General features: G+C 44.3%; 1 protein-coding gene, 2 long non-coding RNA genes and 2 pseudogenes across 7 annotated transcripts; 3 read left to right on the top strand and 2 right to left on the bottom strand.

Annotated features, from left to right (window-relative positions):
* Positions 1–120,634: 120,634 nt before the first annotated feature.
* On the top strand, positions 120,635–240,787 carry LOC126946626 (uncharacterized). 5 transcript variants are annotated; one of them, XM_050777186.1, is made up of 2 exons: positions 120,635–120,841; positions 240,603–240,787. In XM_050777186.1, exons 1-2 carry the CDS (start codon positions 120,695–120,697, stop codon positions 240,735–240,737), a joined length of 282 nt encoding a protein of 93 aa, XP_050633143.1. In that variant the 5' UTR covers positions 120,635–120,694; the 3' UTR covers positions 240,738–240,787. The 5 variants fall into 5 exon arrangements, with proteins under 5 accessions (XP_050633143.1, XP_050633145.1, XP_050633146.1 ...); XM_050777188.1 differs by lacking the exon at positions 240,603–240,787 and adding an exon at positions 225,960–226,238 and having other exon boundaries at positions 120,638–120,841; XM_050777189.1 differs by lacking the exon at positions 240,603–240,787 and adding an exon at positions 199,645–199,922 and having other exon boundaries at positions 120,639–120,841.
* On the bottom strand, positions 193,705–218,168 carry LOC126946633 (uncharacterized). The gene is made up of 3 exons (XR_007722726.1): positions 217,729–218,168; positions 196,629–197,273; positions 193,705–193,728 (listed from the first exon to the last, which is right to left on the bottom strand). It is a non-coding gene; the product is annotated as an uncharacterized LOC126946633 (long non-coding RNA).
* An 8,284-nt stretch (positions 240,788–249,071) lies between the features above and the next one.
* Positions 249,072–258,907, top strand: LOC126946632 (uncharacterized). The gene is made up of 4 exons (XR_007722724.1): positions 249,072–249,258; positions 252,693–252,741; positions 255,443–255,547; positions 258,631–258,907. It is a non-coding gene; the product is annotated as an uncharacterized LOC126946632 (long non-coding RNA).
* A 6,712-nt stretch (positions 258,908–265,619) lies between these two features.
* LOC126946996 (uncharacterized) lies at positions 265,620–265,711 on the top strand (annotated as a pseudogene).
* A 4,394-nt stretch (positions 265,712–270,105) lies between these two features.
* Positions 270,106–271,405, bottom strand: LOC126946621 (elongation factor 1-gamma-like; annotated as a pseudogene).
* Positions 271,406–288,358: the final 16,953 nt, after the last annotated feature.

Here is a 288,358-nt window from a genome sequence, read left to right as displayed (position 1 = left end):
ACCACATCATTCTGACCCTGGCCCCTCTCAAATCTCAAATCCTCACATTTCAAAACCAATCATGCCTTCCCAACAATCTCCCAAAGTCTTAACTCATTTCAGCATCACCTCAAAAGTCCACAGTCCATTGTTTCATCTGAGACAAGAAAAGTCCCTTCCGTATATGAGCCTATAAAATAAAATGCAAGTTAGTTACTTCCTAGATACTATGAGGGTACAGGCATTGGGTAAACACAGACATTCCAAATGGGAGAAATTTGCCAAAACAAAGGGGCCACAGGCCCCGTGCAAGTCTGAAATCCAGTGGAGCAATTAAATTGTAAAGTTCCAAGATGATCTCTTTTGACTCCATGTCTAACATACAGGTCACACTGATGCAAGAGGTGGGTTCCCATGGTTTTGGGCAGTTCAATCCCTGTGGCATTGCAGGGCACAGCCTCCCTCCCAGCTGCTTTCACAGGCTGGTGTTGAGTGCCTGTGGCTTTTCCAGGTGCATGGCACAAGCTGCCAGTGAATCTACCACTGTGGGGTCTGGAGGACAGTGTCTGTCTTCTCACAGCTCCGCTAGGCAGTGCCCCAGTAGGGACTCTGTGTCGGGGCTCTGACCCCATATTTTCCTTCCACACTGTCCTAACAGAGGTTCTCCAGGAGGGGCCTGCCCCTCCAGCAAACTTTTGCCTGGGCATCCAGTCATTTCCATATATCTTCTGAAATCTAGGTGGAAGTTCCCAAAGCTCAGTTCCTGACTTCTGTGCACCTGCAGGCTCAACACCACATGGAAGCTGCCAAGATTTAGGGCTTCCACCTTCTGAAGCAACAGTTTGACCTGTACCTTGGCCCTCTGGAGTGGCTGGACACAGGGCACCAAGTCTCTAGACTACACAGCATGGGGTCCCTGGGCTCAGCCCATGAAACTACTTTTTCCTCCTTGGCCTCTGGGCCTGTGACTGGGGTGTGCTGCCGTGTAGGTCTCTGACATGGCCTGGAGGCATTTTCCCCATGGTCTTGGGGATTAAAATTAGACTCCTTGCTACTTATGCAAATTTCTGCAGCCAGCTTGAATTTCTCCCCAGAAAATGGGTTTTTCTTTTCCATTGCATAGACAGGCTGCACATTTTCCAAATTTTTATGCTTTGCTTCCCTTATAAAACTAAATGCTTTTAACAGCACTCAAGTCATGTCTTGAATGTTTTGTTGTTTAGAAATTTATTCTGCCAGCTGGGCATGGTGGCTCATGCCTGTAATCCCAGCACTTTGAGAGGCCGAGGTGAGCAGATCATCTGAGGTCAGGAGTTTGAGACGAGCCTGGTCAACATGGCAAAAACCTTATCTCTACTAAAAATACAAAAAGTTAGCAGAGTGTGGAGGTGGGTGCCTGTAATCCCAGCTACTCAGAAGGCTAAGGCAGGAAGAATTGCTAGAGCCTGGGAGGCGGAGGTTGCAGTGAGCCAGGATCTCACCACAGCACTCCAGCCTGGGCAACAGAGTGAGACTCCATCTCAAAGGAAAAAAAAAGAATAAAGAAAAATTTCTTCCACCAGATAACCTAAATTATCTCACTTAAGTTCAAAGTTCCACAAATCTCTAGGACAGCGGCAAAATGCCGCAAGTTGCTTTGCTAAAACATAACAAGAGTCACCTTTACTCCCATTCCCAACAAATTCCTCATTTTCATCTGGGATCACCTCAACCTGGAGTTTATTGTCCATATCACTATCAACATTTTGGACAAAGCTATTCAACAAGTCTCTAGGAAGTTCCAAACTTTCCCACATTTTCCTCTCTTCTTCTGAGCCCTCCAAACTGTTCCAGCCTCTGCCTGTTACCCAGTTCCAAAGTCGCTTCCACATTTTTGGGTATCTTTTCAGCAACGCGCCACTCTACTGGTACCAATTTACTGTATTAGTTCGTTTTCACACTGCTGACAAAGACATACCTGAGACTGGGAAGAAAAGGAGATTTAATGTGACTTTCAATTCCATGTGGCTGGGGAGGTCTCACAATCATGGCAGAGGGTGAAAAGCACTTCTTACACGGCAGTGGCAAGAGACAATGAGGAAGAAACAAAAGTAGAAACCCCTGATAAACTCATTGGATCTAATGAGACTTATTCACTATCCCAAGAATAGCACAGAAAAGACCAGCCTCAATGATTCAATTATGTCCCACCGGGTCCCTCCCACAACCCTTGGGAATTCTGGGAGATACAATCCAAGTAGAGATTTGGGTGGGGACAGTCACTGGGTTTCCATTTCCTCAACTGTAACATGAAATAATTTCACTTGGCAACCTCTTAGATCTGTCAAGTTTGAAGATTCCTAAAAAATAAGAATCATTTTAATATAAATAGCTTTACATGAAGAATAGGAGCAGTATTCAACCCCCATTAAAAATTAATATGTCTTAAGGATAGGTTGCAAGACTTAAACTGGATCATCTTTCATCTTTTGAAGTCTCTTTTAGGTTCAAGATTCTATTAGTACTCTGGACATTAGTTTTCTAAACTAATATGTCTGCATTTTTTTAGAACACCTGAAAAGAAACAACTCATTGAAGTTAAACACTTCAGCCTTTGCAATATTCAACAAAACATGAATGGAAATCTAAGATTTTTATATTAATGGTGGTAAACATTGAAACTGTCTACTGACAGGAATGTACCTGTACATTCCTAATAAAACACACTGAGCTTTACCATGAGGTAATCCCAAAATGTCTATCCCTGCTTCATCTGGGTTAGGATTTTCCTGGAGACCATTGGCCTCTTTCATAGTCAATCAACACCAGCTTACCTAGGACCACTTATACGCAGAAAGTAATATAAAGTAGGACAGAGAACAAATAGTTTGATGGGATCAAAATTTACAAATCCTGATTATTATTGGCAGGGGGGAGGGGTGCAATTAATGGCTTTAAGGAAAGAAAGATGAAGTTAAGATTTCAGATCTACCACTCATTAGCTGTATCATCCTGGATAAGGTATCTAAGCCTATATATTTCAATTTCCTCAATTCAGTGAGGATAATGATACCGAATTCTTAAGGCTAATATTCCTGCAATACTGAAGGTATTCAAGAAGTAGCTATTAAAATTAGCATGTCCTCCTGGACAATATATATTCTGTCCTACCATAGCTAGTCTTCTGTTTCCACTCAGTCTCACTCCCCCCACCTTCGTTTCTTCCCCCATCTCTTTCTCTGTATCTGAGCTTTTGCAGTCTACCCAGCTAGGGAATATTTCGGATATCTCTTCTGCTTAGCTAAGTCTAGTCCCTTCTGGCTAGTTCATGGTCCAGACTCACTAATAAAGAAGTACAAAATGTCCGTTGGTCCATTGAACCACTTCTTCTATCTGAGATGAGTGTATGCTATTTTATTTGCAGTCAGTATTATGGTTCTTGGTCCTTAAGCAATGTAAAAAATCACCAGTCAGAATACAAACATTTATGGAAGAAACCTAAGAATCGACAGGGCGTTTATCCTGATGACTCAGGCTATCAAGAAAGTCAATACAAACCAGACATGATGCCTAGAACAAAGATTATAACTTACAAACTGTGTGTTAGAGAACATCTGCCTTCCCTCCAGCATCAGCTTCTCTTGTGGCAAAAGAGGTATTTATAGACCTAGATTTTATAGTTTTATTTGGAATTGTAGACTTTGGTCTTGGAAAGTAGGAAAAATGTGAATTTGTGTAAGCTTTGAAAGTGCAACCTTTGTCCAGAGGAGAAAATAATCCTCTTGTAAAAGATTGCCTATTTCAAAGAATCCCTGGACAAGTTCTAAAAGTCAAGTTAATACAGCAAACTCTTACTTTTAGAAATAAACATGAAAATGATGACAGGAATTTAAACTGGGTGTGATGCAGAAACTATCTGACAACTCCAATTCTCTCTCTCCATGACTCTGTCATAACTTTACAAGGAGAATACTGAGGGTTGGTTGGGGCCTCTACTCTAGTTGACAGGGTAATGGTTAATATCAGCCATAACTACAACTCCATGTAAGCTGTATAATCTATAATGAGAAATTTTTAAATCACGGGACCCTGAGTAATCATCCTCCATTACAGACTACAACTGAAGAATTATTGTTATATGAGACTACAGAAGTTTAATAATTTTACAAAATGTTTTTATACATTGTACAAACATTGAGAGAGCTACTTTGAAGTAGAAAGTATTGAAAATAAGATAGCTTTTACCTTCAAAATAAAACTTCTGTCTTAAAAGTTTCAAAAATAAAAACAAGCAACTGATTGGTAAACCTAAAGATTCTTCTCTAGCCACAGAGCAGTTACTTCTCTAGTGTTCTCTGAACGACCCCTTGAAATTTTGGATATTCAATACCACTCTATTATTATAGTATCTCTCTGTCTTGTGTTGTTTCTTTTTTTTCTTCTAAGTATGCTTTTCTTTTCTAACCTTCTAAGAATAAGAAATTCCTAAGACGTAATTCTTGACTATTTTTTTCATTACACCTTCCACGGCACAGATTCTATCTTTTTCTTTCACTGATGCCCCCAACTCTTAGAAGTCATTTATTTAAAAAACAGTTATTATGCACTTGTTTTAGCTCTAACCTTTTTTAAAAACTTCCAAAATCATATGTAACTTTGCATCACTTAACATGTAGCTCATTAATAAAAATATATGAGACGCATAAAGAAAATAATCTGACCATTTCCTGTATTACAAAGGTGACTTGTCTAACACATATGAACTTCATATTTTTTCTTTTTTTACCTACTTTTTGAGATATAGGTTACATAAAATAAACTGTGTCCTTCTTAAGTGTATACTGTGATTATTTCTGACAAATATATGTACCCTACACTCACTACCTTTATCAAGATACAGAACATTTCTATCACCCAAGTTTCCTCCTGCCACTTTGCAATCAATTCGCTACTCACCACTGTTAATTCCAGGCAACCATTATGTCTTTCTGGCACTATAGACAAGGTTTGATTAATTTAGAATTTTAGATAAGTGGAATCACACAGATTTACTTGCTTTGTCACTGTAATCTTAACTAACCATAATATTTTTCAGAATTATTCATGTTGTTCCATCAGTCAGTACTTAAATTCTTTTTTCTTTCTGAGCAACATTCCATTATACAGATGTACCACTATTTGTTTATTCACTCATTGGTTGAAAAACAATTGTATTGTTTCTAGTTGTTGACTATCAAAAACACTCACGTCCAAACTTTTTTCTGGAAACGTCTTTTCATTTCTACTGGGTAAATAATTAGAAGTCAAATTATTGGGCCCTAGAAGAAGTACATGATTAAATTTATTTTTTAAAAAAACTAACAAATTGAAGGAAGGGCAGAGGAACATGGCCAATAGAAGCCTTAAGTAATCTTCCCCACTTCAGAAATGCTAATTTAACAACTATCTACACACAAAAATCTACCTTTCTAAGAGGCAAAAATCAGGTGAGCAATCACAGTACCTGGTTTTAAATTCATATCACTGAAAGAGGTACTGAAGAGAGTAGAAAAGACAGTATTGAACTGCTGACACCACTTTTTCCCCATACCTCTGGCAATGGCCACATGGTATAGAAAATCTGTGTGCTTGAGAGTGGGAGAATGTATTTCTAGGACTCTTCATCAAACTCAGTGTTTCCAGTCACAGCAAAAAAAAACCTAGATCTGGAGTAAACTCAGCCAATACCTACCTACAAAGACAGCATTTAGATCAGCCCTAGTCAAAGGGAACTAACCCAGCTCAATGGTTGAAAGTTGAGTTTCAGCAAGCTGTGCCACTATGGGCTAAAATGCTCTGGGTTGCTAAATAAGCTTAAAAGGCATTCTAGGCAACAAGGACTGCAAATCCTAGGCAAGTCATAGTCCTTTGTTGAGATTAGAGGTAGTGAACGTAGGGCACCAGGACACCAGCCAGGGAGACAACGGAAGTGTTTACGTTACCCTTCACCCAACTCCAGGCAAAGCAGTTCTGGGGCACAGCACCAAAAGTGACACCTTCCTTCTGCTGAAAGAGAAGACAGTGAAGAGTACAGAGGACTTTGTCTTGCATCGTGGATACCAGCTCAGCCACAGTAGGATAAGCCACTGGGCAGACTCATGAGGCCCCTTTCCAGGCCCTACCTCACAGATGATATATCTAGATACAACCTGGGCCAGAAGGGGAGTTGCTGCCTTAAAGAAAAAGACCCAGTCCTGTCAGGATCCATTACTTTTTGGCTGAAGAGCTACTTGACCCTAAAAAACAAGCATCAACAACCAGGTAGTAAGTCATAGAACTTGGGTGAAATTCTGAGACCTGCTGGTTTCACTAACCAGCTGGGGAACAGTAGAGAAAAGCACCAAGTGGGCTCTTGGTATCCTCAATTCCAGGCCTTGGCTCTTGGACAGCATTTAAGTACCAACCCTGGGCCAGAGGGGAGCCCACTGCTCTTAACATTCCCAGGCCTGGCAGCATTCACCACAAGCTGACTGAAAAGCTCTTGGCTTTAAATGAACATTGACAGTAGTCTGAAAGTACCCTCCATGGTTCTATGGTGGTGGTGCCAATGGGGAGAGGCTTCCTTGCTTATAAAAGGGGAGAGAAGAATGGCAAAAACTTTGTCTCCTGGTTTGAGCATAGGATTAGCCACAATAGAATGGAGCACCAGGTAGATTTCTAAGGTATTTGATTCCAGTTCCTTCCTTCTGGATAGCATCTCTGGAATTGCACAGGGCCTGGAGGACCTTGCCACCTTGATGGGAAGGACACAAGCCTGGCTGGCTTTTCTACCTACTGAGTGCAGAGCCCTGGGGTCTTGAGCAAACATTGGTGGCAACCAGGTAGTGGTTACACTAGGCCTTGAGAAATACCCAGTGCTGTGCTCATTTCAGGTCTGATCCAGCACAGCGCCAGTGGTGATGCCCATAGGGTTGCTTATGTCCTATCACCCACAGCTCTGGAGAGCTCAGCAAAGATAGTGAGACTGCTTGTTTGGGAGAAAGTAAGGGAAAGTAACAAGAGCCTCTGACTGGTAATCAAAATAACTCTTTTGCCTCTTATTCAAGACCAAAATGGCAGTATCTCTATGAGTCTACAAAAACCACAGCCTTACTAGGCTTTAGGTGTCCCCGAATGCAGATATGGCTTAGACAACAACACCCAAGTCATTTTGAATACATGGAAAGCCTTCCTGAGAAGGACAGGTACAAAAAAAAAAAAAAAAAGACTGTGAAGACCACAATAAAAAACTAACTCTTCAATGCCCAGACACTAATGAATATTCACAAGCATAAAGACTATCCAGGAAAACATGACCTAACCAAACAAACTAAATGAAACAACAGAGACTAATAATGGAGAAACATGGAGAAACAGAGATATGAGAATTTTCAAACAAGGAATTCAAAATAGCTGTTTTGAGAAAACTTTTAAAAATTAAGATAGCATAAGAAATAGAAATGTATTAGATAAATTTAACAAAGATAATAAAATTTTTAAAAAATAAAGCAGATATTCTGGAATAGAAAAATGAAATTAACATATGAATAATGTTTCTGAGTTTTCCAATAGCTGAATTTATCAAGAAGGCAGAATTTGTGAGCTTGAAGACAGGTTATTTGAAAATACACAGTCAGAGGAAACAAAAGAAAAAAAAGAATAAAAAACAAAGAAGCATGTCTATGAAACAGCCTCAAAAAGGTAAATCCAAGAGTTATTGGAATTAAATGGCAGGTGGAGAAAGACATCAAGGTAGAAATGTTGTTCAAAGAGATAATATCAGAGAATTTCCCAAATCTAGGGAAAATATCAATATTCAACTTCAAGAAGATTATACAACACCAAATAGATTTACCTCAAATATTACTACTTCAGTTGATTTCTTGAAAAGTTAAACAAGGCCGGGCACGGTGGCTCAAGCCTGTAATCCCAGCACTTTGGGAGGCTGAGATGGGTGGATCACGAGGTCAGGAGATCGAGACCTTCCTGGCTAACACAGTGAAACCCCGTCTCTACTAAAAAGAATACAAAAAAACTAGCCGGGCGAGGTGACAGGCGCCTGTAGTCCCAGCTACTCGGGAGGCTGAGGCAGGAGAATGGTGTGAACCCGGGAGGTGGAGCTTGCAGTGAGCCCAGATGGCGCCACTGCACTCCAGCCTGGGCGACTGAGCGAAACTCCGTCTCAAAAAAAAGAAAAAAAAAAAAAAAAGAAAAGAAAAGTTAAACAAAATCGGAAATCCTTTAGCCAGAATATCTAAGATAAAAAGAAAGTAGATCCAAATAAATAAGAGATTAAAAATAAGACATTACAAATGATTCCACACAAATTCAAAGGGCCATGAGTGGCCACTATGGGCAACTATATACCAATAAGTTAAAAAATCTGGAAGAAATGGATAAATTCCTAGACACATACAACTTACAAATATTAAATCATGAAGAAATCCAAGACAGGAACAGACCAATAACAAGTAATGAGATAGAAACCATAATAAAATGTCTCCCAGTAAAGAAAAGCCTGAGAGCAGATGGCTTCACTGCTGAATTCTACTAAACACATAAAAAAGAATTAATATGATCCTACTCAAAGTATTCTGAAAAATAAAGAAGGAAAGACTTCCAGAAGTATGAAGCCAGTATGACCTTAATATCAAAGCCAGACACAGACATATCAAAAAGTGAAAACTACGGGTCAATATTCCTGATGAATTTTGACACAAAAATTCTCAATTAAATACTAGCAAACAAAATTCAACAATAAGGTCATTTATCATGATCAAGTGAGATTCATCCCAAGGATGCAAGGAATGTTTGACATATGTAAATCAATCAAGGTGATACATCATATAAACATAATAGAGGACAGAATCCATATGATCATCTCAAGCAATGCTGGAAAAGCATTTGATAACATTAAGCATTGCTTCATGATAAAAACCCTTAAAAAACTGAGTATAGAAAAAACATTCCTCAACATAATAAAAGGCATGTGTAGCAGACCAACAACTAGTATCACATTGAATGGGGAAAAACTAACAAACCTTCTTCTAAGATCTGGAATGCCGCAAGGCTGCCTACTGTCACCACTGTTATTTAACATAGTACTGGAAGTCCTAGCTAGAGCAATTAGAAAAGAGAAAGAAATAAAGACATCCAAATTGGAAAGGAAGAAGTCAAATTATCCCTGTTTGTTGATAACATGATCTTATATTTGGAAATTCTAAGGACTCCACAAAAAACTACTAGAACTAATAAACACATTCAGTAAAGTTGCTGAATACAATACTATTTTACAAAATTTAGTACCATTTGTATATGCCAACAGTGAACAATCTTAAAAACAAACAAGATAGTAATTCTATTTACAATAGCCACACATAAATACCTCAAAATTAACTTAAGAAAGTAAAAGAAAATCTACAATTAAAACAAGAAAACTTTGATGCAGAACATTGAAAAGGATACCAAAAAAATGAAAATATATTCCATGTTTATGGATTGGAAGAATTAATGTTGTTAAAACGTTCATAATACCCAAAACAATCTACTGATTTAATGCAATCCTTATTGAAATACCAATGGAATTCTTCAAAAAAAAATAACAAAAACAATCCTAAACTTTATATGGAACCACAAAAGACCCATAATAGCCAAAACTATCCTGAGTAAAAAGAATAAAACTAGAAGAATCAAATTACCTGACTTCAAATTACACTGCAGGGCTATAGTAACCAAACCACAACAATACTAGCATAAAAACAGAGACATAGATCAATGGAATAGAATAGGCAACCCAGAAACAAATGGATACATGTGCAGTGAACTCATCTTCTACAAAGTTGCCAAGAACATACATTGGAAATATAGTCTTTTCAATAAATGGTGTTGGGATAACTAGATATCCATATACAGAAGAATAAAACTAGAACAGTACCTCTAGCCATATACAAAAATAAAATCAAAATGGATTAAATACTTAAAATTGAAGGCCTCAAACTATAAAATAACAATAAGGAAATATTGGGGAAACTCTCCAGGACATTGGTCTGGGCAAAATTTCTTGAGTAATATCCCACAAACCCGGGTAACCAAAGCAAAATTGAACAAATGGGACCAACTCACATTAAAAAAACTTCTGTATAGCAAAGGAAATGATCAACAGAATGAAGGTACAACACATAGAATGACAAAAAAAATTGCAAACTACCCATCCTACCCATCTGAAAAGATATTGATAAACAGATTATATGAGAAGTTCAAACTACTCTCTAGAAAAAAAAAATCTAACAATTTGAATCAAAAATTGGCAAAAGATCTGAATAGACATTTCTCAAAAGAAGACATACAAATGGCAAATAGGCAAATGAAAAGGTGCTTGACATCATTGATCATCAGAGAAATGCAAATCAAAACTACAATGAGATATCATCTCACCTCAGTTAACATGGGTTTAACCAAAAGGCAATAACAAATGCTGATGGCAATGGGGAGAAAAGCGAGCCTTCATACACTATTGGTGGGATTGTAAATTAGTACAACCACTATGAAAAACAGTTTGGAGACTCCTCAAAGAACTAAAAATAGAGCTACCCTAAGATCTATCCATCCTACTGATGGGTTTATATTCAAGAGAAAATAAATCAGTATATGGAAGAGATATCTGCACTCCCATGTTCATTGCAGCACTGTTCACAATAGCCAACATTTGGAAGCAACCTAAGTGTACATCGACAGATGAATGGATTTTAAAAATGTGGTACAGATACACAATGGAGGACTATTTACCCATAGAAAAATAAGATTCTGTCATTTACAATAACATAGATAGAACTGGAGGTCATTATGCTAGTTGAAATAAGCCAGATACAGAAAGACAAACATTGCATGTTCTCACTTATTTGTGAGATATAAAATTCATAACAATTAAACTCACAGAGATAGCAAAAGGATGGTTACCAGAAGCTGGGAAAGGTATTGGGAAAGTGGAAGTGACCTGGGGTTGGTTAATAGTTACAAAAAAAAATAGAAAGATTAAATAAGACCTAATATGTGATAGCACAACAGGGTGGCTATAGTAAATAGTAATTAATTGTACATGTTAAAATAATTAAAAGAGTATAATTGGATTGTTTGTAACACAAATGATAAATATACGTTGGGATGGATCCCCCATTTTACATTATGTAACTATTACACATTTTCTGCCTGTATCAAAACATTTCATGTACCCCATAAATATATACACCTACTATGTACTCACAAAAATTAAACATTTTTCTAATAATTAAATTGTTTAATAGGCTAAATACATCAATCTGAGATTTCAAACTATAAAACTACTAAAAGAAACCATTCATAAAATAGTCCAGGACATTGAACTGAGCAAACATTTCTTGATTAATATCTTACAAGCACAGGCAGCCAAAGCAAAAATGGACAACCGGTTCACTTAAAAGTTAGAAAAACTTCTGCACAGCAAATAAAACAAGCAACAAAATGAAGAGACAACCCACAAAATGGGAGAAAATATTTTCAAACTAACCATCTGACAGGGGATTAATATCCAGAATATATAAGAACCTCAAACAACTTTATAAGAAAAAATATAATAATCTGATCAAAAATTGGACAAAAGATCAGAATAGACATTTCTCAAAAAAAAAAGACAAAGAAATTTAAAACAGGCGAATGAAAAGGTTCTCAACATAATTGATCATTAGAGAAGTGAAAATCAAAACTACAATGAAATTTCCTCTTACCTCAGTTAAAATGGCTTTTATCCAAAAGATAGGCAATAACAAATGTTGGCAAGGATGTGAAGGAAAGGGAATTCTCCTACACTCTTTGTGGAAATGTAAATTAGTACAACGACCATGGAGAGCAGTTTGGAGGTCACTCAAAAAAAACCTAAAAAATAGAGTTACCATACAATCCATCAATCTTACTGCTTGGGTATATATCCAAAGAAAGGAAATCAGTATATTGAAGAGATATCTGCACTCCCATGTTTGTTGCAGCACTGTTCAAAACAGCCAAGGTTTGGAAGCCACCTAAGTGTCCATCAACAGATGAATGGATAAAGAAAATGTGACACTTGCACACAATGAAGAGGAAGGACTATTTAGCCCTAGAAAAAGAATGAGATCCTGTCATTTGCAACAACAGGGATGAAACTGGAGATCGTTATATTCAGTGAGATAAGCCAGGAAGAGAAAGACAGGCTTCCATGTACTCAGTTATTTGTAAGAGCTAAAATTTAAAATAAGTGAACTCATGGAGATGGAGAACAGAAGAATGGTTTCCAGAGGTTGGAAAGAGGGTAGTGGGGGATAAGAGAGATGTAAGGTTGTTTACTGGGTACAAAAAAATAGAAAGTATACTTCCATGAACGCTGATGTGATTATTACGTATCACATGCCTGTATCAATATATCTCACTTGACCCCTAAATACATATCTACTATATACCACAAAAATTAAAAGCAAAAAAATTTAGATAAAATTGTTAGAAAACTAACAAATGTTTTTGATTGTATAGTTTTACACTCACGTATCAATATTAAGAGTGACAGTTTTTCCACTTTCTTATCAACACTTGGTACTTTCAGTATTTTTAATTTTAGCCATTCCCATAGATACAAGTAGTATCATATTGTGCTTTCAGTTTCCATTTCTTTAATATCTAATTATGTGAAGAATCTTTTTGTATCTTCATTTGCTATTTTTTTTTATATATATACTTTAAGTTCTAGGGTACATGTGCACAACGTGCAGGTTTGTTACATATGTATACATGTGCCACTATTCCCATTAGACATTTATCTCCTGAAGTGTTTGGTCAATTTTTTTTTACTCATTTTTCAGTGTTTTATTTTTTTTGCCTGCTTATAAATGCATGGCAAATGAAAGAGTTTTTAAAATATTTTTGTAGATTTGCTTTTAAACAGATTTATTGAGATATAATTCACATACCATGTAATTTACCCATTTAAAGTCAATTTCAGGAGAGTTGACATCTTAACAACATGAACTCTTAATAAATAGCTTCTATTCTTTGGGGTTTAAAAAATAATTTTTCTCAACAATGTTTTGTTGTTTTAGTGTACAGGGCTGGAACATTTTAAAAATTTATCTTAAGTATATCATAGTTTTTTATGCCATTGTAAATGGCTATTCAAAATTTCATTTTTCGGTTGTTTCTTTGTATTATAGAAAAACAACTGATTTTTGTGCACTGAGCTTATATTCTACTTCTTTGCTAAATTTACTTTTGATTTCCGGTAAGTTTTTAGAAAAACATATTCTATGATTCTATGGTAGTCTCTACATATATGTCTTGTTTTCTGTGAATAATAATTGTATACTTTCTAAAAGTTTGTGTTTTGTATTTGATTTTCTCACCTTATCATACTGGCTAGGACAAAAAAGTACAAAATTGAATAGGAGTGGTAAGAACACATATGTTTGCCTTGTTTCCAATTTTAAGCAGAAAACATTTAGTGTTTCAAGATTAGGCATAATGTTATTTATAAGTTTCTGGTTTTTCTTGTTTTTCTGTACATGCCTTTTACCATGTTAAGGAAGATCCCTTCTTGTCCTAGATAAATTAGAGTATTTTTCATGAAAGTTCACTGTATATTTAAAATGCCTTTTTTTACACCCCTTTGAATATAAATTTTTACTTTTTTGTTATTTTTATATGGTGGACTAAGTTGATTGATTTTTAATTGTGGTAAAATACATGTAACATACAATTTTTTATTCAAAAAATTTTAAGGATACAATTTGGTGGTATTAAGTACGTTCACATATTATTGTGCAACCATCACCAACAACCAGCTCTAGAATTCTTTTTATCTTTCCAAACTGAAATCTTCTACACAATAAACAGTAACTCTCCACCTTCCTTTTCCCCAGCTCTAGAATTCTTTTCATCTTTCCAAACTGAAATCCTCTACACAATAAACAGTAACACTCCACTTTCCCTTTCCCCAGCTCCTTGCAACCACCATTCTACTCTGTGTATCTATGAATTGCGCTATTCTAGGTAACTCATGTAAGTGAGATTACACCTTTCTCCTTTTGTGTCTTGTTCATTTCTCATAGCATAATATCTTCTTGGTTCATCCATGCTGTAGCATTTGTACAACTTTTTCTTTCTTTTCAAGGCTGTATAATATTCCATTGTATAAACATACAACAATTTGTTCATCCATCCTTCTATTAATGGACATTTACATTGTTTCCATTTTCTGCTATTGTGAATGACGTTACCATGAATATTGGTGTACAAATATCTGTTCAAGTAACTGCTTTTAATTATTTGTGGTATATTCACAGAAGTGAAATCATCGGATCACATGGCAATTTAATTTTTAATTGTTTTACCACATTCTTACCAACACTTGCTATTTTCTAGATTTGTCATTTTGTTTGTTTTTTTTAATAGCTGTCCTAATGGGTGGGAATTAAATACATATTTTGGCTTTTATTTTTATTTTCCTAATGATTAGTTGTGTTTGTCATCTTTTTATAGGCTCATTGGCATAAATATATATTTCTTTTTCAGCTAAATTTATGTACAAGTACTTCATCCATTTTAACATTGGATTGTTTGATTTTTTGTTGTTGAGTTGTAAGATTTTTAAATATATTATTGATATTAACTGCATATCACATATATGATTTGCAAATACTTTCTCCCACTCCATGGGTTGTCTTTTCACTGCTGACACTGTACTTTGATACACAAAAGTCTTTAATTTTGACAAAGTCTAATTTATTAACTTTTTTTCTCTTACCTGTGCTTTGAAGGTCATATCTAAAACAACTTTTACCAAATCCAATGTCATAAAGATATCCCTATGTTTATGTTTTTGTCTAAGAATTTTATAGTTTTAGCTCTTATGTTCAGATTTTTGCTCCATTTTCAATTAATTTTTGTATGTAATGTAAGGTAAGGGTCCAATTTCCTTCTATTGCTTGGCATATACGGTTTCTCACCACCGTTTGTTGAAAAGATTATGTTTTTTATTGAATGGTCTTGGCAAACATCAAAAATCATTTGATCACACATGTTAGGATTTATTTCTGTGTTCTGTATTCTATTCCATTGATCTATGTTTATGTCTTTGTGCCATTACCACAATATTTTGTTTAGTCTAGCATAATAGACAGTTTTGAATTCAAGAAGTGTAAGAATTTCGATTTTATTTACAGAGTGTTTGGCTATTCAAAGACTTTTGAGATTTCATATACATTTTAAAATTGATTTTTTTCTTTTAATGCAAAAAAATTATTATAATATTGATACAGATTTCCTTGTGTGTGGAGGACTTTAGGTAGAGTAGACATCTTAACACATTATCTTGCAATATATGAATACATAATGTCTTTCCATTTATTTGTGTCTTCTCTAATTGCTTTTGGCAACATTTTGTAGTTTTCATGTACAAGTCTTTTGCATGTTTATAAGTTTATTCCTATTTGGTATTTTCATGCTACTGTAAATGGAATTCTTTTCTAAATTTCCTTTTTGAATTACTGATTATTAGTGTATAGAAATGCAACTGAATTGTGTGGGTTGATTTTTTATCCTGTAATCCTGCTAAAATTGATTATTAGTTCTAACAGGGGTGTGTGTGTGTGTGTGTGTGTAATACTTAAGGTGTTCTACACATAGGATTATGTCATTTGTAAACAGAGCTAATTCTACTTCTCCCTTTTTTTAATTATACTTTAAGTTCTGGGGTCCATGTCCACAACGTGCAGGTTTGCTGCATATGTACACATGTGCCATGTTGGTATGCTGTACCCATTAACTCGTCATTTACATTAGGTATATCTCCTAATGCTATTCCTCCCCCTCCCCCCTCCCCACAACAGGACACAGTGTGTGATGATACACTTCCTTCATCCAAGTGATCTCATTGTTCAATTCCCACCTATGAGTGAGAACATGCAGTATTTGGTTTCCTGTTCTTGCGGTAGTTTGCTGAGAATGATGGTTTCCAGCTGCATCCATGTCCCTACAAAGGACACGAACTCATCCTTTTTTATGGCTGCATAGTATTCCATGGTGTATATGTGCCACATTTTCTTAATCCAGTCTGTCACTGATGGACATTTGGGTTGATTCCAAGTCCTTGCTATTGTGAATAGTGCCACAATAAACATACGTGTGCATGTGTCTTTATAGCAGCATGACTTATAATCCTTTGGGTATATCCCTAGTAATGGGATGGCTGAGTCAAATGGTATTCCAAGTTCTAGATACTTAAGGAATCGCCACACTGTTTTCCACAATGGTTGAACTAGTTTACAGTCCCACCAACAGTGTAAAAGCCTGATACCTTTTTCTCCACATCCCCTACAGCACCTGCTGTTTCCTGACTTTTTAATGATTGCCATTCTAACTGGTGTGAGATGGTATCTCATTGTGGTTTTGATTTGAATTTATCTGATGGCCAGTGATGATGAGCATTTTTTCATGTGTCTGTTGGCTGTATGAATGTCTTTTGAGAAGTATCTCTTCGTATCCTTTGCCCACTTTTGATGGGGTTGTTTGTTTTTTTCTTGTAAATTTCATTGAGATCTTTATAGGGTCTGGAAATTAGCGCTTTGTCAGATGAGTAGAATGCAAAAATGTTCTCCCATTCTGTAGGTTGCCTGTTCACTCTGATGGCAGTTTCTTTGCTGTGCAGAAGCTCTTTAGTCTACTTAGATCCCATTTGTCAATTTTGGCTTTTTTGCCGTTGCTTTTGGTGTTTTAGACATGAAGTCTAACATTTAAGTCTCTAATCCATCTTCAATTAATTTTTGTATAAGGCATAAGGATCCAGTTTCAGCTTTCTACTTATGGCTAGCCAATTTTCCCAGTACTATTTATGAAATAGGGAATCCTTTCCCCATTTCTTGTTTTTGTCAGGTTTGTCAAAGATTAGATGGCTGTAGATGTGTGGTATTATTTCTGAGGACTCTGTTCTGTTCCATTGGTCTATATCTCTGTTTTGGTACCAGTACCATGCATTTTGGTTACTGTAGCCTTGCAGTATAGTTTGAAGTCAGGTATGCCTCTAGTTTTGTTGTTTTGGCCTTGGATTGTCTTGGCAATGAGGGGTCTTTTTTGGTTCCCTATGAACTTTAAAGCAGTTTTTTCCAATTCTATGAAGAAAGTCATTGGTAGCTTAATGAGGATGGCATTGAATCTATAAATTACCTAGGGCAGTATGGCCATTTTCACAATATTGATTCTTCCTATCCATGAGCATGCTATGTTCTTCTATTTTTTTGTGTCCTCTTTTATTTCACTGAGCAGTGGTTTATAGTTCTCCTTGAAGAGGTCCCTTACATCTCTTGTAAGTTGGATTCCTAGATATTTAATTCTCTTTGAAGCTATTGTGAATGGGAGTTCATTCATGATTTAACTCTCTATTTGTCTGTTACTGGCGTATAAGAATGCTTGTGATTTTTGCACATTTATTTTGTATCCTGAGACTTTGCTGAAGTTGCTTATCAGCTTAAGGAGATTTTGGGCTGAGACAATGGGGTTTTCTAAATATACAATCATGTCATCTGCGAACAGGGACAATTTGACTTCATCTTTTCCTAACTGAATACCGTTGATTTCTTTCTCTTGCCTGATTGCCCTAGTCAGAATTTCCAACACTATGTTGAATAGGAGTGGTGAGAGAGGGCATCCCTGTCTTGTGCCAGACTTCAAAGGGAATGCTTCCAGTTTTTGCCCATTCAGTATGATATTGGCTGTGGGTTTGTCATAAAAAGCCCTTATTATTTTCTGATGCATTCCATCAATACCGAACTTATTGAATGAGTTTTTTGCATGAAGGGCTATCGAATTTTGTTGAGGCCTTTTCTGCATCTATTGAGATAATCATGTGAGTTTTGTCTTTGGTTCTGTTTATATGCTGGATTACGTTTATTGATTTGCATATGTTGAACCAGCCTTGCATCCCAGGAATGAAGCCCACTTGATCATGGTGGATAAGCTTTTTCATGTGCTGCTGGATTTGGTTTGCCAGTATCTTTTGAGATTTTTACATCAATGTTCATCAGGGATATTGGTCTAAAATTCTCTTTTTTTGTTGTATCTCTGTCAGGCTTTGGTATCAGGATGATGTTGGCCTCATAAAATGAGTTGGGAGAATTCCTTCTTTTTCTATTGATTGGAATAATTTCAGAAGGAATGGTACCAACTCCTCCTTGTACCTCTGGTAGAATTCAGCTGTGAATCCATCTGGTCCTGGACTTGTTTTGGTTGGTAGGCTATTAATTATTGCCTCAATTTCAGAGCCTGCTATTGGTCTATTCTGAGATTCAACTTCTTCCTGGTTTAGTCTTGGGAGGGTGTAAGTGCCCAGGAAATTATCCATTTCTTCTAGGTTTTCTAGTTTATTTGCATAGAGGTGTTCTTAGTATTCTCTGATGGTAGTTTGTATTTCACGTTGGTGGTAATATCCCCTATATCATTTCTTATTGAGTCTATTTGATTCTTCTCTCTTTTCTTCTTTATTAGTCTTGCTAGTGGTCTATCAATTTTGTTGATTTTTCAAAAAACCCGTTCCTGGATTCATTGATTTTTGGAGGGTGTTTTGTGTCTCTATCTCCTTCAGTTCTGCTCTGATCTTAGTTATTTCTTGCCTTCTGCTAGCTTTTGAATGTGTTTGCTCTTGCTTCTCTAGTTCTTTTAATTGTGATGTTAGGGTGTAAATTTTAGATCTTTCCTGCTTTCTCTTGAGGGCATTTAGTGCTATAAATTTCCCTCTACACGCTGCTTTAAATGTGTCCCAGAGATTCTGGAATGTGGTGTCTTTGTTCTCATTAGTTTCAAAGAACATCTTTATTTCTGCCTTCATTTTGCTATGTACTCAGTAGTCATTCCGGAGCAGGTTGTTCAATTTCCATGTAGTTGAGTAGTTTTGATTGAGTTTCTTAGTCCTGAGTTCTAGTTTGATTGCACTGTGGTCTGAAAGACAGTTTGTTATAATTTCTATTCTCTTACATTTGCTGAGGAGTGCTTTACTTCCAACTATGTGGTCAATTTTGGAATAAGTGTGATGTGGTGCTGAGAAGAATGTATATTCTGTTGATTTGCGGTGGAGAGTTCTGTAGATGTCTATTAGGTCCTCTTGCTGCAGAGTTGAGTTCAATTCCTGGATATCCTTGTTAACTTTCTGTCTCGTTGATCTGTCTAATGTTGACAGTGGGGTGTTAAAGTCTCCCATTATTATTGTATGAGAGTCTAAGTCTCTTTGTAAGTCTCTAAGGACTTGCTTTATGAATCTGGGTGCTCCTGTATTGGGTGCATGTATATTTAGGATAGTTAGCTCTTCCTGATGAATTGATCCCTTTACCATTATGTAGTGGCCTTCTTTGTCTCTTTAAACTTTGAGGGTTTAAAGTCTGTTTTGTCAGAGACTAGGATTGCAACCCCTGCTTTTTTTTTCTTGTTTTCCATTTGCTTGGTAGATCTTCCTCCATCCCTTTATTTTGAGCCTACGTGTGTCTGTGCATGTGAGATGGGTCTTCTGAATACAGCAAACTGATGGGTCTTGACTCTTTATCCAATTTGCCAGTCTGTGTCTTTTAATTGGATCATTTAGTCCATTTACATTTAAGGTTAATATTGTTATGTGTGAACTTGATCCTGTCATTATGATATTAGCTGGTTATTGTGTTCGCTAGTTGATACAGTTTCTTCTAGCATCGATGGACTTTACATTTTGACATGTTTTTGCAATGGCTTGTACCTGTTGTTCCTTTCCATGTTTAGTGCTTCCTTCAGGATCTCTTGTAGGACAGGCCTAGTGGTGACAAAATCTCTAAGCATTTGCTCATCTGGAAAGGATTTTATTTCTCCACTTATGAAACTTAGTTTAGCTGGATATGAAATTCTGGGTTTAAAATTCTTTTCTTTAAGAATGTTGAATATTGGCCCCTACTCTCTTCTGGTTTGGAGAGTTTCTGCCGAGAGATCTGCTGTTAGTCTAATGGGCTTCCCTTTGTGTGTAACCCGACATTTCTCTTTGGCTGCCGTTAACATTTTTTCCTTCATTTCAACTTTGGTGAATCTGAAAATTATGTGTCTTGGAGTTGCTCTTCTCGAGGAGTACCTTTGTGGCGTTCTCTGTATTTCCTGAATTTGAATGTTGGCCTGCCTTACTAGGTTGGGGAAGTTCTCCTGGATGATATTCTGTAGAGTGTTTTCCAACTTGGTTCCATTTTCCCCGTCACTTTCAGGCACACCAATCAGATGTAGATTTAGTCTTTTCACATAATCCCATACTTCTTGAAGGCTTTGGTCATTTCTTTTTACTCTTTTTTCTCCACACTTCTCTTTTCGCTTCATTTCATTCATTTGATCTTCAGTCGCTATACTCTTTCTTCCAGTTGATTGAGTCAGTTACTGAAGCTTGTGCATTTGTCACGTAGTTCTCATGTTATGGTTTTCATCTCTATCAGTTCCTTTAAGGTCTTCTCTGCATTGATTATTCTAGTTATCCATTCATCCATTCTTTTTTCAAGGTTTTTAGTTTCTTTGCACTGGTTACATGGTTCCTCCTTTAGCTCTGAGATGTTTGATCGACTGAAGCCTTCTTCTCTCAACTCGTCAAAGTCATTCTCCATCCAGTTTTGTTCCATTGCAGGCGATGAGCTGCATTCCTTTGGAGGGGGAGATGTGCTCTGATTTTTTGAATCTCCAGCTTTTCTGCACTGCTTTTTCCCCATCTTTGTGGTTTTAGCTGCCTTTGGTCTTTGATCATGGTGACATACTGATGTGGTTTTGGTTTGGGTGTCCTTTCTGTTTGTTAGTTTTTCTTCTAACAGTCAGGACCCTCAGCTGTAGGTCTGTTGGAGTTGGCTTGAGGTCCACTCCAGACCCTGTTTGCCTGGGTATCAGCAGCGGAGGCTGCAGAAGAGAGAATATTGCTAAGCAGTGAGTGTTGCTGTCTGATTTTTGCTCTGGAAAATTCGTCTCAGGGGTGTACCCCACCATTCGAGGTGTGAGGTGTCAGTCTGCACCTAGTGGGGTTGTCTCCCAGTTAGGCTACTCAGGGGTCAGGGACCCACTTGAGCAGGCAGTCTGCCAGTTCTCAGATCTCAACCTCCGTGCTGGGAGATCCACTGTCCTCTTCAAATCTGTCTGAAGGGGCATTTACCTCTGCAGAGGTTTCTGCTGCTTTACTTTAACTATGCCCTGTCCCCAGAGGAGGAGTCTACAGAGGCAGGCGGGACTCCTTGAGCTGCATTGGGCCCCACCCCAATTTGAGCTTCCCTATGGCTTCGTTTACCCACTTAAGCCTCAGCAATGGTGGGCACCCCTCCCCCAGCCTCGCTGCCACTTTGCCGGTAGATCACAGACTGCTGTGCTAGCAATGAGGGAGGCTCCGTGAGCCTGGGACCCTCCCGGCCAGGTGTGGGATATAATCTCCTGGTGTGCCCTTTGCTAAGACCCTTGGTAAAGTGCAGTACTAGGGTGGGAGTTACCCGATTTTCCAGGTGTTGTGTGTCTCAGTTTCCCTTGGCTAGGAAAAAGGATTCCCTTCCCCCTTGTGCTTCCCAGGTGAGGCAAAGCCTCACCCTGCTTCAGCTTTCGCTGGTCGGGTTGCACCAGCTGACCAGCACCCATTGTCCGGCACTCCCGAGTGAGATGAACCCGGTACCTCACTTCAAAATGCAGAAATCACCTGTCTTCTGTGTCACTCACGCTTGGACCTGGAGGCTGGAACTGTTCCTATTCTGCCATCTTGGGTGCAGCCCCCCATGCTTGTGATTTTTGCACATTGATTTTGTGTCTTGAGACTTTGCTGAAGTTGCTTATCAGCTTAAGGAGATTTTGGGCTGAGACAATGGGGTTTTCTAAATATACAATCACGTCATCTGCAAACAGGGACAATTTGACTTCTTCTTTTCCTAACCAAATACCTTTATTTCTTTCTCTTGCCTGATTGCCCTAGCCAGAACTTCCAACACTATATCAAATAGGAGTGGTGAGAGAGGGCATCCCTGTCTTGTGCCAGTTTTCAAAGGGAATGCTCCCAGTTTTTGCCCATTCCATATGATATTGACTGTGGGTTTGTCATAAATAGCCCTTATTATTTTGAGATACGTTCCATCAATACCAAACTTATTGAATGAGTTTTTAGCATGAAGGGCTGTTGAATTTTGTCGAGGCCTTTTCTGCATCTATTGAGATAATCATGTGGGTTTTGTCTTTGGTTCTGTTTATATGCTGGATTACGATTATTGATTTGCATATGTTGAACCAGCCTTGCATCCCAGGAATGAAGCCCACTTGATCATGGTGGATAAGCTTTTTCATGTGCTGCTGGATTTGGTTTGCCAGTATCTTATTGAGGATTTTTGCATCAATGTTCATCAGGGATATTGGTCTAAAATTCTCTTTTTTTGTTGTATCTCTGTCAGGCTTTGGTATCAGGATGATGTTGGCTTCGTAAAATGAGTTAGGGAGGATTTCCTCTTTTTGTATTGATTGGAACAGTTTCAGAAGGAATGGTACCAACTCCTCCTTGTACCTCTGGTGGAATTCGGCTGTGAATCCGTCTGGTCCTTGACTTTTTTTCATTGGTAGGCTATTAACTATTGCCTCAATTTCAGAGCCTGCTATTGGTCTATTCAGGGATTCAACTTCTTCCTGGTTTAGTCTTGGGATAGTGTAAGTGTCCAGGAAATTATCCATTTCTTCTAGGTTTTCTAGTTTATTTGCATAGAGGTGTTTATAGTATTCTCTGATGGTAGTTTGTATTTCTGTGGGATCGGTGATGATATCCCCTTTATCATTTTTTATTGCGTCGATTTGATTCTTCTCTCTTTTCTTCTTTATGAGTCTTCCTAATGGTCTATCAATTTTGTCGATCTTTTCAAAAAAACAGTTCCTGGATTCATTGATTTTTGGAGGGTTTTTTGTGTCTCTATCTCCTTCAGTTCTGCTCTGATCTTAGTAATTTCTTGCCTTCTCTAGCTTTTGAATGTGTTTGCTCTTGCTTCTCTAGTTCTTTTAATTGTGATGTTAGGGTGTCAATTTTTTATCTTTCTTACTTTCTCTTGAGGGCATTTAGTGCTATAAATTTCCCTCTACACACTGCTTTAAATGTGTCCCAGAGATTCTGGTATGTTGCATCTTTGTTGTCATTGGTTTCAAAGAACATCTTTATTTCTGCCTTCATTTCATTATGTACCCAGTAGTCATTCAGGAGCAGGTTGTTCAGCTTCCATGTAATTTAGCGGTTTTGATTGAATTTCTTCGTCCTGAGTTCTAGTTTGATTGCACTGTGGTCTGAAAGACAGTTTGTTATAATTTCTATTCTCTTACATTTGCTGAGGAGTGCTTTACTTCCAACTATGTGGTCAATTTTGGAATAAGTGACAAGTGGTACTGAGAAGAATGTATATTCTGTTGATTTGGGGTGGAGAGTTCTGTAGATGTCTGTTAGGTCCACTTGCTGCAGAGATGAGTTCAATTCCTGGATATCCTTGTTAACTTTCTGTCTCGTTCATCTGTCTAATGTTGACAGTGGGGTGTTAAAGGCTCCCATTGTTATTATATGAGAGTCTAAGTCTCTTTGTAAGTCTCTAAGGACTTGCTTTATGAATCTGGGTGCTCCTGTATTGGGTGCATATATATTTAGGATAGTTAGCTCTTCCTGATGAATTGATCCCTTTACCATTATGTAATGGCCTTCTTTGTCTCTTTTGATCTTTGATGGTTTAAAGTCTGTTTTATCAGACTAGGATTGCAACCCCTGCTTTTTTTGTTTCCATTTGCTTGGTAGATCTTCCTCCATCCCTTTATTTTGAGCCTATGTGTGTCTGTGCATGTGAGATGGGTCTTCTGAATACAGCAAACTGATGGGTCTTGACTCTTTATCCAATTTGCCAGTCTGTGTCTTTTAATTGGAGCATTTAGTCCATTTACATTTAAGGTTAATATTGTTATGTGTGAACTTATCCTGTTATTGTGATATTAGCTGGTTATTTTGTTCGCTAGTTGCAGTTTCTTCATGGCATCAATAGACTTTACATTTTGACATGTTTTTGCAATGGCTGGTACCTGTTGTTCCTTTCCATGTTTAGTGCATCCTTCAGGATCTCTTGTAGGGCAGGCCTGGTGGTGACAAAATCTCTAAGCATTTGCTTGTCTGTAAAGGATTTTATTTCTCCTTCACTTATGAAACTTAGTTTAGCTGGATATGAAATTCTGGGTTGAAAATTCTTTTCTTTAAGAATGTTGAATATTGGCCCCTACTCTCCTCTGGCTTGGAGAGTTTCTGCCGAGAGATCTGTGACACTACTCACAATAGCGAAGACTTGGAATCCGCCCAAATGTCCATCAGTGACAGACTGGATTAAGATAATGTGGCACATATACATCATGGAATACTATGCAGCCATAAAAAAGTATGAGTTCATGTCCTTTGTAGAGACATGGATGAAGTTGGAAACCATCTTTCTGAGCAAACCATCGCAAGGACAGAAAACCAAACACCACATGTTCTAACTCATAGGTGGGAATTGAACAATGAGGACACTTTGACACAGGGTGTGGAACGTCACACACCGGGGCCTGTCATGGAGTGAGGGAAAGGAGGAGGGGTAGCATTAGGAGATATACCTAATGTAAATGATGAGTTAACAGGTGCAGAACACCAATATGGCACATGTATATATATGTAACAAACCTGCATGTTGTATACATGTACCCTAGAACTTAAAGTATAATTTTTAAAATAATAAATAAATAAATAAATAAATAAATTTTCTTATCCCAATATCACAGAGGAAGAAACTCTAGTAAGAGACAAGATCATAATTTGAACTGAGATGTGCTTGACCCCAAAGCACTTGTTCCTAAATACTATGCCTTTGTCTTTAGAAAGATGTCCATGTCTGTTAGAAAGGGGAGTAGAAAGGGAGGTGATGAAATCACATGGTGATTACCTGTCTTTGGAAGGATTGGTATAAAAAAGAGAAAGAACATCACATAGCCAAGGACAAAAACAAAAGAATGGCATAAACATGCACAACGATTATCAACAAACCTAAATTTCTGTGAGTCGCGGCTCTGAAATATGTTAAAGACCAAGTAATTCTTTAATTTTTGAGCTACATTTGGGACAAAAAGAACAAAATTTGGCAGAATGCTTGCCTGGGTCAAATGGAGTAATAAGACCATATGACAAAAAGCAAGTAAAATTACTCAATTCCAATTTTTTCTTCCTTTTCTATCAAAGGGAGTGGCCTTCAACTTCCAAAAGTAAGAGAAATGCGGATTAAAAGGCCATCTAAAATAGTTGAATAGTAAGAGAGTTCTGTGCCACTTTAAATTAAATAAAACATATAGGCTCAAATGAACTCAGCCTCAGTATAACAAAAAAATCTTATGGATGTAAACGTAAGACTATTCTGGAAATCTCTCATGTCAACTAAACAAACATATATGTACCAAGCATGGTAACGGAATCTCTTTGGCCATGGGTAAAGATTAATGAGTCCCTACCTTCTAGGGCCCATAGCTTGGATGAAATATTTTCAAAGCTAAGTTAGAAAGCAATTTATGATTTAAAAAAAAATTGCTAGTTGGGCGTATGAGATCTCAAGAGAACTTACAGTGAATTAACTCTGTAAGTTCGCCTTTGAAAATGTATGAGACTTCAACTGGTAGAAATTTGGTGGAAAAATGCCCTAAGTCAATGAGAATTCCCCAGTCATGTCATTAGAATATTATAGTGGAAAAGTGCAGAGTTTACTTGGAGAAGTGTAAATGGTTTAGTTTTGGGAAAAATCAAGAACATTGAAAAAGTATACAGGTCACTAGACAGTAGGATAAGATTGTCTCATTATTTATCACTGTATACCCAGTATATTCCTTGCAAATATTAGTATCCAATGAAAACAATATTGAACAGGAAATATGAATTTAAATATAGGTATAGGCAAATGCTGCCTCAATTTCCAAAACTGGAAAAAGCTATATCTCAGAACATTTACAACGGATTGACTTTCAGAGATGTCTAAAGAAAAGTAGGGTTCATGAGCAAGTGGCAGAGTTATCAGTAGCTAAGCTTACTAGATTTTCTTTTTCCCCACATTTTTATTGTGAAAATTATAAAGTTATAGAAATGTTGAAAGAATAATTCAATGAACATGCATTTATACTTCCCCTAGATTCGCCAAATGTTAACATTTTGCTCCATTTACTCGACCTCTGTGTGTGTGTGTGTCTGTCTGTGTGTGTGTGTGTCTTTTTTCTGAATCATTTGAAAGTAAGTTTCAGATATCATTACTTCCTTTTTAAACAAGGTTATTAAACTTATATCAACAAGTATAATGTATCTAGGCTTTCTCAAAGTATACGGCAAATTTTTTTCTTGATATTGTACTAACAAAATGGACAAAGTGTAAGTTAAATAATATGACTAGGTGAGTTCATGCTTAGTTAAATTAACATACTGAAGAGTGTTGATTAATGGAGCAATTGCACCCTGGAGGGAGGTCACTGGTACTCCACCACACAACTCTGCACTTATTTTAGTTGGCATAAATGTTTTATCTTCTGCTGAGAGTTTATCCCTGAATAATGTCTAATTTCACACTTTCCAGCTGTAGTTTACAGAAAGTCACCTTTAGGGTTTTAAAAAATATATTCTTAGCCACTCTGAGCGATTCTGACTCAGTAGGCCTCGGAAAGGGCCCTTGGCATTTGTGGCAATTATCTATGACTGAGAATCACTGATTTAGGATAACTTTTTATTTAGTTGAATCTCTTGTCGAACCTACCCCATTGCAAATAATGTAGTCTTAAAAACCTTCATACTCTTATACCACAAAGAATTGAGTTACTGAGTACTTCTACCTGAAAGAAATTATTTGCCAATTTTAGGTCATCTCATTCAACCAGCAGCTACAGTTTCAGTTAAGCTTTATAAAACTCATAGTTGTAACTTCTAAACGTGGTAGAAAATTTCTTGTATGTTCTAAATGCTAACATTTTGCCTGTGGAATGTGGCTAAATTGAGCCTTAAAACATAAAAATTCTAACATGCAAGCTCTGAATTTTAGTATCAGATGTTTGGAATAAACCTATGTTTTATGAAGTAAAGCTTTATAATTTCAAAGTTTTTAGGCTTCATACTTTCTACACATAAGATGAAAATTTGTTAGTAGAGGGTCAGACACTCAGTTCAGTCAACTACAGGAGGAACATTATGAACTCATAGCAAGAACTTCTTCCTTCTGTGTCATGATTTATCTCCTTAATAATTTACAGTTTTATCTTCTCCTAAGGACCATGCTGTTTTGAAAAATATGACTACAATTTGAAAATCCTTTATTCTCTATGAACTCATTGTACATAATAAGATAATCATCAAATGACTTCAATGTTGTGGTAGATGAGAGGTTATTAAGACCTTCAACATGGGCTCTCTATGGACTAGAAGGTTGATTCCCCTATAAATCAGTCATCTAGGGCTAGCAGGATAAATCAGAATGGGACAAGAAAAAAAAAACCTTCTGAATTTAGTACTTTTAAAAGATAGATGCCTTATGAAATAAATCTGGAACACGTTGCACACTTGTCTGCATTCATCAGGTCAATGTTATTGTATTACAACTTGCCTCTCCCTGCCAGAGGAAAAAAGAAAGTGGTCTACAGTGGAAATAAGTTGTATAAATGAAACAAAACAATCTTAAGTTGATTATATCATTGAGAATAGGAAATTATGTTACCAAGAATATGTGAAAAGCAATAGCTATTCACTCATGGCTTTCCAATATTATGTTTTTTGAATTAAGAAACCTATCATCTTAATATCGCAACCTTAAAATAATGAAACCTACCAAGTGCTTAATATTTCCCAGGTGCTCTTATAATTACTTTAAATCACAGGATTTTAACTTTGGATGCAAATTAGAATCATCTGGGGAACTATAAATTCTAGATGACCTGGCCTCACTGGAAACCAATTAAATCAGAATATCTATGCGTGGCATCAGTCCAAGCATTGGTATTATTTAAACTCACCAGGTGATTGCAATGTGCAGCTGAGGTTAAGAATTGTTTTTTGGATGCAATAATTTCTTTAATCTTCACAACAGCCTTTTGATAAAGGATACTTTTTGTCATCACCATCATCATCTTTAATTCACAAGTGACAAAACCATGACAGAGAGATGTGAAGTCCATTTACCAGGGCCACCAGCTCACAAGTGACAACTGGGATTTGAATCCTGGGAGTTTAGCTCTAATGCTATTATTATGTCACTGCCAACTATATTAAAAATCAAAGATTAACAAAATTCTTGTCAGCCTTGAATTACCCATCATAAATGTTGCCCTAGTAGCCCTTAAATAATTTTAATTTGTTTGCTTCAAAGATGAAGAAAAAATAACACCTGCTGAGAAAAATTAATTTCCCTTTGTTAATATTATAACGTAAGTAATCTGGTTTCTACAGTGTATCTACTGCCATCAAGCAATGTAAAATACTACCACTTCCAGCCAAAATTTTTTTTTAGTTTATATCTTTTTTATTGTTTTTTTTTTTTTTTCTCCATAGGTTTTTGAGAAACAGGTGGTGTTTGGTAACATAAGTAAGTTCTTCAGTGGTGATTTGTGAGATTTTGGTGCACCCATCACCCAAGCAGTATGCACTGTACCCAATTTGTGGTCTTTTATCCTTCACCCTCCTCCTACCCTTTCCCCCAAGTTCAAAAATTTGAAGCCTGACAATGTGATAGAAAAGGAAAACACATTTTCTGAGGATAAATTCCAACTGGCTATAGAAATTTGCATAAGTAGGGGGCGGAGCAAGATGGCTGAATAGGAACAGCTCCAGTCTCCAACTCCCAGTGCGAGCGACACAGAAGACCAGTTATTTCTGCATTTTCAACTGAGGTACTGGGTTCATCTCACTGGGGAGTGCCGGACGATCGGTGCTGGTCAGCTGCTGCAGTCCTACCAGGGAGAGCTGAAGCAGGGCGAGGCATTGCCTCACCTGGGAAGCGCAAGGGGGAAGGGAATCCCTTTTCCTAGCCAGGGGAAGTGAGACACACAACACCTGGAAAATCGGGTAACCCCCACCCCAATACTGCGCTTTAAGCAAACAGGCACACCAGGAGATCATATCCCACACCTGGCCGGGAGGGTCCCACACCCACGGAGCCTCCCTCATTGCTAGCACAGCAGTCTGTGATCTACCGGCAAGGCAGCAGCGAGGCTGGGGGAGGGGCGCCCGCCATTGCTGAGGCTTAAGTAGGTAAACAAAGCTGCTGGGAAGCTCGAACTGGGTGGAGCTCACAGCAGCTCAAGGAAACCTGCCTGTCTTTGTAGACTCCACCTCTGGGGACAGGGCAATAACAAACGCAGCTGAAACCTCTGCAGATGCAAACGACTCTGTCTGACAGCTTTGAAGAGAGCAGTGGATCTCCCAACACGGAGGTTGAGATCTGAGAAGGGACAGACTCCCTGCTCAAGTGGGTCCCTGACCCCTGAGTAGCCCAACTGGGAGACATCCCCCACTAGGGGCAGTCTGACACCCCACACCTCACAGGGAGGAGTACACCCCTGAGAGGAAGCTTCCAAAGCAAGAATCAGACAGGTACACTGGCTGTTCAGAAATATTTTATCTTCTGCAGCCTCTGCTGCTGATACCCAGGCAAACAGGGTCTGGAGTGGACCTCAAGCAATCTCCAACAGACCTACAGCTGAGGGTCCTGACTGGTAGAAGGAAAACTATCAAACAGGAAGGACACCTACACCAAAACCCCATCAGTACATCACCATCATCAAAGACCAGAGGCAGATAAAACCACAAAGATGGGGAAAAAGCAGGGCAGAAAAGCTGGAAATTCAAAAAATAAGAGCGCATCTCCCCCGGCAAAGGAGCACAGCTCATCGCCAGCAACGGATCAAAGCTGGACGGAGAATGACTTTGACGAGATGAGAGCAGAAGGCTTCAGTCCATCAAATTTCTCAGAGCTAAAGGAGGAATTACGTACCCAGCGCAAAGAAACTAAAAATCTTAAAAAAAAGTGGAAGAATTGATGGCTAGAGTAATTAATGCAGAGAAGGTCATAAACGAAATGAAAGAGATGAAAACCATGACAAGAGAAATACGTGACAAATGCACAAGCTTCAGTAACCGACTCGATCAACTGGAAGAAAGAGTATCTGCGATTGAGGATCAAAATGAATGAAATGAAGCGAGAAGAGAAACCAAAAGAAAAAAGAAGAAAAAGAAATGAACAAAGCCTGCAAGAAGTATGGGATTATGTAAAAAGACCAAATCTACGTCTGATTGGGGTGCCTGAAAGTGAGGGGGAAAATGGAAACAAGTTGGAAAACACTCTTCAGGATATCATCCAGGAGAACTTCCCCAACCTAGTAGGGCAGGCCAACATTCAAATCCAGGAAATACAGAGAACGCCACAAAGATACTCCTCGAGAAGAGCAACTCCAAGACACATAATTGCCAGATTCACCAAAGTTGAAATGAAGGAAAAAATCTTAAGGGCAGCCAGAGAGAAAGGTCGGGTTACCCACAAAGGGAAGCCCATCAGACTAACAGCAGATCTCTCGGCAGAAACTCTACAAGCCAGAAGAGAGTAAGGGCCAATATTCAACATTGTTAAAGAATAGAATTTTCAACCCAGAATTTCATATCCAGCCAAACTGAGTTTCATAAGTGAAGGAGAAATAAAATCCTTTATAGATAAGCAAATGCTTAGAGATTTTGTCACCACCAGGCCTGCCTTACAAGAGACCATGAAGGAAGCACTCAACATGGAAAAGAACAACCGGGACCAGTCATTGCAAAAACATGCCAAAATGTAAAGGCCATCGAGGCTAGGAAGAAACTGCATCAACTAACGAGCAAAATAACCAGTTAATATCATAATGGCAGGATCAAGTTCACACATAACAATCTTAACCTTAAATGTAAATGGACTAAATGCTCCAATTAAAAGACACAGACTGGCAAACTGGATAAAGAGTCCAGACCCATCAGTTTGCTGTATTCAGGAGACACATCTCACATGCAGAGACATACATAGGCTCAAAATAAAGGGATGGAGGAAGATTTACCAAGCAAATGGAGAACAAAAAAAAGCGGGGGTTGCAATACTAGTCTCTGATAAAACAGACTTTAAACCATCAAAGATCAAAAGAGACAAAGAAGGCCATTACATAATGGTAAAGGGATCAATTCAACAGGAAGAGCTAACTATCCTAAATATATATGCACCCAATACAGGAGCACCCAGATTCATAAAGCAAGTGCTTAAAGACTTACAAAGAGACTTAGACTCCCATACAATAATGATGGGAGACTTCAACACTCCACTGTCAACATTAGACAGATGAACGAGACAAAAAGTTAACAAGGATATCCAGGAATTGAACTCATCTCTGCAGCAAGCAGACCTAATAGACATCTACAGAACTCTCCACCCCAAATCAACAGAATATACATTCTATTCAGCACCACATCACACTTATTCCAAAATTGACCACATAATTGGAAGTAAAGCACTCCTCAGGAAATGTACAAGAACAGAAATTATAACAAACTGTCTCTCAGACCGCAGTGCAATCAAACTAGAACTCAGAACTAAGAAACTCAATCAAAACCACTCAACTACATGGAAACTGAATAACCTGCTCCTGAATGACTACTGGGTACATAACGAAATGAAGGCAGAAATAAAGATGTTCTTTGAAACCAATGAGAACAAAGATACAACATACCAGAATCTCTGGGACACATTTAAAGCAGTGTGTAGAGGGAAATTTATAGCACTAAATGCCCACAAGAGAAAGCTGGAAAGATCTAAAATTGACACTCTAACATCACAATTAAAAGAACTAGAGAAGCAGGAGCAAACACATTCAAAAGCTAGCAGAAGGCAAGAAATAACTAAGATCAGAGCAGAACTGAAGGAGATAGAGACACAAAAAAACCCTCCAAAAAATCAATGAATCCAGGAGTTGGTTTTTTGAAAAGATCAACAAAATTGATAGACCGCTAGCAAGACTAATAAAGAAGAAAAGAGAGAAGAATCAAATCGACGCAATTAAAAATGATAAAGGGGATATCACCACCGACCCCACAGAAATACAAACTACCATCAGAGAATACTATAAACACCTCTACGCAAATAAACTGGAAAATCTAGAAGAAATGGATAATTTCCTGGACACTTACACTCTTCCAAGACTAAACCAGGAAGAAGTTGAATCCCTGAATAGACCAATAGCAGGCTCTGAAATTGAGGCAATAATTAATAGCTTACCAACCAAAAAGAGTCCAGGACCAGATGGATTCACAGCTGAATTCTACCAGAGGTACAAGGAGGAGCTGGTACCATTCCTTCTGAAACTATTCCAATCAATAGAAAAAGAGGGAATCCTCCCTAACTCATTTTATGAGGCCAACATCATCCTGATACCAAAGCCTGGCAGAGACATGACCAAAAAAAGAGAATTTTAGACCAATATCCCTGATGAACATCGATGCAAAAATCCTCAATAAAATACTGGCAAACCGGATTCAGCAACACATCAAAAAGCTTATCCACCATGATCAAGTGGGCTTCATCCCTGGGATGCAAGGCTGGTTCAACATTCGCAAATCAATAAACATAATCCAGCATATAAACAGAACCAAAGACAAGAACCACATGATTATCTCAATAGATGCAGAAAAGGCTTTTGACAAAATTCAACAGTCCTTCATGCTAAAAACGCTCAATAAATTCGGTATTGATGGAACGTACCTCAAAATAATAAGAGCTATTTATGACAAACCCACAGCCAATATCATACTGAATGGGCAAAAACTGGAGAAATTCCCTTGGAAAACTGGCACAAGACAGGGATGCCCTCTCTCACCACTCCTATTCAACATAGTGTTGGAAGTTCTGGCTAGGGCAATCAGGCAAGAGAAAGAAATCAAGGGTATTCAGTTAGGAAAAGAAGAAGGCAAATTGTCCCTCTTTGCAGATGACATGATTGTATATTTAGAAAACCCCATTGTCTCAGCCCAAAATCTCCTTAAGCTGATAAGCAACTTCAGCAAAGTCTCAGGATACAAAATTAATGTGCCAAAATCACAAGCATTCTTATACACCAGTAACAGACAAACAGAGAGCCAAATCAGGAATGAACTTCCATTCACAATTGCTTCAAAGAGAATAAAATACCTAGGAATCCAACTTACAAGGCATGTAAAGGACCTCTTCAAGGAGAACTACAAACCACTGCTCAGTGAAATAAAAGAGGACACAAACAAATGGAAGAACATACCATGCTCACGGATAGGAAGAATCAATATCGTGAAAATGGCCATACTGCCCAAGGTTATTTATAGATTCAATGCCATCCCCATCAAGCTACCAATGAGTTTCTTCACAGAATTGGAAAAAACTGCTTTAAAGTTCATATGGAACCAAAAAAGAGCCCGCATCTCCAAGACAATCCTAAGTCAAAAGGACAAAGCTGGAGGCATCACGCTACCTGACTTCAAACTATACTACAAGGCTACAGTAACCAAAACAGCATGGTACTGGTACCAAAACAGAGATATAGACCAATGGAACAGAACAGAGTCCTCAGAAATAATACCACACATCTACAGCCATCTGATCTTTGACAAACCTGAGAGAAACAAGAAATGGGGAAAGGATTCCCTATTTAATAAATGGTGCTGGGAAAATTGGCTAGCCATAAGTAGAAAGCTGAAACTGGATCCTTTCCTTACTCCTTATACGAAAATTAATTCAAGATGGATTAGAGACTTAAATGTTAGACCTAATACCATAAAAATCCTAGAGGAAAACCTAGGTAGTACCATTCAGGACATAGGCATGGGCAAAGACTTCATGTCTAAAACACCAAAAGCAACGGCAGCAAAAGCCAAAATTGACAAATGGGATCTCATTAAACTAAAGAGCTTCTGCACAGCAAAAGAAACTGCCATCAGAGTGAACAGGCAACCTACAGAATGGGAGAAAATTTTTGCAATCTACTCATGTGACAAAGGGCTAATATCCAGAACCTACAAAGAACTCAAATTTACAAGAAAAAAACAAACAACCCCATCAAAAAGTGGGCAAAGGATATGAACAGACATTTCTCAAAAGAAGACATTCATACAGCCAACAGACACATGAAAAAATGCTCATCATCACTGGCCATCAGAGAAATGCAAATCAAAACCACAATGAGATACCATCTCACACCAGTGAGAATGGCAATCATTAAAAAGTCAGGAAACAACAGGTGCTGGAGAGGATGTGGAGAAATAGGAACACTTTTACACTGTTGGTGGGATTGTAAACTAGTTCAACCATTATGGAAAACAGTATGGCGATTCCTCAAGGATCTAGAACTAGATGTACCATATGACCCAGCCATCCCATTACTGGGTATATACCCAAAGGATTATAAATTATGCTGCTATAAAGACACATGCACACTTATGTTTATTGCAGCACTATTCACAATAGCAAAGACTTGGAATCAACCCAAATGTCCATCAGTGACAGATTGGATTAAGAAAATGTGGCACATATACACCATGGAATACTATGCAGCCATCAAAAAGGATGAGTTTGTGTCCTTTGTAGGGACATGGATGCAGCTGGAAACCATCATTCTTAGCAAACTATCACAAGAACAGAAAACCAAACACCGCATGTTCTCACTCATAGGTGGGAACTGAACAATGAGAACACTTGGACTCAGGAAAGGGAACATCACACACAGGGGCCTATCATGGGGAGGGGGGTGGGGGGAGGGATTGCATTGGGAGTTATACCTGATGTAAATGACGAGTTGATGGGTGCAGCACACCAACATGGCACAAGTATACATATGTAACAAACCTGCACGTTATGCACATGTACCCTACAACTTAAAGTATAATAATAATAAATTAATTAAAAAAAAATAAAAAAAAAAAGCTTGCTGTTTGTGTGCCTTCGTGAGAGGGACAATAATTTTTCCAAGATCATATCCATGTAATTTAACAATCCAAGTTCTCTCACTTCCTATCATACTAGCCAGTTGATCCAAATAAGAAGTTAGAGTCCATGAATTAGTATGTGGAAGAAAAAGCCATTCTACTAAGTCCTGCTCTTGGACAATAACATCAGTAGGTGAAGGCCAAATTGGAAAAATTAGCAAAACTAGAGTCTTCTCTGGATATATTCTATTTATTTGAGCTTTATGGACTTCCTTTTCAATCAGCTGTAACTCTGCCTCAGCATCCGTTGTTAAATGCAGAGGCTTGTGAGACTAGGATCTCCTCTAAGGATAGAAAATAGATTACTCATGGCATAGGTAGGAATGCCTAGAGCAGATTGTTTCCAATTAATGGCCCCTATTAATTTTTGAAAGTCATTTAATGTTTTCAATTGATTCCTATGTACAGTTACCTTCTTGGCACTATTGTAGTGTCATTTACTAAGGTCCCCAAGTAAGAGGAAGAAGTAATAGTCTGAATTTTGTCAGGAGCTATAATTAAACCAGCATGAGAAATCGAGTTTTGGAAGTGATCATAACATTAGAGTAATATTACTCAGGAGGGGGCAGAACAAAGTATATCATCCATATAATGAATAATGTAACACTGTGAAAATTTTTTACGAGTAGGTTCAATTGCTTGCCCTACATACACCTGGCAAATTGTCGGACAGTTTAATATGCTTTATGGCAACTCTTTCCAATGAAAATGCTTAGCAGGATGCAGGTTGTTTACTTCAGGAATTATAAATGCAAACCGTTGACAGTCTTGCTCAGCTAAGGGGATAGTAAAGAAAGAGTCTTTTAAATCTATGACTATTAAAGGCAACTTTTTGGAACCTGAGCAGGAGGAGTCAATCCTGTCTGTAATGTACACATGGGTTGTATAACTGAATTAATGACTCTAAGGTCTGTCAACATTCTCCATTTACCTGATATTTTCTTAATTACAAAAACTGGAGAATTCCAGGGGAAAAATGTTGGAGCAATGTGTCCTTTTCCTAATTGTTCAGTAACGAAGTCCTCTAAAGGCTCCAGTTTCTCTTTACTTAGTGGTCGTTGTTCTACCCAAATTAGCTTATCTGTTAACCATTTTATTTTATTTTATTTTATTTTATTTTATTATTATACTTTAAGTTCTAGGGTACATATGCACAACATGCAGATTTGTTACATATGTGCAATGTGCCATGTTGGTGTGCTGCACCCATTAACTCGTCATTTACATTAGGTATATCTCCTAATGCTATCCCTTCCACCAACCCCCTTGCCACAATAGGCCCCGGTGTGTAATGTTCCCCTTCCTGTGTCCAAGTGATCACATTGTTCAATTCCCACCTATGAGTAAGAGCAGGTGGTGTTAGGTATTCTGTTCCTGCGATAGTTTGCTGAGAAGGATGGTTTCCAGCTGCATCCATGTCCCTACAAAGGACACGAACGCATCCTTTTTTATGGTTGCATAGTATTCCATGGTGTATATGTGACACATTTTCTTTTTTTTTTTTTTTTTATTATACTTTAAGTTCTAGGGTACATGTGCATAATGTGCAGGTTTGTTACATATGTATACTTGTGCCATGTTGCTGTGCTGCACCCATCAACTCGTCAGCACCCATCAACTCGTCATTTACATCAGGTATAACACCCAATGCAATCCCTCCCCCCTCCCCCCTCCCCCTCCCCATGATAGGCCCTGGTGTGTGATGTTCCCATTCCTGAGTCCAAGTGATCTCATTGTCAGTTCCCACCTATGAGTGAGAACATGCGGTGTTTGGTTTTGTGTTCTTGTGATAGTTTGCTAAGAATGATGGTTTCCAGCTGCATCCATGTCCCTACAAAGGACACAAACTCATCCTTTTTTATGGCTGCATATTATTCCATGGTGTATATGTGCCACATTTTCTTAATCCAGTCTGTCACTGATGGACATTTGGGTTGATTCCAAGTCTTTGCTATAGTGAATAGTGCCGCAATAAACATACGTGTGCATGTGTCTTTTTAGCAGCATGATTTATAATCCTTTGGGTATATATCCAGTAATGGGATGGCTGGGTCATATGGTACATCTAGTTCTAGATCCTTGAGGAATCACCATACTGTTTTCCATAATGGTTGAACTAGTTTACAATCCCACCAACAGTGTAAAAGCGTTCCTATTTCTCCACATCCTCTCCAGCACCTGTTGGTTCCTGACTTTTTAATGATTGCCATTCTCACTGGTGTGAGATGGTATCTCATTGTGGTTTTGATTTGCATTTCTCTGATGGCCAGTGATGATGAGCATTTTTTCATGTGTCTGTTGGCTGTATGAATGTCTTCTTTTGAGAAATGTCTGTTCATATCCTTTGCCCACTTTTTGATGGGGTTGTTTGTTTTTTTCTTGTAAATTTGTTTGAGTTCTTTGTAGGTTCTGGATATTAGCCCTTTGTCAGATGAGTAGACTGCAAAAATTTTCTCCCATTCTGTAGGTTGCCTGTTCACTCTGATGGTAGTTTCTTTTGCTGTGCAGAAGCTCTTTAATTTAATGAGATCCCATTTGTCAATTTTGGCTTTTGCTGCCGTTGCTTTTGGTGTTTTAGACATGAAGTCTTCGCCCATGCCTATGTCCTGAATGGTGCTACCTAGGTTTTCCTCTAGGGTTTTTATGGTATTAGGTCTAACATTTAAGTCTCTAATCCATCTTGAATTAATTTTCATATAAGGAGTATGGAAAGGATCCAGTTTCAGCTTTCTACTTATGGCTAGCCAATTTTCCCAGCACCATTTATTAAATAGGGAATCCTTTCCCCATTTCTTGGTTTTCTCAGGTTTGTCAAAGATCAGATGGCTGTAGATGTGTGGTTTATTTCTGAGGACTCTGTTCTGTTCCATTGGTCTATATCTCTGTTTTGGTACCAGTACCATGCTGTTTTGGTTACTGTAGCCTTGTAGTATAGTTTGAAGTCAGGTAGCGTGATGCCTCCAGCTTTGTTCTTTTGACTTAGGATTGTCTTGGAGATGAGGGCTCCTTTTTGGTTCCATATGAACTTTAAAGCAGTTTTTTCCAATTCTATGAAGAAACTCATTGGTAGCTTGATGGGATGGCATTGAATCTATAAATAACCTTGGGCAGTATGGCCATTTTCACGATATTGATTCTTCCTATCCATGAGCATGGTATGTTCTTCCATTTGTTTGTGTCCTCTTTTATTTCACTGAGCAGTGGTTTGTAGTTCTCCTTGAAGAGGTCCTTTACATGCCTTGTAAGTTGGATTCCTAGGTATTTTATTCTCTTTGAAGCAATTGTGAATGGAAGTTCATTCCTGATTTGGCTCTCTGTTTGTCTGTTACTGGTGTATAAGAATGCTTGTGATTTTGGCACATTAATTTTGTATCCTGAGACTTTGCTGAAGTTGCTTATCAGCTTAAGGAGATTTTGGGCTGAGACAATGGGGTTTTCTAAATATACAATCATGTCATCTGCAAAGAGGGACAATTTGCCTTCTTCTTTTCCTAACTGAATACCCTTGATTTCTTTCTCTTGCCTGATTGCCCTAGCCAGAACTTCCAACACTATGTTGAATAGGAGTGGTGAGAGAGGGCATCCCTGTCTTGTGCCAGTTTTCCAAGGGAATTTCTCCAGTTTTTGCCCATTCAGTATGATATTGGCTGTGGGTTTGTCATAAATAGCTCTTATTATTTTGAGGTACGTTCCATCAATACCGAATTTATTGAGCGTTTTTAGCATGAAGGGCTGTTGAATTTTGTCAAAGGCCTTTTCTGCATCTATTGAGATAATCATGTGGTTCTTGTCTTTGGTTCTGTTTATATGCTGGGTTATGTTTATTGATTTGCGAATGTTGAACCAGCCTTGCATCCCAGGGATGAAGCCCACTTGATCATGGTGGATAAGCTTTTTGATGTGATGCTGGATCCGGTTTGCCAGTATTTTATTGAGGATTTTTGCATCGATGTTCATCAGGGATATTGGTCTAAAATTCTCTTTTTTTGTTGTGTCTCTGCCAGGCTTTGGTATCAGGATGATGCTGACCTCATAAAATGAGTTAGGCAGGATTCCCTCTTTTTCTATTGATTGGAATAGTTTCAGAAGGAATGGTACCAGCTCCTCCTTGTACCTCTGGTAGAATTCAGCTGTGAATCCATCTGGTCCTGGACTCTTTTTGGTTGGTAAGCTATTAATTATTGCCTCAATTTCAGAGCCTGCTATTGGTCTATTCAGGGATTCAACTTCTTCCTGGTTTAGTCTTGGAAGAGTGTAAGTGTCCAGGAAATTATCCATTTCTTCTAGATTTTCCAGTTTATTTGTGTAGAGGTGTTTATAGTATTCTCTGATGGTAGTTTGTATTTCGGTGGTGTCGGTAGTGATATCCCCTTTATTATTTTTTATTGCATCGATTTGATTCTTCTCTCTTTTCTTCTTTATTAGTCTTGCTAGTGGTCTGTCAATTTTGTTGATCTTTTCAAAAAACGAACTCCTGGATTCATTGATTTTTTGGAGGGTTTTTTGTGTCTCTATCTCCTTCAGTTCTGCTCTGATCTTAGTTATTTCTTGCCTTCTGCTAGCTTTTGAATGCCTTTGCTCTTGCTTCTCTAGTTCTTTTAATTGTGATGTTAGAGGTCACACATTTTCTTAATCCAGTCTGTCACTGATGGACATTTGGGTTGATTCCAAGTCTTTGCTATTGTGAACAGTACTGCAATAAACAAACATGTCCAAGTGTCTTTATAACAGCATGATTTATAATCCTTTGGGTATATACCCAGTAATGGGATGGCTGGGTCAAATGGTATTTCTAGTTCTAGATCCTTGAGAAATTGCCACACTATCTTCCACAATGGTTGAACTAATTTACAATCCCACCAACAGTGTAAAAGTGTTCCTATTTCTCCACATCCTCTCCAGCACCTGTTGTTTCCTGACTTTTTAATGATTGCCATTCTAACTGGTGTGAGATGGTATCTCATTGCGGTTTTGATTTGCATTTCTCTGATGGCCAGTGATGATGAGCATTTTTTCATGTGTCTGTTGGCTGTATGAATGTCTTATTTTGAGAAGTGTCTGTTCATATCTGTTGCCCACATTTTGATGGGGTTGTTGGCTTTTTTTCTTGTGAATTTGTTTGAGTTCTTTGTAGGTTCTGGATATTAGTCCTTTGTCAGATGAATAGAGTGCATAAATTTTCTCCCATTCTGTAGGTTGCCTGTTCACTCTGATGGTAGTTTGTTTTGCTGTGCAGAAGCTCTTTAGTTTAATTAGATGCCATTTGTCAATTTTGACTTTCGTTACCATTGCATTTGGTGTTTTATACATGAAGTCCTTGCCCATGCCTATGTCCTGAATGGTATTACTTAGATTTTCTTCTAGGATTTTTACGGTTTTAAGTCTAACATTTAAGTCTCTAATCCATCGTGAATTAATTTTCATATAAGGAGTAAGGAAAGGATCCAGTTTCAGCTTTCTACTTATGGCTAGCCAATTTTCCCAGCACCATTTATTAAATAGGGAATCCTTTCCCCATTTCTTGTTTTTGTCAGGTTTTTCAAAGATCAGATGGCTGTAGAAGTGTGGTATTATTTCTGAGGACTCTGTTCTGTTCCATTGGTCTATATCTCTGTTTTAGTAGCAGTACCATGCTGTTTTGGTTACTGTAGCCTTGTAGTATAGTTTGAAATCAGGTAGTGTGATGTCTCCAGCTTTGTTCTTTTGGCTTAGGATTTTCTTGGCAATGCAGGGTCTTTTTTGGTTCCATAGAACTTTAAAGCAGTTTTCCCCGATTTTGTGAAGAAAGTCACTGGTAGCTTAATGGGGATGGCATTGAATCTATAAATTACCTTGGGCAGAATGGCCATTTTCACAATATTGATTCTTAATATCCATGAGCATGGTATGTTCTTGTATTTGCTTGGATCCTCTATATTTCACTGAGCAGTAGTTTGTAGTTCTCCTTGAAGATGTCCTTTACATCGCTTGTAAGTTGGATTCCTAGGTATTTTATTCTCTTTAAAGCTATTGTGAATGGAAGTTCATTCATGATTTTGCTCTCTGTTTGTTTGTTACTGGTGTAGAAGAATGTTTGTGATTTTTGCACATTTATTTTGTATCCTGAGACTTTGCTGAAGTTGCTAATTAGCTTAAGGAGATTTGGGGCTGAGACCATGGGGTTATCTAAATATACAATCATGTCATCTGCAAACTGGGACAATTTGACTTCTTCTTTTCCTACCCGAATACACTGTCTTTCTCTCTCTTGCCTGATTGCCCTAGCCAGAACTTCCAACACTATGTTGAATAGAAGTGGTGAGAGAGGGCATCCCTGTCTTGTGCCAGTTTTCAAAGGGAATGCTCCCATTTTTGCCCACTCATATGATATTGACTGTGGGTTTGTCATAACTAGCTCTTCTTATTTGGAGATACAATCCATTAATACCGAATTTACTGAGAGCTTGCAGCATGAAGGGCTGTTGAATTTTCACAAAGGCCTTTTTGGCATCTATTGAGATAATCATGTGGTTTTTGTCTTTAGTTCTGTTTATATGCTGGATTACATTTATGGATTTGCATATGTTGAACCAGACTTGCATCCCAGGGATGAAGCCCACTTGATCGTGGTGGATAAGCTTTTTGATGTGCTGCTGGATTCAGCTTGCCAGTATTTTATTGAGGATTTTTGCATCGATGTTCATCAGGGATATTGGTCTAAAATTCGCTTTTTTTGTTGTATCTTGCCAGGCTTTGGTATCAGGATGATGTTGGTCTCATAAAATGAGTTAGGGAGGATTCCCTCTTTTTCTATTGATTGGAATAGTTTCAGAAGGAATGGTACCAGCTCCTCCTTGTACCTCTGGTAGAATTCGGCTGTGAATCCATCTGGCCCTGGACTTTTTTTGGTTGGTAGGCCATTAATTATTGCCTCAATTTCAGAGCCCATTGCTGGTCTATTCAGGGATTCAATTTCTTCCTGGTTTAATCTTGGGAGATGGTAAGGGTCCAGGAAATTATCCATTTCTCCTAGGTTATCCAGTTTATTTGCATAGAGGAGTTTATAGTATTCTCTGATGGTAGTTTGTATTTCTGTGGGGTCAGTGGTGATATCTTCTTTATCATTTTTTATTGCATCTGTTTGATTCTTCTCTCTTTTCTTCTTTATTAGTCTTGCTAGCGGTCTATCAATTTTGTTGATCTTTTCAAAAAACCAGCTCCTGGATTCACGGATTTTTTGGAGGGTTTTTTGTGTCTCTATCACCTTCAGTTCTGCTCTAATCTTAATTATTTCTTGTCTTCTGCTAGCTTTTGAATGTGTTTGCTCTTGCTTCTCTAGTTCTTTTAATTGTGATCTTAGGGTGTCAATTTTTTATCTTTCCTGCTTTCTCTTGTGGGCATTTAGTGCTATAAATTTCCCTCTACACACTGCTTTAAATGTGTCCCAGAGATTCTGGTATGTTGTATCTTTGTTCTCATTGGTTTCAAAGAACGTCTTTATTTCTACCTTCATTTTGTTATGTACCTAGTAGTCATTCAGGAGCAGGTTGTTCAGTTTCCATGTACTTTAGCAGTTTTGATTGAGTTTCATAGTCCTGAGTTCTAGTTTGATTGCACTGTAGTCTGAAAGACAGTTTGATATAATTTCTGTTCTTTTACATTTGCTGAGGACTGCTTTACTTCCAACTATGTGGTCAATTTTGGAATAAGTGTGATGTGGCACTGAGAAGAATGTATATTCTGTTGATTTGGGGTGGAGAGTTCTGTAGATGTCTACTAGGTTGGCTTGGTGCAGAGTTGAGTTCAATTCCTGGATATCCTTGTTAACTTTATGTCTCCTTGATCTGTCTAATGCTGACAATGTGGTGTTAAAATCTCCCATTATTATTGTATTGGAGTCTAAGTCTCTTTGTAAGTCTCTAAGGACTTGCTCTATGAATCTGGGTGCTCCTGTATTGGGTCCATATATATTTAGGATAGTTATCTCTTCCTGATGTATTGATCCCTTTACCATTATCTAATGGCTTTCTTTGTCTTCTTTGGTCTTTGATGGTTTAAACTGTTTTACCATAGACTAGCATTGCAACCCCTGCTTTTTTTTGGTTTTCCATTTTCTTGATAGATCTTCCTCCATCCCTTTATTTTCAGTCTATGTGTGTCTGTGCATGTGAGATGGGTCTCCTGAATACAGCAGACTGATGGGTCTTGACTGTTTATCCAATTTGGCAGTCTCTGTCTTTTAATTGGACAATTTATTCCATTTATATCTAAGGCTAATATTGTTATGTGTGAAAATGATCCTGTCATTATTATATTAGCTGGTTATTTTGCTCATTAGTTGATGCAGTTTCTTCCTAGCATCGATGGTCTTTACATTTTGGCATGGTTTTGCCGTGGCTGGTACCGTTTGTTCCTTTCCGTGTTTAGTGCTTCCTTCAAGATCTCTTGTAGGGGAGGCCTGGTGATGACAAAATCTCTAAGGATTTACTTCTTTGTAAAGGATTTTATTTCTCCTTCACTTATGAAACTTAGTTTGGCTAGATATGAAATTCTGGGTTTAAAATTCTTTTCTTTAAGAATGTTGAATATTGGCCCCCACTCTCTTCTGGCTTGCAGAGTTTCTGCTGAGAGATCTGCCGTTAGTCTGATGGGCTTCCCTTTGTGGGTAACCCGACCTTTCTCTCTGGCTGCCCTTAACATTTTTTCCTTCATTTCAACTTTGGTGAATCTGAAAATTATGTGTCTTGGAGTTGCTCTTCTTGAGGAGTATCTTTGTGGCATTCTCTGTATATCCTCAATTTGAATGTTGGCCTGCCTTACTAGGTTGGGGAAGTTCTCCTGGATGATATCCTGCAGAGTGTTTTCTAACTTGGTTCCTTTTTCCCCGTCACTTTCAGGCACACCAATCAGATGCAGATTTGCTCTTTTCACATAATCCCATATTTCTTGTAGGCTTTGTTCATTTCTTATTACTCTTTTTTTCTCTACACTTCTCTTCTCACTTCATTTCATTCATTTGATCTTCATTCACTGATGCTCTTTCTTCTAATTGATCAAGTCGGTTACTGAAGCTTGTGCATCTGTCACGTAGTTCTCGTGTCATTGTTTTCATCTCTATCAGTTCTTTTAAAGTCTTCTCTGTATTGATTATTCTAGTTATCCATCCATCCATTCTTTCTTCATGGTTTTTAGTTTCTTTGCGCTGGTTACGTAATTCCTCCTTTAGCTCTGAGAAGTTAGATCGACTGAAGCCTTCTTCTCTCAACTCGTTAAAGTCATTCTCCATCCAGATTTGTTACGTTGCTGGCAATGAGCTGCATTCCTTTGGAGGGGGAGATGTGCTCTGATTTTTTGAATTTCCAGCTTTTCAGCACTGCTTTTTCCCCATCTTTGTGGTTTTATCTTCCTTTGGTCTTTGATGATGGTGACATACTGATGGGGTTTTGGTGTGGGGTTTTGGTCCTTTCTGTTTGTTAGTTTTCCTTCTAACAGTCAGGACCCTCAGCTGCAGGTCTGTTGGAGTTTGCTTGAGGTCTTCTCCAGACCCTGTTTGCCTGGGTATCAACAGTGGAGGCTGCAGAAGATAGAATATTGCTGAACAGTGAGTCTTGCTGTCTGATTCTTGCTCTGGAAGCTTCACCTCAGTGGTATACCTAGCCATGTGAGGTGTGAGGTGTCGGTCTGTACCTAGTGAGGGATGTCTGCCAGTTAGGCTACTCAGGGGTCATAGACCCACTTGAGTAGGCAATCTGTCTGTTCTCAGATCTCAACCTCCGTGCTTGGAGAACCACTGCTCTCTTCAAAGCTGTCAGACAGAGACTTTTACATCTGCAGAGGTTTCTGCTGCTTTTTGTTTAGCTATGTCCTGTCCTCAGAGGTGGAGTCTACAGAGGCAGGCAGGCCTCCTTGAGCTGTGTTGGGCTCCACCCAATTCGAGCTTCCTGTTGGCTTTGTTTACCTACTTAAGCCTCAGCAATGGTGGGCGCCCCTCCCCCAGCCTCACTGCTGCCTTGCAGTTAGATCTCAGACTGCTGTGCTAGCAATGAGGGAGGCTCCGTGGGCATGGGACCCTCCCAGCCAGGTGTGGGATATAATCTCCTGGTGTGCCATTTGCTAAGACCCTTGGTAAAGCACAGTATTAGGGTGACAGTTGCCGGATTTTCCAGGTGTTGTGTGTCTCAATTTCCCTTGACTAGGGAAAGGAATTCCCTTCCCCCTTGCCCTTCCCAGGTGAGGTGATGCCTCGCCCTGCTTCAGCTCTTGCTGGTCGGGCTGCACCTGCAGACCAACATCGACTGTCCAACATGCTCCAGTGAGATGAACTTGGTACATCAGTTGAAAATGCAGAAATCACCCATCTTCTTTGTCACTCATGCTGGGAGCTGAAGGCTGGAGCTCTTCCTTTTCAGCCATCTTGGGTGCCCCCCCAACCATTTTAAATGTATAGGTTCTGGAGGCTTAACAATGGCCGCCATTGGGAGTGGATCCAAGATGGCCGAATAGGAGCAATTTCAGTCTACAGCTCCCAGGATGAGTGATGCAGAAGGTGGATGATTTCTGCATTTCCAAATGAGGTGCTGGGTTCATCTCACTGGGGTGTTTCGCACAGTGGGTGCAGAACAGTAGGTGTAGCCCAACGAGCATGAGCCAAAGCAAGGCGAGGCATGACCTCACCTGGGAAGTGCAAGGGGTCAGGGAATTCCCTTTCCTAGCCAAGGAAAGCTGTGACAGATGGCATCTGGAAAATCAGGGCACTCCCACCCTAATACTGCACTTTTCCAATGGCCTTAGCAAACTGCACACCAGGAGATTATACCCTGCTCATGGCTCGGAGGGTCCCATGCCCACAGAGTCTCACTCATTGCTAGCACAGCAGTCTGAGATCAAACTGCAAGGCGGCAGTGAGGCTGGGGGAGGGGCGCCCACTGTTGCTGAGGCTTAAGTAGGTAAACAAATCAGCCAGGAAGCTCAAACTGGGTGGAGCCCAACACAGCTCAAGGAGGCCTGCCTGCCTCTGTAGACTCCACCTCTGGGGTCAGGGAAGAGCCAAAAAAAAAGCAGCAGAAATCTCTGCAGACTTAAATGTCTCTGTCTGACAGCTTTGAAGAGAGTAGTGGTTCTCACAGCACGTAGTTTGAGATCTGAGATCAGAGAGGCTGCCGCCTCAAGTGGGTCCCTGACCCCCACATAGCCTAACTGGGAGGCACCCCAAGGAGGGGCAGACTGACACCTCACACAGCCAGGTACCCCTCTGAGATGAAGCTTCCAGAGAAACAATCAGACAGCAACACTCGCTGTTCAGCAATATTCTATCTTCTGCAGCCTCCGCTGCTGATACCCAGGCAAACAGGGTCTGAAGTGGACCTCCAGCAAACTCCAACAGACCTGCAGCTGAGGGTCCTGGCTGTTAGAAGGAAAACTAACAAACAGAAAGGACATCCACACCAAAACCCCATCTGTATGTCACCATCATCAAAGACCAAAGAAGGGGAACCACAAAGAAGGGGAAAAAACAGAGCAGAAAAGCTGAAATTCAAAAAAATCAGAGCACCCCTCCCCCTCCAAAGGAATGCGGATCCTTGCCAGCAATGGAATAAAACTAGATGGAGAATGACTTTGATGAGTTGAGAGAAGAAGACTTCAGTCGATCAAACTTCTCAGAGCTAAAGGAGGAAGTTCGAACCCATTGGAAAGAAGCTAAAAACCTAGAAAAGAGATTAGAAGAATGGCTGACTAGAATAACCAGTGTAGAGAAGTCCTTAAATGACCTGAAGGAGCTGAAACCATGGCACGAGAACTACATGACGAATGCACAAGATTTAGTAGCTGATTTGATCAAGTGAAAGAAAGGACATCAGTGATTGAAGATCAAATGAATGAAATGAAGCAAGAAAAGTAGTTTAGAAAAAAAAGAGTTAAGAGAAACTAACAAAGCTTCCAAGAAATGTGGGACTATGTGAAAAGACCAAATCTATATCTGTTTGGTGTACCTGAAAGTGACAGGGAGAAAAGAACAAAGTTGGAAAACGCTCTTCAGGATATGATCCAGGAGAGCTTCCCCAACCTAGGGAGGCAGGCCAACATTCAAAATCAGGAAATACAGAGAACGCCAGAGATACTCCTCGAGAAGAGCAACTCCAAGACATATAATTGTCAGATTCACCAAAGCTGAAATGAAGGAAAAAATGTTAACGGCAGCCAGAGAGAAAGGTCGGGTTACCAACAAAGAGAAGCCCATTAGACTAACAGCAGATCTCTCAGCAGCATCTCTGCAAGCCAGAAGAGAGTAGGGGCCAATATTTAACATTCTTAAAGAAAAGAATTTTAAACCCAGAATTTCATATCCAATCAAACTAAGATTCATAAGTGAAGGAGAAATAAAATCCTTTACAGACAAGCAAATGCTTAGAGATTTTATCAACACCAGGCCTGCCCTACGAGAGATCCTGGTGGAGGACTAAACATGGAAAGGAACAACCGGTACCAGCCACTACAAAAGTATGCCAAATTGTAAAGACCATTGATGCTAGAAAGAAGCTGCATCAACTAATGAGCAAAATAACCAACTAACATCATGACAGCATCAAATTCACACATAAAAATATTAACCTTAAATGTAAATGGATTAAATTCTCCAATTAAAAGACACAGACTGGCAAATTGAATAGAGTCAAGACCCACAAGTGTGCTGTATTCAGGAGACACATCTCACATGCAGAGACACACATAGACTCAAAATAAAGGGATGGAGGAAGATCTACCAAGAAAATGGAGAACAAAAAAAGCAGGGAGTGCAATCCTAGTCTCTGATAAAACAGACTTTAAACTATCAAAGATCAAAAGAGACAAAGAAGGCCATTACATAATGGTAAAGGGATCAATTCATCAGGAAGAGCTAACTATCCTAAATATATATGGACCCAATACAGGAGCACCCAGATTCATAAAGCAAGTCCTTAGAGACCTACAAAGAGACTTAGACTCCCACACAATAATAATGGGAGACTTTAACACCACATTGTCAGTATTAGACAGATCAAGGAGACAGAAGTTTAACAAGGATATCCAGGAATTGAACTCAGCTCTGCACCAAGCAGACATAATAGACATCTACAGAACTCTCCACCCCAAATCAACAGAATATACATTCTTCTCAGCACCACATCGCACTTATTCCAAAATTGACCACATAGTTGGAAGTAAAGCACTCCTCAGCAAATATGAAAGAACAGAAATTATAACAAACTGTCTCTCAGACCACAATGCAATCAAACTAGAACTCAGGATCAAAAAACTCAGTCAAAACCACTCAACTATATGGAAACTGAACAACCTACTCCTGAATGACTACTGGGTACATAACGAAATGAAGGTAGGAATAAAGATGTTCTTTGAAACCAATGAGAACAAAGACACAACATACCAGAATCTCTGGGACACATTTAAAGCAATGTGTAGGGGGAAATTTATAGCACTAAATGCCCACAAGAGAAGGCAGGAAAGATCTAAAATTGACACCCTAACATCACAATTAAAGGAACTAGAGAAGCAAGAGCAAACACATTCAAAAGCTAGCAGAAGACAAGAAATAATTAAGATCAGAGCAGAACTGAAGGTGATAGAGACACAAAAAAAACCTTCAAAAAATCAATGAATCCAGGAGCTGGTTTTTTGAAAAGATCAACAAAATTGATAGACCGCTAGCAAGACTAATAAAGAAGAAAAGAGAGAAGAATAAAATAGATGCAATAAAAAATGATAAAGGGGTTGTCACCACTGATACTACAGAAATACAAACTACCATTAGAGAATACTATAAACATCCCTATGCAAGTAAACCAGAAAATCTAGAAAAAAATGAATACATTCCTAGACACATACACCCTCCCAAGACTAAACCAGGAAGAAGTTGAATCCCTGAATAGACCAGTAACAGGCTCTGAAATTGAGGCAATAATTAATGGCCTACCAACCAAAAAAAGTCCAGGACCAGACGGATTCACAGCCGAATTCTACCAGAGGTGCAAGGAGGAGCTGGTACCATTCCTTCTGAAACTATTCCAATCAATAGAAAAAGAGGGAATCCTCCCTAACTCATTTTATGAGACCAACATCATCCTGATACCAAAGCCTGGCAGAGACACACACACAAAAAAGCGAATTTTAGACCAATATCCCTGATTAACATCGACGCAAAAATCCTCAATAAAATACTGGCAAACTGAATCCAGCAGCGCATCAAAAAGCTTATCCGCCATGATCAAGTGGACTTCATCCCTGGGATGCAAGACTGGTTCAACATATGCAAATCCATAAATGTAATCCAGCATATAAACAGAACTAAAGACAAAAACCACATGATTATCTCAATAGATGCAGAAAAGGCCTTCGACAAAATTCAACAGCCCTTCATGCCAAAAACTCTCAATAAATTAGATATTGATGAGATGTATCTCAAAATAATAAGAGCTATTTATGACAAACCCACAGCCAATATCATACTGAATGGGCAAAAACTGGAAGCATTCCCTTTGAAAACCGGCACAAGACAGGGATGCCATTTATTCAGTTAGGAAAAGAGGAAGTCAAATTGTCCCTGTTTGCAGATGACATGATTGTACATTTAAAAAACCCGATCATCTCAGCCCAAAATCTCCTTAAGCTCATAAGCTGTTTCAGCAATGTCTCAGGATACAAAATCAATGTGCAAAAATCACAAGCATTCTTGTACACCAATAACAGACAAAAAGAGAGCCAAATCATGAGTGAACTCCCATTCACAGTTGCTTTAAAGAGGATAAAATACCTAGAAATCCAACTTACAAGCTATGTGAAGGACCTCTTCAAGGAGAACTACAAAGCACTGCTCAATGAAATAAAAGAGGACACAAGCAAATGGAGAACATTCCATGCTTATGGATAGAAAGAATCAATATCATGAAAATGGCCATATTGCCCAAGGTAATTTATAGATTCAATGCCATCCCCATCAAGCTACCAATGAATTTCTTCACAGAATTGGAAAAAACTGCTTTAAAGTTCATATGGAATCAAAAAAAGACCCCAAATTGCCAATACAATCCTAAGCCAAAAGAACAAAGCTGGAGGCATCATGCTACCTGACTTCAAACTATACTACAAGACTACAGTAATCAAAATAGCATGGTACTGGTACCAAAACAGAGATGTAGGCCAATGGAAGAGAACAGAGTCTTCAGAAATAATGGCACACATCTACAGCCATCTGATCTTTGACAAACCTGACAAAAACAAGAAATGGGGAAAGGATTCCCTATTTAATAAATGGTGCTGGGAAAACTGTCTAGCCATATGTAGAAAGGTGAAACTGGATCCCTTCCTTACACCTTATACAAAAATTAATTCAAGATGGATTAAAGACTTAAATGTGAGACCTAAAACCATAGAAGACCTAGTAGAAAACCTAGCCAATACCATTCAAGACATAGGCATGGGCAAGGACTTCATGTCCAAAACACCAAAAGCAATGGTAACAAAGCTAAAATTGACAAATGGGATCTAATTAAACTAAAGAGCTTCTGCACTGCAAAAGAAACTACCATCAGAGTAAACAGGCAACCTACAGAATGGGAGAAAATGTTTGCAATATGCTCATCTGACAAAGGGCTAATATCCGAAATCTACAAAGAACTCAAACAAATTTACAAGAAAAAAACAAACAACCCCATCAAAAAGTGGGCAAAGGATATGAAGAGACACTTCTCAAAAGAAGACATTTATGTGGCCAACAGACACATGAAAAAATGCTCATCATCACTGGCCATCAGAGAAATGCAAATCAAAACCACAATGAGATACCATCTCACACCAGTTTGAAGGGTAATCATTAAAAAATCAGGAAACAACAGGTGCTGGAGAGGATGTGGAGAAATAGGAACACTTTTACACTGTTGGTGGGACTGTAAACTAGTTCAACCATTGTGGAAGACAGTGTGGCGATTCCTCAAGGATCTAGAACTAGAAATACCATTTGATCCATCTATCCCATTACTGGGCATATACCCAAAGGATTATAAATCATGCTGCTATAAAGACACATGCACACCTATGTTTATTGTGGCACTGTTCACAATAGCAAAGACTTAGATCCAACCCAAATGTCCATCAATGTTAGACTGGATTAAGAAAATGTGGCACATGTGCACCAAGGAATACTATGCAGCCATAAAAAAGGATGTGTTCATGTCCTTTGTAGGGACATGAATGAAGCTGGAAAGCATCATTCTCAGCAAACTATCTCAAGGACAAAATACAAACACTGCATGTTCTCACTCATAGGTGGAAATTGAACAATGAGAACACTGGACACAGGAAGGGAAACATCACACACCGGGGCCTGTCATGTGGTTGGGGCAGGGGAGGGATAGCATTAGATGTACCTAATGTAAATGTCAAGTTAATGGGTGCAGCACACCAACATGGCACATATATACATATGTAAAAAACCTGCATGTTGTGTACATGTATCCTAGAACTTAAAGTATGATAAAAATATATATACACAATTAAAAAAAAAAAAATGGCCAACATCAAAAATGATATCCTAAACCTTGGTAGGAACTTTGTCGTTCCACTTCAAGTGATTCCTTCAAACCTTGCAAATTTTTTCCTAGTCCCATACCAGGGATATACCCCATTTCATGCATCATATATTGACTTTGAGGGCTTATATAATTGCTCAGGAATTAGAACTTGCACTCCCCTTTGTTGTAATAAATCTCCCCTCCCATAAATTTATAGGTACAGAAGTTATAATTGGTTTAATAGTCCTAGGTTGTCCATCGGGCCCTTCACAATGCAAAATATAACTATTTTGATATACTTCAGGGGCTTTACCAACTCCAACCATGTTAAATTGAGCTGGTTGAATTTGCCATCCAGACGGCCAGGGCTGTAGAGAAAAGATTGAAATGTTTGCTCCTGTGTCTACCAAACCTTTTAATTTCTTTTCCTGAAAAGTTATTTCACAGGCAGGACATTTATCAGTAATTTGATTCACCCAATAAGCTGCTTTGTCTTGTTTATTTGTGCTTCTAAATCCTCCTGTTTGTTTAGTTTCACTTTTCCCCATTTTCACATATGGCACAATAAGGATTTGTGCTATATTCTCTCCTGGCTTTGCTTTCCAGGGAACATAAGTAGATATAACAATTTGAATTTCCCCATTGTAATCTGAATCAATGACTCCTGTATGTACTTCCACTCCTTTAAAATTAAATTAGATCTACTTAGAAGTAACCCTACCATCACCACTGGCGTCATCTGACTGGAAACAGCAACATTCTTTAACAGTCCCATTACAAAAGGAGAACCTGGTCTATATTGATTAATAGCTTGCTTAAATTCTTTGAGTAATTTCAAAGGAAAGGCTCAAATGTAGCTATAATATTTCCCTGTTGATCTGGGGGGTGTATCCTAACAAGAAACTGCCAAGCCTTTTTATTACCCTCTCGCCTAGCTTGCTGGATTCCTGCCTGAATAGAACTGAGAGTGGTCACTTGAGGTGCTGCCCGAACAGTCACTAACACAACTACTTTTTGCCCAGTGTCTTCTGGAAAAGAAAGATCTGGAGTGTGAGGCAACTCTTTTTCTTCAAAATAATGAGGGGGTGTAGAAGGGTGGGGATGAACCTCTCCCTCCTTTGCCACTTTAACTTTCCCTGGCAAAGAAACCTCCTCTGTCACCTCTTCTGTTACTTCGTTATACTCTCCTTCCTCCTAATCATCAATGTGAAAAGGTTCCAAGGTGGAACAAACCAGAGCCCACACTTGTCCCATTGTTACCCTGATGCTTCCAAGCTCCCCTTCTTACTCACTATGGGGATTGCCTCAGAGTACTCGGGTGTCCTGCAGCTTAGTTCCATGTTTTCCAACCATCACTTCAATGTCCCTTCAACCCGGGTTCGACCCCCCCATGTATGGGCACCACCTGCTGAGACCAGCTTGGTCGTGAAGACTCTAACCCAGTGGTGCTAGGAGAATTAAAGACACACACACAGAGAAATATAGAGTGTGGAGTGGGAAATCAGGGGGCTGACAGCCTTCAGAGCTGAGAGCCACGAACAGAGTTTTACCCACATATTTATTTACAGTAAGCCAGTGATAAGCATTGTTTCTATAGACTATAGATTAACTAAAATGGGAAACAAAGGGATGGGCTTAAAGAGAGGGATGGGCTGTAGCTAGTTATCTGCAACAAGAACATGTTCCTAAGGCATAGATCACTCATGCTATTGTTTGTGGCTTAGGAATGCCTTAAGCAGTTTGCCACCCTGGGTGGGCCAGGTTTTCCTTGCCCTCATTCTGGTAAACCCACAACCTTCAGCGTGGGTGTCATGGCCATCACGAACATGTCACAGTGCTGCAGAGATTTTGTTTATGGCCAGTTTTGGGGCCTGCTCCCAACACTTCCCACCCTTTCCCCCTGAGTCCCAAAACTCCATTGTGTCATTCCTATGCCTTTGCATCCTCATTCTTTAGCTCCAACACATGAGTGAGAACATACAAAGTGTGATTTTCCATTCTTGAGTTACTTCACTTAGAATAATGGTCTTCAATCTCATCCAGGTTGCTGCTAATGTCATTAATTCATTTCTTTTTGTGGCTGAGTAATATTCCATTGTGTATATATACCACAGTCTCTTTATACCTTGGTTGATGGGCATTTGGAATAGTTCCACATGTCTGCAACTGCAAATTGTGCTGTTATAAATATGCGGGTTCAAGTATGTTTTTCATGTGACTTCTTTTCCTCTGGGTAGATACCCAGTAGTGGTATTGCTGGATCAAATGGTAGTTCTACTTTTAGTTATTTAAGGAATCTTCACACTGCTTTCCATAATGGTTTTACTAGTTTACATTTCCACCAGCAGTGTAAAAGTGTTCCCTCTTCACCACATCCACATCAAGATCTTTTTTTTTTTTTAATTTAGTTTTTCACTGTGGCCATTCTTGCAGGAGTGAGGTAGTATTGCATTGTGATTTGGATTTGCATTGCTCTGATTATTAGTGATGTTGGGCACTTTTTCATATGTTTTTTGGGCATTTGTACATCTTTTTTTGAGAATTTTCTATTCATGTCCTTATCCCACTTTTTGATGGGATTGTTTGTTTCTTTCTTACTAATTTATTTGAGTTAATTGTAGATTCTGGATATTAGTCCTTTGTTAGATGTATAGATTATGAAGATTTTTATCCTACTCTGTGGGTTTTCTTTTTACTCTGCTGACTGTTCCTTGGGACATGCAAAAGCTCTTTAATTAAGTTTCAGCTATTTATCTTTGTTGTTATTGCATTTGCTTTTTGGGTTTTTGGTCATGAAATCCTTGCCTAAGCTGATGTCTAGAAAACATTTTTCCAATGTTATCTTCTAGAATTTTTATAGTTTCAGGTCTTGGATAAAAGTCCTTGATACATCTTGAGTTGATTTTTTTATAAGGTGAGGGAAGAGGATCCAGTTTCATCCTCCTACATGTGGCTTGCTAATTATCCCAGCAACATTTGTTGAATAGGGTGTCATTTCCCCACTTTATGTTTTGGTTTGCTTTGTCGAAGATCAGTTGGCTGTAAATATTTGGGTTTATTTCTGAGTTCTCTATTCTGATCCCTTAGTCTATGTGCCTATTTTTATACCAGTAGCATGCTGTTTTGGTGACTATAGCCTTATAGTATAGTTTGAAATCAGGTAATGTGATGTCTCCAGATTTGTTCTTTTTGCTTCTTCTTGCTTTAGCTATGCAGGCTCTTTTTTGGTTCTACGTGAATTTTATAATTGTTTTTCTAACTCTGTGAAGAATTAGAAAAGGTGGTATTTTAATGGGGATTGCATTGAATTTGTAGATTCATTTTGGCAGTATGGTGATTTTTTACAATATTGATTCTACCCATCCATGAGCATGGGATGTGTTTCCATTTGTTCGTGTCATCTATGATTTCTTTCAGCAGTGTTTTGCAGTATTCCTTGTAGAGATTTTTCACCTCCTTTTTTAGGTATATTCCTAAGGGTTTTTTTTTTTTTTTTTTCTTGCAGCTATTGTAAAACAAATTGAGTTCTTGATTTGATTCTCTGCTTGGTCATTTTTGGTGTATAGGAGAGCTACTGATTTGTGTACATTAACTTTCTTTTTTATTACACTTTAAGTTCTAGGGTACAGGTGCACAATGTGCAGGTTTGTTACCTATGTATACATGTGCCATGTAGGTGTGTTGCACCCATTAACTCATCATTTACACTACATATATCTCTTAATGCTATCCCTTCCCCCTCCCCCCACCCCACGACAGGCCCTGGTGTGTGACGTTCCCCACCCTGTGTCCAAGTGCTCTCATTGTTCGATTCCCACCTATGAGTGAGAACATGTGGTGTTTGGTTTTCTGTCCTTGTGATAGTTTGCTCAGAATGATGGTTTTCAGCTTCATCCATGTCCCTACAAAGGACATGAACTCATCCTTTTTTATGGCTGCATAGTATTCCATGGTGTATATGAGCCACATTTTCTTAATCCAGCCTATCATTGATGGACATTTGGGTTGGTTCCAAGTCTTTGTTATTGGGAATAGTGCCACAATAACACTTCTCAAAAGAAGAGATTTATGCAGCCAACAGACACATGAAAAAATGCTCATTATCACTGGCCATCAGAGAAATGCAAATCAAAACCACAATGAGATACCATCTCACACCAGTTAGAAGGGCAGTCATTAAAAAGTCAGGAAACAACAGGTGCTGGAGAGGATGTGGAGAAATAGGAACACTTTTACACTGTTGGTGGGAGTGTAAACTAGTTCAGCCATTGTGGAAGACAGTATGGTGATTTCTCAAGGATCTAGAACTAGAAATACCACTTGACCCAGCCATCCCATTACCATGTATATACCAAAGGATTATGAATCATGCTGCTTTAAAGACACATGCACACGTATGTTTATTGTGGCACTATTCACAATAGCAAAGACTTGGAACCAACCCAAATGTCCATCAATGATAGGCTGGATTAAGAAAATGTGGCACATATACACCATGGAATACTATGCAGCCATAAAAAAGGATGAGTTCGTGTCCTTTGTAGGGACATGGATGCAGCTGGAAACCATCATTCTGAGCAAACTATCACAAGGACAGAAAACCAAACACCGCATATTCTCACTCATAGGTGGAAAGTGAACAATGAGAACACTTGGACACAGGGTGGGGAACATCACACACCGGGGCCTGTCCAGGGGTAGAGGTGGTAGAATTAGGAGATATACCTAATGTAAATGATGAGTTAATGGGTGCAGCACACCAACATGGCACATGTATACATATATAACAAACCCGCACATTGTGTACATGTACCCTATAACTTAAAGTATAATTTTAAAAATAAATAAAAGTTGTTGTAGTTATTATTTACAATTCCTCTATCATGTATCCTTTCTACTTAAAAAAATGAGTAGTTTACACACCACAGTTACAGTGCTATTATATTCTATGTTTTTCTTTTTACTTACTATTATCAGTGAGTTTCGTACCTTGAGATGATTTCTTACTGCTCATTAACGTCCTTTTCTTTCTTATTGAAGTACTCCTTTTAGCATTTCTTGTAGAATAGATCTCCTGTTGATGAAATCCCTCAGCATCTGTTTGTCTGGGAAAGCCTTTATTTCTCCTTTATGTGTGAAAGATATTTTCGTTGGATATATTATTCTAGGGTAAAAGTTTCTTTCCTTCCGTACTTTAAATATGACATGCCACTCTCTCCTGGCCTGTAAAGTTTCCACTGAAAAGTCTACTGCCATATGAACTGGAGCTCCATTGTATGTTATTTGTTTCTTTTCTCTTGCTGCTTTTTGGATCCTTTCTTTATCTTTGACCTTTGGAAGTTTGATGACTAAGTGCCTTGAGATAGTCTTCTTTGGGTTAAATCTGCTTGATGTTCTATACTTCTTGTACTTGGATATTGACAAATTTCTCTAGGTTCAGGAACTTCTCTGTTATTATCCTTTGAATAAACTTTCTACCCCTATCTCTTTCTCTACTTCCTCTTTATGGCTAATAACTGATTTAACATTTTAATGCTATTTTCTAGATCCTTTAGGCATGCTTTCTGGTTTTTCACTCTTTTTATTTGTACCCACTGACTGTGGATTTTCAAATAGCCTTTCTTAAAGCTCACTAAATCTTTCTTCTGCTTAATAAAATCTGCTATTAACTCTAATTCAGTTATGAATTAAACTATATGATTCTTCAGTATGTCAATTGTATCTTTCACCTGCAGAATTTTTGTTTGATTATTTTTAATTGTTTCAGTATCTGTTAAATTTATCTGATAGAATTCTGAATTCTTCCTCTGTGTTTTCTTGAATTCATTTCAGTTTCCTCAAAATAGCTATTTGAGGAATATCCTTCTGAACTTTCACATATGTCTGTTTCTCCAAAATTGCTCCCTGGTGCCTTATTCAGTCCATTTTGTAAGTTCATGTTTTTCTGCGTGGTGCTGATGCTAGCAGATGTTCTTTGGTGTCTGCGAATTGAAGCATTAGGTATTGATTTTAGTGTTAACTATCTGAGCTTATTTGTAGCAGTCTTTCTTAGGAAATCTTTCCAGATACTTGAAAGAACATGAGTGTTGTGATCTAAGCTCTATCTGCTTTAAGGAGCACCCCAAGCCCAATAATGCTGTGGTTCTTACAGACTCATAGAGGCACTGCCTTGATGGTCTTGGGCAAGATCTGAGAGAAATCTTTGGATTACCAGGCAAAGACTCTTGTTCTCTCTCCTTACTTTCTTCCAAACATACAGAGCCTCTCTATCTATTCTGAGCCACCTAAATCTGGGGATGCAGTTACACAAGCACCCCTGTGGCCACCACCACTATGACTTTGCTGGCTTAGGCCTGAACCCAGCACAGCACTGGGTCCTACCCAAGGACTGCTGTAACTACTCCCTGGCTACTGCCTATGTTTTCTCAAGTGCCTAGGGGCTCTACAATCAGCAAGTATAAAAGCTAACCAGAACTGTGTCCTTCTCTTCAGGTCAATTAGATCCCAAGGCTCCCTGTGGGTCCAGGGGTGTCATCTGGGAGTCAGCAACGAGAGTCAAAAACCTTAGAATTCTACCTGGTATTCTGTTAGACTGCAGCTGAGCTGGCATTCAAACCACAAGATGCCATCCTTTCCGTTCTTTCCTCCCCTTTCTAAGGGCAGAGGAGCCTCACCCCATACTTACCACCACTCCAGGCCGTGAGTACTTCCAGACTACTGGTGATGTTTCCTTAAGGCTCAAGGGCTCTTCAGTCAGTTTGTGGTAAATGCTGCCTGGCCTGGAACTCCCCCTTCATGGAAGTGGGGTTCCCTTTGGCCAAGACCAAGTTAAAGAAATGCCATCCAAAAATCAAGTCCTGGAATATCAGGCACCACCAAGAGCTCAGTTGGTTCTCTACCCACCTGTGGCTGTGCTGGTACCTAAGGTGTAAGACATAGTTCCTTTTACTTTTTTTCTGCTTTTCTTAAGCAGAAGTTTTGCCCCATAGTCACCACAGTTGGTAATGTGCTGAGTCTCATCTGAAGTCGGCAAGTCACAGATTCTCTGCCAAAGCCTTCAATGTAGTACCTGGGTATCACTGATGGTCATTCCGGTCCCAGGAGCTCTTGAGTTAGCATGTGACAAATGTTGCCAAAACTGGATCCTTTTCTTCAAGGCCCAGGGTATGTCTAGAAATGTAATCTGGTAGCTAGGGCCTGGAAAGAAGACCTCGTAACTCTAACTGGTTGTGGCTGAATTGGTATCCATAATGCAAGACAACATCCTCCCCACTCTTCCCTCTTCTCTCCCCAAGTGGAAGGAAGGGTTTTCTTTTGGAGCTGTGAGCTGTGCAGCCTGGGATTAGATGATAGAGTGATGCCAGCAGTCTTTTTGCTGCCCCTGCTGGTGTCCCATTATGTCACATTCCTCTCCAGTCACTGTCTTTGGGCCTAATTCCGCACTAGGTTGTGCCTAACAGTTGCAGTTCTCATGGCCTAGACTGCCTTTCAAGTTTACTTGGAGACAGAGAGCACCATAATCCTTGATGGTGAGGTTTGCAGAAACTCTAGTTCAGACTGCTGAGATCTATGGTTCCCCTCTGGCTAGGGCTAGTTTAAATGCTCCCTATATGGGTAAGCATTATCTGAGTTTGGTCTGGTTTTCCTTTCTGTTCTCACAGGACAATACTGAGTTAAATGCCTTACAATTGTGTTCTCCCTCCCCCAGTGCCCAGAGGTGTTCTCTGCAGCACACTGCTGCTGCCAGGGGAGTTGGGGGGGGGGGGGGATGTGGTTCTTATTAATTCACAACTATGTTTTCTGTCTCTTCAGTGCATCCTTCAGTGATATAAAGTTAAAACCAAGTACTATGCATGCTCACCTGATTTTCAGTTTTTAGATTGATCAATAGAAATTATCCAGCCTGAACAGTAGAGGAGGACAAAAGCAAGAGGCCTAACATTTGTGTCTCTTAAGTTAAAGAAGAAGATAAAGGATGTAGTGCTAGTAAAATAGGTGAAGGAATAATGACTGAAAATTTCCTGAAGTTGACCAAATAAATTGAATTTATTATTAAACATCTTCTGAAATAAAAAAAAAAAAAAGTTTTGTTTTTGTTTTTGTTTTTTCTGTATTGATAGTTTTTAACATGGTGTCATTGTGGGTGGTCAATCAGTAGAGCATTCTACTCCAACATCTTGCTCTGCCTCCAAAGCACAAAATTGTATGTTAATTTTATTTTATTCTCTTGTTCTGTTTTTTTCCAAATTTTCTACAGTGAATATGTATTAACTTTCCAAAGAGAAACTAACATGTTAGTTCTAAAAAATCAATTTCACCTAGAAGAAGGAGAACAGGGAAAACAAAAAAGGCTTGAAAATATTCATATTATTTTACCCAATAGTTCATGTAAGAATGTGGCCCAATCAGAATTTCCATTCTGTTTATCTAATCAGAGATAACCACAATGAGTTATGTACAAGGTTAATTGTTATAGCATAGTGTATTACAGGAAAATTTATAACTTAAGGTCTAAAAGTACAGTAGTAAATAAATTAATTATCGTTTATTTCTTGATACTTACCAAGGAATTTTTATTTTTTTTGAGACAGAGTCTCACTCTGTCACCTTGACTGGAGTGCAGTGTGTGTTCTTAGCTCACTGTAAACTTCATCTCCTATGTGGAAGTGATTCTCCTGCCTCAACCTCTTGAGTAGCCCCTTGGTGTAGAAAACATTTAATGTTATTAAAAAATATTCACCTCATATTATTAAGTGAAAAACTAGGTTTTAAACAACACGTAGAGAACAAAACTATCCTTGTTTTTAAAAAAGTTTATATTCAATAAAGTTAGATGGCTAAGTACATATAATTGTGGAATGTCTTCAATGTAAAACCACATTGGGTTGCAAAAAAAGGAAAAAGTCCATTTTACTTGCAGACATGTCTGGCACACAATAAGCAGTGCATAACATTTGATGTTTTTGTCCATTTGTGCTGCTATAACAAAATAACTAAGACTGGGTTCTTTGTTATCAAAAAAAAAGAGAGAAATTTATTTCCCACAGTTCTGATGGCTAGAAAGTTCAAAATCAAGGTGCTGACAGGTGTAGTGTCTGGTAAGGGCCTGGTCTCTGCTTCCAAGATGGCACTTTGTTGTTGCATGTTGCATCCTCTGGAGAAGATAAATGCTGTGTCTTCACATGTGGAAAGTATGGAAAGGAGCAAACCCACGCTCTCAAATTATTTTATGAATACCCAAATCCTATCCATAATGGCTTCAGTCTTGATTTAATCACCTCCTTAAGTCCTACTTAATATTATCACATTGGTGATTAAATATCAACATATTAAGTTTGAAAGACAATTTAGACCATAGCTTTTTAAAATTAGATTTTCTTTCATTTTTCTCTTTTATCCTCATATGCTATTCCTTAGCAACAACTATTGTTTAAAGTTTCTTGTCTATTTCTTCAGTAGATTTACGGCCAAGAGTTAGGAGCATTACTGCTTGAAAAGGATTAACATGGAAAAAATTCATTCATCAGGGGATAAGAATTTCAGAGAGCCAGTTTTAAAAAGATTGTAGTGAGGTCAGCAATGAAAAGTAGAATGCAGGGATAAAAAGGCAGCATAATGAGAAGAGAGCTTGAAATTTATTTGCATTTGGAATAATGGTGAATAATGACAAGGATGAAACTCAAGGCCGGGCGGATCCATCTAAGGTGTAAGTCTCACCAGGATGAGGGCTATAAGAGACCTGATGAGGTTGATATATTGTCATCTTTGAACACCTTTTAAATAAAATGTTGCAAACATTCTGGGTTTTTCTCATGGTTAGGTGGCAGGAAGGATCAGCTAATTCCATGAGATGATAAATTTAATGGCAACTTTAGTATATAGGAAGCCACATTTATGACCTAGTGGAACTGTAGATTCTTAGAACACTTGAAAAAGAGACTGAAGGTGAGATAAAGAAACATGAGAAGATAAATAAAAGAAGATAGTTTCACAAAGAACAAGGAAGAAGAATTTTAGAAAGAGTGGTCAGTTTTGGCAAAAACTACAGTACTTAAATTTAGTCTTAAAATAGGCCAGTGAAATAAAGACAACAAACTACGTAGGTATATCAAACAAAAATTTACATCTCTCTTTAAAAACCCATTGCATTCATAAATCTGCTAAAATGGTACAACAAATGAAGTTAGAAAGCTGTGTTGTGTGTTGTTTTATGATTATCCTATCTTACTGAACTAAAATCCTATCCAAAAAGAAAAAATACTATTGTCAACCATTTTTAGAATTTTGAAATCATTTGTATTTTTAAGTATCTTTTTTTCACTGAAGGTCAAACAAATAAAAATCAGGCACTGACAAGGTTGAATTGTCCCATCTTGTAAGCAAATCTTTTACTGGAATTTTGCTTTGGCAGGCCAGGTCTTTTATTTTTCAGTACTTAGTGCTCTTTCTGAAGAAGAGAGGGTCATCCTGAGCATGTTCCTCCCACGGTCATTTATTTTCTCTCAAGCCAACTGGATGCTTCTCTGTGAGAAGGCTTCATATTTCTATCCAAAGAAATTATAAACACATTTTAGGGGTAACACAGATGTTTCTTTGCATAAATGCAGATGTTACATAAATCAATGTGCTTGTAATAATTACTTTAATCTTAATTCTTAAATTCTGCATTACAATTATTGAGTTTCATCAGATATTAATTTTTTATCATCCCCTATCTTTTACTATTAATTTGAATATACCTTATCAAATACTAAAATTTGAACTAATAGAGTTTTTAAAGGAAAAAAGTATAACTCTTTAATCTTTGGCTAACAAAGTTTAGTGTTAAGTGCACAAGGATATTAAGGGTATAAATTAAACCTCAGTCCTCACACTTCTTATATTATTTCCAAAGAGATCAATTTTTGATTCTTCAACAACTCCAATAATTTTTGCATGACATAAAATGTCTATCTTGATATAGCCATTTAGTCTTTATCTTACTCTACAGTCTCATCCTGGCCTCTACTGCTCTAGCATCATTGTCCCTATCAAATCAAGCTACTTAAAGCTATCTAAATCTCCTTAAATGTGATATTTCTCTCATGCCTCCAACTTTCAATAAACTATTTTCCCTACCACGATGCCCTTTCCTTAGATCCTCAACTGACTAAACTGACTAATCCCTAATGTTTTATTAAATGTTAGTCAAGAAATCATTTTCCAAAAAATTTCTCTATCTCTCTCTCATCTCTTTCTCCCTAAGATTGAGTTATGTGTCTCTAACTTGTGTCCTCGTGTCTCCATGTGCTCCTATTGCAAGTATCATCTTAAATTAGAATTTTTTAACTAACCTTATTGAGATACACTTTACAGAAAATAAAATACACACTTTAAATATACAGATTGGTGTGTTTTGGCAAGTGTATATATTTGTGTAATAACCACCCCACTTAAGATGTAAAGTATTTCTATCACCAACATGAAAAAAAAAATCTTCCATACACATGCTCCTTGGAGTCAGTCACACCCACATAGGGAGACACTAATCTTATTTCTACAAATATAAATTAGTTTTTCTTATTCTAAAACTTCATTTAAATAAATCACACAACATGTGCTTTTTTGAGGTCAGCTTCTTTTGCTTAACACAACGCTTTTCACACATCTGTGTTATTGCATGTATCTACAGTTTACTCCTTATTACTGAGGGGTATTCCATTGTATGGATATACCACATTTTGTTTAACCACATACCTGTTGAAGGAAATTTGAGTGGTTTCCAGTTTGTCACTATTATGGAAAAAATGCTATTGACATTTGTATGCATATCTTTGTGTGGACATATGTTTTTATTTCTCTGAGTGATATGGTTTGGTTGTGTTCCCACCCAAATCTCATTTTGAATTGTAGCTTCCATAATTCCCAAGTGTTGCGGGAGGGACCCAGTCAGAGATACATGGCACGTGGTGGCAGTTTCCCCCATACTGTTTTCATGGTAGTGAATATGTCTCACAAGACCTGATGGTTTTATAAGGGGTTTCCCCTTTTGCTTGGCTCTCATCCTCTCTTGTCTGCCACCTGTAAGACATTCCTTTCACATTCCACCATGAATGTGAGGCATCCACAGCCACGTGTAACTGTGAGTCCATTAAATCTCTTTTTCTTTATAAATTACCCAGTCTCAGGTATGTCTTTATCAGCAGTGTAAAAATGAACTAATACATGTAAATGAAATCACACAGCACGTGCTTTTTTGAGGTTAGCTTCTTTTGCTTAACACAATGCTTTTCATGTATCTGTGTTGTTGCTTGTATCTACATTTCACTCCTTCTTATTGCTGAGGGGTATTCCATTGTATGGATATGCCACATTTTGTTTAACCACATACCTGTTGAAAAAAATGTGAGTGGTTTCCAGTTTGGCACTATTGTGGAAAAAAATGCTATCAACATTTGTATGTACATCTTTGTGTGGACATGTGTTTTATTTATCCTGGGTAAATAACTCAGAGTAGAATTCCTAGGTTATATGGTAAGTGTATTTTTAATTTTGTAAGAAATTACCAAACTGTTTTTACAAAATGGTTGTGACATTGTACACATTTACCAGTAGTATATGAGTGCTCCAATTGCTCCAAAACTCCAAAGATACTTGGTATGGTCAGGTTTTTAATTTTTGCCATTCTAATGAGTCTGAAGTATTATGTCTTAGTCCATTTTGTGCTTCTAAAACACAATACTTGAGACAGTGTCTAAAGAAAATAAATGTGTTTCTTACAGTTCTAGAAGCTGAGGAGTCCAATGTCAAAGCATAGTCAGGTTTGGTGTTTAAATAAGAGCCTGGTATCCACTTCTAAAATGGTGCCTTGAGCATTGCATCCTCCAGTAGGGAGGAACACTGTTTCTCACATGGAAGTAGAAGAACTAAGACAGGGTGAGAGAGGGCAAGACTCACTCTTTTATACCATCACCAATTGTACTCATGAGGATGGAGCCCTCATGACTTAATCACCTCTTAAAGGTCCAACCTCTTAATACTGTTAAAATAGCCATTAAATTTCAACATGAGTTTTGGAGGGGACAAACATTCAAACCATAGCAAGTTATCTCATTGTGATTTTTATTTTCATTTATTTGATGACTAAAGTGTTCAGTATATTTTCACCTGCATTGGAATTTATTTATTTACATGTTTTTTGAGTCATCACATCATTTCTAAAATAATCTGATTTTGAAGTAAAAATCCATGTTTGAATCCCATATCTGCCATTTGCAGCTGATTGATCTAGAGCCACTATTCAGCCAGTCTGAGCCATAGTTAATTTATCTGTAAAATTGAAATAATACATTTTCACAGGTAGATCTCACAGATAGATCATGTATGTGAGATACCTAGCAAAATGCCTCCTACATATAGATCTTAATAAATGGTAACTATGATTATTACTGTTGAAACTCATTTGTAATCCTTGCCAGTTTTCCTTCCAAGGACATAGTCAAAGAAGCATGACCTATAAGCCTTATCTGTAATCATAGCGCTGTTAACTCAAGTATTTGCTTTACACTTTCTCACCTACTGCTTTCCTCTATGCTTTTCAAGCTTCAAATGTTTAATGATTTTCCCAGTTTCTGTCTCAATCTCTCACAAAAGTGTAAGTACATGAAGTAAACAACTATATCTGTATTATATATCTCTGTATCCTCTGCAACTAGACAAGTGTGATAAATATTTACCGAGTAAAAGAAGAAATACTTGTATCCTCTCTCTATCTCATTCTATGCATTGATGCACACACTGGTTGGCCTACCTGTTTTTCAGTTTTAATTTCTCCAGGAGATATAATGTGCTTTCTTTTGTAATTGTCCATGGATAAATCCTGCCTCACCCCCACTCGACCTAGACACTCAAAACACTACCGTAGACTCATTCACCCTTCTAGGATTATGTTTGTCTAGAAAGAGGCAAGATTTGGAGCCACAATTTTTAAATCAAACAATTCACAGTGACTTTTGATCATTCTTATCACTAGGATCCTGACCTAGAGAATTCCATACACAAGCTGTTGTAAACTCATAAGTGTAATTGACTCTGGTGCAATGTAGCATTCTTAAATATTCTCAGAATAAGCAGATGTTATTGTTGTTTTGCCCTGCAGAAAGTCAACAAGCAAAATGCCTTAAGCATCCCAAAAAAACTGTTTTCATAATCTTTGCTCTTGACCGATCCACTTTTGCTTTGAATGAATCCCTTCCACCTTTTGGTAGCTATCACTTTGATTGTGTTTTGTCTTCAGGATTATACTGGCAAAAGCCATGCTTTATCTCCTGTTATAATTCTTTGAATTCTGCTTCAGGATATTGACCCCACTTTAAAATTTTCACTAAAAGCTTTGCTCTTATGTGAAGCTGATCTAGTCACAATGGTTTTGACATCCATCAAGTAGAAAGATTACTCAATTTTAATCTTTCTGTCAGAATTGTGTGAGCTGAATCAATTGTGATGCTTATGGTATTGGCCATTTTTTCTGCTGTTAATTGTCAGTTCTTCAACAAGGGCAGGAATAAAATGAATTTTTTCTTCACAAATTGAAGTGGATGGTCTATGTGGTGGACTTCATTTTCAACGTTGTCTTGTCCCTTTTTAAAACAAGTTATCTCCTTGAGACATTGTCTCCATAAACTTTTTGTGAAGCATCAATGACTTCACCATTTATTCATCAAGATTCACTATAAATTTGATGTTTGTTCTTGCTTTAATTTTCACAGAATTCGTGGTGCTCTGATAAGAGCTGTTTTCAAACTGATGTCTTAGGCTTCTTAGTGCCTCAAACTAAATCTTGTTCAGACATGATGCAATAAGATAGTATGAGTTTATGTTGGTGCAAAAAAAATTGAAATCAATGTGTAGTTTTTTCCTAATATGCATTTTCCATGAAAGTTTTGAAGACCCCTCATATACCACCTACTGTGTGCTAAATGTTGAGTATAAGAAGTGAACAAAACAGATATAATTCCTCTCTCCATGGCACTTTCAGTTTAGTTAGTTGTCCTATCTGATGAAGAAAAACATTGAACAACCAAATACATAATTATCAAATTGTATCAATTATGCCATCTATTTAGAAATTAACTTTTAATTTTTCTAGAATCAGCTCAAGCATTACTTCACCCGATAAACCATTTCTAACCTCCAGGGTAGAAGGGACCACTCTTGACCTTGATACCCTACCCTATACAGTCTTCTCTCATAGCTTCAACATTTTACTTATTTATGTACTTGTCAATTTCCCATTAGTACATAAAAGCATTTTCTCAATCAGTAATCAAACAATATCAATTGAAGTCCTTCTATATAGTAGGGACTGTGTAAGACATTGGACATACACTGATTAGTAAAACATTGATGAACAAAATCTACTGTTTTATAAATTAAAATCTAATAGATGAGTCACATAATTAAAGGAACAAATATATTACTACAAAATTCAATGCATTCTATAAAGAAAAGGAACAGGATTATAAAAACAATAATGAGAGACATAAGTTTGACTGAGGAATCAGGAAGGATTTCTCTGAAAAATAAATGCTTGAGCCAAGATTTGAAAGATCACGGCTGAGTGCGGTCACTCATGCCTGTAATCCTAGCACTTTGGAAGGCCAAAGCGGCTGGATCACTTGGGCTCAGGAGTTTAAGACCAGCCTGGGAAACATGCTGAAACTCTGTTTCTACAAAAAAATACAAAAATTAGCCAGGCATGGTGGTGCATACCTGTAGTCCCAGCTACTTGGGAGGCTGTGGTAGGAAATCACCTAAGCCTAGGGTGTTCAACGCTGCAGTGGGCCATGACAGTGCCACTCCAGCCTGGATGACCAAACAAGACCCTGTCTCAAAAAAGGAAGGCAGGAAGGCAGGAAGGCAGGAAGGCAGGAAGGCAGGAAGGCAGGAAGGCAGGAAGGCAGGAAGGCAGGAAGGAAGGAAGGAAGGAAGGAAGGAAGGAAGGAAGGAAGGAAGGAAGGATCAGTAGGAGTTGGCCAAAAAAATGAGTGAGGAAGAGAACGACCGGCAGAGGTTGCAGTGTGTGCAACAGTGAATTTGGGCTTGCTCCTAACCAACATCACCTTCCACTAGTGCAAAGTAATTTTTGACAGTAGGTGATCATATTATATGTCTGCTATACAATGAATGTTTGTGCCCTTCTCCAAGTTTTTATGTTGAAATCTTAACCCCCAGTGTGATGGTATTAAGAGGTGGGGCTTTTGGGAAGTGGCTGATAGGACTAGTACACATATAAAAGAGATGACAAAGAGGTCTTTTGCCCCTCTGCTATTTGAGGATGCAGGTAGAAGCTTCCATCTATGAACCAGGAAGTGGGCCATCACCAAACACCAAATCTCTAATGCCTTGATCTTGAACTTCTCAGTCTCCAGAACTGTGAGAGATAAATTTCTGTTGTTTATAAGCCGTTTTGTCTATGACATTCTGTTACAGTATCCCAGACAGACTCATATAATACCCTAGTAGAATTTCTTCAAATTGAAATAATAATAGTCATAGAGGTATCTGGCAACTTTGTGTAATAAGCCCTAATACAGCACACCTGAACCCATCCAACTGTGAGTGTTAGACACTGACAGCAATGTCAGTGAAAACCAGTCTCATGAGAACACCACAAGAGAGCCCTCCTTGGTAGTACTTTAAAGAAGCTAAAGCTATTTGTTGCAAATTGCTTTTATTTCCTCTTCAGTCTTAGCATCACTTGGCCAGAGGCTCACAATTTTATTCTAAAAAACCCACACTCTCTGCTTTACATCAGAAATCTGCTACTAGCACAAATAATATCTCCCAGTAGACCCCAACATTTTGCCACCTCTGGGCCAGGGTTCCTGGGATCTTGGTAATATATTATTACATGTAAATGCAGAAGAGTTTATCTAAATCCATGTATGACCACAACATTAGTCTGATGACAGAGCCCACATGTTTGAAAAGTAGGCCTACTTCAGAGGGCTAATTCCATGGTCAGGGCCCCTCACTCGTATATACACACCAACAATTCATAAGAACATTTACCATCCCATTAGAAGGTCATCTTCTTCCAATATTATCCAGATCATAATGAAGCTACAATTTAAGAATGATAGCACTTGAATTGACTGTTTACCTCTTGCATAGCATTTTTAGTGTTATTCATAAAATTAGACCTTTGAAGTGTCTACAACTTTGCCAGTATCTAGAAAGGTGGCAAGTGAAAAATTGTCTTCTACGTATACCTTTGTAATTTGAATGTCCTATGTTGCTGTTTGACCTGTGCAATGTCCTAATCTTCCAGAAATTAATCAAAATCTTTCTTGTTCAAAATCTTGCTCTAAGCAAGAATTCCACTAAACGAAGGGGACTCTAGAAGTTTTTACAGAATTTAACACCATAGATGGGAAATACTTGCTGAGTGCTCAACATGGGTTTGCAAAATGAATTAGTGAACACATGAATGAATGAATACAAATATATAGATAGATAGATAGATAAATGAATGGAAACAAAGGAAAAATAATCAGGCTATAACATAGAACTTTTAAGGTATCTATAAATTATATGTTAAGCTATTTTTCAGCACATGGTATATGAAGGCACTATTGCAAGTAATTTATATGTGTTATCTCACTTAATCCTCACAAACTCCAAATGAACTAAATTCTAGCACTAGTTATGTAATTAAGAAAACTGAAGTTCAGAGAGTGATGTAGTTTGGATGCGTGTCCCCTCCAAACTTCACGTTGAAATGTGATCCCCAATGTTGCAGGTGGGACCTAGTAGGAGGTGTTTGGATCATGTGGCAGATCCCTCATGAATGGCTTGCTACCCTCCCCACGATTATGAGTTCATGTGTAATCTGACTGTTTAAAAGTGTTTGGGACCCCCCTCCTCACTCTGTCATTCCCTCTCTTGCCATGTGACATGCCTGCTTCCACTTTACCTTTCACCATGATTGTAAGCTTCCTGAGGCTTCACCAGAAGCAGATACTGGCACCATGCTACTTGTACAGCCTGCAGAATCATTAGCCAAATAAACCTATTTTCTTTATATATTACCCAGTCTCTGCTATTCCTTTATAGGAATCCAAAATTAACTAATACAGAGAGAAAAAGTAATTTTTGAAAGTCACAGAAAATAAGTGGCAGAATTAAAATATGATCCCAGGCATTTTGGTTCAATATGTTACTATTTAAACCTCTAGTGCAACCTCCTCTAATAAATAATACATTTGCATGAATGTATTATTTTAGTAAGAAGAGATAGTATATCTAAATATGACTACATGACATTGTAAACGAGGTATTTAAATTTGAAAGGAAGTGTAGAAGAAAAGAACAGATTTTAAACATAAATTATTGCTATGAGAAATGGTGCTCATTGATGCTCAGAGGCTCAGACTTTGGGATGCCTACAAACCTGGGCTCAAATTTCAGCTATGGTATTAATTTAGCTTTGTGGCCTTGAACACATTACCAAATTTCTGTGCATTTTAGTTTTCCCCGCTGTAAAATGTGGGTAACATTAGAACCCATTAAATGGCGGTTGATGGAATTAGATAGTACAAATAAAGCCCTTAGTGCAATGTCCAGCACATAGCAAAAGCTCAATCATATTGACAACTATTATTATATTATTATTACTATACTAATTTCCCAGATGTATAATAAAAATTTAAATGGTAGATTATTTTCACATTTCAAGATATATATAATACTTGGCATAGTGAGAACATATTCTAAAGATCAGATCAAATGAGAATGAATTCAACTTCAAGGAAGACAAAAAGCAAATTAATCAAAATGATCTAATGAGAGTGGTAATATTTTAATTCTTAGACTAATAGAAAATAACATGTGTCACTTCGGGAAACAAAAATATGACAGATTAAAATTAAGAAGCATGTTTATTCAATTTGTTAAGTAGTCATTATTCCTTAAAAATTTTTTTTCCAGATGGAGTCTCCCTCTGTCACCCAGCCTGGATGGCAATGGTGCAATCTCGGCTCACTGCAACCTCCGCCTCCCAGGTTCAAGCGATTCTCCCACCTCAGGCTCCCAAGTAGCTGGGATTACAGATGTGAGCCACCATGCCCTGCTAATTTTTGTATTTTTAGTAGAAACTGGGTTTTACCATGTTGACCAGGCTGGTCTCAAACTCCTGACCTCAGGTGATCTGCCTGCCTCAGACTCCCAAAGTGCTGGGATTACAAGTGTGAGCCACCGTGCCCAGCCTAAAGATCAATTTTTTCATCATAAAATCCCAATTCAGAAGGCTAGAATGCAAGATATTATCTATGGCAACACACATACATACATACCTACATACATACATACTACTTCCAACCTAGTAAATGGCTTCTCATGTGGAAATCATCATAAACAAGATTGGCCACTATGTCTAGGCAAGTGTTACTGTATTGTAACTTTTACTGATCTTAACCCTGACTCTGACATTTAGCTAAAGTACCGGTTGCTCAATGCTATGTACCCAGCAACCTGTGTCAAGTGCGTCCATGTGAAGAGACCAACAAACAGGCTTTGTGTGAGCAATAAAGCTATTTATTCACTTGGGTGCAAGTGGGCTGAGTCCTAAAAGAGAGTCAGCGAAGGGAGATGGGGAAGGCATTGCTTTATAGGAGTTGGGTAGGTAATGGAAAATTACAGTAAAAGGTGATTACCTATTGTTAGCAGAGGAGGGGGTCACAAGCTACATGGTGGGGAGATCATAAGATTCATTGTCTAGAAGACGAATGTCACAAAGTTGATTGATCAGCTAAGGTAGGGCAGGCCCAAGTCACAATAGTAAAATGCTGTAATTTTGGTTAATCAGTTAAGGCAGGAACTGGCTCTTCTACTTCTTTGTGGTTTTTTGGCTGCTCCAGACTTCTTGGCTCCTGCAGGCCACCTGGATGTGTATGTGCAGGTCACAGAAGTTATAATGGCTGAGTTTCGGCTCAGAGTCCTGACATTCCTGTCTTTTTATTTATAAAATATAAAGTTATAAGAAAATTTAAAGAAAATGTAACTTTTTACTGAGGGTTATTGGGGTAGGGTCAGTGTTTCTCAGGACTGCTTCAAGTGTGACCAGGAACTGTGTGGACACCTTAAAGAAAATTCAAGGGTAGAGGGCAGCATAAGAATGGGAATGAGGTTAAAAGTAAGTAAAAATGTAAAGAATAGGACTTCATCAAGGTGAAAGTATTGGAGTGTGCCCTGCCAGCAAAGATCATCTATCCACTCCAAGAGGGAGTCAAGAGTGGTGGTTTGGGGATATCTCACTCCAGGAGATATCAGTTGTGATGGTTTGGAGAAAAAATGTAAACCAGCAATGTAAACAAGAGTGGGGCATTTATGAGTAGATGAGAAAGGTGAATAGGAAAATAGCAGGAATGAAAAAGTTTGTGAGGTGCAGTGCAAAAAGGAGGGGGTGACTGCATAAGGCCCTGTTGTAAAAAGTAGAGTAAGGAAGAAGAGACTTAATAAAAATGCACAACAGGATGGATGGGAAGGACAATCTGATTTATGAGGTGAAGGTCTTGAATTAGCCTGTAGGACTTGTCTCGTTTCTGGAAGGGTAGGATAGGGGAGTCGTAAGGAGAATTTGTAGGCTTTTAAAGGCCATGTTGTACCAGGCAAGTGATAACAGGCGTCAGTTCTTTTAAAGCCTGCTGTGAGATGGGATATTGGCATTGAGTGGGGTAAGCATGATTAGGTTATAATGGGATAGTAATGGGCATGTGATCAGTTGCCAGGGAGGGAGTAGAAGTGTCCCATACCTGGGGGTTAAGGTGGGGGATACAAAAGGAAGACACAAAGGAGGCTTTGGGTTAGGAATAAGGGCGGCAATGAGATGTAGCTGTAGTCCATGAATAGTCAGGGAAGCAGATAATTTGGTTAAAATGTCTCAACCTAATATGAGAACTGGGCATGTGGGGATAACTAAAAAGGAATGCATAAAAGAATGTTGTCCAAGTTGGCACCAAAGCTGGGGAGTTTTAAGAGGTTTAGAGGCCTAGCCATCAATACCCACAACAGTTATGGGGGCAAGGGAAACAGGCCCTTGAAAAGAAGGTAATGTGGAGTCGGTAGCCCTCATATCTATTAAAAAGGGGACTTACCCTCCAACGTGAGAGTTACCTGAAGCTCGGCGTCTATGATAGTCCAGGGGGCTTCCGAGGCAATTGGGCAGTGTCAGTCTTCAGCCGCTAAGCCAAGCTGATCTGGAAAGGAGTCAGTCAGAGAGCCTTGGGCCAGAGATTTAGGGTCTCTGGGAGTAGTTGCCCAGTGAGCTTGGCAGTCTGATTTCCAGTGGGTCCCTGCACAGATGGGACACAGCTTGGGAGGAATCCCGGGCTTCGAGCATTCCTTGGCCCAGTGGCCAGATTTCTGGCACTTGAAGCAAGATCCTGAGGGAGGAGGTCCTGTAGGAATGCCTGACCGCTGCGGCTTAGGCGTTTTGAAGTTCTTGTGTGCTGGAGATGTGGCTGGGTTTTGTCTCACAGCAGAGGCAAGTAATTGTAACTCAGAAATGCGTTGTCACTTGGCTGCTTCGTCTCTATTATTGTACTACTTGAAGGAAGGTTGATTAATTCCTGTTGTGGGGTTTGAGTGCTGGATTCCAATTTTTGAAGCTTTTTTCTAATGTCAGGAGTTGACTGGGTGATAAAATCCATATTGAGAATAAGACAGCCTTCAGGCCCTTCAGCGTCTAAGGCTGTAAAGTGTCTCAGGGTTGCTGCCAAAGGAGCCATGAACTGGGCTGGATTTTCATCTTTACCTTGGATAGTTTCTTTAATTTTGTCATAATTAACAGCTTTGTATGCTGCCTTTTTAAGCCCTTCAACTAGGCAGGAAATCATGTAATCTCATCTAGCTATATCTGGGGAACCTTCCTGATATTCCATCGGGGATCCTCTCGGGGAACTGCTGTGATACCTTCTTGAAGGACCTTTGTGAAGGTCCGGCTCATGACTCCGGCAGGTGGGCTAGAGAAAAAACTCTTTCTCATTCATCTGGGGAGAGGGTAGAAGTTAGGATGACATTTAAGTCCCTCCAGGTTAAATTGTAGGACTGAGTTAAATATTGGAATTCCTGTATATATTTGGTGGGGTCTGATGAGAAGGAGTCTAAGCATTGATTAATTTGAGAAAGGTCTGATAGAGAAAATGGTACATGCACTCTGACAATGCCTTCAGCCCCAGCCACCTCTTGAAGAGGAAATTTTGGGGCAGGTTGGGGAGTATTTGCCACAGAATGAAATTGTAAACCAGACCGGGTATGGGGAGGGGAGGTGACAGAAGGGTTATAAGGTGGAGGAGCAGAGGCTGAGGAAGAATTGGGACTTGATTCAGCCTATTGAGGAGTGGCCTGGGGAAGGGGAGAGAGGTCAGAGGGGTCTGCAAAAAAGGAGGATTCAGAAGACTCAGTGCACTTGGGATTGGGACTGAAGGGACAGGCAGGAGGGAAAGAAGAAAGATTTGGGATGAGTTGCATTGAGAACAGAGATTAGGGAAGGAAAAAAGTGTAAAACATGCCTGGACATAAGGCACCTCAGACCATTTGCCCATTTTATGACAAAAATTATCTAGATATTGTAGGATGAAGAAATCAAAACTGCTTTTTTCTGGCCATTTAGAGCCACTATCAAGTTTGTATTGGGGCCAAGTGGTGTTGCAGAAGAAAATAAGATGCTAGGTTTTAGGTCAGGTGAGAGTTGAAGAGGTTTTAAGTTTTTAAGAATACAGGCTAATGGGGAAGAAGGAGGAATGGAGGGCAGAAGGTTGCCCATAGTAAAAAGGTAAATTTAGAGAAAATAGGGGTAGAGACATGGAGAAAAAAGAGGGGGTAGCACTTGCCACTGAGGTGGAGGATCAAGGCAGGCATCTCTGCAGCGATCAAACACCTCTGGAATGCGGGTGAATAATCAGGCAGGCATCTCCACAGTGATTAGACACCAAAGGAAAACTGTCTTCCTGAGTCCGTGACCAGCACCAGAGTTTTGGATCCATGGAAAAAACGCATTTCCACTGTCTCTACCACAAAGGAAAAGGAAATGAAAGGAAGGGAGGGATTGAAGGGGGTGCCAAAATTGAAAGAAGAAAGAGGTTGAGAGATAGTGAGAGAGATTGGAGAAGAGAATAAAAAGAGGCTGCTTACCCGATTTAAAATTGGTGAGGTGTTTCTTGGGCTGGTGTGAGAACCCAAACTCATAGGTGGATTTTATCACAGCAAAGAGCAGGAGGACAGGGGATTAATCTCCCCAGTGCAAGTCATGGCACCAAATGTCAAGCACGTCCATGTGAAGAGACCAACAAACAGGCTTTGTGTGAGCAATAAAGCTATTTATTCACTTGGGTGCAAGTGGGCTGAGTCCTAAAAGAGAGTCAGAGAAGGGAGATGGGGAAGGCATTGCTTTATAGGAGTTGGGTAGGTAATGGAAAATTACAGTAAAAGGTGATTACCTATTGTTAGCAGAGAAGGGGGTCACAAGACACATGATAGGGAGATCATAAGACTCATTGTCCAGAAGACGAATGTCACAAAGTTGATTGATCAGCTAAGGTAGGGCAGGGACAAGTCACAATGGTAAAATGTTATAATTTTGGTTAATCACTTAAGGCAGGAACTGGCCGTTTTACTTCTTTGTGGTGTTTTGGCTGCTCCAGACTTCTTGGCTCCTGGAGGCCACCTGGATGTGTATGTGCAGGTCACAGAAGTTATAATGATTGAGCTTCAGCTCAGAGGTCTGACACCTGTACTTAAAGAGTTTAGTTTCAGATTTTTGATCATGTAATGTCTAATAAGGAAACTGGGAAGAAGCACAGTTAAACAGAAGTCATGGATTTTTCAGCTTCTATTGTTTCAGGTGCCACAGCAAATCAGCAGATCCATGACACACCACAGGCAGCAAGGCAGTTTGTGTTAGGCAGGTAACTAGAGACAGACAACAGGACCCAGAGCCAGAGACAGGAATAGGTAGAGAGCAAGCAGCTCACGAGAAGAGCCAGAGGCATTTTAGAAGCAAGTGTGAGCATGATGGGGAGAAACAGTACATCACGACAAAATAGGCAAATTGGAAGCCCTGCAGGGTCAACCAAATAGTCTATTTTTCAGAAACCTAAAAGGTGAAAGGGTGGGTAGAGGCTGGAGAGTGAGGGGATAGTGGCAGGGACTGAAAACCAAAAGCAGAACAGGAACAAATTAAAAACGGAGAATGCAGTTGCATTGCGTCAGAATCAAGTGGACTTTGGCAGCTAAGGCAGCTCGCTGCTCCAGCTTCAGCTGTTCTTCTTCCCCTCCTGCCACGTGAATCGGCCCGGGGGCTTACAGTATTGGCCATGGAAACAGCTGGCTAAGTGCAGAGTTTTGAGAGGTTGGGGCGGGGCTGAAAACAGTTCCTGCAAAGAGAGTATGTTTTGCTTTTAAAGGAAATGAGAAATGTGTTAAATGAGGTATTTGAATATGAATGAGTTATTTGAGTATTTAAATACCGAAAAGAAAAATCACTCAATAGCAAACATGCCTAAGCATAAAAAGATTTAATAGAAATCAAGCACACACTTCAGCAAATGAGTTAATAAACCATATAGCTAAACATGCATGATATTTTCAATTTATGCCTCAGTCTAGAAGCCTCCCAATCATCTCCCACTCTTTTTAAAAGGCAGAGAGCTGTTTAACAACCCTTCAGTGTTCCAGGCGGCAAACAGGCTCTCAACTATTAATGGCAAAGCTGCCAGAAGCCAGACATACCTGGGAACAGATGAAAGGTTTTGTTTGTTCACCTTGAACGTTACACTAGTTCCCACTCAGGACCTCTGAGCACATTACTGGAAATTTTTAAGACACAGTTACTGGTGTGAAGAGGTTTCTGAAAACATACAAAGCACACATTCAACAAGAAAGCCCACCTGAAAATCCTGCGAGGGCAAAACTGAATTGAAACATTACAGCATGCCTGTTCTTTTTCAAAGACCAACGAAAGTTCAAAGATTCAGAAACTTTCTTGAAAATTATAGAAACATTATGACAAATAAGGTTTCACCTTGTGTGCCAAATACAACTGATTCGTACTTGCCTCCTGAAGCTCTGCATACCTGATCAAATTAGTGATGTCTGCCATAGCCTAGAGAAGAAAGAGTGAAGATACTACTGTTTAAGTCTTTCCTGCTTTGTGTCTCAGGCCATTTGGGCATACTACTTTTTATCCTAGAGGTTGCCAACTGGCACCTCATGAGCTTCATTCACACTTAAGAGATGCCTTATTTGGTCCTCACAGTATTTTTAAAAATCAATTACCAATATTTCAAAATGAAAAAATTCACATATTTAAAAGGCATTTGCCATTTATCTTAAAAGTGTAAATTTCTAGCAATTTTAGACTCATCTTTCCAAATAGTAATTGTCATTTGAAGCTGAGTGGTGGTTGCCTCCATTAGGTGGGGTATCTTCTCTTAAATTTGACTTCTTTCCCTCACCTGTAGGTTTCTGTAGGATTTGCATTTGTGAACCCCTGCTCTATTCCTCCTTGTTACTGTTACCCAAACAGTAACAGTACCTTGTTACTGTTACTTCCCGCTCCTCTACATTAATAAGGACATTGAGGTTCACTGTTTTTCAATATCAATTCTGTCATTAACCAGAATGACTTTGACTCCTTGGCCTTACAGTTGCTGGATATGCTCCACTTCAATAATGTCTCACCTCCACTTTGGCAACCCACTCTTCAGCAACAAAAATGTTCTACCTTCAAAATTGTAAATTCCACTATCCTAGTTTTATGTTTTTGTTTTGTTTCGTCATATTAATACAGCTGTCTCTACCTTTATTGGCAATAAATCTACTATTACTTCTCAACAAAGTGTTTAGTCTCTTTTCCTTTTCCATACTTTCTGAATTTATCAGCCCCTTTCGGGGTCTACTTTGTTCTTATGGCTCATTATGCGCTTCCTCCCTTGAAATGATTTTTATTTATTTTGTTCCTTTGTCCTTCCTTCACACCTGCTCACCAAACCTCATTCCTGGATCAATCCAATCATTCAGCTTCTCCAGGGTGATGGACACTGCTGGTTAAGATTATGCTACAAATTCATCAACTCTAGTTTCTCTGAGCCTGACATCCCTAAATATCACCCTCTCCTATTCCTCCAGTGGTTACTTCAAAGAATTATCACTTTCTTCAAACAATACAATGTACCTTTTCTTGCCTTACTTTCAGGGGCAATGTTCCTTTCTAATCTATGAAAAACATCAAGGCCATGAGATGAGAGAAGTTCCTCAGCCTGCTCCTACACCACTAACAAACTTACTTAAATTTCCATGCATTCTTGCTTAATCTTTTGGTGGGACAAATGTCCCTTCTCCAGCCAAGACTAAGTCTTCCCACCTAAGCACACTTGATATTGCCCAGCCCATCCTCCTATCCCTGAGCCTTGAATTTGTTTCATCACCCATATCCCATCTCTCATATCTCCAATATTTTTCTGTGCTTACTTGCTTTTTCCTCTCAAAATATGAACATGCTCAAGTCTCTTCCATAGAAAATCAATCTTCCCTCAACCTCAAGTACTGGCTACAATCTTATTTACTGCCACTCTCACTGATAAATTGCTTGAAGAGCAGTCTACACTCCCCCTGTCCACTTCCCTGCATTCCAGTGACTCCTCTGTCTACTGATTTGTAACGTATATCATTACCTCTTTATTGAAACTTTTTGTAAAGTTATGACCCCCACATTTCTAAATTCAGCAAGCATTGTTTACCCTTATCTTGCTTGATGGCTGTAACATTTGCCCAATGTTAAAAGTTTCCTATGACTCCAAACTCTCTTCCCTAGCCACCCTGATTTATATCCTATCCTTATGGCTGTCTTTTTCTGACACAAGTGTCTCAGCATGTTGCTCAGGCTGGTCTTGAATGCCTGGACTCAAGCAATCCTCCCACCTCAACCTCCTATGCAGCTAGGATTACAAGCATGTGCCACAGCACCTGGCTATGGCTGTGTCTTTAGCCACTTTTCAAAACATTGCTTTTAAGCCACTTTTCAAAACATTGATTTTGCCTATCAACTAAATGTTATTATTACCCAAGACTCCAAACTCAGCTCTATGCTCTTCTCATATTATACATTCTCCCTTGTAATCCCATGCACTTACATAAAACTTCAACTACAGACAGTCCTTGACTTACAATGGTTCAACATTACAATGGTGCCAAAATGATACGCATTCAGTAGAAACCATACTTTGAGTACCCATACAACCATTCTGTTTTTCACTTCCAGAACAATATTCAATACATTACATGAGATACTCAACACTTCATTAGAAAATAGGCTTTATGTTAGATGATTTTGCCCAACTGTAGGCTAATCTAAGTGTTCTGAGCACATTTCAGGTAGGCTAAGCTAAGCTATGATATTTGGTAGATTAGAAGTATTAAATGTATTTTTGACTTATGATATTTTCAACTTACGATGCATTGACTTAGACATAACCCCATCATAAGTCAGGGAGCATCTGCATTACCCCCAGGCCTCTCTCTCAAGCTTAAAACCCTCATATCCAAGTGTGTACAGGATGTGCCTATTTGGATAATCTAAAGACAATGTGAATTCCGCACATCTCAGACTGAATTCACCCTCCCAATTCTATGATTTCCCACTTCATTAATAACATTAACATCTACCCTGACTCTCAAGCCAGAGATTTATGAGATATTCTGAGGTCCATCTCCCTCTTCCTCAGCCAAGTCCTATAATTCCAGATCTTAAATGTAAGAAGTACAAAAAAGAAAAGATTGAAGACATTACCTTTTCAATAAAATAAACAAGATCACTTCACCAGATCATGTCACAGTTTGGCCCTGGGCAATCCATTCTCCCACAGAGATCCCACTTAAAATTTCTGAAGTGCAAATCTGACCATATCACTTCTCTTCAATGACTATCTATTGATTTCACAATAAAAGTAAAAGATAAATTTAGCATACAGGTCCTTAACAACATTGCCAGGCTCATTTCCTGCTTCTCCGCTATTTGCCTTCTATATGCCCTACAAAATGAACTGCTTGCATTTTCCTGAATGTGTCACACCATTTCATTCTGTACTTTTATTCATGCTGCTTCTTCTACCTGGAATTATTCCACATTTTTAATCTTTTTTCATTTCCTTAACTGCTTAGCTCTTAACCTTTAAGACTTAACTTAAACATGAACTCTTCCAGGAAGCTTTCCCTGACTCTCCTTTTTCTGTACCCCCAGTAATCTACATATATCTTTATCATAATGCTAATCACACTAACTTATGAATATTAACATATTTGTATGACTCTTCTATCAGGGCGAAGTTCCAAAGGCCAAACTTGATTGATTGATATTTCTTTCTGTATTCCTAATGCCTAATACATTTTTAGTACATGGCAGATGCTTAATTAATATTTGATAAATCAAATAATGAAAAAACAAATTAATGAAAAGTGAATTAGGGAATAAGAAAGACAAAAATTCAAGTTACTGTCATTTCTTTTTCATGCTAACCTAACTCATGTTTTAGAGGCTTTATTTCATGTATGTGCCTAGGAGAGGTAATTGAGGATTTATAAGAATTCATACCACTAGTCACCTTTGTGCTATTTTATCATGAATAAGTTAGACTATAATTTGCATAATTGAAGTGCTACCTTAATAGATGCTGGTGAGTCCTTGTAGGACAACTAGACTCCATTGTGTCACCAAGGGTTTCTCTTTCATTTGTCACATCTCAACCATCTTAAAAAGTATGTCTATACAAGCTGCCCCAGCCACGATGTCTCTGGGACTCTGTCTACTACCACAGCTCTGCCTGCCTTGCCTCATCTTGCCCATACATGCTGCTCTTTATAACTGCTACTTTAGTAAAATCAGCCAACCGGGCTCCTTTAGCAAGGCAAGAAAAGTTTCCCAGAAGAGCAAAATAATTGTTAAATCACAAGCTTTGCACATTAAAACTGCTTCTAACCTCACTCAAAGCTTCCTTTTGTGCCTGAAACAAATTTTAATAGTTGTGATTCTGCTCCTTTTGCTACACACTCCCACCATACCCCACCTCCAAAATCAACACCTTCTTGCCAATGAATAGCCTGATTCAGACTTCTCCTTTCCTTTTCAATGGATGGGTCTGGAAGTACACTCCGCTGCCTTCCTGCCTATTCCAAGGCTGACATGCCCTGCCCAATTATGCTATATCTCTTACCACCTTCCCCATATGAGAATGTGGTGTGTGTTTAGGGAGGGAAACTTGCCAGTATTATCCAGCCAGTAATGCTTGTATAAAAGGGGCCCTAGACCATCCATCTAAGCTATTCCTTGCAGCACAAGTGAGCCTCACAGGCCCACAGCAGGCACAAGCTATATGTTGCACACTGACAAAAATGTAGTCTAAAGGAAGGGGTGGAGGACAGGGTAACTAGAGGGTGGTTAACAGATACAAAAGTACAGCTAGATAGGACAAATACATTCTAGTGCTCTATAGCACTATAGGGTGACTATAATAAACAACAATGTATTGTAGACTTTCAAATAACTAGAAAAGTGGATTTCTAATACGCTCAACACAAAGAAATGCCCTTCAGATGTTCTAGCTTATCATTTCTGCATTGTCTTGGATACGGCCGGTCTCCTTCCTTTACTTATTTATGTGTTCCTAAATGTAACACAAGTGATGTTCAGAAGGTGTTGCTCTCTGTTTAAAAAAAAAGTTGGCATCCTGATGCCAAAATAGTAATATCTACTATTTCCATACCTCACATGAACACTTTTGCCAGTATGTTTTAACACTAGTATGTTCCACCTGACTTCCCTTCACAATCTTTGGTTAGACCACATTGTGTTGATGTACTTTTACTCTGGATTATTTAATGCCTCAAGATTTCAAGAGTTGTATCTTAGCAAAAATTTCCTCTTAACATATCATTATTAATATAAATATACTTTGGTCTTTTTTTATATATAACAGGGTATCACTCTATTGCCCTGGCTAGTCTTAAACTCCTGGTCTTAAGCACTCCTCTTATCTTGACCTCCCAAAGTGCTAGGATTACAGGCATATGCCACCACACCTGGCCTATTTTCATCTTTTTAAACACATCAAATTAATTACTCTAGTGATCATGAAATTTTTCTTTTTTGCATTTTCATATCTCTTTTCTTCCAAAAAATTTTTTTAATTATTTTTTATTATTATTATACTTTAAGTTCTAGGGTACATGTGCGTAACGTGCAGGTTTGTTACATATGTATACTTGTGCCATGTTGCTGTGCTGCACCCATTAACTCGTCAGCACCCATCAACTCGTCATTTACATCAGGTATAACTCCCAATGCAATCCCTCCCCCTCCCCCCTCCCCCCCCCCCCCCATGATAGGCCCCGGTGTGTGATATTCCCCTTCCCGAGTCCAAGTGATCTCATTGTTCAGTTCCCACCTATGAGTGAGAACATGTGGTGTTTGGTTTTCTGTTCTTGTGATAGTTTGCTAAGAATGATGGTTTCCAGCTGCATCCATGTCCCTACAAAGGACACAAACTCATCCTTTTTTAATCTCTTCTCAGATATTATATATCCCCATGAGTCTTCAGAATTCTCAAATATCACCAGTTTCTTCACAAAGCCAATCAATTACACTGATGTTATAGGGGAAAATAAGTATTTGTAAATATTTTCTCAAATGTTCCTAAAAATCTTTAGATCTAGGTAACTCCATGTAACCTATGAAAGCCTAATGTTTTCCATGTTAAATTTAGGCTAGGCTACAACCAAATCACCAAGCTTGCTAATGAAATTTTCTGTGACTGGATCAAGCAAGAGAGTTTAAATCTTAATATGAAGGAAATTATCAGAATTAGTTCCTTTTTTAACAATTTGATGTGATAAGTTTAAATCTAAACAGAAAAAAAATAAAATGAGTTCTGAAACTCTCCCATTTTCTGTTTCTTCATCTAATAAAAATCACATCTCCTCTTCAGGCATAAATAACTGACATAGCTTCCTAAGTCATCTGGCCCCCAGGTCTACCTAAGCAGAGGTATGTGCTTTTCACAGTTCCAGTTCCTGGAACTGTGTCTGTGCATTGGCTGAACTGTGTCAACAGAGGAAAGGTATAGGATAGGGATACTCTTAAGCTGTTCTACATCAACCAACACCACTGGATGTTGCTCAGGACTTCATCAGTACCTTGTTGCCTTTCTGAGTGGCAAATTAAAATGAATAGAAGGACATCCCCACAGCCATGGTCTCCATTGTATCTGCTGCTGCTGAGAGATGATTATTGCCTTTATCTGGCATGTTTGGCATGAGGACTGAGGTTCGACAAGCTATTTCCTGAGTGCTGATGACCAACTTCAGTTGAGTGTGTCAAATATTTTATGAGTTATCTGTTGTCTATTTATTTCAAGAATCACTAAGAAAATAAAATACTCTCCCTCTCATTTCTTTTATGATAATAAGATGCTTGACTGGGTGAGCAAATTTAAATTATTTAAAAACAATGAAAGAGTAATTTAGCCACTCTTAATAAATGTTGGCTTCCAAGACTCAGTCACATCATACAGAATCAATCTGGAGCAGGATACATTTGAATGGATCCAAAGAAAATGGTGTATAATTTAACCCTGAGTTCATTTCTGTGGTGCTAAAAACCAAGAATTGCATAAAGCATTAATCAAGAGAGATATTTCTCTCTAGACAATTATTAATACAAGCACTTCTAGAGAAGCACTAAGAACACGTGCCACTCCAGATGCAGGTCCAAAGGCCATGTTTTAAGTAGCATTACCCCAGAGTATAATAAAACCATCATAATAATAGAACCCAAGCGCTGGAAGGCCCCAAGAAACTAAGTCACTTCCAGCAGCCAAAGCCATACAAAAAATGATAAGGGCCACTGTGAGGAAGTAGTGAACTACTTACTTATCACTGAAGGTAGGTCAGCAAAAACTCAGTAACTACTTATCAGGAATATTATAGCAGAATTCCATATAGCACATAGAGAGATTAAACTAGGTGATCTTTAAGAAAATTTCAAGTCTAAGATTATATTATCTCTGTATCTGGAAATGAACAGAAACCTCATTTGTGACAAATGTTTTATCTTGAAGGAATTTTTCATAACTGTTCATCTTTACAGAAAGATAATCCCAATATCAAGAATATTTATCCCTGTTTATTATATCAAAGCTATCCTAGAATATTTAGTCTTACTAAGAGAACCAGAAATTAAAATAATATGGTTCTCTCTCTTCAAAAGTCACATTTGAATACTGATCTCTTTAGGTATGGTGCTTTAATTGTTGAAAACAATTAAAATAGCTGTAGTTGCTTGTCTCTATGTATAATCCAGTATCATTATAAAATTTAAATGGAAATAAGAATATAAAAAAAGAAAATCACCAGAAGTTTTACATGAAATACCAGTGTTATTATTATACTAATGATTTAAATAAATTTTAGATATATGTATATATACAATTTTATGCAAATCAAACTATGTTATACATCGCATCTTTGCTTGGGACAACTTCCCTTTTTTTATGTTTTTAGAGGTGGATTGGTGAAAATATACCCTGTTTTCTCCATTCCTAACCACTACCACCAAAACAAGGAAAAATAATTAGTGAACTACTGGTCATTCTTTCATAAATTTCTCCTGGTTCACGTTATCATAGGCAAATGAACATACACACATATATATTTGTGTTTACAAAATGTTCTATAAATATGTTATCATTTTATAATCTATTCTCTATTTTTAAAACTCTCATGACTTCCTCTTGGAAATATGTCTAAGTAAACTGCTATAAATTTAGATTGCTGTTTTTATAACAGCTTTATATCTCATATGTATGAATGTGCCATACTTTTTTCAATAATTCTCCTGTTAAAGAGATTTAAGGATGTTTCCAATATTTTGTCATTACAAACTATAAAATAATTCACATACTTTTCAATCTACTATTTGTTACTCAAATTTTTTCTATTTGATGCATTTCCAGAAGTATGTTTAACAAGTTAAATTACATTATTTTAACAGAATTGTTATACTAGAGAGTTTAGAAAATAGTATTTCCACCAGCAATGTATAAATCCACGTCTATCTCTGACAGCAGTAAAAGTTAACTTAATTTTATTATTTTCTAAAGTGTAAGATTAGAAGTATTATTTTACTTCATTTTGCATTTCCTGGACAACTAAAGTAGCTTAGCATCTTTGCATTGATTTGTTGACCATTTTGATTTCCTATTTCATTATTTGCTTATTCATATCCTTTTTTCTTTTATTTATTGTACTTTCTTGTTATCATTTTAAAAATGTATAGCAAATTAGAGCTATTAATAATTTTTTCATAAACATTGCAACATTTTCCTATTTAATATAAGCCCTCTAATTTTGATCTAACTTTAGATTAATTTTAATCTAACTTTAGGTTTAGATTACTTCCCGGTTTTAACTTTTTTTAAAAGTTCTCTATGTAACACACAGAAAGAGGTGATGAAATATTACACAGGCAACTTCAATTACTTAAATAACTTTGTTTCCCCTGAATTGTTCAGCACTCTTAGTTACTGAACCTTGAGCACCACATGAAGCCAATAGCCTCATAGTCAACAAAAAATATTTTCCACCATGAACATATTTTCCCTTGTTCCTTTCCACTGTGGCTGTATATTACATCTATCTTTTTTTTACATGCCCTCATGCAAACACACACTCTCTCATTCTAAAGATCACAATTTGTTTCCAGCCTTCAACTCCCCAAAACAAGAAACAACCCAAACGCCACTCAACAATACAATGGATAAATTAGTCGTAATACATTTAAACAACGGAATGCTATATATGAGTAAAAATGAGCAAACTGTAGCTACACATAAAAACATGGATGAAACTGATAACCCAATAATGACTGAGAGAATCCAGACACAAAAGATGTATAGAATGTAAGATTCAACTCATTGAACATTAAAATCTGAGCAAAATAAAGTAAAAAGGAAGAAAAGGAGAAAGAAAAAAATCTCATTCCCAGAAGTAGAAATATAATATTAAGATATGTTCCAACTTATCAGATCATGGATGTGATGTTAAAAAGGAAAAAACATGATTTAATGTGAACTAAAGTAATACCAAATGTTCTGAGAAACAAAATCACGTGCTGAGAGTCTGGAGAGAGGCCAGAGGGAAGAAATTACTATGTGACTCAGTGTAAGGCAAAGGAAGCTGTAAGAAGTTAGAGAAAATGAAGAGAGTCAAAGATATGCTTCTATAAGCACCAGCTAATATAACTAGAGAGAGCAAGAGAAGAAAAGCTACTATGGAATACTTATGACCTACATGTGACAGTTTTTAAGTTCTTGATACCTGTCCTCCCCAGCATTTATCATGAAAAGGAAGTTAGAAAACAGGATGGCAACGATATACAGAACGAATAGAGATGGAAGGAGGTGGGAATAACACTGGCCCACAGTGGGAATCACTAATGAAGATAATCCATATACAATATTTGTTAGGAGACAGACTTCAGCACAACACTCAAATTTAACCATTCAGTAAATTATGTATGCATAAAAATAGATGTAACTTAGCATAAGATTCCTGGGTGCCATGACTGTTGCCACAGTGGTTAATTTCTACCTATTGCCTACAGTGGTGGAATAAAGGAAAGTGGTTGAAAACTAGCATTTACAGAACACTACCTGTATTCTGGGGCTTCTACTTTGATAGGCAATTTAATCCACCCAACAGCCCAATGAAATAAAGTAGTATCCTTATCACATTTTTATCTATGAGAAAACTGTCTCAGAGACACAAAATTAGTAAGTAGCAGAGACATAATCTGAACCCACAATGCTTATTCTAAAACCAATGTTCCTTCCACCATATTATGTGGTGTCTCTCACATTTAATGTGCACATTAATATCATTTGAGTTTTTGAAAAATTATCATTACCCAAGCCCCACTCCCAGAGATTCTGATTCAACTATCTAGTTTCAGGGGGATGGAAAAAATGAGATAGACATAAATATATGTTTAATAATATACAGTGAAAAATTTACAAAACAATTACATAGTTGTACGAATCTGTGGTCTACTTCTTTTTCTTGCTGCATAGTATTTTAATTGTGTAAATAGACCCCAATATATTTAAACATTCACCAGTTGTTGCAGAGTTGGGTGGTTTTCACTCAGAAACAAATATGAATATAACTCCCAATAAAATTCATATACATAGTCTTTTGATGGACAGAGGCTTTCATTTCTCAGCTTTAAATAATGCATTATCAAGGAGGGCAATAAAGCCCTCAGGGGTATAAAAATTGGTACTTGAGAAATAAAAAAAAAACTTAGATGTCACAATGATTCGTGTTCCTCCAAAAGGCTACAGTACATAAACAGCATAAAGAGGTATATAGTACAGTATAATTGAAGTATTTAAATTTCATGAGGGGCAGACATAATAAGGAAAACATGTATAGAAAGGATCTGGATGCTGGGGTTGGGGAGTAGGGTGATACTAAAAAAGAAACAATGCTGAAAAATACTGTTTTATAACTAGGAGTAAAATTGCAGTTTTTATATATGTTCATCTTTAATATGTACTGCAAAAAAATCTTCCAGAATGCTTATGTTTTAAATGAACCAGAGGTGATTCTAATGTATATCAAGAATGAGGACTACAGCACTCTACCATGCTGTTCACAATAAGCAGAACAAGTAGCATCACTAGTTTGTGGGTTGACAAGGTCCTGTCTTCCTGCCTCCCATATTTCTTGCTCAGCACCACAACCTCTAACCAGCAGTCTCTTCTCCAGGCTTTGGAATTAATTCTGCCAATAGAATATAAAGAGCTCTAGGTGATTTCATCAAGAAATCAATATCAGGTCATCCTAAACACAAATTTTAACTCTGACTCTGTGCCCCAGTTTTTAACAGCAGCTCCAAGTTTTTCTATAGTTTTTCTCTATTCATCTTTGGTACACATATTGCTGAATCCAAGTTTTTCATGTCAACAACCTGCCTTTACTATACTTTGTTTTCTATCACTGCCTGTAATGAATACCACACTCATAGAAGCTTAGCTAAGGAAAGAACAAAATAAAAACATCCTCCAAAAATGTGCATATCTTTAAGGATAAACATAACAAGTAATAATATTTTTTCTTTTTTTATATTTTTAATTTTTGTGTATACATAGTAGTTGTATATATTTATGGGATAATGCATGAGATTTTTGATACAGGCATGCAAAGTGAAATAAGCACATCATGAAAAATGTGGTATTCATCCCCTCAAACTTTTATCTTTTGAGTTACAAACAATTTAATTACACTGAAGTTCTTTTTAAATGTACAATTAAATTATTATTGACAACAGTCACCCTGTTGCACATAAACTAGAAAATCTAGAAGAAATGGATACATTCCTGCACACATACAACCTCCCAAGACTGAACCAGGAAAAAATTGAATGCCTGAACAGAACAATAACAAGTTATAAAATTGAGGCAGTAATAAATAGCCTACAAACCAATCAAAAACATAAAAGCCAAGGACCAAACAGATTCACAGCTGAATTATACCATATGTACAAGGAAGATCTTGTACCTTTCCTACTGAAACTATTCCAAAGAAATGAGGAGGAGGGACTCCTCCCAAACTCATTCTGTGAGGCCAGCATTGTCCGGATACCAAAACCTGGAAGAGAGAAAACAATTAAAGAAAACTTCAGGCCAATATCCTTGATGAACATCAATGGAAAAATTCTCAACAAAATACTGGCAAACTGAATCCGACAACACATCCAAAAGCTTATCCACCAAGATAAAGTAGGCTTCATCCCCAGGATGCAAGTTTGGTCCAACATACACAAATTAATAAATGTGATTCATCACAAACAAAACTAAATACAAAAACCACATGATTATCTCAATAGATGCAGAAAAGGCTTCAATAAAATTCAACATCCCTTCATGTTAAAAACTCTCAATAAACTAGGTGTTGAAGGAATATACCTCAAAATAACAAAAGCCATCTGTGTCAAACCCACAGCCAACATCATAATGAATGGGCAAAAGCTGGAAGAATTCTCCTTGAAAACTTGCACAATATAAGGATGCCTTCTCTCACCACTCCTATTCAACATAGTATTGGAAGTCCTGGCCAGGGTAATCAGGCAAGAGAGAGAAAGAAAGGCACTCAAATAGACATTCAAATAGGAAGACAGGATGTCAAACTATTCCTGTTGGCAAATGACATGATCCTATATCTAGAAAGCCCCATCATCTCAGCCCAAAAGCTTCTTAAGCTGATAAGCAACTTCAGCAATGTCTCAGGATACAAAATCAATATATAAAACTCACTAGCATTCCTATACACCAACAACAGTCAAGGCAAGGCCAAATCACAAAACAACACCCATTCACAATTGCCACAAAAAGAATAAAATACCTAGGAATACAGCTAAATAGCAAGGTGAGAGATCTTTACAAAGAGAACTACAAATCACTACTCAAAGAAATCAGAGATGACACAAACAAATGGAAAAACATTCCATGCTCATGGATAGGAAGAATCAATATTGTGAAAGTGTCCATAGTGTCCAGAGTAATTTACAGATTCAGTGCTATTCCCATCGTACAATTGCTGACATTCTTCACAGAACTAGAAAAAAAAAACTATTTTAAAATTCATGTGGAACCCAAAAAGAGTTATTTTAAAATCATATGGAACCAAAAAACAGCGTGAATAGCCAAGACAATCCTAAGCAAAAAGAACAAAGTTCTACCCGACTTCAAACTATTCTACAAAAAATAACAAATGCTGAAGAGGTTGTAAAGAAAAAGGAATGCTAATACACTGTTGGTGGGAGAGTAAATTAGTTCAACTATTGTGGAAGACAGTGTTGCAATTCATCAAAGACCTAAAGTCAGAAATACTATTCAACCCAGCAATCTCACTACTGGGTATATAGCCAAAAGAATTTAAATCATTCTGCTATAAAGATACATGCATGTGTATTCACAATAGCAAAGACACAGAGTAAACCTAATTGCCCATCAATAATAGGCCAGATAAAGAAAATGTGATAGATATACACCATGGAATACTATGCAGCCATAAAATATGAGATTATATCCTTTGCAGGGACATGGATGGAGCTGGAGGCTATTATCATTAGCAAACTAACACAGAAACAGAAAACCAAATACCGCATGTTCTCACTTATAAGTGGGAACCAAATGATGAGAACATATGAACACATAAAGGTGAACAGCACGCACACTGGGGCCTATGAGAGGGTGGAGAATGAGAATGGGGAGAAGATCAGGAAAAATAACTAATGGGTAATAGGCTTAATACCTGGGTGATGAAATAATCTGCACAACAAAACCCCATGACTCACATTTACCTATGTAACAAACTTGTACGTGTATGCCTGAACTTAAAATAAAAGTTAAAAAAAATAATAATAATGTTGAATGTTGACCCCAATGTCTTCTGGCTTGAAGGGTTTCCACTGAGAGGTCTGCTGTTAGTCTGATAGCCGTCCCTCTGTAGGTGACCTGGCCGTTTTGTCTAGCTGCATTTAATATTTTATCTTTCATTTTGACCTTGGAGAATCTCATGATTATGTGTTTTGGGGATAATCTTTCTGTGAAGTATTTTGTGTGGGTTCTCTGCATTTCCTGAATGTGAATGTTGGCCTCTCTAGCTAGGTTGGGGAAGTTCTCATGGATGATATCCTGAAACATTTTTTCCAAGTTGCTTACACTCTCCCCATCTCTTTCAGAGACACCAAGGAGTTGTAGATTTGATCTCTTTACACAATCACATATTTCTCTGAGGTTTTGTTTATTTCTTTTTGTTCTTTTTTCTCTACTCTTGTCTGACCATCTTATTTCAGAAAGCCAGTCTTCAAGGTCTGAGATTCTTCTGCTTGGTCTATTCAGCTATTCATACTTGTGATTGCATTATAAAATTCTTCTAGTGTGTTTTTCAGCTCTATCAGGTTGGTTACATTCATTTCTATAATGGCTATTTTGTCTGTCAGCTCCTGCATCATTTATTGTGATTCTTAACTTCCTTGGGTTGAGTTTCAACATACTTCTGCATCTCAATGATCTTTATTCCTTTCCATATTCTGAATTCTATTTCTGTCATTTTAGTCACCTCAGCCAGGTTTAGAACCCTTGCTAGAGAGGTGGTGTAGTCATTTGGAGGAAAGAAGGCACTCTGGCTTTTTGAGTCATCAGGTTTCTGGCACTAGTTTTTGTCATCTTTGTGGATGTATGCTACTTCAATCTTTGAAGTTGCTTACCTTTGGGCATTTTTTTTTTCTTTTATACTATTTGATGACTTTGAGGGTTTGGTTGTGGTATAAAGTGGATTCAGTCAACTGGCTTCGTTTCTTAGGGGGGTCAATGCTCAGCTCTCAATTTCTGGACTGACTGCTGTAACTCTGAGGGGCTTGTATTGGGCTCTGGCTTCATTCTCTGTCTCCTCAAGGTTAAGAATCCACTCCATTTGGAGGACCAAGGTGCTCTCGAACCACTACACTTCAGTGAGTAGTGTCAGGAAAAACATTTTGTAGTGAGATGACAACAGTAACTGTCTTCGTTCACTCATGCCAGCAATAGCAACAACACAGCAGGTTCCACGTTCCTCAGTTGCCACAGGGTGCTATCAGGTGCCTGCCTGCCTGCCTCCATGCAGGCATTCACCACAGTGGTAGAGGTAAGCCAGTTCAAGGGGGCAGGGATAAGGGGCCTGCTGGAGACTGTGCTTGTGGTCACACTGGAGGTTGTGCTGACAAAGGGGGCAGGGAACTGGTGGGTGCAGGTCTTTGTGCGTTCTCTGTGTGCTGCAGGCAGGGGTAGTCGCTCAGGGTGGGTAAGGGTCCGCTGTTTTCTGTTCCTAGTTTCACTCCTGCAGCAGTGTTTGTGCAGGAGTGGGGTGCTGTGAGATGTGGGGCTGGTTGGCTCTGTTCTCACCAAACTCTGACTGCAATGGTAGTTAGCAGGGGGAGGCAGAATAAACAGCACACCTGACACAGCAGTGGCAAAGTAATATGGGGGGTTGCCATGGGCCTGGGGGAAGCTCCAGTGTGGGAAGGGAAGGAGTGGGCTGGCATGTGGCTCTGAGGGCCACCCTACTGGAGCTCTCCACCAGCCAAACATGGTTCACCAGTCCAGAAGCCATGATGCGGGCTCCCAGGGCACTTGAGTCTGCCCTGCAAGCAGGTGCTGCCAGGCTTGGGCCCTGGGAGAGGCCAGTAGACCAAGGTTTGCTCATGTAAAATCAGCCCCTTCTGATGAGCAAGACAACCCTGCAGAGTTCAGGCCCTAAAGGTTCCCTAGGGCTAAATCTCCTATGGCAGCAAGTCAAGTCTAAGAGAATGGCCATCCCTGGCAATGCTCCACTACAGATACTCCTGCACCAAACCATTTAGGTTCCACATCAGCTGGCTTTCTACTCCTACCACTTCCCTAAGCAATTCTCCTTGCAAACTCAAGTGTCCATGGTGGTAAAGGGGTTTCCCTCAGCAGGGATTCCAGAGGCCAGTGGCGAGAGCAAGTTGTCCCTTGCCAGTTCAACTCACCCATTCCCCCATAGTCATTGAGGGCCAGGAATGAGTCCTGGTGTGCAGTAGCCCTGTGCAGGGTTCCCAGATTTCTCCCTCTTCAGCCCACCTTCCACATCTTCCCTTTGTCCACTCTAGGCACTTTCCTTCTAAAGATATGTTAGAAATGCACCAGTCTTCTCTATCCCTCATAGCAACTGTTCCACCTGGTTGTGTCTAGTTGGCCATCTTGCTCGATCCTCTTTAACCTTTTGAATAAACTTTCTACCCCTAGCTTTTTCTCTACCTCCTCTTTAAAACCAATAACTTTTAGACTTGACCTTTTGAGGCTGTTTTCTACATTCTGTAGGTGTGCTTTATTGCTTTTCATTCCCTTTTCTCTTGTTTCCTCTGACCGTGTATTTCCAAATAGCATGTCTTCAAGCTCACTAATTCTTTCTTCTGCTTGATTAATTCTGCAATTAAAGGGCTCATGCATGGGGCGCAGTGGTGCATGCCTGTAGTCTCAGCTACTTGGGAGGCTGAGGCAGAAGGATTGCTTGAGACCAAGAGTTCTAGGCTATAGTGTACTATGCTGATCAGGTGTATGTGCTAAGCTTGGCATCAGTATGGTGACCTCCCAGGAGTGGGGGGCCACCAGCTTGCCTAATGATGGGTGAACTGGTCCAGGTCAGAAATGGAACAAGTCAAAACTACCATGCTGATCAGCAGTGGAATCATGCCTGTAAATAGCCACTGCACTCCCGCCTGGGCAAATGTAGTGAGACCCCACCTCTAAAAAATAAAGGACTCTGATGCATTCTTCAGTATGCCAATTACATTTTTCACCTCCAGAACTTTCACTTGATTCTAACTTTTTCAATCTCTTTGTTAAATTATTCTGATAGAATTCTGAATTCTGTTATCTTGAATTTCTCTGAGTTTGTTGAACACAGTTATTTGGAGTTCTCTGTCTGAACATTCCCATATCTCTGTTTCTCCAGGATTGGTCCCTGGTGTATTATTTAGTTCATCTGATGACGTCATGTTTTCCTGGATGGTATTGATGCTAGTTGATATTCTTTGGTGTCTGAGTATGAGAGAATTATTTATTTATTTCAGTATTCACTGTCTGGGCTTATTTGTACCTGTCCTTCTTAGCAAGACTTTCCAGATATTTGAAAGGACCTGAGTGTTGTGATCTAAGCTCTACCTTCTTTAGGGAGTACCCCAAGCTCAGTAACACTGTGGTTCTTGCAGATTTGTGGAGGTACCGCCTTGATGGTCATGGACCAAATCAAGGAGAATTATGTGGATTACCAGGCAGCGACTCTTGTTTTCTCTCTTTCCTTTCTCCCAAACAAACAGAATTTCTCTCTCTGTTCTGAGCCACCTAAAGCTGGAGGCAGTGTTATACAAGCACCTCTATAGCCACCACCACTATGACTATGCTGGGTCAGACCTGAAGTCAGCACAGCGCTAGGTCTTGCCCAAGGCCTGCTGTAACCACTCCCTGGCTACTGCCTATATTTTCTCAAGGCCCTGGGGCCCCACAATCAACAGGTGGTAAAGCCAGTCAGGCCTGTGTCCTTCCCTTTGGGGAAGAGAGATCCACCAGACCCTAGGTGGGTCCAGAGGTGCTGTTCATGAGTCAGAAACTAGAGTCAAAACCTTAAAAGTCTAATTGGTGTTCTATTAAATTGTATTATATTGCAGCTGAGCTGACACTTAAACCACAAGATGCAGCCTTTTCCTCTCTTCCCTTCCCTTTGCAGTGACAGACGATCCTTAACCATAGCCATCACCAGCCCAGGTCACATGGAGTACTGCCAGACAACCAGCCAATGTTCCCTTAAGACCCAAGGGCTTTTAAGTCAGCGTGTGGTGACTGCTGCCTGTCCTGGGACTCAGCTTTCAGGTCAATAGGCTCCCTTCTGGTCCAGATCATGTCCAGAAATGCCATTGAAGAATCATGTCCTGGAATCAGGGACCCCCAAGAACTAACTTCGTACTCTGCCCACCTTTGGCCATGCTAGTACCTAAGCTGCAAGACAAGGTCCCCTTTACTTTTCCCTCTGCTTTTCTCAAGAAAAATGAGTTTTGCTCCATAGCCACCTCAGCTGGTAATGTGTTGAGTCTTACCTCAAGCCAGTAAGTCTCAGAGGGTCACCAGGGCCCACAATGGAGTACCCGAATATAGTTGCTGGTTTTTCAGGGTCCAGGGACTCCTTAGTTAGCAGGTGATGAATGCTGCCAGGACTGGGTCCTTTTCTTTAAGGCAGTAGGCACCCTTCTGGTTCAGATGTGCCCAGAAATGTCATCTGGAAGCTGTGGCCTAGAGTGGGAGCCTCGTAACTTTGTCCAGTGCCCTATTCTACCGTGGCTAAGCTGGTATCCAAGATGCAAGACAGAGTCTTCCCCCACTCTTCCCTCTCTTTTAATCATGTGGAAGAAAGAGGTCTGTTTTGGAGCTATGAAGCTGTGTGGCCTGAAGTTAGAGGAGGTGTGATGGCCAGCACTTCCTTGGCTGCCCCAGCTGGTGCCTCAGTGTGTCAAATGCCCTATCGAGTTCGCTGTCTCTGAGTCCAATTTAGCACTAGGTCTCACCTAAGAGTTGCAGTTTTTATAGCCTAGACTGCCTTTCAAATCTACTTGAGGACACAGAGCACTGTAGCCCTCTATGGTTAGGTTTGCAGGCACTCAAGTTCAGACCACCGGGATCTGTGATTCCCCTCTGGCTATGACTGGTTTAAATACTCCCTCCATTAACAGATTTCGGCTGAGTTTGGTTTGGTTTTCCTTTCTGCTCTAACAGGACAGCACCAAATTCAATGCCACACAATTGCTGTGTTTTCTCTCCCCCAGAACTCAGAGATGCTTTATATACCACGCCGCTGCTGCTGGGGGTGGCGGGTGGGGAAGGGTAGCCTCAGAGATTGAGGACTGTTTTTTCCATCTCTTCAGTGCATGTTTTAGTGATATAAAATTAAAACCAGGTACTATGAGTGCTCACCTGATATTTGGGTTTTATGCAGGTGTTTTTTCTGTGTAGATGGTTGTTAATTTGATGTCGTCGCTGGTGGTGGAGTAATATAATTGGCAGAGCCTTCTATTCTACCATCTTGCTCCACCTCCTGAGAACTCAAATATATTTTTAAGATGATATGTTGACATAATTATTTTGGCTGAGACACAGAGAAGCTAGTCAACGTAGTCAAAGAGTTTTGTCTTATTTTTTAACCTGCTTACCTCCCTACGAGCCAATACCATGCCCACTCATATACCAGTCCACCCTTTTGTACCCTCACTCTGTACTTTCTGCCTTCCGAGCTGGGCTTATTTTTATCACTGGAAGCTGAGTCTCTCCTCTAGTATGGCCCCATTACAGATATCTCACCTAACTGCAGTTAAACTTTTATGGGCCCCAAGGTGACTTATCAGTAAAAGGAGCAAAGGCTCCTTGTACCTTCCTGAGAGCAGTTTTATTGTATGAAGTGATATACGCAAACTGAATTATAATTTATATTTTTAATTTGAAAGTTATGAATGTTTCTTTTTGGCTTTCTGATGTTCTTTATTTTCTACACATGGCTACATTTAGATGATCAAATTATACACTCAATTAGGGATAAAATCATTTTACAATTATAAAATCCTTATTTAAATAAAAAGAATTATTCATTGCTTTTCTGGGTTTTTTTGAATATTGTTAAAATCAGACAGGTGTTGGTGAAACAGCATATTTTGGGCAGTAACTGGGAAAACCAAATCTTCATTTACTACTTGGCTGTCTCACTAAATCCAGGCTCAACAACCAACAGCAATAATTTTGTACGTTTGTGTTTGTGTGTGTGTATGTGTGTCTGCATTTATGTGTGTCTCTGTGTGTGTAAATCTGTATTTATACATGTGTGTGCCTGTCTGGGTGTATGCGGGTACTGAGTAGGTGGTCTGTGTAGCTCAAGTAGTCAGATAGCACTTCCATTGCTATAAGTTTAGCAGGACTATAGCTAGAGTATAGTAATTTAGCATCTCTGGTGCCTAATCAACATATGAAAAAATGTTAACTTTGTTAGCTTCTATTATATCCTCAGACACAGATTAATCCTCTCAACCATACCTAGACTTTCAGAGCCTCTGAACTAAGTAAAAGGACAGCAATTCCTTTGAAAGAAAATATTGGTTCAGAGTTTGAAGAACGGAAAATAAGTGTACTATTTTTTTTAAATTGCACTAATTTTCAGTTGAGTAAAAGTGAATCGTGGTCTCCCTCTGGTGTCCAAAACGGGGGTAGCTGAAAGATTATCTTAAGGCTTTTTTTTCTTTCTTTTCAGCAAGCTGACTTTAAGTATTAAAATTCTATTCATCTTTGTTAAGTCCACAAACAAACACACAAAACATGGCATATGTATATATCTCTTTGTGTATATATGACCAGACCATAACACACTGCTTGGAGCAGGATCAAAATACAGACAAATTATGGGTGCTATAATTTGGATACCAGCTGATTATACACTAAAATTGTTTTATTGCAGAGCACAAAGGGTTCAATAAAATATTAAGCTCTTGGTATTGAACAATTCTGCGTATGGTAAACTAGTGTCTGAAAGAAGAGGTAATTTAATTTTTTTGGAGTTGGACAAAATCTAATAAATTTACACTGATGGATGAGCATCTGCGAAATGTCTAAAATCAGATTATACTATAGATTTTCTTTGATTTTTACTGTCTCCATTAGGTGCTTTCCATTGGACAGTGTTTTCCTCTCTATATTGTTTTAAAAGTTATAATTCTTTTAATGTTCTATAGTTTTTTTACCTTAATAATTATTCTCATGTTTATTTGCTCTTTTTTGGATCTTAAAGATATTCATATTTATAATTTCTCCAGAATAAAAGAAGCTCAGCATGCTCTATAGTTAATTTAGTCTCCTCTCATCTCCATTATGTTAATGCAGGCTATAAGCTTAGTTATGGGTTATGATGAATATAATTTAACTTTTTATTTCCTTTATTCCTAAAATTATATTTAATTTTACTGTGAAGACATCAATACATTTAGGAAAGAAACTTGATCATTTGAGCTTGCTATATTCTTAGCATCCTTGTTTGGATTTGCTTCTCTTCTAATTTGAGTACTCCTTGTTGAGTTTTCAATGTAGATTCTTATGTAGCAAACCCCCTAAGGCCTAATATTTGGGAAAATATTTTTATCATTCCCTCATATTTGAATAAAAAGTTGGCTAAAAATTTCTAGGTTCAAAGTTCTTTTTAGTATTATTATTATATATTAAGCTCTGGGATACATGTACAGAATGTGCAGGTTTGTTACAAAGGTATACAGGTGCCATGATGGTTTGCTGCACCGATCAACCCATCATCTACATTAGGTATTTCTCTTAATGCTATCCCTCCCCCAGCCCCTCACCCCCTAACAGGCCCTAGTCAGTTCTGCTCTGATCTTAGTTATTTCTTGTCTCCTGCTAGATTTTCAATTTAATTGCTCTTACTTCCCTAGTTCTTTCAACCGTGATGTTAGGGTATTGATTTTAGATCTTTCCCACTTTCTCCTGTGGGCATTTAGTGCTATAAATTTCCCTCTAAACACTGCTTTAGCTGTGTCTCAGAGATTCTGGTACGTTGTGTCTTTGTTCTCGTTGGTTTCTAAGAACTTATTTATTTCTGCCTTAATTCATTATGTACCAGTAGTCATTCAGGAGCAGGTTGTTCAGTTTCCATGTAGTTGTGTGGTTTTGAGTGAGTTCCTTAATCCTGAGTTTCAATTTGATTTTACTGTAGTCTGAGAGACCGTTTGTTATGATTTCTGTTCCTTTGCATTCACTGAGGAGTGTTTTACTTCCAATTATGTGGTGTTAAGAAGAATGTATATTCTGTTGATTTGGGGTGGAGAGTTCTGTAAATGTCTATTAGGTCCACTTGGCGCAGAGCTGAGTTCAAGTCCTGAATATTCTTGTTAATTTTCTGTCTCATTGATCTAATGTTGACAGTGGGGTGTTAAAGTCTCCCACTATTATTGTGTGGGAGTCTACGTCTCATTGTAGGTCTCTAAGAACTTGCTTTATGAATCTGGGTGCTCCTGTACTGGATGCATATACTTTTGGGATAATTAGCTCTTCTTGTTGCATTGATCCCTTCACCATTATGTAATGCCCTTGTCTTTTTTGATCTTTGTTGGTTTGAAGTCTGTTTTATCAGAGACTAGGATTGCAACCTGTACTTTTTTTTGTTTTGTTTTCCATTTCCTTGGTGTATATTCCTCCATCCTCTTATTTTGAGCCTATGTGTGTCTTTACACATAAGATGGGTCTCCTGAATACAGCACACCAATGGGTCTTGACTCTTTATCTAATTTGCCAGTCTGTGTCTTTTAATTGGGGCATTTAGCCCATTGACATTTAAGGTTAATATTGTTATGAGTGAATTTGATCCTGTCATTATGATGCTAGCTGGTTATTTTGACCTATTAGTTGATGCAGTTTCTTCACAGTGTCGATGGTCTCTACAATTTGATATGTTTTTGCAGTGACTGCTGCTGGTTTTTCCTTTCCATGTTTAGTGTTTCCTTCAGGAGCTCTTATAAAACAGGCCTGGTGGTAACAAAAATTCTCAGCATTTGCTTCTCTGTAAAAGATATTATTTTTCCTTCACTTATGAAGCTTAGTTTGGCTGAATATGAAATTCTTGGTTGAAAATTATTTTAAGAATGCTGAATATTGGCCCACCCTCTCTTCTGGCTCGTAGGGTTTCTGCAGAGAGATCTGCTGTTAGTCTGATGGGATTCCCTTTGTGGGTAACCTGACCTTTCTCTCTGGCTGCCCTTAACATTTTTTCCTTCATTTCAACCTTGGCGAATCTGAAGACTATGTGTCTTGGGGTTGCTCTTCTCGAGGAGTATCTTTGTGGTGTTCTCTGTACTTCCTGAATTTGAATGTTGGCCTGTCTTGCTAAGTTGGGGAAGTTCTCCTGGATAATATCCTGAAGAGTGTTTTCCAACTTGATTCCATTCTCCCCATCACTTTCAGGTACACCTATCAAATGTAGGTTTGGTCTTTTCACATAGTCCCATATTTCTTGGAGGCTTTGTTCATTTCTTTTCATTCTTTTTTCTCTAATCTTGTTTTCTCACTTTATTTCATTAATTTGATCTTCTATCTCTGATATCCTTCTTTCTGCTTGATTGATTCGGCTATTGATGCTTGTGTATGCTTCAGAAAGTTTTCATGCTGTGTTTTTCAGCTCCATCAGGTCATTTATGTTCTTCTCTAAATTGGTTATTCTAGTTAGCAGTTCCTGAAACCTGTTTTCAAGGATCCTAGCTTCCTTGCATTGGGTTAGGACATGCTCCTTTAGCTTGAAGGAGTTTGTTATTACCCACCTTCTGAAGCCTACTTCTGTCAATTCATAAAACTCTTTCTCCATCCAGTTTTGTTCTCTTGCTGGAGAGGAGTTGTGATCCTTTGATGAGAAGAGGCATTCTGGTTTTTGAAATTTTAAGCCTTTTTGCACTGGTTTTTCCTCGTCTTCATGGATTTATCTATCTTTGATCTTTGATATTGGTGACCTTCAGACAGGTTTTCTGTGTGTATGTCCTTTTAGTTGATGTTGATGTTATTGTCTTCTGTTTGTTAGTTTTCCTTCTAACAGTCAGGCCCCTCTGCGGTAAGTCTACTGGAGTTTGCTGGAGGTCCACTCCACACCCTGTTTGCCTGGGTATCACCAGTGGAAGCTGCAGAACAGCAAAGATTGCTGCCTGTTGCTTCCTCTGGAAGCTTTGTCCCAGAGGGGCACCTGTCAGATGCCAGCCAGAGCTCTCCTGTATGGGATGTCTGTCAACCCCTGCTGGGAGGTGTCTCCCAATCAGGAGGCATGGGGGTCAGGGACCCACTTGAGGAGGTAGTCTGTCCCTTATCAGAGCTCAAGCACTGTGCTGGGAGATCTGTTGCTCTCTTCAGAGCCAGCAGGCAGGGAATTAAAAGTCTGCTGAAGCTGAGCCCTCAGCTGCCCCTTCCCCCAGGTGCTTTGTAGCAGGGACATGGGAGTTTTATCTATAAGCCCCTGAGTGGGGCTGCTGCCTTTCTTTCAGAGATACCCTGCCCAGAGAGGAGGAATCTAGAGAGGCAGTCTGGCTAAAGTGGATTGCCAAGCTGCTGTGGGCTCCACCCAGTTCAAACTTTCTGGTGGCTTTGTTTACACAGTGAGGGGAAAACCCCCTACTCGAGCCTCAGTAATGGTGGATGCCCCTCTCCCCACCAAGCTCAAGCATCTTAGGTCAACTTCAGACTGCTGTGCTGGCAGCGAGAATTTCAAGCCAGTACATCTTAGCTTGCTGGGCTCTGTGGGGGGTGGGATCTACTGAGCTAGACCACTTGACTCCCTGGCTTCGGCCCCCTTTTCAGAGGAGTGAACAGTTCTGTCTCGCTGGTGTTCCAGGCACCACTGGGGTAAAAAATGAAAAAATGAAAAAACTCCTGCAGCTAGCTTGGTGTTTGCCCAAACAGCCACCCAGTTTTGTGCTTGAAATCCAGGGCCCTGGTGGTTAGGCACCCAAGGGAATCTTATGGTTTGCGGGTTGCAAAGACCATGGGAAAATTGTAGTATCTGGGTTGGAGTTCACTGTTCTACACGGCAAAGTCCCTCAAGGCTTCCTTTGGCTAGGGGAGGGAGTTCCCCAACCCCTTGAGCTTCCTTGGTGAGGCAATACCCCACCCTTCTTTGACTTGCTCTCCATGGGCTGCACCCACTGTCTAACCAGTCCCAATGAGATGAACCATGTATGTTAGTTGGAAATGCAGAAATCACAAACCTTCTGTGTTGATCTTGCTGGGAGCTGCAGATCAGAGCTGTTCCTATTTGGTCATCTTTCCAGCCACACCTACTTGTTCTCTTTGTTTATACATGAGTCCCTAGAAAATGTGTCACTATGGCTGATATAAGTATTTTCTACTCTCTGTAAATTTCAAACCTACCCCAGAACCTTTACAGTCAGTCAATAACCTTGTTTCCCAGTTCACTGAGAAGATGAAAGTCCTCCAATGTGAGCTTGACTTCACTAATATCCATGTTAAGATTTCTCTGAATCCACACACCCAGTGCCCCTCCCAAAGTTAGTTTCTTATGTACTTTTAGAGTTTGGCGCCTACACTAGAACACTGTCCACAATCTCCTTCCATAAATGGTTCCTTTGTACATCTACAAATAGACATGCAATCCTTTTGCTTGTATTTTAAAATTAGCTAAACAATCTGTAACCACACATAGAATCAGAATTACATGTCTGAAGTATATGAACTGGAAAAGGCCTTCTTAGAAGTCCTGCACTCTTATCTCCCCTTATAATGATGAATAATCTATGATATGCAAGGGGTTGTAAGTGACTGACTTAAGGCCACAGTTAACTAGCAGCAAGGCTGAGATCAGATCTCATAATGAGTGTCTATCATTCTATGACCTGTTTTTACTACTTTGTATGCCTCTTTAAATGACCAGGAAAAGAGAAGACATGCTTTCATTCTAAGTGTTGGTGATGAGAAAAAGCATTAAATACTGAAATCTGTCTATTACTTTTAGGGCTACTTTTCCCAAAATACATGCTTGCAGAAATCTTTGGCAGATAAATAATTACAATTTTCTCCACTTTGCCAGCCCCAAATTAAGTGGATTCTAATATCCTGAAATAAAGTTTTGGATATGCTACTTAAGAACATTAAATACATAAAGGACTATTAAAAAGACACTTTTCCCACCAATAAAACTGACAGTAAATTTACACATTTTTTGTTCAAGCTCTTATAATCTATTCTAGAAGCAGAAAGACCTAAGACATTTCTTCAGAAGTCCTCAAGTAACTTATGTGATATTATAAAACTTCTGGAAAGTAATCTGATCTCCAATAAAGGTCAATATTAATGAGACAGCAACATATAAGCACTTTAGTTTCCTGTCAGAGTTTTTGCCTTGTTCTTCAATTCTTCTTGCTTCCACCAGTAGGAGAGAAATACTATCCTAAGGTTTCATACAGCCTGGAAGAAAAATAAAGAAAACTTTGGATAGAGCCTAATATAATTGCAGATATGCTTTCATAAAATAAGACAGTGTATATACATATAACATTAAAATATTCATAAAGCTGTCATTAGCTCAAAGTCATTTATGTAAATTATTAACACGAAAAAGGCAACCTCAAATTTCACCAAACCTCTATGCAGTAGTAGTATCATTTTAAAATTATAAAGTAGAAAATTCCAAGAAGTTAATGGGCTCACTCTAAGCAAAGAAGGTGGGGATTACTGTTTGTTATTTGTTGCTATCAACAAGACTGACCTTAAAGACTATAGCTGATAGAACTAGATAACTATTCCCTCGGTTCTACAAAGGAACTATCTATAATAAAGAAGTGAAAGCTGAAGGAATGCAATGGAGATTTATTTACGTTGATTGTTTCTAAAGATAACTTTCAGCAACCTAATATTATTTCATATCATTTCCCACTTTAATATAATAAGACAAGTGTTTTTCTTTCATATCTATTAAAGGTGATCCAAAAAGAAATATTAGATTACCATATGCTGACCTTATCAGGACAAGCAAATCAATATGTGGTGATTATGTTTTAGATCTAGAAATATAAAGTACTCTATGTTAAAACAGTATCTACAAGGTCTTGCAAAAGAGAAGGGAAAGGATGTGTGACACAATTAAATAAATAAAACAACTATATCAAATACTCAATAATCTTACATTTTTGGAATTTTCTACTGCTTTTTTTTTTAACTTTTTCAACTTTTGCCTAGTCCCCAAAAAATCTATTAAGATTGAACAAAAGCAATAATTAGAAATTATCAGATCCCTCAGGCATAAGGTGGCTTCCAGCCTCTAATTCTATGCAGATTATTACTTTCATTGGGCTGGGCATGGTGACTCATGCCTGTAATCATAGCACTTTGGGAGGCTGAGGCAGGTAGATCATCAGCTCAGGAGCTCGAGGCCAGCCTGGCCAATATGGTGAAATCCCGTCTCTACTAAAACTATAAAAATTAGCTGGGCGTGGTGGCACACACCTGTAATCTCAGCTACTCGGGAGGCTGAGGCAGGAGAATCGCTGGAACCGAGTTTGCAGTGAGCTGAGTTTTCACCACTGCACTCCAGCCTGGGCTACAGACCGAGACTCTGTCAAAAAAATACTTTAAAAATACAGAGCATGGGGCGGAGCAAGATGGCCGAATAGGAACAGTTCCAGTCTCCAACTCCCAGCGTGAGCAACACAGACGACAGGTGATTTCTGCATTTTCAACTGAGGTACTGGGTTCATCTCACTAGGGAGAGTGGGATAATCGGTGCTGGTCAGCTGCTGCAGCCCGTCCAGTGAGAGCTGAAGCAGGGCAAGGCATCGCCTCACCTGGGAAGCACAAGGGAGAAGGGAATCCCTTTTCCTAGCCAGGGAACTGAGACACACAACACCTGGAAAATCGGGTAACTCCCACCCCAATACTGTGCTTTACCAAGGATCTTAGCAAACGGGCACACCAGGAGATTATATCCCACACCTGGCCTGGAGGGTCCCACTCCCACAGAGCCTCCCTCATTGCTAGCACAGCAGTCTGCAATCTACCGGCAAGGCAGCAGTGAGGGTGGGGGAGGGGCACCCGCCATTGCTGAGGCTTAAGTAGGCAAACAAAGTGGCTGGGAAGCTCGAACTGGGTGGAGTTCACAGCAGCTCACACAGCAGCTCAAGGAGGCCTGCCTGTCTCTCTAGACTCCACCTCTGGGGACAGGGCACAGCTAAACAACAACAACAACAAAAAAGCAGCTGAAACCTCTGCAGATGCAAACGACTCTGTCTGACAGCTTTGAAGAGAGCAGTGGATCTCCCAACATGGAGGTTGAGATCTGAGAATGGACAGACTGCCTGCTCAAGTGGGTCCCTGACCCCTGAGTAGCCTAACTGGGAGACATCCCCCACTAGGGGCAGACCAACACCCCACACCTCACACGGTGGAGTACACCCCTGAGAGGAAGCCTCCAAAGCAAGAATCAGACAGGTACACTCGCCGTTCAGCAATATTCTATCTTCTGCAGCCTCCGCTGCTAATACCCAGGCAAACAGGGTCTGGAGTGGACCTCAAGCAATCTCCAACAGACCTACAGCTGAGGGTCCTGACTGGTAGAAGGAAAACTATCAAACAGGAAGGACACCCACACCAAAACCCCATCAGTACGTCACCATCATCAAAGACCAGAGGCAGATAAAACCACAAAGATGGGGAAAAAGCAGGGCAGAAAAGCTGGAAATTCAAAAAATAAGAGCGCATCTCCCTCTGCAAAGGAACGCAGCAAATCGCCAGCAACGGATCAAAGCTGGACAGAGAATGAAATTGACGAGATGAGAGAAGAAGCCTCCAGTCCATCAAATTTCTCAGAACTAAAGGAGGAATTACGTACCCAGCGCAAAGAAACTAAAAATCTTGAAAAAAGAGTGGAAGAATTGATAACTAGAATAATTAATGCAGAGAAGGCCATAAATGAACGGACAGAGATGAAAACCATGACACGAGAAATACGTGACAAATGCACAAGCTTCAGTAACCAACTCAATCAACTGGAAGAAAGAGTATCAGCCATTGAGGATCAAATGAATGAAATGAAGCGAGAAGAGAAATCTAAAGAAAAAAGAAGAAAAAGAAATGAACAAAGCCTGCAAGAAGTATGGGATTATGTAAAAAGACCAAATTACATCTGATTGGGGTACCTGAAAGTGAGAGGGAAAATGGAACCAAGTTGGAAAACATTCTTCAGGATATCATCCAGGAGAACTTCCCCAACCTAGTAGGGCAGGCCATCATTCAAATTCAGGAAATACAGAGAATGCCACAAAGATACTCCTCGAGAAGAGCAACTCCAAGACACATAATTGCCAGATTCACCAAAGTTGAAATGAAGGAAAAAATCTTAAGGGCAGCCAGAGAGAAAGGTCGGGTTACCCACAAAGGGAAGCCCATCAGACTAACAGCAGATCTCTCAGCAGAAACTCTACAAACCAGAGAGAGTGGGGGCCAATATTCAACGTTCTTAAAGAAAAGAATTTTAAACCCAGAATTTCATATCCAGCCAAACTGAGTTTCATAAGTGAAGGAGAAATAAAATCCTTTACAGATAAGCAAATGCTTAGAGATTTTCTCACCACCAGGCCTGCCTTACAAGAGATCCTGAAGGAAGCACTAAACATGGAAAGGAACAACCGGTACCAGCCATTGCAAAAACATGCCAAAATGTAAAGACCATCGAGGCTAGGAAGAAACTGCATCAACTAACGAGCAAAATAACCCAGTTAATATCATAATGGCAGGATCAAGTTCACACATAACAATATTAACCTTAAATGTAAATGGACTAAATGCTCCAATTAAAAGACACAGACTGGAAAACTGGATAAAGAGTCAAGACCCATCAGTTTGCTGTATTCAGAAGACCCATCTCACATGCAGAGACATACATAGGCTCCAAATAAAGGGATGGAGGAAGATCTACCAAGCAAATGGAGAACAAAAAAAAGCAGGAGTTGCAATACTAGTCTCTGATAAAACAGACTTTAAACCATCAAAGATCAAAAGAGACAAAGAAGGCCATTACATAATGGTAAAGGGATCAATTCAACAGGAAGAGCTAACTATCCTAAATATATATGCACCCAATAGAGGAGTACCCAGATTCATAAAGCAAGTCCTTAGAGACTTACAAAGAGACTTAGACTCCAATACAATAATAATGAGAGACTTCAACATCCCACTGTCAACATTAGACAGATCAACGAGACAAAAAGTTAACAAGGATATCCAGGAATTGAACTCATCTCTGCAGCAAGCAGACCTAATAGACATCTACAGAACTCTCCACCCCAAATCAACAGAATATACATTCTTCTTAGCACCACATCACACTTATTCCAAAATTGACCACATAATTGGAAGTAAAGCACTCCTCAGGAAATGTACAAGAACAGAAATTATAACAAACTGTCTCTCAGACCACAGTGCAATCAAACTAGAATTCAGGACTAAGAAACTCAATCAAAACCACTCAACTACATGGAAACTGAATAACCTGCTCCTGAATGACTACTGGGTACATAACGAAATGAAGGCAGAAATAAAGATGTTCTTTGAAACCAATGAGAACAAAGATACAACATACCAGAATCTCTGGGACACATTTAAAGCAGTGTGTAGACGGAAATTTATAGCACTAAATGCCCACAAGAGAAAGCTGGAAAGATCTAAAATTGACACTCTAACATCACAATTAAAAGAACTAGAGAAGCAAGAGCAAACACATTCAAAAGCTAGCAGAAGGCAAGAAATAACTAAGATCAGAGCAGAACTGAAGGAGATAGAGACAAAAAACACCCTCCAAAAAAATCAATGAATCCAAGAGTTGGTTTTTTGAAAAGATCAACAAAATTGATAGACCACTAGCAAGACTAATAAAGAAGAAAAGAGAGAAGAATCAAATACATGCAATAAAAAATGATAAAGGGGATATCACCACTGACCCCACAGAAATACAAGCTACCATCAGAGAATACTATAAACACCTCTACGCAAATAAACTAGAAAATCTAGAAGAAATGGATAATTTCCTGGACCCTTACCCTCTCCCAAGACTAAACCAGGAAGAAGCTGAATTCCTGAATAGACCAATAGCAGGCTCTGAAATTGAGGCAATAATTAATAGCCTACCAACTAAAAAAAGTCCAGGACCAGATGGATTCACAGCTGAATTCTACCAGAGGTAAAAGGAGGATCTGGTACCATTCCTTCTGAAACTATTCCAATCAATAGAAAAAGAAGGAATCCTTCCCTAACTCATTTTATGAGGCCAACATCATCCTGATACCAAAGTCTGGCAGAGACACAACAAAAAAAGAGAATTTTAGACCAATATTCTTGATGAACATTGTTGCAAAAATTCTCAATAAAATACTGGCAAACCGGATCCAGCAGCACATCAAAAAGCTTATCCACCATGATCAAGTGGGCCTCATCCCTGGGATGCAAGGCTGGTTCAACATACGCAAATCAATAAATGTAATCCAGCATATCAATAGAACCAAAGACAAAAACCACATGATTATCTCAATAGATGCAGAAAAGGCCTTTGACAAAATTCAACAGCCCTTCATGCTAAAAACGCTCAATAAATTTGGTATTGATGGAATGTATCTCAAAATAATAAGAGCTATTTATGACAAACCCACAGCCAATATCATACTGAATGGGCAAAAACTGGAAGCATTCCCTTTGAAAACCGGCACAAGACAGGGATGCCCTCTCTCACCACTCTTATTTAACATAGTGTTGGAAGTTCTGGCTAGGGCAATCAGGCAAGAGAAAGAAATAAAGGGTATTCAGTTAGGAAAAGAAGAAGTCAAATTGTCCCTGTTTGCAGATGACATGATTGTATATTTAGAAAACCCCATTGTCTCAGCCCAAAATCTCCTTAAGCTGATAAGAAACTTCAGCAAAGTCTCAGAATACAAAATAAATGTGCAAAAATCACAAGCATTCTTATACACCAGTAACAGACAAACAGAGAGCCAAATCAGGAATGAACTTCCATTCACAATAGCTTCAAAGAGAATAAAATACCTAGGAATCCAACTTACAAGGGATGTAAAGGACCTCTTCAAGGAGAACTACAAACCACTGCTCAGTGAAATAAAAGAGGACACAAACCAATGGAAGAACATACCATGCTCATGGATAGGAAGAATCAATATCGTGAAAATGGCCATATTGCCCAAGGTAATTTATAGATTCAATGCCATCCCCATCAAGCTACCAATGAATTTCTTCACAGAATTGGAAAAAACTGCTTTAAAGTTCATATGGAACATAAAAAGAGCCCGCATTGCCAAGACAATCCTAAGTCAAAAGAACAAAGCTGGAGGCATCACAATACCTGACTTCAAACTATATTACAAGGCTACAGTAACCAAAACAGCATGGTACTGGTACCAAAACAGAGATATAGACCAATGGAACAGAACAGAGTCCTCAGAAATAATACCACACATCTACAGCCATCTGATCTTTGACAAACCTGACAAAAACAAGAAATGGGGAAAGGATTCCCTATTTAATAAATGGTGCTGGGAAAATTGGCTAGCCATAAGTAGAAAGCTGAAACTGGATCCTTTCCTTACTCCTTATACAAAAATTAATTCAAGATGGATTAGAGACTTAAGTGCTATACCTAATACCATAAAAACCTTAGAAGAAAACCTAGGTAATACCATTCAGGACATAGGCATGGGCAAGGACTTAATGTCTAAAACACCAAAAGCAATGGCAACAAAAGCCAAAATTGACAAATGGGATCTAATTAAACTAAAGAGCTTCTGCACAGCAAGGAAACTACCATCAGAGTGAACAGACAACCTACAGAATGGGAGAAAATTTTTGCAATCTACTCATCTGACAAAGTGCTAATATCCAGAACCTACAAAGAATTCAAACAAATTTACAAGAAAAAAACAAACAACCCCATCAAAAAGTGGGCAAAGCATATGAACAGACATTTCTCAAAAGAAGACATTCATACAGCCAACAGACACATGAAAAAATGCTCATCATCACTGGCCATCAGAGAAATGCAAATCAAAACCACAATGAGATACCATCTCACACCAGTTAGACTGGTGATCATTAAAAAGTCAGGAAACAACAGGTGCTGGAGAGGATGGGGAGAAATAGGAACACTTTTACACTGTTGGTGGGATTGTAAACTAGTTCAACCATTATGGAAAACAGTATGGCGATTCCTCAAGGATCTAGAACTAGAAGTACCATATGACCCAGCCATCCCATTACTGGGGATATACCCAAAGGATTATAAATCATGCTGCTATAAGGACACATGCACATGTATGTTTATTGCGGCACTATTCACAATAGCACAGACTTGGAATCAACCCAAATGTCCATCAGTGACAGACTGGATTAAGAAAATGTGGCACATATACACCATGGAATACTATGCAGCCATAAAAAAGAATGAGTTTATGTCCTTTGTAGGGACATGGATGCAGCTGGAAACCATCATTCTCAGCAAACTATCACAAAAACAGAAAACCAAACACTGCATGTTCTCACTCATAGGCGGGAACTGAACAATGAGATCACTTGGACTCGGGAATGGGAACATCACGCACCAGGGCCTATCATGGGGACGGCAGAGTGGGGAGGGATTGCATTGGGAGTTATGCCTGATGTAAATGACGAGTTGATGGGTGCTGACAAGTTGATGGGTGCAGCACACCAACATGGCACAAGTATACATATGTAACAAACCTGCACGTTATGCACATGTACCCTAGAACTTAAAGTATAATAATAATAAAAAAATACAGAGCATGTAATTTACCATTTTTCATGTTAAAAACTTTTATCAATTGCATTAAGAGCAACTGACTTACTCCATACATAAATCATTATCTACCAGATGTTCTTTCCTTAGCTAACTTACCGTTTTCAATGCTGGCCTTATCAGGGCCCATAACCAAGTACACATTAATATATTTGACCACATTCCCATGATTTTTAAAAGGATTTGAAATATTTTCAACTTTTATGGTTATATAATTTTTAAATTTTCTTTCATGACTTATTATGCGTAGAGGTGTGCCAAAGACCCCATTTTAAAAACAATTGCAACTCAAAATTACTCTAAAACCAAAAGCTGCAAGAAAATAATACGTAATAAGACTCTTTAATTCTGGATTTCTAGTAAAATATTTTATTTAAGTAACATTGGATTTGGAGTGGGAAGTACAAATACATAGTAAAGGAAATTCTCAGGAACATTCAAATACTCCAAGTGCATGCTTTTAAAACACATATGTAATTGTCTGAATACTAAATTACTCCTAGTTAAGCACAACATAAATAACTAAAAAATTATCTTCGGAGCAACAACGTAGGTCTCATTATTGTTCATACAAAGGGATTTGTAACTTTAGATTGTGATGAATATGTCTGCTCTCTTCATTGTGCTGATACTTTCACAACTGTCACATATGGCAATATTTATCAAATCATACACTTTAAGGGCAGACTATCATCTGTGAATTATACCTGTACTACCACAGCTTAAAAAAAGGAAAACTTGTGTGACTAGGACAAAGCAACTAAGGAGAAAAATAGTAAGTGATGAGGGCAGAGTAGCAAGATCTTGTTGACTGCTGACTATGACTGGTCATTGTTTTAGTTCAAATTTAAAGGAAAAACATTGGAGATTAATTTGGCAGATCTGATATAATTTGAATGATGAAAGACACAGGAATCAAAAATGTGTGAAACTGGAAGAGACACTGAGCTCTTCAAGTCTGAGTGCTCTCTAGAGAGAGTGCCATAGGTTTCCTTGACGTTTCTGAATTTTTTTTTGTATGTGCATGTATTTTTAAAAATAAAATGTCCAGGCTGGGAGTGGTGGCTCACGCCTGCAATCCCAGTGCTTTGGGAGGCCGAGGTGGGTGGATCACCTGAGGTCAGGAGTTTGAGAAGAGACTGGTCAACATGGTGAAAACCCGTCTCTGCTAAAAATACAAAAATTAGCCAGGCACGGTGGTTTGTGCCTGTAATCCCAGCTACTTGGGAGGCTGAGGCAGGAGAATCACTTGAAACCAGGAGGTAGAGGTTGCAGTGAGCTGAGATCATGCCATTGCACTCCAGCCAGGTGACAGAGCAAGACTTTGTCTCAAAAAAAAATAATAATAATAAATAAAATAAAATTTCCACACCATTCACCAGCTTCCCAAAAAGGTCCTTAATCATAATATTTTAAGAACCATTTATTTATTTGACCCTTATTTTAGTTGAGGAAATTCAAATCTGGAGCAGTAAAATGATCTGGTCAAAATCAGAGATGACAAGTTAATGAGTCATAATGAGTTTGTGATGCTGACTATCCTCTTTTACCTAGTCCCATTATCTTTCTCTGCCCCAATACTTTTGGTTAACAGAACATAATCACAAGGACACAGCACAGGAAGCTGTCTGTTGAACCCTGAACTAGCCAGTTCAGGTCACTGGGAGACTGTGTGTGCTATGTGATCCATAAGAGATTAGAAGCCAATAGAAAGACTGGGAAGTAGTCCCTTATGACTCCCTGATCAAATTTTTTATAACATTTTAAATCAACTACGGTGTGTATTACTAAAATCACAAAAGAACAATACATCATAAATAATATTCACCTATGAATGTCACTGTGAGCCTGCCCTATGTTATGGAGGAAAGAATGTTATGCAGCTGGTATTTGATAGTGGTAGTTTTCTTCCTTAAAAGGCACCACAAATTAGTCCATGCCAAATCCTTTCCAACAGCGGTTTCAGTAAAGTCAACTGCTTAACTACAAGGCCACATAGCAGAGTACACTTCACATGGGAAGGTTCACAGCGCCTTCAGAGATTCCATTGTAAGATGCTAGAGGGTCCTTTTCTCAGTAATCCAAGGAGACAAACAGGGTCACCTCAAATTCTTTCCCAGCTCTAAGGTTTATAGAAATATCAGGCTATTCTGATAGCCTTGCAAGGTGCCAGGTTACTGAAATAACCCTGCCTATCTTTGCTCAATGTTGAACACTGAGAATGTAGCTATGATGCAGGTCAAAGCCTAACGAACACAGTTTCTACCAAATCTCCATACCAGTAAAAACTAGGTGAAAACATTATGGAAAGTCATGCTTCTAAATACCAAGGCGTTCTGTTCTAGTTAAATAGTGACCTTTTCTGGGGCTTTGAGTCTAAACTGAGTTCAGCAATATTGGAATTTACCAAATAGGTTATTTTCAATCACACAAGGGAAATGCTCATGATCATCATAATTAACTCTAGCCATGGGCTATACATGGACACAGTGCCTAACCAGATATTAAGAGAGGAAGTTCAGTGAGATACTTACATTTAAAAATAAGCCTATTGTACAGAATGGGGTAAAACACAATCAAAGTACAATTGATAATTGAGTCACATACCTATCTGATGTGGTAAATCAGTGTATGATCTTAATCTGTGCTTGAAGTCTGGGTCCACACCCACAGGGCCACACCAACTGTAAATCACACTCTTCTATTTTCTTACAATACTGTAACCTGAGAAGAAAAGAAAGTGTTGTTGAATTCCTTAGCCATAGATACAACCCAATTTTCCTAAGAATTCAGCTTAAAAAAAGAAAACCCAGTCTGTTTAACTGTTTAAAAATACAGCAAGAACAACAATTTTAAAAACCCTTCAAGCCATTATACACTCTTAGGAGAAATAAGCCTAAGCCTGAAGATGGTCTGAACTTTATAGGGAAAAACAAATTGTGATGTAATCAACTATGGCCAATTAGTGACTTCACACAGTAATGTGCTGGAATTCAGGCTTGTGGTCAAAAATACTGACCCACATTTTCTGCTTACTTAAGCTATTGTCTCTGAATTTAATGAAATATTAATAAATAGCTTGTTAGCTTTACATCTTGGGATACAGAAATGTTCTCCCACTTGTAGCTTTTTGATTCCAGTGATGGTTGAGTATCCTGACATTGGGTGTGAAGTAACAGTTTGAAATTCATACAGCACTGCTACTCAAGTAGCTACAAATGCCTTGCAAAACTGGCCTGAACCACTTGAGAGGTTATTGCAAGGACCTGTTTATACATATTACCAAAAGATCTATTTTATAGAAGCATACACAGTTACTATGCATAGCTACACCCTGAATTTGTTCTAAGCATCAAAAGTCTGAAACCATGTACTAATTGTGTGAACCTTGAAGGTAACTGTGGCCTTAATGCTGACCAAGTCACACTACCAAACAACAATGCAGCAATGCAGCACCCCTTGCATCAAAATTGGGGAAACATTACTGTTTGTCGGTGATGAGTACATTGACAGGGGAAAATCCATGGGAAGCTCAGGATACTCTCTCTCATTGCAACCCCCGTCCCCAGATATCCACTGAGCGCTCTCATCTCCTCCCTCAGATCTTTTCTCCCATGTCTCCTTCTTAGCGAGACCTTAGCTACACAATCTACCCAGAGGTGAAAATCCCACACCCACCCCACAGTGTTCCCCTTCCCTGCTCAGTTTGCTGTGCAGTACATATGACTATTATGATACATACATATCTTATTGATCCTGTTTTATCAGTCTCCTCTACTAGAATGTGAACTCTATGTGAATAGGAACTTTTTTGTGTTTATTTCATGGCTGTACTTGTAGCATTAAGAACATGATCAGTATATACTAGGTGTTCAACAAATGTTTGCTGAAGGAATTAACAAAAGTCACCTTTGTTCAACAATTCTAATCTTTGTGTCATTTCCAGAGGTGACCTTGTCATCAATAGAGGGAACTTCTTTCAGAATTTCCTTCCTCATGTTACATTCTGATATAAAGGTCCATTAAAAATTGATATTTTGTACCTCCATTAAACTGTTGAATATTTTGACAATACTTAAAACAAAAATTATGTTTTTCCAATTCTACCTTGAAATTCAAGCAATTATAGTTCTGTAAACGTGACCATAACCAACTCTTATTTTTGATATTTTTACTCATATTTCTTAATACACTCAAATGCTGATTTGGTTGCTCTTGTTTACTCTTTATCATGATCATTTTCAAACAAACGTGATAGAACAATGCATAAAAAATTCCATGTACTCAGCAACCAGTTTAACAATAATCAACATTTACAAATTATGTTTTATTTGCACTTTTACTGAAATATCTCAAAGTATATTTCAACTATTGTATGACTTAATATATGAATCCTAACAAGCTATTCAATCCATGCAGTTTACAATAATATGCACTCTAACCAATAAGGATTTTAGGAAAAAATAACCAAAATGTCATCCTTGCCTCTAAGAAAAATTAGAATTATTCTCTAATGGCACACAAAATATCCATGTTCAATTTCCCTGATTGACCTAAATATGGCTCTTAACTTGTACTTGTTCTACTTAGGATCAAAAGAAGTATTACACGTGACTTTTTAAAAATATTTTAACATTCCTTTATTGATGGAAATGCAGGTCATTCCATTTTGTTATTTGTGTTCTGGTTGTTTTGAGATCTTCTTTATTTCCTTTCTGTCTTCCTTTAGTGAAGGTGATTTTCTCTGGTGATATGGTTTAGTTTCTTGCTTTTTATTTTTGGGTATCCATTATATGTTTTTTGATTTGAGGTTACTATGAGGTTTGCAAATACTATCTTATAACCCATTTTAAGCTTATAACAACTTAACACTGTTTGCATAAAGAAACAAACAAAAATAAAACTAATAGAAACTCTACACCTTATCTCCATCCCCTTGCTTTTTCACTTTTTTGTTGTTTCTATTTTATTGTACTGATTATGTCTTAGACATATTGGACCTCCATTATATGTTGTTTGTTTCTTTTCTCTTGCTGTTTTAGGATCCTTTCTTTATCCTTGAATTTCAGGAGCCAGACTATTAAATGCTTTGAGGTGACCTTTGAATTAAATCTGGTTGGTGTTCTATAACCTTCTTGTACTTGAATGTTGATATCTTTCTATAGGCTTGGGAAGTTCTCTGTTATTATCCCTTTATAAGAACTTTCTACCCCTATTAATTTCTACCTCCTCTTTAAAGCCAATAACTCTTAGATTTGCATTTTTGAGGCTATTTTCTAGGTCCCGTGGGCATGCTTTATTTTGTTTAATTTTTTCTTTTGTCTCCTCTATTTTTAAGTAGCCTATCTTCAAGCTCACTAATACTTTCTTCTGTTTGATCAATTCTGCTGTAAAAAAAACTCTGATGCATTCTTTAGTGTGTCAATTGCATTTTTCAGCTCCAGAATTTCTGCTTTATTCTTTATAATTGTTTTAATCTCTTTGTTAAATGTATCTGATAGAACTTTAAATTTCTTCTCTGTTATCTTGAATCTTTTTTGAGTTTCCTCAACACAGCTCTTTTTAATTCTCTGTCTGAAAGGCCATATATCTCTGTTTTTCCAGGATTGGTCCCTGGTGTCCGGTTTAGTTCATTGGATGAGGTTAGGTTTTCCGAGATTGTCTTGATACTCGTAGATATCTGTCTGTGTCTGGGCATAGAAGGGTTAGGTATTTATTGTCTTTACAGTCTGGTCTTGTTTGTACCTGTCCTTCTTGAGAAGGCTTTCCAGATATTCAAAAGGACTTGGGTGTTGTGATCTAAGCTGTGTCTGCTTTACAGGGCATCCCAAGCCCAGTAACGTTGTGGGTCTGATAGACTCATACAGGTACCACCTTGATGGTTCTGGAGAAGTTCTAACAGAATTCTCTGGATTACCAGGCAGAGACTCTTGTTCTTTTCCCTTACTTTCTCACAAACAAACAAAGTGTCTTTCTGCTCTGAGCCACCTGAAGCTGAGGGTGGAGTGACACAAGCACCCCTGCAGCCAACACCACTATGACTGTGCTGGATCAACCCTGAAGCCAGCACAATGCTGGGTTTTGCCCAAGGCCTACTGTAACCACTACCTGGCAACTGCCTATGTTCACACAAGGCCCTGGGGCTTTATAGTCAGTAGGTGGTGAGGCCAGCCAGGCCTATGTCTTTTCCTTCAGGGTGGTGAGTTACCCATGTCCCCATGAGGGTCCAGAGTGCTATCAGGGAGCCAGGGACTAGAGTCAAAAACCTTAAAAGTCTACCTGGTTTTCTGTTGTGCTGCTGCAGCACTGGAACTCAAACTGCAAGTTGTGTTCCTTCCCACTCTTTCCACCCCTTTCCAAAAGCAGAGGAGCCTTACTCCATGGCCACTGCCACCACAGGTTTACATGAAGTACTGTGAGACTACCACCAATGTCCCCTTAAGGACCAAGTGATCTTGAGTCAGCTTGTAGTGAATGTTGCCTGGCCTGGGAGTCACCCTTCAGGGCAGTGGGTTCCCCTCTGATGCAGGGCAGATCCAAAAATGCCATCCAAAAGCCAAGTTCTGGAATCAGGGACTCCAAGAGTCCACTTGGTGCTCTACGCTTCAGTGGCAAAGCTGGTACCTGTAGCTAGCAAGTCTCAGAGCCTCACTCAAGGCCCTCAACATAGTACCTAGGTATCTCTGCTGGTTGTTCAGGGCCCAATGGCTCTTCAGTTAGCAGATGATGAATGCTACCAGGACTGGGTTCTTACCTTCAAAGCAGCAGGTTCCCTTCTGGCCCAGAGGATGTCTGGAAATGTCATCCTGGAACTAGGGCCTGGAAAGTGGGAGTCATTACTCTTACTGCTGCCCTATCCTGCTGTTGCTGAGCTGTTATCCAAGCTGCAAGACAGTGTCCTCCCTACTCTTCCATCTCCTCAAGTGGAAGGAAAGGGTCTCTGTTGGAGCCATGAGCTGTGCAGCCTGGGGTTAGTAGAGGGATGATGCCAGCACTCACTTAGCTGCCCAGGCTGCTGTGTCAGTAGGTCACGTGTCCCCCTAGACTACTGTCTCTGCTCCCAGTTCAGCACTAGGACTAATAAAAGTTGCAATAATTTTGGTCTAAACTGCCTTTCAAGGGCCCCAAGGCATTTTAGCCTGCATTGGAGATTCCCCTCTGGTGAAGGCTAATTTAAATACTCCCTGTGTTAGGGTGGCAGGGAGCATCAGCTGCGTTTGGTCTGGTTTTCCTTTCTGACAGGACAGCACTGAGTTCAATGACTCACAATTGCTGCACTCTCCTTCTGCCAGCACACAGAAACACTCACTGCCAGGGGTTGGGGAAGGGGTGACGTGACAATTCAAAACTGTTTTTTTCTGCCTCTTCAGGGCCTCTTTCAGTGATATAAAGTTAAAACCAGGTCCTGTGAGTACTCACCTAATTTTTGGTTCTTATCACAGTGTTTTCCTTGTATAGATAGTTGTTAAATTGGTCTCCTTGCAAGGGGTGGGGACAATAGGTAGAACCTTCTATTCTGTTATCTTGTTCTGCCTCCTTCTACATAACACTGATTCAAATATTTCTTCCTTTCCTTTCCTCTCTCTTTCTTTCTTTCTTTCCTTTTACCTGTTTTTTGTTTTTGTTTTTGTTTTTGTTTTTTGAGACAGAGTTTTTCTCTTGTTGCCCACGCTGGAGTGCAATGGCATAATCTCAGCATCTCGGCTCACTGCAACCTCCACCTCCTGGGTTCAAGTGATTCTCCTGCCTCAGCCTCCTGAGTAGCTGGGATTACAGACACTCACTACCACGTCTGGCTAATTTTTGGTATTTTTAGTAGAGATGGGGATTTGCCATGTTGGCCAAGCTGATCTCGAATGCCTGACCTCAGGTGCTCTGCGCACCTTGGCCTCCCAAACTGCTGGGATTACAGGCGTGAGCCACCATGCCCAGCCTCCTATTTCTTCTTTAATCTATAACACCACCCTCCCTCTTTCCTTTGCTATTCCTTTGGTGAGAGACTGGTTTATAATTTGTCCTGTAGAATTATTCATTTTTTACATTTTACTGTATCCATCCCAATGCAAAGCCTATTCCTTTATAAGCAAAATATCTTGTAGTTAGATCTATGGATGTGGTTAGATTCAGGTACAATTTTTTTTGGCAGGAACATTCATAGTTGATGCTTTGTACTCTGATTGCATGATATCAGCATTCACATAATATGTTTCTCATACGTTTGATGTAAAAGATCATATCAGTGAGTTGTAGCATTCTCACCTTGATTTACCCATGATATAAAATTTCCCACAAATCCTGTACCTAAATTTTATTAAATCTATGTGTTGGTTTACTTTTTATTATTGACATATTCACATACCATGTAACTCACCATTTAAAAGTATACAAGTCATTGCTTTTTAGTATATTCACAAAATTATGTATACATTACTACAACAAATTTTCGAGAATTTTTCTAAACTGAAAGCTCCATTTCTATTAGCAGTCATTTCTTATTCCGCCTTCCCCAGCCCCTGGCAACTACTAATCCACTTTGTCTCTGTATAGATTTGCCTGTTCTGGCCATTTCATATAAATGGAATCATGCAATATGCATTCTTGTCTGGTTTCTTTCATGTATTATAATATTTTCAAAGTTAAATCCATGTAGTATCATGTATCTGTGCTTCATTCCCTGTTATGGCTAAATAATAATCCATGGTATGGATATAGCACATTTGTTTAAACATTCACTGGTTCATAGGCATTTGAGTTGTTTCTCCTTTTGGGTTTTATGAATTATGCTGCCACAAATATTCATGCATAACTTTTGTTTAAATACCTATTTTCAGTTATCTTGGGTATATACTTAAGAGTGGAATTCCTGGATCACGTGGTAATTACATGTTTAACTTTTTGTGGAAGTGCCAAACTCCTTTCCATAATGTCTACATCATTTTACTTTCCCACCAGCAATGTATGACAGTTTCAATTTCTCTACATCTTCATAACACTTATTTTCAATTTTGTTTTTATTCCAGCCATTCTAGTAAGTGTGAAGTGTATCTATCTCCTCGTGATTTTGCTTTGTATTTGCCTAAATGAATGATATTGAGCATCCTTTATGGAGCTGCTTGCCCATTTGCATGAAGAGAGCAAAGGATTTGCAGCCTAGCATGTTTAGATTCATCCTGTGACACGCCGGTTCACCTTGGCAAAGCTTTAGCCTCTGTGGACCTTGGTTTCCTGGCACAATGAATGCTTACTGAATCTGTGTCGGTTCAGATAATGTAGGCAGAAAAAAGGCTATGACTTGATTCTGTGTCCGGCAATGGCCATTCCTACATTAAATAAAGGAGGAGAAAAACAGGGAGGCATCCAGAGAGGTACAGCTGAGATTCATAGCCCAGTTGTTTTTCAGCTAATTCCACCTGGGAAAGAGAGGGAAGCTCTTTTCACTTTCCATTTTCTACAACGTGGAATTGTGACAGAGTCTTAACCCCTCCCTCAACTGTCTCCTAAACAGGTGAAGGCACTGTCTGACCAGAACAAAGTATCACCTGTGCCCATTTATTCTCCTCCCCCTACCTTCTGGTAATTCCCACCCACATCTGCCCAAACAGCAGGGGAATGAGTAAGAGAAAAGGTTTGGGAGTATCTGGCCAGCAGGTGGTCTTGGGGTGGGGTGGGGTGGGGATGGGGGACTGAGAGAGTGAAGGTCAGTTGGTGAGGAACGAAATGGAGGCAGAAAATTCTGAGGAGTTGGAGGCGGTAAAAGTCCAGTTGCACTCTCCTCAGGTTGGTGCAGAGGCCTTGGATTTCTTTTTAAAGTGTTTCTTTTAAGGTGGGTATAGTGGTGAGTGGACCTGGGCAGCGGTGACTTCAGTTCTCACTTGAAACACTTGTTTATTTGCAGGGAAAATAATTCCTTAAGAGTTTTCTTCAGAAATTTTTTTTTTTTTTTGAAGTCCATCAGGTCCTAAACCATTGAGTTTGTGAAACAAAAAAAAAAAAAAAAAAGTAAAAATCCATCAAAGACTATATTATGAATAGAAATTAAATGGGTCCACAAAAATATCTTCACAATCAATAGGTTGGCAACTGAATAGCCTGCATGCTTGCTTCCCATGGGTCTTGGGAGCTCACCAGACTATTATTTTAAAAGGATCTTTATTTGCATCCCTCCCTCCCACTTAAGAAATCAGGTGCTAGAAGGATGTACGCCCCACAAACAGTCCTCTTCTCTGAGTGGTGTCATCACGGGTTATCCTCGTTTTTCTTTATACACTACAGGTGTCTTCATTCTGCGACTATTATTTTGCAAGAGAAAAGTGTTCCTTTTTATTCAAAAGGAGGAAGGTATCAGGGCACTGGTCAGACACGGGAAAGCTTCGAGTCGCTGTCACTCTTTCAGAGGTAGCATTTCATCACCCACCTAGGCAGTGTGTGTGCCAACCAGCAGCATCCCCTGGAAGGCCGCAGAAGCAGCACTGGGCCCCTAACAGTTCCAGACAAAAATCAGGGGGTGATAGGGCACCGGCAGTGTCTGGTCTTGGGAACCAGACATTTCACTCCCCACCAGCTGACCCTCATACTCTCAGCCCCACGCCCCCACCCCAAGACCACCTGCTGTCCAGATACTCCCAGACCTTTTCTCTTACTCATTCCCTCTCACCTGGGGAGGGAGCAATTGAGGCTTTTAATAACCTCAGGCAAAATAATGATACAAACTGACCGTTTGAAAATATACATATTTAAATTTCTTTTACATCTAAATGTTTTGCGAATATTGAACTAGAGATATTCCATTTTATTGTTCTGTCTCAAACATCGTTTGCCCTCTAGCAACAAGGACCTTACTCTAAGGGAAAGAAATAGATTCTACCGAGCAATTGGCCAAGATGAAAGATTTCCCATCTGACTTTCCCAAGCCCACCTCTCCCGACCTATCAAGTACCTGGTACTGGCGTAAGACGTCCCACTCCTCCCCTGGGCGGAGCCGACACCACACAACCCGGATTCCCAACACCTCCTCTTCCTCTGACCTTCAGCTCCCACCCGCTCCGAGGAAGAGGAGACACACAAGATGGAGGGAGGAATGGCATCCTACCCTGTTGCAACGCCGAAGTCGCGCTGCCGCAGGGGGCGCATTGGGGTCCAGCCGTCCCCACCGTCCCCACAGCGCAGATCACAGGTAGTCGGACCTTTCCCGCTGGCGCGCGGCCTCAGCCAGGTAGGTCTCCTTCCTTCGTCTTTCCTTTCTTTGCCTTTCCTTTCCCTGACGCTGGGGGAAGTAGGGCCGGGGTCTGTGCCGCAGGCGACCTTTCTGGTGCAGAGGACCTTCCCCACCCTCCATCGTGTGAGCAGCCAGAGCCGGGCGCTCGACCTTGAGCAATGGTGGCTGCCTCACCACGGGCTCGGGCGTTCGGCTGATATCTGGGAGTTCCAGAGGGCCGAGTCGGGGGCCGCGTGGGCGGGTCGGGGTCTTGCGTTTTGGAGCACTGGGTTTTTACCTCTGCGTGAGTTTTTAGTTCTAGCAAGTGTAGGAAGAGCCTCCTAGCAGAGTCCCTCTAGCCTTCCTCGTAGGTTAGCCTGGAAGCTTTTCTGTGGGGCCAAAGGCCGGGGCGAACAGGAGGAGAAGGGTGCTCCCACGGATTCCTTCGCCCCACTAAGGTGCTCCCCACCTACGAGGCTGGAGGAGGGTACTCGTGCTGTGTCGGTTTGGACTGAGTGATGGTTAAACTGCGTGGCCGCCGTGCGTGCTGACAAGTGCTGGGCTTCCCTGAATGTACCCCTAAAGAGGGGACATTTCCTCTGATGAAATTTTGATCTAAAAGCAATACAGCTCCGTTTTCACCTACGCATTTAAAGACATGGAAAGACAACCCCCAGATTTTCAGGGACTCCCTCACATTTTCATATTTTTTCAGTTCTGTGAAATGGGAGGATCTGAAACGGCCATGATTATTAAGAAAAAGAAAGAATGAAGCTTCTTAAAGTATCAAAAATTACAAAAAATAGTGGTAATAATGCAAAATATAATCTCAACAAATTATATGTAGACAAAAAAAGTTCAAAAGGAAAGAAGACACAGTTGTGACAGTTATACTGGTTATTTTTAGGTGAAGATGTTAAGAGTGTTTGTGTGTTCGCTCTTGTGCTTTGTGTTTCTTGTTACTGATACTAAGGCAAAAGTTTGGCCTTATTTCCAAGATTAGAAAAACTGAACAAAGGTCTATGGAGATTTGATTGCATAAGAGGCCGTTTCACATAAGGGACTGCACTGTGTTTTAAGTGGGATTATAACCATTTTAACAGTAAAGAAAACAAAGCAATTGCCACCAGAACATGTGGTTTTTACATTCCTTGTGAGATGGCATTTGGCTATCTGCATGTGTAGGACAAATTCTAGCAAGAAAATAGTGTGATGACTTGAGAACACTTGATAGAAGCCAGAACCAAGATGGGTCAGGAAATGGTAGGTAATACGGGTTCCTCAGAGGGGGACAGGTCATGGTTGGATATTGATAATATGTGAAAAAATATACAACAGTGTAGTTTTTGTTTTTATTTCCTTTATGAGTCGCTAAAATATATTTTTGTATACTTTAAGATCCTTATTTTTTTTTCTTCTGTGGACTCTTAATGTCTATTTCTGTTGGGGTAAGGGGAATTGAACATGCACTGTTACACATTCTGAGACCTGGCTCTACAGAAAAGGATGTTCAGGGGACCATTGGCATTCAGTGAGGCATGCATGTGGGTGCGCACGCGCACCCACACACAGTAGAAATACAGTGCTAGAGACACACATACAAACACACAGTAGAAGCACAATGCTAGAGCCAGACACACACACACACAGTAGAAACACGGTGTTAGAGCCAAACACACAGATGGAACACAATTCTAGAGCCAGAGACAGGCAGACAGACAGACACACGGAACACAATGCTAGAGCCAGACACACACACGGTAGAAACACAGCGCTAGAGCCACACACACATACACACACACACACGGAACACAATGCTAGAGTCAGAGCTGCCAGGTTGTGGTCACTGACTGAAGGCAGACACCAGGCTGTCTAGTGGGGTCCTTGCAAGAGCTCGAGTCTCCCATTTTCTACACTGATGGGAGATGTAGGAACTGTGAACTGTGGCAGTTCAGCTGCACAACACATCAGCATCTGGAAAACCTCATGCAAGCGGTCTTTGGCCCTGGCTGAGCCATGACTCTGTGTGCCTGGATTCCTGATTTATGCAGCTCAGGACTAGGCAGAGTGCAGGGATTTTTTCTTGGCCACCAGGATGATAGGCACATTCAATCAAAAGTGTCTGGGAGGTATCCCAGGCTGTTGGTTGTTTTGTGTCTCCATTTTCATTGATTTCAATTTTTTAAGTGTTTATTTATTGGCAACAGACTATTTTAAAAATGTTTTCCGTAAGTTATTGGGGTACAGGTAGTATTTGGTTACATGGTAAGTTATTTAGTGGTGATTTGTGAGATTTTGGTACACCCATCGCCCAAGCAGTATATACTGCACCATATTTGTAGTCTTTTATTCCTCGCCCCACTCCCACTCTTCTGCACAAGTCCCCAAAGTCCACTATATCATTCTTATGCTTTTGTGTCCTCATAGCTTAGCACCCACATATCAGTGAAAACATGATGTTTGGTTTTCCATTCCTGAGTTACATCACTTAGAATAATAGTCTCCAATCTCATCCAGGTTACTGCAATTGCTGTTAATTCATTCCTTCTTATGGCTGCATAGTATTCCATCAAATATAACACAGTTTCTTTATCCACCTGTTGATTGATGGGCATTTAGGTTGGTTCCACGAATTTGCAATTGTGAATTGTGCTGCTATAAACATGTGTGTGCAAGTATCATTTTCAAATAATGAGTTCTTTTCCTCTGGGTAGATACAAGTATCATTTTCAAATAATGAGTTCTTTTCCTCTGGATCAAATGGTAATTCTATTTTTAGTTCTTTAAGAAATCTCCATACTGTTTTCCATAGTGGCTGTACTAGTTTACATTCTCACAAGCAGTGTAGAAATGTTCCTTGTTCACCGCATCCATGCCAACATCTACTGTTTTTTTATTATGGCCATTCTTGCAGGAGTAAGTTGGTATTGCATTGTGATTTCGATTTGCATTTCCCTGAGCATTAGTGATGTTGAACATTTTTTCATATGTTTGGCCATTTGTATATCTCTTAAGAATTGTCTATTCATGTCCTTAGCCGACTTTTTGATGGGATTTTTTTTTCTTGCTGATTTGAGTTCATTGTAGTTTCTGGATATTAGTCCTTTGTCAGATGTATAGATTGTGAAGATTTTCTCTCACTCTGTGGGTTTTGTGTATAGGCTGCTGGCTGTTCCTTTTGCTGTGCAAAAGCTCTTAAGTTTAATTAGGTCCCAGCTATTTGTCTTTGTTTTTGTTGCATTTGCTTTTGGGTTCTTGGTCATGAAATCCTTGCTTAAGCCAATGTCTAGAAGGGATTTTCCAATGTTATCTTCTAGAATTTTTATAGTTTCGGTCGTAGGTTTAAGTTCTTAATCCATCTTGAGTTGATTTTTGTATAAGGTGAGAGATGAGGATCCAGTTTCATTCCCCTACATGTGGCTAGCCAATTATCCCAGCACCATTTGTTGAAAAGTGTGTCCTTTCCCACTTTGTTTTTATTTGCTTTGTCGAAGATCAGTTGGCTGTAAGTATTCTGGTTTATTTCTGGGTTCTCTATTCTGTTCCATTGGTCTATGTGCCTATTTTTATACCAGTATCACGCTGTTTTGGTGACTATGTTCTCATAGTATAGTTTGAAATCAGGTAGTGTGATAACTCTAGATTTGTTCTTTTTGCTTAGTCTTGCTTTGGCTATGTGGGCTCTTTTTTTGGTTCCATGTGCATTTTAGCATTGTTTTTTCTAGAGTATTCCAGAGGTTTTGATAGATTGGGTCATTATTGTCATTTAATTCAAAGAATTTTTAAATTTCCATCTTGATTTCATTTTTGACCCAGTGCTTATTCAGGAGCAGGTTATGTAATTTCCATGTAATTGGATGGTTTTGAAGGTTTATTTTGGAGTTGATTTCCAGTTTTATTCCACTGTGATCTGAGAGAGTGCTTGACATAATCTCAATTTTTTAAAGTTTATTGAGGCTTGTTTTAAGGCCTATCATATGGCCTATCTTGGAGAAAGTTCCATGTGCTGTTGAATAAAATGTGTATTCTGTGGTTGTTGGAGAAAATGTTCTGTATGTAGCTGTTAAGTCCCATTTGTTTCAAGGTATAGCTTAAATCCATTGTTTCTTTGTTGACTTTCTGTTTTGATGACCTGTATAGTGCTGTCAATGAAGTATTGATGTCCTCCACTATTATTGTGTTGCTGTCTATCTCATTTCTTAGATCTATTAGTAATTGTTGTATAAATTTGGGAGCTCCAGTGTTAGGTGCATATATGTTTAGGATTGTGATATTTTCCTGTTTGACAAGGCCTTTTACCATTATATGCTGTCCCTCTTTGTCTCTTTTAACCGCTGTTGCTTTAAAGTTTGTTTTGCCTGATATAAGAATAGCTACCCTAGGTGGCTCAAGCCTGTAATCCCAGCACTTTGGGAGGCTGAGATGGGCGGATCACGAGGTCAGGAGATCGAGACCATCCTGGCTAACCCGGTGAAACCCCATCTCTACTAAAAAATACAAAAAACTAGCCGGGCGAGGTGGCGGGCGCCTGTAGTCCCAGCTACTCAGGAGGCTGAGGCAGGAGAATGGCTAAACCCGGGAGGCGGAGCTTGCAGTGAGCTGAGATCCGGCCACTACATTCCAGCCTGGGCAACAGAGAGAGACTCCGTCTCAAAAAAAAAAAAAAAAAAAAAAAAAAAAAAAAGAATAGCTACCCTTGCTCACTTTTGGTGTCCATTTGCATGAAATGCCTTTTTCCACCACTTTAAGTTTATGTGAGTCCTTATATGTTAGGTGGGTCTCCTGAAGGCAGCAGATGGTTGGTGAGTTCTTTCCATTCTGCAGTTCTGTATCTTTTAAGTGGAGCATTTAGGCCATTTGCATTCAATGTTAGTATTGAAATGTGAGGTACCATTACTTTTATTGTGCTTTTTGCTGTCTGTGTACTTGGTGTTTTTTGTTTTTTGTTTTCTCTTTTTTTTTTCTTTCACAGAAAAGTCAGAACTAAATTTTATTTCACATTGATAGAAACCATGAAAAACGTTTACATTTTCCCACATTACAGTACAACATTTCAATGGAATATTTCCTGCTATAAATAATATCTTGCTGATTTGTAGAACTGAAACAACAGTTTATGTTCTTCAAGGTAAAGAAAAATGACATAGTAAATGATTGTTTAAACTTGTATTTTTGTTTTATAGGTCCTGTGTGATTTATGCTTGAAAGAGGTTCTGTTTTGATGTGTTTCCAGAATTTCTTTCAAGATTTAGAGCTCCTCTTAGCAGTTCTTGTAGTGGTGATTTGGTAATGGCAAGTGTTCTCAGCATTTGTTTGTCTGAAAACGACTATATCTTTCCTTCATATATACCTCATATATGATGTTTAGTTTTGCTGGATACAAAATGCTTGGCTGATAATTGTTTGTTTGAGTAGGCTGAAGATAGGGCCCCAATCCCTTCTAGTTTGTAAGGTTTCTGCTGAGAAATCTGCTGTTAATCTGATAGGTTTTCCTTGATAGGTTACCTGGTGCTTCTGTCTCACAGCTCTTAAGATTCTTTCCTTCATCTTAACTTTGAATAATTTGATGACAATGTGCCTAGGCAAAGATCTTTTTGTGATGAATTTCCCAGGTGTTTTTTGTGCTGCTTGTATTTGGATGTCTAGGTCTCTAGCAAGGCTGGGGAAGTTTTCCTTGATTATTCCCCAAGATATGTTTTCCAGGCTTTTAGAATTCTCTTCTTCCTCAGGTACACCAATTATTCTTAGGTTCAGTCATTTAACATAATCCCAGACTTCTTGGAGACTGTTTATATTTTATTATTCTTTTTACTTTGTCTTTGCTGGATTGGGTTAATTCGAGGACCTTGTCTTTGAGCTCTAAATTTCTTTCTTCTACTTGTTCAATTTATATTGCTGAGACTTTCCAGAGCATTTCACATTTCTAAAAGTATGTCCAAAGTTTCCTGAATTTTTTATTGTTTTTTCTTTAAGCTATCTGTTTCCATGAATATTTCTCCCTTCACTTCTTGTATCATTTTTTGGATTTCCTTGCATTGGGCTTCGCCTTTCTCTGGTCCCTTCCTGATTAGCTTAATAACTAACCTCCTGAATTTTTTTCAAGTAAATCAGGGATTTCATCTTGATTTGGATCCATTGCTGGGGAACTAGTGTGATTTTGGGGGTGGTGTTGAACAGCCTTGTTTTGTCATATTGCCAGGGTTGGTTTTCTGGTTTCTTCTCATTTGGGTAGCCTCTGTCAGAATGAAGGTCAAGGGCTGAAGGCTGTTGTTCAGATTCCTTGGTCGCACTGGGTGTTTCATGATGTATTACTCTCCCCCTTCTCCTATGAATGTGGCTTCCTGTGAGCCAAACTGCAGTGATCATTGTCTCTCTTCTGGGTCTAGCCATCCAGTGAGTCTACCCAGCTCCAGGCTGGTACTGGGGGTTGTCTGCACAGAGTCCTGTGATGTGAACATTAACCCATTGGTGGGTTAATGCTCTATTTTTGTGCTGGTTGACCTCTTGCCAGAAGGTGGTGCTTTCCAGAAATCATCAACTATAGTAGTGTGGAGAGGGACTGGTAGTGGACAGGGCCCTAGAACTCCCAGGATTATATACCCTTTGTCTTCCACTACCAGGGTGGATAGGGAAGGACCAGCAAGTAGGGGCAGGGCTACGCATCTTTGAGCTCATACTCTCCTTGGGTGGGTCTTGCTGCAGCTGCTGTGGAGGATGGGGGTGAGATTCCCACGTCATTGGAGTTGTGTACCTAGGAAGATTATGGCTGTCTCTGCTGAGTCATGCAGGTTGTCAGGAAAGTGGGGGAAAGCTGGCAGTCACAGGCCTCACTCAGCTCCCACAGAAACGGTAGGGCCAGTCTCACTCCCATTGTGCCCCAGCAAACAGCCCTGAGTCTATTTCCAGGTGGTGGGCAAGTTGGGCTTGAAAACTTGCCCAAGGCCATCTGCCTCCCAGCTGCAAGAGAAAAGTTCTTCCCCCCTCTGTGAAGTCTGCAAGCCCAATTCACACCCTCCTCCGAGTTCTGGTCAGGAGGCCTCTCGCCCCATTCAAATTGTTACAAAGTTCAGCTAGAGAATTCCTTCTCTCTATGGAGTTTTACCCCCTGCTCCTCTGGCCACCCTCCTGATGGATCCCTGTGGTGCCAGGCAGGAATGGGCTGCTTGGGGACCCATTGAGCTCTCAGGGCCTTTCTGCTGCTTCCTTTACCCCTATATTTTACTCGTCTCTCTAACTTGACTCAGCTTCAGGTAAAGTCAGAAACTTCTCCTGCAAACTGACCTTTGGCTTGTCCAGTGGGGGTGTGCTCAGGAGAGGAGGGTTTCCCTTTCCCACTTCTACAGATGGGGCACTCACAGTATTCAGGGTGTCTCCTGGGTCCTGCAGGCACAGTCTGTTTCCTTTAGAGAGTCTGTGGATCCTCTTGGGATTGCTGGTTTCTTCTTGCAGTTGATCTGGAGCTAAAATTCACAGTGCAAGATGCCGCATGCTGCTCTGTCCGGAGCTGCAATCTAGTCCTGCCTCCTGTCTGCCGTGATGCTGCCTCTCTCCTGATTTCAATTTTTTTTTAATTCTGTCTTAATTTCATCAATGACCCAAAGATCTCTTTTTAGGAAATTGTAAGCTCTTTTTAGGAGTGCTCTAAGAAAGGAAGTTTAAATATTATCAAGTATGTGTTAGCTAGAAAAAAAAACTACATTTTTTCTCAACTGTGAGAATTTTGTGGTAAACATGATAAGTAGGGCTGGGCCACCCTAGGGACACTGCTAGAAGACATTCTAGCTTTTGATAAATCCTTTAGTGCAGAGGTTTTAACAGAGTTTTCGTGTGCCAAGTATTCTGAGATCTTATATCTAAGTGACCTAAAAATAGGACCATCATAGCCTGAAGACAAGAGGACAGCATTGTGAGTAGAGCTGGGTCCACAGGCCCTGTTGTCTTCGGATGGCAGTTTTGCATCATACTTCATGCCAGTCCTGATGCCTTGGGGCTGCCATTCTTTGTGTCTAGCTGCCTGAGACTTCAAGGTTAAATTATATTATAGTAAGAATGCCCAAGACAGAATGTTCCCACTGGTCCTAAGTAGATTTGACTTCAACTCTGTGCTCAGACTAAAGACATTTCCTATAGTCTTGACTAGATCCAGTGTTAAAGATAGAGCCATGGGTAGATATGTTTGGATCCATTCCTAGAGTTACATGATGGGGACAAATTTATTCTCTGAGAAGAAGCTAGAGACCATTCTACCAGAAAGATGCCCTGCACACTGGAGGACCAACTGTGAGAGCTTGGAGTCACTTAGTGACAATCACTTTAATGCTGGTTGGCTTTTTTTCAGTGGCAAATGATGGAGGAAGAGGTAACTGAGTGGGTGGCACCAAAGGGCATGTTAACATTTCTGGTAAAATACTGCCATGTAAAGGAAACTCTTTCCCAAACCAGTCACTCTTCTTCCCCGCTTCCATCTTCCCCTGACTTCTTATTTTTTCCCACACCGACTCACCTCTCCACTCCTCACCCTTCCCTATCAAACCTTACTGTGGTGCACTGGAAATGGAAAATAAAGTGCTAGGCAGAACTGTAGGGGGACACGCAGCAGAACCACACTCCAAAATGCATATACAAAGCATCTCCTGGGAACAGCTCAGACTTTGGAACCTCCAAACAGGCACCAGGAAGAGACAACCAGCCAGGGAGCCTGAGCTGAAAGGCATAGGAAGCCTAGGCTAGGGACTCTGCTTACCACCATGTTTATTCAAAACTGCAGTAGCATATCTCAAAATTGTATGTTCACCTGAAGTTTGAGTCCCAACCTCCAGGGGACAGTGGGACACTGGTCACCTTTGACCTCATGGTCAAGTTGCCCTTGCAGTGGCCTGTGAGAATGCCCAAGTGCAAATGTCTCCTGGAGAGCAGGGGTTGGGCTCAGATCCTGCTGCCTGCCCAATTTTCTTCTCTTCCGTGAGGGCTTCACCATCCTCCCATGTTAAAGGCACAGTTAGGGATGTGTTTAGGTTGGGTCCATCCCTTGGACGGTTCAAGGGGACCGCTTCCCTGTTTGTCAGGAAGGCAGGCTAAGAGGACCCTGCCAAGGCCAGTCTTCCCAGGACAGGGTTCCTCAGGTGGGCCAGAGCTGGCCCAAAGTGGCTGAGATGGTGATCTGCCATGTTCGGAGCATGGTTGGCGTTTTTTTCCTCAGCAAAGGGCGGAGGGAGTTGACCTCGGGGAAGGGCAGGTGGGCGTTTCTGGAGCAATACTGCCATCAAGAGGAATGTTTGGCAATCCCACACACCCTTCCCTGTGCTTGCCTGGGGAGGAGTGGTTTGGGAGTGCTGTGAGGGACCAGGCAGGAGTACGGCCAGTGCCCAGATGGATCTAGGCTCTCTGGAGGCCCAAGGGAAATGGGACCCGTGGCTGGATCGGACTGTGGAAGCCCCAGAGATAGGCACTGAGGATGAGCTGGCCAGCCAGGACACCTGGCAGGTTCTATACAGGAAACCATGGCTCAGGAACCTGGTGGCGGCCATGATCTGGGTGAGACTAATGGGGGCCTCAGCCAAGGAGCTTTTGCTCGAGGCCGCAGGCAATTTGCCTGGTGCCCCTTTTCTTGGGAGCAATGGGCGTGATGGCCTAACTGGGTCCTCAGCCCCAGGAGGCTCTCTTGGCCACAGTGCACAGCAGTGAGGATGGGCCACTCCCAGTGTTACCAGTGGAGGGTGTCCAGGTTTTTAGTATCTTGAAAAATGAATTGGACAAAATGCACAAACCAAGCAAGGAAAGAAGGAAACAATAAAAGCAGAGATTTATTGAAAATGAAAGTACACTCTACAGGGTGGGAGCAGGCTTGAGCATAGGGGCTCAAGAGCCCCATTACAGAAATTTCTAGGGTTTAAATACCCTCTAGAGGTTTCTGTTGGCTACCTGGGGTATGCCCTATGTAAATGAAAAGGATGAAGTAACATTACAAAGTTATTTACTAGGTTTATACCCTATGTAAATAGGATATTACCTGTCATAGCTGAAGTGTTTCCATGTGATTTAGTTCTAGGAAGTCAGCATGAATTGGCCTTTTGTTTCTTGCCTCCAGACCCTATTCTCCTACCTCATTTCCCCCCGAGAGGTGTGATCCTCATAAATCTTTATGGGAGGTGGAGGAACTGATGGTCTTTCTTCTGTAACTGCTTTCTGATGGCTTGGGGGGTAGTCCCTACCTATTGGAAATTATGGAATTCTCACCCTGCTCTGTCTAGTGGAGGCAGGGTGCCTCCTTAGTGGCTAGGGGTGATGTCTTCACCTGGAACTGCCTGGAACCTTTGTTGCATGATCATCTGAAGCTTGATGGTCTCTATGTGAGAAGAAATGAATTTGGTTAAAAGATTTAATGGGAACTTCAGGGGGTGTCTACATATGCTGTCAGGAATGTTCATTCTAGTGATTTGCAGGAGAAAAACAAATACTGGTCTGTTTTAGAATCTGTGTTTCCTTAAAGTTTTAGCACAAGCAACTCCATTTTGGTTTGGTTTGGTCTGTTGAGGCCTAGTGCATAAGCTCAATCCAAAACAATGGCCTCCCACAATTTTGTTTTTTAAAAAATTCCCTTTTTGGTCAGGTTCTCACTTAGATGAGAGTATGACCAAAACTTAGGTCCTTAGCAACACTCTCAGTTACCATAATTTTAGGTATCTGGTCTCAGCATGTCATTCATAGGTTACAGTGGTCTCATAGTCACACATTTTTTTCAGCTCTTGTCATTCCAGTTGAAGAGAAACCATTTGACATTCTAGAGATGGCTGCATGCAAGCATTTAAAATCTCTGGGAGAAGACAGTGCACCGGGGAAACTATTGCTATGAGTATCTGGAAGATTATATCAAGAGGTTGGAGTATGTTCCTTACCCAGGCTCTGCATAAACCAAACCTCCAAAAATCAAATAGATGTAAGAATGAGCTAGATAGAGTCTATTCCCTTAACTAGGCAGTTTCTTCATTAATCCGCTACACCTGAATCTCTATAATACCCGATGTTTTCTCCATAGGCCATAAGTGCCAGCAGCCGCACAGATACTTCTCTGTTCAGCCAATTCTATCATAACTTTGACAAGAGAATTTAAAGTCTGTTGTGTAACTGTAGCCTTTACAGTGGAATTTGCTGTAGAACCTATCATGAGGGATACATTTCTCCTTTTACGTTGCTTCTTTTACTCCAAACAATGGAAAAAGGACCTAACAAATGATGCCTTTCTAGAAGAGTGAAGGCCTCCTGGCAATGTTCTCTTTAACCCATGATGTGGGTGAAGAAGAGTGAACCAATGTTCTGTTTCCAACTGATTACCAGGCAACGTATGTACCATTAAAGTTTCTCACCTACATTGGGCCTTCATCTTTTATCTTTCAAAGTATAAGGTTATCCATGTATAAGGCTAGTTCCAAACTCCTTCACAAATAAAAGTATACCCTATAAGTGCACATAACAGACCCCTTTTCTACTTCTATTGTACATAGAGGCATAAGCAAGAAAACGTATTCAAAGATAAGAGTCTTGTGATAGAAGAAGTCTTAATCTGTGAACTCTTGAAAAGCTATTTACATCAAGGATACCATCTTCTTCTAGGGAGAAAATTCCCTCGTTACTTTTACCTTAAGGGTTCCAGTGGGTGTACAGTTCCAAGACTGTGGATGGACCCTTCTCAATTGTGAGATTATGAACCCAAAGTTCAAGGTTCTAAAGTTTTGCTGCAATGTGGATGGCAAGTATACTCTTTCTCTGATGTTCTCAGAAGATCCAGTCTTTGGGTCTGGCGCAGTGGCTCATGCCTGTAAATCCAGCACTTTGGGAAGCCAAGGCAGGCAGATCATTTGAGGTTAGGAGTTCAAGACCAGCCTGGCCAACTTAGCAAAACCCCATCTCTACTAAAATAATAATAATAATAATAATACAGAAATTAGCCAGGCACAGTGGTACACGCCTGTAATCCCAGCTACTTGGGAAGCTGAGGCAGGAAAATTGCTTGAACCTGGGAGGCAGAGGTTACAGTGAGCCGAGACTGCACCACTGCACTCCAGCCTGGGAGACAGAGCAAAACTTTGTCTCAAAAAAAAAAAAAAAAAAAAAAAGGTCCAATCTTCGGGTTCTAGATTGTATTCTTTCAGTGAACCATAAAAAGCTTTCTTTACCTTGTGAAAATACACGGTGGCATAATAACTTAGTATTATAACAACCCTTTTGCATGGGAGAGCTTCTACACAACCAGAAAACATGCATTGAAAATAACAATTGAATGAAATCCTTTTATAAAATGTTTAAGTGGCCCATCAGGTTACCACATGTGCCTGAAGCTTTGATTGTTTTCCCAGGAATATGGAAACATTGGTTATAAACTACTTTAGCAATTTATAAGTCACCACACCAATATATTCAATTTGGGTTATTTTATCTTTTCCATGATGAGTCATGGAATACAGAACTTTTAACAATAAAAGCTTTAAGGACTCAGGAAGGACAAGGTGGTCATCCTGGTTCTCCATGAGTCCATGCTTAATTAACATTAGACTTATATCTTCTTTAATATCAGTTGTTTCTCCAAATTAGGTGCATACCACTGATAACAGATGGGTTATCATAGGTAATTTGACTTAGACAGTGGAGTTCATTAATTGTACTTCTAAACAATTTCAGTATCAGCTGGTTTAACAAGAAAATCTGACAAAGTATTTTTTTTTTTTTTTTTTTTTTTGGTGTCCAATTAATTTTTGGTTCTACTTGGGTTAGTAGCTTTATACAAGCAAATTTGATTATTTCTGTGGTCTACAATAACAACCTAATAACCATAATTATGATTGATAGCATATACTCAGACATATTCAAATTTTAGAAATTCCATACAATTTTGGAACATTTATTAATATTATTCACTAAAATATAACCTGAAGATGATTAAACATTTTTTTTTTTTGACAATGCTTCCCATGTAACTAAACATGTCAAAGAGATAAAAGACAATTTTAAAGCTGAAATTCAGTTTTGGGAAACCTATTAAATATGTTAAAGGTTTTAAAAAATTTACATTCTCATGCCTCTTTATAATCTTTTACCAAAAACACATTTCACTTTTCTTACACACCTTGCATGTAAAACTGTTTCTAGTAGCCTCAATTATGTGCTATAATAGTGACTCTTAGCAATTTTAATTTTAATTTTAATGTAAACCCTAGTAAGTTATGTTAATTAGGTACTAGGTGCTGGTAAAGTTTGACTGTTTCCAGCATAGCTAGGGGTGTAGCCAACTCTACATGTTCCCAGGCCTTACCTTGTTGTAAAGGAGGAAAATCAAACAAATTTCAAAATTCAAAGAAGGAGTTTATGACCTTAAAGTATTTAGCAAACCTAATATTTGAACATAATTTAGACCACATGTTTACATTTTGAAGACATTTGCATTTTACCAATTAGCTTTAAAGCTGTTTTTTTATTACCCCAAGATTAATCAAGTCACATGAAATAAAAGGTATTTAGGGTCCATACCCTGAATTTCCTTAATGATAAGTAGCAGATTGAAGGTAGTGTATTTCTTCTGTTTCTTCTGTCTTGAGAGCAGTGTTCAGTATCACTGTGTTCCTGCAGCACAAGTTAGGCATTTGCCCATGCCTTGACTTCCCTAACATGGTCATCATAGGGTTTCTGTTACAGAATACATGTGGGGAGTTACATCAGAACACGTGAGTCTTGCGAATTCACTGCTCTGATTCCTCAATGGAATGCATGCCTCTGTGTGTTTTGTACATCAAGGTTTCTGGGCAGACCTGTCTAGATGTTGACGTAGGCCAGGTGTGAGGAGGACAAGTGTGTTCGGGGTGGCACCTGGCTCCCCTCCTGTCTGACCTAGGCTGGTGTGAGCTCTCTACCCATCGCCCTGCCAGGGCTGCCACGTGAGAAAGGCCAGGGACCCAGTCCCGCTATCCGGGAATTGCAGGTTCACCTGAAGTTTGAGTCCCAACCCCAAAGACAGGCTCCCACAGGTGGGCCAGAGCTGGCCCCAAATGGCTGAGATGGTGATCAGCCATTTTTGCAGTGCAGTTGGCATTTTTTCCTCATCAAAGGGTGGACGGAGTACCTGGGGCAAGGGCAGGTGGGCATTTCTGGAGCAATACTGCCATGAAGAGAAACTTATTTGGCAAACCCGCACACCCTTCCCTGTGTTTGCCTGGGGAGGAGTAGCTAGGGAGTGCTGTGGGGGACCAGGCAGGACTAGGGCTGGGCAGATGGATCTGAGCTCTCTGGAGACCTGAGGGAAGCAGGGCCCATGTCCAGTTGGGGCCATGCAAGCCCCAGAGATAGGCTCCAGGAGGAGCTGTACAACCAGGATGCCTGGCGGTTCCCGTACAGTAAGCCATAGCTCGGGAGCCTGGTGGCAGCCATGATCTGGGCGGGACTGGCAGAGGCCTTGGCCAAAGAGCCTTAGTTTGAGGCTATGGGCAGTTTGCCTGATGCCCCTTCCCTTGGAAGCAAAGAGGGTGATAGCCTAGCTGGGTTCTTGCCCCAGGAGGCTCCCTCAGCCGCACTGCATGCCAGTGAGGAGGGGCCACTCCCAGAGCTGAGTCCTGCCACCATTGTTGCCAGTGCTGGCCAGCACCAGGGCGTTCCTCAGTGCGTCCTAGGGAGGAAGGTGGGCCATGGGGGATCCTACGGGGTCCGTAACCACACTGTCTTTGATTAGGTGGATGTGAAGCCAGGCCAGGCCCAGCCACCCTGAGACACCACTCCCCCGCCTTGTTGAGACATGTGACCCTGTCTTGCTGTGTCCATGTCCCCGAGGTTGTCTTGGAGCTGGGCCATTCACTATGGTCCTCATTTTTGCATGGGGGCCTTTAATGGACCCCGGTTGTCTTTGAGGGTGCACAGGACCTGGCCCTGTGATCAGAGACGCGCCGACCAATGGATTCGGTTGCAAATCTTGTGAAATGGAGACTCTGGGCATCAGCTAAGGGGGACCAGGACCTTCCAAGGCCTGCTGGAGTCTGGGAAGCCAAGAGCACCTAGAAGGAAGGACCTGTCAGACAGGCCTGGATACAGCCTGTTCCATGCCAGAAGGGTCTGCTGCTCAGGCAGCATCTCCGTGCCTCTCCTCAAGTGGGTCTCTGAGGTAGAATAGGGCCAGGCCCAACGTGGTGTGCAGGGTGGAGGCTTGGCAGATGCCTCTCTTTGCAGGACCCAGTCTGGTACAGCAGTGGACTGGGTCATCTCCTGCGGCTAACTTGCCCTTCCGAGGGTGTTCAGGTATCTCCCAAGTGAACAGAGACTCGTGTCCAAAAGATAGAGATCAGCACCACTTCACAGAATTCAGGAATGGAAAAGGAACCTAGAGGACCCTCTTGAGGTGACAGGTGGAATGTCCTATTTTGGGTTTTGTTTTGTTTTGTTTTGTTTTGTTTTCTTTGTGGAAGAACTGAAAGAAGGCATAAGGAGGTGATGGGCCTGAAACCTTGGAAGCACAGGACCAGAGCAGAAAAGGTCCAGAGGGTTCATGGTCCTCCATTCCACCTGAATCCAGCTAGAGAGTGAGCCAGGTGGATACATGTGCCCCTCCTTGCCCATGTGAAGAGACACTGCCATCCAAACAGACATTCACCTTCCACCTCAAAGCACATTTAATGTTAGCACGATGACATTCAACTGGGACTTGCCTCACCTTGGCTTGGGGGACCCAGAAAGCAGGTCGCTGGGGTGGTGTTGCTGATGGTGGTAGAAGCAGAGGGGGTAGCCAGGGTCTTGATTTCTTGGGCGTTTCTCTTGTGGCCTTTCAGCCTATGTGCACAATATCTCACACATTCAGTTGCATCTCTTATCGTTTTAAAGGCACACATTGACGGGAATTCCCAGAGACTCAAAGAAACCCAATCACGTAGAGACAGAGAGAGCAAGAGAGGAAGTGGGCTCCAGTAGAAGTGGGTGAGAAAGTGTTGGTGCTGAAGGTGGCGAGAGAGAGAGAGTTAGTGAGTTAGTTAGTTAGTTACAGAGAGAACTCTAGAAAGAAAAAGGTACAGAAAAATAAAATATGTTATGGAAAATCCCAAAAGGAAGTGCATAGGGGTCAAGGAGTCCGGAAGGGGTCAGGGAGGTAGCAGTTTGGGGTAGTGCGTTCCTTCTGTTTCCTCTGTCTTGAGAACAGCGTTCAATGTCACTGTGTTCATACAGCAGATGTTAGGCATTTGTCCACACCTTGACTGCCCGACGAGGTCAAAATAGGGTTTCTGTCACAGAATACGTATGGGGAGGAAGTTCAGAACACTTGAATCTTGCCCATCTACTGCTCCCCCATGGCACACATGAGTCCTCAACACCATGCACGCCTCTGTATGTTTTCTATTTCAAGCCTTCTGGGCAGAGCTGTCAAGAGGTTGACGTAGGCCAAGTGTGAGGAGAGCAGGTGTGTTTGGGGTGGCACCTGGCTCCCCTCCTGTCTGACGTACGCTGGCATGTGCTTTCCCCCCAGCCCGTTGCCAGTGCTGCCACGGGAGAAGGGCCAGGGGCCGCTATTCCAGAATTGTAGGTTCACCTCAAGTTTGAGTCCCAACCCCCAGTAGCCAGTGGGATACCAGTTGTCTTTGACCTCGTGGTCAAGCTGGCCTTGCAGTGACCCGTGAGTATACCCAAGGGCAAATGTGTCCCAGAGGGTAGAACTAGGGCTTGCATCCTACTATGTGCCCAGTCTCCTTCTCTTCCCTGCGGGTTTCACCATCCTCCCATGCTGAAGGCATGGTTAGGGATGCGGTTAGTTCGGCTCCATCCCCAGGGTGGTCCAAGCGGACCGCTTTCTGGTTTGTCAGGAAGGCAGGCTAGTAGAAGGACCCTGCCCTGCAGTAGAAGGACAGGACCCTGCAGGTGGGTCAGAACTGGCCCAAAATGGCTGAGATGGTGATTGGTTGTGTTCGGAGCATGGTTGGTGTTTCTTCCTCAGCAAAGGGCGGAGGGAGTGGACCTGGGGGAAGGGCAGGTGGGCATTTCTGGAACAATACTGCCATCAAGAGGAACTCACTTGGCAATCCTGCGTACCCTTCCCTGTGCTTGCCTGGGGAACAGTGGCTTGGAGTGCTGTGGGGAACCAGGCAGGACTGTGGCCTTTGCCTGCAGGAATCCGAGCTCTCTGGAGGCCTGAATGAAGTGGGGCCATGGAAGCTTCAGAGATAGGTGCCAGGATAAGCTGGCCAGCCAGGATGCCTGGCATTTCTTATACAGGAAGCCATGGCTCGGGAGCCTGGTCGTGGACTAGCAGCTCAGGACTTTTCATGAAGCCTGTGGCCATTGTTCTTCTTGCCTCTTTGCTGCCTGCAGTACCAAGTCTTATGGTTGCTGCCACTGTAGCAGAGACCTGTCCTCTGTGTTGCAGGTTCTATCTCCCATGAGGAATATGTGCTTAGTTGGCTGCCTTTGCAGACTTCTTTTTTACAGACTGACTTTTCCAAGAGTCGGGGACATTTAAGCCATCAGCAAGAATGGAAGTTACTTTCCTTTAACCCCTGCCTTTTGAACTCTCCATGTGTGCTTGCTCTGGTCGCTGAGACTCAAGGTTTAAGACCCCCTTTATGCACCTCTCCATTTTTGGGTTCAGTCGCCTCCCGTTTTCCAACTGCAATTTTTTGTGTGTGTGCCCAGCCCCAGTCTTCTTCCCCATTTTACCCAGATCCACCCACCCCCACCTATCCTCCAAACCCGTCAATCAGGCGTGCCTTGCTAGGAAGGAGGTGCGTACTCATTGGCACATAGCCTTTTTCTGTAGTTTCTGCCCCTCTCCAGAGGCCATTTCTAGAAAACCTGTAGGGTGGATTGTGCCCTTTTTTAGCGCCTGCCTTCCTAGGGATTTGCTCTCAGGTCAGCACTTTCCCAAAGGTCAGGTAGGACATCTCAAAGCCCAGCCATTCACCCTTTTTATTTGAAACCTACCAGGTGGGTGCTGAAATCCTCTGCTTGCTACACTTTATTTTTCATTTGTGAATTTTCCTAAGTGTATGTAGGCAGAATATTTGGGGGCCAACCAGCCTTATCTTTGCCAAGCCCTGAGGTTGAATCCAGACCTAGAAAATCTTCTGGGTCCCCAGCCCAAAGCTTTGAGATTGGTTGTCTGAGCATGCTCCTTCAGCCTTAGTCAACACCATAGGAAAGCTAAGCCCACAGACCATGCCACCCCATGTGTGTTGATTTAAGTATCTTCCAAGAGGAGCCAAGATGGATATTACCCCTGGAGACCAAAAAATCAGGCAGCCCTGGAATATTACCAAACTGAAATGAATTCTCATTATAGACTCAGTTCTACTCACTATAGGATAATGTCCTGCTCAATTGATGTATAACCAGTGGTTACTGGCACTGTCTGCACTAGTGAGAAGATGGACAGAATGGCATCCTGTGGCGTGCTTAACCCAGCCTTTCTTTGAGGGGAGAGATAAGAAACCAGAAAAAAAACTTGCAATGCACCACACCTGAGTTACTCTTTCTTATCTTATCGTAGTACCCAACAATCAGGAAATTATTTTCTTTATGGGCTGCACCTGGCAATGTGACTGTTTGTTCCTTCCCTTTTTTGTTTGTCTGGGTCTTCCAGATGGGACAGTGGTTCTCAGGTTTCCCACATACCTGAGACCTTCAGGGCAGTTCTCCCTTTCTTCCACTGAACTTACATCTACACCAAGAGCAAAGATTCATAGTCTGAATGCCCTCCAGTATCTTCAGGTGTCTAAACATGGCAGCCACTGAGACCTGGCTTCTACCTACCAAGCTTGGCAGGCCTGACAAGCCAAGGTTCCTTAGTTGGCAAGCCTGGCTCCCTTACTTTCACACTGACTCTGGAGGCAACCAGTCAGGTGCCCACATCCAGACCCAGAATTTTCTGAGTGTCCCAAACCCACCCTTTCTCCTATAAGAAACCTTACTCTCCAGATACACAGAGAAGGGCTGGAAGCAATGCTCAAAGAGCTTCCACTTGATGGCACTGTTGCTCCAGAAATGCCAATCAACTTGGCCTGCCATACCTTGCCCTCCACACTTTGTGGATGAAAAAATGCCAAGGAAGGCCCAAAACTAATCCAGTCACTGGAAGTGGGGCTTAATTTTTTGGGAGAAGGGGTTATCTTCTTCTCAGGCCCTCAGTGAGAAATATGTCTGTGTGAAAACATTCATCAAAAAGAATAGATGTATTTATTTTTCTCTTTCTATATCATCTCCTTATGAGCTTTAAGTTCGAATTTTTTATAAAGGGGTTCCTAGTTTCCTGAGCACATTTGTGAGTATTATAAGGATCATCTTGAGTAGATTTTTGTTTTTATATTTAGAGACATGTCTTGCTATGTTGCCCAGGCTGGTCTCAAATTCCTGAGCTCAACTGATCCTCCCACCTCAGTCTCTCAAAGTGCTGGGATTACAGGAATGGGCCACCACACCAAACTTTTGGGTAAAATTCTTTCATGGGGGTACTGACTCATAGCTTGAGGTGGGCTTAGTACCTAGATTTTCCCTCTTATTCTGGAGTCACTGGCTCTCTTCTATACTGATGGAGCCATGCCAAGCCCAAGGGAGCCCAGCAAAACAACCTCATCCAGTACACTGGCTCAGGAGGCCCAAGAGGGAGTAGTAAGCCATTGTGGGAGCAGCAGAAATTGGCAGGGACCATGTAAATTGTGAAGACTGGGGAAATGATGCCCTAGCTTACCTCCAGGGGTCTCAGGTAGGCACTCCCCCATTGGGTGTTCCAGGTTGGGGTTTCATGGGTCAGAAGGAAGGCCCAGTGGTTCCACACAGGCAGGTGACCATGGTGGGGGCCTTTGGTTCTGCAGCCCCTTCAAGGAAGCTCTACATGAAAGTGTGGCTCTTCTCTCCATGCAGCACCCCCTACATTCACTCATTTGTGCATTCATACATGCATGTATACATATATACATGCAAATACATATGGCTCTACTTTCTTCCTAATTTTGTATGTGTATCTGTGTGTGTTTTCTTCTTTTTCTCTTCCTTTCTCCCATAGCCACCTTGGAGATGCCACTGTGGATAGAGATTCCTCCCAGTTAAAGTGGTAACCCTTAAAACTGTGTGATGGCCACTCCTAAGTTGCCCCTCTGCTTTCTATTCCTCCTCCTGACTCTGCCTACAGTGAGAATTAGATGCCATTTTTCCTTGTGTATGTGTTTTTAATATCCAGTGTGAATGAAGGCAAATGCAGAGGTATGTCTGCTTTTGACTTTCTCTTTGACACCAAGGTACTTATATGTGATAGACTCTCTTATACTTTGTAGCTTTCACAAAACACCTCCACTGGACTTTGCATCTCTGTGCAGAGTCAACATATTCCCAGATTCTTTCCATTTCCCCTCTGTTATTTTATTTATGCACAGTGGAGAAATCATGCTTGTGAAGAAATTTATTTCTCCATACCCACACAAGTACACAGACCAGGAAGGAAGGTCTGTGAGTATAGATGCCAAGATATGATGGTTATGATTCCCCCACAGAAATGAGAGCAGTCAGAGGTATCCTCTAGTTTCACATGGGACTGTTCATGGAAAGCTGCCTCTTTATGACAGCCTCGAATTACATTTGTGGGATTTTCAATAGATAATTAGGGTTGATTTTAATGTTATACTTTCTTCAGAAATCATGATTGATCCAAGAGCTGATATCCTAGCCTGAAAGCACTCTCTCAGTTGGCTGGGTAGGTTGAATATATACATTGCCACCTTTTGGCTATCACTTTGACCATCAGCCCAAAATCCAGTGAAGGACAGTTGACTATCTTGTTGCAGGACACACAGAGTGGACAGAAAAAGAGGATACCTCCACGATCCCAGGTCATCTCTAGATTCTAGGGTTATGGTTGAGTGCTCTTTATCCTTCTGAATCCTCTTCCTTATCCTTTTCAAAAAGTCTGTTTTGGCTGGGCATGGTGGCTCATGCCTGTGGTCCTGGCACTTTGGGAGGCCGAGGCGGGCGGATCCCATGAGGTCAGGAGTTCCAGACCAGCCTGGTCAGCACGCAGAGACCCCATCTCTGCTGGAAATACAAAAATTGGCTGGGTGCGGTGCCAAGTGCCTGTGGTCCCAGCTGCTTGGGAGGCTGAGGCAGGAGAAGCGCTTGAACCCAGGAGGCGGAGGTTGCAGTGAGCCAAGATCGTGCCACTGCGCCTCAGCCTGGGCGACAGAGCAAGGCTCTGTCTAAAATAAAATAAAATAAAATAAAATAAATAAAATAAAATATCATAACATATAGAAAAAAATTACAAACAATACAAATTGACACTTCACTAATTCCCAGAGAGTGAAGGCAGCGTGGCATAGCAGAATGAGCGAGGTCTGAAGTCAAATTGTATGGGTTTAAATCTTAGCTTTGCCTGCTATGAACTGTAAAGTGTAGGCAAATCTGATGATACACCGAGACCCAAATCTTCTTTGGGTCTCGGTGTATCATCTACAAAATAGGCTTAACAATTCTTTTCATGATTGCTGGGAGGACTAGATAGGATGATATATGTGAAAGTTCTTAGTAGGTACAGAAATTTACTAAAAAAGACAAATCCACATGCTGTGATGCAATGTGGACTATCTTTGGTCACCTTCATGTCAAAGATGGTCTTAAACTGCTCTGGTTTGGTAAATGTAGGAGTAAACTAGAAGTCAGAGAATATGGGATCCACCCTTATCTGCTCTCAGACTTTGGTTTACAATGAGCTCAAGTGTGGGGATTGTGTCAAATGATTCCTGGAATCCCTTACATTTGTAAAATCCTATGAATTTGTGAAGTCTACAAAATGTGAATCTGAGGTGTATGTACTGTAGAGCAACTATTAGACAATTTATCACTATATATATATATAGCCTCCCAAGTGGCTGGGATTGCAGGTGCCTGCCACCATGCCTGGCTAATTTTTGTATTTTTAGTGAAGATGGGGTTTCACGGTGTTGGTCAGGCTGGTCTTGAGCTCCTGACCTCAGGTGGTTCACCTGCCTTGGCCTCTGAAGGTACTGGGATTGCAGGAGTGAGCCACCATGCCCGACCCTATCACATATTTTACAGAAGCCATCATCTCATACCTTTGAGTCCAACCCCAGAAAGAGCGGTCCCTTGCATACCATTCAACATGGCCTTGGGCATCCTTTCCCCACTCCCCAGCCATAGCTGTTTGGGCTAGGATTGGAAACCTGTCTACGGTGGGCCCCTTGGAGTCTCTTGCTGGCCACTTGGGATTAGAATGGAGAGAGTCAAGTTAACAGACAGTAATGCTGGACTTGGACAGTCACCAGCACGTGTTGGAGGCCGAGGGTACCATCCAATGTAAGCCATGGTGGATGGTGTAATAGGAGAGCAAAGGAAGGAAATCTGGGAATGGGTCGGATGGGGAGGGAGAAAAGGTGGGGGAAAGAGAAATGTAAAATGAGGGAAGCAGAGGAAGAGATAACATGGTAACGAGGAAAGTAACACCTTTGGTCATTTTCTGTTTCAACCACTCAGAGCAGGCCTGTTGGTTCTCTTTTACCTTCTGTTGTCTTTTACCTAAGTAGATTTTAGTGGCTTTTCTATTCTTGATCTCCAACCATGCCCTAAGACATATGGTAACACACACAGGATTCTCTCATGGCAGGGCTTTGTCTCATTCCTTTTTGCAACAAGCACAAAGTAGATGCTCAATGAATTTATGCTGAAATGACATGAAAATCATATGTTTGTGTATGAAGTGTCACTGATGGCACTTATATTAAAAAGGTTAAGTAAAATAGATAATTACATTTCAAAAAAAAAAGTCTGCTTTGTCCTATGAAATGGACAGTGGTCCTGGGATTTCAGCACATTTACAGTAGGAGACACTGCTGAGGCATATAGATAACTGGCATGGGGCAATGGTGACCTATTCTGTAGCTTTCCACCATGCTTAGTAGGTAAGGCTTTTTGAATGAGGTCCTGATGGTGGGGCCCAAAGTAGGAAGTGCATGGATGAGCACCTAGGCAAGATATGTTTCCCTCAGGGGATTTAGGTCATTTCTTGGAACTTGAGGTCAGTGTCCTGTGGTGTAGGACAGAGGGGAAATGGGTTGGGACTGGGACTCTGGGAGGCCGGCCATCTGCCAGTTATGGGACCTTTAGGCTCCCATATTTACTTCTAAGAAGTGGTCCTGGCCCCACTTAGGCAGAAAAAGTCCATTGGAGACCCAGGGAAGACAGACAGGTCTTTTGGACCTTCACCTTATTGGTGTTGAGTACAGCTCTGTCTTCCTGTCCTGCCCGTTATCTCCCAATCCCTCTTGGGCCCAACTCACTGCACAATGGCCCTCCTGACTGGTGAGGACATGGAGTACACTCTGCCTTAACTGTAAGAGGGTGATTGGGCTAAAAGGGGTGGGAGGCCACACTCACACAGCCTGGTGCCAATCGCTCAATGTCCCTTATGTCTGTCTCTTGACATACTGAGGAGAAATGTTGGGGAAATGTGGTATCTTGAAGAGGTGTTATTCCACACAAACCATCAGAAGTACACCTACCACAAGCCTGCTTGTAAGAATTGTCCTGCCATTGACCCTGCATCACATATGAGGATGGGTATCTCTAGATTGGCTCCTGCCTCCCCTCCTCACTGACCCAAGTGTGCAACCTTCCTTGTCTGGAGACCATTCCTTGTCTGGAGGGTACAGCCATTTGAAAGGAGTGGGGTACTCAGGCCACATTGTCTTGTGATGGCAGTTTTTCCTCATTGTTCACCCCAGTTCTGGTGCCGCTGGGCCACCACTTTGTGGGTATTGAATCCTGAGACCTCTGGGTCAGCCTGACCTTTTAGTGGCTTATGTCAATGCCCAAATCAAAATGTTACCTGGTAAGCAGAGTTTAAGTCTGGCTCCAACTCTCTGCCCAGGCTCAAGGTATTTTCCTATGGCCTCAACCAGCTCCATTGCTAAAGATTCAGCCATGGCTTTTAGGTATGTTTATAAGATAATGATCAAAGCCATTTCTCCTTGCCAAGAGGAAAGTTCAAGACCACCCTACTGGGAAGAAGCCCTGCAAGATAGAGGACCAGTAATGAGAACTGGGAGCCCCAAGGATTCAGCCAGGATAGATATTGGCTGGCTTTGTCTTCAGTAGCAAATGGCAGAGGGACAGGATATTGGGGAGGAAAGAAGGGAAGGAATGCTGGCATTTCTTGCATAATACTGCCATCTAGAAGAACTTGTTTAACAATCCCATGAACCCTTGCTCGTGATTGTCTGAGGAGTGGCTTGGGAGTGAAGTGGAGTTTCAGGAGGGAACAGAGCTATCTGGATGCATGGGAGAAGCATGGCCAATGGCCATTTGCGGCTGTCAAGCTTCAGAGACAAGCACAAGGTCAAGAAACCCAGAGCGCGTGATGGGACCTGTACTGGAAGTCCTGGCTCATGATTCTGTTGGTAGCCATTTCTGGGTAGGGCTACCGTAAATCTCTGCAAAGGAGCCCCACCCTGAGGTTACAGTCATTTTACCACCTGCCCCTTTATTGGCTGCAGTGCCTGCTCCTGAGGTTGCTATACATCTGGCAGAGCCTGTCCCGTGCCTTTGCATTTTTCTTATGCCACCTTTTCCTTCAAATCCCAGAGCCTCTTCCAAGCCTCAGGGCAAGACCTGGACCTACAGGATCTGATTGATCCTAAGCTCAAGGCTGTGAGCATGATGCTGTAAGAGTGATCCTTAGGTTTGAGCCAATGCTGTGATACAAGCAGATACACAGAACATAGATCTTCATGTTTGAACCCAGTTTTCTTCCACGAGGTGAGGAACCAGATCATACTAAGGAACTAGAGCCTAAAAAACTGCACTTCTGGATTGTTCTTGAGCTGAAGTACAGCACAATACAGACCTGGGTCCTCTGACACCAGAGCTCAATGTTAGTGTCAACTTGATCCCCAGTGAGTGTCAGCACCCTCTGCCCCATGGGACAAAATGTGTGGAATGGCACCCTGTGAGGCCTTTGACCCAGACTTTCTTCGACAGGAGCAACAATTAACCAGACAGAATTTGAAGTGCAATGTACCTCAACTACTCTTTCTTGTTTCATTGTAGTACCCCCAAATTAGGAAATTTTCTTTCTCTTTATGGGCTACACCTAGCAATGTGGCTACTGCCACCTCCCCTTTATTTGGATCACCCTAAGCCCTGCAGATGGGACATCAGTTCCCGGGTTTTCCACAGCCCTGGGGCCTCCAGGGCAGTGCCCCCTTTCTTCGCTCGAACTTACCTCTGCACCAAGAGCAAAGATCCATTGAGTAACTGGATTTCCCCTCTTATCCTGGAGTCATTGCTTCTCTTCTGTCCTCATGGAGCCAGGCCAATCTTACCCAAGGCAGTCCAGCAGCCTCTTGTAGTTTAAGGTCTCAGCAGCAGGCCCTAGAGGGAATGGCAGGCTATTGTGGGGCCTGTAGGAATTGACAGGTGCTATATCAGGTGAGAAGACTTTTTCAAAGTCAAAATAGAAATCTAGAGATGAATATCTAAATTTAACATTTTATTAGGGAAGGAAAAATTGCAGTTTGGTGCATACACACAGATTCGGTGGCCTTTAGTATTTCTGAAGAAGGAAGAGGAAATTGCAGGTTTTATAAAAGGAGAAATGTTACATAGAGTTTTTCCAGAAAGTTCATTGGCACTGGTAACGTATTTTGGAGCTAGCAAGCTCTGATGGATGAGTGATAGTCTTGGGTAAAAGTGGTCTTAGAGTTGAGCAGGTTGTTTCAGTAGCTGTTAGATAAAAGTGTTTTCAGGATATAACGGGCAGTTTTTATCATCCAGGCTGGTAGAGAATTACATTCTTAGAGCAATGTAATAATGCCGTGAGTGCTTCCCCCCCGAACTCTTGATTCTGTTATAGTTTTATATCATAAGAATGACCCAATGTGTATGATTAACTTTCACACTCCCCTCTTTGATCAAGATCCTTCTAGAATGCATGACTGATCAACCATTTTGAAGTTAGGCTTAATTGTCCCTCGGTGCTGGGATGGAGCTGTCATGTTGTCTATTCCTTATTGAGGGTAAGTCATAGGGGTGTATGTCAGTGACCTGAGTCATATTGGAGTAACAAGGAGGCCAGAAGGAAAAATTTTGTCAGAGTAGATTCGTCTGGAGTCCAGCATCGAGTTTCATCTTACAGTTCCATAGGCATCAGCAGTCACGTTGAAACAATGGGCTAATTTTCTCCCCTTCAGAGAGCTGGCTTTACAAAGATTAGACAGGTAATAAGGGCAACACTTAAAAATCATAATAAATATATATATATAAAATAAAATTAGTTTGTACAATGGTTTTGATCTAAGAGCACAAACTTAAGGGCAGCAACTAAACAAATCAAAAGACCATAGAGGAAACTAGGTGAGACCTGTTACAGCCACTGAGTAGCATTTTCTGACTTGGTAAAATTAAAACAGAGAATGCCAATTTTACAAAAGGAACCACCATTATAATTTGAACAAAATTGTAAAAGTTGCCCACTAGGTGAACTAAAAGGATTTCTTTGGTCAGGTTTTGTCAAGTTATCTATAGCAGTTACTGATTGCAAAAAAAAATTAATTATGTCAACTTCCTGCCAAGTGAAAAAAACGTATCATTAAGGGAAGCAAGACCTTCATTCTGATATGCCATTCTGATGTCTTAGGAAAGGTCGTTTATGGCATGAAAAATGTCAACTACTTGTCCTGGTTTACAGTTTGAATGTCTCTGGTTTTGGTATGAGGGAGTTTGGTGACCTTTCTGTGTGGTTCATATATCAGGCACAAGATATGTTCCTTAAAATTTATCTAGTTTTAGCTTACAGGGCCTTAGAAACAAAGCAGTTCCTGCCTTAGGAGTTTTATGGAAAAAAATTTGGACTGGAGGAACCTAGAATAATTTAGGACTGCATGTAGTGTATAAGTAGATAATAAGAGCTTGAAAACAATGTGCAGAGTTAAAATCTAATAACAGGTGTAGTATAGCTCTTTTTTAGAAACAACCTTTTCTTTCTACGTTGATCATATAGGAAATCTCAGATTTTAAAACCTCATGAGGCTAGAAAGCAAAACGAAAACCAACTTAGATTTTATTACAATCTTAGTATTCCTGGACCTGCCTGGAAGTGACAGTTTTTATTTACTCACTATAAGGCTGGGAACCCTTAAAGTCAGGCATTTTATGCATATTTTCAAATATGTCATTTCAGTCAAAGCCTTGGTAATAACCATGATTTTAAATTGTATTCTGCTATAAAGAAGACAGATTTTTATTGGGCTTATGCAAATAATCATATTGCCATAAGAATACTAACAAATACTTTTTGAATTCTGGAGGAATCAAGGAGAAAAATAATCCAAATGATTTTCCTTTTTTTTCTTTTACAAAAGTATATCTTACCAAATTGCTATAAATGATAGCTCAAGAGAGAAAATGTTCCTAAATCTGAAAAACACAACATTAAGAACCATGTGTATCAAGTAAAAAATCATAAAAACATTGTCTTCATTAGTTATTCAGTCTCATAATCAACTTTTGTTCTGTTTGATCTCCACTAGTAGTTTTCTGAATCCATCAGTTTATTAGAGTTCTGGAAGTTTTTATTTAGTCCATTGATATTAAAGTTATCAGAAACCTGTATTTAAGAGTACTTGTGGGCCAGGCACGGTGGTTCATTCCCGTAATTCCGGCACTTTGAGAGCCCAAGGCGGGCGGAGCACCTGAGTTCAGGAGTTCAAGACCAGCCTCATCTTGAACTAAAAAACCCCGTCTCTACTAAGCCCCGTCTCTACTAAAAATACAAAAAATTACCTGGGCATGGTGGCAGGCGCCTGCAATCCCAACTACTTGGGAGGCTGAGACAGGGGAATCGCTTGAACCCAAAAGGCGGACGTTGCAGTGAGCCAAGATCACGCCATTGCACTCCAGCCTGGGCAACAAGAGCAAAACTCCGTCTCAAAAAAAAAGAGTACTTGTTGGAGTCTTTTCCATTAATTTGATTTTAAATTTTATTAATTCGTTTATTTCAGCTCTGTCATCCAGGCTGGAGTGCAGTGACAGGATCATAGCTCGCTGCAGCCTCTAACTCTGGGGCTCGAGTGATCCTCCTCTCTCACCGTCCCAAGTAATTAGGACTACAGACAAGTACTGCCAAAGCCAGCTAATTTTTTTTTTTTTTTTTTTTGTAGAGACAAGGTCTCGTGATGGTTCCCAGGCTGGCCTTGAACCCCTGAGCTCAAGCAATCCTCCCACCTCAGCCTCTCAAAATGATGAGTTTTCAAGTGTGAGCCACCATGACCAGCCCTTGTCCATGAATTTGGTTTTAGAATTTCGATTTTAGAGAATAATTCAAAACGATAACTGTGGATTCTAAAAACTTAGAATGGCCATGGTTAAAAATCTGATGAAAAGTTGTAATTGATGAGGAAATTTAGTTAGTTCTATTACATATAGCATTTTTAGGTAACAACCAGAATTATGATTGATAACATATTTCTATGAATTTATATAATTTTTGAAACATTTGTATCAATAGTACATTTATAAATGCAACTAAGATCTAATATTGCTTATCCTTCAGTAACATTTCTTACATAGTTTTCCAAATAACCTTAATCATTTAATATCTCTACAAAATGAAAGATATATCTTTTGTTGCTTTCCAGGAGTCTGAATGGAAAATCCTGAAGTTAATTCTAGGTCAACAAGACTTAATTAAGGATTTGATCTTCAGTAAGTTTGTCAAAGATGTTAAAGTGCTCAAAGCACTTGATCCAAACAGAATCGCAGGCCACTATAAGATAATACTCATTTAACCAAGGTGATCATCAAAAGACTTCAAATGCAACACAGAAAGTTACATGGATGTAAAAGCCTTAATCCTTTTAAACCTCAATTATCCTCAGTAATCAAAAACCGAATAAAGGCAACACAGCAAATTTTCTTGATAAAACAAAAGGCTTTGATTCTTAGGCCAACTAACAAAAAGACAAAGAAAAACCTTCAGCCCTGTGACTTTTTCTCCTTAACGGAAGCTCATGTAGATAAACTGGAAGTTGAACCTGATGAATTTAATTAGACACAGGGATAATGTTTCCAAGGTTATGAGTGGAATAATTCAGATAAATCAAGAAAAGCCAAGAATACAGAGGCAAGTTTTATGGGAGGGAAACAATGCTTTTCTAGGCCTGCAAGGTAAACATTTTAGTGTTAGGCCATAACAGCGGGTTAGAACTAGAGAAAAAAGAGGAGCTGACAAAGAAGTTGAAGGAGAGTTTTCATAACAGGCATTCTCAAGGGGAGAAAAGGCTGAATGTCATGATGTATGACGTGCAAATCACATGTAGTGAGGTACAGCAAAAGTTGTACCTTTGAGGTATAAATCTGAGAAATTTGAAAAGTAAAACTTTAACAAATGAAATTAGGGGGCAAAGCAAGATGGTGGAATAAGAGGCTCCACCTATCATTTTCCTCTCCCAAGGACATAAATTTAACAACTATATACACACAAAGAATAACACCTTGATAAGAATAAAAAATCAGGTAAGCACTCACAATACCTGGTTTTACCTTTCAATCACTGAAAGAGGCACTGAAGAGATAGAAAAAAGTCTTGAATTGCTAACGTCACCCCTCCCTCACACCCTGGCAGCAGCAGCATGGTGCTGAGAGAGTTTCCATGTTCTGGGGAATGGAGAGCACAGCAATTGTGAGGTGTTGAACTCAGTGCTGTCATGTTAGAGCAGAAAGGAAAGCCAGACCAAACTCATCTGATGCCCGCCATAGTGGGAGTATTTAAACCAGACCTAGCCAGAATGGAATCACCACTTGAGTTCCTCTAAACCTCACTACCATGTTCTAAAGTGTTCAGAGACTCTAAATGAACTTGAAAGGTAGGCTAGGCCACAAGGATTTCAACCTTTAGATGAGTTATAATGCTGAAATGGGCCCAGAGACAGTGGACTGGTGGGGCACATAACCTACTGAAACATCAGCTGGGATGGCTAAGAAAGTGTGGGCATTACCTCTCAACCCCAAGCTACATAGCTCACAGCTCCAAAAGAGACCCCTTCCTTCTGCTTGATGAGAGAAGAGGGAAGAGTGAAGAGGACTTTTTATTGCATCTTGAACACCAGCTCAGCCACAGCAGGATAGGGCACTGGTCAGAATCCTGAGGCCCCTATTCCAGGCCCTACCTCCCAGGTAACATTTCTAGACACAACCCAGGCCGGAAAGGAACTTGCTGCATTGAAGGGAAGGACCAAGTCCTTGCAGCATTTATTACCTACTAATGGAAGAGCCCTTAGACGCTGAATAACAAGCAGAGATATCCAGGTACTACTTTGAAGGACTTCAGTGGGACTCTGAGACTTACTGGCTTCAAACATGACTCAGCACATTTCCAACTGTGGTGGCTACAGGGCGAGACTCCTTCTGCTTGAGAAGAGCAGAGGAAAGAGTAAAGGGGACTTTGTCTTGAACCTTAGGAACCAGGTCAACCACAGGGTGCTGTACCAAGTGGGCTCTTGGAGTCCACAATTCCAGGACTTGGCTCTTCGATGATATTCCTGGACCTGTCCTGGGCCAAAGGGAAGCCCACTGCCCTGAAAGGTGAGTCCCAAGTCAGGCAGCATTCATCACAAGCTGACATAAGAGCCCTTGAACCTAAAGGGAACATTGGCAGTGGTCTGGCAATACTCCCCATGGGCCTATGGTGGTGAAGACCACAGGGTGAGGCTCCTCTACATTTGGAAAAGGGAGGGGAGAGTGGGAACGACTGCATTTTGTGCTTTCACTGACAGCTCAGCCACAATACAATAGAACACCAGCAAGACTTCTAAGGTTTTGAACTCTAGTTCCTGGCTCCAGCATGGCACTCCTGGACCCACATGGGGCCTGGGAGAACTCACTGCCCTGAAGAGAAGGGTGCAGGCCTAGCTTTGCCACCTGCTGATTTTAGAGTCCCAGGGCCTTGAGTAAATATAGGCAGTAGCCAGGGAGTGGTTACTGCAGGCCTTGGAAAAGATGCAATGCTGTGCCGGCTTCAGGTCTGACCCAGCATAGTCATAGTGGTGGTGGCCACAGGGTTGCTTATATGATTGCATCCTCAGTTTCAAGTCGCTCAGAACAGAGAGAGATACTATATTTGTTTGAAAGAACATTAAAAAAAAAGGGAACAAGAATTCTCTGCCTGGGAATCCAGAGAAATCTCCCAGATGTTGTCCAAGACCATCAAGGTAGTACGTCTGTGAATCTGCAAGAACCACAGTGTTACTGGGCTCATGGTTCCTCATAAAGCAGATAGAGCTTAGATGACAACACCCAAGTCCTCTCAAATATCTGGGAAGCCTTCACAAGAAGGATAGGTATAAACAAGCCCAGACTGAAGACTAACATAAATACCTAACTCCTCAATGCCCAGACACAAACATCTATAAGTATAAAAGACAGTCCATGGAAACATGACCTCACCAAATGAACTAAATAAGGCACCAGGGAACAATCCTGGAGAAACCGAGATACGTGACCTTTCAGACAGAATTCAGAAGAGCTTTTGAGGAAACTGAAAGAAATTCAAGATAACACAGAACAGGAATTTAGAATTCTATTAGATAAATTTGATAAAGAAATCAAAATAGTTAAAAAGTATCAAGCAGAAATTTGGGAGCTGAAAAATACAATTGGCATATTGAAGAATGCATCAGTGTCTTTTACTAGCAGAATTGATCAAGCAGAAGAAAACTAGTGAGCAAGGTATTGAAAATAGGGGCAGGCTATTTGAAAATACATAGAGGAGACAAGAAATAAAAAACAATGGAGAACACCTACAGGATCTAGAAAATAAGTGGAAAAAGGCAAATCTAAAAGTTATTGACCTTAAAAAGGAGGTAGAGAAACAGATAGGGGTAGAAAATTTATTCAAAGAGATAATAACAGATAACTTCTCAAACCTAGAAAAGGATAGAAAATAGTAATGTCCAAGTACAAGAAGGTTATACAACACCAAGCAGATTTAACCAAAAGAAGACCACCTCAAGGAATTTAATACTACAACTCCCAAGAAACAGGGATAAAGAAATTATCATGAAAACAGCAAGAGAAGAGAAACAAACAACGTGTAATGGAACTCCAATACATCTGGTAGCAGACTTTTCAGTGGAAACTTCACAGGCAAGGAGAGTGGCATGGCATATTTAAAGTACTGAAGGAAAGAGACTTTTACCCTAGAATAGTATATCCAGCAAAAATAACCTTCAGACATGAGGGAGAAATAAAGACATTCCCAGACAAACAAACGCTGAGACATTTTATTAACACTAGACCTGTCATACAAGAAATGCTAAAGGGAGTACTTCAATCAGAAAGAAAAGGATGTTAGTGAGCAACAAATAATCACGTGAAGGTTTAAAAAAAAAAAAAAAACTCTAATAGTAAGTGTAAATAAAAACACAGAATATTATAACACTGTAACTGTGATGTGTCAAATACTCTTATTCTAAGTATAAAGGTAAAATGATGAACCAATCAAAAACAGTTAACTACACACTGTACACCGTATTAATATGTTATCAGATAAAATAATGGGTTTTAAAATAGTATTTGCAAGCCTCGTGGTAACCTCAAACCAAGATGCATACAATGGGGAGACAAAAAATTAAAAGCAAGAAACTAAATCATAACACCAGAGAAAATCATCTCACTAAAGGAAGACAGGGAGGAAAAAGAAGGAAAACAGACCACAAAAAAACCCAGAAAACAAATAATAAAATGGCAGGAGTAAAATCTTAATTACCAATAATACCATTGAATATAATGGATTCAACTCTCCAATCAAAAGTCATAGAGTGGCTGGGTGAATTTTAAAAACAAACCCATTGACTTGTTTCCTACAAGAAACATACTTCCCCTATAAAGACACACGTACACTGAAAAGGATGCAAAAATATATTCCATGTCAAGGGAAACCAAACAAGAGCAAAAGTTGCTGTACTTATATCAGACAAAATATATTTCAAGACAAAAACTATAACAAGAGACAAGGTCACTATATAATGATAAAAGGGTCAATTTAGCAAGAATATATAACAATTTTAAGTATATATGCAGTCAACCTTGCAGCACCTAGATATATAAAGCAAATATTATTAGAGCTAAAGAAAGAAAGAGACCCTAATACAATAATAGCTGGAGACTTCACCCCACTTTCAGCATTAGGCAAATCTTGTAGAAAGATACTAACAAAAAAAACTCAATCTGCACTATAGAACAAATGGATCTAATAGATATTTACAAAACTTTTCACCCAATGGCTATGGAATATAAACTCTTCAGCACATAGATCATTCTCAAAGATAGACCATATGTTAGGTCACAAAACAAGTTTTAAAATATCCAAAAAATGGAAATAATATCAAGCATCTACTCTGACCACAATGGAATAAAACTAGAAATCAATAACAAGGAATTCTGAAAAACAAATACATTAAAATTAAACAATATGCTTCTGAAGAATCAGTGGGTCAATGAAGAAACTGAGAAAAAAGTTGAAGAATTTCTTGAAACAGATGATAAGGAAAACACAATATAGCAAAACCTATGGAATACAGCAAAAGCAGTATTATGAAAGAAGTTTATAGCTGTAAGTGTCTGTATTAGAAGAAAATTTTCAAATAAAAAAATCTAACAGTGTGCTTGAACTAGAAAAGCAAGAGTAAACCAAAACCAAAATCAGTAAAGGAAATACTAAAGATGACTGCAGAAATAAATTTGAAATGAAGAAAACAATACAAAAGATTAATGAAATAAAAAGTTTGTTGTTTGAGAAGTTAAACAAAATTGACTAACCTTTAGCCGGACTAAGAAAAAAGAGAGAAGATCCAAATATATAAAATCAGAGATTAAAAGGGAGACATTGTGACTACTGCAGAAATTAAAAGGATTACTAGTGGCTACTATGAGTTACTGTATGCCAATAAATTGGAAAATCTAGAAGAAATGGACAATTTCCTAGACACATACAACCTTCCAGTATTAAACCAGTAAGAAATCCAAATCCTGAACAGACCAATAACAAGTAGCGAGATGGAAGCCATAGTAAAGTCCCTCAGTAAAGAAAAGCTTGGGAACTGATTACTTCACTATAGAGCTGTACCAAACATTTAAAGAAGAATTAATGCCAATCCTACTTAAACAATTCCAAAAAAATAAAGGAGGAGGGAATACTTCCAAACTTATTCTACAAGACCAGTATTACATTGATAGCAAAACCAGACAAAGATACATCAAAAAAAGAAAACCACAGGCCAATATCTCTCATCAATATTGATGTAAAAATCCTCAACAAACTACTAGCAAAGTAAATTCAACAATACATTAGAAAGCTCATTCATCATGACCAAGTGGGATTTATTCCAGGGATGCAAGGGTGATTCAACATATGCAAATCAATCATTGTGATGCATCATATCAACAGAAGAAAGGACAAAATCCATATCATTTCAATTGATGTCAAAATGACATTTTTATCCCTTCATGATAAAAACCCTTAAAAAAACCTGAGGATAGAAGGATCATACCTCAACATAATACAAGCCATATATGACAGACCCCAGCTAGTATCATACTGAATGAGGAAAAACTGAAAGCCTTTCCTCTAGGACCTGGTACACAACAGGGATGCCCACTGTCACCACTGTTATTCGACATAGTACTGGAAGACTTAGAGCAATCAGAGAAGAGAAAGAAATAAAGGACATCCAAATTGGAAAAGAAGAAGTCAGATTATCCTTGTTTGCAGATGATATTATCTTTTATTTGGAAAAACCTGAAGACTTGTAGCCAGGCATGGTGACATGTGCCTGTAGTCCCAGCTACTTGAGAGCCTGAGACAGAAGGATCATGTGAGCCCCGGAGGCCGAGGCTACAGTGATGAGCTGAGATCATGTCACTGCATTCCAGCCTGGGCAACAGAGTGAGACCTTGTCTCAAAAAAGGAAAAAAAGAAAAAACTCCACACAAAAAAATCAGAACTTATAAACAAATTCAGTAAAGTTGCAGGATACAAAATTAATATCCAGAAATCAGTAGCATTTCTTTATGCCAATGTGAACCATGTAAAAAAGAAATAAAGTAACCCTATTTACAATAGCCACACATAAAATTAAATACCGAGGGATTAATTTAAAGAAATCAACAATCTCTATAATGAGAACTATAAAACAATGATGAAAGAAGTTGAAAAGGACACCAGAAAATGGAAAGATAGTCTATGAATTGGAAGAATCAATATTGTTTAAAATTCCATACTACCCAAAGCAATCTACAGATTCAATGCAATCCCTATCAAAATACCAATGACATTTTTCAATGAAATAGATAAAACAATCTTGAAATGTATATGGAACCACAAAAGACCCAGAATAGCCAAAACTATCCTAGGCAAAAAGAACAAACCTGGAAAATTCACATTGCCTGACTTCAAATTGTACTACAGAGTTATACTAACCAAACCAGCTTAATGCTGGTATAAAAACAGACACATAGAACAATGCAACAGAATAGAGAACCTAGAAACAAATTCACACTCCTATAGTGAACTCATTTTCGACAGTAGCGCCAAGAACATACACTGGGGAAAAGACAGTCTCTTCTTTAATAAATGGTGCTGTAAAAACTGGATATCCATATGCAGAACAATGAAACTAGATCCCTATCTCTCATTGTATACAAATATCAAAATGGATTTAAAACTTAAAGACCTCAAACTATGAAACTACTACAAGAAGTCATTGGGGAAAATCTCCAGGACATTGGTCTCAGCAAAAATTTCTTGAATAATACTCCACAAGGATAGGCAACCAAAGCACAAATGGACAAATGGGATCTCACCGAGTTAAAAAGCTTCTGCACAGCCCAGGAAACAAACAAAAAATTGAAGAGATAACCCACAGAATGAGAGAAAATACTTACAAGCTACCCATTTGACAAAGTATTAATAACCAGAATATATGAAAAGCTCCAACAACTCTATAGGAAAAAAATCCAATAACCTAACCAAAAAATGGGCAAAATATCTGAATAAACATTTCTTAGAAGAAGACATACAAATGACAAACATGAAAAGGTGTTCAACATCATTCATCATTATAGAGAAATGCAAATCAAAACTTTAGTGGGTTATCTTACCCCTGTTAAAATGGCTTATATTCAAAAGACAGGTAATAACAAGTGCCAGTGAAGATCTGGAGAAAATGGAGCCCTGCATACTGTTGGTGAGAAATTAATACCACCACTATGGAGAACAGTTTGGAGGTTCCTCAGAAAAACTGAAAATGGAGCTACCATATGATCCAGCAATTTCACTGCTGGGTATATACACCAAAGAAAGAAAATGAAGATATCAAAGAGATATCTGCAATCTTGTGCTTGTTGCAGCACTGTTCACAATAGCCAAGATTTGGGAGCAACCTTAGTGTCTATCACCAGATGAGTGGATTAAAAAAATGGGGTACATATACAAAATGGAATACTATTCAGCCACAAAAAGAATGAGGTGCAGTCATTTGCAGCAACAAGGAAGGAACTGGAGATCACTATTTGAAGTGAATAAGCAAAGCACAGAAAGACAAACGTCACATGTTCTCACTTATTTGTGAGATCTAAAAATCAAAACAATTGAACTCATAGACATAGAGAGTAGAAGAATGATTACCAGAGGCTAGGAAGGGCACTTGTTGGATTGGGGAGGAAATTGAAATGGGTAATGAGTACCAAAAAAAAAAAAAAAAAAAAAAAATGATTAAGATCTAGTGTTTGATTGCATAACAGGGTGATTATAGTAAATAATAATTGACCATTTAAAAATAACTAAAAGAGTATAATTGGATTGTTTGCAACACACAGGATAAATGCTTGAGAGGGTGTATACATCCTTTTTTATGATTTGCTCATTGCACATTGCATGCTTGTATCAAAAGTTTTCATGTACCCCATAAATACATATACCTACTATGTACTGCTCACAAAAATTAAAAATACCATTTTAAATAAGATAGCTTTTTGGGGGGCGGGAACAGGGTCTCACTCTCCATCTCTCACTCAGACTGCAATGGTGAGAACATGATTCATTGGGAAATAAACACAACTTCCTGGGCTCAAGTTATCCTCCCACCTCAGTCTGCCATGTAGCCGGGACCACAGACGCACAACACCATGCCTGGCTAATTTTTTTGTTTTTTTGTTTTTTTTTTTTTAATTTGAGACAAGATCTCACTATGTTGCCCAGGCTGGTCTTGAACTCCCGGGCTCAGGCAATCTTCCTTCTTTGGCCTCCCAAAGTGCTGGTATTACAGGCATGAGCCACTGCACCCAGCAGCAGTCTTACTTTCTTTAAACCAGAAACTAGGGATATTAAATAGATCTCAGGAAAAAGTGGCAGGAACAGAATCTGTCTGTCGTGTACAAAATGGCTGTTAAACAGATTTTTGAATTAAACTTAAAACCTCTTGCAATTTTTAAAAGCGTGTATCAACACTTTAAGAAAACTTTGTTGTTTACACAGACTCTCGTCCTGTATCATGTCATCCCTGACAGCAACATTTAATTTTTAGAATATCGCATAAACAATTTATTTTCAATCTCAGTGGACCCAATCACACACGAAACTTTTTTCATAAGACCAATCTTTTAGAAATCCTCGTCTACTTGTTTAGTTCTTTCATCACTTTTCAACCCCTGCCCCCCAAGTCTTATTTCTGTAATTTTTCTTTTTAAAAAAATTATGAAACAATTTTAAATTAGGTAAAATATTTACCACATACAATTTTTTACACAAAATTATTTCTTTCTAAATTCATGTTTTGATTAATAGACACAAATGTATTTAGTCTTTCCATAAAATTTAAAAAGCCAAGAATGAGTTTATATGTACTTAACAATTTGTTTCTTTTTTTTTTTTTTTTTTTTCTTATTTGGATATGGCTCAGACATTTAATGAGTATTATTTAATTTAACATAACTTTAAGATTTTAAATTACATGAAAATATATTTGTAAACGCTTACTCTATTTGCAATTACCTAATTTATTTTTTAACAATTATACCTTGATTACCTATGAAAATTGAGATACTAAACATAGCTACTTATTAGGTTTTTATTAGCCAATTTTATTGCCTGTTAATATCAGGAATTTACCTAAGTAAGAACCTTAAGGTTAAATACGTAGGTATTCTGTCAGTAAGTCAGGAGACACAGCTGATTTTATTAAAGCAACAATATTAAATTAATCTTAATTATCAAAAGGTAAAATAAAGATTATGTTGTTTTAGGATTTATCATCTTATTACCTTAAAAGATCTAACAGAGGCGTATATAAAACTGTGTGACCAGTAGACTCAAGTGAGAATGTATGTTGACAGTTTTGAAGATATTTCTAATTTTATTTTTTCAACCATTTTTAAACCAATTTATCAAGATTTACTTGTGAACTAAAAAAAAAAATAAATAAAAATAAATAAAAGGTGGGGGGGGTGGCAGGTGCCTATAATCCTAGCTACTTGGGAGGCTGTGGCAGAAAGATTACTTGGGCCCAGAATTTCAAGGTTGCAGTGAGCTATGATTATGCCACTGTACTCCATTCTACATGAAAGAGCAAGACTGTTTCTATAATTTTTTTTGAATGGGATAATTAGTATACTATTGATTTTATATATGCACCCATTGTATCTAAATAAAATATTTTGAGTGGTGTCAAGCTAATTATACCAGATGTTATTATATACACATAACATATAACAGTATATGTACCTATGTGTAAACACCTCTAAATGTATATATACACATATAAAAATGCCTTCATATATATACACATATAAAAATACTTTCAACTTTTAGAACTTTGGTCATGAGATAGTAAAACATATAGACTCACTGATTTTTTTTTTAAATACATTTATCAGTCACATTTGCTATTTTGTTACATACATAGATTGCATGGTGGTCAAGTCAGGGCTTTTAGGGTATTTGTCACCTAAATAATATATGCTGTAGCCATTAAATAATTTCTCATCATTCTCCCCTCTCCCACTCCCTCACCCTTTCAAGTCTCCATTATCTATCATTCCACTGTCTACGTCCATGTGAATACATTTTGTAGCACCCACTTATGGATGATAACAGGCAATATTTGTCTTTCTGTGCCTGGATCGTTTCACTTAAGATAATGATTTCCAGGATGAGTGTGGTGGCTTGTGCCTGTAATTCCAGGACTTTAGAAGGCCAAGACAGCCAGATTTCTTGATGCCAAAATTTCAAGACCAGGCTGCGCATCATTTCAAGACCTTCTCTTTATAAATAAAAATAAAAATAAATAGCTGGAGCTGTGGCATGCACCTGTAGTCCCAACTAGTTGGAAGGCTGAGGAGGAGGGATTACTTGAGCCCAGGATTTCAAGGCTGCAGTGTGCTATAATTGTGCCAAGACACTCCAGCCTGGGTAACATAGTGAGACCTTATATCTAGAAGATAACAAAGATAATGATCTTCAGTTTCATCTTCATGGCTGCAAAATTCATTACTGTATTCTTTTTTATGGTTGAATAGGATTCCATTATGTATATATACCACATTTCCTTATGCATTTATCTATTGATAGACACTTAGGTTGATTCCCCTTTACTATGAATAGTGGTGTGATAAACATGCAAGAGCAAGTATGTTTTTGATATATTGATTTTTTTTTTTCCTTTCAGTAGATATCTAGCAGTGGTATTGCTGGATTGAATGATAGTTTTTTTAGTTCTTTGAAAAACCATACTGTTTTCCATAAAGGCTGTACTAATATCCATTCTGAGCAAAAGTGTATGAATTCTTTTTTCTCCATATCCTCACCAACATCTGCTCTTTTTTGTATTTTTGATAATGGCCATTCTAACTGGGGTAAAATGAAATATCATTGTGGTTTTGATTTGCATTTCCCTGATGATTAATGATGAGCATTTTTTCATATACCTGTTGGCCATTTGTATGTCTCTTTTGAAAAATATCTGTTCATGTCTTTTGTCCCACATGGGATTATTTGATATTATTGTTGGAGTTCCTTGTATATTCTGGATGTTAGTCCTCTGATGGATTGATAGTTTGCAAATATTTTCTCCCATATAACAGGTTGTCTCTTCTCTATGTTGATTGTTTCCTTTGCTGTGAGGAAGCTTTTTAGTTAGTTAAGTCCCATTTGTCTATTTTTGCTTCCATTGCCTGTACTTTTGAGGTCTTAATCATTAATTTGGTGCCTAGATCAATGTCCAGAAGAGTTTACCCTAGGTTTTCTTCTAACATTTTTAAAGTTTTGGGTCTTACATGTAAGTTTTTAGTCCATCTTGAGATGGTTTTTGTATGTGGTGAGAGATAAGGATTCGGTTTCATTTTTCTGTGATAGATATTAAATTTTTAAGCCATTTATTAAAGTGGGTCTTCTTTCCCCCACTGTATGTTCTGTTGGTTTTGTCAAAAATCAGTTGGCTGTAAATATGTGGCTTTATTTCTGGATTCTCTGTTCTTCTATGTTAATCTATATACTACTTTTATATCACAATCATGTTATTTTGCTTACTAAAGCCTTGTAATATTATTTGAAGGAAGATAAAGTGATGCTTCCAGCTTTGATCTTTTTACTTAAGATTGCTTTGGCTACTTGGGCTCTGTTTTGGTTCCATATGAATCTTAGGGTTGATTTTTTCTAATTCTGTGAAAAATGACACTGGTATTTTGATAGGGATTGCATTGAATCTGTGGATTAGTCAGTTATGGTCGTTGTATTAGTCTGTTCTCACACAGCTATAAAGAACTACCTGAGACTGGGTAATTTATAAAGAAAAGAGGTTTAATTACTCAGAGTTCCACTTTACAGGAAGCATGACTGGGAGGCCTCAGGAACAATCATGGCAGAAGGTGAAGGGGAAGCAAGCACGTCTCTACTATGGTGGAATGAGAGAGCAGGGGCAAGGGGGAATTGCCACACACTTTTAAACCATCAGATCTCCTGAGAACTCACTCGTAGTCACAAGAACAGCAGGGGGAAAATCCACCCCCCTGATCCAATTACCTCCCACCAGGTCCCTCCCCCAACACTGGGAATTACAAATCAACATGAGATTTGGGTGGGGATGTGGAACCAAACCATATGAGTCACTTTATATTAATTATTTCAATTTATGAACGTGATAGTCTCCCATTTGTTTGTGTCATCTACAATTTATTCCAGCAGTGTTTTGTAGTTTTCCTTGTAGAAATCTTTCACCTCCTTGGTTAAATTTATTGCTAGGGTTTTTTTTATAGCTATTGTAAATGGGATTGCCTTCTTGATTTCTTTCTTTGCAAGGTCATTGGTATATAGAAACACTGATTTTTGTACAATAATATTTTTGTATTCTTCAACTTTATTGAATTTGTTCATCAAATCAGTTCTTTGGTGGAGTCTGGGTTTTTCTCGATATATGATTATATCATCAGCAAACAGGGATAATTCTACTTCCTCTTTTTAAATTTTGATTCCTTTTATTTCTTTTTCTTTCCTGATTGCTCTAGGACATAATATATTAGGACATACCCTAATATATTAAATAAGAGTGGAAAAATTGGGCATCCTTGTGTTGTGTCTGTTTTAGAGAAAATGCTTTCCAAGATTCCCCCATTTACTATGAAGTTAAGGGAGGAGACCACCCCTCATATTGTCTTATGCCCAATTTCTGCCTCCAAAGAAAGAAGAAGTAAAAACTAAAAGGCAGAAGTGAAATCCACAAGCAGACAGCCCAGTGCCACACCCTGGGCCTTGTAGTTAAAGATCCACCCCTGACCTAATCAGTTATTTGCATAAGAAAAGCACTCTAAAGATCCCTGTCCTGTTCTGTTCCATTCTAATTACAGGTGCATGCAGCCCCCAGTCATGTACCTCCTGCTTGTGCAATCAATCACAACCCTCTCATGTGGACCCCCTTAGAGTTGTGAGCCCTTAAAAGGGACAGGAATTGCTCACTCGGGGAGCTCAGTTGTTGGAGATGTGAGTCTTGCTAAGGCTTCTGGCCGAATAAAGCCCTTCTTTCTTTAACTTGATGTCTGAGGGGTTTTGTCTTTGACTTGTCCTGCTACATTTCTTGGTTCCCGGACTAGGAAGCAAGGTGATTAACAGACGGATGAGGCAGCCCCTTAGGTGGCTTAGCCCTACTGTGTGAAGCATCCCTGCAGGGGACTCCAGCCAGCTTGAGCAACGCGGATCCTGAGAGCGCTCCCGGGTAGGCAATTGCCCTGGTGGAATGCCTCACCAGAGCAGTGCATGGCAGGCCCGTGTGGAGGATCAACGCAGTGGCTGAACACCGGGAAGGAACTGGCACTTGGAGTCCAGACATCTGAAACTTGGTAAGACTAGTCTTTGCAACTTGCCTACTCCATTTGAGTGGAAGCGTGGCCTGATCACCCATGGCATTTCCATGCCACCAGTTTGGTTTTTTGTTTTTTGACTTGACTTGGATTGCTTGATACTTTGGTTTTAGTTTTGACCTGGCTTGGATTTCTTGACACTCTGATTTTGGTTTTGATTCTGGTTTGGTGTAAACTGTAAAAGTGTATGTGTGCCCTTTTTACCTGTCCTTTTTGTAGTGTGCATATGGTGTAAGCGTGGTGTTTTGTCTCTAGGAAGCATGAGTCAGGTACAAAGTAAACCCACCCCACTAGGAACTATGTTGAAAAATTTTAAGAAAAGATTTAAGGGAGATTACGGTGTTACTATGACACCAGGAAAACTTAGAACTTTGTGTGAAATAGACTGGCCAGCATTAGACGTGGGTTGGCCATCAGAAGGAAGCCTGGACAGGTCCCTTGTTTCAAAGGTATGGCACAAGGTAACCTGTAAGCCAGGGCACCCAGACCAGTTCCTGTACACAGACACTTGGCTACAGTTGGTTTTAGACACCCCCCCCAACCCCACCCCAACAGTGGTTGAGAGAACAGCAGCATAAGCGGCTTGCAGAGGCAAGGAAAGACCAGCAGAGAGACAAAGAGGAAAGAGACAGAGAGAAAAAGAGGCAAAGAGAGAGAGGAAGAGACAGAGAGACAAAGCAGGAGTCAAGGAGAAAGAGAGAGAGAGGAAGAGACAGAGGCAAAAGGAAAGTCAAAAAGAGAGACAGAAAGTCAAAGAAAGAGAGAAATATACAAGTAGTTAAAAAAAAAAAAAAAAGTGTGTTCTATTCCTTTAAAAGCCAGGGTAAATTTAAAACCTATAATTGATAATTGAAGGTACTCTCTGTAACCCTATAACACTCCAATACCACTTTGTTGTCAGTGTAAACAAGGGCGTATCCCGAAAGCACTGAGGCCACTGATAACCCGTAGCCTTCCTATCAAAAATCCTTAACCCAGTAACCCACGGATGGCCCAGATGCATTCAATCTGTAGCAACAACTGCTTTGCTAACAGAAGAAAGTAAAAAAATAACTTTTAGAGGAAACCTTAGTATGAGCACACCTCACCAATTCAGAAGTATCCTAAGAAAAAAAAAAAAAGGATGATTTAACGTTAACCACTGAGAATTCCCTTAACCCAGAAGTTTTCCTAACAGGGCATCTAAATCTTAATTACTATACAAAGGTCTGACCAGACCTAGGAGAAACTCCCTTCAGGACAGGATGATGGATGGTTCTTCCTGGGTAATTGAAGGGGGAAAAAGAGCCATTTATACCAATTCTAAGTTAATTTGGATAAAATAAGGTCTTATTAATAGCAAAGGATAATTAAAATCCCAAACTTGGAAGGTTTTCAACAAAAGTAAAGTTTGCTAAAAGTTAACAGTGTAATGTGTATTGTAGTAACTTCTAATCTTGTGGCCTTAGTCTAGTCCACAGACATAAAGGAAGTTTGCTTTGGAAAAGAATGGTTATCATCCCTGAAAAAAAAAGAGAGAGAGAGAGAGAGAGAATAAAGGGGAGGGGGCAGAATTTATGTAAAAAGAGTGTTATATGGTAAATTCTTGTCTTGAAATAAATTAACTGGTTGTTTAAAGAAAGAAATGTTTGTAATAAGTCAGAAAGTTGAGGCATGTCGAAGAATTGTCTGCGAAAGTTGTGAAAGAGAAAAATATATAAAAAAAAATTTATGAAAGAAATGTTGTATAATTTAAAAGCAACTCGGTCTCCTGCATGTAAAACTATTGAAAAAAACAGTTTATGTGCAAGATGTATAAGGAAAGTAAAATATGCCTTTGGTAAAAGGACTATAAGGAGGCATAAGAATATAAATTTTTACCTACATTAAAAGGTTAAAAAATAACTGTTTTGAAGGTTTTAGCAAGTTTTAAAACATTAATTGTAAAGGAAATTCTGTGTGTAAACATATTAGCTAAAGTTAAAGGGGTATCATCCAGTTTTTCTGTGAATTGGACGTTAAAGTAAAAACACAACGGGTTTTTCTTAAAGCACTAACCTGCTCTTTAACAAAGATTATAAAAGCTTAAAAGGAGTCTATAAAAATCTTACCTTATGGTCTGACATTAAAAATTCAATAAATATGTAGACAAAGTTTTATTAAAACTAAGTTTAATATTAATAACACGCTAATATAAAGGTGAAATTTAGCTTATCTGGTATAAAAATCATACAGGAAGCATTGTTAAATATAAAATGGTGTTTGTCTTCTTTGGTCTAAAAACTAATAAAAATAGGTGCTAAAGGAAATTTCTCAGTAGAAAGGCACCAAGGACTATAAAGTCCACTGCTGATGTCCCCACATTTAAAACAAAAGGTCAATTTCTTAGAAATTATATACTTGGTTTATCTTCCACTTTCATTTCCCTCAAAACTAAAAGTATTTTAGCACATGTACCACCCCTAGAATTTCTGGTAAACCAGCACCAGCCTGAAGATCACATTCTCATCAAAGGGTGAAAAGAAAGGAAACTTGATCCAGCGTAGGAAAGACCCTACGTTGTGCTGCTAACCACTGAGACTGCTGTTCATACAGCGAAAAAAGGAGGGACTCATCACAACCGAGTCAAGAAAGTGCCACCCCCTCCAGAGTCATGGGCCATAGTCCCAGGGGAAAACCCTACCAAACTAAAGCTAAGAAAAATTTAACTATTTCATCTATTACTCTTTCTTCTTTCCTTGCTCTGTTGCTGACCATCTAGTTATTAACATAACCAAGTCAATTTTGCCTCAAACTATTGCATTTAATGCTTGCCTTGTTATACCCTGTGGGGACTTGCCAAGTCAAAGACAGCTCTCTACTTCAGAAAAGTACCTCTGTCCCTCCTGACTCTTCTCAGACTGGGCATTAGTAAATTAGGATCATTTAATCTGGGGAAATTTTGATAAAGACTCCAGTGTCAACCGGGAGTCTTGCTCCCCAATGTACAGCTTTTATGCCGTAGATGGTCCAACATTCTGTGGACCATGAAAGAGCAAGGATGAACTGCCCCAACCAGTTTTTGTAACTTCCTAAAATCATACATTCATTTTACTAGAGGATCATAGAAGTTAAAGACTTAAAACAAACTTTGGCAATTAAGACAGGATATCAAGATGCAAATGCCTGGTTGGAATAGATCAAATATTCCACCCACACGTTAAACAAAAGCAATTGTTATGCTTGTGCACATGGCAGCCCAGAGACCCAGATTGTCCCCTTTCCACTAAGGTGGTCCTCCAGTCAACCAGACGTGGCCTGCATGGTAGCTCTTTTCCAGGATTCTACAGCCTGCAGTAATAAGTCATGCCAAACTCTCTCTGCTATATCCCAAAGTCCGGTACCCTGTGGATCAGCCCCTGAGGGCCATCCAGCCTCTGTCTCCCAACACTAAGTTCACTTCGTGTCTCTCATGACAGGGAGGAAACTTAGTGTTCCTTGGACACCTGAAGGGATGCAGTGAGCTTAAGAATTTTCAAGAGCTTATCAATCAGTCAGCCCTTGTTCATCCCAGAGCAGATGTGTGGTGGTATTGTGGTGGACCTTTACTGGGCACCCTGCCAAATAACTGGAGTGGCACTTGTACTTTAGTCCAATTGGCTGTCCTTTTCACCCTGGCTTTTCATCAACCAGAGGGGGAGGAAAAATAAGACATCATAAAGCGAGAGAAGCCCCTTATGGGTTTTTGAACTCTCACATCTATTTAGACACAATTGGAGTCCCATGGGGAATACCAGATCAATTTAAAGCTTGAAATCAAGTAACTGCAGGATTTGAGTCAATATTTTGGTGGGTGGCAGTTAATAAAAATGTAAATTGGATAAACTACATTGATTACAACCAATGGCAATGAGCTTTTCATGAGTTAAAAGAAAAACTCATGTCGGCCCCAGCCCTGGGGCTGCCTGACCTGAAAAACCCTTTACACTCTATATGTCAGATAAAGAAAACATAGCAGTTGGAGTTTTAACCCAGACTGTGGGGTCCTGGCCAAGGTCAGTGGCCTATCTCTCAAAACAACTAGACAGACTTTCCAAAGGCTGGCCCCCAGGTCTAAGGGCCCTGGCAGCAACAGTGCTGTTAGCACAAGAAGCAGATAAACTAACCCTTGGGTAACACCTGAATATAAAGGCCCCCCATGCTGTGGTAACTTTGATGAATACCAAAGGACATCATTGGCTAACAAATGCTAGATTAACCAAGTACCAAAGCTTGCTATGTGAAAATCCCCTCACAACCATTGAAGTTTGCAACACCCTAAACCCCACCACCTTGCTCCTGGTATCAGAAAGCCCAGTTGAACATCACTGTGTAGAGATATTGGACTCAGTTTATTCTAGTGGGCCCAACCTCCGAGAGCATCCTTGAACATTAGTAGATTGTGAGCTGTATGTGGGTGGGAGCAGCTTCGCCAACCCCTGCAAAGTGACTCTGAAGAAGGTGACAAGCCCTGCTCCAGTCACACCTGGAAGCTGACTGGTCCACGCATGGCCGAAGCATGAGAAAACACATCGCAGGATTTTCCTTAAAATTTGAACTTGTACAGTAAGGACTTCAACTGACCTTCCTCAGACTGAGGACTATTCCCAGTGTATACATCAAGTCACTGAGGTAGGAAAAAAGGTGCTACAGTCCTATTATTTTATGGTCATTATAAGTGTACCAAGACTCTAAAAAGAACTTGTATATATAATGCTATGCTATACAAGGTGTGTAGCCCAGGAAATGACCAACCTGATGTGTGTTATGACCTATCCGAGCCTCCCATGACCACAGTTTTTAAAATAAGATTAAGGACTGAGAACTGGTGGGGGCTCATAAGTGACATGAGTAAAGTGTTAGCCAAAACAAAAGAAAAAGGGGTGCCCAAACTGAAGGGGTGGCCTGCCCCTCCACACCTGTGGGCGTTTCTTTTTAGGTGGAATGAAAGACTTGAGAAAAGAAATGAGACACAGAGACAAAGTATAGAGAAAGAAAAAGTGGGCCCAGGGGACCAGCGCTCAGCATACAGAGGACCCACACCGGCACTGGTCTCTGAGTTCCCTCAGTATTTATTGATCATTATCTTTACCCTCTCAGAAAAAAGGGAAGTGGCAGGATAATAGGATCATAGTAGGGAGAAGGTCAGCAGTAAGACATATGAATAAAGATCTCTGTGACATGAATAAGTTTAAGGAAAAGTGCTGTGCCTTGATATGCATATGTAAACATCTCCATAAACCTTTTTAGTGCATAAAGAGCAGCATTGCTGCTAGCAAGTCCCACCTTCAGTCCTAAGGCGGTTTTCTCCTTTCTCAGTAAATAGAACATACAATCGGGTTTTACACCAAGACGTTCCATTGCCCAGGGACGGGCAGGAGACAGATGCTTTTCTCTGTCTCAACTGGCAAGAGGCCTTCTTTCCTCTTATACTAATCCTCCTCAGCACACACCATTCACGGGTGTCAGGCTGGGGGACGATCAGGTGTTTCCCTTCCCAGGAGGCCATATTTCAGACTATCACATGGGGAGAAACCTTGGACAATACCTAGCTTTCCTAGGCAGAGGTCCCTGCGACCTTCCACAGTGTATGTTTCCCTGGGTACTTGAGATTAAGAGAATGGTGATGACTTTCTGTAAGCATACTGCCTTCAGGCACTTGAAGCACACCCTGCACAGCCCCAAATCCATTAAACCTTGAGTCACCACAGCACATGTCTCTTGCAAGAACAGGGTTAGGGATAGGGTCACAGATTAACAGCATGTCAAATACAGAACAAAATGGAGTCTCTTATGTCTACTTCTTTCTTTATAGACACAGTAACAGTCTGATCTCTCTTTTCCCCACACAAACAAATCACTTTGAAATTTGATGCCTGTGCTGTCATTAATAGTAACAAGTTAGGAATAGGATGTGGTTTTCTTAATTAGGAAAAAGGCTATACATCCAAAAAAAAAAGTACATTTGTCATAAATTAGGACTGTGTGGAAATTAATGTGGATACTGGCCTTGTGTCATTTAGGCTACTTGGGTAAAAAATGAAAAAGTATCCCATCCACCTTCAGAAAGGGAAAAGTGGCCCTTCCTGTACCAGTGGTCAGTGTAACCCCTTAGAACTAGTAATAACCAACCCCCTTGATCCTTGCTGGAAAAAAGGGGAATGTGTAACCCTAGGAATTGAGGGGGCTGGACTGGATCCTCCAGTAAATACCGTGGTTTGAGAAGTTTATAAACACTCTCCTGAGCCAGTATTTCAAACCTTCTATGATGAACTGAATGTGCCAGTACCAGAAATTCCAGGAAAAACAAGAATTTGTTTTTGCAATTAGCTGAGCATGTAGCCTAGTCTCTCAATGTCACTTCATGTTATGTATGTGGAGGAACTGTAATGGGAGATAAATGGCCATGGGAAGCCCGAGAATTAGTACCTACAGACCCAGTACCTGATGAATTCCTGGCTCAAAAGAATCACCCTGATAACTTCTGGGTCCTAAAAGCCTCAATCGTTAGACAATACTGTATAGCAAGAGTGGGGAAGGACTTCACCCTTCCTGTGGGAAGACTCAACTGCCTTGAGCAAAAACTGTATAATAATACTACAAAAACAGCCAGCTAGTGGGGTTCAAACCTCACTAAGAAAATTCCATTTAGTAAATTCCCAAAGTTATAAACTGTGTGGACCCACACACAGTCCCACCAGGACTGGACAGCCCCCACTGGATTATACTGGATATGTGGGCATAGAGCTTATGCCAAATTACCCGACCAGTGGGCAGGTAGTTGTGTTATTGGCAGTATTAAACCATCTTTCTTCCTACTGCCCATAAAGACAGGCAAACTCCTGGGCTTCCCTGTCTATGCTTCCCACGAAAAGAGAAGCATAGCTATAGGAAATTGGAAAGATAATGAATGGCCCCCTGAGAGAATCATACAATATTATGGGCCTGCTACTTGGGCACAAGATGGCTCATGGGGAAACCGGACCCCCATTTACATGCTCAACTGAATCATACGGTTGCAAGCTGTCTTAGAAATAATCACTAATAAGACTGGCAGAGCCTTGACTGTTCTGGCCCGGCAAGAAACTGAGATTAGAAATGCTATCTATCAAAATAGACTGGCTCTCAACTACTTGCTAGCAGCTGAAGGAAGGGTCTCTGGGAAATTTAACCTTACTAATTGCTGTCTACACATAGATGATCAAGGGCAAGTAGTTGAAGACATAGTTAGAGATATGACAAAACTGGCATATGTGCCCTTGCAAGTGTGGCATGGATTTGATCCTGGAGCCATGTTTGGAAAATGGTTCCCAGTGCTAGGAGGATTTAAAACTCTTCTAATAGGAGTCATAATAGTAATAGCAACCTGCTTACTGCTCCCTTGTTTGCTACCTGTACTTCTTCAAATGATAAAATGCTTCATCGCTACCTTAGTTCACCAAAATGCTTTAGCACAAGTGTACTATAATCTGTCTTGAATGAATCACTATTGATCTGTCTTGCAAGAAGACATGGGTAGTGAGAATGAAAGTGAGAACTCCCATTATTGAGTGAGATTCTCAAAGGTGGGGAATAAGGGAGGAGACCACTCCTCATATTGTCTTATGCCCAATTTCTGCCTCCAAAGAAAGAAGTAAAAACTAAAAGGCAGAAATGAAATCCACAAGCGGACAGCCCAGCGCCACACCCTGGGGGCCTCGTAAAGATCAACTCCTGACCTAATCAGTTATTTGCATAAGAAAAGCACTTTAAAGATCCCTGTCCTGTTCTGTTCCATTCTAATTACTGGTACATGCAGCCCCCAGCCATGTCCCCTCTGCTTGCTCAATAGATCACGACCCTATCACATGGACCCCCTTCGAATTATGAGCCCTTAAAAGGGACAGGAATTGCTCGCTCAGGGAGCTCAGTTGTTGGAGACTTGAGTCTTGCCAAAGCTCCCAGCCAGATAAAGCCCTTCCTTCTTTAACTCGATGTCTGAGGGGTTTTGTCTGTTGCTTGTCCTTCTACAACGTTAGCTGTGAGTTTGTATATATGGCCTTTATTATTTTGAGGCATGTTTCTTCTGTGCTTAGTTCTTTGAGAGTTTTTATTACAAAGGGATGCTGAATTTTATGAAATTTTTTTCTGGGTCCATTGAGATGGTCATGTGGTTTTTGTTCTTGATTCTCTTAATGCAAAATATCGTATTTGTTGATTTGCATATGTTGAGCTGTCCTTCCATCCCTGGTATAAAACCCACTTGATTGTGGTGTATTATCTTTTCTATGCACTGTTTTATTTGGTTTGATAGTATTAATATTGCAATTTTTGCATCTATGTCCATCAGGGATATTGGTCTAGAGTTTTTCTTTTTTGTTGTGTCTTTCTCTGATTTTGGTATTAGGGTAATACTGCCTCATAGAATGAGTTAGAGATAATTTTCTCCTCTTTGATTTGTTTGAATACTTTGAGGAGGATTGGCATTAGTTCTTTGTATATTGGTAGAATTTGACTTTAAATTTATCTGGTCCTGGGCTTTTCTTGTTTGGAGGTTTTAAAAATTACGATTAAATCTTGTTATTTGTTCTTATTTGGAAATTTTTTTAATTATTGATTCAATCTTGCAATTTTTTATTGCTCTATTCAGGTTTTCTGTTTTTTTTCTTGTCTAATCTTGGGAAGTTGTATGTTTCCAGGAGTTTACCTGATTCCTCTAGGTTTCCTAATTTGTGAGCATACGGTTCTTCATAATCATCTCTGATCATTTGCGTTTCTGTTGTGTCAGTTGTATTGTCATATTTCTCATTTCTGATTTTGTTTATGTGGGTATTTTCTTGGTTAGTCTAGCTAGTGATTTTTAAATGTTTTTAATCTTTTTGAGGAACCAACTTTTGTTGATTCATTGTATTGTGTTTTTACTTTTCATTTTTTTAGTTTTGCTCTAATGTTTGTAATTTTTTCTGCTGCTAATTTTCAGTTTGGTTTGTTCTTTTCTAGTTATTAGGGCATATTAGTAGATTGTTATTTTGTAATCTATTTTATTATATAGGCCTTTAATGACGTGAGGTTTTGTTTTGTCATATTGTTAATTATTTCCTAGCTGTTTTATAAATTTTTTGTTTCCTTTTAGTCTTGGTGTTTGTCATTGTGGTTTGGTGGATGCTGCAGTGGTGCCCTTTGATTCCTTTCTCTTCCTCCTTTTTGTGATTACCAGTGCATTTTATATTTTCTTGTGTTTTTATGGTGGTAAATGTCATCCTTTCACTTCTATTGTAGGACTCCCTTGAGCATTTCTTATGCTGTTAGTCTGATGGGATTTCCTTTATAGGTGAATAGATACTTTTCTTCTGCTAATTTTAGAATTCACTCTTTCACTTTGACTTAAGACATTCTTATTATAATGTGTTGTGACAAGGTTCTTTTTGTGTTGTATTTTCTTGGGGATTGCTGAGCCTCCTGTATCTGGATGTCTACAATTCCCATTAGAATTGGAAAGTTTTCATATATTGTTTTGTTAAATTGGTTTTCTAACCTTTTTGATGGCTCTTCTCCCTCAGGGATACAAATAGTTTCTAAATTTAGCCTCTTTATGTTGTCCCAAGTGTCTCAAAGATTTGTTTATTCTTTTAAAATGTTTTTTAATTTTTGTCTTAGCAGATTATTTTTAAAAGACTGTCTACAATTTCTAAAATTCTTTCTTCTACTTGGTCTAGTGTATTATTGAAGCTATTGGATGTATTTTATATTTTCTTTAATAGTTTCTTCTGTTCTTGGATTTCTGGGTTTTTTAATCTTTTTAATAAATTTCTCATTTGTATCCTGAATTTTTTTTTTTTTGGAGCTGTTTGTATTGGTTTTCCAATTTCTCTTGCATCTCATTGACCTTCAAAATTAATATTGTGAATTCTTTATCCAAGATTTTGAGAATTGAGAATTTCTTTTTGGTTAATAGTTATTGCTGGATAGTTATTGTGTTCCTTTGAGGGTGTCATATTCCCTTTTTTATGTTTCCTGTATCATTACATTAATTTCTGGACATCTGGTGTAATTGTTGCTTTTTCCTATTTTTGGATTTACTTTCACTGGATGGGATTTCTTTTTTCTGAAGGTGTGTCAGTGGTGTTGATTAGGTAGGGCCTTTTAGCTTTCCTTCTGGATGTGTGCTGCAGGGAAGCCTCTGTATGATTTCTTTGACTATGAACGGCATTAGTGGTGTCTGTGATTTCCTCAGTGTGTTGAGGTGCAGTTATTAGCGGAGACTATGGTAAAGTTGTCATTTGAACTGGAATGCCAGATGGGCTCATCTTCAGGCTTCAGAGGTAGCAGTGGTTGGTCAAGCATGTCTATCCTTATATCATGGTGTTACATATGCTGGCACCTGTGTTAGTGGTTCCAAGTGGGCTGATTCACACATTTCTGCATGACTTTCTCAGTTGCTTATTATAGGCTGTTAAGTCCTTAGGCAGCCGCTGTGATGTGGGTCATGGCAGTAGCAGTGGCAAGATGCTCTTCTGGGTCGCAAGAACTATGTACTTGTGCTGGCAATGGTTGCAATGGGCTATGCAGGCCAGCAGGTGGCATTTGCAGGTGAGAAGCAGCAGAGGTAGAATATGTAAGTTGGTTAGGCCCAACTTTAGGAGGGGTGCTCTGGTGTCCCATATAGTGGATTGGGCTGTACAGTTTCCCAGGCCGTGGGCCCCATACTCTGTCTTGGGAGGTGATGGGGAAAAGCCTGTTGGAGCTGAATGAGGTAGGCTTGCTCTCAGGCCCTCCAATAACAGGTGCATGCACCTGCTGTGATGGGCAGGGCAGTGTTTAGGTCCTAGCAGAATTATTGGGTTAGGGGCAGCAGCTGCCATGCTGAGGTCTTACCCTGGGGAAGATGAGTCTGGCCCCAGTGGCCATAGCCTTGGCCAGTGAATGGGGGACATGTATCCCTCTCATACCCCCATCCCACCAGAGCTTGCTCCCCAGTTCCAGTTGTTGCAGCTAATCCAGCTGATCTATCACACCTCACAGTCTGTACCCAGCCCACAATTCAGCCCCAGGCTGTAGGAGCCCCTGTACAGCTCTATAGCAAGACTTCATGGTAACTTGCTTCCCGCTGCAAGGTTACAACACCCATTTCCCCCATGCCCAATGTGAAAGGCGGCAACCTACCCCACCCTTGCTTCTTAGTCCTAGCTGTAGGAGCCCGCCCTCTGCTTGTGCCTCAACTCTAATAAACAGCTCAATTTTCCATACCTAGGATTAGTGCCACTGGTTTTCAGGACAGTACCTGAAAACAGATCTTAGTCTGTTAAAAGCTAGGTTTGAAAATGGCATTTTTCTGCAGCTGCTTAGACTTTTAAAAGGGTATGAGACCCAGGGTAAGTTCCCTACTTGCAGTGTTTTTTTGTTTTTTGTTTTTCTCACAGTCTTCCAGGGGTTCCCAAGTTACATTTAGAGCTTGGGAGGTTCAGAGTGCACTTTGGTAGTTTGGATTGTATGATTCCCCAGTGGGAAAGTGGGCCACAGTAAGACTCTCACTCACCCTCTCCACATATTGGGGAGTCACTGTCCATTTCCAGCCAGCCTTGGGCCAGCAGGGTGCCTGTTTTTTGGTTTTTGGTTTTTGTTTGTTTATTTGTTTTACTTCCTTTTTGTTTTTTCCTGTTACTTTTCTGTGAAGCTTTCATGTTCCCTCTTGAATAATGTATTCAAAGTGTGATTGTCTACACCCTTTTGGTTCTAAGCCAATGAGGTATGCTGAAAATGCTGTTAGTCAACCATCTTGAAAAAAACAATAAACAAAAACAAGCCAAACTCACAGATTTATAAGATAGTTGGGTCTCAATTTTTTTAATGAGATAAGGCTAAACTTAAATTTATAATAGGTAATCTTTGATATACTTTGTATATTTATGCCCACCCAAATATGTTGAATTGTAATCCCCAATTCTGGAGGTGGAGCCTGGTGGGAGGTGTTTGGGTCATAGGGGTAAATCCCTCATGGCTTGGTGCTGTCATCATGATATTGAGTTCCCATGAGATCTGGTCATTTAAAAGTGTGGCGCCTCCCCACATTTTGCTCTCAGCATGTGATGTGCTTGCTTCCCCTGTGCCTTCTGCCATGATTGTAAGCTTCCTGAGGCCTCTCCAAAGGCCAACCAGATGCCAGCACCATGCTTCCTACAAAGACTGCAGAACTATGATGCATTTCAACCTTTTTTTCTTTATAAATTGTCCAGTCTAGCTATTCCTTTATAGCAGTACAAGAATGGCCTAATACACTTGTATTTACTCAACCTGTGAGTAAAACAGTTTAATTCAGCTAGATTTCACAAAAAATACTTAACTGTTAAAATGTGACCCAATTATATGAGGAGGCCTAAAAGATGGGAGTTATTCTAACAAAGACTGTAGGGCATTTTCTTGGACTTCATTTTTTTTTCTTGAAGATAAGAATGTTGCCATTCCTTTTCGCATAGGGATGATGTCTTTTACATGAAAAATTTATATTTTACTTTTAAGAAATAGCATCAAGGTCAAAATTTTTTTCTTTCATTTCTGCTGGTTTTTAAGTGATTTTTACTTAACTAGTATATCAGAATAGCTGAAAAGTTGCAGAAAAAAAGAGTTTAGCTTAGAGAAAGATAAAAAGGAGGAATTGCAAGATGGGGAGAGGAAAGCCCCAGGAGCAAAGTATTTCCATTAGCTTTGAGAAAGATTGCCTTGCCAGAAAATATTACTATTAGTCCTGAATTGTTTTGTTGTTTTTTTTTAAACCTCAAGATATCAATTGAGATAAGAGTTTAGAGTATAACTTTTATGGACACAATCTTTTAGTTTAGTTTTAAGAACAACAGATTAAATGATCCCTATAGCATTTTAACATGTTGTCAGCTAGACTCCCAGAAAATATTGTGGCATGGCTTTGAGCTTTGAGAGCTCATTTTTAATTAAATATGCCTTGATGATTTGGTTTAATGCCAAGTACACAAAAGCCAGTTAAATGCAAGTGCTGAATATGCAAAGGCCAAATAAAGGAAAGTGCCAATGGAAAATATAGTTCTTACTTACCAAGGAAGGACAGTAAGCCTTCTCCATATGAAGGAGTAAATCCCCTAAACCAAACCTTGAAGCCAAACCTCCAGCTGAGGTTCAAACTTCCAGCTGAGGTCAACAGGAGGAAAATAACCCTCCTCCACAGGAAATCTAGCCAGGAGGAGAAAGATCTCTCTTCAAACAGGAGGGGGAAAGACCCCTCCTCAGTCAAATCTGAAACAAAACAGAGCTCAATCAAAATCAAGACTTTGTTCCAAAACAGACTCATGAAGGGAGGCAGATCATGTATTGTGGGCTGGGGAGCTTACTGGGCCCCAGTGTGAGTACCTCATACCTTAGATCCAAGGGCTGGTGATTCTCCCCAAGATGAGTCACCTTTGGAATCCTGCTTCTGGCATCAAGTATGTTGAAGTCAAAATGTAGAGGCAAACCTCTAAATTTAATGTTTTATTTGGGAAACAAGAATTGAAATTGGGGATATACTCACAGACTAGGTAGACTTTGGTATTTTCAAAGAACAGACAGGAAGTTGGAGGTTTTAGAAAAAGGTGAAATGTTATGTATTGTTTTCCAGAAAGTTCGTTGGCACTAGCAAAGTTTCAAAGAGCTGGCAAGCTTTGATGGGTGAGTGACGGCCATGTGTAAAACAAGTCTTAGAGTTGAGCAGGTTGTTTCAGTAGCTATTAGATAAAACTGTTTTCAGGTTAGAACTGGTCATTACAGAGGTCAGGATTGCAAAAAAATTACATCATTAAAGCAATGTTATATGCCCTAAGTGCTTTTGCCCCTGGTCACTTGCCTCTGTTTTAGTTGCGTATGATAAGATGACCCAATTTGTATGATAAACTTTACAGCTGGGAGGATAATACTCTGGCTTACCTCCAAGGTTCTCAAGTAGGCACTCCTAATCCAGATTAGTGTACCATGGGTCAGAAAAGTGGGCCCAGTGGCTCCACACAGACAGGTGATCTTGGTGGGGACCTTTGGTTCTTCAGCCCCTTCAAGGAAGCTCTACATGAAAGTGTGGCTCTTCTCTCCATGCAGCACCCCCACATTCACTCATTTGTGCATTCATACATGCATGTATGCATGCAAACACACATGCCTCTACTTTCTTCCTTAATTGTGTATGTGTATCTATGTGTATTTTCTTCTTTTTCTCTTTCTCCCGTAACCACCTTGGAGATGCCACTGTGGATAGAGATTCCTCCCAATTAAGTAGTAGCCCTTAACACTGCATGATGGACACTCCCGTTTCCCCTCTGCCTTCTATTCCTTCTCCTGACTTTGTCTACAGTGAGAATTATATGTCATTTTTCCTTGTGTATGTGTTTTTAGTCTCCAGTGTGAATGAAGGCAAATGCAGAGGTATGTGTGCTTTGACACCAAGATGCTTACATGTGATAGACTCTCTTATACTTTGTAGCTTTCACAAAACACATCCCCTGAACTTTGCATCTCTGTTCAGAGTCAACATACTCCCAGATTCTTTTTTTTTTTTTTTTTTTTTTTTTTTTTTGAGGTGGCAAGAACATTATTTATTTACCATGTCCCTTCTCTTTGAACATGAGGCTTGTGGTTTTTTTCCCCCTACTGATTTCTTGAAACAGAAGTAGCTTTGAGACTATGCTCTTTTCTTGAAACAGAAGTAGCTTTGAGGCTATGTAAAGACGTACTTCCTATAGGAGGTGTGTGGGTGAGAGAGAAAGAGAGACAAGTACATCATATGGTGTTAATGTCCACCCAGAAGAAAGAGGCTTGGTAGATTAAAAGGTAGCCACATCCAAGAATGATTTGTCCTTATGCCCAGAACATCAATATGACATAGCTGTGTGCAGCCAGAATGGAGGTATTTTTTCATCAGCCAGATGAGCTTCAGGTCACTAGGGGGTCTATTATTTTATTCTTGTATGGTGGAGGAAACAGCCTTGTGAACATACTTGGAAATTTATTCTTCCATACTCATACAAGTAAAGAGACCAGGAAAGAAACACTGTGAGGGGAGACACCAAGGTGAGAAAGTCAGGGTACCCACAGAAAAGAGAACTGAGGGGCAGGTATCCTCTGGTTTTACACAAGAGAATTCCAGGACAGGCGCCTCTTTATGACAGCCTCAAGTAGCATTTGTGTGATTTCCAGGAGATACGTAGAGTTGATTTTCATGCTAGGCTTTCTCCATAGATGACAGGAAACTAGAGAGCTGATGTCCTAACCTAAAAGCCCTCACACAGTTGCTTTCATGGGGTATATGTACACTGCTCTGTTTTGAATGTCACTTTAGCAGTGCATCCCACATACAGTGAAGGACAGTTGGCTATCTTGTTTCCGGGAACATAGAATAGACAGAAAGAGAGGAAAACTGTGCAAGCCTGGGTTGTCTGTAGGCGCTGGGGTTATGGGTGAGTGGTTTTGTCTTCTTTTTTCTTCTTCTTTTTGAAGAGTCTGTTTTATGTTATAAATGGGGCAGTGATTCTGGGATTTCAGCACTCCTCCAAGAGAGACTACTAGAGCATGTAGGTAGCTGGCATGGGGCATTTGCATCCACTTCTATAGCTTTCTACCATGCTTGGTAGGAAGGGCTCTTGAGTAGATTCCTGATGGTGGGCTCAAAGTAGGGAAGCATCTGAATGAGCACCTAAGTATGATGTGTGCCCTTAAGGGGATAGGACTACTTCATGAAACTCAAGGTCTCTGTCCTAAAGAGCAGGGGAGGGTGGAAATGGGTTGGGCCTAGGACTTTGTGAGGCCATCTGCCAGTGATAGGACTTTTGGGCTCCCTTTATTGCCCATGAGAAGAAATGATCTCAGCCCCACTGGGGCAGAAAAAGTCTGTTTGGGACCCAGGGAAGAGAGCCAGATCTTTTGGACTTTTGCCTTGCATTAAATTATGTGCTCACTTTTCTGCCTGATGTCACCTGATCTCTCCTGGGCCTGGCTTGCTGCACCATGGCCCTTCTCCTGACTAATGAGGATTTGTGTGCTTAGGCTAAACTCTTAAAAGGGTGCTCCTGCAGAAGGGAGTGGGGATGCATGTTCATGCCCACAGCCTGGTACCAATCTTCCCATGATCTTTAAATCTGTCTTTTAACACTGTTAGGAGGAACATAGAGGAAATGTGGTATCTTAAAGACCTGTCAATCTCTTCCAAGCTAAAACTCAAGAGACTTAAAAGTATACCTGTATCTACAAATTTTTCACTACAAGCCTTCTATGGAGAATTGTTCAGTCACTGACCCTGGGTCATGTGCAAGGAGGTGGGTATTCCTGTTGTGGCATCTGTGTCCTCTCCTGACTAGCCCAGGTGTGGGATCTTTATTGTTTGAAGACAAGTAGATGGCATATGAAAGCCACAGACCACCAGACTGGGAAGAGGTTATGAAGGAAGTACCAGTTGTGAGAACTAGGCACCCAGTAATCAGCTACAATGAATACTCCTTGGCTGTTTCTTTAATAACAGATGGTACAGGGACAGGATCTTAAGGGAGGGGAGGAATTTTGCTGGTAATTCTGTTGCAATACTGCCATCAAGAGGAACAGGTGTGGCAATCAAATCACAATCACCCTTCCCTGTGGTTGCCTGGGGAGGAGTGGCTTCGTAGTATTGTCAGGATTCAGGCAAGACTGTGCCCAAATAAGCTATCCAGAGTCATGAGGGAAGCATGGCTTATAACCTGTTCATGTTCTGGAAACTCCAGGGACAGGTGCCAAAAAAAGCTGGACATCCAGGACACCTGGCGGGTCCCATACAGAAAGCTGTGGCTCAGGAAGCTGGTGACAGCCATGTCTGGGCAAGAGTAGCAGAGGCCTCCACCAGGGAGCCCCAACTCAAGGCCATGGGCATTTTGCCTGGTGCCCTTTCCCCTGGGAGCAATGGGTGGGAAGGCCTAGGTGGGTCCCAGGCCCTGAGAGGCTCCCTTGGCCATAGTGCACCGTAGTGAAAGATCACTCCCAGCACTGCAATTATTTGGCTATTGGTGCCTGAGATGGCCAGTGCTGGGATGGTCCACCATCCTAAAGAAGATGTACTGTCTGGGGCCCTGCGGGGCCTAAACCCAGAATATACTAGATGAGATTGAGGCAACACCAGACCCAGCCACCATGAGATGCTATGCACCCCTGAAAACCTCATTTGTTGTGTCTCAAAGGATCAGATGATTGTCTTGGAACTTGTGCATTCCCTGTGGTGCTCATTTGTGCTTTGGAACCTTCCAAGGCTCCCTCCTGTTCTTTGGGGGGTGCCCAGGTCCTTGCCATGTTTAGGTTTAAACTGGGAGGGAAGAGGGTCCTCGTTGGCCTTTTGAAGTCCAGGAAGCCAAGAGCGTGCAGAAGGAAGAACCAGTTGGGCTTCTTGTGGAGAGAGCCTGCTACATGCCAGACAGGACTGCTGGGGTACACTCAGAAAACATCGTCGTAAATGGTGCTATGACCTGACACATTAACCCAGACATCTCCATGCCTGCTCTGTAGTGGAGGTGGAATTGGGCCAGATCCAACATGGCATGTGAGGTTGAAGCTTGGAGGACATGTCCCCTTGCAGGAACAATCTGGTAAAGCAGAGGACCTGGCCATTTATTGGTGGGTTCTGGCGCTTTCAAGAATGTGAAGAATGAGTGGCAAAAGTTAACAAAGGAGCATGCACAGGAATGGGGTCACACCTACTTTGTAGAACTTAAGAATAGTAAGGGACCTACAGGACCCTCTCAACGTAATAGGTGGTATGTCTTGTTTCCTTGGGGTGACACAGAATGTAAAGATAATGGAAGGATGAACCTCCAAGGCTGGAACTTTGGGAGAAGCTTGTCCTCTTGGAAGTACCAGTAGCAGAAAAGTTCCCGAATAGAACAGGTTCCTTCATTCCACCTGGATTCAGAGAGAGATCCACGTGGATACATGTGCCTCTCCATGCCCATGCCCAGACTGCTATCCAGACATTCATCTTCCACCTAAAAATGCACTTATGCTGTTGACTGCTGGCCAATGTTCCCAAGACAAACAGGGTGACATCCAACTGTTACTTGCCTCAGCTTGCCTTTGGCGATCAAGAAGGAAACTCCCCCGGGTGGGTGGTAGAAGTGGAAGTGGTGGCACAGGCCATGGGCTCTTTTGCATTTCTCTTACTGTCTTTCAGTTGGCCTGAATGATTTATCACACAATCAATTGCAACTGCCAAAGTTTGGGAGCAGTACATTGATGTGAAGTACTGGAGACAAAAAGCAACACAAACAGATAAAGGTAGAGAAAACAAAAGGGTAAAAGAGAGGGCTAACGACTGGGAGAAAGAGCAGAAAAAGAAAGAAAAAATTGTCATAAAAACCCTAAAGACAAGTACGTAGAAGTCAAAAGAAATGGAAAGGAGCCAGGGAGGTAGCAGCTTGGGTGTAATCCACTTTTGCTGTGTCCTCTGTCTTATCTTCATAGCAGTGTTTCTGGGCAGTGTGTTCCTGCAGCACATGTTGGGGGTATGCCCACATCTAATCTGCCCAAACATGGTTGCAATACGGTTTCTAGCACAGAACATGTATGTGGAGGACGATCAGAACCCTTGCTTCTTGCCCATCTACCACTCCACAATAGCACACAAGAGTCCTTAACAGCATGCACACTTCTGTGTGTGTTCCACCCCAAGTGTTCTGGAAAAAGCTATCCAGAGATTGTCATAGGTGAGGTGTGACTAGGACCCAAGTGTTGGGGGTGACACATGGCTCCCCTCCTGTCTGACTGCCAGGGCTAACACATGAGAACACCCAGGGTTACCACATGAGAAGAGCCCAGGACTCAGTCCCCCTATCCTGGAACTGTATATTCACCTGACTCTTTACTCCCAACCCCGAGGAGCCAGTAGGACACTGGTGGTCTTTGATCTTGTGGTCAAGCTGGCCTTGGAGTGACCCGTGGTAATGCCCAAGTGGGAATGTCTCCTGGGAGGTAAGGGGTGGGCTCAGATCATACTCTGTGCCGAGTCTCCATCTATTCCCTGGAAACTCCATCTTCCCATACTACAGACATAGTTAGGGATGTGGTTAGCTCGGATTCATCCCTAGAGCTGTCAAAGAGGACCAAATCCCTGTTTGTCAGGAAGGCGGGCTAAGAGGACCCCACCAAAGCCAGTCTCCTCAGGACAGGGCAGGGACCCACAGGTAAGCCACAGCTTACACAAAGTGGACAAGATGGTGAACAGTCACGTTTAGAGCATGGTTAGCATTTTTTCTTCAGCAAAGGGCAGAGTGAGTGGACCTGGGGGAATGGCAGGTGGGCATTTCTGTAGCAATATTGCCATTAAGAGAAAGCTGTTTGGCAATCATACTCACCCTTCCTGTGGTTGCTTGGGGAGGATTGGCTTGAGAGTGTTATGGGGGACCAGACAGGATGAGGGGCCAGTGCCTGGATGGATCTGAGCTCTCTGGAAGCCTGAGGAAAGAGGGGCCCATGGCCAGATAGGGCCGTGAAAGGCCCAGAGATAGGCGCCAGAATTAGATGGACAGGCAGGACATCTGGCAGGTCCCCTAAAGGACTTCGTGTCTCAGGAGCCTGGTGGTGGCCATGATCTGGGTGGGACTAGCAGAGGCCTTGGCCAAGGAGTATCAGCTCGGGGCTGGGGTAGTTTGCCTGGCGCCTCTTCCTATGGGAGCAATGGGGGTGATGGCCTAGCTGGGTCCTTGGCCCCAGGAGGCTCCCTTGGCTGCAGTGCACCCCAGTGCTGAGGGGCAACTCCCAGTGCTGGAGTTCGGTGGTCATTGGCACCAGTGGTGGCCAGTGCTGGGGGGTTCCTCCATCCTAGGAATGAAGATGGGCCACGTGAGATCCTGGCTCATACGCAGAGTGTCCTTGACGAGATGTACGCAAGGCCAAGCCCAACCGCCCCGATACACCATGCGCCCCTCCCATGCAACACTCTCTTGTTGTATCCATGTCCCAGAATTTCTCTTGGAGCCAGGTCATTCCCTGTGGTGCTCATTTCTGCCTGGGGGTCTTCCGTCAACCCTGTATGTCTTGGGGTTGTGAAGGCCTTGCCCTGTGATCAGAAGCATATAAAACCAATGCGTTCAGTGGCAAACGTGGCAAAATGGAGACTTTCTGGGCATCAGCTGGGTAGCACCAAGGCCTTCCTAAGCCTGCTAAAGTCTGGGAAGCCAAGGGCATCCAGATGGAAGGACCTGTTGGGCTCAGCCTCAGGACAGCCTGCTGTATGCCAGAAGGGTCTACTGGGGTGCTCAGGCAGCAACCCCCTGCCCTCCTCAGGGTCTCTGAGGTAGAATTGGGCCGGGACCAACATTGGGTGCAGGGATGAGGCTTGGAGGATGCACCCCTTTGCAGGATATGGTCAGGTAAAACAGAGGATCGAGTCATTTCCTGGGTCATTCTGGCCCTTTTGAGTGTGTTCAGGAGTCTCCCAAGTGAACAGGGGCTTGTGTCCAAAGGTGGGGATCTGCACTGCTTCGCAGAATTCAAGAGTGGAAAGGGACCTAGAGGACCCTCTTGAGGAGACAGGTGGGATGTACTGTTTCTTTGGTAGGACTGAAAAGGGCATAAGGAGGTGATGGGCCTCTGAGGCCTGAATTCCTGGAAGCAGAGGACCAAAAGTGGAAAACGGTCCTGAAAGATACCTAGTCCTCCCTTCCACATGAATTCAGCGAGAGAGCAAGCCATGTGGATCGGTGTGCCCCTCCCTGTCCATGTGCACAGAGACTGCCATCCAGACAGACATTCAAATTCTACCTCTATGCTCTCTTGCTGTTGAGTAGGGGCCTATGTTCCCAGCACCGACCGGATGTCGTTCAACTATGACTTGACTCACCTTGGCTTTGGGGACCAAGAAGCAAGGTTCACCAAGGTGGTGGTGGTAGAAGTGGAGGCGGTGGCACAGGCCTTGGGCTCTTGGGCATTTCTTTGGCCACCTCTCAACCTACCTGCATGATTTCTCACACATTTAGTTGCATCTCTTACAGTTTTAAAGGCACACATTGACAGGAAGTCCTGGATAGTAAAGGAAACACAAACACAGAGACAGTAGGGGAGGAGGCACGCCCCAGTGGGAGTGGACGAGAGAGAGAGAGAATGCAGTAGAAAAGAGACAGAGATAGAGAAAGAAAAGTGCAAAATCTCAGAGAAGTGCGTGGGGATCAAGGAGTCCAGAAGGGGCCAGAGGGGTAGCAGTTTGGGGTTACTGTGTTTTTTCTGTTTCCTCTGGCTTCAGAGCAACATTCAATGTCACTGTGTTCCTGCAGCACATGTTAGGCATTTGCCTGCGCCTTCACTGCCCCAACATGACCATAAGGTCTCTGTCACAGAATTTTTGTGGGGAGGAAGATCAGAACACTTGGGTTTTGCCCATCTACCACTCCCCCATAGCACATGAGTCCTCAACAACTTGCACTCCTCTGTAAACGAGCCTTCTGGGGCTCTCCAGAGGTTGACATAGGCCAGGTGTTAGGACGACAGGTGTGTTTGGAGTGGCTCCTGGCTTTCACGTTGGTCCCGTCTGACTGATTCTGGCTTGGGCTCTCCCCCACCCCCTTACCAGGGCTGCTGTGTGAGAAAAGCCAGGGGCTCAGTCCCTCTATACTGGGATTGTATGTTCACCTGAAGTTTTAGTGTCACACCCCAGGGGCCAGTGGGACGCTGGTCGCCTTTGACCATGTGGTAGGTTCCAGGATGAGCTGGACAGCCAGGATGCCTGGCGCGACTCATACAGGAAGCCATGGCTGGGGAGCCTGGTGGTGGTCATTATCTGGGCAGGCCTAGCAAGGCCTCAGCCAAGGAGCATTGGCTCGGAGCCCTGGACAGTTTATCTTCTTCCCCTTCCCCTGGGAGCAACGGGGGTGATGCCTAGCTGGGTCTGCAGCCCTGGAAGGCTCTCTTGGCCACACTGCATGCCAGTGAGGAGGGGCCACTACTAGCACTGAGTTCTGTGGCCATTGGCGATGGTGCTGAACTACACCCAGACATTTCTCCATCCTAGGGAAGAAGGTGGTTGGTGTGGGATCCTGTGGGTCCCATACCCAAACTGTCCTTGACAAGGTGGATGCAAGGCAAGGCCCAACCACCCTGAGACACTGCACTCCCCATGTGACCCTCTCTTGTTTTGTCCATGTCCCAGAGTTTGTCCTGGAGTGGGCCATTTGCCAATGTGCTCATTTCTGCCTGGGAGACTTCTTTTGACCCCACCTGTCTTTGGGGGTACACAGGCCCATTGACTGTGACCAGAAGTTGACCAACCAGTGACAAACGTGGCAAAATGAAGACTATCTGGGTGACAGCTGGGTGGGACCAGGGCCTTCCTAGGCCTGCTTCAGTATGGGAAGCCAAGAGCACCCAGAAGGAAGGACCCTTCAGACTCGGTGTGGGGACAGCCTACTAGTGGCAGAAGGGTCTGCTGAGGTGCGCCCAGGAAGCATCACCCTGCCCCTCCTCAAGTGGAGAGCCAAGCCCAACATGGACTGTAGGGATGAGGCTTGGAGGATGTGTCCTTTTGCAGAACACAGTCTGGTACAGCAGGGGACTGGGCCATCTCCCAGGGAATTCTGGCCCTTCCGAGTGGGTTCAGGAGTCTCCCAAGTGAACAGGGTCTTGTGTCCAAAGGGTAAGGATCGGCACCCTTTCACAGAATTCAAGAATGCAAGGGGACCTAGAGGATGCTATCGAAGTTACAGGTGGCATATGCTGTTCTCTGGTAGGACTCAATGAAGGCATAAGGAGGTAATGGGCCTCCGAGGTCTGAATTCTTGGAAGCATAGCACCCACTTTGGAGTACCAAAAGTAGAAAAGGTCACAGGGTATATGGTCCTCCATTCCTCCTGAATCCAACAAGAGAGCAAGCCACGTGTATAAGCATGCCCCTCCATGCCCGTGTGCAAAGAGACTACCAACAAACACTCACCTTCCACTGCAATGCACTATTGCTGTTTAGTCGGACTGGTGTTCCCAGGACAAAGGGGTGACATTCAACTTAAACATGCTTCACCTTGGCTTCAGGGACCAAGAAGGAAGGTCCCTGGGCTGGTGGTGGTGGTAGAAACGGAGGGAATGGACCAGGTCTTGGGTTCTTGAGCATTTCTCTTGCCACCTCTCAGCCTACCTGCATGATTTCTCACATGTTCAGTTGCATCTCTTATCATCTTAAAGACACGTTGACAGGAAGTCCTGGACAGTCAAAGAAACACAAACACATAGAGACAGAGAACAGGAGAGGAAGCAGGCCGCAGTAGAAGTGGGTGAGAGAGCATTGGGCCTGGGGGTGGTTCTAAAGAAAGAGGGAGAGAGCACACAGTAAAAAAAGGAAGAGACAGAGAAGGAAAAACCTGTCGTGGAAAACCCCAAAGGGAAGCGCATAGGGGTCAAGGAGTCCAGAAGGGGCCAGAGAGGTAGAAGCTTGGGGTAGTGTGTTCCTTCTATTTCCTGTCTTGAGAACAGTGTTCAGTGTCACTGTGTTCCTGCAGCAGACATCAGGCGTTTGCCTCTGCCTTGACTGCTCCGATGAGGTCAACATAGGGTTTTCGTCACAGAATATGTGTAGGGAGGAAGATCGAAAGACTTGGGTCTTCCCCATCTACCACTCCCCCATAGCACACATGAGTCCTCAATGGCATGCACACCTCTGTGTGTTTTCTATGTCCAGCCTACTGGGCAGAGCTGTCCGGAGGTTGACGTAGGCCAAGTGTGAGGAGGACAGGTGTGTTTGGGATGGAACCTAGCTCCCCTTCTGTCTGATGGCTAGCTTGGGCTCTCCCACCCCACCCCCTTGCCAGGGCTGCCATGTGAGAAGGGCCATGGGTCTGCTGCCACTATCCTAGAATTATATGTTCACCTGAAGTTTGAGTCCCAACTTCCAGGACCCAGTGGTACACTGGTCACCTTTGACCTCGTGGTCAAGCTGGTTTTAGAGTGACCCATGAGAATGCCCAAGTGCAAATGTCTCCTGTAGGGAAGGGGCTGGGCTCGTATCCTACTGTGTGCCCAGTCTCCTGTTCCCTGAGGACTCCACCAACCTTCCATGCTAAAGGAGTACTTAGGGATGGGGTTAGGTTGTGACTACCCCTAGGGTGTTCCAAGGGGGCTGCTTTCCTGTTTGTCAGGAAGGCAGGCTAAGAGGTCCCCACTGAAGCCAGTCTCCCCAGGACAGGGTCCCGCGGGTGACTCAGAGCTGTTTGAAAGTTGCTAAGATGGTAATCAGCCATGTTTGGAGCGTTTTTTTTTTGTTTGTTTTTGTTTTTTTTTCCCTCAGCAAAGGGCGGAGGGAGTGGATGGAGGAAGGTCAGTGGTATTTCTGGAGCAATACTGCCATCAAGAGGAACTTGTGTGGCAATCCCATGCATCTTTCCCTGTGTTTGCTGGGGAGGACCAGGCAGGACTAGGGCCAGTGCCCAGACAGATCCTAGCTCTCTAGAGGCCTGTGGGAAATTGGGCCTGTGTCCAATTCAGGCCGTGGAGACCCCTGAGTTAGGCCAGCGTGACCTGGACATCCAGGATGCCTGGGAGATCCCGTACAGAAAAACATGTCTTGGGAGCCTGGTGGCGGCCATGTCTGGGCGGGACTAGTGGAGGCCTCAGTCAAGGAGCTTGGGCTCCAGGCATGGGCAGTTTGCCTGGTGTCCCTACCCTTGGGAGCAAGAATCCTGATGGCCTCGCTGGGTTCTGAGCCCCGGGAGGATCCCTTGGCTGCAGTGCATACCATTGAGAAGGAGCCACTCTTAGCTCTGGAGTTCTGCAGCCATTGGTGCCAGTGGTCAGAGGGTGCTGGGGTGCTCCTCCGTCCTAGGGAAGAAAATGGCCTGCGATCCTGCGGCGCCGGTACCCAGACTGTCATTGACAAGGTGGACGCAAGGCAATGCCCAGCTACCTTGAGACACTGTGCCCCGTACCCCCCACCCCCGTGACTCTCCCTTCATGTTCCCATGCCCCAAAGATTCCCTTGGAGGTGGGCTATTCTCCATGGTGCTCATTTTTGCTTGAAAGCCTTCTGCCGACTCAGCCTGTGCTTTGAGCGTATGCAGTCCCTTGCTCTGTGATCAGAAGTGGACCAATGTGTTCTGTGGCAAGCGTTTCAAAATGGAGACTCTCTGGGTATAAACTGGTTAGGAATAGGGTGGTCCCAAGCCTGCTAAAATTCCGGAACCTAAGATGACACAAAAAGACAGACCCATCGGGCTTGGCCTCAGGAGATCCTGCCAGGTGCCAGAAAGAACTTCTGGGGCACGCTCAGGCAAATGTAGTGAATGGTGCTTGGCCCTGGCTCATTCACCTGGACATACCACTGCCTCTATTCAAGTATGTCTGCAGAGTAGATTATGGCCATGTGCAACGTGGTGTGCTTCACTAGAGCTTGGAAGACATGTTCCTTTGCAGTAAGGGATCTGGTGATGCAGAGGACTGGACCTTTTTTCCATGGTGGGTGAGTTCTGGCACTTTCGAGAATGTTGAGAAAATCTGACAAATGAACAGGGGTGCATGTCCATGGTGGTGAGGCTCAGCCCACTGCAGAATTCAAAAGAGGGAAGAAACCTAGAGGACCCTTTCGAAGTGACAGGTGGAATGTGTTGTTTCCTTAGGGTGGGACATAATGTAGTAAGCATAAGGTGATAAGCCTCTGATGCCTGAATCCATAGGAGAACGGCCTTCTTCAGAGCACTGATAGTAGAAAATGTCCCAAAGAATACATGGTCCTCTTTTCTATCGCAATCAAGAGAAAGACTCACGTAAATACCTGTGCCCACAGAGACTGCAATTCAAACAGACATTTCCTTCCACCTAAATACCTTGTGGTCAAGCTGTCCTTGGAGTGACCCATGAGAATGTCCAAGTGGAAATGTCTCATAGATGGCAGAAGGTGGGCTTGGAATCTACTGTGTGCCCAGTCTCCATCTCTTCCCTGCAGGCTCCACCATCCTCTCAAGCTAAAGACATAGTTAGGGAGGCAATTAGGCCTGGTCCATCTCTAGAGCTGTCCAAGGGAACCGCTTTCTTGTTTGTCAGAAAGGCAGGCTAGGAGGACCCCACCAAGGCCAGTCTCCCAAGGGAAAAGTTCCCACCTGTGGGCCAGAGCTGACCCAAAAGGGCCGAGATGGTGATTAGCCATGTTTGGAGTGCGGTTGGCATTTTATCCTTAGCAAAGGGTGGAGGGAGTGGACCTGGAGGAAGGGCAGATGGGCATTTCTGCAGCAATACTGCCATCAAGAGGAACTTGTTTACTGGGCATTTCTCTTGCTGCCTCTTAGCCTACTGGCATGACCTCTCACACATTCAGTTGCATCTCTTACAGTTCAGGAGAAATACATTGATATGATATACCTGGAGAAAGACAGAAACACAAACAGACAGAGAGAGAGAAAAAAAAATAGTTTGGTTCAAAGTGTTGGGAATGACCTAGGGAGGCAACAGCTTGGATGTTGTCTGCTTTTTTTGTTTTCTTTGTCTTATCTTCACAGCAGTGTTCATGGTCAGTGTGTTTCTGCAGCACACGTTGAGGGTATTCCCATATCTACTCTGCCCCAACACAGTCACAATAAGATTTTTCTCACAGAACATGTGTGGGGAGGAAGATCAGAAAAATTGTGTCTTGCCCATCTATTGCTCCCCTGTGACACACAGGAGTCCACAACAGCACTCACAACTGTGTGTTTTTTCCCACCTCAAACATTCTGGGGTGAGCTGGCCAGAGACTGATGTAGGCCAGGTGTGTTTGGGGTGGCACCTGGCACTCTTCGTGTCTGATCTATCTTTGCCTGTACCCCCTGGGGCTGCCCCAGGAGACAAGCTGGGGGCTCAATCTTGCTGTTCTAAAATTGTACGTTCACCTTACTCTTTAGTCCACCCCAGTGGCCTGTGAGATGCTGGTTGCCTTTGACCTTGTGGTCAAGCTGGTCTTGTAGTGACTCGTGGGAACACCCAAGTGGAAATGTCTCGCGGTGGGCAGGGGGTGGCTTAGATACAACTCTGTGCCCAGTCTCTTTTTCCTGAGGGCTCCACCGTCCTCCCATTCTAAAGGCATAGTTAGGGATGTGGTTAGGTCAAGTCCATCCCTAGGGTGGTCCAAGGGGACCACTTTGCTGTTTGTCAGGAAGGCAGGCTAGGAGGACTCCAACAAGGCCAGTCTCCCAAGGGAAAGGGTCCCACAGGTGGGCTAGAGCTGGCCCAAAGTGGCCGAGATGGTGATCGGCCATGTGTGGGGCGCTGTTGGTGTTTTTTCCTCAGCAAAGGATGGAGGGAGTGGACCTGGGGGAAGGGCAGGTGGGCATCTCTGGAGCAATACTGCCATCAAGAGGAACTCATTTGGCAATCCTGCGCACCCTTCCCTGTGCTTGCCTGGGAAGGAGTGGCTTGGAAGTGCTGTGGGGGACCAGGCAGGACTAGGGCTGGTGTCCGGACAGATTTGAGCTCTCTGGAAGCCTGAGAGAAGTGAGCCTGTGGTCAATTCAGGCCATGAAAGCCCCAAAGATAGGCACCAGGATGCCTGGCTGGTCCTGCACAGGAAGCCTTGGTTGGGGAGCCTAGTGGCAGCCATGTCTGGGAGGGACTAGCGGAGGTCTGGGCCAGGAAGTGTCAGCTCGTGTCAGCTCAGGGCCATCGGCCCTTTTCCTTATGCCCCTTGGGAGCAAGGGGCAGGATACCCTAGAGGTGTACCTGGCCTGGGAGGTTTTCTTGGCTACCGGGCACCCCCAGTGAAGGTCCACTCCCAGTGCTGGAGTTCTGTGGCCATTGGTGCTTGTGGTGGCTGGCATTGGAGTGTTCTTCCTATCTCTGGGAGAAGACAGGCTGCCTGAGACCCTGTGGGCCCATACTCAGACCTTTTTTTTTTTTTTTTTTTTTTTTGACATGATTGAAGCAATGCTATGCCCAGCCACCTTGAGAAGCCACCCACCTTTGCAACCCTGTTTTTCTGGTGTCCCTGTTCCAAAGGATGGGACCATTGTCTTGGAGCAGGCCCATCTCCCTTGCGTTCATTTCTGTTTCACATTCTTCTACCATCTTCACTGCCACTCCAACATGATTGCTCATACAGCTATACACAGGAATGGCCTTTGCTTCCTTCTCCACCTGTGCTCAGGGAGCTGCAACTCAGAGAGTCAGGAGTCCTTGCCACATTAACTAGTGTTGCATTTAGTCGTTCCTCATCTTCCCCACTGTGCTCCTCTCTGTACACCCAACCCTATCCACATTTTTAAAATAATATTATTTCATATCCCCCCCCACCCCATTAAGAAGGTGTGCCTTGCCAAGAAACAGGGGCATGCTCACTGACACATAGCTCTTTTCTGTTGTCTCTGCCTCTCCCTAGAGGCGATTTCTAGAAAACCTGTAGGATGGGTCATGTCATTTGCCAGCTTCTGCCTTCCTTGGTTTGTGCTCCCTGGTCTGCACTTTCCCAAAGACCAAATAGGACATCTCAAACAAAGCCCAGACCTTCATTCCTTTATTTTTATTTTTTACACCTACTAGATGAAAACTGCTCCTTTTTACCCTGTGTTTTTCATGTGTGAGTTTCCCTACATGTTACACTGTTGTATTATTTGGGCAAAACCTCTTGGATCCAACCGATTTTATACTTGTCAAGCTCCAAGGCAGCATCCAGACCTAGAATATCTGATCATTCCCTAGCCCAAGGCTGTGAGATTAGTGGTTTGAGTGTGCTCCTTTGGCGTGGGCCATCACCATAGGACAGCTGAACCCACAGAACATACAACAACTTGAGTGTGAATCCAAGTGTTCCCAAGAGACAAACCAGGTCATACCCCTAGAGATCAGGGAACAGGGAAACCCTGGAATATTCCCAAACTGAAGTGAATTTTCAATGTAGTCCCAGGTCTCTTGACTCCTCAGGATGATGTACTACTCGACATCAACAACCAGTGGATACTCTGTGCCCTAAGGAAAAGATTGACAGAATAGTATCCTGTGGCACCCTTGACCCAGCCTTTCTTTGAGGGGAGCAAGAGGAAACCAGACAAAATTTGAAATGCAATGCACACAGTTTACCATTTCTTTTCTCAGTGTGGTACCCAATAATCAGTAAGTTCTCTGTCTTCTTTATAAAAGATAATACTGATGATGTGGCCACTGCCACCTCCCCATTATTTGGCTGGGCCGGGGTCCTCCAGATGAGACATTAGTTCTCAGGTTTTACACAGCCCCAAGACCTCCAGGGCAAGGACCCCTCTCTCCCCTAACCTTTCTTCTGCACCAAGAGCAAAGATCCATAGTCTCAATACCCTGCAGTAGCTTCAGCTCCCGGTTTCCAAACACGGTGGCCACCAAGGCCTGGCCTCCATTTTGTGAATAATGCCAAGGGAGTCCTAAAACCAGTCCAAGACCTTGAAGTGGGGTTTACTCTGTTTAGGTTCTTGGGATAAACTGGTATTCCTTTCTCTCATGCCCTCAGTGGGGAATATAAATGCCTGTGAAATAATTCATCAAAAGGACTAGCTCTATTGAGCTATTCCTGGGCAGACTTTTGAGTTTATACAGGTTATCTTAGGTAAAATTGTTTCACGAAAACAAAGACTCATAACTTGAAATGGGCCAAGTACCTGGATTACTCTTATCCTGGAATTACTGACACTTTCCTTTACACACATATGCAGACCAACCCAGTTCAGCAGGCTAATCTACCTTAAAGGCTAAGGAACAGGTATGAAAGGGAATGATAGTTGATTCTAGGGAAAGCAGGAATTGGCAGGAAGAATTAAGTAGCTGTGAAGCAGACTTTGCTTGTTTTTATGTTTTGTTTTGTTTTTAACGACAACCTATCTGTGCTGCAGTAATTGTGTTGGCCTAGCAGCCTACATGATCCTCTTGGCCATACTGGACCCTAGCTCTGCCCTCCGGGACACAATTGCACTTGGGCGTACTCACGGGTCACTGCAAAGCCAGCTTGACCAAGAGGTCAAAGGCGACCGGCGTCCCACTGACCCCTGGGGTTTTGGCCTCAGACTTGAGGTGAACCTACAATTCCGGAAGAGCGGGACCGGGTCCCGGGCCCTTCCCTTGTGGCAGCAGCGGCAAGGTGCTGGTGGAAGAGCCCTGGCCAGCATAGGTCAGACAGGAGGGGAGCCAGCTGCCACCCCAAACACACACTGTCCTCCTCACACCTGGCCTACGTCCAACTCTCCACGGCCCTGCCCGGAAGGCTGGACGTAGAAATCCCACAGAGGCGTGCATGCCGTTGAGGGCTCGTGGGTGCCATGGAGGGGCGGTAGATGGCCCAGCCCCAAGTGTACCGATCTTCCTCCCCAAACCTATTCTGTGACGGAAACCCGATGTTCACCTCGTCAAGCAGTCAAGGCGTGGGCAGAGGCCTGACGTCTGCTGCAGGAACACAGTGACATTGAATGCTCTTCCCAAGACAGACAAATCACTAGGGACACACTATGCCAAGCTGCTACCTCCCTGGCCCTTTCCGGACTCTTTGACCCCCACGGACTTTCCCTAGGGATTTTCCACGACACACCACACTTTCTTCTCTCTCTCTCTCTCTCTCTCTCTCTCTCTCTCTCTCTCGCTCTCTCTGTCTCTCTCAATCCCATAATCACTCTCTCTCTCGTGCCAGGTTCGCGCCCAGCGCTCTCTCGCCCACTTCTACTGGGGCCTGCTTCCTCTCCTGCTCTCTCTGTCTCAACGTCATTGATTTTCTCGTACTGCCCGGGACGTCTTGCCCACGTGTGCCTTTAAAACGCTAAGAGATGCAACTGAACGTGTGAGACATGGCGCAGATAGGCCGAGAGGCGGCAAGAGAAATGCCCCAGAACTCAAGAACCCGGCCACGCCCTCCGCTTCTACCACCACCAGCAACACCAACCCAGGGGCCTGCTTTCGCGGTCCCCCTAGCCAAGGTGAGGCAAGTCCCACTTGAATGTCATCCGGTTCCTCTTGGGAACGCTGGACCGCGCTCAACCTTAACTGTGCGTTGAGGTGGAAGTTGGATTTCTCTTTGCATGACAGTGTCTCTGCACAAGGCCGTGGAGGGGCACACGGATCCACCTGGCTCGCTCTCTAGGTGGATTCAGGTGGAACGGAGGACCATGAACACTCAGGACTTTTTCTGCTTGGGCCCTGTGCTTTTCAGGTTTCGGGCCTAAGAGGCCCATCACCTCCTTATACCTTTTTTCTGAGTATTAAAAAAAAAAAAAAAAAAAAAAAAAAGAAACCTGGACATTCCACCTGTCACCTCAGAAGGGTCCTCGGTATTCCTTTTCTACTCCTGAATTCAGCGACATAGTGCTGATCTCCATCCATTGGACGCGAGTCCCCGTTCTCTTGGGGACTCCTGGACACTCTGGGAAACGCCAGAAAGCCTCGGGGAATGGCCCCGTCCGCTGCTGTACCAGACCGGGTCCTGCGAAAGATGCATCTTCCGAGCCTCCTCCCTGCACGTCCCGTTGGACCTGCCCCGATTCTACCTCAGGGACCCACTGGAGGAGAGGCACAGGGATGCTGCCTCAGCAGCAGACCCTTCTAGGGCTGAGCAGGCTGTCCCCAGGCAGGCAGAGTCCGACGGGTCCTTCCTCCTGGGACTCCAGCAGGCCTAGGAAAGCAGCGGTCCCCCTCGGCTGATGCCCAGAGAGACTCCATTACGCAAGCTTTGCCACCGAACCCATCGGTCGGTGCGCCTCTGATCACAGGCCAAGGGCCTGCGCACCCCCAAAGACAACCGGGGTCCCCGGAAGGCCCCCAGGCTGAAATGAGCACCACCGGGAATGGCCGGCCTCCAAGACAACTTGGGGGCATGGACACCACAAGACAGGGTCACAGGTCTCAACGAGGCGGATGCCTGGTGTCTGAGGGGGGCCGGGCCGGGCCTGGCCTCGCCTTGGCGTCCACCTCGTCTGGAAGCGTCTGGGTACGGGCCCCGCAGGATGCCCCGCGGCCCACCTTCCTCCCTAGGCCGCAAGGAGCAACACCCCGGCGCCGGCCAGTCCCGGCGGGCACCGGCGCCACTGGCCACGGAACTCAGCTCTGGCAGTGGCCCCTCCTCACTGGCGTGCAGTGCGGCCGAGGGAGCCTCCCGGGGCCGAGGACCCAACTAGGCCGTCACCCCGGGTGCTCCCACGGAAACGGGCACCAGGCAAACTGCCCACGGCCCCGAGCCCAGGCTCCTTGGCGGAGGCCTCCGCTAGTCCCGCCCAGATCATGGCCGCCACCAGCCTCCCGGGCCTTGGCTTCCTGTACGGCAACCGCCCGGCGTCCCGGCTGTCCAGCTAGACCTGGCGCCTGTGTCTGGGGCTTCCAGGGCGCGAACTGGCGGCGGACCCTGCTTCCCTCGGGCCTCCAGAGACCTCGGATCCGTCCGGGCACCGGTCCTAGTCCTGCCTGCTCCCCCAGGGCAGTCCCAAGCCACTCCTCCCCAGGCGAGCACAGGGACCGGTGCTCGATTGCCAAGCGGGTTCCTCTTGATGGCAGTATTGCTCCAGAAATGCCCACCTGCCCTTCCCCCATGTCCACTCCCTCCGCCCTCTGCGGAGGAAAAAAACGCCAAGAGCGCTCCGCACATGGCCCTTCAGCATCTCGGCCGCTTTGGGCCAGCTCTGGCCCACCTGCCGGACCCTGTCCTTGGCAGACGGGACTCGGCAGGGTCCTTCTACTAGCCTGCCTTCCTGACAAACCAGAAAGCGGTCCCCTTGGGCCGCCCTGGGGATGCAGCCGAACTAACCGCATCCCTAACCATGCCTTTGGGATGGGGAGGATGGTGGAACCCGCAGGGAAGAGAAGGAGACTGGGCACATAGTAGGATGCCAGCCCTAGCTCTGCCCTCCGGGACACAATTGCACTTGGGCGTACTCACGGGTCACTGCAAAGCCAGCTTGACCAAGAGGTCAAAGGCGACCGGCGTCCCACTGACCCCTGGGGTTTTGGCCTCAGACTTGAGGTGAACCTACAATTCCGGAAGAGCGGGACCGGGTCCCGGGCCCTTCCCTTGTGGCAGCAGCGGCAAGGTGCTGGTGGAAGAGCCCTGGCCAGCATAGGTCAGACAGGAGGGGAGCCAGCTGCCACCCCAAACACACCTGTCCTCCTCACACCTGGCCTACGTCCAACTCTCCACGGCCCTGCCCGGAAGGCTGGACGTAGAAATCCCACAGAGGCGTGCATGCCGTTGAGGGCTCGTGGGTGCCATGGAGGGGCGGTAGATGGCCCAGCCCCAAGTGTACCGATCTTCCTCCCCAAACCTATTCTGTGACGGAAACCCGATGTTCACCTCGTCAAGCAGTCAAGGCGTGGGCAGAGGCCTGACGTCTGCTGCAGGAACACAGTGACATTGAATGCTCTTCCCAAGACAGACAAATCACTAGGGACACACTATGCCAAGCTGCTACCTCCCTGGCCCTTTCCGGACTCTTTGACCCCCACGGACTTTCCCTAGGGATTTTCCACGACACACTTTCTTCTCTCTCTCTCTCTCTCTCTCTCTCTCTCTCTGTCTCTCGCTCTCTCTGTCTCTCTCAATCCCATAATCACTCTCTCTCTCGTGCCAGGTTCGCGCCCAGCGCTCTCTCGCCCACTTCTACTGGGGCCTGCTTCCTCTCCTGCTCTCTCTGTCTCAACGTCATTGATTTTCTCGTACTGCCCGGGACGTCTTGCCCACGTGTGCCTTTAAAACGCTAAGAGATGCAACTGAACGTGTGAGACATGGCGCAGATAGGCCGAGAGGCGGCAAGAGAAATGCCCCAGAACTCAAGAACCCGGCCACGCCCTCCGCTTCTACCACCACCAGCAACACCAACCCAGGGGCCTGCTTTCGCGGTCCCCCTAGGCAAGGTGAGGCAAGTCCCACTTGAATGTCATCCGGTTCCTCTTGGGAACGCTGGACCGCGCTCAACCTTAACTGTGCGTTAAGGTGGAAGTTGGATTTCTCTTTGCATGACAGTGTCTCTGCACAAGGCCGTGGAGGGGCACACGGATCCACCTGGCTCGCTCTCTAGGTGGATTCAGGTGGAACGGAGGACCATGAACACTCAGGACTTTTTCTGCTTGGGTCCTGTGCTTTTCAGGTTTCGGGCCTAAGAGGCCCATCACCTCCTTATACCTTTTTTCTGAGTATTAAAAAAAAAAAAAAAGAAAAAAAAAAAGAAACCTGGACATTCCACCTGTCACCTCAGAAGGGTCCTCGGTATTCCTTTTCTACTCCTGAATTCAGCGACATAGTGCTGATCTCCATCCATTGGACGCGAGTCCCCGTTCTCTTGGGGACTCCTGGACACTCTGGGAAACGCCAGAAAGCCTCGGGGAATGGCCCCGTCCGCTGCTGTACCAGACCGGGTCCTGCGAAAGATGCATCTTCCGAGCCTCCTCCCTGCACGTCCCGTTGGACCTGCCCCGATTCTACCTCAGGGACCCACTGGAGGAGAGGCACAGGGATGCTGCCTCAGCAGCAGACCCTTCTAGGGCTGAGCAGGCTGTCCCCAGGCAGGCAGAGTCCGACGGGTCCTTCCTCCTGGGACTCCAGCAGGCCTAGGAAAGCAGCGGTCCCCTCGGCTGATGCCCAGAGAGACTCCATTACGCAAGCTTTGCCACCGAACCCATCGGTCGGTGCGCCTCTGATCACAGGCCAAGGGCCTGCGCACCCCCAAAGACAACCGGGGTCCCCGGAAGGCCCCCAGGCTGAAATGAGCACCACCGGGAATGGCCGGCCTCCAAGACAACTTGGGGGCATGGACACCACAAGACAGGGTCACAGGTCTCAACGAGGCGGATGCCTGGTGTCTGAGGGGGGCCGGGCCGGGCCTGGCCTCGCCTTGGCGTCCACCTCGTCTGGAAGCGTCTGGGTACGGGCCCCGCAGGATGCCCCGCGGCCCACCTTCCTCCCTAGGCCGCAAGGAGCAACACCCCGGCGCCGGCCAGTCCCGGCGGGCACCGGCGCCACTGGCCACGGAACTCAGCTCTGGCAGTGGCCCCTCCTCACTGGCGTGCAGTGCGGCCGAGGGAGCCTCCCGGGGCCGAGGACCCAACTAGGCCGTCACCCCGGGTGCTCCCACGGAAACGGGCACCAGGCAAAACTGCCCACGGCCCCGAGCCCAGGCTCCTTGGCGGAGGCCTCCGCTAGTCCCGCCCAGATCATGGCCGCCACCAGCCTCCCGGGCCTTGGCTTCCTGTACGGCAACCGCCCGGCGTCCCGGCTGTCCAGCTAGACCTGGCGCCTGTGTCTGGGGCTTCCAGGGCGCGAACTGGCGGCGGACCCTGCTTCCCTCGGGCCTCCAGAGACCTCGGATCCGTCCGGGCACCGGTCCTAGTCCTGCCTGCTCCCCCAGGGCAGTCCCAAGCCACTCCTCCCCAGGCGAGCACAGGGACCGGTGCTCGATTGCCAAGCGGGTTCCTCTTGATGGCAGTATTGCTCCAGAAATGCCCACCTGCCCTTCCCCCATGTCCACTCCCTCCGCCCTCTGCGGAGGAAAAAACGCCAAGAGCGCTCCGCACATGGCCCTTCAGCATCTCGGCCGCTTTGGGCCAGCTCTGGCCCACCTGCCGGACCCTGTCCTTGGCAGACGGGACTCGGCAGGGTCCTTCTACTAGCCTGCCTTCCTGACAAACCAGAAAGCGGTCCCCTTGGGCCGCCCTGGGGATGCAGCCGAACTAACCGCATCCCTAACCATGCCTTTGGGATGGGGAGGATGGTGGAACCCGCAGGGAAGAGAAGGAGACTGGGCACATAGTAGGATGCCAGCCCTAGCTCTGCCCTCCGGGACACAATTGCACTTGGGCGTACTCACGGGTCACTGCAAAGCCAGCTTGACCAAGAGGTCAAAGGCGACCGGCGTCCCACTGACCCCTGGGGTTTTGGCCTCAGACTTGAGGTGAACCTACAATTCCGGAAGAGCGGGACCGGGTCCCGGGCCCTTCCCTTGTGGCAGCAGCGGCAAGGTGCTGGTGGAAGAGCCCTGGCCAGCATAGGTCAGACAGGAGGGGAGCCAGCTGCCACCCCAAACACACCTGTCCTCCTCACACCTGGCCTACGTCCAACTCTCCACGGCCCTGCCCGGAAGGCTGGACGTAGAAATCCCACAGAGGCGTGCATGCCGTTGAGGGCTCGTGGGTGCCATGGAGGGGCGGTAGATGGCCCAGCCCCAAGTGTACCGATCTTCCTCCCCAAACCTATTCTGTGACGGAAACCCGATGTTCACCTCGTCAAGCAGTCAAGGCGTGGGCAGAGGCCTGACGTCTGCTGCAGGAACACAGTGACATTGAATGCTCTTCCCAAGACAGACAAATCACTAGGGACACACTATGCCAAGCTGCTACCTCCCTGGCCCTTTCCGGACTCTTTGACCCCCACGGACTTTCCCTAGGGATTTTCCACGACACACTTTCTTCTCTCTCTCTCTCTCTCTCTCTCTCTCTCTCTCTGTCTCTCGCTCTCTCTGTCTCTCTCAATCCCATAATCACTCTCTCTCTCGTGCCAGGTTCGCGCCCAGCGCTCTCTCGCCCACTTCTACTGGGGCCTGCTTCCTCTCCTGCTATCTGTCTCAACGTCATTGATTTTCTCGTACTGCCCGGGACGTCTTGCCCACGTGTGCCTTTAAAACGCTAAGAGATGCAACTGAACGTGTGAGACATGGCGCAGATAGGCCGAGAGGCGGCAAGAGAAATGCCCCAGAACTCAAGAACCCGGCCACGCCCTCCGCTTCTACCACCACCAGCAACACCAACCCAGGGGCCTGCTTTCGCGGTCCCCCTAGGCAAGGTGAGGCAAGTCCCACTTGAATGTCATCCGGTTCCTCTTGGGAACGCTGGACCGCGCTCAACCTTAACTGTGCGTTAAGGTGGAAGTTGGATTTCTCTTTGCATGACAGTGTCTCTGCACAAGGCCGTGGAGGGGCACACGGATCCACCTGGCTCGCTCTCTAGGTGGATTCAGGTGGAACGGAGGACCATGAACACTCAGGACTTTTTCTGCTTGGGCCCTGTGCTTTTCAGGTTTCGGGCCTAAGAGGCCCATCACCTCCTTATACCTTTTTTCTGAGTATTAAAAAAAAAAAAAAAAAAAAAAAAAGAACCTGGACATTCCACCTGTCACCTCAGAAGGGTCCTCGGTATTCCTTTTCTACTCCTGAATTCAGCGACATAGTGCTGATCTCCATCCATTGGACGCGAGTCCCCGTTCTCTTGGGGACTCCTGGACACTCTGGGAAACGCCAGAAAGCCTCGGGGAATGGCCCCGTCCGCTGCTGTACCAGACCGGGTCCTGCGAAAGATGCATCTTCCGAGCCTCCTCCCTGCACGTCCCGTTGGACCTGCCCCGATTCTACCTCAGGGACCCACTGGAGGAGAGGCACAGGGATGCTGCCTCAGCAGCAGACCCTTCTAGGGCTGAGCAGGCTGTCCCCAGGCAGGCAGAGTCCGACGGGTCCTTCCTCCTGGGACTCCAGCAGGCCTAGGAAAGCAGCGGTCCCCCTCGGCTGATGCCCAGAGAGACTCCATTACGCAAGCTTTGCCACCGAACCCATCGGTCGGTGCGCCTCTGATCACAGGCCAAGGGCCTGCGCACCCCCAAAGACAACCGGGGTCCCCGGAAGGCCCCCAGGCTGAAATGAGCACCACCGGGAATGGCCGGCCTCCAAGACAACTTGGGGGCATGGACACCACAAGACAGGGTCACAGGTCTCAACGAGGCGGATGCCTGGTGTCTGAGGGGGGCCGGGCCGGGCCTGGCCTCGCCTTGGCGTCCACCTCGTCTGGAAGCGTCTGGGTACGGGCCCCGCAGGATGCCCCGCGGCCCACCTTCCTCCCTAGGCCGCAAGGAGCAACACCCCGGCGCCGGCCAGTCCCGGCGGGCACCGGCGCCACTGGCCACGGAACTCAGCTCTGGCAGTGGCCCCTCCTCACTGGCGTGCAGTGCGGCCGAGGGAGCCTCCCGGGGCCGAGGACCCAACTAGGCCGTCACCCCGGGTGCTCCCACGGAAACGGGCACCAGGCAAACTGCCCACGGCCCCGAGCCCAGGCTCCTTGGCGGAGGCCTCCGCTAGTCCCGCCCCAGATCATGGCCGCCACCAGCCTCCCGGGCCTTGGCTTCCTGTACGGCAACCGCCCGGCGTCCCGGCTGTCCAGCTAGACCTGGCGCCTGTGTCTGGGGCTTCCAGGGCGCGAACTGGCGGCGGACCCTGCTTCCCTCGGGCCTCCAGAGACCTCGGATCCGTCCGGGCACCGGTCCTAGTCCTGCCTGCTCCCCCAGGGCAGTCCCAAGCCACTCCTCCCCAGGCGAGCACAGGGACCGGTGCTCGATTGCCAAGCGGGTTCCTCTTGATGGCAGTATTGCTCCAGAAATGCCCACCTGCCCTTCCCCCATGTCCACTCCCTCCGCCCTCTGCGGAGGAAAAAAAACGCCAAGAGCGCTCCGCACATGGCCCTTCAGCATCTCGGCCGCTTTGGGCCAGCTCTGGCCCACCTGCCGGACCCTGTCCTTGGCAGACGGGACTCGGCAGGGTCCTTCTACTAGCCTGCCTTCCTGACAAACCAGAAAGCGGTCCCCTTGGGCCGCCCTGGGGATGCAGCCGAACTAACCGCATCCCTAACCATGCCTTTGGGATGGGGAGGATGGTGGAACCCGCAGGGAAGAGAAGGAGACTGGGCACATAGTAGGATGCCAGCCCTAGCTCTGCCCTCCGGGACACAATTGCACTTGGGCGTACTCACGGGTCACTGCAAAGCCAGCTTGACCAAGAGGTCAAAGGCGACCGGCGTCCCACTGACCCCTGGGGTTTTGGCCTCAGACTTGAGGTGAACCTACAATTCCGGAAGAGCGGGACCGGGTCCCGGGCCCTTCCCTTGTGGCAGCAGCGGCAAGGTGCTGGTGGAAGAGCCCTGGCCAGCATAGGTCAGACAGGAGGGGAGCCAGCTGCCACCCCAAAAACACACCTGTCCTCCTCACACCTGGCCTACGTCCAACTCTCCACGGCCCTGCCCGGAAGGCTGGACGTAGAAATCCCACAGAGGCGTGCATGCCGTTGAGGGCTCGTGGGTGCCATGGAGGGGCGGTAGATGGCCCAGCCCCAAGTGTACCGATCTTCCTCCCCAAACCTATTCTGTGACGGAAACCCGATGTTCACCTCGTCAAGCAGTCAAGGCGTGGGCAGAGGCCTGACGTCTGCTGCAGGAACACAGTGACATTGAATGCTCTTCCCAAGACAGACAAATCACTAGGGACACACTATGCCAAGCTGCTACCTCCCTGGCCCTTTCCGGACTCTTTGACCCCCACGGACTTTCCCTAGGGATTTTCCACGACACACTTTCTTCTCTCTCTCTGTCTCTCGCTCTCTCTCTCTCTGTCTCTCGCTCTCTCTGTCTCTCTCAATCCCATAATCACTCTCTCTCTCGTGCCAGGTTCGCGCCCAGCGCTCTCTCGCCCACTTCTACTGGGGCCTGTTCCTCTCCTGCTATCTGTCTCAACGTCATTGATTTTCTCGTACTGCCCGGGACGTCTTGCCCACGTGTGCCTTTAAAACGCTAAGAGATGCAACTGAACGTGTGAGACATGGCGCAGATAGGCCGAGAGGCGGCAAGAGAAATGCCCCAGAACTCAAGAACCCGGCCACGCCCTCCGCTTCTACCACCACCAGCAACACCAACCCAGGGGCCTGCTTTCGCGGTCCCCCTAGGCAAGGTGAGGCAAGTCCCACTTGAATGTCATCCGGTTCCTCTTGGGAACGCTGGACCGCGCTCAACCTTAACTGTGCGTTAAGGTGGAAGTTGGATTTCTCTTTGCATGACAGTGTCTCTGCACAAGGCCGTGGAGGGGCACACGGATCCACCTGGCTCGCTCTCTAGGTGGATTCAGGTGGAACGGAGGACCATGAACACTCAGGACTTTTTCTGCTTGGGCCCTGTGCTTTTCAGGTTTCGGGCCTAAGAGGCCCATCACCTCCTTATACCTTTTTTCTGAGTATTAAAAAAAAAAAAAAGAAAAAAAAAAAAAAACCTGGACATTCCACCTGTCACCTCAGAAGGGTCCTCGGTATTCCTTTTCTACTCCTGAATTCAGCGACATAGTGCTGATCTCCATCCATTGGACGCGAGTCCCCGTTCTCTTGGGGACTCCTGGACACTCTGGGAAACGCCAGAAAGCCTCGGGGAATGGCCCCGTCCGCTGCTGTACCAGACCGGGTCCTGCGAAAGATGCATCTTCCGAGCCTCCTCCCTGCACGTCCCGTTGGACCTGCCCCGATTCTACCTCAGGGACCCACTGGAGGAGAGGCACAGGGATGCTGCCTCAGCAGCAGACCCTTCTAGGGCTGAGCAGGCTGTCCCCAGGCAGGCAGAGTCCGACGGGTCCTTCCTCCTGGGACTCCAGCAGGCCTAGGAAAGCAGCGGTCCCCCTCGGCTGATGCCCAGAGAGACTCCATTACGCAAGCTTTGCCACCGAACCCATCGGTCGGTGCGCCTCTGATCACAGGCCAAGGGCCTGCGCACCCCCAAAGACAACCGGGGTCCCCGGAAGGCCCCCAGGCTGAAATGAGCACCACCGGGAATGGCCGGCCTCCAAGACAACTTGGGGGCATGGACACCACAAGACAGGGTCACAGGTCTCAACGAGGCGGATGCCTGGTGTCTGAGGGGGGCCGGGCCGGGCCTGGCCTCGCCTTGGCGTCCACCTCGTCTGGAAGCGTCTGGGTACGGGCCCCGCAGGATGCCCCGCGGCCCACCTTCCTCCCTAGGCCGCAAGGAGCAACACCCCGGCGCCGGCCAGTCCCGGCGGGCACCGGCGCCACTGGCCACGGAACTCAGCTCTGGCAGTGGCCCCTCCTCACTGGCGTGCAGTGCGGCCGAGGGAGCCTCCCGGGGCCGAGGACCCAACTAGGCCGTCACCCCGGGTGCTCCCACGGAAACGGGCACCAGGCAAACTGCCCACGGCCCCGAGCCCAGGCTCCTTGGCGGAGGCCTCCGCTAGTCCCGCCCAGATCATGGCCGCCACCAGCCTCCCGGGCCTTGGCTTCCTGTACGGCAACCGCCAGGCGTCCTGGCTGTCCAGCTAGACCTGGCGCCTGTGTCTGGGGCTTCCAGGGCGCGAACTGGCGGCGGACCCTGCTTCCCTCGGGCCTCCAGAGACCTCGGATCCGTCCGGGCACCGGTCCTAGTCCTGCCTGCTCCCCCAGGGCAGTCCCAAGCCACTCCTCCCCAGGCGAGCACAGGGACCGGTGCTCGATTGCCAAGCGGGTTCCTCTTGATGGCAGTATTGCTCCAGAAATGCCCACCTGCCCTTCCCCCATGTCCACTCCCTCCGCCCTCTGCGGAGGAAAAAAAACGCCAAGAGCGCTCCGCACATGGCCCTTCAGCATCTCGGCCGCTTTGGGCCAGCTCTGGCCCACCTGCCGGACCCTGTCCTTGGCAGACGGGACTCGGCAGGGTCCTTCTACTAGCCTGCCTTCCTGACAAACCAGAAAGCGGTCCCCTTGGGCCGCCCTGGGGATGCAGCCGAACTAACCGCATCCCTAACCATGCCTTTGGGATGGGGAGGATGGTGGAACCCGCAGGGAAGAGAAGGAGACTGGGCACATAGTAGGATGCCAGCCCTAGCTCTGCCCTCCGGGACACAATTGCACTTGGGCGTACTCACGGGTCACTGCAAAGCCAGCTTGACCAAGAGGTCAAAGGCGACCGGCGTCCCACTGACCCCTGGGGTTTTGGCCTCAGACTTGAGGTGAACCTACAATTCCGGAAGAGCGGGACCGGGTCCCGGGCCCTTCCCTTGTGGCAGCAGCGGCAAGGTGCTGGTGGAAGAGCCCTGGCCAGCATAGGTCAGACAGGAGGGGAGCCAGCTGCCACCCCAAACACACCTGTCCTCCTCACACCTGGCCTACGTCCAACTCTCCACGGCCCTGCCCGGAAGGCTGGACGTAGAAATCCCACAGAGGCGTGCATGCCGTTGAGGGCTCGTGGGTGCCATGGAGGGGCGGTAGATGGCCCAGCCCCAAGTGTACCGATCTTCCTCCCCAAACCTATTCTGTGACGGAAACCCGATGTTCACCTCGTCAAGCAGTCAAGGCGTGGGCAGAGGCCTGACGTCTGCTGCAGGAACACAGTGACATTGAATGCTCTTCCCAAGACAGACAAATCACTAGGGACACACTATGCCAAGCTGCTACCTCCCTGGCCCTTTCCGGACTCTTTGACCCCCACGGACTTTCCCTAGGGATTTTCCACGACACACTTTTCTTCTCTCTCTCTCTCTCTCTCTCTCTCTCTCTCTCTCGCTCTCTCTGTCTCTCTCAATCCCATAATCACTCTCTCTCTCGTGCCAGGTTCGCGCCCAGCGCTCTCTCGCCCACTTCTACTGGGGCCTGTTCCTCTCCTGCTCTCTGTCTCAACGTCATTGATTTTCTCGTACTGCCCGGGACGTCTTGCCCACGTGTGCCTTTAAAACGCTAAGAGATGCAACTGAACGTGTGAGACATGGCGCAGATAGGCCGAGAGGCGGCAAGAGAAATGCCCCAGAACTCAAGAACCCGGCCACGCCCTCCGCTTCTACCACCACCAGCAACACCAACCCAGGGGCCTGCTTTAGCGGTCCCCCTAGGCAAGGTGAGGCAAGTCCCACTTGAATGTCATCCGGTTCCTCTTGGGAACGCTGGACCGCGCTCAACCTTAACTGTGCGTTAAGGTGGAAGTTGGATTTCTCTTTGCATGACAGTGTCTCTGCACAAGGCCGTGGAGGGGCACACGGATCCACCTGGCTCGCTCTCTAGGTGGATTCAGGTGGAACGGAGGACCATGAACACTCAGGACTTTTTCTGCTTGGGCCCTGTGCTTTTCAGGTTTCGGGCCTAAGAGGCCCATCACCTCCTTATACCTTTTTTCTGAGTATTAAAAAAAAAAAAAAGAAAAAAAAAAAGAAACCTGGACATTCCACCTGTCACCTCAGAAGGGTCCTCGGTATTCCTTTTCTACTCCTGAATTCAGCGACATAGTGCTGATCTCCATCCATTGGACGCGAGTCCCCGTTCTCTTGGGGACTCCTGGACACTCTGGGAAACGCCAGAAAGCCTCGGGGAATGGCCCCGTCCGCTGCTGTACCAGACCGGGTCCTGCGAAAGATGCATCTTCCGAGCCTCCTCCCTGCACGTCCCGTTGGACCTGCCCCGATTCTACCTCAGGGACCCACTGGAGGAGAGGCACAGGGATGCTGCCTCAGCAGCAGACCCTTCTAGGGCTGAGCAGGCTGTCCCCAGGCAGGCAGAGTCCGACGGGTCCTTCCTCCTGGGACTCCAGCAGGCCTAGGAAAGCAGCGGTCCCCCTCGGCTGATGCCCAGAGAGACTCCATTACGCAAGCTTTGCCACCGAACCCATCGGTCGGTGCGCCTCTGATCACAGGCCAAGGGCCTGCGCACCCCCAAAGACAACCGGGGTCCCCGGAAGGCCCCCAGGCTGAAATGAGCACCACCGGGAATGGCCGGCCTCCAAGACAACTTGGGGGCATGGACACCACAAGACAGGGTCACAGGTCTCAACGAGGCGGATGCCTGGTGTCTGAGGGGGGCCGGGCCGGGCCTGGCCTCGCCTTGGCGTCCACCTCGTCTGGAAGCGTCTGGGTACGGGCCCCGCAGGATGCCCCGCGGCCCACCTTCCTCCCTAGGCCGCAAGGAGCAACACCCCGGCGCCGGCCAGTCCCGGCGGGCACCGGCGCCACTGGCCACGGAACTCAGCTCTGGCAGTGGCCCCTCCTCACTGGCGTGCAGTGCGGCCGAGGGAGCCTCCCGGGGCCGAGGACCCAACTAGGCCGTCACCCCGGGTGCTCCCACGGAAACGGGCACCAGGCAAACTGCCCACGGCCCCGAGCCCAGGCTCCTTGGCGGAGGCCTCCGCTAGTCCCGCCCAGATCATGGCCGCCACCAGCCTCCCGGGCCTTGGCTTCCTGTACGGCAACCGCCAGGCGTCCTGGCTGTCCAGCTAGACCTGGCGCCTGTGTCTGGGGCTTCCAGGGCGCGAACTGGCGGCGGACCCTGCTTCCCTCGGGCCTCCAGAGACCTCGGATCCGTCCGGGCACCGGTCCTAGTCCTGCCTGCTCCCCCAGGGCAGTCCCAAGCCACTCCTCCCCAGGCGAGCACAGGGACCGGTGCTCGATTGCCAAGCGGGTTCCTCTTGATGGCAGTATTGCTCCAGAAATGCCCACCTGCCCTTCCCCCATGTCCACTCCCTCCGCCCTCTGCGGAGGAAAAAAACGCCAAGAGCGCTCCGCACATGGCCCTTCAGCATCTCGGCCGCTTTGGGCCAGCTCTGGCCCACCTGCCGGACCCTGTCCTTGGCAGACGGGACTCGGCAGGGTCCTTCTACTAGCCTGCCTTCCTGACAAACCAGAAAGCGGTCCCCTTGGGCCGCCCTGGGGATGCAGCCGAACTAACCGCATCCCTAACCATGCCTTTGGGATGGGGAGGATGGTGGAACCCGCAGGGAAGAGAAGGAGACTGGGCACATAGTAGGATGCCAGCCCTAGCTCTGCCCTCCGGGACACAATTGCACTTGGGCGTACTCACGGGTCACTGCAAAGCCAGCTTGACCAAGAGGTCAAAGGCGACCGGCGTCCCACTGACCCCTGGGGTTTTGGCCTCAGACTTGAGGTGAACCTACAATTCCGGAAGAGCGGGACCGGGTCCCGGGCCCTTCCCTTGTGGCAGCAGCGGCAAGGTGCTGGTGGAAGAGCCCTGGCCAGCATAGGTCAGACAGGAGGGGAGCCAGCTGCCACCCCAAACACACCTGTCCTCCTCACACCTGGCCTACGTCCAACTCTCCACGGCCCTGCCCGGAAGGCTGGACGTAGAAATCCCACAGAGGCGTGCATGCCGTTGAGGGCTCGTGGGTGCCATGGAGGGGCGGTAGATGGCCCAGCCCCAAGTGTACCGATCTTCCTCCCCAAACCTATTCTGTGACGGAAACCCGATGTTCACCTCGTCAAGCAGTCAAGGCGTGGGCAGAGGCCTGACGTCTGCTGCAGGAACACAGTGACATTGAATGCTCTTCCCAAGACAGACAAATCACTAGGGACACACTATGCCAAGCTGCTACCTCCCTGGCCCTTTCCGGACTCTTTGACCCCCACGGACTTTCCCTAGGGATTTTCCACGACACACTTTCTTCTCTCTCTCTCTCTCTCTCTCTCTCTCTCTCTCTCTCTCTGTCTCTCGCTCTCTCTGTCTCTCTCAATCCCATAATCACTCTCTCTCTCGTGCCAGGTTCGCGCCCAGCGCTCTCTCGCCCACTTCTACTGGGGCCTGTTCCTCTCCTGCTATCTCTGTCTCAACGTCATTGATTTTCTCGTACTGCCCGGGACGTCTTGCCCACGTGTGCCTTTAAAACGCTAAGAGATGCAACTGAACGTGTGAGACATGGCGCAGATAGGCCGAGAGGCGGCAAGAGAAATGCCCCAGAACTCAAGAACCCGGCCACGCCCTCCGCTTCTACCACCACCAGCAACACCAACCCAGGGGCCTGCTTTCGCGGTCCCCCTAGGCAAGGTGAGGCAAGTCCCACTTGAATGTCATCCGGTTCCTCTTGGGAACGCTGGACCGCGCTCAACCTTAACTGTGCGTTAAGGTGGAAGTTGGATTTCTCTTTGCATGACAGTGTCTCTGCACAAGGCCGTGGAGGGGCACACGGATCCACCTGGCTCGCTCTCTAGGTGGATTCAGGTGGAACGGAGGACCATGAACACTCAGGACTTTTTCTGCTTGGGCCCTGTGCTTTTCAGGTTTCGGGCCTAAGAGGCCCATCACCTCCTTATACCTTTTTTCTGAGTATTAAAAAAAAAAAAAAAGAAAAAAAAAAAGAAACCTGGACATTCCACCTGTCACCTCAGAAGGGTCCTCGGTATTCCTTTTCTACTCCTGAATTCAGCGACATAGTGCTGATCTCCATCCATTGGACGCGAGTCCCCGTTCTCTTGGGGACTCCTGGACACTCTGGGAAACGCCAGAAAGCCTCGGGGAATGGCCCCGTCCGCTGCTGTACCAGACCGGGTCCTGCGAAAGATGCATCTTCCGAGCCTCCTCCCTGCACGTCCCGTTGGACCTGCCCCGATTCTACCTCAGGGACCCACTGGAGGAGAGGCACAGGGATGCTGCCTCAGCAGCAGACCCTTCTAGGGCTGAGCAGGCTGTCCCCAGGCAGGCAGAGTCCGACGGGTCCTTCCTCCTGGGACTCCAGCAGGCCTAGGAAAGCAGCGGTCCCCCTCGGCTGATGCCCAGAGAGACTCCATTACGCAAGCTTTGCCACCGAACCCATCGGTCGGTGCGCCTCTGATCACAGGCCAAGGGCCTGCGCACCCCCAAAGACAACCGGGGTCCCCGGAAGGCCCCCAGGCTGAAATGAGCACCACCGGGAATGGCCGGCCTCCAAGACAACTTGGGGGCATGGACACCACAAGACAGGGTCACAGGTCTCAACGAGGCGGATGCCTGGTGTCTGAGGGGGGCCGGGCCGGGCCTGGCCTCGCCTTGGCGTCCACCTCGTCTGGAAGCGTCTGGGTACGGGCCCCGCAGGATGCCCCGCGGCCCACCTTCCTCCCTAGGCCGCAAGGAGCAACACCCCGGCGCCGGCCAGTCCCGGCGGGCACCGGCGCCACTGGCCACGGAACTCAGCTCTGGCAGTGGCCCCTCCTCACTGGCGTGCAGTGCGGCCGAGGGAGCCTCCCGGGGCCGAGGACCCAACTAGGCCGTCACCCCGGGTGCTCCCACGGAAACGGGCACCAGGCAAACTGCCCACGGCCCCGAGCCCAGGCTCCTTGGCGGAGGCCTCCGCTAGTCCCGCCCAGATCATGGCCGCCACCAGCCTCCCGGGCCTTGGCTTCCTGTACGGCAACCGCCCGGCGTCCCGGCTGTCCAGCTAGACCTGGCGCCTGTGTCTGGGGCTTCCAGGGCGCGAACTGGCGGCGGACCCTGCTTCCCTCGGGCCTCCAGAGACCTCGGATCCGTCCGGGCACCGGTCCTAGTCCTGCCTGCTCCCCCAGGGCAGTCCCAAGCCACTCCTCCCCAGGCGCGAGCACAGGGACCGGTGCTCGATTGCCAAGCGGGTTCCTCTTGATGGCAGTATTGCTCCAGAAATGCCCACCTGCCCTTCCCCCATGTCCACTCCCTCCGCCCTCTGCGGAGGAAAAAACGCCAAGAGCGCTCCGCACATGGCCCTTCAGCATCTCGGCCGCTTTGGGCCAGCTCTGGCCCACCTGCCGGACCCTGTCCTTGGCAGACGGGACTCGGCAGGGTCCTTCTACTAGCCTGCCTTCCTGACAAACCAGAAAGCGGTCCCCTTGGGCCGCCCTGGGGATGCAGCCGAACTAACCGCATCCCTAACCATGCCTTTGGGATGGGGAGGATGGTGGAACCCGCAGGGAAGAGAAGGAGACTGGGCACATAGTAGGATGCCAGCCCTAGCTCTGCCCTCCGGGACACAATTGCACTTGGGCGTACTCACGGGTCACTGCAAAGCCAGCTTGACCAAGAGGTCAAAGGCGACCGGCGTCCCACTGACCCCTGGGGTTTTGGCCTCAGACTTGAGGTGAACCTACAATTCCGGAAGAGCGGGACCGGGTCCCGGGCCCTTCCCTTGTGGCAGCAGCGGCAAGGTGCTGGTGGAAGAGCCCTGGCCAGCATAGGTCAGACAGGAGGGGAGCCAGCTGCCACCCCAAACACACCTGTCCTCCTCACACCTGGCCTACGTCCAACTCTCCACGGCCCTGCCCGGAAGGCTGGACGTAGAAATCCCACAGAGGCGTGCATGCCGTTGAGGGCTCGTGGGTGCCATGGAGGGGCGGTAGATGGCCCAGCCCCAAGTGTACCGATCTTCCTCCCCAAACCTATTCTGTGACGGAAACCCGATGTTCACCTCGTCAAGCAGTCAAGGCGTGGGCAGAGGCCTGACGTCTGCTGCAGGAACACAGTGACATTGAATGCTCTTCCCAAGACAGACAAATCACTAGGGACACACTATGCCAAGCTGCTACCTCCCTGGCCCTTTCCGGACTCTTTGACCCCCACGGACTTTCCCTAGGGATTTTCCACGACACACTTTCTTCTCTCTCTCTGTCTCTCGCTCTCTCTCTCTCTGTCTCTCGCTCTCTCTGTCTCTCTCAATCCCATAATCACTCTCTCTCTCGTGCCAGGTTCGCGCCCAGCGCTCTCTCGCCCACTTCTACTGGGGCCTGTTCCTCTCCTGCTATCTGTCTCAACGTCATTGATTTTCTCGTACTGCCCGGGACGTCTTGCCCACGTGTGCCTTTAAAACGCTAAGAGATGCAACTGAACGTGTGAGACATGGCGCAGATAGGCCGAGAGGCGGCAAGAGAAATGCCCCAGAACTCAAGAACCCGGCCACGCCCTCCGCTTCTACCACCACCAGCAACACCAACCCAGGGGCCTGCTTTAGCGGTCCCCCTAGGCAAGGTGAGGCAAGTCCCACTTGAATGTCATCCGGTTCCTCTTGGGAACGCTGGACCGCGCTCAACCTTAACTGTGCGTTAAGGTGGAAGTTGGATTTCTCTTTGCATGACAGTGTCTCTGCACAAGGCCGTGGAGGGGCACACGGATCCACCTGGCTCGCTCTCTAGGTGGATTCAGGTGGAACGGAGGACCATGAACACTCAGGACTTTTTCTGCTTGGGCCCTGTGCTTTTCAGGTTTCGGGCCTAAGAGGCCCATCACCTCCTTATACCTTTTTTCTGAGTATTAAAAAAAAAAAAAAAAAAAAAAAAAAAGAAACCTGGACATTCCACCTGTCACCTCAGAAGGGTCCTCGGTATTCCTTTTCTACTCCTGAATTCAGCGACATAGTGCTGATCTCCATCCATTGGACGCGAGTCCCCGTTCTCTTGGGGACTCCTGGACACTCTGGGAAACGCCAGAAAGCCTCGGGGAATGGCCCCGTCCGCTGCTGTACCAGACCGGGTCCTGCGAAAGATGCATCTTCCGAGCCTCCTCCCTGCACGTCCCGTTGGACCTGCCCCGATTCTACCTCAGGGACCCACTGGAGGAGAGGCACAGGGATGCTGCCTCAGCAGCAGACCCTTCTAGGGCTGAGCAGGCTGTCCCCAGGCAGGCAGAGTCCGACGGGTCCTTCCTCCTGGGACTCCAGCAGGCCTAGGAAAGCAGCGGTCCCCCTCGGCTGATGCCCAGAGAGACTCCATTACGCAAGCTTTGCCACCGAACCCATCGGTCGGTGCGCCTCTGATCACAGGCCAAGGGCCTGCGCACCCCCAAAGACAACCGGGGTCCCCGGAAGGCCCCCAGGCTGAAATGAGCACCACCGGGAATGGCCGGCCTCCAAGACAACTTGGGGGCATGGACACCACAAGACAGGGTCACAGGTCTCAACGAGGCGGATGCCTGGTGTCTGAGGGGGGCCGGGCCGGGCCTGGCCTCGCCTTGGCGTCCACCTCGTCTGGAAGCGTCTGGGTACGGGCCCCGCAGGATGCCCCGCGGCCCACCTTCCTCCCTAGGCCGCAAGGAGCAACACCCCCGGCGCCGGCCAGTCCCGGCGGGCACCGGCGCCACTGGCCACGGAACTCAGCTCTGGCAGTGGCCCCTCCTCACTGGCGTGCAGTGCGGCCGAGGGAGCCTCCCGGGGCCGAGGACCCAACTAGGCCGTCACCCCGGGTGCTCCCACGGAAACGGGCACCAGGCAAAAACTGCCCACGGCCCCGAGCCCAGGCTCCTTGGCGGAGGCCTCCGCTAGTCCCGCCCAGATCATGGCCGCCACCAGCCTCCCGGGCCTTGGCTTCCTGTACGGCAACCGCCCGGCGTCCCGGCTGTCCAGCTAGACCTGGCGCCTGTGTCTGGGGCTTCCAGGGCGCGAACTGGCGGCGGACCCTGCTTCCCTCGGGCCTCCAGAGACCTCGGATCCGTCCGGGCACCGGTCCTAGTCCTGCCTGCTCCCCCAGGGCAGTCCCAAGCCACTCCTCCCCAGGCGAGCACAGGGACCGGTGCTCGATTGCCAAGCGGGTTCCTCTTGATGGCAGTATTGCTCCAGAAATGCCCACCTGCCTTCCCCCATGTCCACTCCCTCCGCCCTCTGCGGAGGAAAAAACGCCAAGAGCGCTCCGCACATGGCCCTTCAGCATCTCGGCCGCTTTGGGCCAGCTCTGGCCCACCTGCCGGACCCTGTCCTTGGCAGACGGGACTCGGCAGGGTCCTTCTACTAGCCTGCCTTCCTGACAAACCAGAAAGCGGTCCCCTTGGGCCGCCCTGGGGATGCAGCCGAACTAACCGCATCCCTAACCATGCCTTTGGGATGGGGAGGATGGTGGAACCCGCAGGGAAGAGAAGGAGACTGGGCACATAGTAGGATGCCAGCCCTAGCTCTGCCCTCCGGGACACAATTGCACTTGGGCGTACTCACGGGTCACTGCAAAGCCAGCTTGACCAAGAGGTCAAAGGCGACCGGCGTCCCACTGACCCCTGGGGTTTTGGCCTCAGACTTGAGGTGAACCTACAATTCCGGAAGAGCGGGACCGGGTCCCGGGCCCTTCCCTTGTGGCCAGCAGCGGCAAGGTGCTGGTGGAAGAGCCCTGGCCAGCATAGGTCAGACAGGAGGGGAGCCAGCTGCCACCCCAAACACACCTGTCCTCCTCACACCTGGCCTACGTCCAACTCTCCACGGCCCTGCCCGGAAGGCTGGACGTAGAAATCCCACAGAGGCGTGCATGCCGTTGAGGGCTCGTGGGTGCCATGGAGGGGCGGTAGATGGCCCAGCCCCAAGTGTACCGATCTTCCTCCCCAAACCTATTCTGTGACGGAAACCCGATGTTCACCTCGTCAAGCAGTCAAGGCGTGGGCAGAGGCCTGACGTCTGCTGCAGGAACACAGTGACATTGAATGCTCTTCCCAAGACAGACAAATCACTAGGGACACACTATGCCAAGCTGCTACCTCCCTGGCCCTTTCCGGACTCTTTGACCCCCACGGACTTTCCCTAGGGATTTTCCACGACACACTTTCTTCTTTCTCTCTCTCTCTCTCTCTCTCTCTCTCTCTCTGTCTCTCGCTCTCTCTGTCTCTCTCAATCCCATAATCACTCTCTCTCTCGTGCCAGGTTCGCGCCCAGCGCTCTCTCGCCCACTTCTACTGGGGCCTGTTCCTCTCCTGCTATCTGTCTCAACGTCATTGATTTTCTCGTACTGCCCGGGACGTCTTGCCCACGTGTGCCTTTAAAACGCTAAGAGATGCAACTGAACGTGTGAGACATGGCGCAGATAGGCCGAGAGGCGGCAAGAGAAATGCCCCAGAACTCAAGAACCCGGCCACGCCCTCCGCTTCTACCACCACCACCAGCAACACCAACCCAGGGGCCTGCTTTCGCGGTCCCCCTAGGCAAGGTGAGGCAAGTCCCACTTGAATGTCATCCGGTTCCTCTTGGGAACGCTGGACCGCGCTCAACCTTAACTGTGCGTTAAGGTGGAAGTTGGATTTCTCTTTGCATGACAGTGTCTCTGCACAAGGCCGTGGAGGGGCACACGGATCCACCTGGCTCGCTCTCTCTAGGTGGATTCAGGTGGAACGGAGGACCATGAACACTCAGGACTTTTTCTGCTTGGGCCCTGTGCTTTTCAGGTTTCGGGCCTAAGAGGCCCATCACCTCCTTATACCTTTTTTCTGAGTATTAAAAAAAAAAAAAAAAAAAAAAAAAAAAGAAACCTGGACATTCCACCTGTCACCTCAGAAGGGTCCTCGGTATTCCTTTTCTACTCCTGAATTCAGCGACATAGTGCTGATCTCCATCCATTGGACGCGAGTCCCCGTTCTCTTGGGGACTCCTGGACACTCTGGGAAACGCCAGAAAGCCTCGGGGAATGGCCCCGTCCGCTGCTGTACCAGACCGGGTCCTGCGAAAGATGCATCTTCCGAGCCTCCTCCCTGCACGTCCCGTTGGACCTGCCCCGATTCTACCTCAGGGACCCACTGGAGGAGAGGCACAGGGATGCTGCCTCAGCAGCAGACCCTTCTAGGGCTGAGCAGGCTGTCCCCAGGCAGGCAGAGTCCCGACGGGTCCTTCCTCCTGGGACTCCAGCAGGCCTAGGAAAGCAGCGGTCCCCCTCGGCTGATGCCCAGAGAGACTCCATTACGCAAGCTTTGCCACCGAACCCATCGGTCGGTGCGCCTCTGATCACAGGCCAAGGGCCTGCGCACCCCCAAAGACAACCGGGGTCCCCGGAAGGCCCCCAGGCTGAAATGAGCACCACCGGGAATGGCCGGCCTCCAAGACAACTTGGGGGCATGGACACCACAAGACAGGGTCACAGGTCTCAACGAGGCGGATGCCTGGTGTCTGAGGGGGGCCGGGCCGGGCCTGGCCTCGCCTTGGCGTCCACCTCGTCTGGAAGCGTCTGGGTACGGGCCCCGCAGGATGCCCCGCGGCCCCCACCTTCCTCCCTAGGCCGCAAGGAGCAACACCCCGGCGCCGGCCAGTCCCGGCGGGCACCGGCGCCACTGGCCACGGAACTCAGCTCTGGCAGTGGCCCCTCCTCACTGGCGTGCAGCAGTGCGGCCGAGGGAGCCTCCCGGGGCCGAGGACCCAACTAGGCCGTCACCCCGGGTGCTCCCACGGAAACGGGCACCAGGCAAACTGCCCACGGCCCCGAGCCCAGGCTCCTTGGCGGAGGCCTCCGCTAGTCCCGCCCAGATCATGGCCGCCACCAGCCTCCCGGGCCTTGGCTTCCTGTACGGCAACCGCCCGGCGTCCCGGCTGTCCAGCTAGACCTGGCGCCTGTGTCTGGGGCTTCCAGGGCGCGAACTGGCGGCGGACCCTGCTTCCCTCGGGCCTCCAGAGACCTCGGATCCGTCCGGGCACCGGTCCTAGTCCTGCCTGCTCCCCCAGGGCAGTCCCAAGCCACTCCTCCCCAGGCGAGCACAGGGACCGGTGCTCGATTGCCAAGCGGGTTCCTCTTGATGGCAGTATTGCTCCAGAAATGCCCACCTGCCCTTCCCCCATGTCCACTCCCTCCGCCCTCTGCGGAGGAAAAAAACGCCAAGAGCGCTCCGCACATGGCCCTTCAGCATCTCGGCCGCTTTGGGCCAGCTCTGGCCCACCTGCCGGACCCTGTCCTTGGCAGACGGGACTCGGCAGGGTCCTTCTACTAGCCTGCCTTCCTGACAAACCAGAAAGCGGTCCCCTTGGGCCGCCCTGGGGATGCAGCCGAACTAACCGCATCCCTAACCATGCCTTTGGGATGGGGAGGATGGTGGAACCCGCAGGGAAGAGAAGGAGACTGGGCACATAGTAGGATGCCAGCCCTAGCTCTGCCCTCCGGGACACAATTGCACTTGGGCGTACTCACGGGTCACTGCAAAGCCAGCTTGACCAAGAGGTCAAAGGCGACCGGCGTCCCACTGACCCCTGGGGTTTTGGCCTCAGACTTGAGGTGAACCTACAATTCCGGAAGAGCGGGACCGGGTCCCGGGCCCTTCCCTTGTGGCAGCAGCGGCAAGGTGCTGGTGGAAGAGCCCTGGCCAGCATAGGTCAGACAGGAGGGGAGCCAGCTGCCACCCCAAACACACCTGTCCTCCTCACACCTGGCCTACGTCCAACTCTCCACGGCCCTGCCCGGAAGGCTGGACGTAGAAATCCCACAGAGGCGTGCATGCCGTTGAGGGCTCGTGGGTGCCATGGAGGGGCGGTAGATGGCCCAGCCCCAAGTGTACCGATCTTCCTCCCCAAACCTATTCTGTGACGGAAACCCGATGTTCACCTCGTCAAGCAGTCAAGGCGTGGGCAGAGGCCTGACGTCTGCTGCAGGAACACAGTGACATTGAATGCTCTTCCCAAGACAGACAAATCACTAGGGACACACTATGCCAAGCTGCTACCTCCCTGGCCCTTTCCGGACTCTTTGACCCCCACGGACTTTCCCTAGGGATTTTCCACGACACACTTTCTTCTCTCTCTCTCTCTCTCTCTCTCTCTCTCTCTCTCTCTCGCTCTCTCTGTCTCTCTCAATCCCATAATCACTCTCTCTCTCGTGCCAGGTTCGCGCCCAGCGCTCTCTCGCCCACTTCTACTGGGGCCTGTTCCTCTCCTGCTATCTGTCTCTCAACGTCATTGATTTTCTCGTACTGCCCGGGACGTCTTGCCCACGTGTGCCTTTAAAACGCTAAGAGATGCAACTGAACGTGTGAGACATGGCGCAGATAGGCCGAGAGGCGGCAAGAGAAATGCCCCAGAACTCAAGAACCCGGCCACGCCCTCCGCTTCTACCACCACCAGCAACACCAACCCAGGGGCCTGCTTTCGCGGTCCCCCTAGGCAAGGTGAGGCAAGTCCCACTTGAATGTCATCCGGTTCCTCTTGGGAACGCTGGACCGCGCTCAACCTTAACTGTGCGTTAAGGTGGAAGTTGGATTTCTCTTTGCATGACAGTGTCTCTGCACAAGGCCGTGGAGGGGCACACGGATCCACCTGGCTCGCTCTCTAGGTGGATTCAGGTGGAACGGAGGACCATGAACACTCAGGACTTTTTCTGCTTGGGCCCTGTGCTTTTCAGGTTTCGGCCTAAGAGGCCCATCACCTCCTTATACCTTTTTTCTGAGTATTAAAAAAAAAAAAAAAAAAAAAAAAAAAGAAACCTGGACATTCCACCTGTCACCTCAGAAGGGTCCTCGGTATTCCTTTTCTACTCCTGAATTCAGCGACATAGTGCTGATCTCCATCCATTGGACGCGAGTCCCCGTTCTCTTGGGGACTCCTGGACACTCTGGGAAACGCCAGAAAGCCTCGGGGAATGGCCCCGTCCGCTGCTGTACCAGACCGGGTCCTGCGAAAGATGCATCTTCCGAGCCTCCTCCCTGCACGTCCCGTTGGACCTGCCCCGATTCTACCTCAGGGACCCACTGGAGGAGAGGCACAGGGATGCTGCCTCAGCAGCAGACCCTTCTAGGGCTGAGCAGGCTGTCCCCAGGCAGGCAGAGTCCGACGGGTCCTTCCTCCTGGGACTCCAGCAGGCCTAGGAAAGCAGCGGTCCCCCTCGGCTGATGCCCAGAGAGACTCCTCCATTACGCAAGCTTTGCCACCGAACCCATCGGTCGGTGCGCCTCTGATCACAGGCCAAGGGCCTGCGCACCCCCCCAAAGACAACCGGGGTCCCCGGAAGGCCCCCAGGCTGAAATGAGCACCACCGGGAATGGCCGGCCTCCAAGACAACTTGGGGGCATGGACACCACAAGACAGGGTCACAGGTCTCAACGAGGCGGATGCCTGGTGTCTGAGGGGGGCCGGGCCGGGCCTGGCCTCGCCTTGGCGTCCACCTCGTCTGGAAGCGTCTGGGTACGGGCCCCGCAGGATGCCCCGCGGCCCACCTTCCTCCCTAGGCCGCAAGGAGCAACACCCCGGCGCCGGCCAGTCCCGGCGGGCACCGGCGCCACTGGCCACGGAACTCAGCTCTGGCAGTGGCCCCTCCTCACTGGCGTGCAGTGCGGCCGAGGGAGCCTCCCGGGGCCGAGGACCCAACTAGGCCGTCACCCCGGGTGCTCCCACGGAAACGGGCACCAGGCAAACTGCCACGGCCCCGAGCCCAGGCTCCTTGGCGGAGGCCTCCGCTAGTCCCGCCCAGATCATGGCCGCCACCAGCCTCCCGGGCCTTGGCTTCCTGTACGGCAACCGCCAGGGCGTCCTGGCTGTCCAGCTAGACCTGGCGCCTGTGTCTGGGGCTTCCAGGGCGCGAACTGGCGGCGGACCCTGCTTCCCTCGGGCCTCCAGAGACCTCGGATCCGTCCGGGCACCGGTCCTAGTCCTGCCTGCTCCCCCAGGGCAGTCCCAAGCCACTCCTCCCCAGGCGAGCACAGGGACCGGTGCTCGATTGCCAAGCGGGTTCCTCTTGATGGCAGTATTGCTCCAGAAATGCCCACCTGCCCTTCCCCCATGTCCACTCCCTCCGCCCTCTGCGGAGGAAAAAACGCCAAGAGCGCTCCGCACATGGCCCTTCAGCATCTCGGCCGCTTTGGGCCAGCTCTGGCCCACCTGCCGGACCCTGTCCTTGGCAGACGGGACTCGGCAGGGTCCTTCTACTAGCCTGCCTTCCTGACAAACCAGAAAGCGGTCCCCTTGGGCCGCCCTGGGGATGCAGCCGAACTAACCGCATCCCTAACCATGCCTTTGGGATGGGGAGGATGGTGGAACCCGCAGGGAAGAGAAGGAGACTGGGCACATAGTAGGATGCCAGCCCTAGCTCTGCCCTCCGGGACACAATTGCACTTGGGCGTACTCACGGGTCACTGCAAAGCCAGCTTGACCAAGAGGTCAAAGGCGACCGGCGTCCCACTGACCCCTGGGGTTTTGGCCTCAGACTTGAGGTGAACCTACAATTCCGGAAGAGCGGGACCGGGTCCCGGGCCCTTCCCTTGTGGCAGCAGCGGCAAGGTGCTGGTGGAAGAGCCCTGGCCAGCATAGGTCAGACAGGAGGGGAGCCAGCTGCCACCCCAAACACACCTGTCCTCCTCACACCTGGCCTACGTCCAACTCTCCACGGCCCTGCCCGGAAGGCTGGACGTAGAAATCCCACAGAGGCGTGCATGCCGTTGAGGGCTCGTGGGTGCCATGGAGGGGCGGTAGATGGCCCAGCCCCAAGTGTACCGATCTTCCTCCCCAAACCTATTCTGTGACGGAAACCCGATGTTCACCTCGTCAAGCAGTCAAGGCGTGGGCAGAGGCCTGACGTCTGCTGCAGGAACACAGTGACATTGAATGCTCTTCCCAAGACAGACAAATCACTAGGGACACACTATGCCAAGCTGCTACCTCCCTGGCCCTTTCCGGACTCTTTGACCCCCACGGACTTTCCCTAGGGATTTTCCACGACACACTTTCTTCTCTCTCTCTCTGTCTCTCTCTCTCTCTCTCTCTCTCTCTCTCGCTCTCTCTGTCTCTCTCTCAATCCCATAATCACTCTCTCTCTCGTGCCAGGTTCGCGCCCAGCGCTCTCTCGCCCACTTCTACTGGGGCCTGTTCCTCTCCTGCTATCTGTCTCTCAACGTCATTGATTTTCTCGTACTGCCCGGGACGTCTTGCCCACGTGTGCCTTTAAAACGCTAAGAGATGCAACTGAACGTGTGAGACATGGCGCAGATAGGCCGAGAGGCGGCAAGAGAAATGCCCCAGAACTCAAGAACCCGGCCACGCCCTCCGCTTCTACCACCACCAGCAACACCAACCCAGGGGCCTGCTTTCGCGGTCCCCCTAGGCAAGGTGAGGCAAGTCCCACTTGAATGTCATCCGGTTCCTCTTGGGAACGCTGGACCGCGCTCAACCTTAACTGTGCGTTAAGGTGGAAGTTGGATTTCTCTTTGCATGACAGTGTCTCTGCACAAGGCCGTGGAGGGGCACACGGATCCACCTGGCTCGCTCTCTAGGTGGATTCAGGTGGAACGGAGGACCATGAACACTCAGGACTTTTTCTGCTTGGGCCCTGTGCTTTTCAGGTTTCGGGCCTAAGAGGCCCATCACCTCCTTATACCTTTTTTCTGAGTATTAAAAAAAAAAAAAGAAAAAAAAAAAGAAACCTGGACACATCACCTGTCACCTCAGAAGGGTCCTCGGTATTCCTTTTCTACTCCTGAATTCAGCGACATAGTGCTGATCTCCATCCATTGGACGCGAGTCCCCGTTCTCTTGGGGACTCCTGGACACTCTGGGAAACGCCAGAAAGCCTCGGGGAATGGCCCCGTCCGCTGCTGTACCAGACCGGGTCCTGCGAAAGATGCATCTTCCGAGCCTCCTCCCTGCACGTCCCGTTGGACCTGCCCCGATTCTACCTCAGGGACCCACTGGAGGAGAGGCACAGGGATGCTGCCTCAGCAGCAGACCCTTCTAGGGCTGAGCAGGCTGTCCCCAGGCAGGCAGAGTCCGACGGGTCCTTCCTCCTGGGACTCCAGCAGGCCTAGGAAAGCAGCGGTCCCCCTCGGCTGATGCCCAGAGAGACTCCATTACGCAAGCTTTGCCACCGAACCCATCGGTCGGTGCGCCTCTGATCACAGGCCAAGGGCCTGCGCACCCCCAAAGACAACCGGGGGTCCCCGGAAGGCCCCCAGGCTGAAATGAGCACCACCGGGAATGGCCGGCCTCCAAGACAACTTGGGGGCATGGACACCACAAGACAGGGTCACAGGTCTCAACGAGGCGGATGCCTGGTGTCTGAGGGGGGCCGGGCCGGGCCTGGCCTCGCCTTGGCGTCCACCTCGTCTGGAAGCGTCTGGGTACGGGCCCCGCAGGATGCCCCGCGGCCCACCTTCCTCCCTAGGCCGCAAGGAGCAACACCCCGGCGCCGGCCAGTCCCGGCGGGCACCGGCGCCACTGGCCACGGAACTCAGCTCTGGCAGTGGCCCCTCCTCACTGGCGTGCAGTGCGGCCGAGGGAGCCTCCCGGGGCCGAGGACCCAACTAGGCCGTCACCCCGGGTGCTCCCACGGAAACGGGCACCAGGCAAACTGCCCACGGCCCCGAGCCCAGGCTCCTTGGCGGAGGCCTCCGCTAGTCCCGCCCAGATCATGGCCGCCACCAGCCTCCCGGGCCTTGGCTTCCTGTACGGCAACCGCCCGGCGTCCCGGCTGTCCAGCTAGACCTGGCGCCTGTGTCTGGGGCTTCCAGGGCGCGAACTGGCGGCGGACCCTGCTTCCCTCGGGCCTCCAGAGACCTCGGATCCGTCCGGGCACCGGTCCTAGTCCTGCCTGCTCCCCCAGGGCAGTCCCAAGCCACTCCTCCCCAGGCGAGCACAGGGACCGGTGCTCGATTGCCAAGCGGGTTCCTCTTGATGGCAGTATTGCTCCAGAAATGCCCACCTGCCCTTCCCCCATGTCCACTCCCTCCGCCCTCTGCGGAGGAAAAAAAAACGCCAAGAGCGCTCCGCACATGGCCCTTCAGCATCTCGGCCGCTTTGGGCCAGCTCTGGCCCACCTGCCGGACCCTGTCCTTGGCAGACGGGACTCGGCAGGGTCCTTCTACTAGCCTGCCTTCCTGACAAACCAGAAAGCGGTCCCCTTGGGCCGCCCTGGGGATGCAGCCGAACTAACCGCATCCCTAACCATGCCTTTGGGATGGGGAGGATGGTGGAACCCGCAGGGAAGAGAAGGAGACTGGGCACATAGTAGGATGCCAGCCCTAGCTCTGCCCTCCGGGACACAATTGCACTTGGGCGTACTCACGGGTCACTGCAAAGCCAGCTTGACCAAGAGGTCAAAGGCGACCGGCGTCCCACTGACCCCTGGGGTTTTGGCCTCAGACTTGAGGTGAACCTACAATTCCGGAAGAGCGGGACCGGGTCCCGGGCCCTTCCCTTGTGGCAGCAGCGGCAAGGTGCTGGTGGAAGAGCCCTGGCCAGCATAGGTCAGACAGGAGGGGAGCCAGCTGCCACCCCAAACACACCTGTCCTCCTCACACCTGGCCTACGTCCAACTCTCCACGGCCCTGCCCGGAAGGCTGGACGTAGAAATCCCACAGAGGCGTGCATGCCGTTGAGGGCTCGTGGGTGCCATGGAGGGGCGGTAGATGGCCCAGCCCCAAGTGTACCGATCTTCCTCCCCAAACCTATTCTGTGACGGAAACCCGATGTTCACCTCGTCAAGCAGTCAAGGCGTGGGCAGAGGCCTGACGTCTGCTGCAGGAACACAGTGACATTGAATGCTCTTCCCAAGACAGACAAATCACTAGGGACACACTATGCCAAGCTGCTACCTCCCTGGCCCTTTCCGGACTCTTTGACCCCCACGGACTTTCCCTAGGGATTTTCCACGACACACTTTCTTCTCTCTCTCTGTCTCTCGCTCTCTCTCTCTCTCTCTCTCTCGCTCTCTCTGTCTCTCTCAATCCCATAATCACTCTCTCTCTCGTGCCAGGTTCGCGCCCAGCGCTCTCTCGCCCACTTCTACTGGGGCCTGTTCCTCTCCTGCTATCTGTCTCAACGTCATTGATTTTCTCGTACTGCCCGGGACGTCTTGCCCACGTGTGCCTTTAAAACGCTAAGAGATGCAACTGAACGTGTGAGACATGGCGCAGATAGGCCGAGAGGCGGCAAGAGAAATGCCCCAGAACTCAAGAACCCGGCCACGCCCTCCGCTTCTACCACCACCAGCAACACCAACCCAGGGGCCTGCTTTCGCGGTCCCCCTAGGCAAGGTGAGGCAAGTCCCACTTGAATGTCATCCGGTTCCTCTTGGGAACGCTGGACCGCGCTCAACCTTAACTGTGCGTTAAGGTGGAAGTTGGATTTCTCTTTGCATGACAGTGTCTCTGCACAAGGCCGTGGAGGGGCACACGGATCCACCTGGCTCGCTCTCTAGGTGGATTCAGGTGGAACGGAGGACCATGAACACTCAGGACTTTTTCTGCTTGGGCCCTGTGCTTTTCAGGTTTCGGGCCTAAGAGGCCCATCACCTCCTTATACCTTTTTTCTGAGTATTAAAAAAAAAAAAAAAAAAAAAAAAAAAAAAAGAAACCTGGACATTCCACCTGTCACCTCAGAAGGGTCCTCGGTATTCCTTTTCTACTCCTGAATTCAGCGACATAGTGCTGATCTCCATCCATTGGACGCGAGTCCCCGTTCTCTTGGGGACTCCTGGACACTCTGGGAAACGCCAGAAAGCCTCGGGGAATGGCCCCGTCCGCTGCTGTACCAGACCGGGTCCTGCGAAAGATGCATCTTCCGAGCCTCCTCCCTGCACGTCCCGTTGGACCTGCCCCGATTCTACCTCAGGGACCCACTGGAGGAGAGGCACAGGGATGCTGCCTCAGCAGCAGACCCTTCTAGGGCTGAGCAGGCTGTCCCCAGGCAGGCAGAGTCCGACGGGTCCTTCCTCCTGGGACTCCAGCAGGCCTAGGAAAGCAGCGGTCCCCCTCGGCTGATGCCCAGAGAGACTCCATTACGCAAGCTTTGCCACCGAACCCATCGGTCGGTGCGCCTCTGATCACAGGCCAAGGGCCTGCGCACCCCCAAAGACAACCGGGGTCCCCGGAAGGCCCCCAGGCTGAAATGAGCACCACCGGGAATGGCCGGCCTCCAAGACAACTTGGGGGCATGGACACACCACAAGACAGGGTCACAGGTCTCAACGAGGCGGATGCCTGGTGTCTGAGGGGGGCCGGGCCGGGCCTGGCCTCGCCTTGGCGTCCACCTCGTCTGGAAGCGTCTGGGTACGGGCCCCGCAGGATGCCCCGCGGCCCACCTTCCTCCCTAGGCCGCAAGGAGCAACACCCCGGCGCCGGCCAGTCCCGGCGGGCACCGGCGCCACTGGCCACGGAACTCAGCTCTGGCAGTGGCCCCTCCTCACTGGCGTGCAGTGCGGCCGAGGGAGCCTCCCGGGGCCGAGGACCCAACTAGGCCGTCACCCCGGGTGCTCCCACGGAAACGGGCACCAGGCAAACTGCCCACGGCCCCGAGCCCAGGCTCCTTGGCGGAGGCCTCCGCTAGTCCCGCCCAGATCATGGCCGCCACCAGCCTCCCGGGCCTTGGCTTCCTGTACGGCAACCGCCCGGCGTCCCGGCTGTCCAGCTAGACCTGGCGCCTGTGTCTGGGGCTTCCAGGGCGCGAACTGGCGGCGGACCCTGCTTCCCTCGGGCCTCCAGAGACCTCGGATCCGTCCGGGCACCGGTCCTAGTCCTGCCTGCTCCCCCAGGGCAGTCCCAAGCCACTCCTCCCCAGGCGAGCACAGGGACCGGTGCTCGATTGCCAAGCGGGTTCCTCTTGATGGCAGTATTGCTCCAGAAATGCCCACCTGCCCTTCCCCCATGTCCACTCCCTCCGCCCTCTGCGGAGGAAAAAACGCCAAGAGCGCTCCGCACATGGCCCTTCAGCATCTCGGCCGCTTTGGGCCAGCTCTGGCCCACCTGCCGGACCCTGTCCTTGGCAGACGGGACTCGGCAGGGTCCTTCTACTAGCCTGCCTTCCTGACAAACCAGAAAGCGGTCCCCTTGGGCCGCCCTGGGGATGCAGCCGAACTAACCGCATCCCTAACCATGCCTTTGGGATGGGGAGGATGGTGGAACCCGCAGGGAAGAGAAGGAGACTGGGCACATAGTAGGATGCCAGCCCTAGCTCTGCCCTCCGGGACACAATTGCACTTGGGCGTACTCACGGGTCACTGCAAAGCCAGCTTGACCAAGAGGTCAAAGGCGACCGGCGTCCCACTGACCCCTGGGGTTTTGGCCTCAGACTTGAGGTGAACCTACAATTCCGGAAGAGCGGGACCGGGTCCCGGGCCCTTCCCTTGTGGCAGCAGCGGCAAGGTGCTGGTGGAAGAGCCCTGGCCAGCATAGGTCAGACAGGAGGGGAGCCAGCTGCCACCCCAAACACACCTGTCCTCCTCACACCTGGCCTACGTCCAACTCTCCACGGCCCTGCCCGGAAGGCTGGACGTAGAAATCCCACAGAGGCGTGCATGCCGTTGAGGGCTCGTGGGTGCCATGGAGGGGCGGTAGATGGCCCAGCCCCAAGTGTACCGATCTTCCTCCCCAAACCTATTCTGTGACGGAAACCCGATGTTCACCTCGTCAAGCAGTCAAGGCGTGGGCAGAGGCCTGACGTCTGCTGCTGCAGGAACACAGTGACATTGAATGCTCTTCCCAAGACAGACAAATCACTAGGGACACACTATGCCAAGCTGCTACCTCCCTGGCCCTTTCCGGACTCTTTGACCCCCACGGACTTTCCCTAGGGATTTTCCACGACACACTTTCTTCTCTCTCTCTCTGTCTCTCGCTCTCTCTCTCTCTGTCTCTCGCTCTCTCTGTCTCTCTCAATCCCATAATCACTCTCTCTCTCGTGCCAGGTTCGCGCCCAGCGCTCTCTCGCCCACTTCTACTGGGGCCTGTTCCTCTCCTGCTATCTCTGTCTCAACGTCATTGATTTTCTCGTACTGCCCGGGACGTCTTGCCCACGTGTGCCTTTAAAACGCTAAGAGATGCAACTGAACGTGTGAGACATGGCGCAGATAGGCCGAGAGGCGGCAAGAGAAATGCCCCAGAACTCAAGAACCCGGCCACGCCCTCCGCTTCTACCACCACCAGCAACACCAACCCAGGGGCCTGCTTTCGCGGTCCCCCTAGGCAAGGTGAGGCAAGTCCCACTTGAATGTCATCCGGTTCCTCTTGGGAACGCTGGACCGCGCTCAACCTTAACTGTGCGTTAAGGTGGAAGTTGGATTTCTCTTTGCATGACAGTGTCTCTGCACAAGGCCGTGGAGGGGCACACGGATCCACCTGGCTCGCTCTCTAGGTGGATTCAGGTGGAACGGAGGACCATGAACACTCAGGACTTTTTCTGCTTGGGCCCTGTGCTTTTCAGGTTTCGGGCCTAAGAGGCCCATCACCTCCTTATACCTTTTTTCTGAGTATTAAAAAAAAAAAAAAAAAGAAAAAAAAAAAAGAAACCTGGACATTCCACCTGTCACCTCAGAAGGGTCCTCGGTATTCCTTTTCTACTCCTGAATTCAGCGACATAGTGCTGATCTCCATCCATTGGACGCGAGTCCCCGTTCTCTTGGGGACTCCTGGACACTCTGGGAAACGCCAGAAAGCCTCGGGGAATGGCCCCGTTTCCGCTGCTGTACCAGACCGGGTCCTGCGAAAGATGCATCTTCCGAGCCTCCTCCCTGCACGTCCCGTTGGACCTGCCCCGATTCTACCTCAGGGACCCACTGGAGGAGAGGCACAGGGATGCTGCCTCAGCAGCAGACCCTTCTAGGGCTGAGCAGGCTGTCCCCAGGCAGGCAGAGTCCGACGGGTCCTTCCTCCTGGGACTCCAGCAGGCCTAGGAAAGCAGCGGTCCCCCTCGGCTGATGCCCAGAGAGACTCCATTACGCAAGCTTTGCCACCGAACCCATCGGTCGGTGCGCCTCTGATCACAGGCCAAGGGCCTGCGCACCCCCAAAGACAACCGGGGTCCCCGGAAGGCCCCCAGGCTGAAATGAGCACCACCGGGAATGGCCGGCCTCCAAGACAACTTGGGGGCATGGACACCACAAGACAGGGTCACAGGTCTCAACGAGGCGGATGCCTGGTGTCTGAGGGGGGCCGGGCCGGGCCTGGCCTCGCCTTGGCGTCCACCTCGTCTGGAAGCGTCTGGGTACGGGCCCCGCAGGATGCCCCGCGGCCCACCTTCCTCCCTAGGCCGCAAGGAGCAACACCCCGGCGCCGGCCAGTCCCGGCGGGCACCGGCGCCACTGGCCACGGAACTCAGCTCTGGCAGTGGCCCCTCCTCACTGGCGTGCAGTGCGGCCGAGGGAGCCTCCCGGGGCCGAGGACCCAACTAGGCCGTCACCCCGGGTGCTCCCACGGAAACGGGCACCAGGCAAACTGCCCACGGCCCCGAGCCCAGGCTCCTTGGCGGAGGCCTCCGCTAGTCCCGCCCAGATCATGGCCGCCACCAGCCTCCCGGGCCTTGGCTTCCTGTACGGCAACCGCCCGGCGTCCCGGCTGTCCAGCTAGACCTGGCGCCTGTGTCTGGGGCTTCCAGGGCGCGAACTGGCGGCGGACCCTGCTTCCCTCGGGCCTCCAGAGACCTCGGATCCGTCCGGGCACCGGTCCTAGTCCTGCCTGCTCCCCCAGGGCAGTCCCAAGCCACTCCTCCCCAGGCGAGCACAGGGACCGGTGCTCGATTGCCAAGCGGGTTCCTCTTGATGGCAGTATTGCTCCAGAAATGCCCACCTGCCCTTCCCCCATGTCCACTCCCTCCGCCCTCTGCGGAGGAAAAAAACGCCAAGAGCGCTCCGCACATGGCCCTTCAGCATCTCGGCCGCTTTGGGCCAGCTCTGGCCCACCTGCCGGACCCTGTCCTTGGCAGACGGGACTCGGCAGGGTCCTTCTACTAGCCTGCCTTCCTGACAAACCAGAAAGCGGTCCCCTTGGGCCGCCCTGGGGATGCAGCCGAACTAACCGCATCCCTAACCATGCCTTTGGGATGGGGAGGATGGTGGAACCCGCAGGGAAGAGAAGGAGACTGGGCACATAGTAGGATGCCAGCCCTAGCTCTGCCCTCCGGGACACAATTGCACTTGGGCGTACTCACGGGTCACTGCAAAGCCAGCTTGACCAAGAGGTCAAAGGCGACCGGCGTCCCACTGACCCCTGGGGTTTTGGCCTCAGACTTGAGGTGAACCTACAATTCCGGAAGAGCGGGACCGGGTCCCGGGCCCTTCCCTTGTGGCAGCAGCGGCAAGGTGCTGGTGGAAGAGCCCTGGCCAGCATAGGTCAGACAGGAGGGGAGCCAGCTGCCACCCCAAACACACCTGTCCTCCTCACACCTGGCCTACGTCCAACTCTCCACGGCCCTGCCCGGAAGGCTGGACGTAGAAATCCCACAGAGGCGTGCATGCCGTTGAGGGCTCGTGGGTGCCATGGAGGGGCGGTAGATGGCCCAGCCCCAAGTGTACCGATCTTCCTCCCCAAACCTATTCTGTGACGGAAACCCGATGTTCACCTCGTCAAGCAGTCAAGGCGTGGGCAGAGGCCTGACGTCTGCTGCAGGAACACAGTGACATTGAATGCTCTTCCCAAGACAGACAAATCACTAGGGACACACTATGCCAAGCTGCTACCTCCCTGGCCCTTTCCGGACTCTTTGACCCCCACGGACTTTCCCTAGGGATTTTCCACGACACACTTTCTTCTCTCTCTCTGTCTCTCTCTCTCTCTCTCTCTCTCTGTCTCTCGCTCTCTCTGTCTCTCTCAATCCCATAATCACTCTCTCTCTCGTGCCAGGTTCGCGCCCAGCGCTCTCTCGCCCACTTCTACTGGGGCCTGTTCCTCTCCTGCTATCTGTCTCAACGTCATTGATTTTCTCGTACTGCCCGGGACGTCTTGCCCACGTGTGCCTTTAAAACGCTAAGAGATGCAACTGAACGTGTGAGACATGGCGCAGATAGGCCGAGAGGCGGCAAGAGAAATGCCCCAGAACTCAAGAACCCGGCCACGCCCTCCGCTTCTACCACCACCAGCAACACCAACCCAGGGGCCTGCTTTAGCGGTCCCCCTAGGCAAGGTGAGGCAAGTCCCACTTGAATGTCATCCGGTTCCTCTTGGGAACGCTGGACCGCGCTCACCTTAACTGTGCGTTAAGGTGGAAGTTGGATTTCTCTTTGCATGACAGTGTCTCTGCACAAGGCCGTGGAGGGGCACACGGATCCACCTGGCTCGCTCTCTAGGTGGATTCAGGTGGAACGGAGGACCATGAACACTCAGGACTTTTTCTGCTTGGGCCCTGTGCTTTTCAGGTTTCGGGCCTAAGAGGCCCATCACCTCCTTATACCTTTTTTCTGAGTATTAAAAAAAAAAAAAAAAAAAAAAAAAAAAGAAACCTGGACATTCCACCTGTCACCTCAGAAGGGTCCTCGGTATTCCTTTTCTACTCCTGAATTCAGCGACATAGTGCTGATCTCCATCCATTGGACGCGAGTCCCCGTTCTCTTGGGGACTCCTGGACACTCTGGGAAACGCCAGAAAGCCTCGGGGAATGGCCCCGTCCGCTGCTGTACCAGACCGGGTCCTGCGAAAGATGCATCTTCCGAGCCTCCTCCCTGCACGTCCCGTTGGACCTGCCCCGATTCTACCTCAGGGACCCACTGGAGGAGAGGCACAGGGATGCTGCCTCAGCAGCAGACCCTTCTAGGGCTGAGCAGGCTGTCCCCAGGCAGGCAGAGTCCGACGGGTCCTTCCTCCTGGGACTCCAGCAGGCCTAGGAAAGCAGCGGTCCCCCTCGGCTGATGCCCAGAGAGACTCCATTACGCAAGCTTTGCCACCGAACCCATCGGTCGGTGCGCCTCTGATCACAGGCCAAGGGCCTGCGCACCCCCAAAGACAACCGGGGTCCCCGGAAGGCCCCCAGGCTGAAATGAGCACCACCGGGAATGGCCGGCCTCCAAGACAACTTGGGGGCATGGACACCACAAGACAGGGTCACAGGTCTCAACGAGGCGGATGCCTGGTGTCTGAGGGGGGCCGGGCCGGGCCTGGCCTCGCCTTGGCGTCCACCTCGTCTGGAAGCGTCTGGGTACGGGCCCCGCAGGATGCCCCGCGGCCCACCTTCCTCCCTAGGCCGCAAGGAGCAACACCCCGGCGCCGGCCAGTCCCGGCGGGCACCGGCGCCACTGGCCACGGAACTCAGCTCTGGCAGTGGCCCCTCCTCACTGGCGTGCAGTGCGGCCGAGGGAGCCTCCCGGGGCCGAGGACCCAACTAGGCCGTCACCCCGGGTGCTCCCACGGAAACGGGCACCAGGCAAACTGCCCACGGCCCCGAGCCCAGGCTCCTTGGCGGAGGCCTCCGCTAGTCCCGCCCAGATCATGGCCGCCACCAGCCTCCCGGGCCTTGGCTTCCTGTACGGCAACCGCCCGGCGTCCCGGCTGTCCAGCTAGACCTGGCGCCTGTGTCTGGGGCTTCCAGGGCGCGAACTGGCGGCGGACCCTGCTTCCCTCGGGCCTCCAGAGACCTCGGATCCGTCCGGGCACCGGTCCTAGTCCTGCCTGCTCCCCCAGGGCAGTCCCAAGCCACTCCTCCCCAGGCGAGCACAGGGACCGGTGCTCGATTGCCAAGCGGGTTCCTCTTGATGGCAGTATTGCTCCAGAAATGCCCACCTGCCCTTCCCCCATGTCCACTCCCTCCGCCCTCTGCGGAGGAAAAAAACGCCAAGAGCGCTCCGCACATGGCCCTTCAGCATCTCGGCCGCTTTGGGCCAGCTCTGGCCCACCTGCCGGACCCTGTCCTTGGCAGACGGGACTCGGCAGGGTCCTTCTACTAGCCTGCCTTCCTGACAAACCAGAAAGCGGTCCCCTTGGGCCGCCCTGGGGATGCAGCCGAACTAACCGCATCCCTAACCATGCCTTTGGGATGGGGAGGATGGTGGAACCCGCAGGGAAGAGAAGGAGACTGGGCACATAGTAGGATGCCAGCCCTAGCTCTGCCCTCCGGGACACAATTGCACTTGGGCGTACTCACGGGTCACTGCAAAGCCAGCTTGACCAAGAGGTCAAAGGCGACCGGCGTCCCACTGACCCCTGGGGTTTTGGCCTCAGACTTGAGGTGAACCTACAATTCCGGAAGAGCGGGACCGGGTCCCGGGCCCTTCCCTTGTGGCAGCAGCGGCAAGGTGCTGGTGGAAGAGCCCTGGCCAGCATAGGTCAGACAGGAGGGGAGCCAGCTGCCACCCCAAACACACCTGTCCTCCTCACACCTGGCCTACGTCCAACTCTCCACGGCCCTGCCCGGAAGGCTGGACGTAGAAATCCCACAGAGGCGTGCATGCCGTTGAGGGCTCGTGGGTGCCATGGAGGGGCGGTAGATGGCCCAGCCCCAAGTGTACCGATCTTCCTCCCCAAACCTATTCTGTGACGGAAACCCGATGTTCACCTCGTCAAGCAGTCAAGGCGTGGGCAGAGGCCTGACGTCTGCTGCAGGAACACAGTGACATTGAATGCTCTTCCCAAGACAGACAAATCACTAGGGACACACTATGCCAAGCTGCTACCTCCCTGGCCCTTTCCGGACTCTTTGACCCCCACGGACTTTCCCTAGGGATTTTCCACGACACACTTTCTTCTCTCTCTCTCTCTCTCTCTCTCTCTCTCTCTCTCTCTCTCGCTCTCTCTGTCTCTCTCAATCCCATAATCACTCTCTCTCTCGTGCCAGGTTCGCGCCCAGCGCTCTCTCGCCCACTTCTACTGGGGCCTGTTCCTCTCCTGCTATCTGTCTCAACGTCATTGATTTTCTCGTACTGCCCGGGACGTCTTGCCCACGTGTGCCTTTAAAACGCTAAGAGATGCAACTGAACGTGTGAGACATGGCGCAGATAGGCCGAGAGGCGGCAAGAGAAATGCCCCAGAACTCAAGAACCCGGCCACGCCCTCCGCTTCTACCACCACCAGCAACACCAACCCAGGGGCCTGCTTTCGCGGTCCCCCTAGGCAAGGTGAGGCAAGTCCCACTTGAATGTCATCCGGTTCCTCTTGGGAACGCTGGACCGCGCTCAACCTTAACTGTGCGTTAAGGTGGAAGTTGGATTTCTCTTTGCATGACAGTGTCTCTGCACAAGGCCGTGGAGGGGCACACGGATCCACCTGGCTCGCTCTCTAGGTGGATTCAGGTGGAACGGAGGACCATGAACACTCAGGACTTTTTCTGCTTGGGCCCTGTGCTTTTCAGGTTTCGGGCCTAAGAGGCCCATCACTTCCTTATACCTTTTTTCTGAGTATTAAAAAAAAAAAAAAAAGAAAAAAAAAAAAGAAACCTGGACATTCCACCTGTCACCTCAGAAGGGTCCTCGGTATTCCTTTTCTACTCCTGAATTCAGCGACATAGTGCTGATCTCCATCCATTGGACGCGAGTCCCCGTTCTCTTGGGGACTCCTGGACACTCTGGGAAACGCCAGAAAGCCTCGGGGAATGGCCCCGTCCGCTGCTGTACCAGACCGGGTCCTGCGAAAGATGCATCTTCCGAGCCTCCTCCCTGCACGTCCCGTTGGACCTGCCCCGATTCTACCTCAGGGACCCACTGGAGGAGAGGCACAGGGATGCTGCCTCAGCAGCAGACCCTTCTAGGGCTGAGCAGGCTGTCCCCAGGCAGGCAGAGTCCGACGGGTCCTTCCTCCTGGGACTCCAGCAGGCCTAGGAAAGCAGCGGTCCCCCTCGGCTGATGCCCAGAGAGACTCCATTACGCAAGCTTTGCCACCGAACCCATCGGTCGGTGCGCCTCTGATCACAGGCCAAGGGCCTGCGCACCCCCAAAGACAACCGGGGTCCCCGGAAGGCCCCCAGGCTGAAATGAGCACCACCGGGAATGGCCGGCCTCCAAGACAACTTGGGGGCATGGACACCACAAGACAGGGTCACAGGTCTCAACGAGGCGGATGCCTGGTGTCTGAGGGGGGCCGGGCCGGGCCTGGCCTCGCCTTGGCGTCCACCTCGTCTGGAAGCGTCTGGGTACGGGCCCCGCAGGATGCCCCGCGGCCCACCTTCCTCCCTAGGCCGCAAGGAGCAACACCCCGGCGCCGGCCAGTCCCGGCGGGCACCGGCGCCACTGGCCACGGAACTCAGCTCTGGCAGTGGCCCCTCCTCACTGGCGTGCAGTGCGGCCGAGGGAGCCTCCCGGGGCCGAGGACCCAACTAGGCCGTCACCCCGGGTGCTCCCACGGAAACGGGCACCAGGCAAACTGCCCACGGCCCCGAGCCCAGGCTCCTTGGCGGAGGCCTCCGCTAGTCCCGCCCAGATCATGGCCGCCACCAGCCTCCCGGGCCTTGGCTTCCTGTACGGCAACCGCCCGGCGTCCTGGCTGTCCAGCTAGACCTGGCGCCTGTGTCTGGGGCTTCCAGGGCGCGAACTGGCGGCGGACCCTGCTTCCCTCGGGCCTCCAGAGACCTCGGATCCGTCCGGGCACCGGTCCTAGTCCTGCCTGCTCCCCCAGGGCAGTCCCAAGCCACTCCTCCCCAGGCGAGCACAGGGACCGGTGCTCGATTGCCAAGCGGGTTCCTCTTGATGGCAGTATTGCTCCAGAAATGCCCACCTGCCCTTCCCCCATGTCCACTCCCTCCGCCCTCTGCGGAGGAAAAAACGCCAAGAGCGCTCCGCACATGGCCCTTCAGCATCTCGGCCGCTTTGGGCCAGCTCTGGCCCACCTGCCGGACCCTGTCCTTGGCAGACGGGACTCGGCAGGGTCCTTCTACTAGCCTGCCTTCCTGACAAACCAGAAAGCGGTCCCCTTGGGCCGCCCTGGGGATGCAGCCGAACTAACCGCATCCCTAACCATGCCTTTGGGATGGGGAGGATGGTGGAACCCGCAGGGAAGAGAAGGAGACTGGGCACATAGTAGGATGCCAGCCCTAGCTCTGCCCTCCGGGACACAATTGCACTTGGGCGTACTCACGGGTCACTGCAAAGCCAGCTTGACCAAGAGGTCAAAGGCGACCGGCGTCCCACTGACCCCTGGGGTTTTGGCCTCAGACTTGAGGTGAACCTACAATTCCGGAAGAGCGGGACCGGGTCCCGGGCCCTTCCCTTGTGGCAGCAGCGGCAAGGTGCTGGTGGAAGAGCCCTGGCCAGCATAGGTCAGACAGGAGGGGAGCCAGCTGCCACCCCAAACACACCTGTCCTCCTCACACCTGGCCTACGTCCAACTCTCCACGGCCCTGCCCGGAAGGCTGGACGTAGAAATCCCACAGAGGCGTGCATGCCGTTGAGGGCTCGTGGGTGCCATGGAGGGGCGGTAGATGGCCCAGCCCCAAGTGTACCGATCTTCCTCCCCAAACCTATTCTGTGACGGAAACCCGATGTTCACCTCGTCAAGCAGTCAAGGCGTGGGCAGAGGCCTGACGTCTGCTGCAGGAACACAGTGACATTGAATGCTCTTCCCAAGACAGACAAATCACTAGGGACACACTATGCCAAGCTGCTACCTCCCTGGCCCTTTCCGGACTCTTTGACCCCCACGGACTTTCCCTAGGGATTTTCCACGACACACTTTCTTCTCTCTCTCTCTCTCTCTCTCTCTCTCTCTCTCTCTCTCTCTCGCTCTCTCTGTCTCTCTCAATCCCATAATCACTCTCTCTCTCGTGCCAGGTTCGCGCCCAGCGCTCTCTCGCCCACTTCTACTGGGGCCTGTTCCTCTCCTGCTATCTGTCTCAACGTCATTGATTTTCTCGTACTGCCCGGGACGTCTTGCCCACGTGTGCCTTTAAAACGCTAAGAGATGCAACTGAACGTGTGAGACATGGCGCAGATAGGCCGAGAGGCGGCAAGAGAAATGCCCCAGAACTCAAGAACCCGGCCACGCCCTCCGCTTCTACCACCACCAGCAACACCAACCCAGGGGCCTGCTTTAGCGGTCCCCCTAGGCAAGGTGAGGCAAGTCCCACTTGAATGTCATCCGGTTCCTCTTGGGAACGCTGGACCGCGCTCAACCTTAACTGTGCGTTAAGGTGGAAGTTGGATTTCTCTTTGCATGACAGTGTCTCTGCACAAGGCCGTGGAGGGGCACACGGATCCACCTGGCTCGCTCTCTAGGTGGATTCAGGTGGAACGGAGGACCATGAACACTCAGGACTTTTTCTGCTTGGGCCCTGTGCTTTTCAGGTTTCGGGCCTAAGAGGCCCATCACCTCCTTATACCTTTTTTCTGAGTATTAAAAAAAAAAAAAAAAAAAAAAAAAAAAGAAACCTGGACATTCCACCTGTCACCTCAGAAGGGTCCTCGGTATTCCTTTTCTACTCCTGAATTCAGCGACATAGTGCTGATCTCCATCCATTGGACGCGAGTCCCCGTTCTCTTGGGGACTCCTGGACACTCTGGGAAACGCCAGAAAGCCTCGGGGAATGGCCCCGTCCGCTGCTGTACCAGACCGGGTCCTGCGAAAGATGCATCTTCCGAGCCTCCTCCCTGCACGTCCCGTTGGACCTGCCCCGATTCTACCTCAGGGACCCACTGGAGGAGAGGCACAGGGATGCTGCCTCAGCAGCAGACCCTTCTAGGGCTGAGCAGGCTGTCCCCAGGCAGGCAGAGTCCGACGGGTCCTTCCTCCTGGGACTCCAGCAGGCCTAGGAAAGCAGCGGTCCCCCTCGGCTGATGCCCAGAGAGACTCCATTACGCAAGCTTTGCCACCGAACCCATCGGTCGGTGCGCCTCTGATCACAGGCCAAGGGCCTGCGCACCCCCAAAGACAACCGGGGTCCCCGGAAGGCCCCCAGGCTGAAATGAGCACCACCGGGAATGGCCGGCCTCCAAGACAACTTGGGGGCATGGACACCACAAGACAGGGTCACAGGTCTCAACGAGGCGGATGCCTGGTGTCTGAGGGGGGCCGGGCCGGGCCTGGCCTCGCCTTGGCGTCCACCTCGTCTGGAAGCGTCTGGGTACGGGCCCCGCAGGATGCCCCGCGGCCCACCTTCCTCCCTAGGCCGCAAGGAGCAACACCCCGGCGCCGGCCAGTCCCGGCGGGGCACCGGCGCCACTGGCCACGGAACTCAGCTCTGGCAGTGGCCCCTCCTCACTGGCGTGCAGTGCGGCCGAGGGAGCCTCCCGGGGCCGAGGACCCAACTAGGCCGTCACCCCGGGTGCTCCCACGGAAACGGGCACCAGGCAAACTGCCCACGGCCCCGAGCCCAGGCTCCTTGGCGGAGGCCTCCGCTAGTCCCGCCCAGATCATGGCCGCCACCAGCCTCCCGGGCCTTGGCTTCCTGTACGGCAACCGCCCGGCGTCCTGGCTGTCCAGCTAGACCTGGCGCCTGTGTCTGGGGCTTCCAGGGCGCGAACTGGCGGCGGACCCTGCTTCCCTCGGGCCTCCAGAGACCTCGGATCCGTCCGGGCACCGGTCCTAGTCCTGCCTGCTCCCCCAGGGCAGTCCCAAGCCACTCCTCCCCAGGCGAGCACAGGGACCGGTGCTCGATTGCCAAGCGGGTTCCTCTTGATGGCAGTATTGCTCCAGAAATGCCCACCTGCCCTTCCCCCATGTCCACTCCCTCCGCCCTCTGCGGAGGAAAAAACGCCAAGAGCGCTCCGCACATGGCCCTTCAGCATCTCGGCGCTTTGGGCCAGCTCTGGCCCACCTGCCGGACCCTGTCCTTGGCAGACGGGACTCGGCAGGGTCCTTCTACTAGCCTGCCTTCCTGACAAACCAGAAAGCGGTCCCCTTGGGCCGCCCTGGGGATGCAGCCGAACTAACCGCATCCCTAACCATGCCTTTGGGATGGGGAGGATGGTGGAACCCGCAGGGAAGAGAAGGAGACTGGGCACATAGTAGGATGCCAGCCCTAGCTCTGCCCTCGGGACACAATTGCACTTGGGCGTACTCACGGGTCACTGCAAAGCCAGCTTGACCAAGAGGTCAAAGGCGACCGGCGTCCCACTGACCCCTGGGGTTTTGGCCTCAGACTTGAGGTGAACCTACAATTCCGGAAGAGCGGGACCGGGTCCCGGGCCCTTCCCTTGTGGCAGCAGCGGCAAGGTGCTGGTGGAAGAGCCCTGGCCAGCATAGGTCAGACAGGAGGGGAGCCAGCTGCCACCCCAAACACACCTGTCCTCCTCACACCTGGCCTACGTCCAACTCTCCACGGCCCTGCCCGGAAGGCTGGACGTAGAAATCCCACAGAGGCGTGCATGCCGTTGAGGGCTCGTGGGTGCCATGGATGGGGGGCGGGTAGATGGCCCAGCCCCAAGTGTACGGATCTTCCTTCCCAAACATATTCTGTGAGAGAAACCCTTTGTTGACCTCTTCGGGCAATGAATTCGTGGGCAGAGGCCTGCTGTCTGCTTCAGGAACACAGTGACATTGAATGCTCTTCTGAAGACAGATTTAATCACTAGGGACACACTATGCAAGCTGCTACCTCCCTGGCCCTTTCCGGACTCTTTTGACCCCCACGGACTTTCCCTAGGGATTTTCCACGACACACTTCTACAACATTGTTCTCTCTCTGTCTGTCTGTCTCTGTCTATCTCTCTTTCTCTCTTCTGCCACATTCCGGCCCAACGGCATCTCAACCACTTCTTCTGGGCCTGCTTCCTTTTCTGCTCTCCATGTCTCTACATGATTGGGTTTCTTGGAGTGTCTTGAACTTCTTGCCCACGTGTGCCTTTAAAGGGAATATGGACATATAAGAACACGCAATATTCATCACGGAAAAAAAAAAAATCAAAGTTGGAAAAGCTCTAACAGGAATTGTGTTTTTACATGTCACCGCAGAACTTATGTGAGTTATTTCATTTTGTTAATAAGGCCGGGGCCAGCCAGGCACTTCAGTTCCAGAACTTTGGGAAGTCAAGGTGAGTGGATTGTTTGAGCTCAGCAGTTCTAGTCCAGCATGAGCAATATGGCGGAACCTCATCTCTGTAAAAAATAAGAATAATTAAAAAAAAAAAAAAACCCATCAAAGGCCGGGCGCAGTGGCTCATGCCTGTAATCCCAGCACTTTGGGAGGTCGAGACGGGCGGATCACGAGGTCAGGAGATGGAGACCATCCCTGCTAACATGGTGAAACCTCGTCTCTACTAAAAATATTTTAAAAATTAGCTGGGCGTGGTGGCGGGCGCCTGTAGTCCCAGGTACTTCGGAGGCTGAGGCAGGAGAATGGCATGAACCCAGGAGGCGGAGGTTGCAGTGAGCCGAGATCAAGCCACTGCACTCCAGCCTGGGCGACAGAGCGAGACTTCCTCTCCAAAAAAAAAAAAAAAAACAAAACAAAGCCATCCAAACAATGACCAAAACTAGCCCGGTGTGGTAGTACGCACTTGTTATCACAGCTACTTGGGAGGATGTGGTTGGGGGTTTGCTGGAGGTGAGAAAGTTGAGGCTGCACTGAGTCTTGAAGGTGCCACAGCATTCCAGCCTGGGCAACAGAGGAAGACTGTCTCAAGAAAGGAGGAAAGAATCAGAGAAGGAAAGAGAAAAGAAAGCCAAACTTTTGCCTCAGTATCAGTAACAAGAAACATGTGCACATACAGGACAGATACACACACACTGAGCACTGTCATCTAGAATAACCAATGTAATTGTGTTTTCTTTCCTTTTTGACTTTTTGTCTACATAATTTGTCCAACTTGTATCGATATTTTGTATTATTACCACTATCTTCTATCATCGTTGATACCTTAAATTATTTCTTTATAATCTTCTTTTTATTTCATAAATAATCATGGCCATTTCAAATCCTATTTTACAGAACGGTAGAAAGATGAAAATGCGAAAGCCCGGAAATTTTCTTATTGTTGTTGTTTCAGACGGAATCTCACACTGTCCCTAGGGCTGGAGTGCAGTGGCACGGTATCAGCTCACTGCAACCTCCCCCTCCCGGGTTCAAGCGATTTTCCTGCCTCAGTCTCCCGAGTAGCTGGGATTACAGGCACCCGCCACTAAACCCAGCTAATTTTTTGTATTTTTAGTAGAGACGGGGTTTCACCATGTTGGCCAGGCTGGTCTTGAACTCCTGACCCCGTGATTCGCCCGCCTTGGCCTCCCAAAGTTTAGGGATTACAGGCGGGAGCCACCTCACCTGGGCAAGTCCAGGAAAATTTTGAGGGCTTGTCCTTCCATGTTGTTAAGTGCATACATGGAAATGTACTATAATGCCTTTTTTCTTTCTTTTTTTAAAAGAAAGGTTCTTGCTCTGATGCCCAAGATGGAGTGCAGTGGAGCAATCCCAGCTCACTGCAGCCGCAACGTCCTGGGCACAAGCAATCCTCCCGCCTCAGCCTCCCAAGTAGCTGGAACTACAGGCCCACGCCATCATGCCTGGCTAATTTTTGTGTAGAGACGGGGTTTCGCCAGGTTGGCCAGGTTGGTCTCGAACCCCTTGCCTCAAGTGATTTTCCCACCTCAGCCTTCCAAGGTGCTGGGATTACAGGCGTGAGCCACTGCGCCCAGCCTGAAGCTGTATTTCTTTTTGGTCAAATATTCGTTAGAGGAAATGTTTCTTCTTCAGTTTTACATTGTGGGGAGCCCAGCCCCTGTGGGCAGGGCGGCCATGAAGTTTAACAACCACTCAATCTAAACCGAACGAGAGCGCACACCTCCTCAGCCATGTAGGTGGGAACACGAGTGGGACGAAGGAATCTGAGGTCGCACCCTTCTCCCTCTGCCCGCCCTGCCACAGGAGACGCTTCCAGGCTCCCGACGGGGAGGGCCAGAAAGGCTCTACTAGGAGGACCTCCCTACACTTGCCAGAACTAAAACTGAGGCAGCGGCAAAAACTCGGCGTCCAAAACGCTCCCTAAAGCCCTCCGATGCCCGCAGGACGCTGGAGCCAGCCCGGCTGCAGCCGCCATTGCGCAAGGTCGCGCGCCGGGCACTGGCTGCCCAGAAGCGGGAGGGCAGGGAAGGTCCTCTGTACCAGAAAGGCTGACCACGGCACAAACACTGATCCCATGTCCTGTGTCAGGGAAAGGGAAGGCAAAGAAAAGAAAGAGAAGGCCAAGGAGACCTACCTGATTAAGGTCACGCGCCAGCGGGAAAGGCCCAGTCCGCTCTACGTCCCGCAGTTGCAACTCAGATACGGGGTAGGATGCCCCCTCCCCATTCCTGGGAGGTGAGGGCTGAAAGAATCCTGGGAGGGGAAGGGAGAGGAATCCGGTCTTCCTAGAGCCGGCTCCGCCCAGGATAGGAGTGGGGGGCGGGGGGAGGGGGGGGGGGTCCTCAGGCTGTCCAGGTGCAAGAAGGGGCGGAGAGAGGCAGCCTTGGGAAAGTTGGGTGGGAAACCTCTCGTCTTAGCTAATTGCTGAGGAGTACCTATCTCTACCATTTGTTTCCTTTGAGTAAGGTCCTCGTTGGCAAGAGGGCAAAGGAGACTGATGTATCGAGAAAACGCAAAGTTTGCCTTTTAACATTTACAAAACTGTTTAGAGGAAAAAGAAGCTTAAGCAAGTACACTTTCAAGCGATGTTATAAGTTTATATCATCTGTATGCCTGACATTATTGAAAGCTTCAATTGCTCCCTCCCCAGGTGAGAGGCGTGTTCTCAAGACCAGACACTGCCGGTGCCCTATCACCTCCCACTTTTTTTCTGAAACTGCTAGGGGCCCAGCGCTGCTTCTGCAGCCTCCCAGGGGATGCTGCTGGTGGCGGGTACGCCGCCTAGGTGGGTGGGGATGTGCTGAGGCCGAAGGAGTGACAGCGACTCGCAGGTTTCCCCTGCCTAACCAGTCCTCCGATTGATATTTTCTTTTGAAAAAAAAGGATTTAAACGGCCGGGCGCAGTGGTTCACGCTTGTAATCCCAGCACTTTGGGAGGCCAAGGAGGGTGGATCACCTGAGGTCGGGAGTTCGAGACCAGCCTGACCAACATGGAGAAACCCTGTCTCTATTGAAATGAAAATACAAAATTAGCCGGGATTGGTGGCGAATACCTGTAATCCCAGCTAGTCAGGAGGCTGAGGCAGGATAATCGCTTGAACCCGGGAGGTGGAGGTTGCGGTGAGTGGAGATCGCACTATTGCACTCCAGCTTGGGCAACAAGAGCAAAACTCCGTCTAAAAAAAAAAAAAAAAAAAAAGGACTTGCTCCTCTTGCAGAATGGAGACACCTGTAGTGTATTAAGGAAAATGAAGATAATCTGTTGATGACAGTACTCTGAGGAGTGTTAACTTGGGGCGTGCATCCTCCCAGCACCTGGTTCCCACCTTGTTCCCTAAGGGGAGGGGAGATGCAAATAAAGGTCCTTTAAAAATAATAGCCTGGTGAGTTCCCAAGGCCCATGGGAATCATGCAAGCTATTCGGGTTGCTTAAAAACTTGACTGTGAAGATGTGGATGCTTTTTTTGTTGTTGTTTTTTCCTATTCACAATGTAGTCGTTGATTGGTTTTGGGGAGAATTTTTTTTTTTTTCACTAATACAAACGTATTTTCAGTGGAAACCAAAGTCATTCCTGCCCAGATACATTCTCCAGTGAAGTCATCTTAAAAGAGACACTTCAAAAAGAAATCCAAGGCTTCTGAGGGCACTACAACTGGCCTTTGACCGGCTCCAACTTCTCAATTTCCTGGCTCCATTTCACTCCTCACCAACTGACGTTCACACTCTCAGTCCGCCACCCCCACCCCAAGACCACCTGCTGCCAGATACTCCCAGACCTTTTCTCTTACTCATTCCCTTGCGGTTTGGGCAGAGGTGGGTAGGAATCACCAGGAGATGGGGGGAGGAGGAGAATAAATGGGCACAGGTGATGTTTCGTTCCTGTCATGCAGCTGCCTTCACCTGCTGAGGGGAGAGCTGGGGGAGGGGTTAAGGCTCTGCCACAACTCCACGCTGTGGAAAATGGAAACTGAAGAGCGTCCCCTCACCCCAGGTGGAATTACTCAAAAAAGAACTGAGCTATGAATCTCAGCTGCCCCTCTCTGGATACTTCCCTGTCTTTCTCCTCCGTTATTTAAGGGAGGAATGTCCATCGCCTGACACAGTGAACCAAGTCATAGCCTTTTTTCTGTCTACATTCCCTGAACGGACACAGATTCAATAAGCACTCATTGTGCCCGGAAACCAAGGTCTACAGAGGTTAAATGACTTTGCCAAGGTAAATTAAGGTGGCAGGATGGATACAAACATGCCAGGCTCTCATGCTGCAAATCCTTTGCTTTCTCCATGCAAACCGCCAAGCAGCTCAGTACAGGATGCTTGCCTGGGCAACAAGAGCGAAACTCCATCTCAAAAAAAAAAAAAAAAAAAAAAAAAAAACTGCTGCTCAATATCATTCATTTAGGCAAATAGGCAAATACAAAGGAAACTCACAAGGAGATACACCTCGCACTTATTAGGATGGCTAGAATAAAAAGAAAATTGAAAATAACAAGTGTGTGAGGCCGGGCGCGGTGACTCACGCCTGTAATCCCAGCACTTTGGGAGGCCGAGACGCGCAGATCACGACTTCAGGAGATCGAGACCATCCTGGCTAATACTAAAAATACAAAAAATTAGCCGGGCGTGGTGGCGGGCGCCTGTAGTCCCAGCTACTCCCTACTCGGGAGGCTGAGGCAGGCGAATGGCGTGAACCTGGGAGGCGGAGCTTGCAGTCAGCCGAGATCGTGCCACTGCACTCAAGCCTGGGCGTCAGAGCAAGACTAGGTCTCAAAACAAAACAAAGCAAATGTGTGAAGATGTAGAGAAATTGAAACTGTCATACACTGCTGGTGGGAAAGTAAAATGATGTAGATAGATATTTAATATTATCGAAAGCAACTTGGCACATACATATATATATATGTATATATATACACACACACACGCACACACCATGGACTACTACTTAGTCATAAAAGGAATTAGATAATGGCATTCACAGCAACCTGGGTGGAATTGGAGATTATTATTCTAAGTGAAGTAACTCAGGAATGGAAAACCAAACATCGTTTGTTCTCACTAATAAGTGGGAGCTAAGCTGTGAGGACACAAAGACATAAGAATGATACAATGGCCGGGCGCGGTGGCTCAAGCCTGTAATCCCAGCACTTTGGGAGGCCGAGACGGGCGGATCACGAGGTCAGGAGATCGAGACCATCCTGGCTAACACGGTGAAACCCCGTCTCTACTAAAAAATACAAAAAACTAACCGGGCGAGGTGGTGGGCGTCTGTAATCCCAGCTACTCGGGAGGCTGAGGCAGGAGAATGGCGTAAACACGGGAGGCGGAGCTTGCAGTGAGCTGAGATCCGGCCACTACACTCCAGCCTGGGCGACAGATACAATGGGTCAGGGGGCTGGCTCATACCTGTAATTCCAGCACTTTCGGCGGCCGAGGCAGATGGATTACTTGAGGTCAGGAGTTCAAGACCGGCCTGGCCAACATAGTGAAACCCCACCTTTACTAAAAATACAAAAATTAGCTGGGCGTGATGGCACGCGCCTGTAATCCCAGCTACTCCGGAGGGTGAGGCAGGAGAATCGCTTGAGCCCAGAAGGCGGAGGTTGCAGTGAGCCGAGATTGCTCCACTGTACTCCAGCCTGGGTGACAGAGCGAGACTCCGTCTAAAAAATATATATATATACACAATGGACTTTGGGGATGTGGGTGGGGGGGAGGGTGGGAAGGAGACAAAGGATAAAAGACTACACATTGGGTACAGTGTACACTGCTCGGGTAATGGGTGCATCAAAATCTCAAAAATCGCCACTAAAGAACTTATCCATGTAATCAAACACCACCTATTTCCCCAAAACCTATTGAAATAATAAAAAAGTTAAACATAGGGTTACCATGTGATCCAGCAATTCCCCTCCTAAGTATATACCCAAGAGAGCTAAAAACAGATATTCAAACAAAAGTTAGGCATGAATGTTTGTGGCAGCATTATTCATAAAACCCAAAAGGAGAAACAACCCAAATGTCCGTGAACTGGTGAAGGTTTAAACAAATGTGCTATATCCATACCATGGATTATTTTAGACATAACATGGAATGAAGCTCAGATACATAAAACAATGTGAATTTAACCGTAAAAAATATGATAATACACTAAAGAACCAGACACAAAAGAATGCAGATTGCATGATCTCATTTATATGAAATGGCCAGAATAGGCAAATCTAAACAGACGCAAAGTGGATTAGTAGATGCCAGGGGCTGGAGAAGGGGGAATAAGGAATGACTCCTAACAGAAATGGAGCTTTTGGCCGGGCGCGGTGGCTCACGCCCGTAATCCCACCACTTTGGGAGGCTGAGGTGGTCGGATCACCTGAGGTCAGGAGTTCGAGACAAGCCTGACCAACATGGAGAAACCCCATCTCGACTAAAAATACAAAATTAGCCAGGCGTGGTGGTGTACACCTGTAATCGCAGTTACTCAGGAGGCTGAGACAGGAGGATTGCTTGAACCTGGGATGCGGAGGTTATGGTGATCCAAGACTGTGCCATTGCACTCTAGCCTAGGAAACAAGCAAAACTCCGTCTCAAAAAAAAAAAAAGAAAAAGAAAAGAAATGGAGCTTTCATTTTAGAAAAATGTTCTAAAATTGGTTGTGCTAATGGATGAACAATTTTCTGAATGCGCTGAAAAGTAGTGACTTGTATATTTTTATATGGTGAATGTATATGGTACATGAACTGCTTATCAAAAATAAAAAATAAACCAGCAGATAGATTTAGTAAAATTCAGGTACAAGATTGGTGGGAAATTTTATAATATGGGTGAATCAAGGTGAGAATACTGCAACTCACTGATCTTTTACATCAAATATGTGCAAAGCATATGTGAGTGTGGCCAGGTGTGGTGGCTCATGCCTGTAATCCCAGCACTTTGGGAGGCTGAGGCAGGTGGATCACCTGAGGTCAGGAGTTCAAGACCAACCTGGCCAACATGGCGAAACCCCGTCTCTACTAAAAATACAAAAATTAGCCAGGTGTGGTGATACGTGCCTGTAGTTCCAGCTACTCTACTCGGAAGGCTGAGGCAGGAGAATTGCTTGAACCCAGGAGGCAGAGGTGGCAGTGAGCAATTGCACCACCGTACTCTAGCTTGGGCAACAGAGCGAGACTCCATCTCAAAAAATAATAATAATATGTGAGTGCTGATATCATGCAATCAAAGTACAAAGCATCAACTATGAATGTTCCTGCCAAAAAAAATTGTACCTAAATCTAACCAAATCCATAGATCTAACTACAAGATATTCTCCTTAAAAAGGACTATGTTTTGCACTGGAATGGATACAGTGAAATGTAGAAGGTGAATAATTCTACAGGACAAATAATAAACTAGTCTCTCGCCAAAGGAATAGCAAAGAAATAAATGGGAAGAGTTGTTACAGATTAGAAGATGAAGAGGAAATATTTGAATCAATGTTATCTTCAATACTTCTTCTTCTTCTCCTTCTCCTTCTTCTTCTTCTTCATTTTCTTTTTTTTTTTTTTTTTTTTTTTGAGACAGAGTCTCACTCTGTAGCCCAGGCTGGGGTGCAGTTCCAGTGGCACCGTGTCGGCTCACTGCAACTTCCGTCTCCTAGGTTCAAGCAATTCTCCTGCCTCAGCCTCTGAGTAGCTAGGATTACAGTCGCCCACCACCATGCCTCGCTAATTGTTTTATATTTTTAGCAGAGATGGGGTTTCACCATGTTGGCCAGGCTGGTCTCAAACTCCTGACCTCAGGTGATCCTCTCGCCTCAGCCTCCCAAAGTGCTGAGATTACCGGCGTGAGCCACCGCGCCCGGCCCTGTAATAGTTATTTTATTTTAAGTTCCACGATACATGTGCAGAAATTGCAAGTTTGTTACATAGGTAAACGTGTGCCATGGTAGTTTGCTGCATCTATCAACCCATCACCTAGATATTCAGCCCCACATATATTAGTTATTTATCCTGATGCTTCTTTAGATACTAATAAGAACAAGTAAAATTTAAAAGGCATATTTAGGTCAAACAGGGGAATTGGACATGATATTTTCATGTGCCGTTAAATAATTATAATTTGTTAAAATCAGTGATGGCATCTTGATTACTTTTCCCTAACGTCCTTATTGTTTACATTGTATATTTTTGTAGACTGCATGGATTATATAGCTTGTTATAATTCATGTGTGAATTCATATGATAGTTGGAATATACTTTGACGTATTTCGGCCCAAAAAAATAGAACATAATTGGTAAATTGTGATTTTTTTTGTTTGTTTTTTAGGGTTTGTTTTTGTTTTTGCTTTTGTTTTCAGACACTGTCTTGCTCTGATGCCCAGGCCGGAGTACAGTGGTGCAATATCTGCTCAAGAAAATGGTGATTATTAGGCCGAGTGCAGTTGCTCACACCTGTAATCCTAGCACTCTGGGAGGCCGAAGCAGGTGGATCATCTGAGGTCAGGACTTCAAGACCATCCTGGCCAATATGGTGAAACCCCGTCTCCACTAAAAATACAAAAATTAGCCGGGCATGGGGGCAGACGCCTATAATCCCAGCTACTTGGGAGGCTGAGGCAGGAGAATTGTTTGAACCCAGGGGTGGAGGTTGCAGTGAGCCAAGATCGCACCACTGCACTCCAGCCTGGGCGACAGAGCAAGACTCTGTCTCAAAAAAAAAAAAAAAAAAAAAAAAAAAAAAAAAAAAAAAAAAGCGAAAACGATGATTATTGTTGAAGCTGGTTGGTGGGTACATGAAATTTTGATACATTCTTCTATCAGCTTTGAAATTGTCCATAATAAAGAGTAAACAAGAACAACCAAATTGGAGTTTGAGTATATTATTGAGAACTGTGAGTGAAAATATCACAAATAAAAGAGTTGGGCTGGGTATAGTGGCACAGGCCTGTAATCTCAGCACTTTGGGAGGCTGAGGTGGGCCGATTGCTTGAGCTCAGGAGTTGGAGACCAGCCTGGACAACATGGCAAAACCTCATCTTTATAAAAATTAGGTGGGTATGGTGGTGTGTACCTGTAATCCCCACTACTCATCAGGCTGAGGTGCGAGGATCATTTGAGCCTGGGAGGTCAAGGCTGCAGTGAGCCAAGATTGCACCACTGCACTCCAGTCTGGGCAACGAAATGAGACCCTGTCTTAAAAATATAAAAATACCCCCAGGCACTCACGTCTGTAATCCCAGCACTTTGGGAGGCCAAGGTGGGTGGATCACGAGATCAGGAGTTCAAGACCAGCCTGTCCAACATGGTAAAACCCCGTCCCTACTAAAAATACAAAAATTAGCTGGGCGTGGTGGTGGGCACCTGTAATCCCAGCTACTCAGGAGGCTGAGGAGGCAGAGAATTGCTTGAACTCAGGAGGCAGAGGTTGCAGTGAGGTGAGGCCATGCCACTGCATTCCAGCCTGGGCGACAGAGTGAGACTCTGTCTCAAAATAAATAAATAAATAAATAAATAAATAAATAAATAAATAAATAAAAAGAGTTGATTATGGTCACATTCACAGAGCTATAATTTCTTGGGTTTCTAGAGAGGATTGAAGAAAGGTGATTTTTGTTTAAAGTATTTTAAAAATATTCAGCAGCTTAATTGAGGTACAAGGTATTGATTTTTATTGGGCCTTTGAATCGGAATGTAATAAGTAGAAGGAAGTTCTGAAAGAAGTGCACTATACTGTTTACAAGGTCGTTTCTGGGAATGGCATAAAGATTAGGACTGGTGAACAAAGGTGACCTTCATTAATTTATTCAGCAAACATTTGTTGAACACCTAGTATAAGTTCATCATGTTCTTAATGTAGAAAGTACAGTCAGGACATAGACCAAAAAAACCAAAAAAGTCCCAATTCACGTGGCGCTCACATTCTAGTAGAGGAGACTGATAAAATAGGATCAATAAGATGCGTATGTATCATTATAGTCATATGTGCTACACAGTAAACTGAGCGGGGAAGGGGAACACTGTGGGGTGGGTGTGGGATTTGCACTTCTGGATAGATTGTGCTGTTAAGGCCTCGCTGAGAAGGAGACACCAGAGGAAAGATCTGAGGGAGGAGATGTAGGAGCTCTGTGGATATCTGGGGATGGGGGTTGCAATGAGAGAGAGTATCCTAAGCTTCCCATGGATTTTTCCCTGTCAATGTATTCATCACTGACAAATAGTAATGTTCCCCCAATTTTGATGCAAGGGATGCTGCGTTGTTGTTTGGCAATGTGAATTGTTCAGGATTAAAGGCCACAGTTACCTTCATGGTTCACACAATTAGGACATGGTTTCAGACCTTTGATGCTTTGAACAAATTGAGGCTATAGCCACAAATAGTAACTGTGTATGCTTCTATAAAATGGATGTTTTGGGAATACTTATAAACAGGTCCTTGCAATAACCTCTCACTTCTTAAGTGATACAGTCCAGTTTTGTAAGGTGTTTATAGCTACTTGAGTAACAATGCTGTATGAATTGCAAACTGTTGCTTTGCACCCAACGTCAGGATACTCAACCATGATTGGAATCAATAAGCTACAGGTGAGAACACATTTCCGTGTGTTTGGATGTGGACCTAAGAGATTATTTATTTCATTAACTTCAGAAAAGGAACAATGCCTTAAGTAAGCAGAAAAGCCTGTTCAGTATCTTTGACCACAAGTCTGAATCCCAGACATTACCATACGAGGTTACTAATTGGTCATAGTTGATTACATCACAATAGGTGTGGCCCTATAAAGGCCAGACCAGCTTCAGCCTTAGGCTAATTTCTCCTAAGGGTGTGTAGTGGTTTGGAGGGTTTTTAAAATTGTTGTTGTTATGTTTTTATTTTATTTTACTTTATTTTTAAATAGAGATGAGGTCTTGCTATGTTGTCCAGGCTGGTCTCAAACTCCTGGGCTCAAGCAATTTGCCTGTCTTGGCCTCCCAAAGTGCTGGGATTGCAGACGTGAGCCATTGCTATATGTTGGCCCTTGCTATATTTTAAATAGTTAAAAATACTGTTTTTTTTTTTTTCTTGCTGAATACTTACTTAGGGAAATTGGTTTGTGTCTGTGGCAAAGGAATTCAACAATGTTTTCTTTCATTTTCAGGTCACACGATTTTAAGAAAATAGAAGACTATCATTTACAGCTGGTGTGGCCCTGTGGCGGTGTGGACCCAGATTTCAAGCACAGAGGAAGATCAGACACTGATGTCCCGCATCTGATATGTATATAACACAATTCTCAATTATCCTTTGATTGTGTTTTACTCCCTTCTGTACAATAGACTCATTTTTAAAGGTACATCCCTCACTGAACTTCCTCTCTTAATATCTGGTTAGGCACTGTGTCCGTGTATATCCTATGGTTAGAGCTGTTAATTATGATGATGATGAGAGTTCTCCCTGTGTAGTTGAAAATAACCTATTTGATAAGTTCTAACACTGCTGAACTCAGATTAAACTGAAAGCCCCAGAAAAGGTCAATATTTAACTAGAGCTAAATGCCTTTATATTTGGAAGTGTAACTTTCTGAAATATTTTCATCCAGTTTGTACTGGTACCATGGAGGTTTGGTAGAAACCGTATATTCATTAGGCTTTGACTTGCATCATAGCCATGTTCTCAATGCTCAACATTGAGCAATGAAAGGCAGGGTTATTTTAGTAACCTGGGACCTTGCAAAGCTATCAAAATAGCCTGATATTTCTATAAACTGTAGAGCTGGGAAACAATTCGAGGTGATCCTGTTTGTCTCCTTGGATTGCTGAAAAAAGGACCCTCCTGGCATTCTACCCTGGGATCTCTGAAGGCTGTGTGAACCTTCCCATATGAGGTGCATTCTGCTGTGTGGCCTTCTGGTTAAGCAGTTTTATTTACAACTTACTGAAATTGCTGTTGGTAATGATCCAGCATAAACTTATTTGTGGTGCATTTCAAGAAAGAAAACTACAGCTGTAGCATGCCAATTATATATTATTCTTTTCTCCATAGCACAGAGTAGGTTCACAGTAACAATCAAAGGTAAATAGTTTATTTTTTATGATGTATTCTTCTTTGTGGTTTTAATAATACATGCTTATTGTAGGCAATTTAGAAAGTTATACACATTTCATGTGAAAGTCATTAGAGTACTTTCAAACCTTTCTGTTGGCTTCCAATCTCGAATGGATCAGCACACACACTCTCTTGATGACTTGGGCAAACCCTGAAGCCAAGGTTCAGCAGACATTGGCTTGTTGGGCTGTGTGCCAGGTCTTTATGATTGTGTTTTATTTATCAAAAGTATTCTGTAATCTCAGCACTTTGGGAGGCTGAGGCGGGCAGATCACAAGGTCAGAAGATGGAGACCATCCTGGCTAACATGGTGAAACCCCGTCTCTACTAAAAACACAAAAAAATTAGCCAGGTGTGGTGGCGGGCGCCTGTAGTCCCAGCTACTCGGGAGGCTGAGGCAGGAGAATGGCGTGAACCCAGGAGGCGGAACTTGCAGTGAGCCGAGATCGCGCCACTGCACTCCAGCCTGGGTGACAGAGCGAGACTCTGTCTCAAAGGAAAAAAAAAAAGAAAAAAAAAAAAGCACTGGGGGCAGGAAGAGATAAGGGGACCAGGTGAGAGAGGGTAGTCAGCGTCATAAACCCATTATGACTTCATCAACTTGTCACCCTGGTTTTGAACCAATCATTTTACTTCTCTAGGTTTCAATTACCTCAACTACAATGATGGTCCAATAAATGAGTGTTTCTTAGTGTTTTCTTTCTCTCTCTCTCTTTTTTTTTTTTTTTTCGGACATAGTCTCACTCTGTTGCCCAGGCTAAAGTGCAGTGGCACAATCTCGGCTCACTGCAACCTCCACCTCCTGGATTCAAGTGATTCTCTGCCTCAGCCTCCCGAGGTAGCTGGGATCACAGGTGCCTGCCACCACGCCCCGCTAATTTTTTTTTTTTTTTTTTTTTTTTTTTTTGAGACGGAGTCTCGCTCTGTCACCCAGGCTGGAGTGCAGTGGCGCACAGTCTCTGCTAACTGCAAGCTCCGCCTCCCGGGTTCACGCAATTCTCCTGCCTCAGCCTCCCAAGTGGCTGGGACTACAGGCGCCCGCCACCACGCCCAGCTAATTTTTTGTACCTTTTTTAGTAGAGACGGGTTTTCACCATGTTAGCCAGGATGCTCTTGATCTCCTGACCTCAGGCAATCTGCCCATCTTGGCCTCCCAAAGTGCTAGGATTACAGGCGTGAGTCATCGTGCCTGGCCGATATTTTATTTTCAAGGAGCTTTTTGAGAAGCTGGTGAATGGTGTGGGAATTTTTATAAAAAGCAGATGTGCACATACACACAAATTCAGGAACCTCAAGGACACCTATGGACCTCTCCAAAGAGCTCAGTGTTTTCCAATTTCATACATATATATGATTCTTGTGTCTTCCATCATTCGAATCATATCAGTCCCCTGCCTAAAACTCTCCAGTGCTTTCCCTTAAAATTAGAATTAAAATAAGAACCAGCGACAACTGGTTGTCAACAAGATATGGTTACTCTGCCCTCATCACTTACTGCTTTTCTACTTAGTTGTTTGCCCCAGCCACACAGATTTTCTTTTTTTGTAAGCTGTAGTAGTGCAGGTATAATTGACAGACAAGGCCGGGCATGGTGGCTCACGCCTGTAATCCCAGCACTTTGGGAGGCCGAGGCGGGCGGATCACGAGGTCAGATCGAGACCATCCTGGCTAACACGGTGAAACCCCGTCTCTACTGAAAATACAAAAAAATTAGCCTGGTGTGGTGGCGGGCGCCTGTAGTCCCAGCTATTCGGGAGGCTGAGGCAGGAGAATGGCGTGAACCCGGGAGGCGGAGCTTGCAGTGAGCCGAGATCGCACCACTGCACTCCAGCCTGGGCGACTGAGCGAGATTACGTCTCAAAAAAAAAAAAAAAAAAAAAAAATTGACAGACAAGAAGCTGCCCTTATTTAAAGTGTACCATTTGATAAATATTGCCATAGGTGACAGCTGTGAAAGAATCAGTGCAATAAAGATAGCAGACATATCCATGACATTCCAATGTTCCGTATCCCTATGTATGCACAGTGATGAAACCTACATTATTGCTCCAAAGAGATTAGTTATTTATGTCATACTATGTCATGTTTATGTTTAACTAGGACTATATTATTATTAAGGCAATTATAGATGTATTGAAAGAAAAAACATTCACCTGGACGATTTGAATGTTCCTGAGTTCCTTTCGTTATATGCGTATACTTCCTACCACGATCCAATGTTATGTAAGCAAAATCTTTCACTAGGAATCCTGAGTTAATGAGTGTTATTGTGTATCCTTTTCTCATTGCTTTTAGTTTCAGGGTCATTTGAGTCTTAACCATTTTAAACATGGAGTCTTTGACACATTTAACCCGTAATAAATTATAAAAGAAATTTTAAAGAATTCTATAATCATAAAAGTTTAACATATGTTAAATCATTTTAAAATAGTAAAAATGTGGTCAAATATATTCATGGATGTGTGGTCTTGACAATCTCTATTCAGTAAGTTATCTAAGAAAGAATATATGGTAGCTTATGTTTTATATGTGGTATAGGTCAATTTCTCTTTATTGGCAATTACATAAAAATAATAGCCTGCATAGTAGAGTTATCGGCTAGCAGCCACCTTGCCTAAGGGAGGTGACATAATTTCTAATTGCTTTTGTTTAATCTTAATAATTCTTGCATGGACTTAGCAAAAGTTGAAGAAAGTGAACAAAAACAGCAGTGGAAAGTTCATAAAAGGTAAAGCATACTATATATTAGATATTATTGTTTTACTTAATAATCTACTCTTACCACATATTTTACTCTTTCTCTTTTGTAGGAGTTTTCAATATTGTTTCAGTTATACAGTACTTTATATTTCTGGACCTAAAACATAACCACAGGATATTTTTTTGTAGCATTATAGTGAAGCACTGTAAACAAGTGAAATATCTATCAGTTGATAAGTAGTTCAAGAAATATGTTGGACCGGGCACAGTGGATCACGCCTGTAATCCCAGCACTTTGGGAGGCTGAGGCAGGTGGATCGCTTGAGCCCAGGAGTTACAGACCAGCCTGAACAACAGGGCAAAACCCTGTCTTTAAATAAAATAATATAAACGTGTGTATATATATTTTGTATGATATAATCATACATACTGTAAAATACAATGAAGTTATTTATAAGTAACTCTATAAAAATAAATTTATAAATAATAGAATGACATGTATAATTTGATACTTTTTTGTTTTTGTTTTTTGGTTTTTTTTGAGACTGAGTTTTGATCTTGTTGCCCAGGCTGGAGTGCAATGGTGCAATCTCGGCTCACTGCAACCTCCGCCTCCTGGGTTCAAGCAATTCTCCTGCCTCAGCCTCCGGAATAGCTGGGATTACAGCCATGCACCACCACGGCTGGCTAATTTTGTATGTTTCTAGTAGAGATGGGGTTTCTCTGTGTTGGTTAGGCTGGTCTTGAACTCCCAACCTCAGGTGATCTGTCCTCCTCGGCCTCCCAAAGTGCTGGGATTACAGGTGTAAACCACCATGCCCAGCTCTAATTTGATACATTTTTATGTATGTATACATCTGTGATACTGTCACCATGTCAAGATACTCAAAATATCCAACACCTCAGAAACTACTCTTTCCCCTTTGCAATCCTCCCCTCATACCATTCCCTGCCCTGCCTTCCCCTGGCAGTCACTGATCTGTTGTATATCACTATAAAAAATTTAATAGGTTTTTGGAGTTTCAAATAAACAGAATGATAGAGTGTGCTCTTTTTTTTGTCTGGCCTGTTTCTCTTGGAATGGTTATTCTGTTATTCATCCAAGAGTGCATCAATGATTCATTTCTTTCGTTGCTGAGTGGTGTTCCATTATATAGATACCCCACAGTTTGTCTGTTTTCCTGTCAATGGACATTTGAGATATTTCCAGTTTTTGATCATTACAAATAAAGCTGTTAGGTACCTTTGTGTGTGGGAACACATGTTGTGTGAACATATGCTTTTATTTCTGTTGAGGTATAATTCACCTATTGTCAAATTCACTTTCAAGGTGTACAGAGTTGTATGAATTTTGACAAATACATGTAGTCATTTATCTACCGTTACAATCAAGATATGGAATCTTTCTATGACGCCCAGAAAATTCCCTTGGGTTTCTTTGTATTTCAATGCCTTCAACCTACTTCCAGCCCCTGGCAACCACTGATCTAATTTCTATGCATATAGTGTTGGTTTTTTATAGTATCATATACTTGGGATCGTCGAATAATGATCCATTTGTTTCTAATTTCTTTCACTCAGCACCATGCTTCTGAGACTCATCCATGTTGTTGTATGTATGAGTGGTTCATTTTTGTTGTTGATGAGTATTATATTGTATGGATATGTGACAGTTTGCTAATTCATTCATCAGTTCCTGGACATTTCGGTTGTTTCCAGGACTTTGTGTATGTACGGCATAAAACATGTAAAAACCATGTTTATTTCTAAGATCTGAATTTCAACATAAAACAGTTAAAATGTCCATGATAAATGCAGAAAAATGTTTGGTCCACCCATGCTTTTCTTTTTCCTTTTTTTTTTTGTGTGTGTGTGTGTGAGTGTGTGTGTGTGTGTGTGTGTGTGTGTGCGTGTGACAGGGTCTCATTCTGTCTTCCAGGCTGGAGTGCAGTGGCATGATCTTGACTCACTGCAGCCTCAACCCCCACCCAGGCTCAAGGGATCTTCCTACCTTAGCCTCCTGAATAGCTGGGACCACAGGTGCACACCACCCCACCTGGCTAATTTATTTTTCGGTTTTTTTTCTCTTCTTCTTCTTTTTTTTTTTTATTATTCATAGAGACAGGTTTTCACCATGTTACCAAGGCTGATTTTTTTTTTCTAGGAATGAAAACATGACGGTTTGCCTTTAGTTGGGAATCTGTTTCCTCATTACTGCCACTTCTACCACTAGCACTAGCCCCACCCCTACATGAGTACTTAATTGTCATGAAAATAGTCAATAAGTGAGGGTGTGAAAATTCAAGGAGCGGCTGGGCAAGGTGGCTCACGCCTGTAATCCCAGCACTTTGGGAAGCTGAGGCAGGCAGATCACCTGAGCTGAGGAGTTCAAGACCAGCCTGGCCAACATGGTGAAACCCCATCTCTACTAAAAATACAAAAACTAGCCGGGCGTGGTGGTGGATGCCTGTAATCCCAGCTACTCAGGAGACTGAGGCAGGAGAATTGCTTGAACCCAGGAGACGGAGGTTGCAGTGAGCCGACACAGTGCCACTGCACTCCAGCCTCGGTGACAGAGTGAGACTCCGTCTCAAAAAAAAAAAAAAAAAAAAAAAAAAAACGAAAATTAAAGGAGCAAAAAATGCTCTATGTATTTCATATGTAATATTGCTTAGAGATTTCCTGAAAATACATTATTAAGTGTATGTTTATGGTGGTGATCATTGCAGACAAATGAAGAATTCAGAGCCCAATCCTAACCTCAAGCCAAGAAGTAAGAAAAGGAAGAAAAAATCAAGAAACTCAGAACAGAACCCCAGCAACATTGAACCAAGGTAATGAAACTAGATATGTATTGTGTCATGTCACATTGAGATCTATGGTAGGAAATTATCTTGTTAGATGGAAGTAAAATATGACTAGTAGCAGACTTTTTGGCAAATTCTCATTTTCTTTTAAATAACTCTATAGGAAAAAAAACAACTCTATGGATTTTATTTTTTAAGACAATCAACCATTTTCATGTGTGGAAAAGACCCAGGCATTACTAAACTGTCCTGAATGTTTTCTGGCAACATATTAAACAAGCAAAATTGTTTGTTTGTTTGTTTGTTTGTTTGTTTTTAGACAGAACTTCACTCTGTTGCCCAAGCCAGAGGGCAGTGGCATGATCAAGGCTCACTGCAGCCTCAACCTCCTAGGCGCAAGTGATCCTCCCTCCTCAGCCTCCAGTATGTTCTGCAAGAACATAGAACCCCACACCTGGCTAATTTGAAAATATTTTGTAGAGACAGGGTCTCACTATGTTGCCCAGGCTGGTCTCAAACTCCTGGCCTTAAGTGATCCTCCTGCCTCAGCCTCCCAAAGTGCTGGAATTATAGGCATGAACCATCACACCTAGCCACAAAACTTGTTTAGAGAAAAAATTGTTATGATGATGTGAATAATTGGGTCCACAATATTTCCTTTTAGAAAGAAAATTGGCTGGGCACGGTGGCTCACGCCTGTAATCCTAGCACTTTGGGAGGTAGAGGCGGGAGGATCACCTGAGGTCGGGAGTTTGAGACCAGCCTGACCGACATGGAGAAACCCCGTCTCTACTAAAAATACAAAAAAATTAGCCAGGCGTGGTGGCACATGCCTGTAATCCCAGATACTCGGGAGGCAGAGGCAGGAGAATCGCTTGAACCCAGGAGGCAGAGGTTGCAGTGAGCTGAGATCGCGCCATTGCACTCCAGTCTGGGTGACAAGAGTGAAACTCCGTCTCAAAAAAAAAAAAAAAAGAAAAGAAAAAAGAAAAAAGAAAAGAAAAGAAAGAAAATTGGAAAATTGGAGCTGGGCACGGTGGCTTATGCCTGTTATCCCAGCACTTTGGGAGGCCGTGGTGGGGTGGATTACCTGAGGTCAGGAGTTTGAGAGCAGCCTGGCTAACATGGTGAAACTCCATCTCTACAGAAATACAAAAAAAATTAGCCAGGCATGATGGCGGGTGCCTGTAATCCCAGTTACTCGAGGGGCTCAGGTGGGAGAATCGCTTCACCCTGGAAGGCGGAGGTTGCAGTGAGCCGAGATTGCGCCATTGCACTCCAACCTGGGCAACAGAGTGAGACTCCATCTCAGGAGAAGAAAGAAAGAGAAAGAAAGAGAGAGAGAAGAAAGAAGGAAGGAAGGAAGGAAGGAAGGAAGGAAGGAAGGAAGGAAGGAAGGAAGGAAGGAAGGAGGAAGGAGGGAGGGAGGGAGGGAAGGAAGGAAGGAAGGAAGGAAAGAAAAGAAGAAGAAGAAGGAAGGAAGGAAGGAAAGAAAGAAAATTGGGCCATATGCAAGACCTCATCTCAAAAAGAAAAGAAAATCCTTACATTTTAATAATCCCAAAGCCCTCTGTATACCTGTGTGAATCTCAAATACTATATTTTATATTTTAAAAACCTTTAAACTTTATACATCCAGCTACTTTCTCTTTGAGGAAAGGTACCATGCATGCTAAAAATCTTCACTAGGTAGTCTTCACTTTTAGAGATGCTGAAACATTCTCCTCAAGACACTCTCCTTTGCAGGGAATATGCAGAAAGTGAAGATTGCATTTTAACATAGTGGATGCTCACTAGGTGTTTGTTGATTGAATTAGTTTGTTTCTACCATTTTATTGAAAAGTAAGTTAAGCAAAAGTCAGCATTGAACTCCAAATGACACAATCCAGTGGCCTTTTCCTAGCCTCACTCTAGTTCACTTCATAGTATCTGATCATTTCTTTACAATGAAGTTTTTTTTTCCTATCCTCCAACTTCCTTTTTTACTTTTTTTTTTTTTTTTTTTGAGACAGAGTCTCGCTCTGTCACCCAGGCTGGAGCACAGTGGTGAGATCTCAGCTCACTGCAACCTGTGCTACCCAGGTTCAAGTGATTCTTATGCCTTAACTGGAATTACAGGTGCCCCCCACCATGCCCGGCTAATTTTTATATTTTTAGTAGAAATGGGATTTCACCATATTAGTCAGGCTGGTCTCGAACTCCTGACCTCAGGTGATCTGCCCACCTCAACTTCCCAAAGTGCTGGGATTACAGACGTGAGCCACGGCACCTGGCCCCTTTTTTATTTCTGAGAATTCAGTTACTCTCCCTCATTTTACCCCTCAATAGGACATTCTTGAAGGTTCTGTCCTCAGCTCATGACAAATTACATGCATTTATGATGAGGTAGTCTTTTATAGTAGAAAGGGAACTGAATTAGATGTGTGAGGAATTGCATTCAAATTTTGATCATGTTTCACACTGTGTGACCTTTGTCCATTTACTCAAACTTGGAATTCGTTTCCTCATCTACAAGCAGTGAAATGAAACTATTTGCCCAACCTACATTACAGGGTTATAATGAGGATCAAAACAGATGATAGATCTAAAAGCTTTGACAAGTATATATTACCATGCAAATGGATGTTACTTTCTATTCATTGTTACTATTATTAGACAGCTAGGTCACTGACACTATGAGACAGAATCTTTGTATAAACTTATTTGGCTCCCAAGGGTATCAGACTAATGACCTTGTATTATATTAATTATCCATATTTGAACCAACTATTCTAACAGGTCCAAGCCATATAGAGTATTTTTTTGCATATGTTTATCATGAAATCTAATTTGTCATTATTTTGTAGTAATATTTCACAGGGCCTTTGATGAGGATACCAACTTTCCTAGCATTCGAGTGTTAGCAGGAATAGTCATTATGTTGAGTTTAAAATGCTTATTATATGTCTACACAAGTCTTTTCCATATACTGATACTGTTAGGTCCTTGAAAGTTAATAAATTAAAGTTTAGTGTATAATCTCTTTAAAAGCCCACAAACATCTACTGTTATATATTCTGGCCTGCATATTGTATTGCAAGCATTTAAACATTTGGCTATTTGTATTACAGGAGCATGGACTCTCAGGCTGTTCATAGATTTCAGGATCTTTTCCACTACTTCCACAGGCAGATAGAGGGCCATCCCCACCACCGTCTCTACCACCACCGTCTCTTCCCAGAGGAGTTTTTACTCTTCCTCCAACTCCTTTACCTGAGCTAAGTGGTAAACCATCATCATCACCATCACCTTTGGAGACCTCCTCTACCACCACCTTTGTTGAGAGACCTACTCTCCAGGATCCCCACCTGCTCTGTCTTATGGAGTGAAACAGAAATAAATGTGTAAGACTCAATTACATATGTTGATTCTTGAACTACATGAGAATTCTCCTTGAAGAGAATCAACTCATCAAGGCAAAACTTTAAATAGTTTTTGATGACTTTGGTCCACTGGTGATCATTAATGAGTGAAAAGTGATTAGCTGGCTGGGCATGGTGGCTCACACCTATAATCTCAGCACTTTGGGAGGCCACAGTGGGTGGATCACTTGAGGCCAGGATTTTGAGACCAGCCTGGGCAACATGGTAAAACACCATCTCTACTAAAAAATACACAAATTAGCCAGGCATGGTGGAAGGTGCCTGTAATCCCAGCTACTCAGGAGGCTGAGGCAGGAGAATCACTTGAACCCAGGAGGCGGAGGTTGCAGTGAGCCAAGATCATGCCACTGCACTCCAGCCTGGGCAACAGAGCAAGATTCTATCTCAGAAAAAAAAAAAAAGCATAAAAGAAAGCTGATTAGCCATGTATAAGTATTGTATAATGTTAGAGAATATGACTGCTCATTTTTTATTTCCTTTGTGAGCTCACATGTTATCAATACAATATCTCAATAAATAGAAAGTCTATAGAGAATATTAAATTCATGTAGAAGGCAAAGATAAATTATTAAAGTGGTGTAATGATAATTGTATTAGTTTTTCAGGGCTTTCATACAAAATTCCTATAAACTAGGTGGCTCCAAGCAACAAAAATTTATCTCTCACAGTTTTGGAGTCCAGAAGTTCAAAGTCAAAGTGTTGGCAGGGCGACACTTTCTTTGGACGTCCTAGCAGAGTAATTGTTCCTTGTCTCTTCCAGCTTCTGGGTAGTTGTTGGCATTAATTGGTTTGTGGCCACCTCTCTCTCTACTCCGTGTTCTCATAGCCTTCCCCTCTGTATGTCTGTAAATTCCCCTACCTCTCATAAGTGTCAAAAAGTCTACTGAAAAAGATTTTCTTTTAAGAAAACCAAAAGAGACTTTATTCCAGTAAACAGTTTGCAAACCAGGGAGACACAGTCTTCTGTATAAAACAAAGATGCATTCAGAGAGAAGGGAGGGTTATTTTATTTTATTTTTTTGCCTTCCTTTAACTGAGAGTGCCCTGAGTGGAAGAGTGATTATCCTTTATAGACAAAGTTCCACCCAAGTTTCCCATTCTGGTCCACTTATGTAAATAAAGAAAGCAAACTTGCTCAGTTCTAATTCCTTGACTTGCTCAGTTCTGATTGGTCCACACAGGTCACAGTCTATTGGCTGATTCTGGCAACATAAACAGGAACAGACAGTTATGAAAGTCCCAAAGTTAAGCGAGCATGGAGTTTTCCAGGACTGCAAATTATGTGCGTGACCTCTAGTAAGCAAATGGCCTGTTGGCTCTGTTTTTAATTTAGGCCCAGTTAGCCACTCAGCGTCCATCTTAGAGGACTGGCTCTTTCAGGGTTCACATTTGAATGCATTTAGGGTCCACCCAAATAATCCAGGATAAGCTCCTTCTCTTAATATCCTTAACATAATCATGTATTTTGCCATGTAAAGTAATACTCACAGGTTCTAGGAATTAGGACATGGGCATTTCCTGTTGGGGACTACCATCCATTCCACTACAATAACATAGGAAATACATTCTCAAAAGTAATTTTGATTATTTTACCATCTTTAAGTAGTGTTACACACAGGGATGATCCAGCGGCAGCAGGCTAGACAGGAGAACCACACAGCCTAGTGGTGGTGGATTGGGCAGGAGAACCACAAAGGCTGCAAACAGCATGTAGTTCATATAGCATTTTCACCTAGTATCGTCCCCCTACGAACCTCCAAAACAAAAGGCCCCCATACAGCCTGCATTCCACAGGAGAGGGTAGTGGGAGGCTCAGATGTTCCTTATAGATAAGTAATGAATCTCCGTGTTGGCCCCTACCAGATTTATAAGCTCAGAACTCTAAACATGCATTCAGGTGCATCTGCCATACAGGGTCATTCTCACAGTATGCTTAAGTTATTGCTGTCAGGCATGTTTACCATACACAGATGTATCTACCATACAACTGCATATGAATAAACTTCTGGATAAAACAGGCAGCAGTGGAACACATGAACAGGGAAAGGAAAGGAAGTATAGGGCAAATAAATTACAGGTGAGCACAACATCTAACATGATGTCATGTTAGGCTCGGTTAAGTCAGAAATGAAAACTATCATGATGGTGTCTTTGGCAGATGGAATCATTGGTCCCACTTCTTCACCGCCTCATTGTATCCACACGTTTTGTCATGTATCTTTGTATGTCTCTCAGTAGAATTGGAGTGTATTTCCCTAACTATTTATTTGTTTTTGACACAAGGTCTCTGTCACTCAGGCTGGAGGGCAGTGGCGCAATCACAGCTCACTGCAGCCTCGATCTTCTAGGCTTAAGTGATCCTCCCACCTCAGTCTACCAAAGTAATGGCATTAGAGATGTGAGCCACTCCACTTGGTCCTGTCTCTTTCATATTAGGCTCAGACATATGATTGTCACTGGCCAAAGGGATATAAGCAAAAATGACAGCATGTCAATTCTGAACTTAGGACACAGGAGGCATTGTAGTTTTTCTACTTGCTCTCTTTTTCCCTCTGTCATCACCATCCCTTGGCTAGCCTACTGATTCTAAAAAGATGAGAGATATGTAGAGCACACCCAGACCCAGCCTTGCAGCCATCTAGCTGAACCTGGCTCAAATCAGCCAACCAACTACCAGGCAATCTGCAGATGTGTGAGCAAAAAAGATGTTTACTGTCACATACCACTGAGATTTAATGATTTTCTCTAGGCCACAATAACAACCTAATAAAATATCACAGGGGTGCTCAGAAATACAGAGATTAAGAGGCACCGCACAGAATGGATAGGAGTTCATACTTTGGGAGTCAAAGTCCAGCTCTGCCACTTAACTACCTGTGGAAATGTTAGGAAATCACTAAGCTCCCTATACCTAAATTTCCTTATTTGTGAAATAGGGATGACAGTTTATGTACCTTGTCATACTTTATAGAGTTATTGCGGTAACTAAATTAATATATATATATATAAAGTGCCAAGGATATTAGCTTGCACACAGGAAACACTAGATAAGTATTTGTTTATGATTATGATTATGATCATTGTCATCCACTAGGACCTATAACTAGTCTTTGAACCAATAATAAATGTCATAGAGAATTGCCAAAAAGTAGTACAAATATTCAGTAGCAATATGCATTCTCCCCAAAACCATATGAAAGTCACCCTTTCTATACAACCTCAAAATAATAAGAATTATAAATCAGTTTTTTTGTTTTTGTTTTTGTTTGTTTGTTTCTTTGGAGAGAGAGTTTTGCTCTTGTTGCCCAGGTTGGAGTCCAGTGGCATAATCTTGGCTCACTGCAACCTCTGCCTCCCGGGTTCAAGCGATTCTCCTGCCTCAGCCTCCCGAGTAGCTGGGATTACAGGCACCTGGCTAATTTTTTGTGTTTTTAGTAGAGACGGGATTTCACCATGTTGACCATCCTAGCCAGGCTGGTCTCGAACTCCTCAACTAAGGTGACCCACCCACCTCAGCCTCCCAAATGCTGGAATTACAGGTGTGAGCCACCGTGCCCAGCCTTATAAATCTGTTTTTAACCTTTGCCAATGTGGAACACGAACAACCATATTTCAGTAGTATTTTTAAAAGACATAGACCCCTGGCTGGGCACATTGGCTCACACCTGTAATCCCAGCACTTTGAGAGGCCAAGGTGGGTGGATCACTTGAAGCAAGGAATTGGAGAGCAGCCTGGCCAACATGGCAAAACCCCGTCTCTACTAGAAATAAAAAAATTAGCCAGGCATGGTGGCGCACACCCACAGTCTCAACTACTTGGAAGGCTGAGGCACGAGAATCGCTTGAACCTGGGAGTCAGAGGTTGCAGTGAGCCAAGATCACCGTTGCACTCCAGTCTGGACAACAGGGTGAGACCCTGTCTCAAAAAAATAAAAATAAAAATAAAAATAAAAAATAAAAAGAAAGAAAAAAAAGGCATATCCATAAGCATTAGCCAGATAAAGTATCTGTTTAAATATTTATAGCTTGTTTTATTTCCTGTGTGTTTCCTGATCATATCAATGACCCATTTGGATCAATGGCCTATTGACAAACCAACAATCAATGGTGGTTTGTCATTAAATATTTTATTTTTTGGGAGCCACTATTATATTATGTAAATCCAGACTTTGTCTGGTTTTATAATGCAAATGTTTTTCAGAGTTTAGTATTTTGTTTACGGTGTCTTTCATCACACAGAGTTTTTTTTTTTTTCCCCATTTAATCAGCTCTGCCAAACTTTTATTATATAAATATGGATTTTCTATCAGGTTTAGAAAATAATTTCTTATATTTTATTGTGAGAATTTTATTTTATTTTATTTTAATTTTTTGAGACGGAGTTTCACTCTTGTTGCCCAGGCTGGAGTGCAATGGTGCGATCTCGGCTCACCGCAACCTCCACCTCCCAGGTTCAAGCAATTCTCCTGCCTCAGCCTCCAGAATAGCTGGGATTACAGGCATGCACCACCATGCCCGGCTAATTTTGTATTTTTAGTAGAGATGGGGTTTCTCCATGTTGAGGCTGGTCTTGAACTCCTGACCTCAGATGATCCACCCGCCTTGGCTTCCCAAAGTGCTAGGATTACAGGCGTGAGCCACCGCCTCCAGCTGAGAATTTTAAAACATTGTTTTTTTATATTTCTGATTTAAAAGTATTACATGCTCATTATAAAAATGCAGAAAATTATGCTGAAGGAGAAAAAGGGTGAATCCTATGACTCATGATATTCACTTTGAAGATTTGCATTTGACTCTGACAGAAATTCCCTATGCATGAGATACATTCAGTTAAGTTTTTGTTTTTGTTTTTTGTTTTGTTTTGTTTTGTTGTTTTTTTTGTTTGTTTGTTTTTGTTTTTGTTTCTATTTTTTTGTTGTTGTTTTTTTTGTTGTTGTTGAGACGGTGTCTTACTCTGTCACCCAGGCTGGAGTGCAGTGGCATGATCTCGGCTCACTGTAACCTCTGCCTCTCGGGTTCAAGCGATTCTTCCACCTCAGCCTCCCGAGTCGCTGGGACTACAGGCACACACTACCACGCCCAGCTAATTTTTGTATTTTTAGTAGAGATGGGATTTCACCATGTTAGCCAGGCTGGTCTCAAACTCCTGACCTCATGATCTGGCCACCTCAGCCTCCCAAAGTGCTGGGATTACAGGTGTGAGCCACCGCGCCTGGCCCCAGTTAGGAATATTTTAATGGGAGTGTCTTATTCATGCAGTTACGTAAGCTATTTTGTTCATTTTTATGAATATCATTAACATCTATCCATATCATAAATAAATATTTATATCCTACTTTTTTTTTTTTTTAAGTAAAGATGAGGTCTTGCTATGTTGCTCAGGCTGGTCCTGAACCCCTAAGCTTAAGCAATCCTACTGCCTCCGCCTCCCAAAGTGCTGGGATTACAGGTTGAGCCACCATGCCGAGCCTACATTCTACTTTTTTTCTTATAATTTTATCACATTATAATTCAACTACGGAATCATATATTGGTTGGCACTTAAGTTGGGCAGGATGAGCACTATATCTATTCTAAGAAACTGTATGCTTGATTCACAGAGGCTTCTGGGTAACTGCTTACAGTTCAGAAACTTACTTGGACCAGGCTGAGTTGGCCTAGGGAAGGCTGGAAGTGATAAATGAAGATTTTGTTCAACCTGAGTATAATGTGCTACACTGCAGTTTGTAGTCATAATGCATACAGTACACACATAGAGTGCAACCCTATGATTGAGGAGAGGCACTCCACTTTGATGCAGAGGTTGCTGGTACATATCCAGCCTATCCTATTCTGTTTGTAATGTGACTCATTAGCTTCCAGAAGGTCTGGTATGGCTCTCACTCACTAAAGTATTACATCTGCAAAATTGTGTCTCCACCTTCCATCATTCCACCATCACTACCCTTGCTGCCTGATGAGGATCAGAAGTTCAGATGCTTATATCTCTGCACTCAAGAGCACAGCTTATCTTTGAGTTGTGTATCCCGACTACAATGCCTTTCTTCTATGTCATTTGCAGAAGTAAACCTTAGTTGATTTACTTAGATGGTGTCTGTCTGAGCTTTCTGTCCATACAATCCTACTATGGTTATTTGTCAATCAGTGGATGTATAGGCGTTTAAAGAACATCTCCATAGATAATTAAACAATGTGTACACATCTGAACATTTCACATAGATGAAGTGTCATGTATGGAATTACCTGGTGAGGCAGGATTATCAAATAAGCCAACTGCCTTCAAGAAAACTTGTACCAAGGGATTCACTTGCTGTGGATGAGACTAAGTACTTTGCTGCTCCCTGGCCAGAACTGAGTAAAATTAAGATTTTACACTTGGCCAGTTTGACAGGCCAGAAGTAATAGTAGTTCACTCTTGTCCTTTGCATCATCCTGACAGCTATTGAGTTAAAAAATAGCCAGTTGACACAGACGTTACAAATACAAACTTAGAATTGAACAGACCCAAGGAGGAACCCAGTTCCACCTCTTGATTTGGGCACGATTTTAGGCCGGTTTCTTACTCATTCCATGCATAGGTTATTTCCTTTGTAAAATGGGCATAACACTTAGGTCACAGAGGAGAGGTCAGAACTAGCAAATCTCACTCACAAATTAAGCACTCAAACATGCTTCTTGTGCTCACTTCAGCAGCACATATACTAAAATTGGAAAGATAAAGAGAAGATACATGGATAACATGCAAATTTGTGAAGTGTTCTATATTTTTCATGTTTATGGTTTGGAAGAATCAATATTGTTAAAATTTTCATACTACCCAAAGCAATCTACAGATTAGATGCAATCCCTATTAAAATACTAATAACATTCATCACAGAAATAGAAAAAACAATTATAAAATTTATGTGGAACTACAGAAGACCCAGAATAACCAAAGTTATCCTAAACAAGAAGAACAAAGTTGGAGGAATCACATTAGCTGACTTCAAATTATACTACAGAGCTACAATAATCAAAACAGCATAGTACCAGCACAAAAACAGACACATAGACCAGTGGAACAGAATAGAGAACTCAGAAACAAATTCACACACCTATAGTGAACTCATTTTTGACAAGGTGCCAAGAACATATGCTGGGGAAAGACAGTCTCTTCAATTAATGGTGCTGGGAAAACTGGATGTCCATATGCAGAAGAATGAAATTAGACTCCTATGTCTCACCATATACAAAAATCAAATCAAAATGAATTAAAGACTTAAATCTAACACCTCCAACTATGAAACTACTACAAGAAAACATATGGAAAACTCTCCAGGACATTGGTCTGGGCAGAGATTTCTTGAGCAATACCGCACAAGCACAGTCAATCGAAGCAAACATGGACAAATGGAATCACACCAAGTTAGAAAGCTTGTGCACAGCAAAGGATACAACCAAAGTGAAGAGACAATCCATAGGATGAGAGAAATATTTGCAAACTACCCCTCTGACAAGCAATTAATCACCAGAATATGTAAGGAACTCAGACAACTCTATAGGAAAAAATATCATAATATGATCCAGAAATGGGCAAAAGATTCGAATAGACATTTCTCAAAAGAAGACATACAAATGACAACAGCATTTAAAAGATGCTCAACATCACTGATCATCAGAGAAATGCAAATTAAAACTACAATGAGATATCATCCCATCCAGCTAAAATGGCTTCTGTCCCAAAGACAGACAATAATGAATGCTGGTGCGGATATGGAGAAAAGGTGGGAATGTAAATTAGTACACTCTTGGTGGGAATATAAATTAGTACAACCACTATGGAGAACAGCTTGGAGGTTCCTCAAAATATAAAAATTGAGCTACCATAAGATCCAGCAACCCCGCTGCTGGGTAAATAACCAAAAGGAGGAAAATCAGTAGATATCTGTACTCTTATATTTGTTGCAGCACTGTTCACAATAGCTAAGATTTGGAGGGAAGCTAAGTGTTCATCAGCAGATGAAGGGATAAAGAAAATGTGGTACATACACACAACAGAGTACTATGCAGCCATAAAAAAAAAAAAATGAGATCCACTCATTTGCAACAACATGGATAGAACCAGAGATCATGTTAAGTGAAATAATTGAGGCCCTGAAAGACTAACATCACATGTTCTTACTTATTTGGGGATCTAAAAATAAAATCAATTGAATTAATGGACATGGAGAGTAGAAGAATGATTACCAGAGGCTGGGAAGGATAGTGGGGGGGTTGTGGCAGAGGTGAGGATGGTTAATGGATACAAAAAAAAAAAAAAAATAGAAAGAATGAATAAGACCTACTATTTGATATCACAATAGAGTGACTATCGCCAATAATAACTTAATTGTAGCCAGGCACAGTGGCTCACGCCTGTAATCCCAGCACTTTGGGAGGCCAAGGCAGGCAGATCACCTGAGGTCCAGAGTTTGAGACCAGACTGGCCAACATGGTGAAACCCCGTCTCTACTAAAATTACAAAAATTAGCCGGGTGTGGTGGTATGTGCCTGTAATCCAAGCTACTTGGGAGGCTGAGGCAGGAGAATCACTTGAAACTGGGAGGTGGATGTGGCGGTGAGCCAAGATCACGCCACTGCACTCCAGCTTTGGAGATAGAGTGAGACTCCGTCTCAAATAAATAAATAAATAAATAAAAATAACTTAATTGTAAATTTTTAAATAACTTATAGAGTATAATTGGATTGTATATAACTCAAAGGATAAATTCTTGAAGGAATGGATACCCTGTTATCCATGATGTGCTTATTTCACATTGCATTCCTATATCAAATCATCTCATGTAACCCATAAATATATACACCTACAATGTATATAAAAGTTATGTACCCATAACTTTTTTTCTTTTGAGATGGAGTTTTGCTCTTGTTGCTCAGGCTGGAGTGCAATGGCATGAGCTCGGCTCATGGCAACCTCCGCCTCCTGGGTTCAAGCGATTCTCCTGCCTCAGCCTCCCAAGTAGCTTGGATTACAGGCATGTGCCACCACACCTGGCTAATTTTGTATTTTTAGTAGAGATGGGGTTTCTCCATGTTGGTCAGGTTGGTCTCGATCTCCTGACCTCGTGATCCACCCGCCTTGGCCTCCCAAAGTACTGGGATTACAGGCGTGAGCCACTGCACCTGGCCTACTTTTTTTTTTGAGACGGAGTCTCACTGTGTTGTCCAGGCTGGAGTGCAGTGGTATGATCTCAACTCACTGCAGCCTCTGCCTCTTGCATTCAAGTGATTCTCCTGCCTCAGCCTCCTGAGTAGCTGGAACTACAGGCACCCTCCACCATGCCCGACTAATTTTTATTTTTTTTTATTTTTTTTTTTTTTTTTTGAGACGGAGTCTCGCTGTGTCCCCCAGGCTGGAGTGCAGTGGCGCGATCTCGGCTCACTGCAAGCTCCGCCTCCCGGGTTCACGCCATTCTCCTGCCTCAGCCTCCGAGTAGCTGGGACTACAGGCGCCCACAACCGCGCCCGGCTAATTTTTTGTATTTTTAGTAGAGACGGGGTTTCACCGTGGTCTCGATCTCCTGACCTTGTGATCCGCCCGCCTCGGCCTCCCAAAGCGCTGGGATTACAGGCGTGAGCCACCGCGCCCGGCTAATTTTTATATTTTTAATAGAGACACGGTTTCGCCACGTTGGCCAGGATGGCCTCAAACTCCTGAGCTCAAGTGTCCCACACACCTTGGTCTCCCAAAGTGCTGGGATTATAGGCATGAGCCACTATGCCCAGCTTTAGCTTTGGGTTTTTCCCAGATGCCCTTTATGAGGATGAGGAAGTTATCTCTATTCCTAGTTTATTGAATATTTTTATATGAAGGGGTGTTAGATTTTCTCAATTTTTTTTTTCTGCAACTATTGGGATAATCATGTGATTTTTGTGGTTTTTCTTGATATAGTGTATTATATAATTTCATTTTTGGATGTTAAAAGAACATTGTATTCCTGGGATAGATCACACTTGGTTATATTGTATAATTATTTTTACATGCTACTGTAGTCAACTTTCTAGTATTTTGTTGATAGTTTGTGCATCCACATTAATAGGAAATATTGGTTTGTAGTTTTCTTTTTATTTTTTCTTTTCCTTTTTTTTTCTTTTTTTTTTGACAGTGTCTTGCTCTGTTGCCCAGGCTGAAGTGCAGTGGTGTTATCATAGCTCACTCCAGCCTCAACCTCCTGGACTCAAGTGATCCTTCTGTCTCAGACTCTCAAGTAGGCGGACTACACGTGCGTGCCACCACACCTGGCTAGTTTTTGTTTATTTTTTGTAGAGACGAAGTCTGGCTGTATTGCCCAGGCTGGGGCTGTCTTTTAAAAACCGCACTGAAATATGTTTGTTCCTGTATCACGTTGGCAAAGGTTAAAAAGGTTTTTTTCACTGGGTGCAGTGGCTCACGTCTGTAATCCCAGCACTTTGGGAGGCCAAGCTGGGCAGATTACCTGAGGTCAGGGGTTCGAGACCAGCCTGTCCAACATGGTGAAACCCCATCTCTACTAAAAATATAAAAATTAGCCAGGCGTGGTGGTGGGCGCCTGTAATCCCAGCTACTTGGGAGGCTGAGGCAGGAGAACTGCTTGAACCTGGGAGGCGGAGGTTGCAGTGAGCCAAGATTGTGCCACTGAACTGGGCGACAAGAGTGAGACTCCATCTCAAAATAAAATAAAATAAAATAAAATAAAATAAAATAAAATAGGCCAGGTGCAGTGGCTCACGCCTGTAATCCTAGCACTTTGGGAGGCCGAGGCGGGCAGATCATGAGGTCAGGAGATCGAGACCACCTGGCTAACACGGTGAAACCCCATCTCTAGTAAAAAATACAAAAAATTAGCTGGGTGTGGCAGTGGGTGCCTGTAGTCCCAGCTACTCAGGAGGCTGAGGCAGGAGAATTGCTTGAACCCGGGAGGCAGAGGTTGCAGTGAGCCGAGATCGTGCCATTGCACTCTGGCCTGGGAGACAGAGCGAGACTCTGTCTCAAAAAAATAAAATGAAATAAAAATAAAAATAAATAAATAAATAAAAACAATAACAACCCCAAAAAAGTTTTTTTTTTTCAATGTTCAGTTTTCTTTAATGACCTCCATCTCCCTGAAGGGCAGGTTCAGGCAGCTAGGTGATGGCAAGAGATGTTCATTTGAAGATCTTGCCCTGATTGAAGGCTTTGTGCACATGCTGGAAGGCTGTCTCCCAGGAAAAGTACTCTCAGACCAGTATCTGGGTCTCCTCGCTGCCAGGATCCAGTTTCTGCCATGTGTATGACTCGTAGTCCACCTGCCAATCTGGACTCAGTGGAAAGGCAAGCTCCTGGCCTCGGAAGACCCAGATTCCAGAAATGGAGCTGCTTATTGTTGGTTCCAAAGAGGATGACACTGGCAATGGTATTCTTACTCAGCTTGTCCAGTCACTGGAACATTCCAGTGATGAGATTGCAGCTCATGAAGGTCTGAGTGAGTTCTTCAGGGAAGTGATACTCTGAGTACCACAGGGACCAGCCGTCCTTATCAAAGTGCTCCCAGAAATATGACAGTGCCACAGAGAATGTATCCTCGTTGGAGAACTTGAGCTTCAATTCATCCAACACCAAGGTACTCTTGGGCAGGTGAGCAAAGAGGTCCTTGGCCTTGGACTCAGCGGCCAGCGCCTGCTCACATTCATCCATCTCCTCCTCAGGAGTAGGGGCAGCCACCTTTTTCTCCTCCCGCTCAGCCTGGAGCTTCTGCTTCTCTTCCTGTGACCCCTTCTCTTTCCGTGGTGTGTCCTTTTTAGGCTGGCTCTCTACAAACTTCTTAGCATCAAACTGGGCCATCTTCTCACATAGTTTCGCTTTCCCCAAGACAGTGCAGAACTGAGGCTGGTTAATGCAGGTGAGGAACAGCGGTTGGTATTGGGAAAGGCCTGGCAGAAAGAAGGTTCTAGGATCTGCTTATAGAGCCACAACAGGGTGCAGACAACTGTGATGTCAGACAATGTCCTCCAGAAAAGTCCTTGTCTTCAAGTGAGCATCCAACAGCCCCAGAATTCGCCTCACTTCCTCCTTTGCATTCTCAGTGGCCTGTTTGTTGTGCTGCATGATGCTCAAGGTGGGGAACACCCAGGTACTGGTTGGGGACACTATATCGCTATCAGCAAAGCTCACTCACTGCGCCACCTGAGCTGCTGCCTCTGGAGTACTTCCCTGCAGCTCCTCATTGCTCACATAGTAGGCAATGGTATTGCTCTCAAACACACAGAATTTATCGTCACCCTCAAATGCTGGAATCTTGCCGGCAGGAAATTTGCGGAGAAATTCAGGGGTGAGGTTGGTTTGGCCAAAGTGGAAATGGTGTGGTGTGGAGAGCACACGGACCTGAGCCCCACTATACTGAGCAGCAATGAGGGCCTTGAAGGTCCTTCAGTTTTCAGGATATGTGCACAGGGTCCCAGCCGCCATGGTGATTCCACAAAGAAAGGCTTTTTTGTTTGTTTTTTAAGATAGAGTCTCACTCTCTCACCCAAGCTGGAGTGCAGTGGTGTGATCTCGGCTCACTGTAACCTCTGCCTTTCAGGTTCAAGCAATTCTCCTGTCTCAGCCCCCCCGAGTACCTGGGATTACAGGCGTGCACCACAACGCCCAGCTTTTTTTTTTTTTTTTTTTTTTTTTGTATTTTTAGTAGAGACGGGGTTTCACCATGTTGCCCAGGCTGGTCTTGAACTCCTGAGCTCAAGCAATCTGCTCACCTCAGCCTTCCAAAGTGCTGGAATTACAGGTGTGAGTCACCATGTTAGACCTGTAGTTCCCTTATTTGTGATATTTTACCTGGTTTTGATAAGAGGGTTATACTGGCCTGATAGAATGGCTCACAAAACTCAGGAAAACACTTTACTTACATTTACTCATTTATTAGAAAGCATTTTACAAAGGATACTGATGAACAGCCAGATGGAAAAGATGCACAGGTGAGGTATGTGAAAAGGGGTGTGGAGCTTCCGTGCCTTATCCTGGCACCCTCCAGGAACCTAGATGTGTTAGGCTATCTGGAAATGCTCCCAAACTTCGTCCTTTTAGGCTTTTATAGAAGCTTCATTTCATAGGCATGATTGACAAAATCACCAGCCATTGGTTATTAAGTCAACCTTTAACCCCTGTTACCTCCCTGGAGTTTGGGAAGTGGGGCTGAAAGTCCCAACCCTCTAATCATGCTTGGTCTTTCCAGTGACCAGCTCCCATTCTGCAGCTACCTACAGGCTGCCACCAGTCATCTCATTACCATACAAAAGACATTCTTATCACTCTGGAGATTTGAAGAGTTTTAGGTGCCTTTTAGGAAACCAGGACTTGAAGACTAATTTTTTTAAATTATTTATTTATTTATTTATTTTGAGATGCAGTCTTGCTCTGTTGCCCAGGCTGGAGTGCAGCAGCGTGATCTCGGCTCACTGCAACCTCTGCCTCCCGGGTTCAAGTGATTCTCCTGGCTCGGCCTCCTGAGTAGCTGGGACTACAGGTGCCCGCCACCATGCCCAGCTAATTTTGCATATTTTTAGCAGAGACGGGGTTTCACTGTGTTAGCCAGGATGGTCTTGATCTCCTGACTTCATGATCTGCCTACCTCGGCCTCCCAAAGTGCTGGGATTATAGGCATGAGCCACCATGCCTGGCGAAGACTAAATATTTATATTTCACAATATAATACCCTTTTGCTATTGCCCCCTACTGCCACCCTCAACAGCCCTAGACAACCATTAATTTCCTTGTGTCTCTACAGATTTGCCTATTCTGGATTTTTTTTTTTTTTTTTGAGAGGGAGTCTTGCTCTGTCACCCAAGCTGGAGTGCCATTGCACGATCTCAGCTCACTGCAAGCTCTGCCTGCTGAGTTCAAGGGATTCTCCAGCCTCAGCCTCCCATGTAGCTGGCCACCATGTCTGGCTAATTTTTGCACTTTCAGTAGAGACGAGGTTTCACCATGTTGCCCAGTCTGGTCTCAAACTCCAGGGCTCAAAGTGATCCGCCCACCTTGGCCTCCCAAAGTGCTGGGATTACAGGCATAAGCCATCACGCCCAGCCAGGATCTTTTTTTTGCAGACAGGGTCTCACTCTGTCACCTAGGCTGGAGTGTAGTGACATCATCTCAGCTCACTGCAACCTCCACCACCGCTGGGGCTCTAGCGATCCTCACCTAGACTTCCCGAGTACCTGAGAATACAGATGCATGCCCTGGCTAATTTTCTTTATTTTTTGTACAGACAGAGTCTCCCTATGTTGCCAAGGCTGGACTCGAACACCTGGGCTCAAGTGATCCTCCCGCCTCAGTTTCCCAAACTGCTGAGATTATAGGCATGAGCCACCAAGCCCGGCTTGGACATTTTTTTGTAGATGGAATAATACAATAAGTACCACAATTTCTTTATCCCTTCACCTTTTGCTAGACACTAGGGATGCACTCAGTGCTTACCTATGAAGCTGTTATGATTATGTATATTTTTTTGTACGGACGTATGATTTCATTTCTCCTTAGGTACCTACCTAGGAATGAAATTGGTGGGTCATGGAATTTTTATGTTTAACTGTGTCAAGATCTGCCAGATTTATGTGCAAGGTGGTTGTAACACTTTACATTCAGGAGAAGGGGGAAGAGGAGAGAGAGAAAAAAAATTCACGTTCTTACCAGCAGTGTATGAGAGTTCCCATTTCTCTAATGCTCACCAAAAATTTGTTTTCTTTCTTTCTTTTTTTTTTTTTGAGATGGAGTCTCACTCTTGTCGTTCAGGCTGGAGTGCAGTGACGTGATCTCGGCTCACTGCAACCTCTGCCTCCTGGATTCAAGCGATTATCCTGCCTCAGCCTCCCAAGTAGCTGGGACTACAGGTGCCCACCACCACGCCAGGCTAATTTTTGTATTTTTAGTCGAGACGGGGTTTCACCATGTTGGCCAGGCTGGTCTTGAACTCCTGAACTCAAGTGATCCACCTGCCTCAGCCTCTCAAAATGCTAGGATTACAGGCGTGAGCCAGTGCTCCCAGCCTGATTTTAATTATAATCATCCCAGTGGATTTGAAGTGGTATCTCTTTTTGATTTTGATTTACATTTCCCTGATGGCTAATAATGGTGAGTATATTTCCAAGTGCTTATTGGCCATTTGTATATCTTCTTTGGAGAATGTCCATTCAAAGGTCTTACCCATTTTTAAATCTAGTTATTTGTTTATTGAGTTGCAATTGTTCATCGTATGTTCTCGGTACAAGTCTCTTATTAGATACAGGATTTACAAAAATGTCCTCCCATTGTGTGAATTTTGTTTTTCACTTTCTTGATAGTGTCCTTTGAAGCATAGGAGTTTTAAATTTTGATATTATTCAGTATATATATTTTATCTTTTATTGATTGTGCTTTTGGTATTTGTGATATTTTTTTTTGTGATATATTTTTACGTTTGATTTCGTAGGAGTCACCCCTAGTCAGAGCAGCTTATTGTTCAGTGTTTGGTCAGAGTTTTGTGTTTAAACCCCTCATGCCAATGAAGCTTCTGTTCTGTGTTGATGAGTCTGTGTGTGGCTTGGAAAATGCATTTATGTCTCGCCTATGTCTTGCTCTAAGGTTCACTCTTTTTTTTTTTTTTTTCTTGAGACAGTTTCACTCCTGTTGCCCAGGCTGGAGTGCAGTGACGTGATCTCGGCTCACCGCAACCTCTGCCTTCCGGGTCCCAGTTCAAGCAGTTCTCCTGCCTCAGCCTCCTAAGTAGCTGGGATTACAGGCACGTGCCACCATGCCCAGCTAATTTTTGTATTTTTAGTAGAGACAGGGTTTCATCATGTTGGCCAGGCTGGTCTCTAACTCCTGACCTCGTGATCCGCCTGCCTCAGCCTCCCAAAGTGCTGGGATTACAGGCGTGAGCCACTGCTCCCAGCTAAGGTTCACTCTTGATTGGCTACAGCCATCCCTATTGCACAAAGAGTTCCCCAAACCTCTGGACTGTGATCCAGAGGCCTCTTTTTGGCTATCTCTTTCCTTGGCTTTCTCTAAGTATTCTCCAAGGCCTCCACTGGTCACGGATTTCACCATTCTCTATTCTAAATAAGGTTAGTTGTGGCGGCTCATGCCTGTAACCCTAGCACTTTGGGGACTAAAGCAGGAAGATGGCTTGAGCAGTAGGCTGTGAGCCGTGATCATGCCACTGCACTCCAGCCTGGATGACAGAGGGAGACCCTGTCTCTAAATAAATAAATAAACAAATAAAGTTAGTCCCTTCAGGCCAAACAGCAGAACTCTTAGAAATCACAGCCAATCTTCCCCCTGGAAAATCCCCTGTGCCACTATTCTTGACTAGGGACAGAGAGCCACTTTTCACAAAATGACATCCTGTTCTATTCTTAGAAAAGGACACTGGAAGCCGGGCGCGGTGGCTCAAGCCTGTAATCCCAGCACTTTGGGAGGCCGAGACGGGCGGATCACGAAGTCAGGAGATCGAGACCATCCTAACATGGGCTAACATGGTAAAACCCCGTCTCCACTAAAAAATACAAAAAACTAGCCAGGCAAGGTGGTGGGCGCCGGTAGTCCCAGCTACTCGGGAGGCTGAGACAGGAGAATGGCATAAACCCGGGAAGCGGAGCTTGCAGTGAGCTGAGATCCGGCCACTGCACTCCAGCCTGGGCGACAGAGCGAGACTCCGTCTCAAAAAAAAAAAAAAAAAAGGAAAAAAAAAGAAAAGGACACTGGAAGGCTATAGTAACCCCTACTCTTCATGGTTTGCCCATTCTGCCACAGGACTAGGAGGTTTGTTGATAGTGTCCCATTATTCTGGGCTGCCACCACCTCTCATGCTCCCTCTTCTCTTTCTCCTGGCCTCCAGGCTAGGAGTAAGCCCAAAAGTATTAGTAGTAGGGTTTTGGGATGACAATCTATTGTATGTGTCGTGTCCCTGATGGGCTATCTCTGTTGCCTGAAGAGGCAGGGAGGAGGCATGGGCTTCAGAAAGCTAGAGAAGAAGCTTCTCATCCTTTGCCACTTGCCCAGGGAGAACCTATTTGTCTCTTTAAGTGACCTAACTGCTGGCAAGTGCACAAAGGATGATTGAGACTAACAACAGGCTGGGCACAGTGGCTCACGCCTGTAATCCCAGCACTTTGGGAGGCTGAGGCGGGCGGATCACCTGAGGTCAGGAATTCGAGACCGGCCTGGCCTACATGGTGAAACCTCATGTCTACTAAAAATACAAAAAATAGCCGGGCGTGGTGGTGCATACCTGTAATCCCAGCTACTCGGGAGGCTGAGGCAGGACAATTGCTTGAACCTGGGAGCAGAGGTTGCAATGAGCTGAGATCATGCCATTGCACTCCAGCCTGGGCAACAAGAGCAAAACTCTATCTCTAAAAAAAAAGAAGAAAAAAAAAATCGAGACCTAACAACAAAACAGAAAGTTCATTCACAACCCTATTGAGAGGTAAAAAAGAATTTAAATAAATACATGTTCAAATGATAACGTTGCCTGTTGTATCATTCATATGCCGTAATTGCTCCCTCCCCAGGTGAGAGGCAGGTTCCCAAGACCAGACACTGCCTGCGTCCTGTCACCTCTCACTCTTTGTCATGGAACTGCTAGAGGGCCAGCACCTTAAGGGCTGCTGCTTGGTGGCGCCCATACTGCCTAGGTGGGCAGCAATGTGTCGGGGCCAAAGGAGTGACAGCAGCTGGCAGGTTTCCTCTACCTGACTAGTGCCCTGATTTGTATGTTCTTTGTTTTGAGGAAACAAACACACTCCTCTTGCAAAATAATATTCACCTAAGGAGACATGTACAGGGTAAAGACGAAAATGAAAATAGCCAGTGATGAGAGATGAGGAGCATTAAATGGGGCCGTGTATCCTCCCAGCACCTTGTTCCCTAAGGACAGAGAGAGATACAAATAAAAATAGTTTTAAAACAATAGTCTAGTGAGCTCTATAGGTCCATGGGTAACCTGCTGGTCATTTAGTTAGTAAACAATAACAATGAAAAGATTTCTGTGGACCTACCTTTTTGATTTCTATTGACAGATGTAATCCTTTTATTTTTTCAGGAAAAATGTCTTCACAAATACAAAAATGTTTCAAGGAAAAATTGAAGTCACTCCTGCCCACATCCACTGCCCAGTGTAACCACCCTTAAAGATCGCTGTGTATTTGTGTACTAATTTTTCTGTTTATAAAATCATTCATGTATTTATTAAGAACATGTTTAGAAGAAATCTCTGCATTAACCTCAGGGCACACAGCTGGTCTTTGATCACCCCCAACTCCTCAGAATGTCCTGTCTCCATTTCACTCTCCCACAGCCGACTTTCTCCCATGCTCGGGTGCCCCAAGACCACCTGCTGAAAAGCTACTTCCAACCTTAAGCTCAGGCCCCGACTCACAGCCCTTTATTCTAACAGAGCCCCTAGGTGTTTGGGCAGAGGTAGGTGGGTATTACCAGGGAAGGAGGAAGAGGACAATGAGGCCCCTTAAGTTCTTTGTCCTGGCTAGGCAGCTGTCTTCCTGCATCACAGGTCTCCACAGGATAGTTCCCAATTCCCAGCTGCTTTCAATTGGTGGGGTGTGGATTGGCAGGATGGGTTAATGCCCTGCCACAACTTTCTCACTTTGTAATGGGAGCTGTATGGTAAATTCACCTGATAGTAATAACTTAAGCATGTCCTGAGAATGATCCTGTATGGCAGACACACCTGAATCCTGAATGTGTGTTTGAAGTTCTGAGCTAAGAAATCTGGGGGTGGCCAACACAGAGATTCATTTCTTATTTATGAAGAACCTGTGAACCCCCAGCCATCCTGTCCCATGGATTGTGGGCTATACAGGGGTTCAAGGTCCTGTGTTTTGGGTTAAATGAAGGCTGCCAGGTGGAGGTTGTTAGGGGGAGGGTGTGAAGTGAAAATACTATATAATTAGTATATTGGTATTAACAGGTGAGAGCTGCTGGGCGCGGTGGCTCACACCTGTAATCCCAGCACTTTGGGAGGCCGAGGCGGGCAGATCATGGGGTCAAGAGATCGAGACCATCCTGGCCAACATGGTGAAACCCCATCTCTACTAAAAGTAAAAAAAAGTTAGCTGGGCATGGTAGCACACGCCTGTAGTCCCAGCTGGAGGCTGAGGCAGAAGAATTGCTTGAACTCAGGAGGTGGAGGTTGCAGTGAGCCGAGATGGCGCCACTGCACTCCAGCCTGGTGACAGATTGAGACTGTCTCACAAACAAACAAACAAACAAACAAAAAACCCTCTATAAATTGCGTGACTTTATTTTGCAAGAGGTTGTGGTTCTCTTGTCCAGCCCACTGCCGTTGGGCCCCGTCCCCCAACTGTAAGTCCCCAGTAAAACCCCATGTCTCATTCACTGACTCTGGGTCTCTTCTTCAGCCTCTTGAACCTGATATTCATTCCCATTGGAGTGTACAGGGGCTCGGCACAACATGATCATATGACAAAGACCTGGGCTATGAATTTTAACTACCTCTGTCTGGATTCCTCCTTGTTTTTTCTCCTTCACTTTAGGGAGGAATGGCCATTTCCCCACGTAAAGAACCAAGTCATCACCTTTTTTTGGTCCTATTTCCTGGGTGGGCAGATTCAGTAACTACTTGTACCAGGAAACAAAAGTCCATAGAGGCCACATGGCTTTGCCAAGGGGAACAAGCAGGGTGGCGCAGGATAGTTTGACACAAGCGAGGCTCTCATGCTGCAAATCCTTTGCTCGCTCCATGTTATATAAATGAATTTTTAAATTTCACCTGAGGGTGTTGTCGTACTCCATGTGCTCCTGCTAAAACAGGTGTGACCAACCCGGAGATTCGTTCCTTGTCTATGAGGAACATCTGAGCCGCCATCCTGTCCCATGGAACACGAGCCATATAGGGGTTTGAGGCCCTGAGTTTTGGGCTAGATGAAGGCTACCAGGTGGAGGATGTTAAGAGGGAGAGTGTTAAGTGAAAATGCCATAGAAACTTCTGAAACAAAGAGAAAACTATGCAACCCCAATTCACTCTGCTAAAAGGAAAAAATTAAGCTGAAATCTGAGTGCTGCAAGCAGCTATGTTTTTTTGTTTGTTTGTTTGTTTTTGAGACGGAGTCTCGCTCTGTCGCCCAGGCTAGAGTGCAGTGGTGCTCACTGCAAGCTTCGCCTCCTGGGTTCTAAGCAGATAGCTAAAGATAAAAGGTTAAATGTCTCCACAGGTAGCTAATCAGTGTTCACCTTTTCTTATGTAAAGTGCCGATTTACTGACTCTGAGATGAATACGTGATTGACTATTCCCTTACCAGCTCCTTTTCTCTTGCAACATGTGGATTCACTAATGTGACTATACCGTCCCCTTTTCCCCTCCATCCTGCTTCCCCCACCTGTCTCCCCCGCCTGTTTTTAAGATAAAGTCTCGCTCTGTCACCCAGGCTGGAGTGCAGTCCCGGGTTAAAGCAATTATCCTGCCTTAGCCTCCTGAGTAGCTGGGACTACAGGTGTGTTCCACCACGCCCGGCTAAGTTTTGTATTTTTAGTAGAGATGGGGTTTCACCGTGTTGGCCAGGCTGGTCTTGAACTCCTGACCTCAAATGATCCACCTGCCTCAGCCTCCCAAAGTGCTGGGATTACAGGTCTGACCACCATGCCAGGCCTGCTTTTCTCCCTTTAAATAATGAAGCCATTAAAATTCTCTTTGTAGAGAGGCACAGACCACAGACTGTTTCTGTGATTCCATGTTCTTTCTCCCAGGACGTTGTCTTTAACCTTGGCAAAATAAACTTCTGAGTTAATTGAGACCTGTCTCAGATACTTTTGGTTTACAAACTGCATGGTCTTTGCAAGCAGTTGTAATTATCCTGTCCAGCTCACTGCCATTGGACTCTTTTCCCTTTATGTAAGCCCCTAATAAAATCCCAGGTCTCACTTGCTGGCTCTGGGTTCTTTGGCCTCTTGAACCTGGTGGCTTCCCCACTGAGGTTTATAGGGGTTTAGCACAGCATCCATTCTTGAAAGCAGAGCCTAATCACCTCTTAAAGGTCTCACCTCTTTTTCTTTTTTTTTTTTTTAGATGGTGTCTCGCTCTGTCACCCAGGTTGGAGTGCAGTGGCGCGATTTTGGCTCACTGAAACCTCTGCCTCCCGGGCTCAAGCGATTCTCCTGCCTCAGCCTCCCAAGTAGCTGGGATTACAGGCGTACACCACTACACCTGGCTAATTTTTGTATTTTTAGTAGAGACAGGGTTTCACCATGTTGGCCAGGGTGGTCTTGAACTCCTGACCTCAAATGATCCACCTGCCTTGGCCTCCCAAAGTGCTGGGATTACAGGCGTGAGACACCATGCCCAGCAGGTCTCACCTATTAATACCATCACAATGGCAATTAAATTTCAGCATGGGCCAGGTGCAGTGGCTCACACCTGTAATCCCAGCACTTTGGGAGGCCAAGGCGGGTGGATCACTAAAGGCCAGGAGTTTGAGTCCAGCCTGGGCAACATGGCAAAAACCCATCTGTACTGAAAATACAAAACTTAGCTGGGCGTGCTGGTGCATGCCTGTAATCTCAGCTACTAGGGAGGCTGAGGCAGGAAAGTCATTTGAATCCAAGAGGTGTAGGTTGCAGTGAGCCAAGATCAGGCCACTGCACTCAGCCTGGGTGACACAGCGAGACTCTGTAGCAAAAAAAAAAAAAAAAAAAAAAAAAAAAAAAAAAAAAAAAAAATTTGGCCGGGCACGGTAACTCACGCCTATAATCCCAGCACTTTGGGAGGCAGGTGAATCACCTGAGGTCAGGAGTTCGAGACCAGCCTGGTCGACTGTGTGAAACCACCATCTCTACTAAAAATACAAAAAATTAGAGATGGAGTTTTGCTCTGTCGCCCAGTCTGGAGTGCAGTGGCGTGATCTTGGCTCACTGCAACCTCTGCCTCCCAGGTTCAAGCAATTCTCATGCCTCAGCCTCCTGAGTAGCTGGGATTACAGGTGCCACCACCACGCCTGGCTAATTTTTGTATTTTTAGTAGAGAGAGGGTTTCACCATGTTGGCCAGGCTGGTCTCGAACTCCTGACCTCAAGTGATCCAACCACCTCAGCCTCCCAAAGTGCTAGGATTACAGGTGTAAGCCACCATGCCCGGCCACCTGTCCAGTTTCAAGGTCAATAAAGGCAAGCTCAGTATACTCCAATTCTTTTCTCAGCTAGAGGCCAGGACCATCCTGACCTGGTTTATAATTTGCTCCTGTTCTCTCCAATTTAGCTCCTGTTCAGGGCCCTGAGGATTAGTTTCCCTCATGGCCCCAGCTCCTGGTCTGCTGACACATTTTGATCTTCCTAGCCCTAAGCTTAGTCATCAAGCTCACCTCTCTGGGTCCTGCATCCCCTGGAATTCCACAATTATCTCTGGCCCTCTGGAACACAAACCCTAACCGCTTCAAATTCAGTTGCACCTTTGCAGGGTGTATTGGAAACCCAGGCTGGCAAGGACTGTTCCTAAAATCCACATTCTCATCTGTTGTGCTCCCAGAATCCCGCTGCCTAAATATATCCCCTCCTGGTTTCAGAACAGAGACTCACAAACATATATAGATAGGGTCAAAGGGACCTCAGCTTCAAGGTCAAATCAGTCCTTCCCAAATGAAGACTTTGTTTTCCCACAAAAGACAGACTGCTTCCCAAAAGTTTAAAGCATTCCTTGCATCTGGAAATAGCTGAGACTTTGTTCGTATTTCATGGAAGCCCAAAGAGTGCGCTGTACCTGCTGGGCTCCTTGAACACTGGGTTCAATTTTAAATAAGCTAGTAACACTATGCAATTTGGCCACTAGATGGCAGGACCTCTTCACCATGAGTATAACATGAAGCTAACTCAGAAAACCCCCGAGTAGTTAACACCAGCCAGCCAAAGCAAAAGGAATTTATCAAGTTTGGTGAAAGGTCCTCTCTTCATGTATGAATCTTTTCAAATTTATCCTTATTTTGATAATGATGTTAGCAAATACAATTATGATTTGTTTCCATAGTGATGTCTGTCCTTATTTTACCTTCTTTCTTCTAAGGAAAACCACTCTAATCAGGAAAGAAATCTGAGACTTTTTATGGAAATACAGGGCAAATACAGAGACTCCACTTTTACAGGAAAACGTTTTTCAAAGGAAGTCTCTAGGAATCCTCAGCAAGCTTCCTGAACACAGGTCATTTCAAACAGAAGAAGTAATCCAAACTTCATTTAGGGCAATTACTCACAGTTAAACCTTTACAATAATTAATTTCATGCTAAGCACTTTGAACTCCTTCCAGTAGTGAAGTGGGTATACTGCAAAGTTCTTTTCCTCTTTTGAGAAGACAAAGTCAGAAGAGACAAAATAGAGAGGAGGAGACTACTTCTGGGCATGTAAGTTGGGGTGAAATTCCAGTGTATTTTCTCATTGCTCTCCACGCGAACAATCTGGAGATGAAGTCAGTTGTTTCCAGAGTCAAAGAATACCAGGAACATTCCTGCAGTGAAACAAGCGGGATTTGTTGTTCACTGAAGGAACCATGGAGCATCTTCAGAAAAGGATGTAAGAAGGATTTATTTTAGGATTTGAGTTTGTATTAGGTGGTTTTAGAGAGGATATAAGGAATTAGTGCTATGCTCTGAATTGGATGCTATGAGGGAGTGAGGGTAATTCTATTATTGGGAATCCTAATAAGTTTATCTAGGATGAAGCAAGAATACAGAGTGAGGCTAACGCTGTAATTTGGTTAAAAAAACAAAAACAGCTGGGCATGGTGGCTCAGTCCTGTAATCCCAGGCTTTGGGAGGCCAAGGCTGGAGGATTTTTTGAGGCCAGGAGTTCGAGACCAGCCTGAGCAACATAGCAAGATCCTGTCTCTACAAAAACTAAAAATAAAGCTGGGCATGGTGGCTCACGCCTGTAATCCCAACACTTTGGGAGGCCAAGGCAGGCGGATCACCTGAGGTCAGAAGTTCGACACCAGCCTGGCCAACATGGTGAAACCCCATCTCTATTAAAAATACAAAAATTAGCTGGGCGTGGTGGCATACACCTGTAATCCCAGCTACTCGGGAGGCTGAGGCGGGAGACTCGCTTGAACCTGGGAAGCGGAGGTTGCAGTGAGCTGAGATCGCACCACTGCACTCCAGTCTGGGCAACAGAGCAAGACTCCATCTCAAAAAAATAAATAAAAATAAAAACAAAATAGTCAGGTGTGCTGGTGCACACCTTTAGTCCCAGCTACTCCAGAGGCTGAGGCAGAAGGATTGTTCGAGCCTGGGAAACTGAGAATTGAGACTGCAGTGAGCTATTATCATGCCATTGTACTCCGGCTTGGGTAGCAGAGTCAGATTGTCTCTGGAAAAAAAAAAAAAAAAAAAAAAAAAAGCAGTAGTCACTCATATTAGCCAGTCTAGGGGAATATTGGTCATTTCTGTAGCTGAGACAATGTTCATGTTTAGTTTGGTTTTTGTTAAAACATAACAGTTTGGTCTTGTTTTTGCCTTGATTGATCATTGTCACAGAGTGGCCTTGTCTGATGTTGCTGTTTTGTGAGATTTCTCATGTTCAACAGCAGATCAACATGGCCCAGGTGTAAATGCAGGGACAGCAACACTAAGGCTGATGCCTTGCTCTGTTTTCATTTTGGTCAAGGGCAGATGCAGTCAGCCTACAGAAACTTCATCCTTGATATCAAGATTTTCACCATAGCCAAGACTTTGCTTTAGAAACTATTTTGCAGAGAATGTAATCTAAATTTGGAGTAGTGATAGTTTCTCCTGCTCCTTTTGTTGCAGGGTAAATTGTTGAATCCTCTGATTTGTTAATGGTCACAGAATATAATTTAAAACTGATTGGGGATTAGGGGTGATGGCTCAGGCCTGTAGTCCTAGCACTTTGGGGGGCCAAGGCAGGAGGATTGCTTGAGTACAGGAGTTTGAGACCACCCTGGGCAACACAGTGAGACCCCTGCTGTCTCTACAAAATAAAAATAAAATTACGCAGGCATGGTGGTGTGCACTGGTACTCCCAGCTTTTCAGGAAGCTGAGATGGAAGGATCACTTGATCCTGGGTGGCTGAGGCTGCAATGAGCTGTGATCGCACTATTGTATTCTAGCCTGGGCGACAGAGTGAGACCCAGTCTCAAAAATAAAAATAGGGCCGGGCACGGTGACTCACACCTGTAATCCCAGTACTTTGGGAGGCCCAGGCAGGTTGATCACTTGAGGTCAGGAGTTCGAGACCAGTCTGGTTAACATGGTGAAACCCTGTCTCTACTAAAAATACAAAAATTAGTCGGATGTGGTAGCACACGCCTGTAATCCCAGCTACTGTGGAGGCTGAGGCATGAGAATCGCTTGAACCTGAGAGATGGAGGTTGCAGTGAGCCGAGATCAGGCCGCTGCAGTCCAGCCTGGCAACAGAGCGTCTCAAAAAAAGTCAAACCAAAATAAAACAAAAAAACTGATGGAGTTCAAGACATGACACCTCTCCCCAAAATATGAGTGTAGACTACCAGATTATGCCACCCCATATTATGCCTGTTGGGCATAATAATTATTTTGAGAAACAAGAGACAAAGGAGAAACTCTGAAAGAAAGAGTAGAAGTTACCCCCCACATACATTTTTTTAGCCCAAAACCTTAGAAGACAGAAGTCACCCTTTTGTAGGAGAAATTTACATGCATATAAAAAAATCTCCATTTGTAAGGGTTTCTCCCTCTCTGCACCAGAATAAGAATGGTGACTCTAAATTACTGGAGACTCTTATCAATGGAGAAGGCATGGACTTAAATCTGCATTTTTGTTTTTTGCTTACTATGAGTCTATTTGTTTTGTAGTACATGGATACAGCCTGGAGTGTTTAGTATAGCATAAATTCCCCCTTGGCTACTTAGGAGGTAATCAACGACAATGTGATTTCCCATTACAATCGGGGCTAATGAGTTTAAACTAGTTTCTCTTTCAGAGTGAAGTTTTGTTTGTTATGACTTTTGTTAGGGTATGAGGCAAGTTTTGAACCATGTTTACCAGTGATATTATTGTAGCAGGACGAGCGCAGACAAAACTCTTCAGACACCGAGTTACAGAAGGAAGGGGTTTATTCGGCCGGGGGCATCGGCAAGACTTCAGTCTCAAGAGCCGAGCTCCCCGAGTGAGCAATTCCTGTCCCTTTTAAGGGCTCACAACTCTAAGGGGGTGCATGTGAGAGGGTCGTGACTGATTGAGCAAGCAGGCAGTACGTGACTGGGGGCTGCATGCACCGGTAATTAGATTGGAACAAAACAAGATAGGGATTTTCACAGTGCACTTCCATACAATGTCTGTAATCTATAGATAACAGAACCAATTAGGTCAGGGGTCCATCTTTAACTACCAGGCCCAGGGTGCAGCGCCGGGCTGTCTGCCTGTGGATTTCATTTCTGCCTTTTAGTTTTTACTTCTTCTTTCTTTGGAGGCAGAAATTGGGCATAAAACAATATGAGGGGTGGTCTCCTCTCTCATTATCTTTAATGAGGGAATTGCAACTTACATAGTATCCATGAAAAGGGAGTCAGTTATATCTTTTGGGAGTTTGTTTGATTGTAAATAAGCTTTTGTGTTCTGTATTTTGGAGGTTTCCGAGTAGAATTTTTCCAGGGAAACACGATCCACCAGGGGGATGATACTTTTAAAGATCTGAAAGTGTCTCACAATTATATTAAATACACAAGATAAATTAGGATGTAGCAGACCACTGTAAGCCCAATGTCCGTATAAAGTGTAGTACCCTAATTAGGAGCTAGACTGTTTGGGAGGTATAAATATTATGTATGACAGTAGGAGTAAGCCAGTTTCGTGTCCTTTGAGGTAGACAGATTTTTGAGTGGGGTTAAACAGCTCAGCAAAGCAGAACGACATGTTTCTGGAGAATAAACTGACTATTGTGGTCAGGAGGGCCTAACTAATATTGTCTACTTCTGATTGGCTAGGTCTCGCTGATAGTATTATAATAACCTTAGCAGAGGCATTCTGATAATCTGAGATCAGAGTCCATTTTATACAAGACTGCGAGATTAATGATATGAGGGAAGGTTAAATGACAGAAGGGGCCTATAAAATGGAATCTGCCTTTTTTTTTTTTTTTTGAGACAGAGTTTTGCTCTTGTTGCCCAGTTGGAGTGCAATAGCACAATCTCGGCTCACCACAATGTCTGCTTCCTGGGTTCAAGCACTTCTCCTACCTCAGCCTCCTGACCAGTTGGGATTATAAGCATGTACCACCACACTCCGCTAATTTTGTGTATTTTTAGTAGAGACGGTGTTTCACTGTGTTAGCCAGGCTGGTCTCGATCTCCTGACCTTGTGATCCACCCGCCTCAACCTACCAAAGTGTTGGGATTACAGGCGTGAGCCACCGTGCCCAGCAGTGCCTTCTTAAGTGTTCAAAGGGGCCGGGCACGGTGGCTCGACGAAGCCAAAATGCTTCATGATTTCACTCTCAGTAGTAGAGATAGATTGGCCACAATACTGAACCAACAATTGTTCAGTTAGGGTGAACTGAACAATTCACAAAATGGTGGGGGCATTTTGAGAGATATTGTCCAAGATGTTTTCAAGGAAACGTCCTACCTGCAGTTGCACAATCTTGCAAGACTATTAGGGTGGGAAATGGGCAGGAACTACAGCCTTGAGGCCCATTTTAAACCTCTCCAAATAGGTTGTGAGTGTGTTCTGGTTATCATGGTCTATTCTTACGGTTGGTTGAGGCCTCACCTTGCTATAGAACTGAATGTAGTGATTTTTCAAATTGCTTGCTTTTGTGCTCCTGATGTGGGAAATCTCGAGGTATCTCCCTAGTAACAGGGACACATATCTTGTTGGTATCGTTATTTTGAAATCCCTTAACATACTACATTTTACTCCCTTAACATATTACATTTTACTCAGAAATTCAACAACATCGAGAAACTCCATCTCTACTAAAAATACAAAATTAGCCAGGCGTGGTGGCGCATGCCTGTAATCCCAGGTACTCGGGAGGCTGAGGCAGGAGAACTGCTTGAACCTGGGAGATGGAGGTTGCGGTGAGCCAAGATCGCACCATTGCACTCCAGCCTGGGCAACAAAAGCAAAAATTCCGTCTCAAAAAAAAAAAAAAAAAAAAAAAAGAAAAGAAAAAAAGAAGAGGAATGTGGCCTCCTGGGGTATCTGGGCCAAACAGAGGAGATATGGCTCTGGATTGGTTAGTTTGCATGTTAAAGATGCTCCTGGCTGGGCCTTTGTTATTTTTAAGACTTGGCTAGCCCCAGGAGGGGCAGTCTCCCCCTAGCCAGAAAGGTTTTTTAAAATGTCAACACATCATAATAAGCAGAAAATATAAAAATATTGATTTATTTTATTATTATTATTTTTTGAGATGGAGTTTCCCTCTTGTTGCCCAGGCTGGAGTGCAATGGCACAATCTCAGCTCACTGCAACCTCTGCCTCCTGGGTTCAAGCGATTTTCCTGCCTCAGCCTCCCAAGTAGCTGGGATTGCAGGCGCCTGCCACCACGCCCAGTTAATTTTTGTATTTTTAGTAGAGACAGGGGCTCGCCATGTTGGCCAGGCTGGTCTTGAACTCCTGACTTCGGGTGATCCACCTGCCTTGGCCTCCCAAACTGCTGGAATTACAGGCATGAGCCACCGCGCCCTGCCCAAAAATATTTATAATGCACAATGTGAACTGATTTAGTTTCTATAAGAATTTTATATTTTAAGGACAAACTTAAGTCTGTGATAGGTTATCCTATTTAGCAATTTTTAGTTTTACTTTTTATGTTTGAACAATTAATGAGTACAGTTAAATCAGGGTTATTTAAGATAGTCTCTAGATCAATCTTCTCCAACCCTTGGCCCATGGGTTGCGTGAGGCCTGGAACGGCTTTTTTTTTTTTTTTTTTTTTTTTTTTTTTTTTGAGACGGAGTCTCGCTCTGTCACCCAGGCTGGAGTGCAGTGGCCGGATCTCAGCTCACTCTAAGCTCCACCTCCCGGGTTCACGCCATTCTCCTGCCTCAGCCTCCCGAGTAGCTGGGACTACAGGCTCCCGCCACCTCGCCCGGCTAGTTTTTTGTATTTTTTTAATAGAGACGGGGTTTCACCATGTTAGCCAGGATGGTCTCGATCTCCTGACCTCGTGATCCGCCCGTCTCAGTCTCCCAAAGTGCTGGGATTACAGGCTTGAGCCACCGCGCCCGGCCCTGGAACGGCTTTGAATGCGGCCCAACACAAATTCGTAAACTTTCTTAGAACATTATGAGATTTTTTTTTTTTTGCTTTTTTAAAAGCTCATCAGCTATCATTAGTGTTAGTGTATTTTATGTGTGGCCCGTGACAATTCTTCTTCCAGTGTGGCCCAGGGAATCCAAAAGATTGGACACCCCTGATCTAGAAGATCT

The sequence above is a fragment of the Macaca thibetana genome, chromosome X, assembly GCF_024542745.1.
Source record: "Macaca thibetana thibetana isolate TM-01 chromosome X, ASM2454274v1, whole genome shotgun sequence".
In the NCBI taxonomy this organism is placed as follows: domain Eukaryota; kingdom Metazoa; phylum Chordata; class Mammalia; order Primates; family Cercopithecidae; genus Macaca; species Macaca thibetana.
This window is presented reverse-complemented; position numbering and strand designations above follow the sequence as displayed.

Bases quoted from the DNA above. Each gene is read 5' to 3' on its own strand.
- LOC126946626 (XM_050777185.1), top strand. From the start codon at position 239,886: ATGCCCGCAGGACGCTGGAGCCAGCCCGGCTGCAGCCGCCATTGCGCA. The intron at 240,159-240,602 runs GTAGGATGCCCC...CTCCCTCCCCAG, and splicing joins AGTTGCAACTCAGATACGGG to GTGAGAGGCGTGTTCTCAAG.